Source organism: Lutjanus erythropterus, chromosome 2, assembly GCF_056507025.1.
Source record: "Lutjanus erythropterus isolate fLutEry1 chromosome 2, fLutEry1.hap2, whole genome shotgun sequence".
Lineage (NCBI taxonomy): Eukaryota > Metazoa > Chordata > Actinopteri > Lutjaniformes > Lutjanidae > Lutjanus > Lutjanus erythropterus.
The window spans coordinates 14,438,059-14,726,416 of record NC_139318.1 but is presented as its reverse complement, the minus strand read 5'-3'; the positions used below and the strand labels follow the sequence as shown (position 1 = coordinate 14,726,416).

Here is a 288,358-nt window from a genome sequence, read left to right as displayed (position 1 = left end):
TTTGAGAAGCCCGGTCCCCCACCCAGGGCTCACCTGTTGAGCCATGACAACCAAACAAATGGCTTCCATTGCTGCTCACCATGACCTCTGACCCCTAAGCTTTGAGTTGCCCTGCAGAGAGGGGCTGTTTGAGAAGCCTTCCTGGTTCAATAACATCTTTTCCCCCGGAGCAGCTAAAGCGCTTAGCTGTTTAACACCTGTGGCTCCATCCACTGAGCTCCAACACAACTGCTCATATCTCCAATATATCCTCGTATAATGTGCAGTCGTTTGTCAGGCTTGTTCTTAAGACACCTGAATGCAGCGGCAATCTGTTACATTCTTGTCAGAATGACAGAAACTGCAGGAATGATATCTGTCTTTGCACCTTCATTATATTTATATATACACATGTAATATGTAGACCGCATTCAGGGTAAACCATGATTAACAGCACTGTGCTCTAGTGGCTTTTTGCATTCCTCAAAAATTATTTCACACATTCGTACAGATTGCTTGTACCAGCACGCCATTTCTGTATTTTATAAAACATTTGTTAGTGTATTCATTAAACCAATTAATTTAACTGTGTCATCTATAGCATGGTGCCAGATAGCAGACAAAATATGTCACCAGCTAAAACTTTTAGTTAAAGGGATAATTCAGATGATTTGATGCTTGTTGTATGAGGTATTTCAGTGTATTAGCTACAATAGATGTTGTTTAGCATGTCCCCACTTTGGAGAAACAGTACAAGCACAGAAGCTAAGCAACGTACTGCTGTGGATGGTTCAGCAACAAAAGGTATTTTAGCCACTCAGAGGTCCACCTAACAGAAATCAAGATCATTTTAAGTGTATGCTATATTTACATAAACCCAGTATGGCTCTCTTGTAACTAACAAAACTCCATAGGCAAAATCATCAATTCTACCTCACAGAACACAGGAGATGCTGGTCTACCGCTGCCTCAGTGTGTTCATTTGTTCTTGTTATTGAGTGACATCCGTGAATCAAAACTATCCTTTTAAAACACCAAAGTCACACAATAATACAAACAAACTAACAGATCGAGACAGCAGTAGACCAGAAACTTTAATGATAAAAAAAAAATCATGATTTTGGAGTTGGGTTGGTTATGAGAGACAAATTTTGCATATATTAACAACGGTCAGGAAAAACTGTCTGACAGCAAAGTGGTGAAAATATTCTAAATATAAGCTACACTTAAACTGATATTATTTTTTAGGTGGAGCTTTTTATGGCTAAAATAGAAATTTGCTGCTGACCCTCTCCACAGCAGTTCATTTCTTAGTTTCTGTGCTGGCGCCTCTCTCCACTTCCACAAACTTGGGGGCATGCTGACTGGCATCTACTGTTGGCATCTACTCATGCAATCCTACTTCAAATAATCTGAACTATCCCTTTAATGTATCTGTAGTATCTCCAGCAGAGTGCCAGATAGCAAAGAAAATATGTCACTAGCTAAGTAATTTAACATTTATGTTTAATTAACATGACAAAACTACAGAGATGTAAATGATATGGCCTGGATGTATAATGACAGCACTTTACATCACACTGTGCAACATGCAATGTAATATCAACCTGACACTTCTACGCTGTGTAGAACTGGTTTGTCACATCTAAACTCTGTCTCACAAATATTTAAATAAAAGGTGTGAACAGAGATGTATTGGCTGATATGTAGGATGACAATCCTTCATGAAAAAATGCACAACATAGAGAGATGTCCAATGTATTAAAGCTATATGGATGTGTGCCCCGGGTGGTTTATTGAGGTAGATTGTGTTTGTGAACATGAGACATCTGGACTAAGCGCACCCCCTCCTCTCTTCTCCTCTATCCAATTCTTTCTCTCCCGAGACCCACTTCCACTCACTGGCACTACACCCACTGTGTCATTGTGGACATCCACCTCCTATGTGCATGCCTCTAGTCAAACATGCGCAACTCATCAGCCTCTAAGCGGGAGAAAATTACCCCACACTCACGCATGAGTAGACTCAATCTGAAGCAGATATTCACTCACCTACTGCCTGATAAACAATCCCTGTCTTACCTCATGAATAAAATAAATAATCAACTTTGTAATTTACAATGGAAACTTCTTACAGGCAGACTGTAATTGTTAGAGATACACACACAAACACACACTCTGACTCCGGTCACACCTACGTGTATCAGTATTCTGTCCTTGCCCTGACTGCCTCAGTTTGGTTTGTTAAAGTGCAGATTTCTAAGCAGCAGCAGAGCCTCAAAGTGTTGCTGTGTGGCTCATTCTCGGAAACCTCGAGGAAACAAACTATTTTCCTTCACACTTAGGAGATGTGGTATAACCGCACAAGGGACCACACATATTGTATGGACACAGTCCATAACAGCATGCAGAGGTAAACACAATCTTTATCTTTCTGAGGGTCCTCACTGACACAATGCATTCTCTAACCCAGAGGGCTTCACTGTCTTTAGGCCAATACATTGCATTTAATATTGTAGTTTTTTTTTGTCTCATTTGCATTTATCTGTAGCTGCTATGTCAGCAGCAGTTGTAGCATGACTAATATTAGCTGTGTTAGCCTAACCCTCTGCCACTGGTTTCTGAGGTGGAAGTTAGGCCTGTGTCACAGTCTCTTGCTTGTGAAATTACAAAAGGATTCCTGCTCAGAATGTCTGAACTGTTGGAATAAAAATACAGCTAACTGGCCAGTGTGTTTCAATTATAGGTAGCTAACTAGTTCAGCATTATTGATAGGTGCCACGCAATGATTTGGTAGGTTAGTTAGCGTTTGTCAATGGACTTACATTTATATAGCACTTTTCTGGTCAATCCACTACTCAAAGAGCATTCACACAATTACAAAACACTGGAACAGCCATCAGGGGCAATTTGGGGTTCAGTATCTTGCCCAAGGACACTTTGGCAAGCAGACTGGAAGAGCTGGGAATTGACTTGCCAGACTTTCAATTAGTGGATGACCCGCTCTACCTCCTGAGCCACATCTGCCCCAGTGTTGTGTAAATTAAATATTTGGGATTTTCTTTGCAAATAGGCCAATTTGACTTTACTAAAAAATAGATTGGATTCATATTAATGTGTGTTTTCAAACACATTTTAAATTTTGACAAAAAAAAAAAGATCACAGTAATTTGGCTGACCCCCTGCAGTAACTCTGAGGACCCTCAAGGGGGACAACTGAAGACTAATGCTCCAGTCCCTAATCGTGCTCAAACCTTATCATAATCTATACCTTAAAACACAAGTAGCCCTTTGAAGAAGTGAAGATTAGGCAAAAATGTCCTCACTTTCCAAAAATGTCCTCACTCCTCTTAAATTTGTCCTCACAAAGCTGGATTACACACACACACACACACAAACATATTGAATGCAGTTAAGATAACCATTCTGTCATGTGTAAACACTCATTCTTCAAGAGGCATAAAACACTCACGGACTCCTCATTCAGATTGAGAAACCATGTACTGGAACAGTTAGGCCCTGTGAGTTCGGTCTGCAGCATACCACTAGGAACACGTAATTGCTCGTATCAAGCTGATACAGATGCACCGAAATGCTGCAATCCAAGTCTGCGCTGCCAAACGCTCCGACAAACAACAGCAGCACCTGCCTGAAATCTGGGAGTGAGTGGAGCGTAATGCCTTGGCTTCAGCCAGAGGATGTGTATTTCACTGAGTGTAGTGTGAGTGTGTGTGTGTGTGTTTGTAGGTTCCTCCAGGAGTGATCATGATGAAGCAGGACTAGCATTAGGTCATCAGTTCTGCTGCTGGCGTCTCTACAGCTGCTGGATTTGACTGGTGGAGACATGTCCACATATGGAGGTTCTTGCTGCTCACAAAATATTTCATATGAACAGCACTTTGCTCCGAATTGGAACCAGAAAAGTGACTTTCTGGGTTGCAATGGGTCAGATGTTTGGCTACAGCTTTTTGGAGGTTTATTATACTCTCAATAACAAACATAAAATTGACTAATGATGTCAGTGTTTCCCCTATATGCAACTAGAAATGATGGTATGCAGTCTGCTGCTAAAATATGACAGATTATTTTTTTTTTTTAATGAGGAGAGGAAAAGAAAGTCAGATTATTTTGCATTACAGGTGCTTCATAGCCACATCAATCCACACATCTATGAGTAAAACATATAAACAAGAAAAATTTTTGTGTGTTTAATAATGTCAGCACAAGCGATTTTAAAGTCCTGGGCAGATGTAAACAGCGAAGCAAGAAATGCTGATCGTGGATTCAGCATTATCATTTGCTGGAGGGAAAACAGTCCTGACACTGCACAAGTAGTGCACAATAATGTTACAGCAAACACAACTTTAAACATTTGGATGATCCATTTGATACAAATATAGGTATTCCAGGTGCGCTGTTTTGTTTTCTTCTTCCTGGAGGCGATTTTAGTATGTGCAAGAGTCACCATGATGTGCGAAAGACACTTGACTGAAAGAGATATAAACCTTACACATTATTTGGATAGGATCCATATAAAGATACACTCTAAATTTACATTATTTTATCATTTATCAAAATCTTTTACAGTTAAAGCCATAATACGTAACATTTCCACATTAAAATGTCTAAAAACGCATATGACATATGTTATAAAGTTTGTTGACTTGTGTACTTATATTATCCCAAAAGTTTCCAACAATGTTTAAACACAGAGAAATCCATAGTTTAGTCGCTATAAAGTGGGATATATCAGACAGCAAGGAAGGAATTTAGCACATGTGACTTGCGATGATGATTTCTGCCTGAGTCATGTCAGATAGATGTTTATCAGCTATGTTGATTGTTTCACAATGAAGAAAACAACTCCGACGTTACAGTGCCACTTCAAAACATCAAACTACCCTTTTTAATTTGAAAGTGGCAGAATTTATATTCAATACTTTCACTTTTATTCTTGCAACTGGGAAAGTTGGAGACACTTTACTTGATCTTATTTGCTACTATTTCTCAGGCATGCACCAGGCTAATTTGAAAGTCAGACGCGCTTATCGAATCAAACTAGCATATGTGTGCATTTACTAGAAAGTTGGCCAGGGAGTTTTGTTACAACACTTACAGAGATTCTCATGGGACTGAGATGATCCCTGTTATGTTTGTTTGAAAAGGTGGAGGAGGCACGCTCTCCTTTCCCCTGGTGACACTATTCTTACTGGAGCCCATGTTCCCCACATGTATACAAATGAGGCAGTGAATAAACTGTTATGACCAATGGTGATCATGAACAAAAATATGAGAAAAATACACAGATTGGTAAATACTGTATTTTCCCTTTCATTCTGTGTAATCCCATCCATGGTATAGCTCTGTGGATGCAGAGATTGCTGGATTACCAGCATTGTAATGTGTATTCAGTGCCATTTTCCATCTGGCTATACAATTAAAAATGAATAACACAGGCTCATTAGCAGTTATGTCTGTTGGCTGGCTCATAAAATAATGTGCATTGAGCTAAACGACTCTCATATACACACAGAACACTCATACAGACACTGTCAGATCCACAGTTCTTAGTATGTACCCCACTTCCATCACCGGTAACCCTCACACACAGTCAAACAGTATCAGTACCGTTGTTATTCTGCTGAAGCTGTTGGGTGCGAATCTGTGCTGTGTTTAGCGGAGGAGATTGTGTATTTTGAGAGTGTATTGGGAGTACAGCAGGTCAATGAATATTTGATGACAGTGCCACCTCTCCTCAGCGCCCAGGCCCAAGCAGATGATCTCCTGACCTTCAGACACCCAGGGCCGGATGAATTATTAAGAGCAGAGCTGTCAGTCACGAGTGCCGGGCCAGCTCCAGGTGGAATAGAGAGGGAGGGCTATCTGTGATCACATCTCGCTCAGATGTCAATCGCCAGACCACCACCTGCTGATTGGACACTTCGACCCAGAGGACAAGGAGTTTCTGTAAGCTCAGCAGAATTATCTTCGTGATAAATGCACAATATGAGTGCTAAAGCTGATCCAATGTGGATAGATGGATGAAAGAGTGATAGATATAGATAAAATAGAAAGTGTCCCTTTCATCTTTTGGCATGATGATGGATGCATATGACCTGACATTTGAGATTAATGGGATTCTTTTATCCTCATAGCGGTAGGAATGCTCCCTGCATCATATGGAAAGCCAGTCTTTTGATATGCCAAATGTTTCAATTGTCTTCTGACAGACTTCTGCTTTATATTATCGTATGATTTCCTGCTTAAATATTTGCTATCACAGCATAATGTCTGTTTTGATGAGATTATAAGCGATTGTTTAGGATTTCGCACATGGTGCAGAGTTCCTGAGGTCCCAAGGCCCTGTGAGGGACTGCAGACTATTGAACTGATTGTGACCTGCTAAGCTTTGTTTGGGTGGAGCCCTCCAATTTCACCACTCAGCTGTTAGAAGCTGCTGTGTTTGTGCTAGCCCATATGGACTAATCAATGAGTGTGTGCGCTGGCAAATGGGACTTTTGCTGAGAATGTGATTCGGTGCCGGCTTTCATCTTTGGATATTTGTGTGTGAATGTGAGCAGAGAGTGTTTATCTGTGTGTGTGCCTGTGTGTGCGTATTTGTCCATGTGGATTTGTGCATGTGTATCCGTCAGCTATTCCTGAGGCCTGTGGTCCAGGAGGCTGCCTCAGCCCTGAGTAACCTTCTCGCATGAAGGTGTCGCATATGATACTTCCTCAGGCCTTGGCCAAACATCACCCGATCCCTCATCCAACACTCCAGCCTGATCCCTTCCATCCCCTGTATTCCCTTTCTGCACTCCCACTGCCACCGCCACGTTATCGCCGCCCCTTCCCTTCTCCCTGCAGTGGACATTTAGTCGCCACCCCACCCTGCTCTCTGCTCTATGTCTCCCAGCCCCAGCAACAGCTGGGCTCAACTTGCAGCTGATCGCCACTTTTGCTTTGTTTGGCTATAGCTGGGTGACAGAGGCCAATTTATCTGACAAGCAAAGTTATATTTTAATAGAAAGATTAAACAGATTTTATTGTGCACTTTAAATGTGCAATGTATAGGAATTTTTGTTAAAATTCCAAATGAAATATTTTTAATGATTAACTGAAATGATCCACAGAGTGTGAAAAAACAACAATTTTGGCGGTATGTTAAAGACATTTTTGTGTTGTGCTGCACAGATATCTGCTAAAGTTAGCATGCTAGTCAGCTAGCCTCATCCTGTCCTGTCTCATCTTTGCTCCTCAAGAAGCTGCAGTCTGATAGTATAGCTCCCTCTTATTTTTGCAGTTGGGAGATGTGTGCAAGCAGCAAGTTTGCTATGTTCCACAAGCTCCTTCTGAATTCAAGTTTCTTTCTTTTACTGGACTAAGCTAGCTTAATTGCCTTGTAATCATATTGTAATACACATTCATTCAAACTTGACAGACACATCCAAAAAAAAACCCTCACCAAAACCATCTTGGTTAGTCTTTGCACTGTTCCAACAATTACCAGCTCTGGTTTGGTGGATTTAAACCCTTAAATCACTGAGTTATATGTAAAAATATTCTGGCTCTACACGTTGTTTTTTCTTGGAGTCAGAGTCCTGGTCAGAGCCACTGTAGCTAAATAATCTGGGTATTCTCTGTTGTCAAGGCCTCCATCGGTCTTGGGGCATTTGCCACTAGGCGCTCCAGTCAGGCCTTATTTTTCACATATTTAACGGGCTCACATCAGGCTTGGGTAATTATTATTTTTATTTATTTATTGCCGTCTCTCCTATGATGCATAGAGGGAAGCTTGTTAAGAAAAATGTCAGGCTGTAATTGGAGTTGGGCTGGAATATGCTAATGAGTGTCAACTTCAGGTCAATTATGGACAGAACTTTGTCAACCTTGAGCCTTATTAGGCTCAACCTTTCAAGCCCAATTAACACTCTGATCCAAAGATCCTGTGCTATAATAAAAAACACCAACAGTCCCCTGGTCATCCAGGCTCCCAGTCCAGGCAGATTTGAGTCAGCAAATAGGACCACTAGATACATGACCAACAGAGTAACTGGCTAATAGCACATACAGTTAGCAGCACTTAGGGGTTGCATAAATTCTTACCATTCTCACGTATTGCTTCTTTAAAGATTCATACAGTGTTTTTTCTCTCAGGGAAGTTCAAAAATTTTTGATTGATTACAGAGCCTCCTTGAAGTTGGGTGCAATTCAAAGACTTGCTAAGGAAAACTCTTAGTAGGACTTGTGTGCTGAGTTGAAGGACAGACTCTTAAGTCCACTGTGCTGCACTTTCCTAAGTTTAGTTACTATCATGAAAATATACAAGAAACAAGAATGATGATACTCAAAAGGAAGCACTAACTGAGCAAATTATTTTACCATTAACTAAATTAATTTATCGATCCTTTCTGAGCACTTACCGCACAATGTAACAAAACCCCATACATTTCAGAATTAATCCATGCATCCATGAAACATGTCTATCAGAGCACATCTCTGTCTCACATCTCTATCTTGTGTTTCTGGCCAACTTCTGCTTGCTGTTGACAGCAGGGTTTCAACCACGATAAGCAGGGACAACAGCGGGGCATTTCATTTTCTTAGTGAGTTAAATGCTGGCAGGTCCACCTAATCAGATCTCCCGGGGGGCCTGATTGGTTTAATGGTGCTCATGAGTGACAGGTGACATTGTCGTTTCTCAAAGGCAGAGATGTCTGTGAGAAGAAGTGGCTTGGCATGGTTGATACGCAGCAGATTGTCCCCAGCTGTCACTGTGCGGTTGGAAATTAAAGGCTAAGCATGTTCCTGTGCTTGGATCTGACAGACAACATTAGAGTGAAGAGTGCTGATCCGTATGGATCGGACTTCAAAAGAAGCAGATTGGTATGACAATCAAAAAATGAATGGTGGAAATGGATTTTCCCTTTTTATGGTTTGGCCTTCATGCTCTGAGAAAGTCAAAGGAAAGGTATCATATTAATGGGACATGTCCTTGAACGAGGAAGCTCTTATACATCTTTAAATGTGCACTGAAACCTCAAATGTTTTTTTTTAAATGCACACATAAAAGTCATACATACTAACACTTGTTTGCAACTTAAAGGGACAATGCTGATTATTTGACATGGGTTGTATGAGGAATTGAAAGCTATAATATGTAACTTTTCTGCATTAAATGTCTAAAAACAGCAGACTTATATATTCTCAATCAAAGTCCATTGGCGAAATTATTATTTTACTTTGCAGAACACGGGAGTTGCTGGTCTACTGCTGCCTTAATTTCTTAAATAGTTTGTCTTACTTTGGCGAATCTGAACAAACCAGGCCCTGAAAAGGGGGGGGGGGGGGGGGGGGTAGGTGTGTGTCTTACACAACAATACAAACAAACTAACAGGTCGAGGCAGCAGTAGACCAGCAACTCCTGTGTTCTGTGAGGTAAACTGACTGATTTTTCTAATGGAGGCTGGTTGAGTGAGAGAGGTATTTGGCAATATTTGGCTTGTATGACAACAGTTTACCATTGCAAAAGGCAAAGTAAAGCTATGAAAATATTCCAAATATAGCATGCACTTAAACATATATTGTTTTTTTTTTTTTTTTTTTTAGGTGGACTTGTTTTAAGTGGCTGTAATACCTTTTGTTGCTGATCCCATCTTCAGCAGTACACTGATCAGCTCCTGTGCTGGGTACCCCCTTCTGCTCCTCTAAACCGGGGGTGTGCTGACAACTATCTACTGTAGCCAATACACTGTCTATTGATAACTACCTCATACAACCCCACTTAAAATTATTTGTATTACCACTCTTAAGAAAGTATTCCCTTGTGGCCTTGAGAGTGATTAAGCCGGCTTCAGTCTTATTGTTCCCTGCGGACACTGGTTTTGTGTTTATTTCAAACACAGTGGCCCTAGTGCCGTCTTTGCTATCTCAGCTATGGGCGTCAGGGGAGGCATTCTGCTCAGGGCTTGGATTCTTATGGGTTTCCTAAGTGAAAAGACAGGCCCTGCCAGGATTACTCCTCCACTTTACTGCGATGGCTTTTCCAGTGACTGGACACTTGTATACAGTAAAGCTCTTTCATGGCGGGGGGGGGGGGGCTGTTTCTCTGCTGTCAGCATTTTTTTGGACAATGCCTCCACAACAGCTCAAGCTCAACTGTCTGTCTGCTTTCTAGTTCTCTTGTATCTGGCGGAGAATACCAAGACATATTTCATGTAACTTGCTATCAGCTGGGACTACAGTATAATTTTTCAGTGGCTGTGTGTCTGATGTCTCGAGCAGCACGCTTTGCTTCATGTACAAGATCAGCAAAAAATAATCAGCCTTATCATTTTACCTCCATCAACACTCAGCCGGCGAAATATTATCAAGTAAAAACAGGTGCTGAATGTGAATGATATTCTTAATCCGCCGTGTGTCCGGTTTCATAACCTGTGAGGAAGACATACGGCCGGTATTAGTCTCTATGGCAAATGATCCACCCCTACTCAATTTCTAGCTTGATTTTCAATTTCATATTTCTCACTCTCTTGGTGTCTCTTTAACACGTATTGCTATCCATCACTTTTTCTCCCTGTCACCTTTACCATTACTCATTTTCTTCTCCTTCACTTTGCTTGTGTCAGTACCTCTGCATCCTCTCTCTGTTGCTGTGCGGCTCGTCGTCATGTCACAATCAAACTGCGTGCGCGCTGGTGTGTGTTGCACCTGTGGGGTTTCAGATTTCTGCCTGTGCACGGAGAAACACTTATTTCACAATTAAACTGAGCACAACCTATTAGCACAGAGCCCCATGGGCACAGCTAAGGGGAGGCTGTGACAAATTGCTATTTGAATGGAGGAGACCCTATTATGAACATCCTCGGTGTTTGTGACTGTGGTCTAGGAACAAAAAGGTACAACCCTCCCCTGAAATATACTGCTGCAAGAATTCTCCATACACTGGTCGAAATTATGCTTGAGACAAAAGATTGAATTTTTCACGTTCATAACATATGAATAATAAGAATTTCACCCCTCGAGTATTGATCACCACTCTGCTCATTTCACCCGATCAACACTGTCTAACTCCTGATAAATCAGTAATTTCTCTGTTCCAAAAGACTCTCTAAGGTTCTATTTCCTATCAGAGTAGTCATGAGAATACCAGAGAATTACAGCAGACAAATCCAAAGAACATACTTCATCTTGTATTTCCGTGGGAGGCTCTAAGAGAGAAACAGATACGAAGAGAGAGGGAGAGTGAAAAAGAGTTTGGCGGCTGTGATGGTGAACTTTTCCCCAGTTCCACCTGGCTGCGGCAGAGGGCTTTTCAGCCACGACGGGCCCCTGGGATCTCGTGCTCAGTGGAGCAGACCATGCATATGGGCTGTGTGATCCTGAGTGTGTGTGTGTCTATATGTGTGTCTGGAGAGACAGCTGTCCAGCTCATCTTCCCCCCTTGCGGCCTGCAACATTTATAATTAACCCAGATGACCAGGTGGCTATGTCCCTCTGTCCCTGCCAAGGCATGCTTCGCTCTGACCTCTGAACTTCTATCAGACATTCCTCGACTCATGTTTACTGCTGATGTACCGCTTGGTTGACTTGACATCCTGGTTTTGGAACAGTACGCCATGGATACAGAATGAAAAAGTATACGAGATAGAGTGAAGGCATCATAATGCTTCAATTGAAGTGCTTGTCTGATAGTGGAACAGTGCCTGAACTCCCTCTCTATGACAGCAGAACAACTATGAGAGTTTTGCCTTCACGCATGGTCAGAGGTAGTTTGTTTCAAGTATACTCCAGCAAGAATAATAGAAAATGGCAAGAGAATAGACTAGCATATAAAAAGACAAAATAACAGAATAACACTCTCACTGTTTGGGCCGAGTACATTTGAACCTTTTCAGTTTCAACATTTTTATCATAGAAAATACTAAACAAAGGTCAACCAAGTCTGTAAAATAAGACCAGTTATATCCAACAACAACTTATGTAACCAGCTAATTAATTACCTGCAGGGGACCTTGGCTATTTGTAATTTCCCATTACAAATATTGTCGCAAGTCGAGTTTTGAAAAATGTAACCACACTTGTGACCCCTTTCAGCTTGCCACTGCCCTTATTCAACATGACCTGAACAAGCTGTATGGGTGACGTACTCTTGGTCTCTTGCTTTCTCTCTACACTCTAATAAGCCTTTTCCACCAATGTGAAACAAGCCCTGTTCCCGTTTGTGCACCTAATTTTGAACAGTTTGGAACTTTTTCGCCCAAGCCTGAAAGTTGGATCCCAGCTGGAACCAAAGAATTCCAGATTCTACAGGTTGTTTACATTGTGTAATGCCAGCTGTTGATAACATCCTGGATTACAATGGTTCCACTCTAAACTGAAAGTGAGCTGGTTGCTAGATAGCACCAAGGTTCTAAGAATCTTGATCAGAACCAGTTCAAGAACCAACCAACCAACTAATCTGGTAGAAAGAGGCATAGAAAAGGGAGAGAAATTGATTTAACATGAATTGGTAATTGATAGTACCATCATATTTTGGTCTGTAGCCTTAAAAGTGCCAACACCCAACCCAATTTACTGGACTAGGAGACAGCCTAAGTTTCATGGTCTGGTTTAGGCAACAGGAAGTTATATTACCACCTGCTACTCTCATTCCTGCCCCCGACCCTCCGAGGCCCCGGTGCTGACTGCCCTGGCAACCAGTATAGAACAGATTGTGATTGCACCATTGTAATCAGGTATTTCTTCCATGCATTCTCAGTTTGTCCAGCTTTGGACAGACAGGCCAACTCACAAAGGCTCAGATCACCACCCAGACAGACAGAGGCTGGCTTGGCCCCTAGATCTGTCTGATCAAAATCACAGCCCTGCAGGCTAACCTTTGGCTTCCCTAGTTTTCTTGCTCCTCTCTCAGACATCCCTAACTCAACGCCCTATCCTCTTGCATGTGATTGCTATGGTTACATTAAAGACTTTTCCAGATGTTTTTTGGACCTCTGGCTTGCAATGCAAATTCACCACAACCTCCAGGCAACCTTTCATCCACAAATATGTCCTCACAGCTGATGGAGCTGCCCACCGGTGCTTGGTCCAGAATAGGTTGAAGCTCACACATTCTCTGTGCCCTTCTTTCGTCGCCCTTATAATGGTGCGAGGGGGGCTGAGGGCAGGACAGGGACCCAAGGTTAGCGAACAAGGCGTATCTAGTTTCTGTTGTGTAACAGCAATACCTCCAGGCTTCCTGTGCACATGTTCTGTGTAATGCTCATGTCCTGGTGATTGGGTGGGCCATTAGAGGACATGAGGCAAGTGAAACTCTACCTGATTCATACTTCCTCCCACTGCTGCTGCTGCTGCTGCAAGTTGGAGCTGGACTTCAAAGTCGTCTTACAAGTCCAAGTCGATGAAGAGTTGATTGCCTTTCGAACACTGCCTCTTTGTTTGGCTGAGAAATTAAAGCTGACTTGGACATTTCTCATTTTCTGTCTCGCATTATTTCATACTCAACTCTATTCTGAGGTCATTTGCTGCTTGGAAACACACAGGCATGATGCAGCAGAATGTGACCCTGTGTCCTGACACCTCTCTTTTTCACTGCCCACACCTCTCCCTCCCCTTCTCCTCTCTCTAAAGGGCAGGGCCATGGCACACTAATCTCCACATACCCGCTTTACCCTTCTGACTGCCCCACCCTGACCCCACCTCGCCTCCCTGTGTTTGCTTTGGCACTCCACAGGACATCCGTCACAGCACCTGCCACTGCGGCCCGCAGCCTGCCTTCACCCATACCCCCTCAAGCGTGCTAAAGGGTGAGCCACGTGTCCCCGGCACCCTCTAAATGGGTGACAATACCACTGTCCTCGCCCGTCTGGATTAAGCACCGGTACAATCCACTCTCCATGCCCCAGTGGCTGCTCAAAGGGGAGGGGGTGTGGAAGGCATTAAAAGGGGGGAAACAGGTGTGTGTTGTTTTTTCTTAGCTGTCCCCTAGGCCCCCACACAAAAACATTTTGCTCTGTCCCAGTAAAGTAGCACTGGGGTTACTGGGAGGGGAACAAACTAAAGGGCTGGTTAAAGTCAATACTGAAATAGATTTGGAGGTTGTAATGTTTTTTGCACATGATTGCCTATGGCCACAAATTGCAAATGCTCAATGTCACAAGATATCACAGCAAGTCCAAACAATATCTAAGGTCCTGTTTACACCTGGCACTAACATGTCTCTTGGGTGATCCAACCACAAGTGTGCAGCTCTTAGTATTTCAGCTCATTACAATGCATGTCCACACACGTCTCAAGTGATCACTTGTGATCAAATCTCACTACCCTTCTCTATATGCAAATAAACACGTACATCATATCTGTTTGCAAAGACCAAATGTGTTGTTGTTTGCTGGGACAAATGGACACAATACACAAACAAAGAAATAACTTAATGTGTAATGTTTGCCGAATTCACAAGAAGCCTCAGATAATCAGAAAATTCTCACAGACAGCATTTCACAAAGTTCATAAAGTTTATCCTATTATCCTGGCTCAGCAACTCACAAAATTGAGCATTTTTTAAAGGGAGTCAGGGGAGCAAACACAGGCCAGTACCTAAATGTTTTGCGATTAATGCCAAAAGGCATGAATGATTCATAATTTGCTGTAGCTGTTTAGCAAAATTTGCTAAGTTTCTCCCGGTGCAAAAACTGTCAAAATTGTGCAATTTTGGGAGTCTGCAGATATTGTGGTTACCAGTTCAATGATGACATCATTTGAAACTGTGTGTTCATAAATATCTGATGCTTATCTTGGCAGGTAAGAGAGCCAGATACATAATTTGCATCAAATTGAACCAAATGGAAATCAGACCGTGTGTTTTTTGTATATACTACTATATTTGTATAATGCCAAATCATGATGGAGGTTATCTCAGGGCATTTTTCATATGGATCTTAGGTTTTAATTGTGGTATTCGTGAAATTATTTACAGAGACCCAATAATTCCCACCAAGAGCAATGGGCAGACATACCTATATAGTGAGCTCCACTCAAAAATGGTCTTTCTTTTGACTGGCCAAGGTAGAAGCATTGTGGGGCCTTTGTTGCTTTGTTCCTTAGTGGAAAGTAACCTAAAACAAGGTTTGAACTCAGCACACAGACCAGTCAAAATGACTGGCACCTCTTGACACCTGTATCAAGGGCTCTTTGTGTAGATACCCATATGTTGAGCACAGTGGCCTTGCATTGGCCACAACTAGGCCAGTCTGAAAGGGAGAGAACTTGCTTTTGTCCTCGGGGGGTCTGTAATGGACTGATAGCATCGTGCTGACCTCCCTCCTTCCCCACCTGCCTCTTTTCCTCTCTTTAGTCTGCTGGCTGTTAAAGGCCCCATTTAGGGCTACTGATACTCTCAACCTTTGCCTATCATCAAGTGAGGGCCAGTGAGAGGTGCAGATTGTGTGCGGTGATAGATGAGGTAAGGTAATGGGGAGAATACACAGTAAACTCTTGTTCACACTGAACACCGCCTTTAACCGGTGTTACATATTCTGTAACATTATATGGTGTGCATTCACCCTCACTGATACCGGCTCATAAATAAAACTTTAAGGGAACACAGTTGGAATGACGCTAGAGGTGATATCTGAAGGTTTGTCGATGCATATCAGTGCTGATGGCTTTAAAATCCTTGTGGACTTCATAACATCACCACCTTAGATGCTCCCACCTCTTCCCCCAACATGGAAGGGGATGACAGAGGCCAGGATCACCCCGACGTTAGACCTCCCGCGGGAGTGATTAGGTCCCCCGACCAGTCCGGCAGCCAACATATATTGTGATTCTTTCACAGTGTGAGAAGACCGCTGTCGTAGCAACCCAGAATGAAAGAGACCATTTTTTTCTCCCCTCACTGGGACATCTGACAATCCAATCTACCAGTAACATAATATCCCTCCTCTGATAGGGACTCTCTCCCACTCTCTTTCCCTCCCTTGCTTTTCTCTCTGCCTCTTTTCTTCTCTGTCTTTTTCTCCTTGTTGTTGTGGCACGAATCTGCAGAAAGGGGCGAAGGTTGGCAGGGCAGGTGTCTGATTTTCATTAGAATTGCAAATAGGAGTGAGTGGATGCCCGATCAGATAAGAAAGAGAGGTGAGAACAATTGGGGAGAGAGGAGGAGAGAGGAGAGGAGAGGACGGTGTTTGGGACTGACTGTGCCGTCTTTGATCCCTGTGGATTACAGCCAAGGCTCATCTGACTCCCCACCACACCCAGGGGACAGGACCCCTTACCCTGCTCATCCTTCCTTCTTCCACTGGAGTCCCGTAAGTTGGACCAAGGCAGAAGAAGGGTTGATGTGCATGGTAAGAAAAGATTGAATCAATCTTCAAATATAACTGAATAAATATTCATTATTACATGTCCCTGTTATATTCTGCAAAGTATGGAAGAGGGTTAGGGCCAAAGAAAGGAAAAAATGAGGGAAGAATTTTATTCTGCATGTCAAGAATGAAGTCAAAATCCTGAGAATAACATTGAAGTGAGCAAAAAGTCATAATGGTATTTCATTTTTATTCTGAATATTTCCACTATTTTCTTCACATTTTGATTTTGTTTTTAAGATTATGTTCTCAACTTTTGACTTTAGTCTTGACAATTCCACTTTATTCTCAACATTTAGAATATATTCCCAACATTTTAAACTTATTCTTAACATTTTGATGTTATTCTCAATATTTTGAGTCTCAACATTTTGATTGTATTCTCACCATTTCAAATTTATTCTTAACATTTTGACTCTATTCTCAGTTGACTTTATTTATGAAATATATGATATAACCCCCTGTTTTTAATCGTTAATGTGGCCCTAATACACCAGAGTACTAGTTCCTGCTAGGAGGATTTAAACAACAATTAATTTCCTACTACAATTTTATATCTCTATATCACTAGTATTTCATGTCTGTGTCGTCACAGCCTCATATCTTTTCAAATGCATAATTAATTGGTGAACTTCAAACCTCATTACATCAGCTATTAACAATTTAGCATAACTGAAGTAAATGGACTTAACGGATACGAGCCACTGGATAAGTAATGCACACTTGTATGTGCATATCAGCCACACACATGCACATCCACCCCTCCCACACACACATGCACACAGAGACGTACACATGAACAGACTGAGACCAGCTGTGCCCTAAAGCTGTCAAACCCAACAGCTGGACTTTACAATTCTCCCCTCTCAGTGAAATATCACACCACATTTCTGGCACCAAAACCCAAATTAACAAAATGATTTGCTCAGTGTGACTGAATACTGAGTATCTGAGGAACATGTAATCATCAGGGTTGTGTGAAAATGACAAGTTTGCAGAGTATTTCACCTGATTCAAGAAAATTCATGAATAATCTAGTTTTTAAACTCATTTGTGTGTGTAATAGTCTTTTCTTTGACAAGGACACACCTTGCAGTCCCCATCGTCAGCGATCCTCACACTCCCTCCGGGTGGAGTGTTGAAAATCGTCAATTCCACTGGGCTTGTTGCCGTGGCGAAGGCTTGCAGCAACAAGGTTGGCTGCTGGCTGCAGCACTCCCAACATGCACCTGGGTGTGTTTGTGAAAGGACAGGACAGGCCGGAACGAAGGAACAGCTATGTCAATACCGCCAAAATGGGAAAAACAAACATTTCTGGGTGAAGTGTTGTTTCAGTTATTTTTCCCCCTGAATAGTTTTCCCTCTGTAAATTTCCCCCTAGTATGCAGACCATGTAGCCAGACAAAACTATTTTCCTGCAAATATTTCAGTATTTTTCCTTGGCATGCTTACACTTACATTTCCTACAAGAACTGTAAATTAAACATCTTTTTGCTTGCTTTGCATTATAACTGCCGTTACTGTGACTTCTGGGGACGTGAAGGAGTTAGAACCCGTCTCCTATCTGTGCAGACTCATGAGGTAATGTCAGCCTGCGTGGGTGAGCTGGCCCTATGTTAAACTCTGCTCTGTCCTGGATCAAGTTTACAGTTCTGCTTGGTTTAATAAAGCGATTCCCCCGCAGATGAACATGGCTCTGGAGCACCTGGCCTTGCCCTGCTCCCAGCGGGCTCTGTGTTCTCACGACACTGTGCCGCTCTGCAGCACCTGTTGGTCAGACCTCGGGCAGCAGATGTTCCAGCTACATTCCATCCAAAAAAGCATGACTATTGATTTGGAGGAAATCCCTGCCAGAATCCATCATGTTGTTTGCTTTGAATTGTGAAAGTGCGCCACTCCAGCCTGCTCTTAAATGGCGGGAAACAGGCATATTTTTTGTGACGCACTGGAAGCTGAAAGTTTGTCATAAGGTCACAGGGGGGCATCCACACCGAGTATGATATCTATAAGAATAAGTACAAATACTCTATATAGTTTTAAAAATCATTCTAACTCACACCATAAATATAATGGCAGTAGCGAATGATATTGTTGGCACCACTTTCAGAGCGATCTGATGAACAATAGAAACACTGCCAATCAAAATCCACTAGAATTTATAGCCTACAACTTAATGAACACCTCTATAATGTAATGCTAGAAAAACATCATTTTACCTGAGACATTCTGCCAAATGGTCTTTGGCGCTGATGGGGTGTCTGAAGTTTATTTGGTCCTTTCTGATGTTATTCTTACTCTTTGATGACTGCAGGTATACCAACCAATTGATGTTGACTCATACGAAATTCTGAATAAATATAAAAATTTGTGTTGGGTTCTCCTAACTCCTCTTGTCTATGAAGAATTTCATGAACTCATATGCTTCTAATCTTGCCTCTGCAATTGGTGACAGCTGTGGCCAGAGGCATGTTGTTGGGCTGTCTGTCCATCTGTCCATCCCATTTTTGTGAAGACAGTATCGCAAGAATGCGAAGAATGGAGTAGTTCACCTAAAAATGAAAATATCTGTTCACCCTAATTCTGATTGAAGGTCATGTTTAGTCTTTTAGTCTAGTTTCACAGAAAAACAGCATTGTGGAATCTCCTAAACAGTGTAAATGAATGGGGACTGAACTTAAAAACTTAAAATGTCTCCAACCTGCTCGTCTGGTGTAATCCAAGTCTCCTAAAGCCCCAACATGCCTTTCGCACGCTGGCTCCAAGGATCGACAATGAAGATTTACGTTAAATGACGTCTTTCAAGTCAACTTGGGATGCTGGGGTTTTAGGAGACTTGGATTGAACCAGACAAGCAGGATGGAGACATTTTAAGGTTTTTTGCTTTTTTGGGTGGTTGTTTTTTCCGTTTGAAAACTGGTCACTGTTCACTTCAGTGGTTTTGGAGATTTTGCAACACTGTTTTCCTGTGAAACTTCAGCAGTGTGAACTGAAAATCTAAATCTGACCTTCAGTTGGCTTGAGGGTGGGTAGATAATGACTGAATTTAAATTTTTGGGTGAGGGATCCCTTTAAGGGAATTGTTTACTGATGAGATATTGGTGGCCAAATATCAAGGTCACTGTGACCTCACATCTGTTTCATTCTCATGAACACAAAATCTTGGGAAGGCTTGGAGGGAATTTCTTCAGATTTAGTACAAACGTCCACTTGTACTCAAGGATGAACTGATTTAGTGGTCAAAGTTCAGTGTGAACATCCCATTCTTGTGAATACAATATCTTAGGAATGCTGGGAGGAAATTTCTTCAAAGTTGGTACAAACATCCACTTGAACTCAAAGATGAACTGATTAGATTTTGTAAGTCAGAGGTCAAAGGCCCCTCCCTCTGACCTCACTGAATACATTTTTGGCCATAATTCATAACTCTTTTGGCTATAACTAAGAATTCACACGCTAATTATGATCAATTTTACATAAATATCTAACAGGATAAAAGGATGAAGTGATGACATTGTATATCCAAAAGGTCAAAGGTCAATTCCTCTGTGACATCACACTCAAAACACAACAGTCCTTTGTACATCTCTGTAAAAAAAATAGTGTCTAAGTAATGATGTTTCTGATTGCAAATTATTCACTGGAATCATACATATCAATATAATGACAACCTCCATTTCACCAAAGATACTCTTAATACCTTTAATATTAATTAAATTATTTCAAAGTCTTCACTACATAGACAAATGTGGATGTAAACTGCAACTTGACAGTTTGGCAGAGGCATACAACCATGAGGTGGTATTTTTAGTTTTCTTTTTGGTTCTCTATGCAATGTACAGCTTTAACAGGTCATCGTAACCCTTTACATAAACTGCTGACACAGCTGGAGCGTGCAGCGTATGCTTGGCGCCACTGTTTACAGAAGGTTACCATATAACAGTGTGGCTGCTCACGTTGTCATCTTTATAGTTATTGTTATTGTTCTTGGTGTAGACGGCCTTTTCCATAGACAACCATTGACATGTAAATTTAAAATACACATGACTAAAAACCACATTTTTCTGTTCTGCTCTATAAACTCTTTTATTCAAATCATTTCACTGCTATGTGATATGTGTCTTGGGACTCAAATTATATTCTTTTGTCTCAACCATCACAATACAGGCATTTACAATGAAAAGGTCCCGCTGCTGTGCTGAAAATGAGCTCGGCGTGACTCAAGAGATATGGATCGTGGAGCTTGTTTGCTGACGGATAGGAGTGCTCAAACGAAGCAGATCCGACAGCCTAACAAGTGGCTGACTTATGGAGCAAATCGGCTGTACGGCGCACGGTTATCTCGTCACATGCAGAGGTACCTGACAGAGAGAGAGGGGAAGTGAGAGAAACACAAGGGGAGTGAGTGACAGAATGGGTGAAAAGAGTAAAGAGGGCATGAGACAGAGCTGGTGACAAAGTGAGGGATGAGGCAGGGATGTGAGTGAGTAACTGAAACAAACCATAGAAAGGAGAGAGGAGGTACAGAGACAGGGACTCCTGAAAAACTTGGCGTTGAACCCAGAGGGGTGTGGTTGTGCAGGATGTAGCAATACACGCTTTAGTGAGCTCCATAACTGTCTCAGCCTGTGCTCTGAGTACATGCACATAATATGAGATTGGTTTATTTAACGCATGTCAGGTATGAAGGCACAGAATATACTACCAATGTTTTTCTATAATTGTGTATTTATTCTCACACCTATGTGGAAAATAGTCTGTCCTTGTAAGCCCGTGGGGTCACCTATTGAGATATAATATATATAAACTTACATTGATATCAGGTTGCAGACCCCCGTCTGAGTACATTTTTATTGTTTGACATAATTTTCTCCATCTAAATGTTCATACATTTAGCAATCTTTAGTTGTACATATTTCCAGTTTAATGTTATGATGGTCATTTTGAGAACTTAGCAACAGTCATGGAAAAGACGTTTGAAAATCTGCAGGAAAGTCTAGTCGTGGTTGCAGTCACCCCAGCAGCACAAGGAGTAAAAATCCAAATGTGTCCATGTAAATCGATGATCACAAAAATAATCTCTCCGAAGTTTATTTGTGAGGCCTCTTGTATGTTTGATCTTGGAGTAAGGGCAAAGGTTAGATCATGTTATCGTGTTTAGTTTTTAGGTTATGGTTTTGCTAGCTTATCCAGGAAGTGATGAAATGACCCAATGCAAGCCAACAAGAACATGTATTAGGCAAATAACACTAGGGTTGGGTAACAAAATCAGAGTGCCAATATGACGCTGAATCAAATCCTAGTGCAGATTAGGGTGCTTCATTTCGGTGCCATACACCTGAGTTTTCAATTGAAATAGTTACCCTCCAGTGTGGACATTATAGATGCATCACCAAATGTGCCCAGTTAACATCAACACCACTAACATTACATGGCTCTGGCAGCAGGTAGCCTTCTCTCAGCTAGTCGCTACTTCGAACATAGTTAAGCTAAACTGTCTCAACTGTGCACAGGACACACAAGCAATTGCCTGGACCTGCCATTTATAGTGATGATGCATAATGACAGCAGCCTTTCCTCAGATTAGCAAATATATTTCTGCAAAAATTAAAATTAAAAAAGCTGTTCTTTCATGTCATCAAATGTCATTTTGTGCTCCTTGTTTTTGAAAAGTATCAGTTCAGACACCATTTAACCACAGGTGCCATTTTAAAAGTATTGAAAAAACCCAAATGATACCTGACACAGGACGTAAGGCAGCACTCCAGGGTGAAATACCAAGAGACAGAAGAATAGCTTACAAGATAGAAAAAGTAAGAGGCCCCCATTAAGACACACACACAAAACACCCCTTGCCCCAAACTCCCACTCCTCGCTATTATCGCCAATGGCCAAAACAGCACTCTGTCAGAGAAGAGCCTGTGCAGCTGCAAACTCTAAAGTACTAACAGACAATTACAGGCTCTGGTTGCCTTGGCGATACATTGCTTTCTTCCAAGCTACTTTCCACAATGTTCAATAATGTGAACAAAGCTAAGGAAAGGCCAAACAATAGACCTTTGGCTGCTGCCTTTCTCTCTCCCGCTTTTCACAAAAACGATGCATTTTCCCTCAATGACTTCAAACGTCCCTGTTACAAAAACATTATTGAATGTTCTGTGAGTTTCAGAACCACGGATTCAGGGGTGCAAGGCCTCCTTGCAGGGGCTGAGGGCTCCTCAAACTCCTTCTCTTGTTATTGTGCTGTTTTGTTTTTTTTTATTAATGGGGCATGAGAAGGGTCTGGCATGGTTGTGTGACATGTCCCGTGCACCGACGCACTGTGTGTGTGTTTGTGGGCAGTGTGTGTGTGTGTGTCCTCTGCATACAGACCCCATCTGTTTGGTGGCCGGACACAGTCTGGGAAAGTGTGTGCAGGCGAAGAATTCACACACAGCACAAAGGTCCAATTATGAGCCCCCACTCAGAGAAGGAGAAGGGGGGTGGATGAGGGGATAATAGGGGCTTGTCCATCTCGGAAGGGGGTATGATGGTTTCCTTGCCTCTCACCTCGCCCTCCTCCCTCCTCCCTGCCCCACCACAAACAAATATGTGTCAACAAGAAGTAAGCATGGAGGAAATTCCTTTGGAGAAAAACAGGCCCGCTATTTAGGCATTTTTATGCTGTGAATCACCAGATGTTCGAAAATAGGCACCTTTTGAGTCAAAAACAAGGCTGCATGAGCAATTACATAAAGCTGATATGAAAAATAAATAAAATATCTCCCACAAATACAGTTAATCTCTCGTGTGCGTGCAGTGAAAGTGCTGCTTTCACGCTCTATATTCCTTCATAGACTGTCTGCAGTCCCGTCTGACATGAGTTTAATCTCTGGAGTGTTGGGCTTCTGGCGTCTATATGGTTTCACCTCCAGTCTGTCTTTACTGTAATACAACTGATTAGATTAGCCTGTATTGGAAGAAAGTGATAGTAGCTCTGCTAGCGTCACCTTTCAAGCCCCAACGGTGGCTCGACTGGTGCCAGCTCAACTTTGATTCCTTATCTCCAACTTCAGCCACACACTTTTGGCAAATTGCTGTCTGATTCAAGATCGTGACATGCCTGTTTTATCTCAGCAGAATGTCAGCCGACTCCACGCTGTACTCTGACAGCGCAGTAGTTATGAGTCTAGACAGTCTTTGATCCTGTGTGTCTTGTTTGAAGCGGTCAGGACAATGTGTGAACTCCCTCGACGTGCTATCAGTGGAAAGTTGTGTGCACGGGTACAAACCTCAACACTTGTGGCTTCGTTCTTGGCTGAGACAAAGTAAACAGCCACAGGAACATGACCAAGTTAAGAATTACAAAGGCTGGGCTGTGGATAATTCACAATGTCAAAGACACTGTTAAAGTGTACCAACGCGCTGTTTACTGAGTCAGAGAATGAAATAATTCCACACTGGGCCTATTAATCATTTGCCAAACAAACACTTTGAATAAGTCTACGGGTCAACAGTCAACAGGTACACAAGTCCACAGAGCACGTTAAAGGGATAGTTCACCCAAAAATAAAAATTCAGTCAGTATCCACTCAGCCTCCTGCCAGTTGAAGGTCAGGTTTAGTTTTTTAGCCCCCAAAACATTGCTGGAGTTTCAGAATTGCAGAGTATCCCAAAACAACTTAACTAAAGCATTATAAAAACAGAAGAAAGACAGAAAATGCCTTTATACAGCTCATCTGGTGTAATCCAAGTCTCCTAAAGCCCCAACATGCCAAGTTAACTTGAAAGACATCATTTAAACCACAGTTTTTAGCTCAAATCTTCACTGTAGATCCTTAGCTTGGAGCCGCAGACAGTGAGGAAGGAAGTCAGTGAACTAGACTAAAGTTAACATCAATGAAACATTAATATTACCTTGGCCACAAACATAATTAGCGTCACAGAAGTTGTTTTCATCAGCTATTGTGGTGGTTTAAATGTGAAGACAACAACTCCCATGATCCCACACTACTTCCTGATGTCATCAAACAACATATTTTGTTATTGTTTTAATGTGACAGAGCAGGAGAACTTACATATTGTGTACTGAATGGACACATCTGAATGTTATCAATCTTCTTGTTTATCCTAAAATGTTGAACTATGAATTTAAAGGTGACAATATTTTCATGATTGTAAAATAATGAAGTATGTATGGACACTAAGATGAGTACAATATTAAATATCTGGTACATGTAGGTACATTATAGATAAGTGCTGTATGTATCATGCATGTGTTGACATCTTTCTCTGCTTTTCCAATTAGTGCATTTCCCCATTTAACAAATTTAATAAAGAATATATAGAGCACTTTAAAAATGCATGAAATGTGTTTAGAACAGCCTGCAGACTGTCACAGAGCACATCCAGGTTCATTGTGTCCCAGAGGGAACTGCACCGCAGTGTGTGTCATTCTCTCTATGCATTCATGCATTGGAGCCCATGCGTGACACGAAGGAGCATATGTCAATGCGAGGGCGTATGTATACATGCACACGTGTGTAAGGAATGGAATGAACAAATATACAGTTGTGTGTGCATGCGGCATGAATGTGTGTGTGTGTGTGTGTGTGTGTGTGTGTGTGTGTGTGTGTGTGTGTGTGTGTGTGTGTGTGTGTGCATCTGACACTCAAGCATCAGCAGCTGGTGAACTGCTCTCGCACACCAGGTGCGACCTGTAGCTGTAGGCGCTGTGTCAGCACATAACGTGGCAATATGACACTCTGAAGTGCAAAAACACACACATACACTGTATATGCGCACACATAGAACCAGTGCACACAGACATGCACACAGATTGAAACAGGTTTAAATATGAAAAGCATAAATCACTGATTGTATCACAGAATTCATTTGATCTGATAGGCTAAGGGCCTGGAGGACACACACACACACACACACACACACACACACACACACACACACACACACACACGCGCGCACACACACACACACACACACAGAGCGCTTCATGTCATGTCGTCCCTGCAGTGCTCATGACTGATGTGATTGGGACACACAAGTGGTAAAGGCAGGCAATAAAAGGCATTTGGTTGCCATCTGTCTCTGTGGCCTCAGTGTCAAACAGTTGGCTGTCAGGCTCATGCCATAGACACACAACCAGGATAACCATTAGTCCATAAACAGGCGCCCTTCTATAGACAAATGGTTAGGGATTTCTATGGTCATGTCTGTGGTGAGATAATGGCCATAAAACTATGACATACAGCTGTTCGTGTGAAATACAGGCTGAATGGAAACTGGAATCAAGGAGAAAATGCCTTTTTAAAGAGGGTTTGTTTATGTGTCAAAGAATAACTGGGAGACTTATTGAGGATCATCTGGGATAATGTGATGTGCAAGCATGAGGGCAAGTCATGTGGACTTTCCCCTCTCAGAAATCACCCAGATGTTCTTATTGTGTTCCTTTTAGGACTGTTTGTCGCATTATTAGCTGATTGTTATGATTTGAGGTAGGTTCCTAACAATTCTCCAATAGTCCTAAAGGAGTGTCACATTTTTCTAAGACTGCTGGCAACTTCTTTTTCTTACTCTTTCTTGTCTTCTTCTGTCTAAAAGAAACTTGAAGGCCAACAAAGTGTTCAAACTTCTTTTTTTTTTCTTTCTTTTTAAAAAATACTTTTATTGGGGGTTTACAGCTACAACAATTAATAAAATGGTTGGTCTGGGCTGTAAACACAGTAAACCATCAAGGGACCAGGCAAGAAAATGAAAACACAGTAACTGAATCAAAGGTGAATACAGATGTTACAGCAATTACGATGTACAAAACATCTTGAAATCACATGGGCTGCTACACTTTATAATGATATTCCAGTTGCTCCATCCCGCCCCCACCTCAGTCTTTTGCTTTATTGATCATTACCAACATTTTGGTTCAAAAACTCTGAAGCTCCCCCAGATCTTTTCAAAAACCCACAGCTTTCCGTTAGTGATGTATGCTAGCTTTCCCATAGCAATGCCTGTTGATAGATCCTTAAAATGTTGATTCATACATGGTTTGTGTGCACTTTTCCCTCCTAGCTGGTGCTCTCTCAGCTTGTAAGAGTCTATGAGTGCACGATCAGTCTTCTTTAACCATTTGGATAAATACCCAGAATGCAAAACTTTACGGTGCTCAAACTAGGTTTGAAATGTCACAAACTATGCAGTCAATAATACTTATATGGATTGGCCAGATAGTGGTGGAGTAATTTCCTTTTCTATTCTTTAGTTTCTTATCATTTGATATTTTATGTATAGTTTTCTTATCTTCAGAAATTCTCAAAAGCCAGACTGCAACAAGACTTGGCAAACTATAAAATGCATGATGGTACTACAGCAAGTAATGCCCCTTGCAGCTATTTTAGCCGAGTGCTTAACGTAAAAGTGATTATTTTGTTTGTGAATATTCCATCAGACTCCAAACTATTATTGCTACACCTACATCCAATATATCTCAATTTGAGAACCAAAGATTGTGCATTTATTGACTTTGCTGTGCTTTAGGCAAAACAAATGATAACTTTTAACTGAAAGAAAACGGTTGCATTTACATTCGGTGCTTGGATCAAGAGTATGGCACAGTGTATGTCAATGGAGAGAATAATATAGACTTTGAATGACAAATAGGTTTATTAGGAAGGAATTAGGAAACCATTAAAGGGCAATATAAAATAGAGATGTAGGAAAACTTCAACAGAAGGAAAACCCAGAGCAGATTGTTTTGTAATAGTAAACCCCAGAAGGGGATAGAGGCATGTTTTTGAACTTTGGTTCAATGGTATAACTTTTATGTATGTGTATCCTTACTTTGTTCGAGGCACCACTGAATTGTATTTTATATTGATATTGTTGTGTGGTTTGTATCGATTTGTGTTCTGAATGCAAGGAGGATGCTTAGAGAGAATTAGTGGGTGTGTGGGGATGTGGGAGGGAAGGTGATGTGTTTCTTAACGTAAAATCCTAATATATTGCATAATAATGCTGACATTTGTACAATGGAAAATCAATAAAGAAAAAAACAAGATTGATTAAAGGTGCTTTGGTGTCTACTGTGTCCTTTACCTCTGTCTGACCGCCCATCGTGCACGTCTGCACAAGGCATCAACTTCTCCCAACCACTGGTTAACAGTAAGTACTTTATTGAAGCTCGATAATCTGCAGAATTAATCTTTTTCTTATGAGGAAAACAGAGTGGGCGATAGGAGCAGCGCTGACAGACACGCTGAGGACACAGACAACGCCGGCTCCCACATCTATCCTTCTCTACAGCAGACTTCCCAATCGTCTCCGGCTTCACATAAGCCAGTCGTTGGGATTTAGAGGTTATTACTTTGTGTTCCCCTCTTTGTCTGAGGGGTCATCTTTCTGAGTCGAGGTGAGATCAGGGATGAACACGAGAGAATTGCCGTGTAACCGGGTAAAGCCGCATTGATGTTAAACACACAATCCTGAATGCTCGTCGACTGTGATGGAAGTAATCTTTGATGACAAACGTGGGAGTGTGGGGTTACCTAATATTTCAGAGAGAAGGAAAACGATGAGAGGAGAAACGGTAAAAGAGCTCAGGAGGAGACCGGACTCCCCCCCCTCGGAGCGCCCCTGATTGTGAGGCCTGTAGTGTTTGAGCGCTGAAGGTCATGGGTGACACCTGTTTCCCGTCTCATCTCCCAACATCAAGTTGAGTCGCAGGGAGGGGTGGTGGGTCTCAACCCCCACCACTGCGCAGCACAAAACCTCCTGTGTTCGTTTCCTGCCTCAAGCAAGAAGAAAAAAAAAATCACTGAAAAGGGGATGAAATGGCCAAGTTTGTATATCAGGGTGGGAAATTAATTTCCGAGGTGAAAGGAAAGGCATGCATGCCTCTGAAGCTTTAAAGCCTTGTTTGAACAACACACTGAACTGAAGGCCAGGCTCACATTTGAATAACTGGGGCAAACAATTACGCCATTTTTGTCATACTTACATGTGGTGTCTAGCGTTATCTGTGTTGGGCTTTGACAGGGGTCTTTGGAGACAGTCTCCTTTTATTCTAACAGCCAGAGGTAAATAACAAAATTCTCAGGTCTGTTGTGATATAAGTTGAGCCCCTCTCCCCTTTGGCTGCACTGAGTCAAACTGTGCTGCGCTGATTTGCATTTCCATTACCATTTTTAACGCACCAAGTTGTGACGAGTTGCGCCCGAGATGGACCTTCTCTGGACTGTGTCCAGAGCGAGCCTGACCCACTTTCAACTGGGCTGCGGTGATGTCTCGCCAACTGTTTCCAACCTGTGATGTCCCCGCTTCTTCTTCTCTTCTTTTTAAAGGTGTCTGTGTGTTGAGCACTCACTAATTTTGTAGCTTCTAACTGGATCTCTGTGAATTAAAGTTTGGGTTCTGTCCTGTGTCACTGATTTTACATTCAGGTGCTTTAATTTTACTGTTTCATGTTCGCTTCCAGGTATATCCATTGTGCTGAGTTATGACAAACACTTTTGAAGAACAAAATAACCTGGGATTTATAGGAAATGAAGTGTTTGCCACTTGACTTGAGGTAAGTGCATCTTCAATTAAGACATCTTCAAGCAAGTAACGCTGTTGTAATGAAAATGCAAATCCCTGACGTGCCAAGTCAAACTGAGCCAAGCCAAGCCAGCCAAAGTATATGGAAAAGGGATAATGGATTACAAATCTGTCAGGTTAAAACTGTTACACAGCTTTTGTATACTTATAATATACATATTACAAATGTATATTTGACTCTGTTACATATATAACTGCAGTATAATTGACCTTATATAGGACAGATCTCGTACACAAGACAGATCTGTTGTTTGAGTAACTGTATTCATGACTCCAGATACAACAGGTCTTCATGGACCCTCAGTAGAAGCAAATATTGGAGAGAGTTTGCCCCCTTGTGGCAGAAGTAGGCACTGTAATCTCTCTCTAATGCCAGACTGTCTGCAAAATCAGACAGAATAATAATCACTTGTGCAATGTAAAGTCTATTTAATATGACACAAATTTCCTCAGATAATCTCCAAACAGCCACAACAAGCCGTGTTTGCCAATGGCTGTCTGCTTTTATTGGAGCTCTCAGGTTGGAGGAGTCGTACCCGTTTGTGCTATGCTGCTGGATGACAGAGAGCCATCTGTTTTCTGTTGTCATGGTCAGGATCAGGCCCTTGTCTTTTACCATATGGCGTTGTAAAATAAGAATGAAAGGCAAGCATGTTTAATATATACTCAAGATGTATGCACAGATTCATACAGTACATCCAGATACAGTCCAACACCTTTGAAACAGACTTGTGTTGGAGAAAAGCTCTGCAAAAGCAGAAAATCCTCTGCTCCCGGTCTCTTTATTAGCCCCCTGTTTCCCAGTTGACTTCTCTGCAGCTGAGGCGTGAAACTGCTCCATGTTTAGGCCTGGCCTGCCCTAAGCCTCCATACACGCCACTGTGCTTGCAGCTGTATCCTGACTCGAGGTACAGCTGGTTCTCCTCTCCTCCTAACCCTCCTCCTCTTCTTCCACATTTTCTCTTCTCTCTGTTTCTCCTTTGCCCCTCCCTCCGTCCACATGCCAAACCACTTATATTTCAGGAGTTTAACAGCTTCTCTCGCACTTGCCCTCCGCCGCCAAGTGATTATATGGTTTTCCGAATGCATCCATATGTATGTCATGTGCCATATGCTTGCAAGGTATTACCTATTTCGGTAGAAAATACATGATGTGTGAGTTTGTAATTCTGTGAGAATAAAAGTTGATTGTTGAGTCTCATTCCAAGGTCGTCAAATACCGACACGCACCGGAACACAGAAAAATAATGAAAATGGGTCTCTGCAGATACAGACACCACCACACCTCTAGAGAGTCATGATTGAGAGGGATTATTTCTTATATCTTTTTTTTTCTATCCACGTTAGTCTGTTAATGCTTTTGTTTGGACTAAAATGCCATCTAGATATTTTTATTTTAGTCATCTGAATTGTTTTAGCTTTGGTCTAGTTTTAGTTGACTAAATATCATAAGAATTTAGTCTACAGTAGATTTAGTTGACTAAAATCTCACAGGTTTAGTTAAAGTGTAATGCACTATTTAAAAGTTTCTCCAGAATTTCCAGTTATGCATTATACTGTATACTCCTGGGGGAAATGGCTATTAATCTGTTATTAACATTAAGTGTACTTTATGCTGCTTATAACATAAGTAGCTCATACTCTGTGATATGAAAGTTACTGAAATTTAAGTAATTAGTTACAGATACTAGTCACTTTTCTCAAAAGTTATTAACTTTCTTTACTAAGAACGGCATATAATGCATACAGATTTCTTATTTTTGTGTAGCTATATTATTTTAATAAGAACTATCACTAAGTATAAAGATAAGATGTTTTATTGTCATTCCAGAACATCTTAAACATGACAGAATGAAATGAGGTACTCAGGTCCTAGTGTAAGAACAAAATACACAATAAAAACCACAATAAAAACATCAGGAGCTCAAAAAAATATCTAAGTATAAAAACATAAAACAGATAGCCAGTGCCAAGGGGCAGCAGTGCTCTGGTAGATAGAACAATAACTAATGATGTAATAGCAGTAATAGGAGTTATTAATACACCCCCTAATTTTCTGTCAGTGGAAAAATGTCCTGGATGAAAACTATGATGAATTCATAGTCAATTACATTACTATTGAAGTCTATACATTATTTTATTGTTTTTATAAGAAACATCCTGCATAATATTTTAATTTAACACGTATTATCTTATGTTTTCAGTGCCATTTGTTTGTCAGCAGGATTACAGAAAAACTACTGCAGTTTTGAGCAGATTCCAATCATTGGATAGATACACAAGTTATATTTCACTTTTGTTAACACTGTGAGGTAGAACATGATTGGCTCTAATTTTTAAAAGTCAAACCACTGCAGGACAGACGCTTTTCTAAAATCTGGCTTTTATCCAAGCAGGGACGGCTGTCATCATGGGGCTGTTTGACGTCAAACTGTGCACACGTGGGTCAAGTGCAGGTTAACCTGTCACCGTCTTTGCTACTCTGCGCCATGGGGGGAAATTTGCATGTCACCACAAAGTCACAAGCTATGCATATTTAGGCTGAGTGTGATGGAAACTACCATGAAGAAGAGGAAATACAGCTACAACAAAGACTGGGAAACTACATCTGTTGTGTGCTACTGAATCAACCAGAGGGCAGAGCTTAGAGTAAAGCAGAGACGTTACCAGCAAAGGGGCAGAATAGCAATTTTGTTTTTTAATATATCAAAATTTTAGACTACCTCCCAGCATCAGTGTCCCACATTGTCCCTCATGAAAAAACACTTTGTCTCACATTCGGTTTGTTCTTTGTCACATTTCTGAGTCTTATGTAACAGAAACTAATAAAAGACAGTGTTGAAAAGTGAAAAACAGATAAAGTGGACCATACCATGTTTGGACAACGAACACTTTCATATTAATGCACATTGTTAATCAATAAGTGTGAGAATATCCAACAGTTCTTTCGTGGGAACACACAGCAGATGGCGTCAGTGTGCCAGACCTCTCAGTGTGTTTTCAGCTGATCAGTTGATGCTTTGCTCAGGTTGTTCAGAGGGGCACATCAGAGGTTGAATGTATAACTAATATTGATCTCTGTCTGCCTTCTGATGGATTGAAACCTTAACACTAACCATAATAGTATGATAATTAGAATGAAACAAGGAAGTCAAAGCAGTGTCAGCAAAAATATATGATTTTGGGGCTGACACTTCAATCTAAACAGTGTGAGGCATGTATCCCATAGTGCTTCAGTGCACTGTACAGAGGCAAACTGTGTCATCAAGGGGAGGGAGTCACACGCAGTTAATATTTTAACTTGCACATTAACAACACTAATCAAAAATTATCACTGCACAAGCAGCGTAACCTGATTTTTCTAATCTTGTGATGATGTTAGCTTCTTCACTTCTCCTCCCAGTGTATCCAGGTGTTGTCATGGGAACATGCCGTAGATGGGAGCTGACAGCTGTTTGGGTCTAGTGAAATTATTCAGCCAATCTGGCAGCCCCGCCTCCCAGACAGATGGAGAGGTTGGCAAGGTAGCGCTCACATTTAGCAACGTCACACATCACTCTGGATTTGCTATCAGCCAAACTCATTCCATCATTTTTCCCCCCTGAAAAAGCAGGATTGGCAGTGTGTTTTCTTCGATTTCTAGAGAATGGTAAAGCAGAAAAACTGAGCAGACAGAGGAGGGGATTCTGTGGAGGGCCAATAAGAGAGCACAGATGGACAGACTGACTCTCTTTTCCTCTCTCTGGTCCAAAAGTAGCCATGGATATGTTGAACATTTTTTACATTTTTGAGATAAATTTTTGAAATCTATTTCTCTGTTATTAAGGTAAACAATCATCACCAGGTTCACAATTATCACGTGGGTAGAATGCTGTAAATGTCACTCAAATAAAAGTACAATTACTCCTATAGAAAACGTCAAAGTCAAATTGAAAACTTGAGAAACCATAAGAGAAGTCTACTCAAAGTTCTCCCAACCCAAACACAAGTTACTTTGCATTTTCTTATTGTTTAGAGTTTACTGCAATTATGAAAGTAATTTTAATATTGGCATTACATTAGGTTAGCTGCTTTCTAAAACACACCAATAAGATAACAATCAAGAGAAACATCACACATGAAAAATTAACATAGCGAATGTTAGCAAGCTAGCTAGTTATATTTTCACCTACAGTATGTGTCATTTACTTCAAAGTTCTTGTGGAGGTTAGAAGTTGAGTTTCAAAAGGTGGAGATCTCATGTTTTATGGAAGATACAACAAAAACTTCATTGTGTAACTTTTATTTTAGATTAGATGTTTTTTTTAAACTTCTGAGATGAAAAAGCCAATTTATTTTCACTTCTGCCTCTCAGTCCCTCTGCAGCAGCAAGCACGGACAAATTATAGACATGTGGCCCGGCCAGACGAGAGCTCAGTGTTTGTTTTTTCAACTTTCGGGATTGAAAAGTGGATTCTGCTTGTAAACCTGTGTGCAGCAGCCACCACGAGGAGCCGACGGCACTGTTCACAGTAAAATAATTAGTCTGTCTGTCCGTGTTGACTGCTGACCGGAGGAGAAATGTATTAAATAAAATAAAGAGAGGAGGGGTGTAAAGGAAAGAATCAACTTTTTCTGGTGAGTACTGAGGCACAAGTATACGTGCAGCTGACACTGGCATTTTTGGCCGCACCGAGTCAAACCATGTCGCCACTGATTTGCATTTCCATTACAACTTATATCGCAGTGAGCCGTGCCTAAGATGGACCCACTTTGGAGTAGGGACAAAGCGAGCTCGCCTCACCTCCAAGACTGCGGTCACATCTGTGACGAGACTGTGACGAACCTCCTTTTCTCCCCCCTGAACAAGTGAGTGTTGTGATAATGAGCTTGTGTGTGCAGGAGAGCAGAGAAAGAAATTTTTAAGATTTTTTTTATGTTCAGCTCTCAGTACTTCTGTAACTTCACACTGAATCTTTTTGTTTTGAAATGTAGTTTCCCTCCTCTGTTGCTGTCTTTTACTGTCAGGTGTCTGTTTTTATTACACACAGTCGTTGTCTGTCGCTCACGATTGCCTCAGTAAACTGTTGACTGCACGCATGAAGCGCGTCCTGCTTGTTGTGAAGGAGGTACTCAGGATGGAGAACATGACACCTAACTTATATGAGACTCAACAATCAAATGTTTTTTAGACTTTCTATCTACTTCAGCTTTAAGTAAGATAATTTAGTGCGGAGTACCTGGTACCCAGCGTTACTGAAAACCTTTGGTGCACAGAAACACCTCAGCTTTCTGTCAGTTTCTCGACCCATCTGTTATGTATCCTTCAGTTAGAAAAAGGCTACACAGGAAGTTCTCTGGAAAAGTCTCACACCAGGTCGTTAGTGGATTACTTCAAAGCAGAAGCAGCTCGCTCTAAATTTGGCTCATCAGAGGAACTTATCGATTTGGCCGCCAAAGACCTCGTTTGTCTCCCACTTGGTGAAGTCTCAGATGACAGAGCGCTTGCATTTTACCCCCTGCGAGTGGCAGCCAACCTTAGACAGAGAGGCAGAGTATTAATTAGGCCTCACTCTGTCCTGCGCCACCCCTCGCTCAACCTCACCTCTCTGGATGCTCCCGCAGAACGGGCATCTGTGGTCAGCACTGGAAATGAGCCTTGAAAGTGTAATTAATGAGTGCAATGGTGAGATAATTACAGAGAACAAAATTATTGATCTGGCCAGCAAACTCCTGAGTCTTAAAAACGTCTGACCTGAAAAGTCTTACCTTATACTGCTGTCAGGAAATATGGTGAGTGAGGTAATGCAATACAGTGGGCTGAATTTGTGCTTTTTTCATCACTCCTGGGAGATTATTGAGATTCATAAGGAATGTCTCGAAGTGAGAAAGGTGCTTGATCTCTGACCTGATTCGATTCATCAGGAGTGGATATTATCTGGAATGATTGCTGAGTTTCACTGAGGGAAAAAAAAGTGTCATTATCAACAAGAAAATGCCAAAGGTTATCTAGGAAGTGTTTGTGGTGCCAGTGTAGCTCAGTATTAAGTCATAATAGGAGCGACTGCCTCATTGTACTGTGAGCATAATGATAGGATAAGATCAAATCATTAAGCAGTTTGGGTGTAACTGATTAGTAATGATACATTATCCCCAGGAGTGCAAGCAGAGTGTTATGAACTGTGAATATAAGAACATAATGTCTATGGCATCGTTAACAGAGTAACCTCCGAGGGCCTCGGCTTACAAATAGTTATAGTAGGCATTTAACAGTGGATGTACTATGCAGTTTCATTAGCTTCCAAACTTTTGTGCTGGTTCAATTTAGAGTGAAGTGTTATGGTTTGTGCTGCTTCTAAACTCTTCACTAATGAGAAAACCTGATGCAGTTGGCCAGACTTTCTGACCACTAACCATCTTAGCAGCATGACTCAAGAATCAGTTTACCACACTGATATTCATGTCCCTGTCAGGATGAACTGTAATCACTTTGGTGATGCCTCAACTTGTCATCTAGCGCAATCATCAAGCCAAACTTGAAACACCTGTAAAATGTTGGTAGCATTGTGTTATCACTAGGATGATACCTGCTACACATCAGCATGTTAGCATAGCAATTATATGACATAGAGCTATAGTTCTTAGACATTTGAATGCAGCTCTAAATGTCTGGGTGCTTGGACGTCAAAGTGTTTGTTGAGGAATTTAGCCACTTTTTTTTTTTTAACTCACATGACATGGGCATGAAAAGGACAGGTTGATGAGTATGATATATTGATGCCAGTTGTATAGCAGTTATTTTGCAATAAAATGTGTGAATGTGTTAAGCCATTTGGGTTTATTACTTTCATTAAATGTGTAAAGAGGCAGAAAAAGCTTTCAATGTTTGTGATATAAAATACATTTATGTACTGTATATTGGTATAAGAGTTTTATCTGACGTGGCTGCGCCCCAGGTGTTTGTCTCCAAAGTCACACTTCATCTTTTTGGTAACCTTAATCACTTAATATCACTAAATATAGAGTATAGCTCAGATATATGTTGGCTTTAAAGATATGTGACCAGATAGATGTAACATTATTAGTTTTAGGTTGCACCTCTTTTTCTAAATTATGTTTGATTGATGTATCTCTACACGTTTACACAGTGTAAACAGTGCAATATTAGATATAAAATATTAGTGTTGTTAATTGTCAGAATGTATAAAATGAAATACTGATGAATCATTCAAACATGCACATGAAGTAGCTTGGCTCACTGCCTGAACTTCTACAGACTTCAGAAGCAGTCAGTCTCAGTGTGATGCCTCAGTGTTTTCTGATCACACAAACATGTGTAAATGACTACCAGCCTTTTACAGGAACAACTGGAAGAACCTGTAACACAGTAAATGATAAGAATTCAAGAACGTATATTCACATAATAGAGATAATAACCTTATTCCTAACTATCATAAATTAACCAAACAAATGACAAATGTCTTCACTGTATTACAGAACCTTTTAACTGTACTTTGAAAGTGAATCTGACAGAAATATTGATCAGAGGTCAGAGGAAAGATGATGATATTGCCTGAAATGAGATCAAATGATTGTCTGATATCATGCTGATTAGTGTTTGTATGTGTGTGAAAAAGAGTGAACAAACAGAGCGAGAGGTAGAGAGCATGTATGTGTAAAATGTGTGTGTTCGCCTCTCTCGTCCCTTCTATCCTTCCCCTCCCTCCCTCCCTCCCTCCCCTCACCTGTGCTGTGCAGGTAATGAGGCTGCAAGCTGATGGCCAGATGAAAGATGGACAATGGGAGTGACAGGTTTATTTTTGGCCATCTGAAACAGCACCGAGAATGAAAAATGACGTGCCAACTTGAATAATTAAACGGCTTCAGAAGCTCCACTGATCCACCTGTCCACAGATCAATAGACAACATTCAGATGCAGCACGCCATATGTTCGATAGAGGCCCACACCACGAGCCACAAGCCTGAGAGAGGATGTCCAGTTCATTTCTGGCAAGGAGCTGCTTCACAGCAATCAGTGGCGATTCTTGGCCAGTTTTACTGTGGGGATAGACTGGGGCCAGTTGTTTTGTCAGAGGGACAAATTCGACCCAGGCAGAAATACTACGCAAAGTAATAGCTCACAAAAACTACATATAATATCAAGATTGGTATTTCTTACACTTACATGGTGTCAGCACCATACCACTCCAAGAAATGTTGTAGAATAGACCAACACCCCACACACACACCTTTCACCCCACCCCTTAAAACTAAAACTATACTTTCTGTAGGGCTGACATTCTGCCAGAACCACTAACGTCTGTAGAAGGTTCTTGTTAAGACTAAGGGACCTTTAAGAAACCTTTTTGGAAGAAACAGATTTTCAGGCATTGTCGAAATCATTGGTGTTAAGAGATCCTCAGCTCAGATATTCAAATATTTACCCTTGTTTCAAATGACACTTTTTAATTAGATGTATCTGGAATCCCTTTAATCAGTTTGTTTGTTTACTTGTGTTCTGCCATAGTTTAAAATATTTTTTATTATTAAATATGATTTGAATAATTCTCCGTTTAAACAATGGTAATTGTATCATAGACTGTTAAAATGATGGCTGACCACAATATACAATCTATGGATTCAATCATTTTTTCTTGGCTTATCTGTAGAATACAGTATGCATCTTTATAGAACCCTCAGAACACAAGAGGGTGAAACCCATGGAACATAAAAGGGTTCTTGGTGGAATCCCCAGGGTGGGTTTAGATAGAGCCCTTGGAATATAAACAGGTTCCCGGTAAAATGCCCCTGGTTGGTTCTACATGAAACTTTTGGAATATAAAAGGATTCTGATTAAATCTTTGGATTATAAAAGGGTTCTCTGCCGAACGCCCTGGGGGGTTTCTAAATCAAACCCTTGGAATATAAACGGGTTCCTGGTAAAATGCCTCTGGTTGGTTCTACATGAAACCTTTGGAATATAAAAGGATTCTGATAAAATCTTTGGATTATAAAAGGGTTCTCTGCAGAACGCCCTGAGGGGTTTCTAAATCAAACTCTTGGAACATAAAAGTGTTCTTGGTAGAACCCCCTAGGCGGGTTCTAGATGAAACCCTTCAAATATAAAAGGGTTCTCCGCAGGATGCCCTGGGTGGGTTCTTGTTAGCACACTTAGTTCTGGGTGGAACCTTCACACCACAGAAGGGTTCTCTGTAGAAACTCTCACAGAGAGTTCTGGGTATAACGTTTATGTTGGGTTTTAGGTAGAATCTTCAGAGGGGATCAGGAAGTGGAACCTTTACAAAAAGGTTTTACCAGGAACCAAAAATGGTTCTGCTATGGGGACAGGCCAAAGAACCCTATATGGTTCTTATTAGCACTTTTATTTCTAACAATGTGTGTAATTCATTATAAATAGTTTAATCAGATTTGTCTTTCAGCAGGAGGCCTTTTAGCCTCATAGTTCTAGTATCATCTTGCGGGAGCAGCAGAGGTTATGAATGTCTTGCTCTAAACACAATGTCACATCTAATAATAATTCCATAATGCCCTTCCTTCCTTGTTCACTCATGGGCTAATACCTAATGAATACTCTCGCTGTCGTTGCTCTGTTCTCAGGGCTCAATTTTCTATTCTATTTCTGTGTATTGAACATCAAATGCTGTGCAGGGCCCTCGTGTGGGATTAGAGGGCTTGTTCCTTCCTAATAGGCCCTTGACCTTCGCGGCTCCCTGACAGGGCTCTGGCATTAGCCCTTTGCGGTAGCGTCCGCTGCCCGGGCTCCCATGATGCAAATTTCATGTCACAACATCAAACGGCGTGCTGATCAAAGGTCAGCGCTCCTTTGTGTAGGTGTTTGATATCAAAATTTCTATTTCATCTCCAGCTGTCAAGGGCTGTTAGAGCTGAAGAGCAAAGGATGGAGGGAGGGAAAGGAGAGCAGGAGAGGTGGTCAAAGTTGATAAAAAAGAAATGGAGTGGACTAAGCTTTGAAAAAAGGCAACAGAGCCCACTGGAACTTCAGTGTTTGAGGCGTAACATGCATTTACTTGCACCTGTTTGCATTCGTCCTGGATATTTTTACCTTTTCTGATTAAGATTTTTATTCACCATAGCAGAAATGATAGTGAGTGTAATCAAACGCGCCGTCTGAAAAAGCCACAGCCTGCACTCTTTTTCTAGAGAGTGTCTCTGCTTTGATTGTGTTTCTGTTTCCTCATGCATTCCTCATAAGACCTTGAAAATTGCGTAGGAAAGGGAAGAAGGAAGTTGGAATCGATGCATCATTCCGATTAATTAGGGGCATGATTTGCTGAGGCGTCTCAGAAATAAACCAATCTGAATGTGGAATTAGGATTCAGGAGAGAAGAGTCGGGCTGCGTGGCATCCAGATCTGTGACATTATGCATTAAATTATGGTTAAGAAAGAAGCCATCTCTCTCAATCATGATGACACACTCCTGTGGCATTCACTGTGCGTGCGTCTCTGGATGCACTTTATGTTTGCATGTGTGCTAATAAAAATGAAAGGTCATGCATCACACACCCTGATGTCACTGCCGCTGTCCCGGCGACAGAGCAAACACACCAGCCACATCAGCCACGCGTTTAATCACTCGCTGCTCCGCCTTCACTTGTAATCTCTCACACAGACAGGCAGGCCACTCAATAAACTACACTCTCCACTAATTTGGCCTGGAGAAATTAAATCACATCCACACGAGGCACCACTGGGATGTTTGGGACGGGCAGCGAGGCGGGATTATCATTCAACAATGTGGCAGCATCACCGCATCCCATGCAAATACACTACCTGAGCGCATGGCTGAGGAATAAATCTCAGGCTGACGGGGGAGCGTTCCCATCCAAAAGCTTGGCTGGCGGCATTATATGCATGAAGAATGTCAGTCCGTAGAGCATCAGCATGTCAGTCAGGACAGAGTGATAGGAGCAGAAGTGGATCAAGTGTAGGATTAGGATTAGGGTGAACTTTTGTCACTCCGAAAACCTCACTGTTTGGGATTGTCCATCAGTTTCAGCCTGCTTGGTCTTCACTACGATTTACACGTGTGCTCCTTAGGTAGAAATTTAAAGACATACTAAGTAGGATTTTTCTGAAGAACAATGTATAGAATCATTAATGTAATCCCTCTCAATCATCACTTATGACTCATCAGAAGTATGTGGGAGTGTCTGTATCTGCAGAGACCCTGAACTCTGCCTGTATTTTCTTATTTTTTTCATTATTTTGCTGTGTTCAGGATGCTTTACCAACCCAAAATGTCAGTATTTGACGACGTGTGAATGAGACTTGACAATCAACTTTCTTTCTTGTGCATTTACAAACAGCAACTGATAAGTCCTGCTTATTCTGCCTCTAAGCTTTTTTGCTATTGTAGCACCCAAACAAGGCACCAAAGATATGATCTGGGCAGAAGCAGCATTAGACAATTGTTTTAGCATTCTGTCCAGAAAATCTTGGTGTGGTCCATGATTATCTTTATATGTATATACATCTGATTTCAGTCTTTTCATCTGCAGTTCTGTTTCTCAGTGATAGATGGCAATGTTGCTCTTCCATAGAAAACCACTCAGCTACACTTGATGGTTTCAAATAGCTGCTTCTTGCTAAGATTTTTACTCAGTAATTGTTCAATTTAAGCCCATCAGAATGCATTTTTGGCAAATATACGGTTATATGGAAACACAAATGAAGAAAACACTTTAGTTATGAACATGTATTATGAGGATCCAGGACTTCCAGATGAGAAAAATAAGGATCCAATTACTCTCAGTTGCTACCTTTTTTAATTTTATACTTGAGCAGTCACACATAAAATAAAAACAACAAAAATTTTAAGAAATGCTAAACCTAGTCAGTTTCTGTATGCATGGCATATAATGTTGTGTAATGTTCTTTCAGTTAAAATGTGTTTTTCTTCTATGTTTTGATCACAATTTGGAAAACGACAGTCTTTAAAAAGTTTGATTTTTGTGACTTTTCTCATATAATTCCTCATTCAACCATTTTTATCCATGTTAAATTAGGTTTGACTGAAATAGGAAATCTAATAATAAACAAAGGAAGAGTGTAAGATAGGATTTTTCCCAATTTGGTTTTGGTTTTGGTCAAACCTGTAGAGAAATCCAAAGATGTTCTTTTTGGGAAATTTCTAACAGTGCTAATTCTGAAGATAAAAGAATAAGAGTGGGCTAAGATAACAGTCTCTGCCATGTCCAGCATCCATTGTGCTAAAGCAGTAAAAGAGCAGCCATGTTGACTAAGTTAGCTAACACTGTCATCACCTATTACATTAGCTATGGCTAGCAAACACTACCATTACACCTTGTCCTAATGCAAGCGAGTGTCAATAAAAAAAAATGCACTGGTCTCTATGAGAATGTCCTAACTATCAATGACATGATGCAAAGCAAAGTGGTGCACCGTTTTGAGCTGCACTATTGTTGCACGCCCAAATTCTGTTGGAAGTGCTGCACAACGGGTGATTCATTAAGTTGAGATGAGGAGATATCTACACGATACAAGAAAAATCTGAATAAGGTATGAAGTGGCTGGAGGAAGATCACCAGGGAGTTGTTTATCAAGGGAAATGCCCCTCGCTGATACCAAGGTACTTGCTGCTGGCTATACTTTTTGTCATTTCCAGTAGAAAACATCTGAATATCATAATATAAAACTTGTGTTTTCTGTTTAAAAAGTACAAATGTGGGAGCAAGTACTTACTCACTTTTTACTTGAGTGGTTATGTCTCCAATTTGATGCAGAGCAAAGAGCTGATTGGTCTCACAGGCTAAGAAATTAACTTATTAAAATGTGAACCTCTACCAGCCAGTGACAGATTACTTTTAAGATTTATCTTCATCATCATCATTATTTCATGTCTCAAAAATCCCAGTCACTTTCATATTTTGCCAGCATTTTGCTGGCGGATGATTATAATTTTCCAGCCTGAATGTGGTTTGATTAAGCACAGGTGTGCTGCTGAGGCACACCACAGTGATCCTTGTTTCTCACCCTATTGAGAAAATAAAATACTCGCATTTCGCATGATAATAATAATCAATTTTTTTAAGTGACTGAAGAGCCAATGATCACTAAAGCGTACAGACCTTTGGATGAAAGTGATGCAGACTCATAGCAGTCAGACAGAGACAGACAGAGGCAGCGCTCAGGTGATCTAACAGCCTGGTTATATAATATTCTCACCATGGTTAAACTGTTGATAAAGTCAGTCAAAGATTTGGTCATCTTCTGTCACTGAACTACATATTCAAACTGTTTCAGTGTGGACAGAGAGAGTGTGATGTGATATGATACAATGCGTTAGACTGACACTTGCATGCAGTTAAGACAAGGTGTTAGCTACTGTTAGCAAACACTATCGCGAGCTAGTGAGTAAGTTAGCAACTGCTACAGGTGGAAAAGTTAAAATTGTCCTCAGCCTAATTACCATGGTTACCAAACAATTAAGATAAGATTGCATGTTCAAGTTTCTGTAATACGTCATCAGACATTTTCTTGCTCCAAAATGTTCCACTGAAATATGAATGAAAGAGACAAAAATGGGGGCTGCCTCCTTAAACAGATTGCCACATAGCAGATGAATCAGTGGCTGCAGAGATGGATTAGTTGCATGGGGGTGTAATTACTCTCCCCCTGATACAAATGAAGGCACGGGGGTTATCTCTAAGCTCATGAATAGGCTGTTGTTTATAATGGAGAGGCTCCTCATAGCCATGGAGAGCTACATTAATTGCCTGACAAGACCATAAACCCTCACGGTGTTCATGGAAAGGCACAAGGAGCAGAAAAGGGGGATCATTCCTATTCTTTTATTTCTTTCTTTTGTGTTTTTTTTCTAGCCTCACCACCTGTGGAGAGAGAGGGAGGTGGAACAGAATTTAAATGAAGTTGAAAAAGTTGGGAGAGTGAGAGACGAAAGGCGGAGAAAATGGGAGATACGGGCTGACAGAAACATAATCAGTGGCAAAATGAAACAAAAAAACAAGAAGGAAGAGGGCAGGTGAGGGGAGAGACAAGCGAAGACGGAGACGAAGTGGAGAGAAAGTGAGACATCGCTTCCAGAAGCTGTTCAAAATCCTCCTTCTCCGTGAACACTCATCCCTGATGTGGAAGAATGGAGTGGAAGTGGGCTTCTTCTTCTGGGGTTGAACACCTAATTATAGATCACTCATGCACAAACTAGTAGAGTTGTGTCAGTGTGACAGGCAATATGTCCCTAAGAAACTGCGGTATGCCTTTCAAGGGGTGTAAAAAATGACACGTCTCCAGTCGGTGACACATAATGGAAAAATATCTCACTCTTGCTGCAGCGATTGTAGTGTAACAAAATCTTTGTGCTTGCCTTCATCATCCCCAGAAATCCCCATAATAGGACAAATGAGGCATGAGCATAGTTCGCTATCAGCCCCGGCCAGCCGAGGGCAAGCCAGGCCAGAGGTAATAAACTCTGACATTTCCACTCTTACTGTGGCAGACGGTGTCTGGCTGCGCTCAACCCCACCACTCCTTGGTCTGCGCTCTATCCCGACACCTCAGGTCAGTAACTTTGACTCGCTAACCACCCTCATTAGTATTCTAGAAAGCTCCGTGGCAGACATCCAGTTTCTGTGTGGGGAAAACAAAGGCTGGTGGTGTAGTTGTACTGTAGGATACCGCTTCTTCCAAATAGCTGTGATATGAGTGAGAGGGCTGAGGAGAATGGTGAATCGTCTCTGCAATATGAGTTGTATTCTCCAAAAGAAACTCCTGTAGAAAGGTACATCAAAATCTACCAGCATTTGTGTTTAAATTGAAGAGCTGAAGGGGAATAAACCTACACCTCATGAGGGTGTTAAAAGCAGTAGGGAATGCAACAAAGTACTTTTACTACCTTGCCTTGCCTTTTACTCAAGTTCTGTACTTACAATTTTCCAGTACTTGTACTGTACTTGAGTATTTCCATTTTATGCTCCTTTATACTTCTTCTTCACTGCATTTTTTAAGAGCTTTAGTTACAAGTTATTTTGCTTATTAAGGGCAGGTTCACTCCTAAAGGTCCAGTTTCTGAATTGAGCCAATGTCAGGATGATACATTTTTTCAGTTTTCTAACTGGTCCCATTTGCTTTCACATGGCAAAAGAAATTGTAAACTGAGGTCACATGGTGGAAATGTTCAATTGTTGGTCGCAGTCGGCAGGCAAAAGACAACAAGCAGCCCAATTTCTATGTGGATACTGTACATAAAGGAACACACATAATAAAGTGCATGTCATCAGACTTTAGAGGACTGTGCATATGAATGTCTCGTAAGACAGCAGGTATTAAATAAATTAATAACTTTGTTATAAGTCCCCTGCCAGTTGACAGTTGGTTAGCAAATATGCAACTAGTTCACCAGTTACCAAAACAAGCAAAAACACATTTTTAACCAATGAAATTACACGAACAATACAGAATAAAGATGGATTTTGAATGCAGGACTTTTACATGTAATGTAGTATATTTATATTAGTGTTTTTAGATTGTGATATTTTCAGTTTTATTTGAGGGACAACTCTGTTGATATTCTATATTATCAACAAATCACACGAAAGACCAACAATGACTTGATCCTGCTAACAAACACTGTCTGTGTCATTTATTCCACAGAGCTCCATTGTTTTCCACAATCTATTAAAAACAGCAGTGAGACAGCCTGCTCTCAGTCTCAGGCTGTCAAAACACAAACAGATTCACAAGGTATCCTGTAGTGTCTGTGTGAGACACACCTGGACTTCAGTAACTTCAATGTAAACCATTCAAGCATGAGAAAGGTTGCATATGGAGTTTGTGGGGTGGATGGATAGGTTAAGTTAAGAAACGTAACATAATGTACTTATTTTATCCCAAACCATGATCTGAAACCCTACCAGTGTAAGGCAATGTAACACAACGTGATGTAACGTAATGATTTTTCCCTAAATCTAGCAAAGTGGTTTGTTGCCCAAGCAGAAATGGAACTGCAACCATCTCACAACATTAACCATGTGTTAAAAAGGCTTTCTAGCAGCATCTCAAACAGACGCTAAAGGTTAGCCTATTTTGTGCATCAACATGAGATGCAGACAGCCATCATAAGTACGCTGGTATTTGACGAACCAGGAAGAAAACGGGTTGGTTAGACACACTATTATATTAGGTGACATGTGCCTTTATTACTATGAACATGGGCACTGTTGTTTTATATTTCAGTCACACACACGTCATCATGGTGCTGTACATAAGAATACTCACTGTTGTTCAAAATGTATATTAGTTGCAAATAGTAATCAACAAATACAGTATTTGCACCTGTTTCAATACTGTTTGCTTAAGGCTGTAGTCCCCAGGTGTTTCCATATATCATTTAGTCTTTTTCAACAATAAAACTTAACATTTGTGAGATGTTCTTAAAGATTTACATTCTGTCCATTTGTTATATTTCCAGTGTAACAAATGGCAGCCACAGTTAGAACACCGAAGTCAGGCCGACTAACACAGGGTTTGTTTTTGTCTTTTCATGGGATTTGTTGACAATAACACTTATTCCTTTAAGAAAAAGATGTGAATATGTCTTCCACAAACACAGTGACATTGGGTAAATATAATCTGTGCAGAGAAAACACATATAGAGCCCTGACAGGCAAGAAACCAGACACCAATGCTCATGCAGTATAGTGTGACACATCCATATTTATGTTCACAAACACAGACACAGAATAGTCAGAAAATGATCAGTTTTTGGGCACATGTCATGACACATCCAAAAAAAAAAGTACTGCTTTCAATTACTTGACATTGTGGAATTCAGCTTTTTATAGACTTGAGTAAAAGAAATCTAATAAAAACAAATCACTGTGAGAACTGTGGCTTAATGTGATTTATTCACTAACATATTGCCATAACATTTGTTTTAATGGCATAGTTTAAAAATACAACCATCCACTTGCAAATGCTCTAATGCTTTGCTTTCATGTTGTACATCAAACTCAGCCGGGAGGAGGAGAAATAACTGAACGTGCAGATGTTTAAAAAACTGTTTCCAGAAAATATACAGCGTACAGTCATAACTGCAATTCATCTTTAGCATAAATCCTACATGTGTTCTTTTTAAATATGTTCTATAAACACTGTCGGCTAACATCGCCAGGCTTATTTATCAAACAAATAGCTTTTGGATGAATCTCCTGGTTAAACAACCTTGCCCCTGCAGTTTAAAGCAGCACTGTTATGCCTTGCTCACTAATTCAGTGACTTGGCCTGCGGTCATGGGATTAAAAGAGATAAGCACTGGTGAATATTCCACTGCTTCTGCAATGGAGGTCTCCCATTTATCACCCAGTGAGACCAGTGAATAATACATGGGCTTGTCCAGTCCACGCACAGTAAAGCAAGGGCACTTGTAGTAGAAAAGTATCGCCCTTGTCTAACCAGTTAGGCCTCCCCGAGGCTGATTCCGACAGGTCTATTTGGAACAGTCTTGTTTGACCTCTCCCTATGTCTTCCCTTGGAGCCATGCGTGCGGCCGATCAATCACTTGATAATACACACACCACCACCTGGTTCATTTCTATGCATGCTTGCACGCACACACACTACTTTTTTCTGTCTCTTGCTTTCCTTGGACAAACACACAGGGGCTGTATTGTATCTGTTTCCTATCAAATGTGAACTCTGTGGCCTTGAAACATGAAACAGTAATGTCTGGTATGCTTGTAAGCTAATATCAATAAAGCTCCACATCGGTCTGCTCCTGCATGCTTGGTCTTCCTCAGTGGCGCGGCATTGATCACACTAGAATGACTCTGATTGCCATGTACTCCTCAGCGAGGAGATAGATTCATGAATCCAAATGTTCCAGCAGGTGTCGGCAGGTAACATCGCATCCAACTGAGGTCTTTTTCCGCATGGGCTGAATTGACATATAAGCACAGGTCTGAGGCAGCGTATTCACTGATCTTCAGATGGGAAGAGGGGAAATAGAGGAGTGGAAGCCCCCAACACTCTTAGAAATACGGGTTCCAAAATGGTTCTTGCTTAAGGGCTGAGGTTCTACCTAGAAGTATTTGCCTCTGAATAATTCTTTTTGAATTAAGAACTGGTCAAGGGTTCTTTATAAGACCAGGTTTCCCATTAAGAATCCTTTTCATCCAAAAAAAAACAAACAAAAAAAAAAACTTGAAATCCTTAAAAACTATTTTGTCAAGGGTTCCATTAAAAATCCTTTTTATTCAAATTTATTCAAAAACAAAGGGTTGTTCAAAGGTTCTTTGCAGCATAATTTAAAAGAGTTTTGGTAGAAAAACATCCCAAGAAGGTGGAAAAGGTTCTGGATAGAATCCCCAGAGAGGATTCTGGGTGAAACCATTCCATCTTAGATGTGTTTTCTGTAGAACTTCACAGGAGGTTTTGGATGTAACCTCTTACAGATGGTTCTAGGTATATATAGGTTCCAGCCTTTATAAAAGGTTCCATTTTTTACCTTTAATAAATGTTCCACTTGGAACCCTTTCAGAGGGCCCTTTTCTACCCAATAACATCTGGCTCTTGAATTGGTTCCATTCAAAATCCTCGGAACCTTGGCGCGATCTTGTGAATCAACTTGCTTTTCCACCAGTTTTGAGCAGAATCATTGTAATCATGGAGGTCATCAATAGAGGGCACTGCACAGTGCACAGCAATCTGTAGAATATGACATGGCCACTTTGGTTCTACCAGGAACTAAAATGGGGAAAAGCAAAAGAACCCAATATGGTTCAAGTTGGCAACTGTATTTCTAAGAGTGAACCATGGGGGATACACAACAGCATGACCACCGTGAGGGATCTGGTTTCATATTGTGTGGAAAACCTTCCCATAGACTGGTGTGGCAGCTATGGGTGAGATGATTAAGTGCTAAAGTTGCATTTTCTCCTCCAAGCAGGCAGCCCCGAGGCAAGAGAGGCTGCATGATTGCCTCTGTGTGCTACATTACATTGACATGATGGAGAATACTCTCCTGGGGCCTGAAATAATGTAAAAGGAAAGTGGGAGAGGGGGGAAAAAAAGCCCATCCCAGCCTTTTCTGCCGGGACCTCAGAATTCTCCGCATGCAATCGGATTTGCTGATAGATCTCCCCGCGCTGCCGCCTTAATATTGATGACAGGCAGAGCATTCGCGCACGGGTGCATGGCAGCACACACCAGGGGAGTCCTCTAATCCGATTCTGCTATTAGAGCCCCAGACCTCCCTGCTGGGTGTCTCGAGCCTCCCGGCCACTCCGGCTCACCGTGACGCAGAGCGAGCTCAGCCATGCTGTGGACGCACAGGTCTGTGAAGAAGACCACAGGAGGACGATTAAGAATGAGAGAAAAAAAGAGGCTAGTCAAATTGGACAAAATGTGTGCAGTGCATTTTTTTTCTCCCTTAACTAATTAGCGTGAGGCTAAAAAAAGCCAAATTTTATAAAACCAAATCCATCAGCTGGACAAGTGGAACAAATGAGTCGACCTCACAGTGGGAGGCAGCACAGCCTTATTTGTTTGCTTTTACAACTTGAAGGGCAGACAATGCTCGGTCACCCAGCAGCAGCAGCAGCTTACTGAAACTGTCCCAAAAGTTACAGCCAATGTGAACCCCGGCTCCCTGCTAGTCACTGTGGTTTCTGGCAAACGGATCAAAACGCATGAGCTTTGATCCAGTGTTATCAGCGTGGCTACATTTTCAACACAGTTTCAACGCAAGAAAAGAGGACGTTTCCTTTTCGGGCTCAGCTCTGCTAAATCTGGAGTTTGCTTTCCAACTCATAGCAATGAAAGCATGAATGGTTATTATCACCACATGATCAGACCACCCATTATGACTGCAACAGAAAGGATAATACTCAGGCAGCTTCCAACAGACTGGTATTTGTACAATCTTATCTTTCCTAAAATGAATTCAGTCTTGACAAAGTCTTGGCTGTGTCAGGCTGGATTATTAAATTGCAATATGAATGTTTATCTCTCAATGCAATACGTAGCCAAACAATTTAAAGGAATAGTTGAACATTTTGGGGAATAGGCTTGTTTGCTTTCTTGCAGAGGGCTAAATGATCTGATCTGTCTGTCAATAATGAAGCTACAGCTAGCAGCCAGTTAGTTTTGTGTGGCATTCAGACTGGAAATAAAGAAAACTTAATACTGATGCCTCTATATGGCCTACATCAGTAAGAAGATTCACTGTTTCTAGTGCTGCTCTGTTGCTGTTAGTTATTCTTTATACCTGCTAACGGCTCAGATTCTCCTTGAAATCAGATGAAGGGATTTACAGCATGCAGACCAGAAGAGCCTGTGCTTTCATTTTCCCAGCTAAAGTTACACTGAGCAGTACGTTAGCCAGTTAAACAGAAGCTGGAGGAGATTTTCATTGAGATAATTTTGTTTTTTATGTTATATTTTGTGGTTATGGCGGTGGATACTCAACTGGAAATGAGGAAACACCTCAGTCTGGCACTTAACTACCTCAGTAAAATGGCGAAATTTATTGTTTTTGTACAGAATACGGATTGGAAAAAACATAAAGTATTGCTCAGTGGCTTTTGGAGTTGCTGGTAGGCAGATTTTGTTACCTTTCTACAGAGCCATGCCAGCTGTTTCTCCCTGTTTCCAGTCTTTATGCTAGGCTAAGCTAACCAGCTGGTGGATTTAGCTTTATATTTAGCATACATGAAAGTGGTATCAATCTAACATGCAAAATATGATAGAAGACTAGGATGGCCATATTTTAAGCCCTCAAACCGGGACCTTTAAGTGTCAGCACATTCATGCTCTTATGGACACATCATAGGTGTTTTCATCAAGATAAGCGACAATTATTTTAGCACTTAGCTTACTTACTGAGCAGACCTTTAAACACAATAGACACCATGAATGCAGCATTTTTGCATTTTATGAAGAAAGGGATAGTCCTCCTGGAGTTCATTAGAAAAACACAACTTGCTAGCTAACCATTAGCATACCAATTTTGTTGGAAAGGGTCATGTCTGGATGGGAACAGAACCTTGAAAGATCTTGCAAGAGTGATCAAATTAATCCAAACTGCTATCTTTCCCTCAACAAAGTGAGAAAAACTTCCAAACCTGGAGTCGTGCAGCTAAACAGTAACATTAGCAAACAACTTTGTCAGCACTTTGAGTTTCTAGGGTGGGATTGTGTGGAAATTAAGGCGCTTCTGGGGAGACTCAGACCATCTGCTCATCAGCTCCTCAGGTGGGGTTAGGGAGAAAAAAAAGTCAGAGAAAGAGAACGAGGAAGAGTCGTTTTAAATATGGAGAAGGACCTCGAGGTCTGTATTTACAGCAGCCTCCCATAGTGCTCCTATTTGTCTCCTCCTGGGTGGCGGTGTGGGGGAGCCCATGGCTCCTCACAACATCTGCAGGCATTCTTCCACAGGCCCCCGGAAGCATATAATAACCCATTACCTCCATCTCTGACAAAAACACACATTTAAACTACAATTACACCCCCTGCCTCCTCTTCTTCATGCATCCCATCTCGTTGCCTCTTCTTCTTCTGTTCTGCAATTCAATTGTTGCCAACCCGGGACTCCAGCATTTAACCCCCCCCCCCCCCCCCCCCCCCCCCCACTGTCTTCCTCTCATTTCCCCAAGAGATTACAAGAGACAGACTCAGTAAAGAAAGGCCTTATAGAGAAGACGTGAACACTTATTACAAATGTAAACTTGTTCCTTGTGTATATACATATACAGAACACAAACGCTCATGAATACAATTAATTATTGAGCTATATCCCATATTTTTCAACAGTAATAGATGAATATACACATTGATTTCCCTTAGAATCTAATAATAACAGATATACTTGGAAGAAAATCCCTGAACAGTTCTGTTTCTGAATCTGAACGTAAGCAACAAAATATAATCTAATCCATTCCACAAACTGTCTAAAAGACTTCCTCAAATGTTTTATGGTTACAGACATTCTTGCATTTTTTTGTTTTGAGCCAGTATCACTTTGTGAATGCACACTATCACAACAAATGTCTCGTTCATAACGCTATGACCAGAAAATTGTGTGTGAGATGTGGATGAAGTAGAAAAGTGCAGATATCTGGTGATCAGTTTCATTGTATCAGAAAGGGACATCTGTGGAGGGGTAAACAGAAACCAGAGCTATCATCAAATAACAGTAACCCCAGGAAGCCTTTTTCTCTCATTCAACAGTAGCTAGGCCCAATTTCACAGGCCACACTGTGGCTGAATGGGAAGAAATTGGAAGAAAAAAGTGAAATCGATTGCTTAGATTGCAGTTGTACTTTTACTTGTCTCGCCTTCTGTCATTTTACAGTGTTATGCAGTGTTAGAGTGCATTTCCAGCCTACACAGCCCTGCGGTAAAGGCACTACCTTTAGGTTTGCAGCTATTTCTCTCTGCATGCAGCAAATACTTTTAAAAAATAATCCAGGTAGGAATGTAGGCCTAATATCAGCTGCTAGGGTTGCTATGACTACATGCTTATATACATTTTTTTCAAATTAGTTATAAGGCAACTATTTTAATGGTTACTTTGGTGCTAATGTTAATATTCTGCTATACCATAACTAGTTGTAGTAAAGTTACAAGGACCTCTGGTACACTCTGTTGTAATGTATTTTCTGTTATTGGCTGCATGCTACTGAATTTTGAATCACCCCCCAAAAAAATCTTAAATTCTGACTTTCTGTCTTGGGTAATATGGCATGTATAGCCACTTTTTACACATAATCCATAACGTTCCTCAATGGTGCAACAAGACAATGATAACATTTCCAATATTTTAACTACACTCAAATACAAACGGAGAGTCAGCATTTAACTTCACTGTAATTGTTTTATTTTAAACCAAACTTAGGGTCGCAGCCCAAAATGGGTCACTGTTACTTTTCAGAAAAAAATCCTTTGTTTTTAAACTGCTACTACTTTTAAACTACTTAAAACTACATTGGGAGGTGCTCAGTATTGAGAGCTTAAAATGAACAAATTGAACAAACATCTCCAAACAAAGCATTCTTAGTTCCAGCGCAAGTCAAATGAGTTTTTTTTACTGTGCAAAGAAGAGACAGTGTTCTAACAGCAGAAAAGGATACCAGTCATGTATTTGTGTGTGGAACATTTGAATTGTTTGTTTTGTATATCTCTTAGCTGGTGGCTTGTGTGTTGCTAGCCAGCTAACCTTTCAGTGTTAGCAGCGACTGACATTATGATTAACACTGTGGGCTTGTCCCTAATGTGGAGCGTTTGGGTCGTGGAAAGACACCAAATTTTGGTCTCGAACTGAAAAAGTTTAGGAACGCCTGCAATAGAAAATGTGTCTAACTCCTTATGATCTGTACAGTATATTGTGAATATAACTAGAAAAGGATGCATTCTCTAAAGATTTACCTGTGCTTTCTGCTGAAATTTGCACATGAAATCTAAAACTTAAAACTTAAAATAAGTGGCATTCTGAAAGAGGCTGAAGTTGCAGTTAAAATGGAAATGCTGAAAAAAGTGTAAGTGTCACATGACGATATTGTCAGTTGATGTAAAGATATGGAATGGGATTGAAATTGAGAGAGTCTAAGTGATAAATTAAGATACAAAAGTCCTGAAAGACATCAGTGTCAGATAAAGTGAATAACCTACATGATGATGCCAGCTGAAGTGTTGTGTGTTGTTAAAGCAGTTGAAGTATGACGAACTCTAATAATTACTTTGATAATCACAGATAAAAACAGTGGGAACTCTGGGTTGACAGAAAGGTAAAGAAAATTAAAATAAATCATTCATATTTTTTAAAGGACCAGTGTGTAATAATTACAGGAATTTATGTACATAAATGAGATATATTATATATAAGTATGTTATTTATTATTATCAATCAACGTAAACTCATAATCTATATGTTCCTGTTACTTTAGAAATAGCCATTTATAGTTACATACTGTCGGGTTGACTTACGGAGATCGTCATCCTGCGCCGTCTACAGCAGCGCAGAGCGTACAAACTGCACTAACAGTGAGTCTTGGGAAGCCCATGGCGACCTTACGTAGACGCCGCATCGTAAACACGGAAGTAGACGGGGAGGATAGACGCGGGTGATTGCTGGCAGACCATTTAGCGTTGTGAACCTTGACTGGCACAGTTTTGACAAATGGAGGATCATACATACACTGTGCCAGAACAAAAAGCAGCGGACAGTGAATCCCCGTCATTCAAGAAGCGGAGACGTGAAGAAAGTAAACGCAAGCATGACAGGAAACGGCAAAAACACAAATCAACATCGGCATAGTGTTTACACGATGGAAATCGCTGATGGAGGACAAACGTTTTCACAGTGACGCCGAGGTTGCCTGTTTTCTGCTGGTCAGGTAATTCATCCTACACACATAATTGTAGTTTGTTGTGAGATAGCTTTCGCTCGCCATTTTGTCTGCTGATGGCCACCGTACTCTTGGTGATAGAGGGGCGGTGTTGGGGTAAATCCTCTTAGTTGCAATCTAAGGTTTGAACGCTAGATGCCACTGGAAATCACACACTTCTCCTTTAAGGCTCGTATCTGATGTCAGCTTCATATCTCACATTCCCCTTGTTCACCTTTAGGAGAACCTATGTTGGCTGTGAAATGTGTGAAACAAACGAAAAACCCAATCTAGAGCTAGTGTTTGGTTTGTCCATTCTGGGCTTCTGTATCGTGGCGCTGCAACATGGCAGTGTCAGTGGAAAAAGACCTGTGCCCTCTGTGTTTATAAATGGCTCATTCCAAGGTAAGTAAAACACAACATACCTCATTTGTAAATGATTATATGCTGAAGAAAACACACTTATGAATATTATATTTAATTTCTGCAACATTCTGCCCATAAATCTCTTTAAATTTTACACACATTTTGATCCTGCATGAAGACATGACATTATCAAGAGCAAAATGTGGGAGCATCAGCAGCAGGCTAATGCTTTGCATATTCGCTAAACAATAACATCAGATCATTAGACAGGATTGTGTAATTATTCTCACAACCCATTAATAAATTACTTCTAAATGAAAAGCAAAAGATATTAAATGACAGCACGTTAATACATGGGAATTACATTGTAATCGTAGTGTTCAATAAACAGTAATTAGTCTATTTCTCTTGACAGCATGAGGTTGCAGGTGCTGCCGCATGTTGTGAATGTCAAAAGACCCACCGCAGCAAAAACAACTGACTGGACCCTGATAGAGAGCTCAAATTGCATGAATTATCAACTGCAATCGCCACAAAGGGCACTGCCTCATTACTGTTGACAGTTTGTGTGAAGAGCCTGAAATATGCAATCAGCATAATAATAGAGAATTTAAATGAAACATTCAAGTTTGACTTAATTGGAAGATGAAAAATGCATGTTTCCCCTAGCAACTATTAATATTTAATCTTAAATTTTCCTCTTGGATAGAGAGATTTAATAATGTTGCAAAACAAAATAATTCCTGCACATCTACTTAAGTGAGTAATGCTATGGTGTATTTTTGACCTGTTTACCACAAATCATAATATAATGTGATTTGAAATTGCCTGACATTATGATGTGATATATCATAACCATGCTGGGTTTACCCACTGTAACAAATATGGCTGTGATCCAAAAATAGATGTAGTTGGTGGGTTGAATGTTTGTCCATTTTCTTCCATCATCAAGCCTCCTTTATGAGAGGAGTCTGAGGTCATAGAATACAGTTCCCACCCACAAAAGAAAAACCCTTTAACTCTGCAAGGCCTCCTTTCAGAAGCTGCTGTAATCTCAATTTTAAAGATACTGCGAGTGAAGATACTGGTATCATATGAAACTACAAGACCTAAGGAGTCCATTGGCAACAATCATGTCACGCCAGCTTGGCAAGTGAAACCTGGCATGGCCGTAGTCACAGTGGTCCCTTGATCTCTCACCTCAAGGTGTCTGAATCAAAATCAAAATGGGTTATATGGGTACCAATCCCAGTGTGTGCTATTTGTAAAAAGAAAAAAAAAACACAGGAGGGAGGACCTTTCAGTGATGCACTCTTAAGATGGATACTAACCAAAGTAAAACAAAAAGAAGTAGGAAGTACATTTGCCTTCCTTTTATAATTTAGACATAGGCATAGTTTCTGTTCCTTTTCCTGTACAAAAACGCTTGCAGTTTCATATTGGTATTCACTTTTTGATCTGTATTATTGCTTATAGTAAATGTAACTTGACAATGGCAGAGGTAATTGTGGAACTGAATTTAAGTCCAAGTGGGAGGTGCAGTCCACTCATGAGCATCCATAATGTCTTGTTAAAGCTGCAGTAGGTAGAAAGCCTAAAAACGGCTGATTGTTTAGTCTCATCTAAGTTAGGTTTCTCCATCCTAAGCCCCTCCTACCAGGCCAGCAGCACGTGTTTCTTGTGCGCAGGAAACAGTTTACTGAGGCAACCGTGAGCGAGCACGGACTGACGGACATCAACTGTGTGCAATAAAACATCTGACAGTACAAAACAGCAACAGAGGAGAGAAACTACATTTTAAACTGAAAAGATTCAGTGCGAAGCTACAGAAGCACTTAGAGCTAAACATTAAGGGCCCTATCATACGCTGATCTAAAGCGCAATTGGAAAGAGTGAGGCACAATGGATTTAATTTATTCAAGGTGTGTCCAAATCTTCCTTTGCCGTCTTGTGCCAGGGGTGGGAGTGATATTTTGCTCTGCTCTGCTCTTTACATCACCAGCATAAAGCAGGATACACCTATCAGCTGGACCCAAGTGCCCTCATTAATTCACAGGTGAGTTTAGGCCAAACATGCAATAAACCAATCAGAAAGTCAGTTCTCATCACCTTTAAGAGGCAGGTGCACCAGCAGCGCAAGTGTTGGCAGCATGACGGCAGATTTACCAGGAGGAAACAAAGAGAAAAGATTTTCAAAGCAAAGAGACAGATCTCTTGACTTGAGAAGTGAAAGCGTGAGAGCGTGCGATATATGGAGACAGCAGGACATCTCCAAAACAGCATCATGTGTAAACTGTTTATTTTACATTAACGCCTGCAAAAAGCAATACAATAAATGAACTGCAAATGTCATGCAGATATGTAACTGATTGTTTTATACTGAAGCACCTTGAAATTGTGTTGTATTTTATAATTAATTATTATCATCATCATCATTATTATGCAGCTCTGCTGGGGGAGGGGTGGTAAACTGGCTAGTCTAGCCGTGAAGCTTCCCAGTTCCGCTGGCCCACCTGAACCAGGTGGAGAAGCAGAAACACAAAGACCTTTTTCTCTCCAGGTTGGGCCGAACTTGTGTGGTTAAATATAGTGTCTTGTATATTTTGTATGTTATAGATCATAACTGTTTAATCCTTGTTTTTCTGGATCACAACAAACATGCAGACACAAACACTACAGCTGCTCCAGCTTTCATGCTGACTCATCTGATAAAGACGATCTGACAGCTGTGATCCCGTCCCGTGTGCACTTTGCAGGTCTGTTTAGATTTATTAGGCTTTATAATCATAAAATAATTTTCTTTTCCTTATTTGTGAGTTTAACTTTAAAGACACACATGCGCACGACTGTTGACCTGGTTTTAGCTGGTTGAAAGCGCAAGTGGTTTTTACTCCAATCCGCCGAGCACAAGATAGCAAATGGGCCGAGACCTCCTGCCCACAGCAGCACAGACCCCGTGCAAGTGCATTTGCCATCTTGCAGACATAGCAAAAATGGCACTTGCGCTGGTGTAAGATAGCAAAACCACTTGCGCTGGTGGCACAACAGCTTTGCGCCGGGTGTACAATAAGGCCCTAAGAGACTTAAACATCTTTCTCTCTGCTCTCCTGCACTCACACAAGCTCAGTATCACAACACTCGCTTGTTCAGGGAGAGAAAAGGAGGCTTGTCACGGTCGGTGCGATGTGACTGCAGCCTGCTTGGAAGCGAGTCGAGCTCGCTTTATCCCCGCTCCAGAGTGGGTCCATCTTGGGCACAGCTCACCACAATACAAGCAGTAATGGAAATGCAAATCAGTGGCCACACGGTTTCACTAGTCGCAGCCAAAAATGACATTGTCAGCTCCATGTGTATTTGTATCTCAGTTCTCACCAGAAAAAGTTGGTGATTTCCTTTACATCCCTCCTCTCTTTACTCTCACTCTATGACTTTCACATACATTTCTCCTCCAGGCAGCAGTCAACATGGACAGAGAAACTAATTATTTTACAGTAAACAGCGCGGTCAGCTCCTCTGTGGTCGCTGCTGCACACAGGTTCACAAACAAATGTGAAAGTAAATCCACCTTTAATCCCAAAAGTTTAAAAAAAACAAATTCTGAGTTCTCGTCTGGCCGATTCACGTGTCTGTAATTTGTCCGTGGTCGCTGCTGCAGAGGGACTGAGAGGCAGGAGTGAAAATAAATTGACTTTTTCATCTCAAAAGTATAAAAAACAAATGCTGAGCTCTCCTCTGGCTGGTCCGCAGGTCCACGATTTCTTCGTCATTGCTGCAGGGGGTTGAAACGCAGGAGTGAAAATAAATCCATTTTAATTCAATAAGTTTGAAACATACACTCTGAGCTCCCCTCCTGCCAATGAAGCAGCTGACATCAGGGTGACTGGTATTTTTTTCCTCCAAAAGCTCCACTCTGCCACCGGCCCTCACCTGCTCTTCCCAGTCCTCGTGGCCCTCAGCAAAGCCCTGGAACAGATGTCAATGAACTCAACTGAAGGTGAAGTCAAAAGTAATCAAGTGAGCTGACAAACTAGCGACTTTTACAGCACGAGTTTTCAGCCATTGATTCAGGGTCTTGCAGAAGGAACATGCATGCGCAGCTGCACTAGTAGAACAGCCAATAGAGGCCCCTGGTCTGAGAAGACCTGTGATTGGTTTAAGTCTACCGTCACGGGCCAGATTTCCTAAAGGCTGAAAACAGAGCCAAGAGGAGGTGCTGAAGTCTAGTTCTGTCTCGGACCACTTGATTTACAATATGCTGAAAGTTTTTTTTATGAAATTATTTCTCAATGATACCAAAATGTTTCCTATCCTACCTTTAAATAGTTAATATGGCTTCCACCATCTAATGGTGGGCACTGGAAATACATGTCAGTCTGACCAGAAGCAAGGATATTATTTATCCTCACTGGGGATAAAAAATGAGAGACCACTTCAAAACCATTTGTTTGTTTTTTTGCCTGGACTATAAATGTTTCACTTTCACCTATTCTATTTCCATTAGGGTGACCAGATGACAGTGGGTGAAATACTGGGTGCCAGAAGGATTCAAATGTATAGAATAATTTAGAGTAACATCAGACTCTAAATCTGATAATTTGTTACTAATATTATGAAGATCAGTTACAGATTCTGAGGATGATATCTGCAGAGTCTTTATTCTGGTGACAGCAGCAGCTTGTTGCGTGCATCTCCGTTACGTTATTAATTATTCATGACAATTTGGCTCCAAAAATACATAATACATTCAGTATTACTGTGTCACCAAGTCAGTCCTCCTCAGCATTTTTGCTTTCAAATCTCAAGTCAATTTACACAGCACACATACAGCTCTCATTTTAGCTTGTTCATATTTACAGTAATAATTACTGTTGACTAACAGGGAATTTTTTTTAGACAAACAGATTCCAGATTTGGGAAAATGCAATTCTTGCAGAAATCTCCAAATGTCAAAAGTTTTTATACCATTAACTTTTCGACAAACAAAATGCTGCTAAAGGTTCTCTGTGTGAAAAGGTTTAAATAAAATGAAGCAGCAGTATAACTGAGTCATGTTGTAGTAGAATATTCTTTTCTCAGTTTTAGCGTTATATGTGGTTAGATGGGTAGGTTAAGGGAAGTGTATCCATCAACAGGCATTAATGTGTTAACCATATTATTAACCGATTAATTGTTTAGGAAAGGGGCAAAATGTAGTAATAAATTGTATCAACCCAAAAACAGCTCCAGTCAGGGCATAACTGAGCACGGGACTGGCCATCATATGTACTTCAGTCCTTAAACATGCCAAACTTTTTATAAATGTGAATGGGCAACTCACCAAAATCCAGTGTTAATTACAGATTTATGACTAGAAAACTTGACAACGTGTTGTGTAACTTCTTAAACTAATTATCAGGTTTCATGTTTTCAGATGATGTACACCACTTTTGTGTAGTATATACTGTTGGCCTGCTGTCTCCTAAAGATTCCCTGCCTCCTCTAACAATGACAAAAATGAGTGTATGGTAGGAAGGGGGGAATTAAACAGAGATCCTAGATGTTTTATGGAAGATACATAGTGATAATTTTCAGATATCCAGTAAAGAATATCATTACCATGTTGATAATCATTGTGCTTTATAAGCCTGTAACCCAAATATGACACATGCAGCAGTCAATTCTGACAAAAACAACAGAAATTATGCATATAATAATAATTTAGAAAAAGTAGGGAAAATAAATATTTATTGGCTTAATATGACCAGAAGGCATTTTCCATTCACTGACACTCTACCTGCTACTCAAAATTTCAAAAGCATAAGGATACCAGGCTGAAAAAACACCTAAACACAATTTATTCAACTGTGTAAATATGAAATACAGTGTTTTACTGACCCTTTCGGGCCAACATAATCCTGTGTGATCTAAAATTCATGGTCTGCATAAGTAAGAGTTGTAATAAGAGGTGTTTTATAAATTGAACAAAAACAGGAGAAGCCAAAATTGAAATTTTATTTATTTTAAGTTGGACTCCCTTGGGGTATGCAAAGCTGTTTAATGAAACACTTTTATACTGATACACAGAATTAATAAGTCGAGTACATGTATAAACAAGGCTAAGCTCTTCTCAAAATGTATTTAATGTGGAACAAGTTGGAAACCTTGGAAAACTGCTCTCATTTAAATCTATCCTTGGAATAAACTATTTATCTATGTGAGAAATATAATTAATTGACCTGTAGTGGATATTGAACTTTGAACTGTAGTAGTGATAATGTGTGTTTGCCAACTGTGTCACACAAACACATTATGCTAACAAAAAGTTGTGATTGGTAATACCTGAGCAAGGCCACTAAGCATCACATACGCCAAAAAGGGAAAAAAAGTTATTTGATTTATTTTTCAGCAGCAGAAGTAAACACATCCAAGCAGTGAATGTGGTTTCACATGCCAGCACACAACTACTATGTGTAAAATAAAACAAGAAAGCGAGGTAACTGTAGATGTGCAAAAAGTGTGTATCTTGAATCCTTAAATCAGTAGGGGCACTACGGCCACATTTCCACTGCATGGTACGGCTCACCAAGGACTACAAAAATAAAAAGGGCACCAGCTGGATGCAGTGGGGCGCCTGTTCACTGAAGGCATTTATGACGCATTTATGGTGAAACAGTTCCAAATCTTGGTTTAGATTAAAATTGGCCAACTCATTTTCTAGCATGCAGGGCAGTCTATATGACACTGCATCATGTTTTGTCCATTGCAAGGACACCCTGAAGAGCACTTCATTGGGCTTTCTCCACCTCATCACATTTTCTGCTTTGGAAGGGCACCCTAGAGGGCACTTTTACATGTTTTGCCCACTGGAAGGACACTAAATAGGGCACTTCATGTTTTATCTACTCTATGGGCACCTTAGAGGGCACTTTTTTTTAATGTTTACCCCCAAGATGGGCACCCTGGAGAAAACATTTTCATGTTTAATACACTACAAGGGCATCCTTGTTGTCAATCTGGCAGTAAATTTACAGTGTAAGTTAGTTAGTTAGTTTGTTGGTAAAGGCTGCTGCTTCTCAAGAAGACTCCTGGGTGTTGCTTGCCAACTTCTGGAATAGCATCACTTTGAAGATCAGCTCCACCTACACTGAGGGTTTACTATCTGCCACAGAAAACAAAGTACCTGGTACCAAAGGCAAGAAGATAGAATGGAGTCAAGACGGACCATGCAGTGGAAATGCAGCTTATGGTATAACAACATGGGCCCTTATGGCCACATCTGTGCAAGTGTAACTGGAAGCAGCAAAAGATAAAACTTAACAGATGAATAAGTGAGGCATCTATCAGTGTGCATGGCTACCTTTCACAACATATCCGGTAGCTTACATATGGAATTCTATAGATTTCACCTTTCATTCAAAAATGTATCAGTTGTTAATCTTTTACCAACCTATTTTCATTTCAATGAGAGGGACTGTTTAATCAACTTATAAATATGTTAAATTATCCAAACATCTTTTCCATGCATGTCTGTGTTGTGCAGGTCTCTGTGGCTTATGCATTATCCAGGATGGCAAATCCTGAGTTGTACAGTTGTGCAGCTGCCTGGAAAGATTTTTTTCTCCAATATTGTAGGTTTTCTATTCTGTAGTTCAGCTCCAGCTCTGTAAATTTTAGAATTCTAGAGTAAGAGTATTTAATAATGTAAGACTGAAGCTACACTGGAGAGGGTGTGTAAAGTTGCTGTTAGTGTTTTAGTAACTCAGTCAAAGCACCTTTTGCTCTCAGAGCAGTTACCCAGTTTGGATACAATTTTACTTCATATCTGGTTTAAGGATTTTTCTCCCACTGTGATTCTAAGGTTTAAAACTCTTTGGTGTTTGCTCCTTTATCACAAATATTTTTGGTCTTGTTTCTGACAACATGGATGCAAATTTTATTTTCTTTATTTTTAAACACACTATGTCCCATTTAAAAGTTGGAATAAGCAAGATGTGCATTCAGAACCTGATCTTAAACTTTGTATCAAATGATACTGACTCCTCTTTAGTAATACACAAATAGATGCTTAACAAAAATGATTGTTCATAGAATATAAATTACAACATGTAATTTTTAGATTTACAAGCTGTATTACTGAAAGCATCATGCAACTAATATGATTTCAAAGGGTAGCCTATTATTTGCAAGCGTTGTGTGGCATCTAGCAGTGAGCTTGAAGATTGCACCTCAACACCTCATCTCTCCCTCTCCTTCTAGGCATGTAGGAGAACCTAGTGTCCACAAACTTGCCAAAAAAAAAACCATAAGGCCATATCTAGAGGTGTTTGCTTCGTCCATTCTGATTTTCAAGTTATGAAACACTAATGCAATACTTATGAATACATAATTGATCCCCCTAAATATTGCACATTGGACTTTAAGTACACTGCCACATGTGCAACTACTGTTTTAACCTCGACTTTTTAATTTTCATACAAGGTGGAAATGAAGATTTCATGTCTTAAGGCCAATTGGAAGAGTGGGTTCTATAATAAAAGCACCTGTTCACCATGTAATCAAATTCATAAAGAAAGATTGTGTCTGATTTTACATTGTTGCTCCCTTTATTTGGTTCATCTCATACTTGAGTTTGTTTATCCCCATTTTTATTGCCACTTCGCCTTAACAACTTAGTATAGTGGGGCAAATACAAAGAAAGAGAGTAATGTACAATGCTCCTACAATGTACAATGCTCCTACATGGTTACCAAATAGCTCCGGTCACTGCTGCTTCCTCTCTACTTTGGATCCGTATCCACCTGTTTAAATGGACTGCTATGACTTTTATGGTTCATTATACGCTGTGTGGCGTGTAGTGTGTAATTCCGTTACTGTGTATAATTTGCCCATGCAGCGATCAACTTTTTTCCTATTTCAGATGAAAGGAATGTGATTGGCTGTGAGATCGGTGCTCGGCTTGTGATTGGCTGTTCCTTGTTTCCGGGGCTCCGCTGTGCACTCACTGACGTTTCTCGGTCTGCCCCGAGATAGACCGGAGAGAATGGCTGCCAGTGGAGGTTAGCAAAAATCTTTATTGTTTTCTGTAGTAATCAGACTTAAATAACACCGTTTAAAGTTATAATTTGTATGTTTACATGTCCGTGGAGTGTAGTCTTACAGACTCATGGAAAGAGTCATGACATGTTGCATTCTCGTTAAAAGAGGTCAGGCTCTAAACGACTCCTCAAAAGTGTTGGTTATCGTTAGCCTCGCTATGCGGCTAACGTTAGCTGTCTGGCTAACTTTCGGCCGGTTAGCTCGCTACCCACAGCTGATTGTGTAAACACTTGTTTATGACAAGAGACAAAGGTTAGACTAATGCTAGTCATACTTGCTGTTATCAATAGTAAAACACTGGACATCGCTAAATAGTGGTATGTTCTCTGAGATGGGGACGTTATGACTGGAAGCATTTGAGTTTTATCGCCATTTATATCTCGCAATGTTGTGTCAAAGAGAGCTTGCTAACATTAGCTTGGTGCCTAGCTGTCTGCTAAAAGTTAAGCTTGCATGTCAACTAGCTAACGTAACCGCGAGCCTTGCTGTTTTTCGTAATAATCAAACATACCGACGAACCATTAGCTACACAGCTAGTAAACTAAATGGTTTGTGTTCTTCAAGTTGGCTTCCAGTGTGGTTAGCCACCCACACAGTTACTGCAGTCACCACCGGGCAGTGCTGTGAGATGTTAGCAAGCTAAGTTAGCCATCACCTGGCGAGACTGTAGTTTCTGTGCACTCATCGTGAGCCTTTGTCCTGTCAAGGAGTCAGCGTTGCCCACCTCGTGTATGTGTTGGAAAAGTTTTTGTTCTTCGGCAGCTGAGAATATAAGACTGAAGTGATACATTATGGAAGGCATTAAGTTGGAGTGCCACTTGTATAACTTGCCATAAAACGGGTGATAAGAAACATATTTACCTTAAAGACACTCTTATAGGGGATCACCACTAAATCCACGAGGCCCATATGTTATCTGTATGTTTTCAGCCGGCATATGAGAACATGAACAACTTAAGCCCAAAATTAGACCAAAAAACTCGTGTAGAATAAACGAATGGAGAGGAGAAGTTTTCTGCAATTGCCACAATCATCAATCAACATTGAACATTTTGTGACATCAACAACAATATATACTAAATCTATCTTGCTTAAAAACACTGTCTCAATAACCGTATTTTGTTTGATAAATTATAATACCAGTACCACTCCTAGTACCTTTTAAAGGGATAGTTCACCCAAAAATGACAATTCAGTCATTGTCTACTCACCCTCATGCGGACTAAAGGTCTGGTTTAGCTTTTTAGTCCACAAAACACTGCTGGAGTTTCACAGGAAAACAGCGCTACAGAATCACCCACACAGTTGAAGTCAGTTTTCAAAAGAAAAAGAGCACTTCATTTGATAAATTTATTTTTAGTTCATTTGATACCAATCATATGAATGGAAGCACAGCTGATGTTTTGGTGGCATCTCGGCATGCTTAACTGCCAACTCTGAAATACATTACAGTGTTGCCACACCACAAACTGTGGGCTGTATCTGGTATTTGTCTGCAAGCAAAACCATCCAAATAGTCATATTTGTTCTCTGGAATGGTGTACGAGAAAGATCAAATGCAGTTATTTTTTGACAGGAGACGTTTCGATACTACCTGGTACTCAACCCTATGGTCTATACTCAGTGTAAATTGTAATTCCTAAATAACCATTCCTTTTGTGATATCTAGTTTGAGACCAGAATATGTGCTGAATCTCTCCACTGCAAAACACATTTTCCGTAACCTTTACAGCATTAATTTACTGTAAACCATTTTTAACTAACACATTTTCAGTGTGGTGCAGATTTGTATTTTGTAATCAGTATTTGTTTATCTCAAAGTCTGCCATGTTTCATCTTATGCCTTGTTTAAATGCATGCCACAGCACTGGCGTTGCAGCAGGCATGTTGTTGGGGTGCCACTTGTATACCTTACCATAAAATGTGTGATAAGAAACTTGTTTGCTATGCAGACACAACCATAGGGAATTACCACTGAATCTATGAGTGGTTTATTACCACTGAATCTATGAGTTTCACTGAATCTATGAGTTTTCATATGTTATCTTTATGTCTTCAGTTGTTATGTGAGAATATGAACAACTTTGGCTTAAAGTTAGAAAAAAAACAATGAAAGAAGAGAAGACATTTACTGAATATATGTAATACTGAATTATTTTAATGCTTTTCTTTTTTTTTAATGTTATATTTATTTTTTAAAGTATTTTGTCATTGTATTTTATTTGACCTCTTTCAGTACAACTTTATGTATTGCTGCAAGGGGAAAATGTATGCAGCAGTTCACCAACCAAGTTAACAACAAGTTAGGAAAAACAAGCTAGCAAGCACATCAACTGAACCAAACATGCTAACCTAATAAAAACTAACACAGTTATCAGTTACATGTGTAGGATACTGTCACTTACAATATCTGGAGTTTACTCAACTTGTAAGTTGCAATCTCATCCAACTTGCATGTGTTTCATGTGATGTGTCTTGGAGGGGTGTTCACAGCATTTCCACAGCATAGCTGAGAACAACTTTTTTTAAATGGTCTTATCCATAAACTACCATTTATGTGTAAATACCATCCCGAACATAACTTAGATGGCAATGTTGACCATTTTGGGGAGCTTAGTAGTTAATACTCAGCAAAGGAAAGTAAGAGAATATTGAAATAATTTTCCAGAATATCAGTATTTTCTAGGGACATTTTACTTTTTCTCATGTTTTCTGTGACTTTTCCAGGTTTTCCAGGACACATGAGAACCCTGAAACATGTATAACATGTTTTGGTTTCTTTTTGGAATGGTGTAGATATGTAATTACTATTGTCAGAATTTCAAGTAGTCACCTTTGTGTTATGTAAAACTTAGACACCTGTTTTTCTTGAGTTTTGTTCAAATGTATGATACAGTACTGGTGTTATCATCAATCTGTTTATTTTTATTTTTTTCACACCCTGCACTGTTAAATTAATGTGACTGGATCAAGAATGTTAAAATGTTAACAGGAACTATTGGTTACTAGTTAGAATTTTATAACCTGTTATCAAATCACCACTTTTTTATATATGAATCTGATCAAGTCTTTCAGTGTTTTTTGTGTCAGTCAGTATTTCAGAAGGTACAATGGTTAATTTATGTTTTTCTCTCTCTCTGTGCTGTGTTGTTCAGAGGTAGGGAAGCTGTTACAAGTACAAAATGGGACACCTCCGAGCACCAACTACAACGGGGTAGATGCTGTTCATGCTTGTAACATCCTTCAGCAGCTCAAAGCCTTGTATGATGAAGCACAGCTCACAGACATTGTTGTAGAAGTGGACCATGGCAAGACGTTCTCATGTCACCGAAATGTCCTTGCAGCAATCAGCCCATATTTTAGGTAAGAGTCAACTTGGCTGTCAGTTAAGTGATACATTTTATAATATACGGTCAAAATTCCTTGTCAAGTTTTAGCATGTTTGAATCACGATGCAGCTGTTGCATGAGAATTGAAGAGCATTTGTGTTTTGTCCACCATCACCACCAGGTCCATGTTCACCAGTGGCCTTACAGAGAGCAGCCAGCGTGAGGTCAGAATTGTTGGGGTGGAATCTGAATCCATGCACCTCGTCCTAGACTATGCCTACACATCCAGGGTCACACTCTCGGAGTCCAATGTCCAGGCCCTGTTCACTGCAGCCAGCATTTTCCAGATTCCTGCCTTGCAGGACCAGTGTGCCCAGTTCATGATCAGCAGACTTGACCCCCAGAACTGTATCGGGGTCTTCATGTTTGCTGATGCCTATGGACACCAGGAACTGAGGGAACGCTCTCAGGACTACATCCGCAAGAAGGTCAGTAACATGGGCACAGATTAGGTTTCTCAACAGTTAATTGCATGTAGATTTAAAGGGATGGTTCAGATTTTTTGATATGGATTGTATGAGGTACTTATCGATAGTCAGTATATAGTCAGCACGGAAGCTCAACAATGAACTGCTGTGGACAGGATCAGCAACAAAAGCTTTTTTTTAGCCACTTACAGATGTCTAAAAACAATCAATACCATTTTAAATGTTCTTTTGTTTAGAATATTTTCACTGCTTTACCGTACTGTCAGACAGCCTTTTCTGGTTAAAAATCACCATTGTATAAGTTGAATATCACTCAGTCAGATGATTTAATCTGGTGAATTCTAACTATTGTTTTAAAACACCAAAGTCACACAATAATAACAAAAACTAATAAAACAAACTAACACACTGAAGCAGCAGTAAACCAGCAACTCCCATTTTCTTCTGATTTCACCGATGGAGTTTATTTGGTTTGGGAGAGGGTGACATTTGACTCATATAATGATAGTTCCCTGTCAGAAAAGGCTGTCTTGACAGCAGATAAAGTGATGAATATATTCTAAATATAGTGAAAAATTAAACTGATAGTGATTTTTTTTTTAGGTGGACCTCTTTTAAATACCTTTTGTTGCTGATCCTGCCCACAGCGCATTGCTTAGCTTCAGTGCTTGTGCTGTTTGGTCTGTGCCGACCGGCATCTACTGTAATTAATACACTATCGATAAGTACCTCATGCAACCCCACGTCAGATAATCTGAACAATCACTTTAATGATTATGCTTGCTGCCACTTCATTCCATTTTTTTAATAAAAGTTTTTAGAGGATATAGTTGGATTTTGTTCTTGTAACTGAGTTTTCTTTTTGCTGTTTTTGTGGTAGTTCTTGTGTGTGTCATGGGAGCAAGAGTTCCTCCAGATGACCAAGGAGCAGCTTGTCAGCATTTTGAACAATGACGATCTCAATGTGGAGAAAGAAGAGCATGTGTATGAGAGCATTGTTCGCTGGCTGGAGCACGACCTGCCTGGCCGCGAGGCCCACCTTGCTGAGGTTTTTTCCCAATGCATCCGTCTGCCCTTGTTGGATGAGGCCTTCCTCAGTCGGATACCTGACCCCTTCGCTTGTGCCCTGTCCCTGTCTAAGGACCCTGCTGAGGCCAAAGCCCGTCTCACTGGCACTAATGGTTGCCCACAGCGCCTAGGTATGACTGCTTCTGAGATGGTCATCTGCTTCGACGCCGCTCACAAACACTCAGGGAAGAAGCAGACGGTGCCTTGCCTGGACACGGCCACAGGACGGGTGTTCAAGCTTTGCAAACCACCCAACGATCTCCGGGAGGTCGGTATCTTGGTGTCCTCAGAGAACGACATCTACATTGCAGGAGGTTACAGACCGAGCAACAGCGAGGTGTCCATTGACCATCGGGCTGAGAGCGACTTCTGGCAGTATGAACATGCAGGCAACCGATGGCTTCCACGTGCACCTCTGCTGCGAGCGAGGATAGGCTGCAGGCTGGTGCACTGCTGTGGGAAACTATATGCACTGGGAGGCCGAGTGTATGAAGGTGATGGTCGAAATGCATTAAAGTCAGTAGAGTGCTATGATGCCAGGGACAACTGTTGGACAGCAGTCAGTCCTATGCCAGTGGCCATGGAGTTTCACAGCGCTGTGGAGTACAGGGACCGTATCTATGTCCTCCAAGGTGAGTTTATGCTGCTTAAAGTGCTTAAAGTATTCAATGTAGGGTCATATGAGGTACTTATCTATAGTCAGTTTATTACCTTCAGTAGACGTCGTCGGTACGACCCCAGTTTGGATAAGCAGAGAGGAGCACCAGCATGGGAGCTCAACAATGTACTTCTGTGGACAGGGTCAGCAACAAATGGTATTTTAGTCACTTAAAAAAGGTTCCCCTAAAAAAAAAAATATCAATATCACTTTAGGTGTACAATGTTTATAATACTTTCATTGCTTTACCTTGCCATCAGACCTTTTTCAATGGAAAACCGCCTTAATATAAACTAAATATTGGTCTCTTCAAACCAACCACACTCCATGGGTGTCATTTTAGTCATTTTACTTTGCAGAACACATGAATTGCTGGTCTATTCTGCTTCCATCTGTTAAATGCTTTGTGTTATTGTGAATTCAGTTTTATAAATGAATTGTTAGGATTTAAGTCACATAAATACAAAAAAAAGAAATAGATTGTGACAGTGATAGACCTGGCAAAGTAAAATGAATGATTTCTCCCATGGCGTTTGGGTCATTTGGAGAAAGTGATATTTAGGTTATATAACTGTCAGAAAATGGCTGTCCAACAGCAAGGTAAAGCGCTGACAATACTTTAATTATAGTTTACACTTCAACTGTTATTTTATTTTATTTTATTTTTTTTGACCTTTTAAGTGGCTAAACTACCTTTTATTGCTTGCCCCGCCCACAGCAGTTCATTGCTTAGCTTACGCTGTGGTACTTTTTTCTGTTTCTCCAAATTGGGATTGTCAACTATCGATAAGTACCTTATACAGCCCTGCATTAAATAATCCGAACTTTCCCTTTAAGTGAAAGAATGCAACCTTTACAGCGGAGGAGAAGAGGACCATGATAATGTGATATTTCTCATTAATTTAAACTTGTCTACAAATGCATACATTGTTTGACACTTGTGTGTAAAACATATGAGCTCGCATGTTGACCACAGCTCTAAATTACATTTCTTTTTGCTTTCTACAGGTGAATATTTCTTCTGCTTCGATCCTCGTAAGGACTATTGGAGTCATCTTGCCCCGATGAGCATCCCTCGAAGTCAGGGTCTGGCTGCCTTGTACAAGAACTGCATCTACTACATTGCCGGCATCTGCAGGAACCACCAGCGCACTTTCACCGTGGAGGTGTACGACATCGAGAAGAACACGTGGAGCCGCAAGAGAGACCTGCCGTTTGACCAAGCCACAAGCCCATACATAAAGGCCATGCTGCTGCAAGGCAGGCTACACCTGTTTGTACGAGCCACACAGGTCATGGTGGAGGAGCACGTGTTTCGCACCAGCCGCAAGAACTCCCTTTACCAGTACGACGACGAGGCAGACGTATGGACCAAAGTCTATGAGACACCCGAACGCCTCTGGGATCTGGGTCGCCATTTTGAATGTGTGGTGGCCAAACTTTACCCACAGTGTCTGCAGAAAGTGCTTTGAGGTAGCTGGTTTTGTGAACCCAATCTGTGAGGCAGAGGGAGTGGTGTGATCCTGCCTGCCTTGTGCCTGGTGTTACCTTGGGTTTGCACCACAAGGACCATTATTTTGATTAAGTCTTAAGTCGTTCAAACTTTGGTTTAACATGATCAAAATGGGGGTGCTTTTAAAGATTGCAGTATTTTTTTTTTCCAGACGGCACCAGCTACCCACACTGATGCTTGTTTAACAAAACCGTACAATGAATCATAAGTGCAATTATCCTATTTTTTGCTTGTTGTTGAGCCATGTTGTTCTATTTTTGTTTTAGATACTTATAGGTAAGGATTTTTACAAATGATAAGCATGCGAATGAGGGTATTGTCAAGATGAAAGTGCCCTCTGGAGATATGGATGCTACATGTCAGCATAAAGTGAAAATCTATATATATAAATAACTATATAAACTATATATTCATACGGGTAAGATGAGTACCATAGCTCATTAGTAGGTTGCTGGCTCTGAGGTTTGTGTGTGTGTTTTTTTTTTTGTTTTTTTTTTTATATTCTGTGCTCGAGTCTCTCTTCAGCTTATTTTATAGATGGGTTTTAATTTGAAGTGTGCTTGTGATTTACATTACCTTAGTGTTTTTTGAAGCTTGTATGATATTTTTATGGCCCTCTTCTTCCTTCACATGCGTCAGTGTGTCAAACAATACACTATGTGTGGCTTCCGAGCTATTTTTAAGTTTTGTTTAGAGATTCCAGTTGTATGGGGGGCTTGTGCCTCCAGCTCTTTTGAGTTGGCATCCATTTTGTGTCACATGCGAAGACAACTTAAGTGAAAATGTTTAAGAGTACTCACTCTCCACATTGGAGAAATAAGGACGGAGTCAAATTTCGTGGCAACACTAAGTGGAACGTTCAGACCAACTAACAGGCTTACCTCAGAAACTTCAGATATATTTGATTAGGAGAAAAGGGACATTTCAGGCCATTGTGTTGATTAAGCAACTGTGTGAAAAGCTCAGTGTTGAGCATGGTCGAGGTTGTCTTTCAACATTGGATGATAATTATTTGAAAAAGGTTTAAAGAGCCTTCCTCTTAAATGCCAAAAAAAAAGCATTTGAGGTCTTGTTGTAGTTGATCTGGACAAAATGAAAATAATTTTGTGGTAGCAATAAGTCATGGAACTGTGATTAGGCTATATTACGTTATATTACCTTAGTAAAAAGTGCATTAATTGTTTTGTGTGCTTGTCTCTGCTAGTGAAAATCATGGTAGTTCCAATAATGATTGTGTGGCTGTTGCATGGGTGCAGGCTTGAAGTGACGTGTAATTTAGTGCAGATCATTTGGGATGCCAATGTGCCTGTGGCTCAAAAAAGGGGCATCAGAATCAAAAAAGAAAAAAAAAAACTGTTCCTCCTGATGAAGAATATCTGAAAAGTCTTACTCAGCATTGCACTGAATCACTCTCCACTTCAGCAGTCCTTAACTGCAAACTTTACGAAGCACCCTCCCGAACAAGCAGACTATATAAACAAGTGAGGGTGGCCCCGGTCAGGTCGGGTTGTGTGCTAATTCATCTAACAGCCATGAATCCGTCTTTACATGCCATCATCACACAGAGGACACAAATTGTTGGTGCTGCTTTTTTTTTTCTTTTGACAATCTTGTATAGAAGAATTAATACCACCACTGAGTGGCGCTCCCTGTGAAAGTGTGACATTTTCAGTGCCGTCAATTTCCTCATGCAGGTTCCTGTGTCATCTTTGCACTACACATCTCCCTTGTATTTTATCTTAAAGAAGAGTGCCCCTTCAGATAAAGGTTTTAGTAACCACACAGCAATCATCAAAGAGATATACACGGAAAATTAATAGCAGAAGAGTCACATTCAGTACGGACTTGAGGATATAACTTCTCCAAGAGAAGATCCGCTGTTGACTGACTTTTGAGCTGATTTTTAATTGACCCAGCATGAACAGTGCCCTCAGAACAGCCCTCATCAAGTGTGAGAGAAGGTTCGAGCTTCATCCACATGTCTACAGACGGCCATTTGAGAACCAGGAACGGAGAACTCTCAGGATTTCTACTGATACACAGTACTGTATTTAAATGTTTTTGTTATGTGTAATATACTGTACTATAGGTTTGCTGTACTTGCACAGTTTTTTAAAACTTCTCTTCAGTTTCTTTTATAACTTGAAAAAAATAGATGTGATTTTCTTTTTTGTTGTCTCCAGTGGCTGTTTTTCTTTTCATTTATGTAATTACCTATTTAGTTATGGTAGAGTAATTCTGCTCTGTTGCGAAAAAATGATTACCCGCACGAGTGATACCTTTTGATTTTTCTTTTTTTCCTTCCCTCTGTTGTACAGTAGTATTTCTTTGTAACATCTCACCAAAACTAAGCATTACAGATCAAGTAACTACATTGTTACATCATGTTTCAAACACCAGTCATGTCATACAACAAGCTAAAAACAATACAGCTATATATGTTCAAGAGTTGGTGGCCTTTTGGGCTGCAATACATTTCTCATCCTGGTCATTTACATGCATCGCTTATGGGTGCTATTCCATTGTGTTCCTCATGCATTTTCCTCCTTTTTACTTCGCTGGTTTGTCTGTTTTGGGTTATAGTGGTGGTTGAGCTCAACTGTGAAATTCACATTGCACATAATTTGAAAATAAAACTATTAAAGGTGAAATTTATTCTCCATTTTTTAACATGGTTGCTATTGTTTCTGTCATCTCCTTCTGTTGTCACTGTCACAGTCAGACAGGGTTTCCCCTAGCAAAGTTGTCACCTGATGGCAGGTATCTTTTGATGGGGTTTGGAGGCTAAAGTGCCTCTTCTGACAAGGGCCTGGCGTAGACTAGCGACAGGGACAGTTTACCCCAAAATCAAAAATATGCATTTTTCCCCCTGGCCTGTAGTGCTGTTTATCCATATAGATCAATTTGGAGTGAGTTCAAATATAATGGGACTAAATGGCACTCAGCTTATGGTGCTTAATTTAAAAAATCGTACCCCATGTTTCTTTTCAGAAATCATTTCAGTGTCATTTAGGAGCTGCTTTCATTGTACCAGTTTCTTTTTAGTGTCTGGAGTGAGAAACTGGTGGGTTTTTTTTTTTTCTGGCCCTTTGAGCACCACAATCCAAGGCTGTGTTTTCATCAACATCTTAAAAACAAATTCCCCCAGAATAAACTTTCCTGATGCTTATGCCTGGTGGGGTGTCATCAGGCCCGGTGGGCCACCGTACTTGAAACGGGAGATTCCTGCCATACACTGGATGAAAACGACAGTAAAAAACCCCTGTTAACTGACTTTAAAGCAGGATGATGTATCAGTGTCAGACTGCCGCAGACAGCAGTATGTGGGCTGATCAGAGAAGACAGAGCTAACACACTGTTACTGAAAACCTCGAGGAAGCCCCGAGGTCGCCTGCGTGACACGTGACCACACGTCAAATAGAGAGGAGCGGCTGAAAGTTTGTCGCTAACTCCCTAGAGACAAAGAGGCTGAGAGGCGCCTAATAAAGGTAAGACTACTTCCACTATCGAAAACAGTATCTTATCTGTGTGTTATGGCTTGAAAGTTACAGGTTTAACAGTTAGAGTGTATCATTGGTTGCATCATTGTTATCGATCACTGTCCACGTGCTAAGCCCGACTTCTTTTCTTTCTTTCTTTCTTTCTTTCTTTCGTTCATTCATTCAAAGCGGGGTGGTAATTTGACACCGTAGGACCGTAACAGCTGGACGGTTGTGGACTAATTTTGGGGGAAAAGCCACAGTTAGGATTCAGTAAACAGTTGTAAGCGTAGTTTGAATGGAGGCAGATAGATGATGACATAACAGATGCCTCCTCCGTGGCTGGCTGCTCATCACATAACCTACAGAAAGTTCACTTGTTTATACTCCATTAACAAAACATCTGTTACACTTTTGTCAACGGTGAGCCTTAATCGTTCACACTGCCACGTGCTGTCACCGTGTTCACGGTAGATTTTAAACAATAACCCAGTGAGAAACTTATGACCATATAGATTTCTTGTATGTCCAGTAGCTGTGTAACCAAAGAGCCTGATTTAATGATGTATCAGCATTTTGTGTTACTCATTGTTATTGCCAGGTCAGTTACTATTGTGTTTACAAACATGACTTGTGCAAACAAAGCTTTCACAACTTCAGATAACAGTAAAACTCTGATTCAGTTGTCATCTTGTGTTAGTCCATTGACTAATAGTCTGTTTTTTTTTTAAATCTGTCCACTCATTTACTGACAAAAAGTTCATAGATCAGATATTAAAGTTTAAGTAAAACTGTCAGCCGGGGCCAGGTAATATATGGATATTATAGCTTTTAGGGATGTCCCAATACAACTTTTTCACTTCCGATATGATACCGATATTGCAGTCTTGACTATTGGCCGATACCGATATTGATCCGACACGATATCAGCACGAATCATACATATTTATATTACTTATTTTGTAGTGTGGAATGTTAGAAAAGGCTTGATCAAGTGATGTTACTCAAACAGAGAACAATAGTCAGCAACCAGAGTCACCTATGGATAGAAGTGCTGGAGCGGAAAATGGACTAAAATTATCTGAGCGCTTATATCAGAGATTTTAGATGCACTCCAATAAAATCCAATACTCGTTTTTTGGCTGATATCAGACCGATATCCGATATCAATATCGGATCGGGACACTCCTAATAGCTTTCGTGATATGAGACTAGATATCTTGAATTTGGATATTGTTATATCTTGATATGTGTCGTCTGTTTTCCTACAAAACTTGTATAGTTAGATTTTGTAATTTTTAATGCAGTAAAAGGTGTGGATGCCGTTTTAGGGATTTTAATGTGTAAATCATATTTTTTTGCAGAAGAAAACATCAGACACACTTTATTGGTCCAAGTAGACTATTGTATGTCTTAAATCATGTATGAATGTGATTTTTAATATCTACTTAACATTGAAACACTATACTGATACAATATATACTTGATATACTTGATATGACAATGTCTTGTATGTTCTCTACTGAACAGGAAAATGTCCCGTGCTCCAGCAGCTGAGTCGGGCCACAAACCACTGGATGGTGGCTGGGGCTGGATGGTGGTGATTGGGGCCCACATTTCCATTGGATTTGCTTACTCCACACCCAAAGTGCTCTCCATTTTCTTCAAAGACATCCAAGCGGACTTGGGGACCAGCTTCAGTGAAATTGCATTGATCTCCTCTATCATGCTGGCTGCCATGTACGCAGGTGGTGAGTTGATTCAATCAGTATCCGTTGCATCAGTCTGAGAGACCATATGGAAGAATAATCACTATTATCAGTTGCATCCCTGTCAACAAATTAGCAGTGTCGGATCTTCACAGATCACTTGCTTTATACTATCATAAAAAGGTGGCCCTCATGTTGTCTTTGTTCTCAGATTGTGTATACTGCTACTGGTAATATTCTTTGTACATTATAGAAATGCTTCACAGCTGTAGTCTTTTATTTTCATGATGGTGATTATATTGAGTGTTAGTACTGTAACGTAATTACTGACCATGGAAATAGTAATTTGACAACAGAAAAATTTAGTCTTGGATCATGTCTCTCCGTCAAACTCCCTCCTCCAGGATGTCTGGAATATAGATGCATGATTTTTATTTGAGGCCCTGTTCAGACACAGTGTCTTGTATCCAGATATATGCAGATCAGATGAAGGTCAAGTTTAGATGCACTGCAGTTCACAGTTCCCTCACCAGTGAAGCTCTTTTATGTTCAAGCAGAACCTAAAGGTTCACTGAGGAGTTTTAGACCTCGAGCACTATGGAGCTGTTTTTTTCTATGAGTAGATCCCTCTTTTGTTTATCTCTTACGCATGCGCAAGGACACATGCACATGAGTGATGTGGTACACATATGCTGAAATGGTATCACACTATTCCTTTGATCAACGTGTAGCTATGCTGCAGTACACCAGCAAAGACAGAGAAGAGGATGATTGCAATCTAGCAAACATGGATGTAAACAATTCCAGATTTAAAATGCTTTTTTTCTAAAAAAAAAAAAAAAAAAAAAGAATCAGTATCAAAATTCACTTTGGCAATACTTTTTGAGGAAGGAAAAGTGCTCAGCACACTTTGCATTTTGATGAGTAACACTGAAAATAACCGTAAATTTTGTTTGTTTAAAAGAAAACTCCACAGGGTCTCCTTAAGAAATCATTTGCCTTTTGCCAAAAGAAAACTCAAATGAGAATCTGGTTTACTATACATTTCACTCAGCAATTACTGCTTACTGCATTTCCTGATACAGCAGTATGCCGTTCATTACAATTCATGGTAAATGTGTCTGCTTGTGGTGAGCACAGTTCGAAATATGTGTAAAGTTGTGGAAAAAATAATGAAAAAGGCTATTGTGTTCACAGACAATAATTTTTTAAAATGTGATTTTATGTTTTTATACTTCATGGGAAAGAAAAAAGAAAAAAATCACCAAAAATAATATGCATTTACACTACATATGTGCAAGTTGCTTACATCAAAATATTTATTTAAACAGTTGGGACAGAGATATGTCCTGAATGGGACATTTTACAGTTGAAAACAGTTCTCTCTGGTGGACAAACTATGTAATGGTACCACTGCCTCAGTTGTATGTTTGACATTGCCGTATCACAATTTCTTGTTACCTCTCAGCCCACATATGCACTGATTTAACTAAGAAGCTAATGTCAGCAGATATATGCTGTATGAATAAACCACCTGGTTGCCATAAATACAATAACTTTATGTCCAGAGTTGCAGCAGAGCTATTTAAGGTCACATCCCCTCAGGCCATCACAGGTTCTGTTGTCAGCACTTTCAAATCAATATTCTTTAGACGACTAGAGAATACATTTATATCTGCCCACATATAACAGCCTGCAGGTTAACCAGACTGAGCTGTTTTTTTCTGCTCTCTGTTTCTTGGATTGTATTTTGTTCCCTGAGGGCTCTGACACACCATGTTCACCTCCAAGAACTAGCACTGGTAACGGTCTCCTGATCAAACGCTCTTTTAATCGCCTCACATCTTCTGTTAAAAGTTGCACTTAAACACAACACAAAAAACTAAAGCTAACAGCCAACTGACTGCAGGTCATCAGTTGGCATCATGGCCAAAAGTCAATTCCTGTTTTATAGTAAATGGGGAAAAAAGTGGTTTGGCATATGTCTCCTCTACAAAGAAAAGAACTGTTGTTCTGCATCCTCATTTGGGCCAGATAGATAATTAATAAATGGAGTTCACATGAGTTACTGCACCCACTGAAACAGTCTTAGGCTGCCTAATAAGAGGAGTGATGTTAGCATGTATTACTCACCTGACTTAAATTACCCCATTCACCCACTGACACTGTTTATTCTGACTCATTTGTGAGTAGTTTTGCCTTTTCATTCATCAGCATTCAGGTTTAAATGTAAAATGATCTAAGATCCTGAAGAAAGAGTTTTGCCAAGATGAACACATGGTCTGATACCAGAAGATTTCCCTTTTTTTTCTTTGTAGTTTCTCTTTAGGGCCAGATTTTTTCATCTTCTTAAATGCCCTTAAGAATCGTTAATAATCTCGTGACCCGATAAGTCTTGTGACGCCTTCAGGCTGTGTTCAGAAGGACAACAGCGGCGCTTGAAGAAACACAGCCTCTTCATTCATTTGAATAGGATTCATTTGCCACAGGAGTATGGGTGGCAGTAAAGGGGGCTCCAGCTAAAAAAATGTGCCTGGCTCAACTTTTGCTGCAACTCACTGCAATGTCACAGTGTACACAATCATGTTAAGAGTGACTTCAAATGCTTGTCACACTTTCGGTTGTACAACTACGGAACCAAAAAAAAACATCCTATTGCCATTCATCTCGGAGTTGGGGTTAGAAATTTCAAAGGATCAGGTCACATTTAGTTCATATTAATGGAATGGTGTTTTTCTGCTTAGTTCACATACTTCATAGTTGCCACTAAACAAGTTAAGCTTTTTTAGTTTCTGTCTGTGTCCTCTCTGCTTTTGTGTTTCCCCCAGCTTGCAATCGCTAGAAAAGATCTGTGACGACCTGTTGACAGATATCAAACATATGTGAAAACAGTTGGAGGCTCTGATTGGCTGGATCTACATGACATCTCGCCAGTCATGAGCTTAATTGTCTGAATCCATTTCTCTGTTGCAGCCGCAGCACGGTATTAGTAGATTAGTGACAGAATTTCTATTGGAAATGAAGGAGACCTGGGTTTGATTTCCAATAAGTGCAGAAGACCTTTAAATGGGGATGTGTTGCCAGATGTACTATAGAAGTATAGCAGTAAAATGCATAGAGTTACTTTGTACACAGTTCCTGATAGGAACATTGCATAACATCATGCATCATTAAATTCTGTTGACTGAAGTGAAGGGCATACCTCCAACAAATTCTATAACGGGGGCCCAGGTCTGAATATATCTGTCCTCGGAGCTCTTTCGATTGTATCTCAACTTCTGTGATGGGATCATGGAGAGAACTTCCCCAGCACAGAGTTTAACAACTGAGGTGTCCCTGACTTCCAGTGCAAAAGAATTTGCCCCCGGAGTTACAAATGCTGCAGCATCAGCCTGGAGAACAGCAAGTCGTTCCTCTAAAGGAGACACCTCGAATGTGTGCAGTTTAAAGCTTAAGGAAGAAAAAAGAAAAATAACTTTGTGCACTTTATTTCATTTCGAATGTTTCACTGATGCTGACCAATCAGAAATTCTGCGAGAAGTTGTGCGTGTGAAAACATTTAAATAAAAATAAGCAGCTGTATTGTGTAATTGGGACATGTTGGCTGTGCGTTTTTCTTCATGGAGAAGCACATTACACAGATTTAGCATGTTTTTAGATGGCTACATTAAACAAAGTGCCTCCATACAAATACATTTTAACAGGTTAGTTGTTTAAGAGGGGAAAAATGATAGTATTGGATTGGTATCGTATTGGTAGATACTAAAGTTTTCATTATCAGTAATGACACAGAAAAAGTGTTATCAAGCCATCCCTACCGCTAATCTTCTACCAAAATAACATGCAGGTATAAAATACTATTGATGGTTCAGCAGTTGAATTTTTATGACAACACTGAAACCCTAATTTTAGCAGAATTAGTTTTGGTGATGGATGGGTGATCTGCATTTGGGGTGAGGACCCATCAAAACAATTGTACCTGAGCTTATGTCACGTGGATACACATGCTACATCACTGCCCTCAAAAAAAAAAAAAAAAGATCTGAATCGACTTTTCCACAAAGTGTGTTTGGTCTTGTTTCACACTACAGGGATTTGGAGTGTGTTAGATGGCCCTAAATATGACAAAATAAGACAAAATAAAAGTCCTGTTGAGGCCTTATGTGAATTTATCAGTAGTGTTTTCAAGGTTACAGGACAGACCGGTGTGCAACTCACCTGTGGTCAACTCAGAGAGGCCTAACTGGTGAAATATTCCCCTCCACTGTAGCTCAGGCACAGGGCTTTATCATATTGTCCTTGGCAAGGCTTCAGCAATGTCACCCAGTGGAGGAGAGAGACAGGGGGAATATATCAGAGGAAGGTTCAGCACTCTGGGGTCTGACACTAGGTCCCCCTGGGAGAGACGTGACAGCCTTTTCAGAGAACCTCTGACTCAAGGAGTCCGAATGATAAAGTTATAATGGAAGTAGAAATGGTGGTGGTGCGGGAGATGCCCTATTGTGACATAGCTACAGAGAGAAAGATGATCTATCTTTGACCCCCGCAGGCACCTGGTTAACTGTATAAACAGCGGCATGGATATTTTTATTTCATGTACTGTAGTTACAGTGGTACAGTACATACCTTTGATATTTCAGCTCTGAATGGAGTGAGAAAGATGAAAGATTAACTAAAACTATTGTGAGTGACTGGATGGTGATTAATTTTTACAGTTTTTACATGCATGCATATGCATAAGAATTAATACATGTTTTTAGTGTACAATTCATGACATAGGATTTGAGAAAATGACAAACATTTTTAAAGGAATATATTAGTCAGACAGAAATAAGTGTCAGAAAAAGTTTTGTGGTGCTTTATTATCTTCTCAAAACTCCATTATGTAGAGCTGAAACAATTAGTTGATTAATTAACCAAAACTATATTGCCGATTGGCGATTGATCGAGTATTCATTTAACGACTTTTGCAGGTAAAAACGTCCACTACGTTCTAGCTCTAGTCTTTAAATAGTGAGGATTTACTTTTTTCTATATATTATGTTATTAGAAACTGAATATCTTTGGGTTAGGGACTGTACACAAGTCAGACATTTAAAGATGTCACATTGGGCTTAAGAAAAGAGTGACTGAAAATGTGTGATTTCTCACTATTATTGTGATATTTTGTAAATCAAATGATTAATTGATTAGCTGAGAAAATAATTAGCAGATTAATTTGCAATGAAATTAAATGTTATTTGCAGTGCTGTATCTTGAAACTAAAGTATTTGTTTATAAAGAACACCAGTTGGTGTCTTTGCAGTGGAGCCTGATAGCATCAGTATTAGCTTATAGGCAGTGACATACTGACAGACTCCAGTGTATTATAATGCACTGCAGAAGCTTTAAGATATACAGATGCCTGTGAGCTTTATCTATTGTCTCCTGTGTTTGTTTGACAAACTGCAGGCTTGATACTTAATCCCTGTATTGATATCAGTCTTCGACCTGGGAATCAAATCACTGTAATTCTCCAGTACCAACCAAACTGTGTTAATAACATCAAGTACTGAAAGCTGGCAGCTTGTTAAAGCTGTGCTAATAATTGTTTGTTTTTACATAAATTGCTTGCTTATTATGATAAACCCTCAAGAATTATTATCAGACTCAGTTTTAGAATCTTTTACCTCATTTATTTTGGTTTTATAGCTTGCAGTTTTACTTCTATCAGTGTCTTAATTTTTATCAACCATGATAAACCCAGTCTACACTACCTGTCTAACACCAGCTGACACACAGACAACATTACGAGTTGCTGGTGAGAATTTAGTGCTCAAAGACAGGGCTATATTTCTCAGGAGTTGGTGGAAACCAAAACAGAGTTAAAAGAAGAGTCTGTATTTGACTTATTGTACATTTGTTGGGCAGACAGAAATATGGCTTCAAATGAATACTGATGTTGCTGGGTGTGTAAATATGCAAGTGTTTGCTGACACGTTTGCCATATCAACTTTATACAGCCATAATTATGTTAAATATGTATGTGATGGTCAGCCTGCTGTAGAGCTCTGCCAACAACTGACAGGTACTGCATTAATCGTTTTCTAGGTTGTTTTTAGAAAAACATCTTTAGATTCCATAATTATGGATAATGAATGTAAAAAATGTGTTGGCATCAGTAGAGTACAACCCACATATGGAGGTGGTAAAAACATTTAATTAGGAGAATTATATAATGAAAGTAGTCTTACAAATCTTTTGTGGCTGGTTGTAACAGCCAAACATACGAAAATTTCGGAGGAATTGAGAACATACAGTATTTTCGTTCACACAGATTCAATTAAAGACAACAGACTTTACCTCTTAGTTCTGTTTTTTCTCATTCATTGAGGAATTATTTATCATCAGCCATGGTTAACATGCTCTTAAAGACAGTAGGTGTTTGCCAAACATGTAATCCTCTTACTGCTCGCTGGGCTGTTTTCAATTATCACCATCCACACAGAGGCTGCTCCCACCACTGTCTTGAAAAGCTGCTGCATGTTTTAGTAATCACGGCTGCCCATATATTAACTTGATTGATGCTCTCACAGTTTTTCTATATAGAATTAGTAAAATAAATATACATTCAGACGATTGCTCTTTATAGTGGGGAGAAGGAACAAGTTTTCATCATGGCATGCTGCAGAAGGACTGTTGGTGCAATGTCACTCTTTCAGGCAAGGTTATGAATGAAGGGAAGAGTGACAGCATATAAAAGGCTGTTTAATTGTTGATTGATCACTGAGTGCAGTATTTGACATTATCAGGGTAGAGTATAATGAGTCGCCAAGTTGCTTTGCAGTGGACGCAAATGTGTGGAGGTGGTCCATCACCCTCTATATTCCTTTGTCCTTGGTTTAGACATAGAGTGAGAACTGGGGCTGTTGTTGTACCGTCGAACATTAGCAGTAGATAAGTTAGTTACCAAGTAACTACTAACTGTTTAAATTGATAAGTAACCACAGAGAGTAGAATAAGTGGACAGAGCCACCACTGCTTTGTGGATTACCATTTTGAAGGCTCAAGTTTGGTATTATGGGGTCACCGTCTTGTGTTTTTGCAACCAGAGCATGTGCAGTTCCAACAAGAGCATGAAGCTGGAAGGTGGCATACCACGACTGCGAGGTGCTGCTTGGTTTTGGCTCATCTGTTCAGTTTGAAATAATGCCTTTCTTGTATTACAGCTACACAGTACACTAAAATATATTTCCAAAAACATTTTAAGTCAGAAATGGGCAATGTAGTAATATTTGATCATCCCTGCCTAGTTATACAGTTAAATCTGAGTTTTGTGAGCCCTGGACTTACTACCGTATTGGCCCGAATATAAGACGGTGTTTTTTGCATTGAAATAAGACTGAAAAAGTGGGGGTCGTCTTATATTCGGGGTCTGGACATTATACCCATTCACGACGCTAGATGGCGCCAGAATGCTGAACTTGACTCCCCAGGCCAAAGCGAACCCGTGTCACGAAGAAGAAAAATAAAAAATAGCGGTAAGAAAGAAAAGAGAAGAAAATAATAGAAGAGATAACAGAAAATGGAGAAACGTAGCGACAATCGGGAGAAAAGTGGGTCGAAGATCGGCCAGGTTAACCGGCAGCTGAGGAGAAGTTATGATGTAAACTTCAAGATGATGGTGATAAATGAGGCAGAGTCTTCAAACAATTGCAAAGCGGCTGTGAAATATGGTGTCACAGAGTGTAATGTACGGAGATGGAGAGCTCAAAAAGATCACCTAAAAAATGCTCACAGTCAGAGAAAAGCTTTCCATGGTCCTCAGAGCGGCCGCTTCCAAGAACTTGACAGGAGGGTGTGCGCGTACGTGGACGAGAAACGAAAGGACGGGATGCCCATCAGCAGAGCTGTCATTCAGCTCAAGGCCGTGGAAATAGCCAAAGAGCTAAACATACCCACCGCTGACTTCAAAGCTAGCCTCGGCTGGTGTAAAAGAATGATGCGGCGTAACGGACTAACGCTGCGACGCAGAACAAGTCTAGCCCAGCGCCTGCCCTCTGACTTTGGAGAGAAGCTGTTGTCTTTTCAGCGCTATGTAATCAACGTAAGGAAAAATTTTCTGTATAAAAATTAATTTGGTGTTCAAAAAGTCTTTTTTCAAACTTGAGTCTTGAAAAAGAGGGGGTCGTCTTATAATCAGGGCCGTCTTATATTCGGGCCAATACGGTAATAACTTTCATGCTTTATTGTCTGTTTTACCAGAATTTACAAAATGAGCATCATACTGTATTGAAGAGGACTTGAAACTAGCAATTGAGACCATAAACTTTTTAGGAGAATGTTTACTGTGGCCATAAATCAAGTGAGTAGTAGGGCCATTTTCTCATAAGACTTCATACAATCAGACTTACTTTTGCAACCACCAGAATGACCCCCTACTGACCTTTAGAAAATATGGAGGTTTAAGGCGTCTCTGCATTGGCTTCACTTTTCAGACCTGGTAACACTCTACTGTCTATGGAAGTAACACATGGTCATTCTGAACTGCTCCCTTCATCTCTTTCTTTGTCTTCTTCCTTCTCTTTGCAGGACCAGTGAGCAGTGTGTTGGTCAGTCGCTTTGGAAGCCGGCCAATAGTCATCATGGGTGGACTGATGTGTGGGGTCTCTATGGTAATCGCTTCTTTTGGGAACTCCATCATTTACCTCTACCTTTGCATCGGCATCATTGGAGGTAAAGTGCTTGGATGTTTTTTTTTTTACGTACTCTTTTCTTTACAATATTGTTACCTGATTACTTACATACCAGCCAAGAGAATCCTTACACAGCTAGTTGATCACAATGAAAAACTAAGACAAAGTATTTGTGTGGTTGCTGTCATGTAAATAAGCTAATTAATTTCGTGATATGGATCCCAGACTTGTTTACCTTTTGACTTACCATTCCCATCAGCCCTGGTTAAGTCCCTCTGGTTTAGGGAAAGTCTGGATCTTTTCACATCCCTTCAGAATCTCTGGGTTGCCAGATCTGCTTCCCTTAACTTAGCCATCGTGCTGTTTGGTTGGGGCCCAGGGCATCTGCTCCACTTCCTGGGGTGCAGTTAGAGCACCAAGGGGACCAGGACCAGGACGGTAATTAACACAGATCCGTCCCTGATCCCAGAGAGCGTGGTCTTCCGTGGCCCTCTGTACTCTCCCGTAGGCTCCCATCATGGTCGTCACATGGGGGCTCCCTGCCACCCTGCGAGGCTCATTACCCTGCCAAGGACTGCTGTGAAGGATTAATAGGCCCAGCAAGTGGCTGGGCCATGTGTGGTGCCCAGGGGCATGAGTGTGCCCTGCTCTGCTCCCCTGTGCCCTGGCACACTGACACATAGGCATCAGGCAGCTTCACCTGGCAGACATGCAGACATATGCTTACACACATGCATGCACACATGGGCTAAAAGATAACCATTTAGCTGACTCAGTGAGTAGCTTTTAGTAAGTACTAAGCCTTGTATATACAGCTCCTGGCCAAGAGTTTAATTGATTGCCTTTCTTTATTGTCCCTCTGCATCTTTTTGGGGAGCAGGCATGAACAATTCAAGTCAGCTTTATTGTTATGTACATGACTGCAGAAAAGCAGTTGTGGATTGATATGATCCCCCGAGGTCTGCACATTGGATTTTCAAGATCTAGAAGGACGAGGATGGATGTTAAAGTTGTACACTGTTAAGCTGTTAGAGAAAAAAGCAATAGTGACAATAGCCATTGAAATGGAAACACTTGTTAGCTTTGCAGTGTTGGAGTGACAGTGCAATGGGATGGGGCATTTCTTCAGGATGGGACATTCCCAGGTGGCAGTACCTCTGAATTGGTCATGTGTTTGACTAAACACAATGCACAGTGTCTGTTGGTGGGAAGCCGGTGAGGGAGCATGTCCCTGTCACTAACAAGGGCGGTCAGAGGATCTGCCTGGAAATGGGTGAATTATATGTCCTGTCAGTGGAGTTAGCAGTGACGAGGACAAAATGGACAAAAATGTTGATAGAGATCAGAAAAGCTTAACAAATCTGAGAGGTGTGCATTGTAGTGCTATGCAGCAGTTCATCCAAGATTTGCCACTCTGAAAGACGTTTGAATGTAAACTGTTCACCAGAAACGTGAATCTGATGCTCTCGTCTATAAATGTGCCTGTGGCCACTGTTTTTGGGAACAGATGGGAAAGCAGAGGGGTTGATCAAATGCTTTGAAGCTTTTACTTTTGCCGTGGTGAAGAGTGGAAGGAGACATTGCAATGTCTGCATAAAAAAAGAGGCAAACAACTGATCAAGAGCAAGAAATTGATCTGCTGTATGGCGTTTACTCTTGAAACCCAGGCACATAAAAACCAGGCATGTGCATGTGACATAACTGCAGATAACACTATTTGCAACTGGAAAAAAAAACATCCTTGGGAGGGGGCATTTCTGCTTTCCATGCTCAAATACAATCCCATGAGCACACAGCTACAACAGGCTTGAACTCAACCCTCCCTACTCCCTCACAACTACTCAACACTTGCTCGTTCATCAAGTTGACTTTGAAGGCAGAGATGGACAATAATAGCTAAGTATATGAGTAGGTAGTGATTGCAAGTTTGATTAAAGTATTATAGATCCTGTTGAAGATTCAAATATTCATGGATAATTCTCACTGAAGCTTCGAAGCCCCAAAAATGGTTTTCAGGACAGAAAGTTGCTGTAGTTCTTGATGTCTGCATGGGTACATCAAGTTGTAGACAATCAGGTGTGTTCACGTTGGCTGAGTTGTTTTTGCTGATCGACTGAATAAAATGTATTGATAAACACTCAGTGAAGGGTTAGCTAATCTAGTAAAGATACTGAGTTAAGTTTGAGTTTTCAGTCAGAAGTTAACATACTTCTAGTTAACCTAAAGATGAATCTGTAAATCAGTCTCTAACAACAACTTCAACACCTTTCATCCATTTTCTTCATTAACAGCTTGCTATTTTTGTACTCATTTAATTTGTTTCAGTATCCCTTAATGGCTTGCTAATTGAGAAAGTATTTGCCAAATGCTCAATAAGATGCCACTTTTTCATGCTTTGCGTCCAACTCGGTGCATGCAGCAACTTGTTATGTGACCTTTACTATTTAATGCCACATTTTTTGTGAATGACATTGTTTTTAACTCAGAGTAATGCAATACTGTGTTTCATTTCTGTCTTCAATGTATATGTAAAGTCAAAATTGCCGATCCCTTTACTGAAACACTTTTCTTCATATGGTAATCCTCTGTTTGGACTCACTTTGAAATATGCACACAAAAAACTAAACCCATTTTCACAGCGTTTTATCATGGAAGCAGAGAAGTCAATTAAATTAGCATTAGATGGGAAAATATAGCACCTTAACTACCAACCTGTAGCTCTTCATCTTCATGGAAAATAAGGTACTTTAAATTGAATTTTTGGATAAAAAGGCAAGTGAGTGAATGTATTACCCAGGCTTTAATTTATTTCTACTTAAATGGAGAAATTATTTCTGAAATAATTCCAGCTTTCTGTAATGAGATTTTAGCCAGCAAAAGTGAAATGAGATGGAACCTAAATGAGCACTGAGCATAATCAGTCTTGATTTAATTTAGCAAGCACCCTTTGGAGTTTAGGTTCAGGAAGATTTTCTTACTGAGTTTTTTTTTTTTTTCTCTGCACACAGGTTGTGGACTCGCCTTGAACCTCAATGCATCTCTAACCATCATCAGCAAGTACTTCCTCGCCAAGCGTCCTTTAGCCAATGGACTGGCGATGGCCGGGAGTCCGGTTTTTCTTTGTTTGATGGCCCCTGTCAATCAGTATTTACTGGACAAGTTTGGCTGGAGAGGAAGTCTCCTTATCCTCGGGGCTCTGATGCTCAATTGTTGTGTTGCCGGGGCCCTGATGAGGCCTGTTGTGTCGTCTTGTAAGCCATCCTCTCGTGCACCACAGCAGAAAGTGGAGGAACTGCCAAATAAGAGCAACGCTAAGCTAAAAACAAGCTGTATGAAGAACACTAAGAAGTTCTTGGACTTTTCCTTCTTCAGGGATAGAGGTTTCATCATTTACCTCATTGGAAACGTGATGTTCATCTTTGGTGCCTATGCGCCCATTGTGTTCTTGTCAAGCTACGCTATCAGCCAAGGCGTAGAGGACTACTCCGCAGCATATCTGCTCTCCATTATGGGCTTTGTGGACATGTTTGTCCGACCTGGCACAGGCCTGGTCGCCAACAGCAAGTGGATCAGGCCCAGAATCCAGTACTTCTTCAGCTTCGCCATGGTGTTCAATGGCATGTGCCACTTACTATGCCCACTGATGAAGAGCTACACCCTCCTGGTGGTCTACGCAGTATTTTTTGGTGTGGGTTTCGGCATGGTTTTCGCCCTGATATTTGAGTGTCTGATGGACCTGATGGGAAATCAACGCTTTCCCAGTGCTGTTGGTCTGGTCACCATCATCGAGTGCTTCCCCATGCTGCTGGGACCACCTGCTGCAGGTAACTGTGCACACTGACCATAAACTTAAGCAAGAGGCAGGCACCTAATGGAGTGGTGTAGCAGTAATCTAACACCATTATACATTATATCTAATGAAGAACGTTGAATTAATTATTCTCTAAATGTTATTTTAACAGCTGCAGGAAATATAAGGATATGGTTTGTGATTTATTTTTACGAATAACAACATTCCTCCTTGATTAGAGCAGTGTGCTGTTAAGCTGATTTGAGCATGTTCTAAATGTGTAGTTGACCAATTAGATTGCTTGGTCAGAATTTCCTTTTGTATAATATCCTCTGACAGACGTCACAGCATCAGTCTGACTCACTGAATGAACAGAGGCTCTCAGTAACTTTTCCATGCTTATCTGGATTGTTGAAACTAATAAGCACAGACACAAGTATTTACTTTCAGCTCACTTTAGATTGCTTTACGCTGCTCCTTTCTGCAAGCGCAGGGCCAAGAGAAAGTGAATAATGTACACTTATATACAAGCACACTCCACTGTTACAGCAGAAATGAATAGCCATTTTGGAACAAGCCCTTTTGCAAACAATACAGCAAACTGAACTAGAGCAAAGAGAAATTCTTCCTTCCTTTCTTCGTGTGTTTATCTCTGTTGTAGCCCTGTGCTGTGCATTATGATGCAGCAGAGCTCTGTTGCCCGCAAGGCTGTCATTACTGTAAGACAGAACGGGATTATCATGGGTGAGTGGGGTTGTTTTGGGGTGCATGAGTGCTTCACAAAAAAGTAGTAATTGGTCACGGTTATTTGCTGCTGTAAAGAAGTTGGCTGTACTCGTTGCTCAGGCTTGTACGACATGTCTGCTGCAGGATTTGGTCTCCATACAAATGATGTGACATAAAGCTAGGAAGCTGAAGTGTGCATCCTTTACATTGACTACAACAGTATACTGTACAGCCAAAAGAGCTTCTGACCCCATTTTTGAGCCACAAGGCTCATTTTAGAGTTGGACTGAATTTCAGCTTCATCAGGCATCGTTGCGATGCAGTGTATGTGGGGAGCGAGGACTGATCAACTGCTCCTGAATGGCCATCAGACGTTCTTCTGAATGTTAGAAATTCTGTCAGGCTTTTACACAGGGAAAAAGAGCATCTGAATTTGCCGTGACGACACATCACGTCATGTGGATGGAAAATATGGGCAGTTAAATGTAACAAACTTACCTTCAATTTTCTCTGCAGAATGGACAAGCTATGCTGTCCATGTCTTCCTCACCACTTGTAAGTCGATGTTGGTGCCTTTTTTTTTTTTTTTTTACAGCTTTCAGCACTCAGGATGTTACAGATGATCAAGGCAGCGTGTTTCTGCCTTGTATTATTGCCAGCAAACAAACTTCTACCTGCCTTGTGGCTTTGAAATAAATCTTTACTGACAGTTGTCAAAAGCGAGAATGGTCCACAGGGGCCATGGGACATATTATTTTCCATTTCACACGTACAGCACAGTGTGAGCTTTGCCCGTACATTGCACACGATTAACTCGTACAGTAAGCGTTAGAATTAAACAGCATTTCTAAAATCGTAGAGTCTATGTCCAGCTTGAAAGGTTTGTGCTCAGGCAGTGGCTCTTAAAGTTTCTCTTAAAGTGCTATGAGGCCATAAGCTCAGATAGCCCTGGCTCTTTGGATCATGCAGCCAGAGCATATCTTTATGTATTAAACCCAATCTGTATTCCAGCCTTAGACAAAATATTTTTAAAGGTCAGACTAAGAGGCAGAGCTGTAGCCCTGTGCTGCTTTTTAAACTAACCTTGTGATTAGAACATAGTATGTATTTGACCCTGAACTATAGACAATGAAGGAGTGTTCAGCTAGTCATTAAACTAAACTGATCTGTCATTTGTTAACCTGAACATCTGAGTCTGACACATCCTGACAGCATCTCGTAGTAAACAGATCATCATTGTGATTGATATACTAGGTGACAGTTTACATATCCAACATATGGTCCTCACCATATGAAAAAATATGTCATTTGATGTCCTGAATATTTTAAAGCTGAATACCTTATTGCGATACAGCCAATCAAATCTTACATGAAGTAGTAACATCAGTTCTATCCCTGGCAGAGCAGAAGTTCACACTGAGCCACACAGCAGCAGCGACACTGTAACACAAAAGACAAAGGCTCTAAACAACAACCCGCACTGAGCTTTCCTGCTTAAAGCTCTGTCTTATCTAACTTGCAAACATGAACACACATCTAGTCCTGCACCACAGCTTGTTGAACGACTGACCAAACAAATATTCACCCAGAAAAAGCACACTGACATTAGGTTAGACAGCTGATTGGCTGCTCAGCTGCAGCACATGTAAACATACCTGCAAGTGTCGCTTCAGTCAGCAACTGAGCGGACTGAACCATGTGGTCCTCGGTCTCCAACACCACTGACAACATGCTCTCTGCTCATGACATGTAGGCTACAGTGCAAATTTGTTTACGGTGTCTCTTATTCTCTACGGCGTGACACGGGCACTCTGGCAGCCTGCCAGCTGCTGTCAGTCAAACACAGACATTCACACACCCCTCTAGCATTATCACATTGTTACAGTACTTATGGTATTTCCTCAAATACTTTTTTCTTTTTAATAATAAAAAAAACTATTAACGATTATGGCTGGGCAGTATATCAAAATGATGTTGATATTGTGACATGAGACATCATAGACAGACATCTTAGATTTTGGATATCATTATATCATGATATGGCCTGTTGTCTTTTCCTGGTTTTAAAGGCCGCATTACACGAAAGTGATGAAATTTTTTTAAACTGTTCTAACAGTTTACAGACTTATTCATTATATCCACATTACTGATGATTATTTATTAAAAATCTCATCCATTAACCCTACAATATTGTTGCAATATTGATATCATGTTTGGCATGTTTGATTTTGTCCTTATTGCCCAGCCCTATGAACACAATACAATTAAAAAAGGGACTTTGATATCTGAATAGATTTAATGACATACATTCAAAATGATCATGGATATAATAATATCCTCAGAAAGCATTCAGCTCAGTACAGCTTTACAAATATAATATATACATATACTTGTAAATAAACTTGCTAAAGCACAATAAAAAGATCATGTAATACATATACCAGTGATGACAGTGGTTTAAAAAGGTGGCACGGGTAGCGTGAGCGCCTTCTGGGTGCAGAAGGCAGTCAGCAATTTTTTTTTTTTTTCGCTTTTTTTTTTTAATATAGTAGCATGTACCTGTGCCTTTCATCACTTAATCCTGCTTGTGCCAGATGGATGAAGTGTACAGCATATTTCTTTCAGTAACAGGTTTAAAAGGGAAAGCTGGGTGATGTCAAACATTTACAACAAACCCTAAAGCTACTCTGTTTATATACCTAAATGAGCTTTAGTCTGTGGTAATGAAAACAGCTCTGTGCAGTCCAACATAGTTCTTGTAGGTGCTCCAGACATCTTCTCACCTTGATGAGATAATTGGCTGTCACAAACCTCTCTGGTTAAATATTTAGCCTTCAGTGGGTCGTATGAGTAATTAATGCAATATCAATTCATAAATTAAGTGGCTTCCTGTAATATATGTTGTTAGTGGGGATTCATATACTGGGTCAGACTCACTTTATTTATTTTTATTGCACAGCAACAACCTACTGAAGCTGAATTACTGAGCTATTTTTGCGTATCAGTCCACAAATAGAAGAAAAATCCCCCTCACATCTGATGACTTACAGTAGATCTTCAGCTTTCTTCTGTCTCTGACGGGGCTTTAGATTGAAGTGTTGGACAGTTTCCTTCATGGTCTAAGTAACTGTGTAATCAGAAGGATATTGTTTACCTTTTCTGCTTCCTCGCCATTTTCCTCGCCCCCCAATGTAGAACACTCTTCTCTTGTTTCAGTAAAAACAGAAAAATGGAACTTAGTGACAGACCCTAAAAAAGGAGCCATCAGGAAAATTTATTTTCAGGTGCTATTAGCAATTATTTCTGTAATCAAGTGATAATTTTTCAATTGAAATTTCCTAGTTACAGCTACTCAGTTTTAAAAATTTGCTGCTTTTCTCTCTTTTATATCATTGTAAATTGAATATCTTTATTTTTTGGGCTGTTGGTCAGAATAAACAAGACATCTGAAGACCTCAGCTTAGTCTCTGGAAAACTGTGCTGGACATTTATTACATTGTCACATTTTATAGACAAAATCACAAAAGAAAACCACAAATGTACTAATTGCAATAAAAGATTAATAAAGGTTGATTGTATTCAAGCTGGCCTTTATCGTCACTGATCCTTTAAAGGGACAGTTCACCCCAAAATCAAAAATATATATTTTCCGTCTCACCTGTAGTGCTATTCATCCATCTAGATTGTTTTGGTGTGAGTCTGCCTTCTCTCAAATGTGATGAAAGTAGATGGCACTGAGTCTGTTGTGCTCAAAATGGCAAACATGATAATAATAATAATAATAATAATAATAATAATTTGACTCAACTCAACAAAACCTAACAGCAGTGTCTCTTTCAAGAAATTATGACCTGGTTACTCAAGATAATCCACAGAACTTCTTGTGAGCCGTTTCTTGTAACTTTCTTTATACCAAACTACACTTGCGCTGCTACTGCCCACAATATCTTTCTACACTGAGTTTGCAGAAGAGTTTTGAAGAGAAGAAAAGAGGCATAACAAGAAAGCAGTGATTGTTTTTCCCTCCCTCGCTCAGAGAGGGAGTGAGGGGGGGAGAGAGCACACTGGAAAAATTCTGCCCTGCACCCAATTTTTTTTCCATGTCTGTGACAGGTAAAGACATTGAAATTGTAGCAAAAAATGTCATGTTGCTGATATGTCAGCAAGACTAGCAATAGATAATTTTCACTGCATGCATAGCACACTAAAAAAATAGGCTCTAGATGAAGTGTGGCTGCAGCCATGCATGACACTTAGGTGAGCAGCACTGCTCACACTGGCTGTGTGGCTGCTCTAACCTCTTAATATGGACACATACACACACTGCTCATGCAGCTGAGGAGGCCAGTTGTAGATTTGAATCCAGCATTTAGGAAAACTGTCTTTATTCGCTGTCTGATGATTGACCTGTTGCTGTGGCAATTGCAACTTTTTATGTGGAATGACTGAGCTTGATAGCATGAATCAAAAAAGTAAAAAAAAAAAAAAAAATTGCACTCAGATGAGGTGAGGAATCTTGTTCACCATTACATTAACCATATGCATAGTGTGTCTCAGTATGTGAAATGAGTAGTGTTATGCAGTTTCAATCTGTTAAACAGCGCTCAGAGTAACCTTCTCAGCCATAATGCTAGTACTGTAAGTGATATGCTTTAAAAACTTTCAGACGCAGAAGAAACAAACTATCAAAATGGCCAAAGCTCTTATTTAGTGCATCAATCAATATGTCAACTTTCAACTTCCTGTTAGAGGCCTGTTTAGTGTCCCAGATAAACACACTGAGGATGTGCTGTACTGTAGCTGCACGACTGTACATGTCAGCACACTGACAAACTTTTGCTTTGCCTCCAACCTGAGTTTTAATGAGCTGTAAATTTATAGGCCCCCCAGTTTGTCTGGTGCGACCCTGTTCTGAGGCACTCATTTAATAGGGTAAATAAGTGCCTCCCTGCACGACTAACGTTCTCCTCCAGAGGGCACAATCGTTATGTCTCCCCTAACTAGTCTGCTTGTTACTGCTCCCCCAAAACCTGCGGGTCAATCCAATTAGGAGGAAGTGAGGTAAGTGGGTGTAATTAGCCTTTTGCTTTGGGTGTTTAATGACGCTCAGTTCAAACTCCCGTCATTGAAGTCCTGTACCTGGGCCATAATTAAGCTGTGAATACATTAAAAAAAAAGAGGTGACTATGCCAGATGGACTTAATTACCGCTCAGCCAATCAAGGACTGTCTTAATGAGGGTGATGGTCATTGGCGTACACGCGCCAGATGAGTGCTATCAATCAGATGATGCAGCCTGCATCGAGACGGCTCAGACTGATCCAAATGCAAAGTGACCCCTTGCAGTGTAGTACAGTACAGTACACGCACACACAAACATCATTATCATAATAGTTTGTCGTTAGGATGGTAATTAGTGTTTTTAAAGAGGCCTACCAAGAAAACTGTCAATTAATTTAATAGATTTTGATTAGATACTATAACAGGCTATGCAATAACAATGCCTTAAAGGGACAGTTCAGATGATATGATGTAGGGCTGTATGATGTACTCATTGATAGTCAGCGTATTGCTACAGTAGATGCCAGTCAGCATGCCACCAGTTAGGAGAAGCAGACAGGAGTACCAGCACGGAAGCTAAGCAATAAATTGCTGTGGATAGCAAACCAACCAAACCCCATAGGCAAAATCCATACTTTTGACTTCACAGAACACAGGAGTTGCTGGCATACCACTGCCTCAAATCTGTTAGTTTGTTTGTGTTTTTGTGTGAGTGCTGTTTTAGAAGGATAGTTTGGTTTCAGCAAAGTAATGCAAATTAACAGATCGAGGAAGCAGTAGACCAGCAACTTCTGTGCTCTGTGAGGTAAAATGGCTGATTTCACCAATGGAGTTTGGTTGGTTTGGAGAGAGCAATATTTCCCATAGATATAACAATGGTTTCCCATCAGAAAAGGCTGTCTCATGGCAAAGTAAAGCAGTGAGAATATTCTATAATCCAAAGTATTCCTTTAATGGAGCCTGCCTGTCATATACCCAAAGTTTTCCTGGAAGGTTGGAGGAAAGAAAATTGAGCCAGGCTGTCAGAAGGTGGTATTGTGATAATAAACAAATGGTTCACAAAGTATATTTTTTGTTATTGATGATGCTGAGAAAAATAAGAAATATATATCCCTTCCCTTTCCCGAACTTGTTGAAAGTTTGTCTGCTAATTTAGGTGACTTCAAAGACCATAAAGAGAACACATTCTTTCTCAGAATGATCCAGATATTGAATCACTCTTCCATTGATTCAGTCAGGCTCTAAAATGGTATAAAGGAGAGACTTTAATGCAGTGAGATGGACAGACAGACAGACCATCATACATGCTGAGATAGAGAGAGATAGCAACGCTCGCCCATCGATCCGTGTCTGGAGGTTGGGTGGGGGTGGAGGGGGTCGGGGCGGAGTGCGGTTAAGACTCTGAAAACCTGGAGGCTTAAATCTGATCTAAACTACATTTGTCACTTTTCTGCAGAATTGGCCCTGATATTTATGGCTCCGAGAATGGCCCTCTCTTCTGATTCGTTTTGGTAGCAGCCGTCCAAATTGCCTTCCCACAGATGCAGGGAGAGCCAGGAAGGGTATAATGGCCCTCTGTCATTTCCGACATGGCTCTTCTCAAATTGGCCTGTGGTCACTCTCACTCTCCTGCACAGACACACACACGAGCCAAATCTGGTCTTGCTCCTCACCTTCAAACTTCATTTGTGGTTGAATGAAGATGCTCTTCAGTGACGTATCGTGTTCTGTTTGTCACTGTGTGCAACATGTCCAAGTGTGTTTTTGTATATACAGACGGAGCATAACGTACGTGGCATAAAATGGGTAGAAGTGACATGGGCTTGGTTTAAAATATAATTTCTTTGCACACTTCTCCACACAGGGCTACTGGTGGACATATTTGGTGACTACAAGTACCTTTTCCTCATGTGCGGCTCAGTGATCACCACCGGCGGGCTCTTTCTCTTCATCATGAACATCTACAACTACCACATGCTGAAAAAAGAGCAGACGGCAAAAGACAGAGAGCAGAACCATGAAACTATGGAGAACCCGGACCATGTGGAGATGTTACAGATCCCTGAGGCAGCGACCGAAGTGACTGAGCTTGAGGTGAAAGAGAACAATGGATCCCAAAGAGATCCGTGTCCTGAGAATACAGAAACACCAATTCAGCCTGTATGTTAAAGACATATTTATGTAGGTTTCCATCCATTTGTAGCACAAATATTAACCAGATTTGCAGAATTAGTGCACCTTTCCACCCACTGCTGTTATTCGTTAATCAGGAAACAGGTGGTGGAGCTTATTCTCCAGTCAGGTGACAGTCAGTCATTGAAGAAGTACATGGCACAGCAAGACGATGTATTTAAGGGTCCAGTTTGTAAGATTTACAGCGGGTTTATTTGCAGAGCACGGCAGAATGGAATATAATATTCATAAGTATGTTTTCATTAGTGGATAATCACCTGAAAATAAGACTTGTTTTGTTTTTGTTACCTCAGAATGAGCGGTTTATATCTACAGAGGGTGCAGGTCCTCTTCCACGGAGGCCTCAACATTTCTATGGGAGCCCAAAATGGACAAACCAAACACCGGTTCTAGATATGGCCCTTTTTTGTGAGGTTCTCCTACATGCACAAGTGTGTGGCAAAGTGTTTACAATCTGAAAACTCACCCCTAAATACCACTTAATTCTACACACTGGTCCTTTGAAAGGGTGTTTAATTTGTTAGTGATTTGACGGTGGAAAATGCTGTAGAAAACATGACAGAAATATGTCATTTCTGTTTGTTACATGTAAAAGTTTTAGGGCAATTACAGTGTTCTCATCGCTGTTATGGTTTTTTTTTCTTTGCCGTGTTTAGTCTCAGAAGTTTCAGTGAAAGTCACTTCACGCATAACACAGTTTATTTGTTAAGTCTGCTAACTTTCACGTTTTTTTTTTTTTTTTTATGCGCTCATTGAAAATGTTCATAAAAACAGGTGGATGGAAACATGCTCACATTGTCACTTATTAATTTGGTCAATCAACATTCATTCTGAAATTCAAATACCTGTTTGTCATTAAACAAGAAAACAAGAGTAGGGGCCTACAGTCATGCTAGCAGCTCTATAATGCATTGATTCCACTGGGCACGTCACACAGTTTGGTTTATCTGCCCTCCGCAGGGCTTCATGCTCCACCAGGAGTGTTTCAGAGCCTGATTTTGTTGAATTGCTCCGATTTTGTTGATTTGGTCTTTTTTCCTTGCTTTTGTGCTTCTACCATGGGTAAGAAGGCTTCATAGTTAAATATTTTCTTTCTTGTTTGTTTTTATGATGGGTAGTCTACATGGGGTCTTTTACTTTGAAAGAAATCTATGTTTCTGTGTCTGACTTCTTTCTTGGCTTGATCTCCTCTGTGCAGTTTGACATCTAAAACAGACTGTGCATAAACAGAAACTGGTAGAATCCCTAGCATTGTCTAGAAGGGCCGTGATCAGTTCTGGCAGCCGCGGCACAGCCAGAACATGATGCAGCCGTGCACAGTGGAATCGTGCATGAAGGCTGTACTGAGGTGCAGTGGTGCTTTGAGACAAATGCTAATGTTCTTTGTCTCAAATAATCACGAATACACTCATCTACTTTATTGTTTGTGATTGCTGTCACAGTAATCTAATTTGTCTATGATAATATGAATCGGTCTTTTGGTAATGCGCATAACCTCAGGGGACTGCTGTGAAATATTTTGCACTTGCAATGTTTACATTATAAAACTGCCAATAGGTTTCTCATATAAAATACTGTAGCTGCCAGCAAATACATGAAAGTATTACAGGCACAACAGGATGATTTATCTCCTCTTTAATTACTGTTAATTCATTGTAAATAAGTACTAAAGCCTGTAACAAACACAGTAACAAACCTGTTACTGGAGTTTGATGTTGACTTGACTATTATTCTCCAATCTACAGCAAATAATACTGTCCTTTAAATGTTTGTCAGTATTTATTTAATTTGAATTTTTGTGCTGAAACACTAAAACTATGATGTGTGATCCACAGTAAAGTAATAATGTTGTGTTGACATTTAACAGTGACATTTATTATGTGGGTGAGAATGGATTTGCATGCACTGTTAATTGATTGGACGCCGTGTGTATCAGTGCGAATGAGTGAAGGTGTTTGTTGGTGGGAGTGACAAATAGAGAATGTGTGTTAGAAATAATCCAAAATCCGGTTATTGTAGGTTTATATTGAAGGTGATGGCAGCTTTTTGTTGGATTCTGTGTTCTAGAGAATTTAATGAAAGCTTTCGTTTACTAGTTTGATTATTTTAGCTGTATTTGAACTTCTGACATCTTACACACTCATGTGATGTACAATATACCATTGATACTATAAATAACACTGTATTGTTAACCTTAATTAAGTCCTCTTGTATTTCATTGTGTTTTTGTACTAGTGTTTTTGGTCACACTTTATTTTACAATACACTAGTAAGACATAACAAACATATTACAAAATATAGAAATATGTTCGTCGTTAGACAGTATGCGACCCTTCATTAGAGGGTAATTTGGGACACATAACAGCAGAACTGTGCTGTAAACTAAAGACAAATCACATATCTGCTACTTGAGACACACTTTCTTTGGCTGGTCCCATACTGATGCCTCCACATGGATAAAACATCCTTCTACCTCTATAATGTGGCCTTAGTAGCTTTGGTTCACGTGTTGTTTTTAAATGTGTCCCAAATTAGACTATGAGAAAATCTAATAATGTCCCTCGTTATTTTCTAATAAAGGGTCTAGCACTGCCTAATAAAGAACAACAACAAAGAACAAATCATCTCTAGTTTTTGTCTAATTTCATATAAAATTACTATGTCTTATTAGTGCACTTTAAAATAGAGTGCAGCTGTCTTGAATTAGTAAAATCAAACCTATTTGTTGTTGCTAAAGACTAAAATGAATTGTCCAGTCCAGTCTCCTGTCCTTCATCACTTTTTGTGTTCAGGACAGATGTAAGCAGTTTTTTTGCAGTCTACATTCAAGCAGCAGTGAGGTAAATGACACTTAGACACAAGAGAAATGACGTCAAATCAAGATCCACCACGCAGCTTCTCAGTGATGGTGGCTGTGTCCAATTTTTCACGACAATTAGAAGACTCGGGAACAAGTTTGGAAATGTCAGCAGCTTAAGGGCATGAGCACCTAATGAAGCAAGGCCCGGATGTTCCAGGCTAGTGCTTCGAGCTGCATGCAGCCTCACACACATCAGCAAATCAGTGGGCCAATAAATTAGAAATGCAACACACACACACACATTTTTTGCTGTCTTCTGTCCCTTTGCTGAATATTATGCAAGGTCTTTGGACATGACAAGGTGGAAAGGTACCCCAGAGACGTGGCGATGGGCGCTGTGGCCAGAAATCTGTTTATCATTATTATATTTCCTCTCACCTCCTGTTCCCCTCTGGCCTGCTGACCCTCCTCTGCAGCCCGCCCCCCCCCGACAATGTCTCTCTGAGCTCCATGACTGTTGTCCTCCATGCTCAATGGTAAAAAGAAAAAAGACTTCTGGGTCTCGAGAGGGTACTGTAGGTTGTTGGATGACTGGGCAACGCTAGTTGAAAGATACTGTGGAGGGAAAAACAAATTATGAATAACATGGCTTCAGGTAGTTTGATATTCTGCTTTATTGTGTGGAAATTTCTTGGTTACTGCCATGTTATGTTGTTGTGCTCTCAGTAAACACAAATCATGTTTTCCCCCCGTGAGATGAATAAGAGCCTCCTCAGGAGTAAAATTCTCCTTCACTTTGACGTTCATTGACCTTGCAGTTTGGGTTTCAGTGCTGCTGAGAGACTCAGTTGGTTGGGTGCTTGGTTCAAAGGTGTATTGCCAACATTGTTGCAAAGTTTAATTTTAAGGGGAAGTTCAGGTTATTTGAAGTTGGTTTGTAAGAGGTTCTTATCCATAGTCAGTGTATTACCTACAGTGGATGGTGGTCGGCTGCCAACAGTTTGGGGAAGCAGCAGGAGTACGATGTATATATGTATGAGCGTGCAATGTAGACAGAGTCAGTAGGAAAACCCTCCTAAAAATCAATATACATTTAGCAAGTGTATTTATTTTTCACCACTTTACCTTGCCCACTGTTACAGCCTAGCATCGCTCTCTCCAATCAACCAGACTCCACTAGCAAAGTCAGTCATTTTACTTTGCAGAACACAGGACTCGCTGGTCTACCACTGCCTTGATCTGTTAATTTGTGTTATTGCGTGACTTTGGTGAATCCGAGCTATTGTCTTAAAACAACACAATAACACAAACTAACTAACAGATCAAGGCAGCAGTAGAGCAGCCATTCCCATGTTCTGCAAGATAAAATCACAGATTTTACCTGTGGAGTTTGGTTGGTTTGGAGATAGCGATATTTGTCTTACATAAACAGCAGTTTCCTGTTAGAAAAAGCTGTCTGATGGTAAGTTTTAGCTTAAAGATAGAATCAGAAGGATTTGTCCAAGCTGTTCGTAAACGCAGCGTAATTGTTGTCTCATTCTCAGGATGTCAAAAAATGTTTTGAGTTTGTAAATATGTCTTACAGTCCTACATAAAACAGTCTGCAAAATGGCCCCAAACACACAAAGTGGCATGCATGTCTTTCAATTAAAAAAGTGAGTTCATAAACAGGAACACAAGCTGTGAAGGAGTTTCACACTCATCTCTTAATGAGGACTACAATTACAATGAATCACCATCTAATTGTAATTGACAGCTCTCAGTAAACTGTCACTTCTTGTTAAACTAGTCGCCAACTTGGGAGTGCGTGATTGTAATTGGATATCACTCTTCATGAGAACATGCTGCCTGTGTTCGCCAAACATTTGTGTTCATCAGCATCTGCCTGCATAAATGGAGTGAGTCAGTGCGGACAGGAAACCGGTGTGTGGATGTTGATTACCAGCCCATCTCCTGACCTTTGGATCTGTGCGGAGCAGATCTCGGTTGTTTACAATAGGTGGCTGACCTGATGAATCTGGAGTGGTCTTACACAAGCGAAGAGTCGGAGACAAGCGGGAGGGAAAGAATGTGCTCCCAGAGGGCTCAAAGAGCAGTGGCATCTATCAACAGAAGAAATTGAATGGGATGTTTCAGAGCAGCAAAGATTAGATAGGCCCAGGGTGTTGAGCAAGCACAGGCGACCGATGTAATGCTTCCCTCGCTGGAGTGAGATCAAACTTACAGAACACAGTGGAGCAAGGACACACACACACACACACACACACACACACACACACACACACACACACACACACACACACACACACACTGAGTGTCCTACAGTGGCCTTTAGGTCTGAAGTAGAGATGTGATGCTTTGTTATTTGCTCAGGGAGTACACTGAGGGATAATGCCAGATAACACTAGAGATGTGCTATTTCCACATTAGCCGCGTGATCATGTGATTCCCACCGGAGTGTCGGTATTAACATGCGAGCAAAAGTTCATCAAAAAGGGCTTACATTGTAGGTTTCGTCAAGCTCCATTTGAAATGTCACAACGTGTGCCTGTGAAGAAGCAGGTGGTATTTGTTTTCTAAAACCACTAAGTTTAAATTACAAGACAGGACTCAAAAATATTGCCTTGAACGCTCTGAACGATCTAAATATTCAAGGATCCTGTTGATTCAGTTCACTGGTCAAACATCATTTAATCAGAATGTTGGCATACTAATTATCTTCTTTCTATATCACTTCATAAGGTTATACCATGTCCTTGATTTTCTGAAGTCTCCATTTGAATATAAAACAACTCAGTATGAACTAATATGCAAAAGCAAGGATGGAAAGTAAAATGGTTGTTCTCTCCTGCCTGCTCTCACGTTGCTTTTGACAACGGGGTCTTAGAAGTCAGGGAGATCCTGAGTCAGTAGGGGCAAACTTTAACTTTGGGGGAAAAAAAGGAATGCAAAAAACACAAGACTTTATTTCACGAAGAGACCAGACACTCATACATATGATTCCCTGGGTATTTGCCAGAAATGGATCAAGAATATTAACAGAAATAACTTTGTTCCTGGAAATCTTGAACACCTGAATATATATATATATGTATACCTATATACCTATATACCTATATATATATATATATATGTATATATATATATATATATATATATATATATTTTTTTTTTATTATTAATTATTCTTGCTGTCACTGTCAACAGGCCACAGCAGAGACGGTGTCTAGAAGGGAACCCCAGAGCTCTTTAACCCAAACCATGAGAAAATCTTGGGAGAGTTTTCGCAAATCTTGGGTTCCCTTCTAGACATGACCAGCAGACACCGAGTGACAAACACAACAACATGCCACTGCAGTAATGGCAGCGCTACTAGATGGTGGAACACACAAAGCAGTCACCGGATTCATCTACAGTCCAGAAGCTAAATTAGTAAAGCTAACCTATGGCTGTAGCTATTGCCTAGCAGATCTAACAGCACCTGTAAAGTTTGAATATTTTACCTTTAGACAAAGCCAGAGTGGCTGTTTCCCCCAGTCTTTATGCTAACTACACCACTACTGGCTGTAGCTTCACATTTACAAGACAGATATGATAGTGGTATCAATCTTCTCACGCAACATTTGGCAAGAAAGCAAACAGTATTGAATACTGAGTTTAAAGGTGGTCCTGTAAAGTCTGTAATTCATTACTTTGCAGTATTGTCATCTTTGTGTTGCAGAATAATCAAAATACAAATGCTGAAAACAGCAAATTAGCACTGGGGATGCTACGACGAGTCAAACAAGCTAACAGCTGTTACTTTTCCTTTTGCGATGATGTAGTCATTTTAACGCCAATTCACCTCTAAGTTCCCCCTCAACACTGTTTTGCAGCAGCGCCATCTCTGCATCCTGGACCCAAGGCATTTGTGACTGGTTGAAAGACATGCAAAACTGAATGTGAATGTGTGCAGCCAGACCTTTCTCCAGCACTGAGTGTTGTGGAGAGAGGTCTGGCTACGTGAGACTAATCACAATTTATCAATAGATGATTTCTGATATCAACTCTTGAGACTTTAAAAGAACCAATGACAATATACAGTCTGTGCCAATAATATTTGTTTTATATAAACACGCAATCAATCTGTTTTTTGTACTTGTAGTTGTAACCCTAACCCTCTGCACTATAATCCATTTCTCTGCTGTTTGCTCATATTGCTCATTCAGTGGAACTTTCCTTTAAAGGTAGCCTACTATGTGAAGCAATTTACATGTAATAAACAAGTGTGACATAACTTGAAAAGTTTCCTGACTATTCTGTGAAAATTCAAAGGTTGTGACGTTTATGCCATGCCTCTCTTCAGCTGCTAAGAGTCCACTAATGCAAAAGCTGACACCCACCTGTATGTCACATCATTGTTTTGGGTGACGCCCAGGATGCTTGCTCACACCTACGGAGCACCTGAGAGCAAAGGGATGCTGACTGCATTTCACTGTACGGCCATCAGTGTCATTAATGACAACGATTTTTTATACCCACTGTCTAGTCTTTGTATCAGGAAGAAGAAGAACAGTTTGAGTGTTCATGCTGGGATCATGTGAGGTACGAATGTTTGCATAAGAAAGAGGGACAAGCCGGGAGAGAGGATGAATATGGAGGAACTGGTGCAACATAAAGAATAAAAGGGCTGGTAGAGGGTTAGAGAAAATAAAAGACGGGGCGTTTACTACTTGGGGAGGTATAGCAAACCCCTTTCCATCTATCATCCCTGTCTCTGTCCCGTCCACTGAGCAGGAGAGGTAATGAAAGTAATTTAACGTACATCTATAATTAATATGCTCTCTTTGGGCAGCGTGGTCGGGCCATGCGGGTGATGGAGTGTGTTTATTATGTGTGTGTGAGGGAGCTGGCATGACGGGGCACTGGGCCACTGACATGGTAATTCACTAGCCATCACTCCAGCAGCGATGGGGTCAGATTGGTGCAGCTATATGGGGCACCGCCGGCTCCAGCGCTCCCATAGGTGCAAATGGAAAGTGGGTTTTTGTTCTCTCTCGTCTCCTGTCTTTTTTCTTTCCTCCTCTCTGAGTCTCCTGAAGAAAGGGGAGAAAGGAGGCGCAGCACGTAGCAGCGCCCCGGGCCAATGTTCTCCCTCTATGTGTCCTGCTCTTTCTCTCCTTCTTTCTCTCCCTGACTTTCTTTCTATCGCCTTGCAGTCCACAGCTCCCTCCTCTCTTGTAGTCCTCTCTTTGCTCTCTGGTCGGTCGCTCTCCCTTTCCTCCCTGTCTATCTGTCTGGCTCCACCGCTTTCTCTTTATTTCTCCTAATATTCTCTCCTCCTCCTCCAAGAAAAGTGAATGCACTTCAGGAATTCCTTTTTTTTCTTTTCTTTTTTTAAAGGCAGACTGCTTTGCACAAACACAGTTCAAACCCGACTGCCCTCAGTGCTGTCTTCTTTTGAAACTCGCTGCTCTTTGAATACCGTCCGTTTGAAGAGAATGCCCTCTGCATTTTCTTTTCCACAGTCGCTCAAGTGCTCCTCACACACTCTCCCACATTTACACACATACACAAGCACACAGGCATATTAGGCTCATGTACAAATACAATTGCACACGCACACAAACCCACATTCACACTCTGACTTGCATCAAAACACACACGTGCGCACACACACCTTCATCAAATTTCAGCGGTGTCACTGGTACAGAGAGTGAATTTCTCTCCCACTTTGAACTTCCTCATTTCATCTGTCTCTTCTTCTCTGTCAGGCTACACTTGTATGCGTGGCCTCACTCCAGCTACTGGCCGATCTCCAGCAAAGGTCTAATTCAGGTTAAACTGTTTACATGCATCTTTTAAACCTTTCAACTGCAGACTCTTGTTGTTGTTTTGAATAAAGCAGTTAACAGGTAGTTTTACTCAAATTACTACATAATTTACAAGTCAAGTCAGGTTTATTTTTCATCAGTTTTTATTTTTAATATCATTAAAACATGTTTATAATTTACCCTTTAATATTGCACATGGGGAAATTTATTCTCTACATTTAACTTATCCCATGTGTTGGGAGCAGTGAGACACTTTTGTACAGTGCCCAGATACTAAATCCATTTCTAAGCCAGAAGTGACAAGAGAATTAAGCTAACATTAAATGCCTTTGATGGCAGGCAAAACTGGAAACTGAACTTTCTGAGTGGAAAGGCCCTGCCCTTTTATTGACTTTATTCAGGATCTTCCCTGCAGAAATGTTATATGTTCTCATAAGATAAACAGGGAACTATATGGAAATGTTTGCTTAACGTCCCAAATGCCCTTTTTTCTAATGTTGCAATGTAACCAAAATGGAAAGTCCCCTTGAAGTAATAGGGAACCTTATTATTTGACAAATTGCAAGCACTCTGCATAAGATCTCATTGAAACATTCTCATTTGACCATAAAATAATCATAACGGTACATCTTCCCATTAGTCATATAGGGAACTAACTGTTGTGTGACATGCTCCTTCATTATGATGAACATGAGTTCTGTAGTTTATTTTGAGTTGATCCCACATGCATCATTCTGTTTCCAGAAATACTTACTAGCACGTATTAATCCACAGGCAAAAATAGTTCTCAGAAAATACTCCAGTCTAACCTATTAAAACTTGGGTAAATAAAACTTTACTTTTTAAAACTTTTTTTTTTGGATTACCACCAAAGGAAAGTGATTTTTTTCTTTTTGTAATCTGGGTAATGATCCCATTATCAAAACAGTCTCCACTGGCAAAACAGTGCAAATTACCTCTGGCAAGGCAAAGAAATGGCAATCCTTACCTCTTAAAGGCAATCAGACTTTTCTATCTGGACAGCAAACTGGTGAACAATAATCTTGTGTCTGTGAATTTCTGCAGATGTGTAAAACCAAAAGTAAAATGATGAGGGGTTTTCATTTAAATAAGAGAGTGATGAGAATTAAACCTGTGGAGCCAGTTTACTTCAAGTGAATTCTTGTTGCATGTAAATGTTCCTCTTTGCTCTCTTTCCCCTGTCGAGTGTCCTTTCCCCTCTCTCCGTGCTGCATGTGTTTAAGGCTTTGTCAACAGATGTGGAGAGGGTCACTAGGTGTGCGGACTTTGCCAGCCGAGTGCCCACATGTCTGATTTTAATGGGCAGCATATGGAGCTGGTGACTGATGAGAGGGACTGCGCTGGTGACAGGTGCTGAGTCGTCTGTCGCGCTGACCCCCGCCCCGCAACGGACCAAATCAGAGGACACCTTCATTCAGCAGGCCTGACCCTTACACACACATAGAGACACACACATACACACACATCTCTCTGACTCCGTGTTTGCTTTACATTTATTTGCTCCAAGCTGGTAGAAAAATATGCTCACTCCCACACTTGCAATTATAGAAACATATGGAGATCATCAGTCCTTGCTGCACATGTTCTGTCTGCACCGTCTTCCTGGGAGTCTGTGTAGCTGTAAATATTAACTCTCTGCATTCCAGCTAGAACTGAAGAAATTACTCCCTATTTCTGTTTTGTGGGATTAAAATTAATCTGGAGGTTTGCCGTTTCAATGTGGCTGCAAAGAAGAATTGTGTTCTTTAGCACAATGGTTCTCAACCTGATGGTCGGGACCCCCAAAGGGGTCGCAGGATAATTTCTAAGGGTTGCCAGATGGTTGTGGGGCTAAAGTGAAATATTTTGGCAAGCAGAACAGAGCAAGAGGCAGGAAGCAGCTTTCAGCAATATTACCCCCTTAATGACATTCAACATGAGGAAGAAGCACTAAAAAAAATACCCAAAATACAGCCACCTCACTAATGCTTAAAATTATATCAGCACAAAGTGAGAAATACCAGTATAAACCACCACATTTTGAACAGACACAAACACTAACAAAAAATTACATTTGCATTTTGTAACATAAAATAGCACACGGCTCAGTCCAGCAAGCATGATGGGATATGAGGGCCATATATTTGACAGGGGAATGGTTTTCACTTTACATTACATTGCCTGTACCAATTATATAAGTGGCCTTGGAACAGATTTTATTTAGTGTGTTTGTGAGATTCAAAGTGAGCATGCATATAAGTTCTGTTCATGTGAGCAGAGCAGAGCGGGAGCGAGTAGGGAGCAGGGAGCACAAGCAGGGGAAGGTTGGATGGAGTTTCACCTTACCTCCCGCTCCGGCCCGCTCCGATTTTGCTCCGGTACCGCTAACACCATCTGACGAAGGCCCAAGTGCCCATTGCAGACACTCACACTACTTTCAGTCAAAACTTGGCTGTTGCAAGCTCAATAACAGAGTTTACAAAATACTTTTAAAAAGTAACAGAGAAGTCATATAAGTGTACTATATCTGTAAAACTAAGTGATGACAATAATGTTGAACAAGAAAAAGTGTGGAGAAAAAGACACTTTTCTCAAAAGGTAGAGAGAGAGGAGCAGAGAGAGAGAGAGGGGGAGAGGGAGAGAGTGTGTGAATATGGACAAATGTGCTGACTTGATATAAAACTTTTTTATGATCAAGAATCGTGTTACTGAACCATTCTGTGGTGCATGATTTTTTTTTTTTTTTGAGGGAGGGAGGGGGAGCATGAGTGTGAAGTACCGACTGATACAAAACTTGATGATCTATCTGTTACTGTACAGTTCTGTGGTTTATACACTGCAGACTAAAATATCTGTCTATCTGCCCATGAGCGAGGAGTGGAAATTGTCACCACTCTACTGCGCTCACATGCTCTGACACACACTTTTGTACCACAGTATCAGGCTTATCCAAGCAGCTACAGCCAGTTTTGGTACCAATTACACAGAACAAATACTATGGAGTTCCTAAGAAAAAGTATTCCAGCTCAAGACCTGGGCCAACAGGAGACAGGACAGCACATGGAGGCACAAGGTAGGTCACCAAACAGCAGGCGTCAGCGACAGTGTAATGCAAGGCGCTGGCATTTCCAACAGATCCCTGAGTTCCCACCAAGTTTCGGAAATATCACCATGACTTTGTACAATAAAGGGGTCGCAAGCACCAACCAGCTTATTCTGGGGGTATGTGACCCCAAAAGGTTGACAGCCATTGCTTTGTGCACCTTGGTGTCATGTTTTGGAAATTGCTATAGACATGAAAATCCAGAGTATGACCTCAGGTACTGACAGACACACATTCACATCTCACAGGCAGTTTTCAAAGCTTTGTTTTCATCTGAGGTGCATGTCTCTGGACTGGAAGGACACAGAAACTTGACAAAGACAAATGCCTCTATCAGGTTCAAAAAAGGATCTTCTAGGTGTGCTGAGCCACTCTCTACTCATATAGTCTGTGCCATTTTGTGCCATTATATTGGAGAGAAGACAGCCCTCTCTAGGGCTGATATCTCCAAAACTCTGCAAGGCCCCCCAAAAAATATAGATGGATAAATGGGACTACAGGCCAGGGGGGAAATGTGTACTTTTGATTTTATATTGAACTGTCAGTTAAAGGCCAAATGAGACACTGATAAAATCAGTCCCAGGTTAACTGATTCAGGAAGAAGTTTGTAGTAACATTTCTTTCACCTTCGATTTTATGTAAAAAGGGGAGAAAAAACCTTCAAGAGAAACTTCTGCTCTCTGGCAAAACTTTGTTGGGTTGTTTCATAGGATGTGTAGTCAGCACACCATTCTTGATCTTAGTTTTTGTCTCTCTCTTCTCTTTCCTTTTGTCATGTAACAGTCTGAGTGTCACCAACAACAATACACCAGAGCTCTAAGAAAGGTGCTGCTTTCACCTGCATCACACTTATTACAAGGAACAAGTTTCCTTTACTTATCATTCTACAGCATGTGGTTGTAAAATGAAATGTTTTGCTACTCACAAAACACAAAGGATATAAATGGATGAATAAATTATAACTTATAAGAATAAATTCTTTTTTTATGGTGGATTCTACTCCATAACAAGGTTAATTCTCAGCTTGTGAAACCAGATTCATCTTCGGCAAACCTGTTTTTGTATTACACATGCAATTCTCATCTTCATTATTATCCTTGAGGTAAATATTATCTCATTAATAAAGCACACAGTCAGAGCACGGACTGTATTACACAGCTGCAGGTCATTTCTTTTTCTGCTCATGAGATTGAGAGAAGAGCTGAAACACCCTGCCGTCTGAGTATTACGCCGTTTATGTGGACAAATCATAAGCGCTATGTTCTAAAATTGTCAGACTAAATGTTTTTATAGAGCTGTGAAAACAGGTCTGCATCGATACCTCCGTCTCGTGTGAGGAGATTACTTTGTGTACGATATAATTGGGCTTGCAGAGGTAATGACCTTGCAACTTCCCTTCCTCCCCTCCTTTTTTACTCCCTATTTCCTATGGTTCAGAGATGGGAGATGCGGTTTGACGCAGGGCCCAGAAGATGTAGCTGGATTCTATGGCAACTGGCGCCTGCAATAAGGTCGCATAGGAGGTGTTTAATTAGTGGGCCACAGCCGTCCCTGCAGAGGAGCTTTTTATTACCTCAATATGTCATAGAGTGCATCAGCGAGCAGCCACACAAACACACACCCATATGCACAGAGGCACACACCAGCGAGAGGATGGCAGGGCAGGAAAAAAAAAATACCGATTGAGTGCTTTGTGTGATAGAAAAAGCAAATGAGACAGAAAAGACTGAGAGAAGAGGAAGAAGAGGAGTAGGTCAGAGAAAGAGAGACTTGAGTGTGGGTCAGCAAAATATTAGCTAAGCAAGGATCGGCCCTGAAAACTGGCTAGAGCGAGAAAAGGACAAAAAGAACAGAAAGTAGGAGAGACAGAAACGCGGCCACCGTGGCGATGCTCCACGCTGTGTTGTCACCCAGCAGAGCATTCGTTCCTCTCATTACGAGCTTGCTGAGATTTTTTAGGTGCTTAGCCAGCTGATTGCTAGGTCACTTTGGCCAGCAGAAATGAGTGGCATCTGTTCAGTCCTGACTGCGCGCACACCACCAAGCCAGTTGGATGTATCACTTTACTGTGGGCGTGGGGTGCCAGGGCCATTAACACATGCCAGCCCTGTGAATGGCTACGCGGCTACGCCGTGCATGCCAATACATCATTAGCCGCGGCAGAGGATGACTGTGAGACGGAAACACACACACTTCTATACACACACACAGACACACAGAGGGTGTATGATTTTGTAATGGTCTCTGATAGCTGTTAGCTCGTGAGCTGGATCTTTTTTGTCTGCAGTAGAACAAACACAGTATGTGGATAATTAAAGAGTGGGAGACAAAGTGTGTGTGTGGCAGGGGGCAATCATGTTTGTATGTCTGTTTATATGCATCTGTAAGCATTCATATGAGTGTGTGGAGGTTGTGAGGGTTACTTTAAAAATGTATACCAATACAGTTATAAATAACCTATTAAAAATATAGTCATTAATTGAATCCAAGGAAAATAATTTGATTACTTTCCATTTAGTGTGACTCACCGGACGCACACTATGTCACATAAGCCTGCCATTGGGTGACTTGTTTCAGGTGGCATTGTGGCATCCGCTATCTGTGTTTTAAAGGTCCCCAGGAAACCACGATAACCTCTGAGGTACACGCCTACACGCTGAAAATGGCAAATTAGCGCCCGCGACACTAATTTATGAACGTAAACAAGCCAACAGCTGTTTCCCTTTCTTTTGCAGTGATGTAGTCGTTGTAATGCCCAGGCTCGCCTCCTGACGTGCAAATGTTCAACCAAAACAAGTTCCCCTGACACTGTTTTGTAGCAGCACTGTCACTGTATCCTGGGTTTAGCGCCACTCACACAATTTGTGATTGGTTTAGAGAAATACAAACAGTGCAGGCAGGTTTTTTTTCCCAGTTGCAGAATGATAATGTGTGGAGCAAGCCTACTTTACTTTACTTTTGGATTATCTCAATACCCAATTGTCCTTATAATGTTCTGTGCGTGTTTTTAGGTTTAATAATTGTTTGTCCAACTATTTCTTTTGTTTTGTGCGAATGCGTGTTTAGATTATTAATGGTAATTAATCACATTTATTGTACTTTGTTAAAGGGAAACTTTGGCACTTTTCATGTGGATATTGAGTCAGTGTTTATAGTAAATGTAGTCAAATGAAGCAATAGATTTGTCAGTGTGTGATATATTGACCAAGAAAACTTTGTTTTCTTGGTCAATATATCAATATATATCAAATATATCACAATATATCAAAGAGCCTTGCTGCAGTGCCTACATGTACCAGGGCGCATTGTCGTTGAGCTTGTGACTCACATGCCCATGTTGCCACGTATCACCACACTAGTCTAGTACCAATAGTACTAAGTGACAAAAATACTCATCTACCAGCCCCCTGGCTACCCAGAGGCTGAGACTAGAGATCCAAGCTGAAACAGTCTGTAGTTCTTACCCACTGAGGAATGTTTTGCTTCAATTGACATAATTTACCAGTAATACAAACTAGAGTTTCACATGAAAATTGCAGAAGGTTCCCTTTAACTTTGCTAGTCACACTTCATCTCACACTTCAAGTTAACTGACATAAGCTTGTGGCTTGTGTGTTTACCCACACTATCACAAGAATCACCACATACAGTGCCAGAATGTTTTTCAGTAATAGTAGTAGTAAGACAAAATAATGACAGAATTTCCATCCAGTGAAAACATTTTTCACAAGAAACTAGATGATAATGAGTTGGTAACTGTAAGATTAGCTATGGTTTCACTTAAGATCACAGTGTTGTTGTGAAACTCTTAAACCCTACAGGCTAATAGGTAACATTAGTGCATTAAAATGTCTAAAGACACTGGACATGTGTTATATATTTAATTGAGTTATGTATTTACATTCTCCCACAATTCCAACAATGTTAAAATGCAGAGAAATCCATAATTTATTCAAGATAACGGTGGCCTTCCTGCTAGCTATTCTTAGCTGGTTGCTATTTGCTACAACTTCTGGGAAAACACAGGATAAGATGCATCGAATACATACACAGTTGAGTAAAACTAGCAACAGGACATACATATTGTGTGTTTAAGTATTGTAATCTGTGTCCACTGGAAGATAGTATATCATTCTTTATTTTAAAATGAATTTTATAAATTTTAATCCAGCTAATGATCCCAATTTTTGCTAAATATATCTGTAATCTGATTACTGTAATGGAATACAGTTACTTTTTTTCCTCCTGATTATGTAACTCAAGCCTGCTGCTCAGTATGAAAGCACACCATGGCCTCATATTATACATGCCTTTACATCATCATGTGTGTTACCATCATTTGGCGCCTCTTGCACTTGCTCTTTGTTGTCTGTGGTACCCCACATACCTGTAGATATTAATGAGCACGACTGGGCCCTGCAAGGACCCCCGGGGGCAACCCCTCTCTCTCTCCTCCCCAACACAATCCAACTGCTATCAGCGTGAGGTGGCATCCTCGGTGCCCGTCTGAAAATCAACTGAAGCTTTCAGAGGAGAATGGCGTAGTGCCAGGAGGTCCTGAAGGGAGAGATGAATGGCTTTATGGATGCGGATGAAAGCGAAACCCTGCCTGTCATCATCTCTCTGCATCTCTCATTTCCAAGTTCACTAAAAGGTGTGCACAGTCTTTATTAGCAGGAGTGCACTGTTACCTCATCCCCCTTGGTGACCTTTTTTCCCGTGGTGGTGAGGTGTTAAACTGGACTGCGCTGTGTGTGGCCCACGTTGGAGTGAGGTGATTGATTACATTTTTATAAGAGCAATGTAGAACCTGAGCCAGTAATTGGCACAGTGCTTTGTGTTTTTTTTTTCTTATTATTTCTGCTCCTCAGCGTGCTTGATCTATGTTCCCTCTCACTCACATGGCGGATGATTTAAGAAAGCAATTTTAAAGCCACTGGTGGGGAGTTAAAGTGTGGAACAAACACCGATAGGGCAGGCGTGTTCGCCAGCAGAGGTCAGTGTTGCTCCATTGTTGAAGTTGAGGCCAGTCATCCCTCTTTCATTCTGTCTGTTTTCATTCTTTCTCACTCTTTCCATTCGTCGTACTCTCTGGATCACACTTTAGGAAGGACTGGGGAACATTATTTGATAACCACAGCATAGCATACATATCTTGTCTCCCTCAAATAAAGCAGATACTTGCTCCTGCCGAACAACCGTGAGTCGTAATTGCATTTGACTCCACTTAATCTAATGGCTTTACGAACAATGGAACACAAAAGACGTGCTTTAAATGAGGAAATCCAATGAGCGGCGTCGGAGAGAAATTAATAGAGTTGTGTGAGAGAGATGCTAACAGGATATTGACACAGATTAAGACACACACATGAGAGAAAAGAGATTAAAATTCCACCATCAAAGGATCCCTCCCATCCCATATTGATTGGCGAATGTGTTGTTGTCAACGTTTAGATTTGATTACCGCTGACACGCAGGGCTGAGGCTGAAACACAACGCTGGTAATGGCCGCGATGCCTCGTGCATATCAAATATAGCCCGAATCCTACCGGAGTAATTAATATCGCACTGTGGTTATGAATTTCCTGGCATAAACGGGCAATCGGATTTGCATGGCTTGCACGGTGGTAATTAAGATGAAACATCAGGGAAAATGTTACATGAACGTTTCAGCTAATTCCCTCCCCTCTCTGTGCCGCTTTCTCTCTCTGAGGACTTCTCCTTTAGTCACAGTTTTCTTAAACATTTGCAGGGTAAACTAGGTGTTGACATTTCGCCTTTTCATCATCACGCTGCAGCTCGGCGGAGACACATTGGGGTAATTTCACAGCTGTGTTGGCCATGCCGAGTTATTTCTAGCATTACTTATTCTCGCTCAGAAAAGAGGCCTTCTGCTTATGGTTGGTTGTCACGAAATGCTTTCCACAGCTCTTGATTTTCTCATGTTTCAGCTCCCTTTAGACGGCTTGGAGTGCTGTGTGTCCCTCTAGGGGGATTTGGTCTTTTTTTTTTTAAACCTCCTCTGTCCCATTTTACACTAGATTGTATTTCCAGTGTGCTATTGGCTCCAAACCTCCGGGGCTTTGATGGCGGTTTCTCAAAAATCATCCCATCAAAAAGCTGTCAGTGTAGTTGGAGATCAGTCAGCTGTCATCAGGTGGGGGCAGATATTGACCTTGTGGTAGGTAAGCTACACCACACACTACTATTTTCAGCCCATCATGGGCCAATGTGGTGATGATTGGGCCATGTTAACCACTGATTTTGTTGCTATCATGTGACAGAAGGCAGGGCGTGGTGGTGACTTAAAGATGATTATCAGCAGTTTAACTCAAATATACTAAATCCAGAGCTAAGAAAACATGCATAATTTTCAAAATATAGTTTAAAAAGTATTTTTTTAACTGTGTTTGCTACATATTTTTGTAAGTAGAGTGTAAAAGTGTAATTAATGTCTTTTGTGACTGTTATTAAAGTTTGTGATAATTTAAAACAAATAAACTTTGAAATAAACAATATTAATTCGGTTTTACTTGACAAAACATGTTCAGTAATCTTAAGATATAAATTCGCACACATCAGTCACACTGATGAACATTACAGACAAATCTGATTTTCTTTTACATTTTCTCAGTTTGGACTTAAAGATGCAACTGGCAATAATACATGAAACTGATCCCAATATATTTATTCAATTCTAAGTGTAAGGTGGTAGGAACTTAATTCAATATTAAGTTTCATCATGGTTCACCGTGTTTTCATTATTGTGAAAACCAGCAACCCTGACTTATCGTTAAGTGTTTTGAAGATACACAGCAAGTTTCTATTATATATGTTTTCTTCAAACTATAAAAAGAAGGGTCTCAGGAGAGTTGTAATTCTCAAACAATACATGCTGTGAAGTCTGCTAACATGTGAAAATGGTTCTTGAGAAATTTAATTTAATGAGTCGAGTGAACTCTGTACAGTACATTCATTCAGTTTACCATTTCAAGTCAAAACAATTGGAAACGAACAATCTGGACTTCAGGACAATTTTCATATTCAGAAGACAATAAACCCTTAAATCCTAACCTTTCTGCATGGCTAGATACCGCTAAAGGTGCATGAAAAAAACGTGTGGATGTGTTTTTGCAATTTGGGTGAACAGACCCTTTAAAAGCTGAAACACTGATATCATTTTTCTGCACTGTATGAATAAATACTCTGATGTGTTGGCCACCTCTAAAGGGATCAAGTGCCCCTAATGTCCTGAAACCATAATCAGCAGCATCGTCCCCAGCATAATCCTTTTTAAAGCCATATTTAAAAATCACACATAAAATATTATATTCTGGTGTGTGTGTGTGTGTGTGTGTGTGTGAGGGAGAGGGCATGCATGCATTTCCCATGGTGTGTGTGTGTGTGTGTTAGCCCAGCAGTGTGGCGATGCATCTTTGTCCTTCCTCCTCTCCCCCTGCAGATGAGATGACTGATTCTGGGGTATGGGGGCTCTTCCCTCACTCTGTGTCATTTCCAGGCCAGCGGCCCCTGGGGACCCTCCACGACGTTCCCAACCCAGCAGCCCCCAGAGCCCCCCGGGCCTACGACACACATAACACATTGGCTCTGTCAACGCCACAGCTTATTTTAGAGCGGCCTCCTTGGCTGCCGGGAGAACTTTAACTTTATGTAAATCATATTAATAAATTTGCCAGAGTTGAGGGAGGGGTGGTGGTGAAGTTGCTCTGAGGATTTCAGCACACATGCCAGCACCAGAAGGTGAGCGGGACAGTGACAGTAAGTCGACAGATGAAGGAAGAGGAGGAGGAGGAGGAGAGATTGCATACAGTATGGTCCAGTAAGTATTGTGCTGGTGCAGGAGATACAGAGCAAAAGGAGGTCAGGATAGAAATGATTTACAGTAACCTGCAGGTGGAGATTCTTACGGCCACTGATTTTACAGGTTAAACAATGAAATTGGAGCCGAGTGATGGATAGGACAGATACAATACAGTGGCTGTAGAATTTGACAGAAAAATCAATTATGGCAGAAAATCTTCCTTTTTTTTGGAGCAAAAAGAAAAAAATAAAGTGGTTTAAATTCTAAATAAAAGCTCAGGAATCCTACAGGAATTTAATGGAACCAACCAATGTTTTCTCATCAACATCAATGTACAAGTTTTATTAATTCAACTTAATTACACTTTTTTTTTTCTAGTTTTTGTTCTTCAAAACACTTAAAAACTTAGCAAGTTAACATGAGTTCTTCTAACTGAAGTCTTTTGACTAGAAATTATGAGTTGATTGAATTCACTATATGGATTTCAATCAACTCAGTAAATTAAGTTGCAATGAGCACATTTTTATATGAGCACATGGATACATAACTGATGAGTATGAAAGTGTACACTAAAAAAAATCATTCAGAAATTTTGTGGAATCAACTTTATCTGAAGAATGTTAAGTTTAACTAAACTTTAGCTTAACGCAGATATACTGTACAATTTTTATTTGTTTACGTTGGTCAAACTTAAAATTTCTACTATCTATTTTCAGAACACTTTTCAGAACTGAATGAATATACTGTACAGAGTTCAATCAACTCATTAAATTAAGTTTAAAAAGAAACATGATCAGCATATTTGAAGACTTCACAGCATTCATTGTTTGAGTTAACAAGGCTGAAGACCCTTCTTTTTATGGTTTGAAGAAAACATACAGTGCATGATGAAAAGTTGCTGTTTCTAATAAGATAATAAGTCATGGTTGCTTGTTTTCACAATAATGAAAATACTGAATTCAGTCTCTGCCCCCTTACACTTAAACTTGAACAAATTCATTGGGAGGATTGTCTTTGTGCCAATGCTGGAAAAAGTCACTCCAACAGGAACAGATGAAGCTGGAAGTTCTTATGTGAAATGAAGAACTGACTTCAATCTGAGAAAATGTGAAAATAAATCAAATTTGATTGTATTTTTTGACAGTGTGACTGAAGAGTTGTTGGTTAAACTTAATATCTTAAGTTTATTTACCATGATTTCTCAAGTACAATTGAATTAATATCAAGTTTATTTGTTTTGAATCATAGGAAAATTACTTTAATTTGTCTTTTCAGATCCAGTAAACTTAAAATCTTAAGGCAGCCTGGACATTAACTTTTTAAAGTTAGAACAAATAGTTTATTTTTACAGTTAAAAGCAGACACAAAAGGCTCTCTATATTCTATGTTTTTTAAATTACGCTTGCTTTATCAGCTAGAAATGTACAACTCTGAGTGTGATTCTTTCTGTTTTTCATCTGAGCGGGGCTAATTTACTGATCGCTGCACGTGGGCGCATGTGTTTGCATGTTCCTGTTCATCCTTTGATGGGATTGCATTCAGTTGGCTATGAGAAACGAAGACGACAGAGTGTTTCTATTTGTCCAATTCATCCCCTGCTGCTTCCTTCTAATGGCTCTTTCCACTGAGCTCATCTTCTCTATTTCATCTAACACCTGCCCCCTTGTCACAGACATGAAGAGAACAAGACAGACAGAGAAATCATTCCAGTCGAGGCTCAAATGATCAGAGCAATTCCTGATCTTCTTGTTCTTTGTGACTTCTCTGAATAATGAGGAATTGTAAAGAAATGCCTATAAACACATGTAAATATGAGACTTTCATATTTTTGTTTCAGAATAGAAACAATTACACATTCATTGCAGGCTGTATATCAGTGTGAGATATCATACATGATGGACGTGACAGCAGTGAGACAGATAAGAAAAAAGCCAGACGGACGTGTTGATGTGATGATGTAAGGTGAAATCCTGCATGTTGAGCGCAGCTCAGGACGGCACAGAGAGTCATTGATCGGCGAGGACGAGATACTAACGCAATCGATGCAACACACTGATGAGAGTGTTTGCAGGAAGTCAAGCCCATCATCTTCCTCTCTCTCCTCACCTGACATCCACATCAGGGGAAGCAGACCTGAGAGACAGAGAAGAGAAATGACGTCTGAATGAGTTGCTCTTTGCTCACCTCTGACAGACAGCTAAACTTTATTTACTCTGGATAAAATGTGATGAGCATGCTGGTTCAGCATGCAGCGCATTCACTTACTCTTGACAGTGTGTTAAGAGTACCATAGTGCATTGTGGGTGAGCTTGAGGCTTGAAAAACTGGCATCAGTGGTCAATTTACCTCTCTGTATGTGATGTGCATAATGCACAGTTAGTGCATCCTGTTATTGTTACCATTGTGAGAGGCATGATGAGGGCTGTTTCTACAAATACTGTGATGACTTAAAATAAACTACAGTGTCCATCAGTATCATACTAGATACCTTTAAGGCATTGACTGAAATAGCATCGCAACTTCTCCAGGCAAACGATACCTGCATTCGATCCTTCTTGTACCCAGATCTACTTTGATCATTGTGATTATATGTATATTTTGATGAATGATGTGTTCCTTTGTACCGGATATGGGGGTTTTGTTTATCTAATATGTCTGTTTTATATATATATATGTATATATATATTTTTCTGTTATACTGTTGTTCTACTATTTTGTTATATATTTTAGTAGAACATACATATTTTAATATACTTGTTTCTATTTCTTAATTTCTCTGTGTTTATATATTTTCTCTTCTTGAATGGGAGCACCTGTAATGTGAGCTATTCCCTCCCTGGCATCAATAAAGTATTTCTGATTCTGAAATACAGAAAGATTATTTCAGGAATACTGATGGTTATCAAATTAAGTAGAAAAGAAAAAAAAAGGTATCAAATTAAACACTCTGTGGATATTGGTTTTGGCAATGCTACCAGTATTGCATTTTTTTAAAATGATACCGAGCCCTAGTGCACAAGTTCATCATAATGAAGGTCAGGTCAACCAGTGCAATGGTGCATCTTCTTGATGTGGTTTTGGCAAAAACTAAAGACAGACAGCACACAAGGATAAGACATATCAGGCTTCGCCTAAACAGACATGATTTCTTTTAGTCTTTTCCTAAATATTTCTCAGCAATCAGAAAAATGAAATTACTGTAGACTTTCACTTTAAGATCTGAATGTACAATACTTTTATTTTTATAGGAAATTAATTTTCCAGTTTATTTTCAGGGTTCATCTGTCCTTGTCTCGCTTTATTACCTCCATGAATAATACTCAATCATTGTATCACTCCATTGACACATGCCTACTCACTCACTCACTCACTCACTCACACACACACACACACACACACACACACACACACACACACACACACACATACGCACACTTCACCAGTGTGCTACTCTTAATTACAGGCAGCCTTTAGGGGGATGGGAGTGACGGCAGGCAGAGTGAGGAGGCAGCAGTGGGGTCTGTGTGCACCCAGAGGGTCACTGTCACACTGCTCTGTCTCTCAGTTTACTGACGACCACAGACGAATACTGATCACATCGCACACACTGGAAGCTTAACACACACACACACACACACACACACACAGAGGGAGAGAGATGAAATTAATTAGCCTCTGTCAGCTTCATATGGCTGTTTAGGTCGGTTGTATTAAAATGACAACTATGTGCGATTTGTTTTTATGTGAATGTCTCTGAATGTCTGTGTTTGTATGCATGTGTGTGTGTGTGTGTGTGTGTGTGTGTGTGTGTGTGTGTGTGTGTGTGTGTGTGTGTGTGTGTGTGTGTGTGGCTGTAAAAACTGAATGGATAATTCTGTCTGTTCACACACTGTAAATCTAATTTAGTTTATCTCTTTCAGCGGAGAAGGAGCCATGAACTTCTGTTTTATTGCCTCTTGGCTTCTATATCTGAGCATGTTTGCACACTTGTCTTGGTGTGTGTGTAATTTGGATACACTTGAGTTGTGGTTTACCTTCTTTTCCTCGAATCTCTGAAAGAAGAAGTGCCTTCCTTTGCTGGCAGTAGCTGAATCCTCGCAGCCCATGTGTTGATTACAAGGCCCAGCACACATACATATGTTTGCTGTCTGTCTGGCTCAACAAGATACAGGCTGCTTACATGCTGTACTAATCAGTCCAACAGCACGGGCTCTCCAGGGACTCAAGCCAAACTCCATATTTCAGCACACACTTGTCAACATAATGGTATCAACAGCCTCAGAAATGTGATATTATGGGAGAGAAAGATAAACAGTACAGTCTGCCACCATCTCCTGCTTCTGCAATGAATGAGAGCACTTTAGTCGTTGTAAAATTTTATTGACCTGTGTAGGGCTGCATCGACTATTTTCATCACTGATCAATCTGCTAATTGTTTTCTCAACTATCTGATTAATTGTTTGGCCTATGAAATGGTAAACTGGCTACAGTTTTGTAGGGCTTTTCTACATTAACAGAGAAAGTGGTTTATGATTTGCCTCTCTTTCACCCGTACACTCACACATCAACAGTGGCAGAGCATGCAAGGACGATCAAACCGCCAAACCCTGCAATTAGTGAAGGACCCACTCTACCTCCTGAGCCACAGCTGCCATTAGAGATGGAGGAGTGCTATTTGTTTAAGTACTAGAGCGCATGTACGACGTGCACATGCATCCACACACATGCTTTAACCGGGGCTCATTTCAGGTCATGTTACCACTGTTCCTACAGTAGCAAGTTTAGAGTCAACTATGACTGACCAAAGATCAAATCTTAGACTGACTTAGTTTCATCATGCCGAGAATATTATAAAGCAGTCAGTCCACATGAGTGCTCTCTATCTCTCTCCTCCTTATCAAAACAACTGGAAAAGGTTCCTCTCACTGCAAAAACTGTGCTGTGTCTGATTACAGTCATATGCTTTAGTGATAATTTGATCTAGCTAAAAAACAAAAACAAAAAAAAAACAAAAAAAAACTGTAGTATTCAAACTTAAAGTTTCCAAGGTTTAGGTCTTTGGTTAAGAATGCAAAGATATTTGTTTTACTATCACATAAGACAAAGAAAATCTTTGTTGGAAAAATGACTGAATTAACCAGTTATCAAAATAGTGTCAGATTAATTCTCTGTCACTTGATTAATGACTTGATCTATGAGATTGCTTTAACCGTATTGTTAATGCCATAGTAATAAAAATGTAAACCAATGGAGAAATGCAAAAATGTTAAAAGATCAACTGAAAAATGATCAGACCAACTCAGAATTTCACATTGAAGTTCAGTTGTATTTGATTTTGACAAGCTTTTTTTTTCAATATGCCTCATTATATTTTTGTCCCACCTATGCAATTTTTTTGAACTTTAGAACTTGTGTGTTTTTTCTGTTTTTTTTTTTTTTTTATTAAATCTTTATATATATATATATATATATATATATTATTACTATGTTTTCAAATTTAAAATTTTTATATTAAATCAGATTTAATGACATTTAATTCAGTTTTGAGTAGTAAAACAGCTTCCTGCAGGTTTACAGGTGTAGTTGTTGGTGTAGTTAGTGATTAAAAAATATTCTTAAAGCTTACTGCTTTAAGAATGCAGGTTACTGCCAATCAACCTGTTGACTGCAAATAAATTTACCAAAAGGTCAACACAGGGTGATTCTTTTGCTGTGTTGTCCCCTGACTTTCTGTTTTAGATTTCACTTTCTACTCTTCTACTCTTTTGTTCACTGAGCAAATACACCACCATAAACATGAGCAGTAACTTACTTAATTAAGACAAATCACACTGTGAACAGAAGATTAGCTCAGACTCAGAGGAGCGCACAAAAACAATTATTTCCAAATGTTAAAATCCTATATGTTTTAAAGCAAATAAAAATCACAATTATGTCTACATGAGTAAAGCTAATAATCATATTCTCAAGCACACTCAGCCTACAGTGATATGAACCATTTAAGCTTATCTCGGCAATAGTACAGAGCAACATAATGATTAAAGGACAGATCAGATTATTGGAAGTGAGGTTGTATGAGGGACCTACAGTAGATGTCAGTCTGCATGCCCACAGTTTGGAGAAGCAGAGAAGAGTACTAGCATGGAAGTTAAGTAATATACTGTCGTAGACAGGATCAGCAGTAAAAGGCATTTTAGCCACTTCAAAAGGGCCACTTAAAAGAAATCAACATCCGTTTAAGTGCACACAATGTATAGAATATTTTCACTGCTTTACCTTGCCATCAGACATACTATTCCCATGGGAAACCAACCAAATTTCACAGAAAAATCAATTATTTTAGTTTGCAGAACACAGAATTTGCCAGTTTACTCCTGCCTTGATCTGTTAGTCTGTTTGTGTTATTGTGTGACTTTGGTGAATCTGAACAATCCTTTTAAAACACTCAACTCACACAATAAAACAAACAACCTAAACAGTAAAGCAGCGGTAGACCAGCAACTACCATGTTCTGCAAGATAAAATGACTGATTTCACCAGTAGAGTTTGGTTGGTTTGGAGAGAGCAATATTTCACTTATTTTGCAGCAGTTTCCTGTTAGAAAAGACTGTCTGATGGCAAAGTAAAGCCGTGAAAATATCCTAAATATGGCGCACATTTAAACTACACTACACTAAAATTAATAATAGTCTGATATTCAGTAACTCCTCTGGGCTAACAGTATCACTTATCCAGACAGGAAACATTTCTACATTTCTATTGAGGGACGGTAGGATTTTGGCACTACAAGCTACTTTTTTTTTTTTTACATTTATTTATATTTTATATAAGGATATATTTTATTTATTTTGAAATGAATATGTTGTGAGTGATGATGTGCGGAAACAGAGCGAGGCTTCAGCACGTAGCATAAAACTTCTCACACACACAGATACAGACATACACCCACATGCTGCGACACACACACACACACACACACACACACACACACACACACACACACACACACACACACACACACACACAAGAGACAGGGCTGGCTAGAGGAGTGGCTGGCTGGAGTGCCCTTGGCTTGATCTTCAGGCCTGGCCACTGTTAATGGACACAGTGACTACACACAACACACACACACGCGCGCGCACGGACACACACATGCTTTCATTGTGTCCCCCAATCCACTTTTGTTGTTCCTCTGACCCCCCCAGCTCGGGCTCCTCTGCTGCCCTGTCACACTGCTGTGAGATCACCATGAGTCTCCTGCTGGGCAGTCAGGAGGAGGTGATCAGAGTTGGAGGCGTGTGTGTGTGGAGGTGGAGGAAAACAGGGCTGGGAACATGTTATGTCTCTCTGGACCAAAACCAGCTGATATCTTGTCCACTATCTGGATATTACTCCACTCATCCTTTCATTTCCTTGTCCAGTCGATCATTTTCAGAATGGAAACCTGCAGGATTGAGGAAAGAAAAAAAAAATAGTCTTCTCCTCGGGTGACCCGGTGGCTTGTATGTTTGTTCAGGCTGCATAATTCATAAAGCTGTGGGGCAGGTCATGTGATCACCTGCGGCTCACTGGCAGCAGCTAGAAGGACCAACACAGTGGAGTGCATGGGAGGAGGAGGAGGAAGAGGAAGAGGAGGGGGATGGAGGGCTGTGGCGGTGGTGTTTGGTCCAGAGGTGAGAAAGCCACCTCACAGTTCCTGTGCTCAAAGTCTCTGACATGTTTTCTTCTTTCTCTTCCAATCACAATCTGCCGGTCAGATTCTCACTCCTCCTGTCTTCAGGGAAATGTACACATGTCACCATTTGCAACAAGCTGTCCAAGTATTTTCTCCTCTTCCAACAACTGTGTCACTCCAACCCTTTTACCTGAGATAGATAGATAGATAGATAGATAGATAGATAGATAGATAGATAGATAGATAGATAGATAGATAGATAGATAGATGTGTTATATATTGATATTGATAAAAATAGGACATTGCAACAACAACTGGAACATTTGGCACCACAGCAGTTGCAGCCAGGCTACCTCAGAAAAAAACTGAGGATCCACCAGGTCAGAGGTGGACTCGCCATAAGGAACCTTCATCCTGGCAAGCTGATCGGCCTGGAGTGTCAGGCCAGTGTTACAAATGCTAAAATGAAATGGATTAATCAAAGAGAGAACAACACAGGGCAGCTACTTGAAACCGAAGGCACTGGACTGTTTTTAATTATTTTAGATGTTCTTTTAAACTAAAAGTAGAGGATATATGACTAGCATACAGAAACAGAATAAAAATATTTGTTTACAGTATACGCTTGGTTTGTTTACTTTTCACCATATTGTCTGGGCTGTATGGAAGCCCTGAGAGACAAGTGAAGAAAAAAAAAATTCTGGCGATCAATCGTCTAGCTCTGATCTAAATTGTTTTCTCTCCTCTGTGTTTTTGACTTAAAGCCAGGTGAAAATGGTTCACCAGCTTTTTTTCTAATCACCCTGTCAGGGCTCATGTGGTGCTGCTCAGTACTTTGTAACTTCATATTACGTTGTTTTAATGTGAAGTGCCTTGAACTGCAAATGAGTTTAAAGAATACAGAACTGCAGCTGATTGAAGGATCGGTTCACATTTTTGAAATCCACCTTAAAACAATCCTAACGTGCATATGTACAATATGTCTTTAGTCACTGTAATTGTCTGTCTGAAGTTAATCTGAGACTTCAGTTGTCTGAGTTAGACAAATCAAATATTCAAAAGATTCCTTTCTGAGCCGTGGCAGATGGACAGCAACAAAAAGTGGGAATTAGGGGTAAAAAAGACTAACTTAAAATGTAAATGTTAAAGCTGTAAATGCTGCTGTTTTAAGTTGCAGCACAAATGTTTCACACTAAAGATGCTTTAAGCTTCTCTAGGGTGACATTTGGGTCAGACATGAATATAACTCTGGCATAATATCAGACAGCTGAACGTACAGTATGTACAGTTGAGTAGTGCTGTAAAGTTCAGCACATGATTACAGTAGCCTAGAGTCACTTAAAGGTGATAATTTATACTTAAATGCAGCTAGACAAAGAAAACCATAAGAATGAATATGGAAATGCAATATTTTCCCTGTATTTTCAGGAAGCTACTACCACTAAAAAGTTGTTTTCTATTAGTTATTGTGGGTGGTGGATAACAAGATCCTTTTGGAGAGACAGTGGATGTTTTTATGGACACAGGATCTTCTATAAATTGTCTTGAGCAAGTCTGTAATAAAGTAACTAATTATAAATTTTAAGTAGCCTGCCTGCTAACGCCACATTTCCAACTTCTCTCTCCTTCCACAGTGAACGAAACCTCTGATTTTATTCAGCGTGCAGCCAAAATCTCAGCAGCCGCGCTTCTAAGCCAGGACCACGACGCCGACCAACTGTATTGCAGAGATATGAGTCAAGGCCTCCTGAAGGGGTATTTTTTGGGGGAAAGATTACAGAGTGCTCAGTAAACCCCGCTCAGAGGGAAGCAGTGGGCAGCCCGAGCAGAGGACGGATTAATTGGCGAGAGTCCTCACTGGGTGTCCTCGCCAGTCTTTACAGCTTTTTCCGGAGTCTTTTTTTTCCTCACGTCTTGGCATCAGTATTTTCTTAGTTTTCACTTTTGCAGTGTTTATTTCTCTGACCTTGCCTCTTGCTCACAGTTTTTGTTCTGTTGTTATTTTTCTGTTTCTTCACTGCTGTTTGATCCATCATTTTGAAGACGTCTGACTCTGGCCTGTGTTCCTGAAAGTGTATCGTGCTCGGTGGTAGTCCGTGTGTATAACTGACTTGAAAAATGTGTTGGCTTGTATTTCTACTCCTGTATGCATACGGTTCAGCCATATGCATGGACATTTGTATGTACAGTAAGTGATGTGTGTGTATGCAGTGTACAACCTCACCACTTTCTACTCCTTCCTTCCATAGAGCGGTAGTTCCCGGCCAAAGAGGAGCCTGTACAGAGCCGGGGGACCTGCCCTCTGCACCCTCCTCCTGTTCCTGCTTTGATTTCCAATATGTCCTCCCATCGCCACAGATGGCTGCAGAGGAAATATTTCCTCGGCCGACGGTGCTAGTGAGGCCCTTGGGCCCCCGAGGCTGATAGGGGGCAGAAATTGGAGAATAATGTAATAGAATATTTGATTGGGCTCTGATGGGCAGGACACTGGGAAGACTGCCATAGTAATGTGTCTGAGCCTGGCTGGAAGAGTGCATTTCTTCCCTCCAAACCCCATCCTCCCCTCCTCCCCTCCTCCTATTTCTCATCTTCGTCTAGCTGCAGGTTGAGGTTTAATAATATTTGCTACTTGGCGCTGCAACCCAGGGGGTCCTGGGCCCGGAAACAGGAGCCCGGCGCTTCCTGTGGGCTGTCAGAAAGTTGTTAACAACATGACAAATGTTTGGCCAGGCTGTGTAAGAATCTGAAGGTGAGTAAGTGGACGTGTCAGCAGAGGAATTAATGGCTTCACCTGGGCTGGGACGGGGATTGGCCAGATTTGGTTCATAGGAGATGAGATAATCCATATGGTTTGGGACAGAGGGGTACACATACACACATGTTGTACATGCATTGACCTCACTTGACGTTAGGCCTAGGTGAAATAACTGAAAAGTTTACCATGATGTTGATAATTATGGTTCATGTAGCTTGTGACTGACATGTTGTGTACCCCAAAGTGTGGATGTGGCTAAGATGATAAAATAATTTGTTGTATTACCAGTATTGGTCAGGACACAACACAACAACACAACACAACAGTCTTCTAATAGATGTTGATCCATCCATCCATTTTCTTCCACTTGTCTGGTGTTGGTTTGTGGTGGCACTTTCTAGCTACTCCACATCGGCTGGCTTCTTTCAGCTCTTATGAGGGAGCAGATCTCCGAGCCCCACATCTTCTGATAGTTGTCTGACTTAAAAACTAAAAACTGCCATACTGGTGGACTGACCTGTCTTCTCCACTCACTGTTTTCACATCATCTGCACTCATTTTGTCACTCCATGCTGTTTGTCACGTGTTGATTAGGCAGCCCAACTGTACACCTGTTAAATGATTGGCTGCTCATGTGTCACGCGTAGCACGTTCCTTTATCAAGGGATATGATAGGCTGAGCCAGAGTGTATTTGGTTAGTTAATTTTGTGGTTTGTGGTGATTTAGAGGCTCGGTTTATAAAGTTTACATCCTGCCATGCTGTTACATTGCTCTGCATACAGCGACACAGCTAAAAATAAGAGCTGAAACTTGTTTACCAACCACTCATTTCACCTTCTGTCATCAGTTTATCACCAGTGCATGTTGTCAGACTGGTGACTTGTCTACTGAGGAGTCGACGAATGATTCGAATCTTTGACTCTCAGGGGACAGTCCTAGTTAAAGTTGAGGGCAGTGTTAGCATTGCTCTTTATGGGAGAATGTTTAAGCAACCACAGCAAACGTTACCCAAGATGGAGTTACATTTGCCACACACATGGGTTAGTCCTCTTCCTAAAAGCCTCTTCTCTTGTAAAGTTTATTAACTGGTGAGGAAGATTTTTTTTTGCCTGGATTATTTTAGCCTTATTTTAGCCTTAATTTAAGTCTTTTACATGATACCATGTACAGTATTTTGTGTGTACTTAAGATGGATCATATTAAATTGGATCAGCTGTAAACATTAAAAAGTCTGCAGGAGACTGTGTTTGCAAACAACTCATAGAGCTAACCTTAGCCTGGCTAGCTAACTAGATAGAGCTGATAAAATCTTCTAGTGACAGAATCAACTGTCACCAGCTACAATGGGAAGCACACTTTTGTCTTGCTCTGTGTTAAGTCAAAAACCCACTGTTTCAAAGATTAGTGGGAATTCTGAGTTGTAAATCTGCCATTTTATCTGATCTGCATGTGCAAGAGTGAACAATTCTGTCTCTATTGTGAATTGAGCTGTCAACTGTGGTGGATCTTTTCTGTGCCATTTTAATCCTCCAGAATTAAAGCCAAGCAATCTGAGGAGTGAAAGAAACAAAACCAGTAGATAGTTGCAGCTCCAGTGTTGAATAAAAGACAAAAATGTCTAAGAAGAAAATCCATCCCCACCCATCATCATCTGCGACCTCCTCCACTGAGACAGGTGCCCAAAAAGCTATCCATCAACAGGGACAGGCGCAGCCAATCACGCCTTCTTGAATCAACCAGACGTTTACCCTCGCTCCCAGGTGGATGGGCGGTAATTGCCAGTGGCAACTTTGCCCACCTGGCAAGCTGCTGTGGGACACAAAGAGGTAGGGAGAGATCTGACCCGAGGGAGGTGAGGAAGAGAATGAGGAATATTTTCATGAACAAACAGACGGTCAGGACTGGCGCAGAGATGTGTGGCTGAGCAAACCTGATGACTCATCCGAGATACACGGTACGACGCTCCTAATTCCATAGTTGAGTCGCAGTCTCTTCTTCGCTCCACGCTGAGTTTGGCTCGCGGTGCTTCCCCCTGTAAACACCCGTGTTTTGTAGCTCTGCCATCCTGGGCCACTGTGGTGATTGTCATTACGCTGCCTCAGCAGCGCCGTGCCCTGAAGAGAAGAACAATCACGCTGGTGGAAGATTTTAAATTTCACACCCGTACTGTGGGAGGGAATGGGACATGGGGGGCTTTGGACAAGGTGCTAATTGAGGAGGCGATACACCACCTGTGTGTGTTCCAAGGCGAGCATTCATCCAAATAGCTGATGCAGGGGCTTCAAACTAGGCTGTGAAGTGAGGCGTTGGCTCACTGCTTTCCTCGCCCATAAGGATGCTGAGAGAAGCTATTCTGAATGGGGCCCCAGATATTCTTGAAAATCCGTCTTAATTGCACTTGAATGTGGAAAACAACCTTCTTATTGTTATTTCATGTCTGCGTGGGTGTAATACACCACAGTCTTCCAAAGGCGCAATTGTTTTCCATTACACATGCATTTCTAGCTTAGATTTTCCACCCATTCAGAACACAGAGTGGAGCAGGCACTTTGAGCTGTGAGACCTGCCAGTGGCTGTGGCGTTGGATGGCAGAGGGCCCGATTCACATGTTCGCCTGGCGATTGGGGCTGTCAGATAGGCAGGTCGGGGGAAATCGGAGCAAAGCTGAAGACTACTCCTTCAGTCATCAATCACCTGCCTGTAGCCAGCGTGCGAGCCAATCCGCCCAGGCCTCGGGCCCCAGGATTCATCAGAGGGGACAAGGCCTGACATCCAGAAAAATGAGCTCAACCCTCCACACGTCAGGATGGATCGGAGCCCAATGTCACCGACTGGCTAAGCACAAGAGGTCTCCATTCAAACGGGATAAAAGAGATAGAAAATGTGTGTCCATACAGTTTCTTCTACTATTTTTGTTGAAATTCTGACAGTTGGTCCCCTGTGATCGTCTGTCTTGGAATTCCTATAGCAAAGATATGTAGTAGTTAAGTATGTGTGTGTGCACGTCCCTCACTCACTCTCTCACACACACATCCAGGTTGAGGAGATGAAGGGGAGAGTCATCAGGCTGAAAATGATTAATGCCCCTTTTTGTCCATCCTGGCATCTGGAGCACATCTGCCCCACTGGGACCAGGACAGATATGGTACCCGCTTCAGGGATTAAGCTGCCCTTCGCTCTCTCTCCTGAGGCTCCAGGTAAGGGATCCTTCCCTGCAGCCAGCACCGCCCCCTCCTCAAAAACCCCCCTGGGTAGCTCAGTCTGAGCTCACCTCGGAGCTCAGCACATTAAGCGGGGATGATATTTATGATGTGGAAATGGTCTGCTATTTATTCAGCGTACAGAGGGATCGCAGTCGCTCTGTCTTTGTCTCTGTCCATCTTTTTTTTTTTTTCACTAGTCTGTCTCCGTTAAACTCTTCTCTCCTCCTCTGCATTTAATTAGTGTGAATGATTTTCACTCTTTATTGGGGTGAATGCTAGAAGCGATCACACCATGTGTTCTTCTTCACACATAACTGTTTATTAGGGTGAATTTTGGAAGCATTCACATCATACTTAAGCAAAAAAATCTTATTCCTAAGATTTTTCTTTTCTTTCTTTGTTTTTGCAGTTAAACTACTTCCACATTTGTCCACATAGAAATTTCAATCAAACTTCAAAATATTAATCCATTAGGAATCTTGAACTATTATTTTTCTCGTTCATACTTTTGGCTCAATAAAGTTTTTCAGGAAACCTTCCTCATTCAGATGTAAAGACAGAATGTTCACAACTGACACCTTCACAGTGTTTAAAGCTTTTTTCAACTCTTCTCACACATACTTTCAGGTACAAACAGCAGTCAAACGTTAAAATGTTCATAACACTTTGGACTCTCTTTGTTTCAACTTTTTCATACTGTTTCATGCTCACCTTTCTGTGGAACAGAAATCATCAAAATTAGAATTTGTCACCTTCAGGTATACTTTGTGTTTTGTGCTGACTGGCAAATATTAGCATGCTGACAAGACAAATTAAGAGAGTGAACATGGTAAACAATATACCTGCTTAACACCAGCATGTATTGTGATTGTGAGAATGCTAGCATGCTGATGTTAGCATTCATATCAAAGCACCGCTGTGCCAAAGTAGCCTGCAGCTTTACTGGAGGTAGACACTTTGTCTTGTTACACTTTGTTTTTTGTACAGATTAAACAAACAAGGTATTTGATAATTAGTGAACTTTGCAGGTGCAGGCAGGCAGATTTGGGTCACAACGAGATGTTAATTGTAGATTTTTAACCATAGTCTTGCATATGCACACTTGATTCAACTCAGGCTTTAGAAAGTCAGGTGACCTTTTACAAAGGGTGGGAAAGAGTCCACATTGACATTAAGTTGTGGTGGTTAAGTGAGTCAAACGCAGTAGTTTTATTAGGTTTAGACAAAAGACTACTTGGTTGGTTGGTCAGGTTTGGGAACAATAATATTTTGGGTTAACACAGTCAGTCAGTGTAACTTTGGGTTTCACACTGGATGCAAACAGAAAACCCTTGAGGCAAATGTCTCCCATTTAAAATACAAAGGGCCCTATCTTACATCGATCTAAAGTGCAAGTGGAAAGTGCGAGGTGCAATGGATTTAAAGTATTCAAGGTGTGTCCAAATCAACCTTTTCCATTTTGCTGCAGGGGCGCGAGTTGTATTTTACCCTGCCCCGCCAAAAGTGGGATACACCTATCAGGTGTGCCCAAGTGCCCTCATGAATTCACAGGCGAGTTTAGGCCGAACATGCAATAAACCAATCAGAATGTCAGCTTTCATCACCTGTAAGAGGCAGGTGTGCCAGCAGCACAAGCGGTGGCAGCATGACTTCACAGCCAGTACAGATAAGAGGAATGATCAGCCAGCAACCAGTAACTCTTTCAATGTACATGCTGTGTGAGCGTGTTAGTATTGTAGATTTTGTACTTAAGGTATAAAACTATCAGCTCACCTCTACTGGTGTTCACAGTGAGGAGTGTGTTTTCGGTCTCTCCATCTGAAGTCTACGTGTCAAACCTTTGTCTCTCCTCGGGGTGTCTGGATCAGTGCTGATCTTTCTTTTAACCCCTTTGTCTCTGATCTGGTCGACTAACCCATTGCTGGGTTTACTGGTGAAAGTGATTTTGTGTCTCTTACTTGGTGTTTCTCTGTCAGGGCTGGCCTTTCTCTCACTCTGCCCTGTCCTGACATCTTACATGGACACACTGTCAGGTCTACAGGTGTTGTGGTTTTTGCTGCTTTTGATGCTCGCCCTGTGTTTCTTCTTGTCTCTCTCCCTGTCACTACTGGCCTTTCTTTTTCTGTCACTGACCCTGTTGTTCTCCTCAAAGATGTCGCCTGGCTCTCTGATCTTGTTTTCTACAATAAGAACTCAGTGAAATATAATTATAAATTATAGTTATCATTCTTGACTTTGTGTGGTTACTTATTGTATTGCACACTGATCTGCCAGATAAGTAAAGAGACCCTCCAGTGATTGCTTATAGCTTTTACTGAACGTGGGATTCAGATGTGGACGGTCTTCCCAATGTGACAATTTTCTAAACTAAAAAAAAAAAAAAAAAAAAAAATGATGGACTCAAAATTATACAAAATACACCTAAGTCATGAAAGTGACAGTGCCCTGACTGCAAAATAGAAAATAATATGTATATAATGTAATACATAAGATAATACAGTATAGAATTGATAGGCTACAGACAAGCATATACTGAATGTAATAACAAGGATTTTCTAAACTTTCAGCATTGTACCTTTGTGTATGCTTGTATTCAGCCTTCTACTTTTCATAGTTTTTGTAATCTTTTTTCAACAATTTTTAAAATATAAGTCAATAGGAATAATCCTCAAATCTAGGTAAATATATAAAAGCTTTTTTTTTTTTTTACCTAATTGCATACAATCTGAATTCTAATTATTCTCTTTTATTCAGCTTTATTCAGATATTTTTATCCATCTCCACTGAAATACTTAGAAAATCATGAAATACTTTCTATGCTTTACACTCAAATCTGTTTATTGCTCAAACCTTGATTGTTATGGAGGTATCAGACACTGTCCTATATCTTGATATGTGTCTCCAGCTACAGTTTTTGAAAGGTACCACATCTGCTTTTGCTTTTGTCTTATTGTTAGGTGTCTGATTTCATGGCACAGTTTCATCTACCACCACACAGTGGATGTTCTAATCTATTCCTTGTTTAATAATATTTTATTATACTTTTTGTTATAACCCCCATGTAAGGACAAGTGTCCACTTTCACATTTCTTATATAAGTGTGTGTGAAAATCTTTACTTTCTCAGTTAATGTGGTGAATTGAAACAGGATGTTGGGGCATAATGTATGAATCATCCTAAAATGTAAATCAATGGCATGTCACTCAAGGAGAGGAAGAAAGAGGAAAAACTAAAAAGTAATGCGTAGTCGTCCAGCATGAGGTCACCATGAATGATTCACTGTTTTCCAAGAAACTACACCCCCCATATAATGGAGTCTAAATGACCATAGTCCATCCTTTGAACATATCCACTGCATGGTATGGATGGCTATAAATAGATTAAAACATGGATGAAAATAAATAGAAACATAATGCAAAAGCCAAAGCCGACAGGATACACGGGACACCAATAACACATCAATACCACCAATGCCACATCATGGGATCTGTGACCACTCTTGAGAGTATTTTTTAGCTTGGCTGACACACACGCGCACACACACACACACACACACACACACACACACACACACACACACACACACACACACACTACCCAGGTGGCTAAGAGAAAAGAGGAAAGCTGAGGGGAGGAGTGTGTGAGAGTATGACAGTGGATCAATAGTTGTGTTTGTGGCGGTGCTCCCACAGGAGTGGAGCAGTATATGAAAAGCCGCTGCTGATAGCTGAAGGTCCTCTCAGAACATTCCCTGTGTGTTTAGCCCAGAGCCAAGGTTAAACCCAGCACAAAGACGCCACAAAACCTCAGCCTGCCTCCCCGGGGCTACATACACTCACACAGGCAAGGGCCCACAGGAGCCTTTCTTCTTTCCTAGTGTGTGTGTGTATATGTGTGGCAGTGTCTGTGTGTGGTGTGTGTGCCTTGTGGCAACAAAACGGTGAATTCTCAAATATCATGACACGGCCACGGGCCTGGACAGAAAAAAAACAATGTTGGCCCAAAATGAAAAAAAAAAAAAAAGCAACAACTTCATTTGCTTGAACCCAAATGAATTTAGTTTTTTCAAAGCAAGTCAACATTTAGATAAACACAATTGCTTTAAATTAGATGGACTTAATCTGATTGTTTCACATAGTTTAACCCACTTCAAACTAATGCAGCTTAAATTTACAGCAAGTCAACTTGTTTCCAGTTTTCAAACTCAATTATTTACTTTACCCAAAAGTAAAACGCTGCTCCTTAAAAACCTAATAGTATGGTTTCAAAAAAAGGGGAAGGATTCATTTTTATTTAGTTTAACCTAGTGTGCTATTTTAGTTCGAATATGATTAATATAATTGGTAATGTTACCTTGACTTAAAGCTACTACTAGGAACTTTTAAATGGTTTTACTTTACTAATTTCTACTTGAAATCTGATACAACAAGCCTGTTAAAGTTAGTAGTCTGTTAGTCAGTTAAAAGAAGCAGGGGAAGATTTTTAATTAGATCCTTTTATTTTTAACATTATATTTTGTGGTTATATGGTAGGAAAACTACTGCTTTTGTCCAAAGAGGCCTAAACTATTTAAGGCACTTGGCCTGTGGTGCTCACAATGGCAAAAACAAAAAAAAATACATTTGAAAAACTCTACAGCAATATCTCTTTACAGAAATCATGACCCAGTTACTCAAGATAATCAACAGACCTTGTTGTGAGCAGTTTCCTGTAGGAAAGGAAGACATCTCGACAGCTGATATCTCCATAGCTTTGCAACTCAGACGAAAACAATAGATGGAAGAATAGCACTGCAGGTCAGAGGAAAAATATAGACAGTATGCTGTGCCCAGTGAATCAACGGGTTAGACTTAACTTCTTTATGAGTCACCAAGATAAAATGGCAGCTCAACTGCAGGGAGGAAAAAAGATGTGGATGTCATGGTGTCAGACATACAATAGTAATAGAAATCTGGCACTAACTGAAATAGGAATAGCAGGTGAAATGAACACGGTGCAATGTCAAGTTGTTATAATCCACAAAAATAGACTGCCATCAACAAAGCAGAAAACTGAATGAGACTCCTTCAAAACATAATTTTGACTCCTATTGAAATACATATTTAACAGTGTATTGCTCAGTCCTTTCATATATTTTGTGTCATCATTAGTGTGATTTATTACAATAATGAGCTGCATTTAAATAAGATAATATTGGGTAAGGCTTCTGTGGCAGCCATGTTACCACATTTCCATACAGGGTTAATAATATTGTGGTAAATAAAGTAATGAATTTCATTGAAGGCAGACTGTAATTGTGAGCCAAAGCAGAGTTAACCTCTGTGATTTATCCAGACTTAATTTCCATCTTAACACCTCTTTATTGCTTTTACTAGCCTTAAACAGCCCCTTGGAGAGAGAGGCAATAACTGTGGGGCCATAACACTGCTAAATCATGCATTTAAAGCAGGACAATGTGTGTATGGAGGTTTCACTACACCCAGGGTGACTCGAAACCACACAGGCTCTGACAAACACATGCAGCGTTGCTTTTCTCTGGTTGAAGTTAGATGTAAGACAGAGAATAAGTCTCTCTCCCGAGGCTCATCTTTCTCCCAAATTATGTCTTATTCGCCAGATTCTCCCCAGACAAAGGGCTCGTGTTGTTGTTGATTATGGCAATGGAGAAAAATAGGAAGCTTGTCATGCTCTCTGCAGTAATGATAGGATCCTCTGTCAAGCAGCTCTCACGGTGTCGACATTCCTTCACTTCAGCCATCCTCCTTGCGTACGGGCCGTAACTAGCTGCGATGTGCCTCGACAGGCCGTCATCGCCACAGAGGACTGATGGAATACTAATTAGCATGCCACCACTTGAATTATTCATGCATCTTAATTAGGGGAGAGATTTCCCATTAGGCCTTTAGATGTAACTTAAGAGTTGGGCTCCTATTTTGCAGGAGAGTCGGGGTGAGTGTGTGTAAATAGACCAACGCACAAACAAACATATAGGTTGCCACATGTGATGTAATTAAACATACAGTGTGTAAATTCTGCTGCTAAGGGTCACTCATATTAAAAAAAGTAACAAAATACACAGTTTGATAACATCATTAAGAAGTGAGGGATCATGGGAGTAATTGTCACTATTGCTGATGAAAATCTATTTGACATGACCATTCTTGGACGAGCTAATGTAAGTTTTATTCACATTTAGTCATGTTCGCCAACTTCCTTCCTCACTCTTTGACGTATCCCATGCTTTCCCAGAAGTTCTAGCAACTATCTACCAACGGCTACCACGAAATGCACCATTATTTTAAATAAATCACAGATTTCTCTGCGCTTGAATGTTTTTGGAAACATTTGGGATAATGTAAGTACACAATTCCAAAAAATATGTAACATATGTCATCATGTCTTGCGTTTTTAGACATTTTATGAAATTTTGGGGGCCATTTTTGCCTTTATTTGATAATGACAGCTGAAGCTATGACAGGAAAGTGGCTAGAAAGTGACAAGATGACACACAGCAAATAGGCTGCAGGTGGGAGTCAAACCAGCAGCCCCTGCAGAGGACTGATAGCCTCAGCACATGGGCGAATATTGGAATCGGCACCAACTGAACCATAGGGATGCCCTGTTTTTAGACATTTTAGTGTGGCAATGTTACATGTCATAGCTTTAACCATTTTTTTTGTTATTTTTAGATACGCAGAAAGAGCAGACCCAATCCTTTTGCAATATGTTTTTGGATATATTTATAGACTTAATGATCCTTCCAGTCAGGCTAAGCTTAGCTTATTATGCTGACACAACAGGGACAGAAATGGAGCTTTAGCTAAAAACAATACTAAACCAAAATATTTCACATCTGAATGACAACTTTTTTTTTTTTTTTTTTTACATGTACATGAGCTCCTCCTCTTGCTGTCCAGTCAGTGCAGAAATGATAGATTTATGGAGAATTGATGGAGAACTTGAATAGTTTAATGTTTTGTGTGTTGTGCTCCAACAGAAAATCAGATTTACTCAGATGTGGTGTCATATAGTTACAATTTTCTGTATAGTTTTAATTATCTGTAATTAATAACATTTGTTGATTTTAGTTACATTAACATGATGATTGATGATTACATAATTTTAGTTAAATTAAATATCAGATCCAAACTTTTCGCAGTAGGTTTTGCTTTTTAACAAGTTGGTCTTAGTTTGCACATATTTTAAGCACAGTTTGAAGTGAAACTTCTTTTGCCAAGCTAATGTTAGCTTAGCTCATTATGCTAACATAATAGGGACAGAAAAAGTGACATTGATTAATAAAAAACAAAAAGAAAACTGAATGAAAATATCTCACATCTGAACTGTATCTTTTTGTCAGAACTGAAGGCTCCTCCTCAGTCCGGACAACAATTATTTATTTATGGAGGAATTTTATTTGACAAGTTTACTTTGTTTGTGGTGTGGTCTGATAAACTCTGACCAGGCTGTACTGTTTTTGTAGTTGTTACCAAAAATGCATTTAAAAATGAGAGTGAAATTATTGCAACTTTACAAAAGTAATGTGAACTTCATAATCTAATCAGCATTTGAGAGCGTCCAAAATCATATTTAGGATATTTTAATATACTTTAAGGCCTAAAAATCTGATTATTTAGACTTTTTAAGGGCCTGCAGAAAACCTGTTAAAACTGATGTAAAGAAAACTGTTTCCAAGGTGACAAACAGCCATTTATCACAAATATACAGCTTTTGCAAAACCATTCACAAAATGCCAAATCACCACAACTTTTTTCTCCCCTCTTTAAAGTACATGAATAATAAATAACAGCTGCTTCTCTGCAAGGCTGCACAGAAAACATACTCATCCCGCTGCCCTGCTATAGGGTTCACTAATTATCTAATGTGCTACAGTGGGGACAGCAGACAGGAGCTACCAGTGCATGAGAGTCCTCTCCGTCTCTTTGCTTTTCTTTTATGCTGAGATGCCGAGTGCTGGCTGGCCTGAGCCAAAGCCACATCCATCTGCTGCAGTTAAGCAGGGAAATTAGGCACTCAATGTAGCATATTTGTTTAAGTAATTGGAAAGTAATTAATAACCTGAAAATATAATAATGTGCTCAGCAGCAGCTCTTTTTCTGCAAACCATTCAGTGGAAATGTGGTGGCTAGTGCCAAGTGTGTGTGTGCATGTGTGTATGTGTGTGTGTGTATGTGTGTGTGGGTGTCCTGTCAGCATATTACAGTGAAGCTGCTTTCTGCATATCTGGGAGTGAGATAAATACGAATGACAGTAGAAAGGGGCGAGGGGGGAGAAATGAAATGTTGATTCATAGGTGAGGCACTGATGAGGTGCTCTACATGACATCACTCAGCAGGGTGCTCATTGGCCGCCCGTTTGGCTGTAGACACTGCAGCACTGGCTCCCATAACCACACAGTGAGCACGGCGGCGAAATAGGAGCCCAAGGATTAGGCCGACATTAAAGCTGGCCTCTAATTACGCTGTTCAGAGATTGTTTTTTATAAATATTTGATGAAATGTCATCTGCTTCTCTGGGGTGGGGGGGTGGGTGGTAAAAGGAGGTGAGAAGAGGGCTGGTGTAGTCTCAGTTTTCATGAACATTTCACACACATACAGTACATACCCTTTACTCATTTTTACTCTCAGATGCATCCAGAGAGACTTAAATATGTTTCCATATAATAACAATCAGCTGATGTGGTCATTTATTAATATTTTTCATAAGTGTGTTATGTTCTTCACTTACATTACCAGCATAGAAATGGTATCAAAAAGTAATAAAAAATAATGTATTATTTTCCCAAATACATAACAGCGAACTACAGCTTTGTCAAGAACCAGCATAGACTGGCAGACAGTGACAAACAAAATAAGTAGACATGAAACTGTGTAAGTTTTGTGCAAATTTCTCCCCAAATCTGACAAACTGCCCCACAATCTTGATGAGAACACCGACACCACTCTTGTGTCTGCACGGCAAATATTAAGCTACAGCCAACTGCAGCTTTAGGTGGAAAGACTGGGAGTGAGGCAAGAAATCTTGGCCTGGTCCAAAGATAAAGAATCCACCTGTTGTTTTTACACTTCAGTTGTTGCACTTTAAGCTAAGCTAGCTGGCTGTAGCATCATATTTAACAAACACATAAATCCTCTCATTTAACTCTCAGCAAGAAAACAAACTTCTTAAAATGTAACACTGTTCTTATAAGGGTTACACTTCTAAGTAAAATGTCCTTCATTTCTGGCAACTTCTGTTGGTGTAACTATTATAACTATTATAATCTCCTGACAATCACCTTTGCAAAAGTGTTTGTGTCCATAACTAACTAGCATAACTGCAGGACCTGCAGCAGCTGGTACAGTATAGGGGTTATTGTCACCTAAGCTGTGACAAAAATGTGCTAAATGAACTTTTTATTTAGTTTTATAGTAGGTGTGTTACTTATGCAGTTTTTATGACTTCTTTTACTCTATAGCTGACCCGTACCTCCTGGGACTCTCTCATTTCTCAGAGGAACAACAAACAACCTGTTCTTAGATCATTTCATAAATCTGCATAAACACCTTGTCTTTCAGATAGATGCTCTTCCTCTCTCCCTGTCTGTCCCCCGCCAACACACACATATACACACACACACACACACACACACACACACACACACACACACACACACACACACACACACACACACACACGCCTCTCCCTGAGCAGACTCTTGAGCGGCTGCTGCACAGGGCTCTTCGGGATCGTTGCCTACATGATCGAACTCCCAGCTCGCTGCCGCTGCTTTGTAGCTCCACCAAGACGGCAAATTGACAGCTGTTTCTCTGCTTGAGAGAGCTGTTTTGAAATTCCTATTTTCCTCCTCTCTGTTGAAGCACAGTGAAATGACTCATGAAGAACAGCGGGTGATGCAATTGATCCAAAGATCTGGCAAGTAAATTATGGTTATTGTATTGTGTGGTCTGGATGTCTACTATGTCAATTAATAGGGCAGGGCTTTGGTGTGAATATCACTGTACTATTGCCATCATACTGTAGTTTTCAGTTTCAAAGGCTTTCATGCCATGTATGTGTTTCTACCAGATAATAACATCCTTTATGTCCTGTACTAGAGCTTTACTTTCCTACTGACATCTATTGGTTCCCAGCCCATTATTCAGCAGTGCTGTTTCTTGGTTGCAGTCAAGTAATTACAAGAACTACAAAAATAAAAAAAACAAATACATTCAAAAATGATCTCTCAGTATCAGATATTTTTGGTTAAAGAATATGAAAAATGCACTAAAGGTCCAGTGTGTTAGATTTACAGTGAACTGTTGGATCTGTTTATACAGTAGGTTCTCAATCTTCAAGTTCACTGCTAGATACCAGTAAATCATAGACATCTGTGCCTTTAAAGCTTGTGTTTTATTTGGCTAGTCCTAGCAGTAAAAATGGTATTCCAGTGATTGGCCATCGTTACAAAAAAACTCAGTTCAGGACCAGAAAATTGATAGAGCATGAGCTAGGTTGCTACTACATTCAAATATGCACTAGCATGAACAGCTCTGTCCTCTTCTTCATTTTTTGGGGGGATATAAAAACTCCAACCATACAAGACAGTGTTACATTTGCTAATAATATCCTGATCCTTAAAGCTTTGCTTTTATAAAAACTAAACTTTAAACAAAGTTTGAATATAAAAAACAAGTGGAGTTCTGTGGTGGATCAGTGTAAGCGTTGCTCACAGGGATGCTCAAGACAAAGGACAGCAGCTTGACATATTGGCAGAAAACAGACCTGCTCTTTCAGGCTTGTGTCACCTACAGGGTGACTGTGTGGATGTAGGGGAGGTAAGACCTCTTCCAGAATACAGGTCTTGTTGTAGAGCTCATCCATGTCAGACTATTTCTACAGGTATTGCTATACTGTAATGTAGAGGCTGTCAATGTTGAAAGCAACAATGCAGAAGGAGAGGACAGGATCAACTCCCCCCCCCCCAAAAAAAAAGTATCAGTGTTGTGCTGCTAGAGTTTTGGCTTGAAAACTCTTCAGTGAATTCACTTCAACTGAGGTGAGATTCTCACTCTCAAGGCCCAAGGCAGCATCAGATAACGTGAAAGAAAAAGAGCCTCTAGGTCAGTGCATCCACCCTGCTCTTCGCCATGCTCGTTGCCTGTGAGCACATCCCAGATGACTCAGCGACACTCCGGCTGTCCCAGCCACAAGAAGTAGTTCTGCAGCTACTCAGGTGGTGACAAGTCTGTTTACTGCAGGAAGCAGACTTAACCGCTGTGATGGTTTGTGGTGCAACAAGGTAAGGTACTTTATGTTAACAAATCCAAACAATTCTTTGAGGGTGGCAACTGTCTTGGCAGAGCAGCTGAAACAATTGAATGATTCAACCACTATAGTCTCTGTATCTGTTTCCAGTGCTTTTACTGGATTGTGGATTATGTAGGCAGTGCTGTTTGCAAATTCAAATTCAAATTCAAAAGCAAGGGGCACCCTAGTACACTTGTGATGAGCGCTTGTTCTTACATGTGGCCAGAGCTGATGTGTTTAGCTATGGCAGAATCAGAAGAGCACAGTTTTGGTGTCAGCTTCCTAGCACAGTCAAGCGATCTGTCATGGAGGTGACACAGATCAGCCAAGCACATGCTGTTTTATTATATATGGAGTCATGTTTTGGCTCAAAGAAAGACGGGAGCAACATGTCGGTTTGTAGAGTCATGCTGTTGGTTATGTGTTGCTTGCTGCTAGCATGCAGATTGATGTCTGCCTGCCAGCGCCTATGGGCAAGACCACAAGAAAGTTTCACAATGATCAGTAGGCTATTTGTTTTAACAGGCAATAACTTATCAAAAGTCAGGTTTTGACAGGACAGGAACTGCAACAAACAGGATTTGGGACAACTTGAAATTCAGGACTGTCCTGAGTTTTTCAGGATGTCTGGTCACCCTGTAGCTGAACAAGAACAGGAATTGAAAAGCCTACTTTTTTTTAAGTTCTGTGCAAAATTAAAAGAACTATATTTTTGGAAAAGAGCAAGAGTTTCAAATGGTAAATCTGCCTCTGTTACAGCTGTAAATTTCATAGTAGTAACAGTAACTAGGGGCTTAGCAAAGGGTCAGTTGCTGAGATCTGGAGACATGGAAACACAAGCTGTCTGATGATCATACAGCTAATAAAGACACACCTGCGTTAGGCAAACTATAAAATTATTAGCCACACTGTCATTTAATAACAACCATCACAGTTTACAGAGCATCCTGGTTCAACATGAGTAGTTAGAGATTATTACAGATACTTCGAGGACACTCTTGACATTTTACATACAAAAAAGTAGTTTAGATCAGTCTGACTGATTTCTTGCCTTGTCAAACTTTGCTGTTTCAGTGCTATTACAGTGTTCTCAGATCTCTGCAATTACATTGGTGAGTACAATGTTAATCTAATTTAGCAATCTATTAAACAGAAGCGATGCACACAGACAGTATTCCTCTCTAACATGAACATAAAAAATGTCCAGTGGCCACTTTGTAGGCCTCAGGGTGCCATCTGATTTGGTGTGAAATACTAATCCTGCTTATCGATCCAGAAAGGACCATCGATGGCTGCAGACCAGATAAATATGTATACTTTATTATGAAGCCGTACCCTGAGGCTGCAGCAGACCCTCCACCTGATATCAGCAGGAGCCTCAGGGAGAGGGATCGGGGCTGTACAGAGAAATGTGTGGGGACGGATGAGTTTCTGTTTATACCAGCCTTGGTGGCAGCTTTGTGGCTTGATGTGCTTCCACACACACAAATACACTCAAGCAAATACATCTAAAGAGGTAAAGAGGGAGAAATGAGCCAATGCAAACACAAGCAGTCTACACACACAAAAAGTAAAAAGATATTTCCGTGTGTCTGTGCCATATGACCTTGTCAGCTTACCAGAGCTCATTACAGAGGAAAACAGCAGTGGAATCGGCGGCAATGAAAAGCAGACATGACCCTCAGATTGTTGGAGCCAACATGAAAGCGCTCAGCTATCAGGAAGGGAGAGGGGAAGGAGGGGGAGGAGGGTGGTACTGTAAGAGCGGGCGAACGGAGCTGTCCACAAACTCAAACGTGAACTGTACTGGTTTGCATAATTTAAGGTTAATGAGGGAACAACAGCAGATAAAATCTCCCTCGTTTTATCCCGGCTGGCTTTGCTCTACTGGGGCGCTTTTCATTAAAAAGGCATCAGAAGCAGTGCTTTAATGACCCGTGAATTCATCAAAGTTTCACCTCATTTCATATTACATCACGTATATGTGGATGTGAGAGTGTACTTCCTTTTCAAAGAGATGCTTGGTCTTATTTAGCTTTGGTGGATCAGAGCAGAAAACATGCTGCAACTTCTCCACCCCTTTCCAACCAATATTCTAATGTTGCATCCCACTACTGCTCACATACTGTGCTGTAAGATTACATGCATATTAATACAGATAGGTTTCCACTAATGTGTTGATGGCAATGCATTCATATAAAAGAAGCGCTTAATTTTCTTTGAAAGAAATGTTAAAGGTTAAAGGCAGAACGCAGATAGTCATTAATACAGCTTAGATACAACTTAACATATGAACACATTAGAAGAGTGCACCCAGTAGAGTACGGATATCCACGAGGCTCCACCACCATGGTGAAGCACCTGCTGCAATGTCACCACAACTGTCAGATGCAACCATCGGAGAGATTTTTTTGTTTATATATATTAGGACTGTCAAAGTTAATGTGATAATGGTGCGTTAACGTGAATGCCTTTTAAAGTCAGTATTTTTTTTGACGCAAGATTAACGCACGTTCTGTTATATCGGCCTGAGCCACAGTTTGAATCAGTTGCTGGAAATGAATTGGCTTAGAGTTGTGAAGAAGCGAGCTTCCCTGTCACCTGACAGTGTAAACAGGCTTGTTTGTTTAGGCAACTGGCTGAGTGCAAAGAAGTAGAAGTAAAGGAGGAGGGAGACAAGCGAGTGCGCATCAAGCTGTCGCTCCACCTGAAACCAGGTGAAAGTAAAAAAAAAAAAAGTTGATATACAGAAAAGAGAGGGGGAAATCATATTGCTTTCACCATAACATGAGAGGTTGAACTAAACCATTTGGAATAGCAGAACTTAACGATCTGAATTCCTGAGAATGAATTGGAAAATTGTGCACAGACATAAATTGCTCATAAGACAGCATATTACCAGATTCATACCTCTTTGATAACATTTAGAGAAGAACAGGGATTTGTTTCTGATACAAATGTCACAGTTATTCCAGAGAAAAATATTGTGAGGTGAGAAATTGTTAACAAAAGCCAATTAATCACTAATTAATCAATAGTCTAGAAATGACATAAATTGCACCTCATTTGACGTTGTTTTGACTAATGAAGCCATTCATTGGATAAAGAAACTTAAAATTAAACTTAAAATAAGAAAAAAGGACACAAGACAAACTAAAAAAAGAAAAAAGATATTTGTTTCATATCTTATTAATTATTAATGATTCATCCATTAATCAACTGTTATCATTTGCAGCTGAGGAAAATGCGCAAAATGTGTGACCCAAATAGGAAGCCAAGTCTATTTATAGACAAGTGACACATGTTGACATGAAACCTTCTGTCACAAAACAGAATTTTGGTTGATAACAGAACATTAACATCTGATTTAATGTGATGAGGAGGTGAAATAATCATTTTGTATGTCAATATGTCATTAACAGCTGTAAGGTGCTGGAAAAGCTTGAAAATAATAAATTAATAAATTATTATTAAATAATAAATTCCTTGAAAAGAGGTTGACTTTGATTTTGGAAAAGATGTATGAACCCTGAAACTGTGGTTTTAGTTGACATGTGCAAATCTGATTTTGTGGACCACAGAAGAGACAAAGTCTTGAGACCACTGGTTCATTGGTCCAGGCCTCAGGTTGGGAACCAACGGTCTAAAACATCCTCACTGATGTAAATTGTCAGAGCGACATTAATGTAAATGATCCTGCTGCTTTAATACAAAAACATGAATATTGCAAACCGATTAGTCATTATATAGACTGAGCTGAACAAAGGTGAAGATTTCCCTCCTATGAGGACAATATTTTATTAAACAAATAAAGTATTGTTAACATTAATAATACTAATTAAAGAAAAAGATACATATAAATAGCAATTAAACTCCTATAATACTGCTGGTTCTGTGGTGTTGGAAGTAAAAATCTGAAGCCTGCAGTGCACCATTGAAGCTTCAACTGACTATTCTATTGAAGCATTTAGTGTGTTTTGGCTTAAATGGTAAATTGAGCAGGTCAGTATGCTCATCTGTGTTGACTTGGAGTAGAGAAGCTGCTTCTTTGTATAGAAAGAAGACAGTTGAGGTGGTTTGGGCATCTCGTATGCAGGGACTGAATCTCACTGTATGATTTGCCCTGTTTAACTGTATCTGTGTCAATAAGGTTGAACTTCACCTTCACCCATAAAAACCATTTGAAGCTGAGTTAAGCTTAGTTCCTGGTCACTTGTGGCCCCTAACAGCCAGTTAAGAAGTGAGGAGTCAGCAGTCAATGGCAGTATAAAATAGAGCAGTATTATTTTTTTCCAGGCTTTTTCAAATAGTTAAAAAAATCACAGAGGTACTTGACTATATGATGTTAGGTTGCTGGGTCCATTCATATGCAACATTAGCTGCAGACAAAGGATCACAGTCAGTCATGCATACATGCACAACCAACCAGTGGTCCCTTTCAGGCTTACATCTGGAGGAGATAATAAGACAGAATGGCCAGTATAACATGAAAAAGATCATGTTAATAAATAAATAGTAAAAACTGATTCGCTGTGTGTGTGTGAGTGAGAGAGAGAGTGTGTGTGACTGTGTATACATAAAAGTTACATCAAAAATACACATAACCTTGATTCTTAATGAGTGTTTCGGAGGCAGAAGCGATTTTGGCCCTCTCTCTCTCTCAGTTTTCCTTCCAGAGGGTTAGTGGACAGAGAAATACACCATCCTCCTCTCCCTGTCTCCTCTCTGTGCACCCCCCCCCCCCCCACCGCACCCCACCCCCCCCATCCCCATGTGCCTAATCACACCTCCATTTGCATGGAGAGCCCTGAGAATCAGCCTCAATAACGCTGCGCTGCTTTGAAAGATGAGTTTTTAATCTGGGAGAGGAGATGAGTTTCTGACCTGCACCTGTTTGTTTCCATAGCTTCTTTTTCCTTGTCGTACAAAAGTGACCTGCGGGTAAATTTGCAGAGGCAGGATAACTGCTCGCCTCCCTAAGTACTGTCATTGTGCATTCATTAATATCCCCATATCTGACATGGCGGGGAAAATGGTTCTTGGCGAAAAAGGGCACTTGTCGTGGTGGGTGAGACTCCCTAACAGGCAATCAGATGGGCTGACAGGGAGTGTCAGCAGAGGTGTGTGTGCGTGTGTGTGTGTTTGTGCAGGCAAAGGAGAGGGCTGCAGGAGAGGTGTGGGTATTTATTCTTCTCCCATTGCCCTCTATTGACCCATGTAATGGAGAATTTTACAAGGGGAAGTGTTTGAAATATCCTTTGGATGTAGGTAATGTTTCATGTGTGAGAGCAGAACCTGCTTTCATTCCTATCTGCTCCTCCCTTTCTCTCTCTCACACACACACAGACACTTTGGTGTATGCCTGTGCATGTATAACACAATAGCGCAATTTGTAATATGGTTAAATACTTACATTTATTTGAGGTTTTGTTCATACAGTATTCCAATAAAGTGAACACACACAGAAAAATTGATGTCTGAACCATTTTTGTGTTTCCTCAGGCTACGAACCTGATTTCCACAGTTTTGAAAAGAGCACGTTAAGAAAATGTGCTGCAGATTCAGTGCTGCTGCTGCTCGAGTTTTTAAGGAGAAACGAGATGAGGTCATTAAATGCAGCAGCTAGTATCAGAGTAATTAAAAGTTTGTGGCTAAACTGTGTGATGTTTTGTGAGTGAGCCCAGAAATGAGAAATGTAACTGGTTGTAAATGAACTCTTTTATACAAACCGAATCATTTTTCACGTGTACCTTTGGACAAAGATGAGTTCTTATTGCATTGTGAAATGGGAGACTGTAGACACTTTTTCATTCTTTTTGTTGTTTATGCCAGATATGCATCTCAAAGAATAACTGAATTATACTCCCAAATGGACATGTACACAGACAGCTGCTGACACCACGGACACACAGCAGTTCTGTTAACATGGAGTCCACTTGGAAGGCGTATTACACACACGAGCAGTCGATCAGCATCTACAGGATTGACATTTAGTTTAGATTTGTTTGTTTGACAAAGGTTCAAATACAATAGTGAAAGTAGCACTAGCGTATATGACACTGTCATGGACACACAATAAAGTCCAAGACTTATTTCCATCATGATCCTGTATGGTCCATTGAACTGTCCTCGCCACAACAAGACGGAGCCAGCTATTCAGTCTCCATGACGGGAGACGCACAAACACATTATGACACATCAAAGTACAACAACACAAGTCAGTCCAGCATGTGGCCGGGTGGAAATCGTTGCTGGGGAGAGGGACATCTGGAATGCCTTGTTTAGCCTGCTGCCACTGTGACCTGATACCAGATGAATGGAAGAACATGAATGGATGGATGAACCTGAAGATCGTTGTGACGAAAGATAAAATGACGAGATAACTTTAGAGTCGTAAAAATCCACCACACTGGGTTGTTGGTTTTTGATGACTCGTGGATCTACAACTCAAATGTGATTAAGCCAAACTCTGCACCAAATTAGCCGGCCAAAATAAACACTCTCTTGACCGGCCCTTTAATCCTCACCATAGCTTCTCAGCAGCCAACAGAACAAGAGGAACGCTGCGCTCTACAGCAGACAGAAACTAATGAATGTGTGCTACAGTGTAAACACGCTGATCCTGTGTGTGCTCAGCAAAACTACTGCGGGTAAACAAAGGTAAGATAAAGTTTACAATTACTCATTGTGCTGTCAAGTGTATTCACTTCATGCTAATTGCTGCCATATGATTTAAATGTTCCAGGCCGAGATGCGTTAAGCTCGCATGAGTTTACCTCTTTGGGAAAAGCAATTCAGTCGCAACCCAGAATGCAAACAAACATTCAAGCATATTTTCACTGCACAAACAGCTCATTGCATCTTCCCACAGAATAAACAGAACACACACAAATGTACACAGATTTGATGTCCAGGTGGATTTTGAAACACATCCACAGTACACAGGTAAAAATAAACACACCTACTCTGATTACCCCCAGCTCCCACATCAAAAAAGATCTTGAACAAGGCAGATCTTAGTGCACACGCTAAACTTCATCACCTTGTTTACTGAGTCTGTTTATAGCTGGATGTGTGAGAGGGCTTCAGCGCCACAGCAGCCTTCATCTTGCCATTACTGCTTCGCTTTATATTGTTGCCAAAATCACAGGTGACAGGCCACTTTTCCCGGGCGCCTCGGCACAAACCCTCCTCTCGGCGTACGCTGCAGGCAGAGTCATTTGACGGCGATAGCACCCGACACACACAGGTTTCATATATTCAGCCTGAGTATGAGACGGCAGAGGGAGAAAAGAAGGCAGTGAAAAGCTACCGTTATCACTATTAACTGTCAAAGTCACCTTCACCCCGAGGCAAAGACCTCGCTGAACATACAAAACAAAACCACACAGACACACACACACATTCATGAGCTGCAACTAGCATGATTCATTAAAGGGACAGTTCCCACCACAATTAAAAAACATGTTTTTCCAGTTGTCTGTAGTACCATTTATGCGTCCAAATTGTTTTTGTTTGAGTTGCCAAGTTTTGGTGATATCAGCCGCAGAAATGTCTACCTTCTTTCAAATATAATCGAACAAGATGGCATTCGGCTTGTGGTGTTAAAAGCACCAAAGTCAAAGAAGTCATGACCCAGTCATATAAAATGTCATTATGAACAGTTTCATGTTAGAACTACTTTCTTTCTATGGTAGGACTTTTCAGAACTACTTTCTTTCTATTATAGAGAAAGTAGTTCCCACATGAAACTGCTCACAATAAGGTCTGTGGATTCTTTTGAGGAATCAGGGCATGATTGAGAGACACTGCATATGAATTTTTCAAATGTACTTTGTTTTGGTACTTTGAGCACCAGAAACCAAGTGTCAATTAGTCCCATTGTATTTGAGAGAAGGCAGACATGTCTACTGCTGATATCTCCAAAACTCAGCAACTAACACCCAAAAAAAATCTAGATGGATAAAAAGCACTACAGGCTACAGGAAAAATTATGGATTGGAGTGAATGGATCAGTTTGTGTGCTATTTTGAAAAACTGAAAACCAGGGCAGCCAACCCTCAGCCATCTGATAAAAAAAAAAATTGTGACGACATACGAGAGAAAAATAACTCACAAACAACAAAAGCGTCTCCTCAAATTTCCGCACTGTTGTCATTGCCGTGCCATACTGCTGGCCCGTCAGGATGGCGTCTCACCTTTATTTTTACTCGGCAGACGGCATGAAAACGCGGCATTGTGGGACAGTGGAGTGTCTGAGTGTGTCAGCTGAACACCTGCCGAGCACTCCTCCAGGATAACTCGGGAGTCTAATTATCAAGCAATTTGAAACAGCATTCTGTTGCCTCTGCTGCTATTTTAATTAGGGGGCGTCGGCTTTCAGAGGTCACACCAAATGAGCTTTTAACTATCTGTCGTTGCAGAAGAAGATTTCTCTCCTCACTGAAGGCTGCTCTCCTGATGCTGCTTTGTAGATGACAGGCTTGTGGGCAGCTCGCCAAAAAACAACAATGAGGCGGGAAACAAATGTTTATGTGCAAACAGAACCTAAGGAATATTTAAAAAGTGTGGGATATACTTAGCCCCATTTTCCTTCTCTCTTCTTTCTGTTGACTTTTATTAGTTCATGCGAAGGATAATGGCAAGTTACTGTGGAAGGAGGCAGGTAGGAAGCAAGAAAGGAAGGATATGAGGAAAAATTATGGATGAATAAAAGGAAGAAAGTACAGATGAGGGTGACAAAACAAGTACAGAAAGGTGGAAGTAAGCAAGGAAGGGAGGTTGCATGACAGCAAGAGATTAAAAACTGCAAAAGGACAAAATGGAGCTGGATGAGGATGTGACAGAGAAGAAATATAAGACAAAGGAAGAGCTGAAGAAAGGAAGCACAGTGGCAGGATGAATAGGAACATCCTGAAATACAGAAAGATGAGCGAATGTGGATGTGGAAGGGAAGGATGTATGGAAGCAGGATGGGATCACTAACAGGAACTAAGAGAGTGAACATCTGAAAAGAAAGAGACTTGTATTGAGCTCTGCTTTCTTTTTCTTTCTTTTCATTTTTTAATTGAAAGAGGGTCAATACCTGCTCACTCTAAGAAGAGTTAAAACGTACAAAGGAAACTGAAGGATGAGGCGAGCAAGAAGGAAGGCAGAGAGGAAAGAAGGAAGGAATGAGAAAAATTGTGGAAAAGTAAGAATTATTAAGTATGAAGAAAGCAGAACAGAAGGTGACAAAGGAGGCGTGAAAAAGATGATAGTAGCATAACAGGAAGAAAATAAGAACTGAAGGAAGACAGGAACGAGAGAAGACATCTGTATCTCCCAGAAAAAGATGAAAGGAATAAAGAAAAGAAGGCAGGGAGATTTTCTGTGACTGTTTAAAAAGACTAATGCCACTTCTAACTTAGTAACTGCAGAGGGAGAAACCACAAGAGGTGCTGCTGTGACATCACTCATCCACTCGACTCGCTCGCTGTATATGAGGAAGCAGTGTAAGAGCCAACATGTTAACATGCTCACAGTGACAATGCTAACATGCTGATGCTAAGCAGGTTAAATGTTTTCCGTGTTAAACATATTAATTCAGCATTTGCTAATCCGCACTGAACACAAACTACAGCTGAGACGGATGGGAATGCCATTAGTTTTGCAGGTATTTACTTTTGGTCATAAACCAAAGTGGACGTGAGTGGAAAATGCAAGGAATCACCAAAGGAATAAGGATTCATCCTCCGGGGACCAGGGGTAGATGCTGAGAGTTCTCATAGGATAAGTGAAAACTTTGACCTGCTGGTAGCTTTCGATGAAAATCAAGGAGATCACCAATGTGAGCAGGATTCATCTTCTGGGAAAGCTGACCAACACTGTCATCCCTAAAGCCACTAGCATGGCCAAAAAACATTAGATGGAACAATAAATGGATGTCTGAATAATGTGCAGAGACATGACAAGAAGAAAGGAAGGTGGAAGAACAGATGGAAGGAGAGCAGATTGGTACCAAAATATCAATATGTCTCATTTTTGAAGCCTGATTCTAGTGCCAGTAGGAATGGTTCAGTTTCTCTCTCTATGTTGTATGACTTAAATTATGTCTTTTTATGTCAGTTTTAAGTTGTCTTGAACACATCTTAGTACATGTAACTTACACTTTGAATCCACACAACTGACAACAGCAGTGGAAAAGCAAACAACCTACACGTCCATCCTGACAAGTTCACTCCGACACATAATTGCAGTGATAAGTGAATGAAAAGGGAGCTTCAATTGGAGCTTTTTATCACAGCTGTGAATGAAAGTGTGTGTAGGAAGGCTGTTCCCTGTCGTCCCAGCACCGCAACTTTGTTTAAACACATAACATAACAAAAAACAAAAGCATGAGAAAAAGAACTGCAACAGAAAACAATGAGGAGAGAAATACCCTCAACACAGAAACACAGTTCACTGGCAGTGAGTCTTTTCAGAAGCTCAGACAAGAAATATTCAGATGTGTAGAAGTGAAATTAAATACTTAAAAGACTGATTAAATAGAGCAGACTGTATTCAGACATCCAAATGATATATTCATCCTGCTGAAATTTGTTATCTATATCAATAATTTTAATGGAACTGAAAAAATAATACACATCTAACCTGAAATATAACAATTTCTGAATATAATAAGCTTTTGTGTGCCTGTGAAAGGTACAGGATTCTTATATTTATGCTGATGACTGCTAACAATTAGCAAATCATTTAGTAGTCATGAAAATGTGCTCAGATTTAGGCTATTGATATACTGACCTTATAATTCATGACACACTGCTCTCTCCTACACAGAAAGTATTTCTTTTTTTGACAACTTTTTACTTTTACCTGCTAAATATTAACACAAACATTTGTACTTTCTACTCATTACACTTTCAAAGCAGGTTTGTTACTACAGTTCTAACGCATTTACAGAAAATAATTGATTGTAAAACGAAATGAAATGGTGGGACACATGGATAAAATGACTAACAGATTAAAGAAACAGTAAAACTGAATAATGTAGTAAATTATGGAACAGATGTGGAAAAAACGTAGCAAATGAAAGTCAAAAAGTAATTCAAGAAGAAAAGGAAGAAAAGAGGACAGGAAAAATGTACTGTTGGAGAGAAAGACATATCACGTGGGCACAAAAAAGGAGCAGATAAATTTAGGTTTGACTGATGGGAGGAAAGCAAAGCATGATGGGAAGGCTAAAAGCTGCACTGGAAACATTCCAAAAACTCTTCCATCCCAAACTTGTGCGTGTTCAAACTTTGCACTTGAAACTAAGAGAGACCCTCAGATTGTATTGATTGTGCGAGCAGCTCGGAGACAGGCTGAAAACAAGACATTGTCATGGAAAAAGGAAGATTCAGGAGGTGTGTTGCTTATTGCAACTTTTAAAATCTGACTCGTCTTCGCTCAATTTCTCGAGACAGCCAAGGTAATTTAAATCGATTCTAAGTCCTTCAATTACGGACACACTGACAACAGTTTGGAGAGAGGGAAATGGATTTTTCTGCTCATCTGCGAGCCAAGGCCAAATCTGAGGACCTCAACGGCATCGCCGACAGCCCCGGCTGCTCCTTCACTCTTGACGTTTCTTACTCTCTCCCATACTGTGTTGCTTTTCCTCCATAAAACCTGTCAACAACTATTTTTTATGATTTCAGGTTGGTGGTAAGACAATAACAGCTGAGGAGAGGCGAGGCCAGACATACTCTCTTGTTTTATATTTCTGTGAATGAGAAGAGGAAAACAAACAAACAAGGGCACGAAGGGAGGAGAGTGTGGCTGCACTTAATTTGACAGTAAACTAACAAAAAATAGACAAAAACACAAAATACCACCTTATACACGTTAATGTGACACGTTACATCAGAACTGTTCTGTAAACTGAAGTGAAATCACATTTACTGCATTTAAAAACAACATGTGAACCAAGTCTGTCAAGTAAAATCCAGAATCATAGAGGTAGAGAAATATTTTGTCAGTGACTGACTGCACAGACTGATTGTAATACTGGAGGCAGATAATGTGATCAAAGAAACAGGCATCACACTGTTTGGGATCTGCCTTACAAGGTGTGTCTCAAGTAGCAGAGATGAGATTTCACTTCAGTTTACAGTACAGGTCAGCTGGAATGTGCCCCTAATTACCCTCTAATGAAGTCTAATAAGGGTTTAATCCTGACTAATAAAGAATATTAGTTCTAGTTTTCTTACGTTTTAATACAAAGTACAGTTTGTTAGATGCTATATAAAAAACAGCACCTGAAAGTGTTTCCCATCTTTACACAAAACTTGCACATAAACACATGTTCATGTCTCTCACAGGGACAGATACATTGAAATGCCTGCGCGCGCACACACACACACACACACACACACACACACACACACACAAAGGCTGATGCACTTTATCTGTCCACCTCCTGGCTGACAGATGCACAGGCAGAAAATTGTAAATATTGAGCAACCTCTTGTCCCTGAAAGATGAAGTACAATCGCCGGAGGCAATTCATACCGCTATTGCTTTATTATGAACTAATATGTTCATAGTTGTTGCTTCCAAATGACTCAATAAATATCCAATACTTCCTGAGAGACGGCCTTGACCCTGTCGTCTGAAAGAAAGCTTTTTCCCCGAGTACCGGCTCTCCCAACACGCTTAAACACTGAAGGCAGCTTCATAAAGTGGCAATTACCGTTTTGACATCAATTCAAAAGCACATAAAAAACCTGCCGCGTTTTGAGAAAGCAAAATGGACAATTACAGAGACAAATAAAGTGAGCCACCAAGGGTGAAAAATGAAACTCCCACTGCATAATAATTCAGCTTAATTAAAGGAGCAGCCCGCCCAACGGGCCTTTTTAAAACAACATCCCCTTCTCTCACCTCCAGAGGTATTAGTGGAGTTAAAAGCAGCAGGCTACATGATGGAAGTCTTCAGGCTGACCTCCAAAGCTTCTCTCTCCTCCTCATCTATATTTATATGAAGGAGCGGCACTAATTTTGCCCAGTAAATCAGTGTGCACATTTCGTTGTGACCTCCAGCTTGACACTGAATTAAACAATATCAGGGCCCGAGAAGCCCGCTTTAACAAGCCTTAAATTCCTCCGTCCAATCCATCAGCGGGGATATTTCTGACACACGGAGGGAAGAGCATGAAATAAGGCAATTATTGAACCCTTCAGCCCATTTCTACGGCTTGGCTGGCTGGCTGGCACGGTGCAGCCACAGACCTCTGAGTTTGTGTCTTCAGATGACTCCTGGTGATAGGGACGCTTAAAATTAATAAATGACAAATAAATTATAGTAGTTAGCTGACAACTTGACTTAATACGTCTCTCTACTCTACTGCAACACTGCCACAGGACCTGTCTGGAGTCCTCTTTGCCTTTGCCCGATAAAGAAAAAAAAAAACAAGAGACAAGCTCCAGTTTGAGACTCACTTTTCTCCGAGTGTTCCTCTCAGAGAAAACCTCCTGGTGCACACAGGAGTAAAGAAAAGAAAAGCATTGTGTGTGTGTGCCTTTCATGGAGGTGGCAGTCGATCCTGTGTGTCTGGGCGTCCTCTCAGATTGCCTGACAGATAATCCATCACACAGTCAGTGTGTCTGACAGGAAGAGGTCTCAGTCAACTCTCTGTCTCTGTGTGCTGCTCACACACACGGCCCTATGAAGGACAGTCGCCCCGCTCGAGCCTCTCTTGGGACGACACACACTTGAGTTTCATTAGAGGACTGAAGGTGTGTGATTTGAGGAGTTCAAGAGTGTACGTAACAAACCATAGATGAAAAGCAAGGCAGGAAAGAAAATGGTGTAAAATAGGCGAATATAATATTCTCTATGGTGTGTTTTGCATTTATGAGTGAGTGAGTGGAAACTGAAGCTGAAGCGGAGCTCAATATTTAATAGAAATCAAAGTATAAAATACAATAAATATAACAAATAGAAAGATTGTATTTTGAAGAAAGTGGTATAATTTCACCATTTTTAATCTTTAATTGATAGATTTTTAAGCCAACAAAGGCTGTGGACATGCTGTCACAAGGAAATTTGCTCATTTAAAAATTCTTGACACCAGTGTATCTGTTCAAACTATTTACACCCCCCCCCCCCCCCCCCCCCCCCCCACAATACCAAACTTATTATATCAATTTTAGTTCATTTTGGAAAAAAAAATGTATAATAAAAGCCATATAATAAATATCAAAGAATGTTTGAGTGTTGCAGACATTTGAAGATGTCACCTTGAAGAGTGGGAGGAGGAACTGGGAGTGCAATTTCAGAACCACTGGTGGGAAAAAGCCAAATTACAGGTTAGTTATTCCTACTCTTGTACCTGCCGTAATCTTATACAATTCAACATGCTCCATAGAATACACTTAAGAAAAGCTAAACTAGCCAAATATTTACCGGGCACTAGGGAGGCCTGCAGCAGATGTGCTGCAGCCCCATCATACCTTCTGGTTATGTTCAAAATTAACAGGATTTTGGAAAAACGTTTTTCAAAATAATAGAAAGACGAGCCACAGATATTACGCAGTCCACTCACTGTCATATTTGGAGTTCCTCTGAACTATCCTCAGTTTACTAAAAATAAATTCAATGTCTTGCCCTTCGTCTCTCATCACCTGTAGACTGAAAATTGCCTCATCCCCCAGCAGAATGCTCTTGGCAGATTGATCTTTCTTTAAACTGAAAAAAAAAAATCTGTTAGAGGGTCAAATAAGAAATTGTATATTACATGGCAAAATGCTCTCTCATATTTTAAACAAATATTTATAGTCCCCACTGTTTAGTAATGCACTTTCTTATCATTTTGTATCCTTTAAAGGTGTTGCTCTTTGAACAAATATGAAAAACAAATATAAAACTGGATGTTTATACTTTCAGACACTAAAAAAAATATGTGAACAGCCCAAGAAAACAATTTTATAAAAACACATCCCTTTAGACTGATGAACATGTTTTCTGAGGCTTTATGAACAAAATGATTTATCGAAAAAAAAAAAGAAAAAAAAAAGCTAGCAATTAATAATGAAAGCAAACATAAACACAAACATATCCATGAGTGGTTGCATATTTTGTCTCAGTATAGTCTGATATGAAGAGAACAAATAAACAAACCAGGAATCTTGAAATATTTGTTTTTAATCTCTCAAATTATATACACAGTTTCACACTGTATTTATGATATCCTGTTCAATATACATTCACGATTATAAAAAATCTAAGTTCAGTGACACTTTTGATTTAGTCTTCTCAACATCTCTCTGTATGAAACTACGACTGGGATAGTTTATAAAACCCTTTAGCCTTCATGAAATAGGCACAGATTCAAGGAGTTGTATGTTTGTGCTATGCAGCACTTTAAACATAAGACATGATGTACAAAATTCACAGCATGGGTACTTCACACACCTCATTTGACACATGAATAAGGCATTGGATGGATGGATTCATATATTTGGACCTATTTGGACAATGAAGTCACTAAGAAAACACGGTGACTGATCCGAACTTTACAGCTTCCCTTTGGTCTTGTTTCGTAGCCAAGTGCCATGAAATGATTTCACAAGTCAAGAACCAGCTGTTTTTCAGTCAGACTGTGCTGTCAGAGTACCTGCTGTAGAGCTGAGGCTGAACGTATAAAGGAACAACATCTCCTTTAAATAATATTCCATACAAATGTCACAATATGGAAAATGGAATGCACAAAGTGTTGGGTCTCCAACCAGCCGACCCATCCTTAGTTCTGCCCCTTTAGCTCTGTGCTCCAATAACAGTTGGGCGAGCTTGGTACCCGACACACCGTCGGCTAACGTTTTCCTTCTCTGTTTCCTGTACTTACATATACTATGTGCGTAAGTGCTGGAAAGAAAACGCATTTTGAAGACGATCAAAAGATGTCGCTGAAGGACCTGTAAAAATATTCAGAGGCAGGTCACGTCTTCAGTTAGCTAATGTTAGCAAAATGCAATGCAACCAGGTTAGATTAGATATCTATTTCCAAAGCATTTTGATAACATTAGCTATCAGATGTAACTAGCCAGCTAACAACTGATGTAGATTAGCAAGCTATTTAGCTAGATCTAAGTAGGCTACAGAAAACATGAAAGGACAAAGTTGACCTTGGTTCAGCAAAAAGGGCTGGGACTTGCTAATAGTCAGTTTCAATAGATAACTGTGATTAAACCATGGCAAGATTATGTTGATTTCCATAATGCAAAATCATAACAAGCCTGAGAGTGATTTATCCCAATTAATATGTATCTAAAAAATATGAAAGATAATTTGCACTGCACAGGAAGTGAGCGTAAAAGTTAAATTCTGTAGTGATACAGCAACTTAAAACCTGTGATATAGATCCTCAGTTAGCAATGAAAAGTATTATTTGGAAGCTAGTGTTAAAAAGAAAAAAAGTAAAGGTCTGTGTGAACAAAGGCTTGATGTCCTGGAGGTCTGCATGTGTAAGAAAAGGCTGGCTGTGATGATCTGAGGCTGTGCTGAATGTTGGTGAAAGGCGGACAGAGTGTATCTGGGTTACACTGTGAATTTTTTTTTATTTCTTGATGGCGGCCACTGCTTTCTTGGCGGCGTCATCCAGGTTATCTGCTGCCGTGATGGGCAGGCCGCTCTCGGTCAGAATCCTCTTGGCCTCGTGGACGTTGGTTCCTGGCAGACAGAGGACAGGAAACCACGGTTACAGAGGAAAAAAAAAAGAAGAAGACAAAAACAGGCTTATCAAACAAGGTTGAACCCGATGTGCCATCTGCACTGATGTAAAAACCACAGTGTGTGAAAGACGAAGAGTTCCTTTGGAGGAATCAAAGCACACGATGACAGATGGATGGAGTTATGGGTGAACGCTGGCAAATTCAACCGCTGATCCGAAAGTAGCTTTGTCTGTGAACAATGTCAGTGAGGCAATAGGGCAATTTGTCTGTGCGTGCGTGTGTGCTCCCCCTGGCTGCAGCGAGGTCAGGGGTAGCAGGTGCTGGGTGATACGCCGGCGTCCACGCCCCAGCAGACCCGCAACAAACCAGAGACGGAGAGACACCCGGAGACACTGAGCCCCCGAAGGCTCGACGCGCGGAGCTGGCTGCCTCCCAGCGCCGCACATGTTGCAGCCAAACACCAGCCTGACACGCCTGTCACAACAGAGGGCAGGGGGCGCCGCGGTGGATGGAAGGACACAGAGAGCGAGACGGTGGGAGAAGGAGGGAGTGAATGAGACGGAGAGACAGGGCAACGGAGTAAAAGGTCAAATGCAGCAGAATCACCAACACAGCTAAAACAACAAAAGGCAGCTGTTTATGTGGCATTTACAGATTTCACACATGAAGACATGACGGCAAAGAAAAGGCCATTTACAGAACGATCGGTTCGACCCCGTTTCACCGATTCTTTACTTGGTCTGGTCTTTGAATCTTAAAATTTATTTTTTATTTTTAAAAAAATCCCTTTCCATTTTCTTCTCATCTTATTTCAAAGAGTCACTGGGTCATTACATACCACCGAAGAAGTCAAATAACATTGTCTGATCTGATTACTTGGAGTTTGGTGCAGCATCTTAAAAACTTTTCTTCATAAATGTGTTTGAGAAATCCACCAGATCAGCATTTAGCAGCTCGAGAGTCAAAAACAGAGAGAGAAAAAGAGCAAGTGATGATTAAAAATACAATTAAAATAGAAAATAAAATAAAAGAAGTTGTATTCACTGTATAGACCTTTCAACTGCACAGATGTATAGATAATTGTACAGGATAATCACACACATATTGCAATACACACATGGTGTGTAGCATAATACTAAAAGAGTATACAAAAATATTGTATGTACTGTATACAGTGTAATAACCACCTGTTTTTCAAAACTATTATGTAACATGTAGTCTGTTAACAATAAATTAACTTTGAATTGTAAATATATGCTGGTTTTCTTAGTATCCTATCTCTAATTAATGGAAAAAAAATAAGCTGCAGATTAATCAATAATAAAAATAATCATCACTTGCAGCCTTTACATACAAACACAGTATTTACTCTTTGTGTGTGATAAAAATGTTGGATATGGCAATGTTTTATTTCTCTAATTTACCTTTTTTCCCCCTAATCTAATCATCTGAAGTTACTCTGTCTTCATACTGTGGCAACAACTGAATTTCCCACCTGGGGACCAATAAAAGCTCATCTTTTTTCAGTCTCTGGGTCATTTAAGAAGTGGTATACCAGTATAAAACAGTATTGTGTAATTCAACTGCTTTTTGCAAAAGGTATCGTGTCTTTACAAATGTGTTTAAGAAATCCATTAAATAACTGTTTAATCTACTTAGCTCCTCATTTCCATATTGAAATTGATTATGTTTTACATTTTATTGATGGAACAGCTAATTGAGGTAATAATCTACAGGTTAATTAATTAATAATAAAAACAATCATCAGTTGCAGCCTTACACACACTATACGTGTGATTAAAAACGTTTGCCACTTGGGTGTAATGGTGTCACTGCGGTCACTCGGACCAAATCTGCGATGTTAAATGGGTGACACTGTGTGTTTGTGTGCATGCTCAGACGCTTACAGGTTGACCTTAGCTCTCTGGCTGGCGTGTAATTAAAGACCGCATGATATGTGAATTCTCCGGAGGCCCGGCCACCCTGATCAATAGACCTTTCATGAGGAATTCTATTACCAGCGCCACTTAACGCCTAATATTTCATCTCTTTTGTCCAGCCAGATAATAAGTCATTCCAAACACATTTCTGCAGGCTCACACTCCAAACAATCAATTCCACAATGTAATTAATTAGAATAAGAGCAGGAAGAGACCTTGCTCTGGCACATAAACAAGGGATTGGGTGTCTCAAGTCATCCTCTGATCGAACAGCATCGAATATTCTCGCTCTGACTGAACTGGCAATGCTGTCGCTCACAGCGAGGAGGTGTGCTTTACAATACATTCAATAGGCTGACCTGCGAACTTCATTGGGGATTGACAAATCCTGATTATCATACTGACAGGCTTATCTGTCAGATGATTAAAACAAAAGTTGCAGCACAGCAAACTTGAAACAACAGGAGATGAAACTGTGGGAGAAGCAGCCATATGTGCCCACAGCAAATACATAATGCAAGAGATACTGTGAAAAGACAAATATGCCTATGGAAAGTGTATATAGTGCTGAAATAAAGTAAACAACACATGCCTTTTTCCAATTTTTTCAATGCATAAATATTCATGAGAGGCAGTAGTCTGTGTGTGTGTGCGGCATTGTTTAGACAATACCTGTGTTAGTCATGTAATGTGTGAGGGGGGAGACACACATCTGTGGGAGTGAGAAAGAAGATACATGCATTTATGTGGCTCTTTCTCTGCATGTATGTGTGTGTGTGTGTGTGTGTGTCACAGAGAGAGAGAGGGAGAGAAAAAGAGTGTGTGTGTGAGGTGACTGCAGTTCCACTGTGAGCAGTAGGGAGCACTGATAGCTCACAGCAGCAGAGGCGAGGACAGAGCCCAGCTGGATACAGCACCACTAGGTGTGTGTGAATGTGTGTGTATGTGTGTGGGGAGAGTGTGCCAAGTATATGAGAGTGTGTGTGTTCACCTGCAGCCACTAGGTGCTGCCAGAGACCTACTCACGGCCTGGACCCAGATACTTAGTATAATGCACAGACAGACACGAGGCACACACACTGAGGCAGACTTTTATTTTGAAGACTTCAAATGAAATTCCATGTGATCACTTGTGAAGAATGAGCTTTAATAATTGATCAGTTGTTGCAGCTCTAGTATTGTGTGAGTGTAAAAGGCCAAAAATGGATATTTTACCCAGAGGCAAACCTGTACCATAGAGGATTATCAACTATTTAATTAAACACCAACTATTTCGATAACTGATTAATCTTTTTTGAGTCTTTTTATAGGAAAAAATGTCCAAATGTCTCTGATTTTAGCTTCAAAAATATGAATATTTTCTGGTTTCTTCACTCCTTTATGACAGTAAACTGAATATCTTTGAGATGTGGACAAAATAAGACATTTGAGCTTGTCAACTTGAGCTCTGGGGAACAGTATCAACATCTTTAACCATTTACATTTTATAGATCAAACAACATAATTTGGTTGTTTAACTGAGAAAATGATCGACAGATTAATTGATAATGAAAGTAACTGTTAAATGCAGCCCTGCACAATACATCGTCAGCATTAAAAAAAGAGGCAGGGACCTAAGGAAACAAATGCAGTGTTTTAATTTATCTTGTGACTCTCTGGAGGTCATGTTGAATCTTTTTTGTGGCCTTCCTCAAACGGCTCAGCTTTATCATCTCTCTCCACACAAAAAAAAGCTTTGAAAATGTCTTTTCTATCATTTTACAATCTGGAAAAAAAATGGCTTCACATTAATAGACGAGTAATGTTTAATTTTTCATTGTATTTTATCTGATAACTAAAGCAACAACAAAGAGTTTTTTTACTGGTTATGAAACCGATACCTCTGGATGACCAACACAAGCAAACGAAAACATCAGCGAGACGACAGACTGTTTCTATATTTTTAATTCTTAGTGGCTGCCACTGGGTCAGATTCTCCTTGTATTCAGATGAAAGAAGTCTGTGTTTACATTTTCCCAGGTAAACTTACAGTGAGCAGTACGTTACTCAGAAAAAGTGAAGCAGAGAGAGATTTTTATGTAGATAATTTTATTTTTGATGTTATATTTTGTGGAAACACAATAGCTTTTGCCCACAGGGGCCTCCATAATCAACAACATATCAAAGTTCCTTGTAGTAGCTTTAAGTAATGTAAAACTGTTAAAATAGAAATGTTACCTTGAAGTAACACCGTTTTTTGGTTTTGTGTATTTAGGTTTTTGTAGCACTCAACCAATAAAACATCAAGGATGAAACGCACTGATAACCAATGATTTTATCTGAACTCATAAGCAGCGAGGAAAAGATGGCAGCAACACAACAAATGGTGGCAACATACTGTACGTCAGGAAAGAGAACAAACACACTGAAATGCGACTCACTGTCTTGTTTTGAAGAGGGTTAGGACAATCTGGTTTGATGGATTGTTCAAGTTAAGTTTGCTGGAATATGATTCGACTCTTAAACACATTCATTCCTATAAGTTGTTCCACAATGGTACAGTGAAGGTAACGTCCAGACTAACAGACCTATGAAAAGTGCATTTTCAATGTTTTTCAATTTCAAATGACATAACTTTTAAACTGGTGAGGCAACAGAATATTTTCTGAGTACTGTAATACATTTTATTCAGACTTTAAACTCTCTTAAACTCTTTTTTTCATTCCTTACCATTATGGTACTGTGTTGCTTTAAGGTAACACACCCTAAAGTTTACACTTAAAACATAATTTCTTGAAAATTTCTTTAAATTATGTTTACTTGGTCCATTTTCTGACAAAAAACATTACACTTTTTTTAACCAAGTGACACCATAATGTGTACCATAGAGGGTTAAAAAGGAACCAAATTAAAGATTTTACTGTCCCACAGCAGAAAAAGATCACTAGGGTTTTATGGGCTTATTCATCAGTAGCAATGACTGTTTATTACTAAATTAAAGCAAGTGAGATTTCTGGCTCATTTGCTGTTCTGAGCCTTGTTTTCTAACAAACATCTATTAGAATTTAAATTTAAATCCCAATCCACACCACCACCACTTTTCCCCACAAGGCTGATCCAGACTGCTGAGCGGTGGATCAGCTGATCAGCCTCACAACAAAGCTCAGCCTCAGCCAGTCTTTGAGCAAACTGTTCAAGCCAAAACAACAAGAGAGCGGGCAGCGTTAAGTATTTCGCCATGTAATATATTGCCACTTTACAACACATTTCTGCTGGATCTGTGCTCTAATTAGCAAGCTTACTTGTGATTATTGTGAAAATGTCACTTTAATGTGTGAGTCAATTACAGGCCAACATATTTCAACAGGATAATAAGGCTTGGGGCCGTGCCAGAGTCCTCCGCCAGAGGAGTTCTGTTGATGCTGCCCTTCCTAGATTTGTGACTAATTCAGTCTTAACAAGCTGAGTTTAGTGAAGTTAATGTCTGGTGAGAGGAGTCTCATAACATAAGACTCTGTTCTTGTATAAAGTAAAGTTAAGAAAAGAAAGTATGTGAGGCTTGATGACGTATCTAAACTGGTTTCTGTGGCTGTAAGCTTGATATATTTGCTCTGAAGTTCATTTTCAATTAATGTTAGTTTGCAAAACTTTTTGTAAAAGACAAAACACACAGCTGATGGAAAGGCTCAGCTGAGGAAGGCACCTACCTGCACGTGGTTTGAGACTACGTTACCATTAAAAGGTTTGGGGTTCAGGTTTGTCAAAGCATTAGTGATATAACAAGAACACAAATAGATTAATATGCAGCAATGGTGCTTGCTACAGGATGTACTGTATTGTGTTAACGGGGGCTTTTTATTGTTATTGTTGAAGCTGTTGCATCTTGAATATATTCTGTCTTATAATTGTGAAAATGTCTAAAAAAAGCTAGAAATGTTATATATTTTCTTTAGCTGTGTATTTACATGATCCCAAATGCCAAATCCAACAATGTTCAAACCCAGAGAAGTCTGACATTTATTCAAGGTAATGTGTATTTGCTAGTCACTAGTTGCTATAACTTCCAGGAAAAAACCTCATCCATGAACATGATTTCTGCCTGAGTCATGTACGATAAAAGTTTTTCAGCGATGGTTGTTGTTTAAAAATGAAGACAACAACTCCAATGATCCCCTTCTGCTCCACAACGTCATCAAACTATATCTTTTGCTGTTGTTTTTCAGCAGAATTGATGTATTAAATGTTTGACATGAAATAGCAGAGTGCACACAGGTGTTACACATTATACTAATTAATGTTCTGATCCATTCAGGTCAAAAGGAGTCAGGGTGCTGCTATTGTGCATGTTGGTTCATTGGAAACTAAATGGAACAGAGCCTTAATTATTATCATTGGTAGCACCTGTGTTTATCCTACTATTTCATATCAGCATGGCTGCCATGAAAAAGGTCTATTCAGTACACTGGGAGGTTTTGCTCTGGTCTGGTGTGACTAGTTGGTAGTGGTGGAAAATGTTACACATTGCTATGTAATAGTGTCCTCAGTCAGTCTGCTGAGTCTGTCTCTTGTGTCTCTATTTGTGACACTGTGCTGATACATTTTTGGCATTCACCATGGGTCTTTTTCACAACACACATTTTGACTTGTCACAGTAGGAAAAGCACAGGTGTTACTAATAACATTAACGATGGCTCAGTTCTATTCAAGTGTCCCAGTGAGCCATGACAGTGTGACAGTGAGCCAGCATGCACAATAATTAACTTATCATTAATCTTATTATTTACAGCCGTGCTTTTCATACTGTGTCTTCACTGAAAAAGGCTTATTATCTTGTTACTTTTGGCCACTCTGGCTGGTGTTCAGAAAAGAAAAAGTCCCACAGCTGTGATTTTTCTTTAGAACAAAAAGGTACATAAATAATGTTGGTGTCGAGCCACATCTTTTTTTTTTGGCCAATCTAAATTAGCATAATTTACAGTGGCTTTGAGATTAGTTTAACAGTTTGAAACACGTGAAGGAGAATCACGTGTATCTGAAAAGATCGGCAGGCATTACGGCCGTTCTCCTTCAATTATTATTTGAAACCATGATTGACACCAGACTACTTCTATAAACGATGGGCAGCTGATGAAAAAATAAAACAAGCCGAAACAGTTCAGAATATCACTAATAATAGCACTTTTTTTTTTAAACAAAACTTTCATCACAGCAAGCAGAACAGATAATACCTGCAGCTCAGTGTCTTGTTACCTAGGTTACCTCAAATGACTGGTGTCAAAATATTTTCTTTCATCACTGAATGTCATCATACTTGTTCTGACTTTGATTGTTAATCCTCATAATAATCAGTAGCAAACAGAGCAAGTTTTCCCTCCACAGCCAAATTTGGATGAGCCCTGCTCCTCCCACCTTCATCCTGGGTGTCAAACATCAAATGGAACGCGGAGCGAGATTCTCCTGAACGGTGCAGACGCCGTTCCTTTGATGTGCTAGCCAGTCATTAATCAACGTTTTCATGTTCCTCATGTTGTCTAGGCCGTTGTTTAAGAAGAAAACACACTATATAGCTATAGATTCAATGTCTCATAATGAGTTTCTTGTCATTCAGGTTTCATGTGTGTTGATTCTGACAAAGAACCTCATTTTCTTAACAAATAACATCACTATTCATTCTCAAGTCTTGATGGGTGCTTTTTAGAAGTAAAGGCAAGGATAAAAAAATTAAGACTGTTCACCATTTACAGCTTAAAGTTTGGTTTATGTAAAGTTGGGTTGTATGAGGTATTTATCGGTAGTCGGCGTACAGCTACAGAAGATGCTGGTTAACATGTCCTGATTTGGAGAAGCAGAGAGAACTACCAGCATGGAAGCTGAGCAATGAACTGTGGTGGTCAGCAGCAAAAAGTATTTTAACCACTTAAACATGGTCCACTTAAAAAAAAGACAAAACCCTCTCCAAACTGACAAACTCCAAAGGTGAAATCAGCAGTTTTACCTTGTGGAATACAGGAATTTCTTGCCTGCCGCTGCCTCGATCTGTTTGTTTGTTTGTGTTTTTGTGTGAGTTTTAAAAGCATAGTTTGAATTCACACAGATATATACACATATATACATAAATATATATGTGTGTGTGTATGTGTATGTATCTGTGTGTACAATGCATATCTTGTTTGTGTGTACAGCTGCAGCAGATGGCTATTCAAGCCATAATGATGCCATCAGGACTGAAAAGGCCATCTCAGCTGTACTACAGGACCTCGCATCTCTTTTTAATTAAATGGGAGAAAAATGGCCAGATCTCCCTTTTGAGGGGAAAACAGCCTCCACTGTTTGACAGACAGTTGGCGAATAGCTCCGTAAATCAATAGGCCAGGGAACAGAGTTAAGCGAATGCAGTCACCTTTTTTCCCGGGACTCTGAGGGCTATTTAAGGAGATTTTTTCCATAGTGGCAGACAGCATCCTCACAGAGCGATGTGTCTATGTTCACACTGCGGCCAAAGGGGGCAGTGCAGTCCTTCCTCTGGTACATCTTCCTATCAATACCTTAAACATTTGTGTGTCTATATCAATTCTGTGCAGAAACTGTTGAATTAGTTTGCATTATATGAAGACAAGAGCTAACAATGTACCCCACAGATTGGGTTTGATGTAGTTTAGACTGTCTATCAGCCTAAAATAAACACTTCATGTAACCCTAATCAACTAATTCCACTCTATCAGCATCTACACCACATGGCACTTCTCCTCTACATGTGGGAATATATAACTCTCCACCAATGAAATCAACCCAGGCCTTTTAGAAGAGCCTTCCCCAATTAAAAGTGTGCCAGTTAATCCATTCTGATCCCGTTGAAGAGCGCTGGGCCGTTCTCACTGCCCTGCGGTCAGCCTAGCAAGCTGAGCTGATTGATTCTGAACCAATCTTCTCCACAAGACTGCAGCCCAGGACGTAATGACCCACAGCTAAAGCTTGGATTAGGCCCCGGCCAGGAAAACGTGGTTGGACCAACCACCAGCAGTGACCTTCTGGACTCAGTCTGTTTGTGAGTCAGGTTGAATTACATGGCCTACTATGAGAAATGTGTGGTGACTAATTAAGGGCCTGTTTTGATTGCCAATCCGGTCGTTTCTGTGGCGACACATTTCAGCAGTTGTGTCTCTTCGGCCACATGGTCAATCAGAGACATGAAGACAGACAGTGAAGTGGAATTACACAGATGCATATTTTGCATTTTGAGCCTTTGAACTGGCACTGATGTTTCTGTGTTAACTTTGTGTGCAGTGGTAATCTGTGGGCTTTGGGTTGAAGCCACACATCTGTCCTTGTTGAAGCTTCAGTTTTGGTTTCCAGTGCAAAGTTATTTCAGACAGGAAGGGCACTAACATTACACACTGGCCAGAGTTACCATTTTCCAGTAATTGCTCCTCTTTTAACAGTGAAAATCTGTTAAAGTTGGACATATTAAAATCTCTCTGGCCATGCTGTGTGGCAAAAAGAAATGCCACTACTGTGATGATACTTCACAGTCATGGAGCAACCTTTTCCCAGCGCCCTTCAGTGTCTTCTAGAGCTTGACTGATACAGGATTTTTTGGGGGCCAATGCCGATACCGATATTAAGGAGCAAAATAACTCTGATATTCTATTTATACAAAATATAATATGTAGAATATAGAATTAAGACATAAACACACATTTGTTGCAATTTGCACTGAAAAACTAAAGCTTCACTGGTACTTTCAAGAATTGCAAAGAACTATAAATACAAAAAACCCAAGTCAAGCAAAATATATATATACATTTGACCTGAATTAAGAATAAATAAATAAATAACTGACCACCAAGCCCCTTAATTTGGTGGCAAAAGTACATTTTGTGGTGGTTCAAATGTAAACATATGTAAAAACAACACAGGTGAGGTAATTTAGCACAACTTAATACAGCCTGCCTCTATAGGTGACACTTGTGTTGTCCACTTTCCCCTGAACTGTGATGTGTTGTGTCCTGTAGCCATTGTTTCCCACAAACTATGCACCAGATGCCTTACAAGTTGGGGAAACTGGTGGCACACACTACAGTGCATCACGTCCCAACCACTGTAACTCCTGCTTCCATTCACGCCTAATTTTTTGTAGGCATGTTCCGTTACCTCTGTAAGGATTAGCTTAGCGGCTTGAGTAAGCTTAGTAAACACTTAGTAGCCCTGGCATATCAGTAGCTAGCCAGTGATGAGTACTATTTACTGTTTTCACAGAATGTTTAACTAAAAACTGCAAAAGAATCAGATCAGGATGTTTGTGGAACCGTAACCTTGTGTTGTTGAAGGCTCACAGTATTTCCCATACCGCGAGCCTTCACCAACACAAGGTTACAGTTCCTGGCAGTTGGGGGGCCTTTTGCATGGAATATTTTAAGGCCACAGAGTGACTTTTTCTGCCCATCATGTCTTATATTGAACCCGCTAAATCTTAAATAATGTTGCTTAAATCCCAATAAACAGATAATATCTGACTGGAATTTCCCCCATTTGTCTGAGACACTGAGATCTTCCACGACGCCTGGACTGGCACAAACAAAAATGCTGACAAGAGCATGAAATTTGAGTGTATCTAAGGGGAAATAGTGAAAACGATGTCATAAATTCTTCAGGGAAAGTGATCATTATCCTGATCTAGAGTCTGACCTTTGCTAAACTTATCTATATAGGTGTGTATGTGTTAACGGGCCTCATTTGATTGACAATAAAACCTTTAGGTGTTAATATGATGATTATACCTCTCACATATTATTGTGCTCTGAGCAGTCATGTCCACATTGCACAGTAGTACTTCTGTACACAGTTGGATTCTAGAAACCGCTTGCACGCCCCCTGACCTACAAACCATATGAGGAGACTGTGTGAGGACATAGAGAATGAAGTGTTGAAGGCTGACACACACGCGCACACACACACACACACACACACACACACACACAAAAAGACTCCCCTGCTCTCTGCTCTGAACACACCACTCAGCAGGATCTTGACAATTAAGCTAACCACCAACTGGCCCCACGCCTCCGGGAGTCACTGCTGCCATCCCACACACACACAAACACACACACACACACACACACACACACACACACACACACACACACACACACACACACACACACACACGCACAACTGGCCAGGTTTCATTAGCATACGCAGGTGAAAGGTGAGCCAATCAGTGCCGACTCTGCTGTCATTCTGGCTGGCGCTAATGACGGGTGCGGCAAAATGTGACACGTATGAGAAATGCACTGCTGTTCTTACTGGGACGTCGGGCCACAATGAAGATGGATAGGCTCAAGAGAGCACAGCAGCAATAATACAATGGCTCCAAAGTTTAAAACAAGGTGCTCTAAATCCTGCTGCACTGGTGTTGTTAATCAATTACACTGATGTGGTTAAGTATAAACCTGTCATTTGAAAATGTTTACATTACAAATACAATTCAAATCAGATTTAACGAACTACATGATCAATTGTTGTCAGTCTGTGTTTGTGCACTTTATTTTATGGAAGTTGAAGCTACTAGTCTCATGGGTTGTGGTTCCAGGGCTAGCAGTCACAGTGATAACAAAAGCTACAGTATAAAAAAGACCCATTACAAGACATGGTGAATAAAAGGGCTGGGTTTTTAAAATTCAATTACTCCTTGATTCCACCAGGCATGACACGTCTGCACCACTACACCACTACGGGCTCCACAGGGCTTAGTGCCCCGCCAAGAGCGTTTCAGAAGTGCAGCACTTTGCCTGCCTGCTTATGCTGAATAGCTCAGATTTTGTTTTTGATTGATTTGGTCATTTTTCATTGTTTTTTACACTTCTACCACGGTAAGTAAGCTACACAGTTAATAATTTCTTTTTTGACTGTTTTTATGATTGCAAGTCTGCACCAGGTCTTTTATTTTGAAAATTGACTGAATTCAGTCATACTCAAGAACTGCTTATATTGTTTTGATGCGAGTCGCTTAGTTTTGGAAATGTCTTGTTTTCTCTCAGATATAACAGAACTAGATGGCAAGCACCTTATGATAAAAAACAAATTGAAAAATCAACAGTAATGTCTCTTTCCAGAAATCATGCCCTAGTTTCTTAAGATAATCCAAACAACTTGTTGTGAGCAGTTTCATGTAGGAGCTATTTTTTTCTGCAGTAGAATCTATTATTAGAAAGAAAGTTGTTCCTACATGAAACTGCTCACAATAAGGTCTGAGGATTATCTTGAGTCGTGATTATAGGAAAGAGACACTGGTTTTGCATTTGTTTTGTTGTTTTGAGCATCACAAGCAGAGTGCCATCTAATTCCATTATATGTGAGAGAAGGCAGACATCTATACATCCGATATCTCCAAAACTCTGCAACTCACACCAAGACTCTCACACCAAGATAGGCATTATTCTTACTCTTATTATTCTTATTTAGTTTTATATCATTATGTAGCTTCTCAATAGTGTCCCTTTATCATTCAAAGTATCCATGTTTTCGCATCAAAACGCTATTTTCTCAAACTCTTCTAAAAATGTTTTCCCATGTGACCTGATGTGGATTTCATGCATCATGATGTTGCTACATATAACCCTTTTGGTTCAGTCAGGGTGGGGCTTCAGCGCAATAACTTTTGTCACCACTTTTTGCTAATGACTGAGTGGGTGTTCCCATTTGAAAAGACCTGAAAAGAACGCAGATGGAGTCGCCTTTTAAATTGTAGCTTCAAGGCCAGTGTCATTAACAACAATACCATGAAATCCTCATTAAGGTCAAGTGCTTTCAATCTGGCCTAGATGGAGGTCAATGGTCAATGGTTCCGAGGGCGATGACGCACATTGTGTATTGTGTGAGTGTCAGAGGGGGCTGGCTTGCTAAAAGGGTCAGACAGACCAAACCTAGATTTCTTGGTGTGTGTGTGTGTGTGTGTGTGTGTGTGTGTGTGTGTGTGTGTGTGTGTGTGTGTGTGCATCCCCACCTTCCAGCCTGACCACCAGTGGCACTTTCAGCTCCAGCTCTCGACAGGCCTTGGTGATGCCATTGGCGATGATGGCACAGTTGACGATCCCACCGAAGATGTTGACCAGGATGGCCTCAACCTATGAAAGAAGGGAATGAATGAACGATTAAATCCAGCGATGGAGACAAACCTGTGAATGAAATGGTCACATTTTTTCATCTGTGTCATTGCAGGGCAGTAACACTGAAGAGTGAGATCACTGAATCAGCTTTGAGCACTGAAATGTATGTGGAAAGTGGTATTGTGCAAACAGTGTACATTGATGTATAATGATGTCCAACAGTCATTATTCAAGATTCAAGATTAACTTTATGGTCTCAAAGAGTGGGAAATCTGTCTTGGGCTTTCCACCCATGCTGCAGCCATAAAAGACAAACTAAAAACATAGATACAAGAGTTCTAAAAAACCCATACATACAGAAAAAAGGGAAACACTTCAACAATAATAATAAACACAAAGACGTCCATGTTTAATAAGGATCATTTAAATATAAAAACAACGAATGCCCTGTGTCCAGGGATAAATGAGTATTTAAATCTATTTAACTTGCTATGAAGGACTCTGAACAGAGGGCAGTAGCTGGTAGAGTGTAGGGCACGGTGGCTCCACTTCCTCCCAGTGTACAAAGCTGAAGCCAAACTATTGCGGATACGAGCCCTGCCATCTTGCCCTGGTGACATCATTTGGAGCCAGAGGCTGCGCAGTAGTGACCAGGTTAGAGTTGTGCTTTTTAGTTCCTGTTGCCATAGCCGGCCAACTTAATCACAAATTCAGCTGTCAATCAGATATGGATGCTTTTGATAGCATCAAATAACTAATTAAAACCAAAATGATAAGAAAACTTACACCTGAACAAACATCAGCGAGAAAAGAACTACTTAAAAGTCTATTTTATATACAGTCGGTGATGTAGCCTGTTTGTAAATTGACTGCAAGGACATGTGCTGTTTGATCTTTCATGCAGTCTGCATCAGTCGGACCAGTGTGGACTTCAGCTGCTCAGAAAAGTTACCAAACCAAGCTGGGATGCTGTATCTGATGAGGCTCTCTGAGACGCCAGATAAAGGATTAACATAAATTTTTTGATCAACACCATGACCTCTGAGCTGATTTCAAAAATGCAGTCATTGTTGTAATCAGGAACAAAGTTTATGCGAACTGAAGCAAAAAACACTCAACCACTGACAAACTGGCAAAGTTCTCACAGGGACATCACAGATACAGCTGGAAACACACTTCATCACATCAGTGCAAAGTTAATTGTCTCAAGGCTGACATCTCACAACTAAGACATAAAACATTTAGCAGACCGCCATCAACTCCATGTACAGTAGGTCAGGCACCCTGAGGCAATACAACACTGTCACACTGTAGACAGGATAAAGCGATTTATTGTTGAACTTAAGAGGGCTGCAGAAAGTAAAAGAGGCAACACTGGGGCCAAATAATAAAGCAATATTTCAATGGGAAGTGGTGACATGACAAACCAACAGAAGCTACACACCTGAGTGGTTTTCAATGTGAGTAAGCCATGGATCATATTTAGAATTTAAAAAGGATTTACATACAATATGTGGTGAAAAAAAATCACAGCTAGTGACAGAACAAAATAGAATCAAACAGGGACATAAGTTAGTTATGACAGGTTGCAGTGCATGCTAATTACTTGTTATGAGATATTAGATTACAGATTATATATACAGATGAGGATTAAATTATTAGCCACCCCATGAAAATTTCCCAAGTGCTGTTAAACAGAGCATGGATTTTTTTAACATAGCTTTTACAAACATCCTGATTTTAATTTGGATGCTTACATTATTTTACTTTGAACACAGAAACAAAATTATTTCACAAAAACTACCAGGGTCAAAATTATTAGCTCCCCTGATGCTAATAGTCAGTTGTGTATCCTTTTTGCTGGATAACAGCCTGCAGTTGTTTGTTGTATTTATCAAAGAGTCTCAGACACGTCTCCTGAGGAATCCCAGCTCATTCTTCTTTGGTGAATCTCTCAAGCTCCTCCAGATTTGATGGTCTTCTGACATGGACCTTGGTCTTCAGTTCACCCCACAGATTTTCAATGGGATTCAAGTCAGGGCTTCATGCAGACCAGTCAGTAAAGTTCACTTTGGTCTTCTGAAGGTAAATGTTCACCACGAGTGACGTATGTTTTGCATCATTGTCATGTTGGAAGACAAAGCGACGACCCAGACCCAGTTTTGCTGCTGACTGCTTGAGGTTTTCTTTCAAAATCTTCACATATCCTTCTTTCTTCATGATTCCTTCCACCTTGATGAGATTTCCAGTTCCAGACACACTGAAGCATCTCCACAGCATAATACTCCCACCACCATGTTTCACTGTGGGGACGGTGTTCTTTGGGTTATACGCCTCTCCCTTCTTTCTCCAAACATAAGCAACATCTCTATGACCAAAGAGCTCTAGTTTCATCTCATCTGACCAAAGGACACACTTCCTGTATGTATAATCTTTCTCCAGGTTGTCCTTAGCACACTTCAGTCTGGCTTGAAGGTGTCTCTTCTGCAGAAGAGACGTTTTTCTTGGTCTTCAACCTCACAGTCCATTCCTGTGCAGGGCTCTAGTAATTGTCTTCTTTGAAACTACAATTCCTGACTTGGATAAATCATTTACTAGTGTCTCTGCAGTTGATCTGGGGGTCTTTAAACACATCTCTTACTAGTTTTCTTTCCAGTGTCTTTGAAATCTTTCACTTTTCACTCTGGTCTTTACTCCTTCATGACAGTAAACTGAGTATCTTTAGGCTGTGGGAAAAAGTGATCATCTTTTTTTTTTTACCATCTTCTGACATTTTATTAACCAAACAACTAATCAATGAATAGAGAAAATGATAAACACATTAATAAATTAATGAAAATAATAATTAGTTGCAGCCCTACTCTATATCAGCACATGACAAAAATACCATAGAAAATCACTTCTTCATTTAATTGAATAGTTGATATTTTTTGTAGAATAAGCATATGATTTTATTATAGCTTGCTAGAAACTATTCACTATCAAAAAAAGAACAAAAAAAACCAGGTATTTTTCTGAGGTGGCAATCTGAATCAGTCACCAGGGTCCGATTCTTGGAGGGCCCTCTCTGTCTCAATGGGCCCCAGTGTCACTGTACTGCTTGCACCGCATATATTTGCAATCTTTGCAATCAAGTAGACACACACACACACACACACACACACACACACACACACACACACACACACACACACACACACACACACACACACACACACACACACACACACACACACACACAATAATCAAGAGATTTTATAGTCAATTCCCATCATTCTAGTGAGCTTGTAATTCAAATTTAATTGCTATCACTCCCAAAAATTATGGCATCCGTTCCTTTCATGTTTCCGCATTTTCCTAAAGACTATCAAGAACAAAACTTTGAGCTTTCAATACGCTAAGTTGTGCCAAACAATCTCTCTGTCTGTACTGTGTTCATTTCAGCTGTATTGCCACTTTTTTGCAGAAAATATCTCCAACTTCCTCATAAAATGAGCACGAAACTGATATCACTAAGTAGTCAAGCAAGGCAGCTAGTGTGTGTGTGTGTGTGTGTTTGTGTGTGTGAGGGTGCGATTACACTAACAATCTAGCACTTGGTAATTACCCTGGCTAGCTCAGTGGAAAAGTAGACTGAGAGCACACAGGATTAATCCTCCATGTTTGTTTATAATCACTGCTAATCTGTTAGCGCCGATTTGGATGAGCAGCTTGTGGGTGTGTGCGCGCGCGCGTGTGTGTGCCTCTTGTGAATGTGTATGTTTTCAGTGTGTGGTAATGATGTTTATAGGGAGAGAAGATCAAGGACTTGGATAGCTATCAGAGCGACAGCCATGGCATTGTCCTCTACGTGCTATCCAAATGAGCATCTCCTTCTAAACAGCAGAGAATGACACAAGACCAGGAGAGAGCTCCAAAACAAACACAGACATAGGCAGTGGCATAAAGACTCCGACGCCACGCAAAGAAATTGAGCAAGCTGTTAGGTCAACACAGTGTACTGTTTCATGCTGATTAAGTACATCACACAGGGATGTGACCAGGAATGCAGAAAACAAGGGGGAAAAGGCAAGCAAACATTAGCCCTGAACTGTGAGTGAACATGACTCAGATCTCCCAATGAAAAACAAACAACAAAATGAATCATGACCTCCAGATTACATATGTAATTATACATCATGAGGTATTCTAATGTAATAAAATGATGGATGAAGTGGAGGCAAAGAATGGCAGTCAATTTTTTTTCTATAGCAGGACACAAATAGCATTGTCCCACTTATACAAGCACCTATTATATGAGATCAGAGGTGCAAAAGGGTGTGTATTATCTTTTTTGTAAGATTTGTTGTAATCAATTTAAACTAGGTTACAGACATTTCATCAGTGAGTACATACTGTCACTATGGTTACCTGCACACTAATATATATATATATATATATATATATATATTAGTGTGCTCATTCAGACTAATAACTAAGCTACTGATGAATGAAATGATGTTTGAAGTGTCCTGATGATAGACTTTAACAAACAACTGACAGCTAATTATTATATCATTTTTGTGACCATAGTAGTCATTATGTATGAGATGCAATCTCTTTTCCAAAAAAAGAATATTTTCTATTACTGCATAAATGAGTCCATCATATTTTAGCCATGTTAAAGGGGCCCTCCAGTGATTTAGCATGGCACTTTCATTAAAGACTAAAATAATGGCCAGATTCAAAGCAGCAGTGGCTAAGATGTCCCAACTTTAAGTCCTTATTATGAGTAAAGCTTGAGCATGAAAAAAAAAAACCCACTGGATCCTTCATTTCCAACAATACAACTCAACAGCCTGGCAAATGAAACCTGGTATCACAAGAGTGATTCACAAATATGAAAAGTCTGGGATCTCAGTTTATTTTCGACTTCCTAGGAGTGTTTCTTCCTAGGGAAAAAACGGCAACAGGCTGTCCCAAATTATAACTAAACACCACACTAAAATGTGTTTCTGAAAATATTCAAGGTGAGAAATAAGCAACATAGTAACAGAATTTTGATTCATATTTCAGATCAGCAATACCTAATTTGGCAGTTTGATCAGAGTTTTGTGCGTCTGGTGTGTTGCGCTTGTGACGTGTGACTTATCAAATCTGGAACGGTGACGCATCTCTGTCAGTCGTGGCATCAAACCTGCACCATATTAAATAAAGTGTTGCGACTGGCCCGAAGAGATCCAGGAGGGATGGAAATCTGTTCAAACAGGAACATGAAAACATGAACTCGCAGATTCTTCTGGTTCCTAGTCAAGCCTAAAGTATCCATGCTGTTCATTTCTGTCTATGAGACTGATACCACATAACTGGTAAGAATCTGTTACCAAACGCACATTCACCACACACTGATGTGAATGTGCATGTGTCGACATTGAAACTCAGCAGGCATGAATGTGGGTGATCATAGCTTCCAGGTGCACAGCCAGATGTCCTCACAGACATACAGGTCTATAGTACTGTTGTACTACAGATAAATGTGCAGTAAAAAAAAAAAAAAAAGCTACATTCACACACTTTTTTAACGAAAACTATATTAGTGACACAGTCTGTTCAGTGACTGGCATGAATGTAAATGTGTGAAGAGTGTCAGACAGTGAAAAGACTACGTGAGAGTTCAGCAGTGGAAGAAAGGCAGACGGACAGAGAGGTGTGAAATGATACTGGCTCGTTGGTTCTCAAACCTCAGCCGTGTATCGAACAGTTCCTCTGACAGCCCGTTAGGCGTGACCTGCAGTTCACAGAATATGTGTGTGTATGTATGTATCTGTGTGTGTCTGGTCTTTGATGCCTTAGGGCTGTTGTGTGTTTCCTCACTGTCCTGAGCAGGCGTGGCCCACAGCAGGGGCACGAGGTCAACATTGCCGATGCCACTATGAATTTATACACAGAAAATTTAAAGTAAATGAAGGAGAGACGCACATCTGGAGCTTGAACAGTATTAAAGATTAAAAAATAACTGATTTAATGATGAAATACAGTGACATTCATGATGGTTAGTATTACCGTTTCAAATTGTAATTATCATCAACATATTTTGTGAAAATTCTTCCAGCAGGATCAACACTACAGACTCACAAGACTCCTGTCTGTTATTGTGGGGCTCATCACAATGACTATCATTGTCTTCTTAAGGCTCATTTTTCTTTATGCAAATTGTGCATGGGATTATTGCATATAGGCCTACTTAAATGCAATACAGATGACAGACTGTGTATACGTGCGTGTTTAGCACTGGCTATGTTATTGTTTTAATGTTAAAGCAAACAGGAAGTGCATAATGCTGCTACTTAGTTGTCGTTGTTAAAATAAAAGTTGGTTGAATGATTTTAGTGTGTATATCAGTAAGTTTTGAACATTTTCAGCACATTTTACAATATCAATAGGTCACTATGATTGTTATATGGAAATGTCATTCCCTTTCACTTTTTAATATAAAAAAAGCTTGAGTCTGTCTATATACCTAACATCTCTCATCTTAAACAGATTTAAATAGCTTTAAACTGCAAAAGATACCTGGATGAAAAGTTTGGAGGTGTGATTGTAGTTACATTACTAGCACATGCAAAATGCAATACATTAATAAAGAAATGTACTTAATATGACAGTGGTGTTATACTTATCAGCACATCAGGTAGTGACACTGAGCCAGAGTGACATGAAACACCACTTATCTTTAAATAGTGGTGACTATATAACAGCAAGTTTTGGGTGGGTAAGACTACACTGGAACTAATCTGTCAACCATTGTCTTGATCCATCAATTAGTTGTTTGGTCCATAAAATGTCAGAAAATGTTGAAAAAGATGGGCAAAGTTTCTCAAATATCTGGTTTTGTCTACAAGCCAAAGATACTCAGTTTACCGAAACCTTAAAGTATTCACTTTAAAAAAGCTGAAATCAGAGGATTAAGGATTTTTTCTGAAAATAAAAAGACTCAAAATATTGAAATAGGTGGCAATTAATTTAATAATCAACAACAAAACAATTAATCATTGCAGCTATAGCCCTCACATACTGTATCAAAGGGTTTGACTCAAAGTCTCACAAACACACACACCCACACAACATTACTTGGCCCCCACTGGGGGGCAGCAGAGATTTAGATGCCTCTTTGCAGCGTCACTAAAGAAGGCTCTATTCTCAGCCTATCTGCAGCCCATTTTTCAATTCTGTCTCTATTGGGAAGAACCATATTTCTTCCATTCATGCGTCTACTATTGACACCCATGTATATTAATGATACATAAGACATGATTTATGTAGCCTGGCACAGAAGTAAATGCAGTTTATAGAAATATGGATGTGGCGAGGACTGAGTTTCACTTTGCTGGAAGTTTTTTTTATTTTATTTTATAGTTATTATTTCTCTGGTTTTGGTTTACAAGCAAGTGTACAGCCCGAGGAACAATATTTTCCCAGTACAACCATTTCTGCCGATTCCAAGTAAAGATCACAGATCCGGAGCTACAACACCCACACACACGACCACCTCAGTGTAATTTGAAGTGAGATAATGTGATACTGTGTGCCCAGAGGGAACGCAGCCTTAAATTGAAAAGACACAGACACTGGAGGTAAAGACGCAGAAAAAGCAAAGAAAAATGTGTGTATCTTATTCATCTTTCTAATCATGGTCTTTCCTGGGACAGCTCATCACTTCTAAAATGCACCACATACTTTGGTCAAGCATATTGGCCCTTTTTCTAATATGCATTGCTTCTTTTTAGCAAAGCACTGGTCTGTACAAGAGTTAAAATGCCACAGGGATGAACTGAAGAAAACGAATGGGAGCCAGATTTAGGGTCAATCTCCTTGGCTTGATGCCCTCTGCAATCAAAAGTCTAACACCGCACTGCTCCATTCAGCTCACAGCGTCTCAGAGAGCCAGCCTTAGGGTTTGAAATAGCACTGCACACTCCAATCCGTCTAAATTCTCCAACATCACACTCTGTAGCATTTTACCTCCTGTCACAGAACCAAGTACAGCCTCTTTCCTTAAAGGCATTCATTTCAGGTGAGCTAACTTGGCAGCGGGGTGGATTTCTTTCATCAGAGCTCAGCATAAAGGCATCAGGTGTAATGTGCCAGCTCACTCTTTTTTAGAGGATCTTTGTGTGTTCTTTCAGGCAGTGTTATGGTATGAGCCGGCGCCTTGTACCTGGGTGCCGGTGAAACGATTCAGATTTTACAAAATAGGATCATTGCTGCTGGCATTCCGATACCCTGCCAAGGCTTTTTTGCGTCAAAGTCAAAAAAGGGCCTTCACAGGAGAAACAGGCTTTTCTACCTGCTATTATACGCCTCACTAACTGCATTTAGGGCAAGTAAGAAATGTTGCCCAGACAATTTGACATGCTCACGTGGTTGTGTATTGTACTTCTCCAGTCTGGTGTTTTTCATGAATGCATTTCACTAAATGTGAGTTGTAGAGCTGAGCAGTATGGATAAAATCAAATAACACAATATTTTTGACCAAATACCTTGAAACTGCTATTTATCAATACTGAAAAATATTGTTAGGATGACAACTGGTGCTTCCACAAAATATTAATACAATGAGATTTTTTATGAATAATAATTAGTGATGTAGATATAATGACTGAGTGGGTAAGAGCAAATAGTAGAACAGCCTGGTGCATTCAGAAAATTACATCACGTTACTGTAATGCAGCCTTTACAACTTGACAAAGACAACACTTATGCCATATCACAATATCCATAATCTAAGATGATTAGAGCTGCAAAAATTAATCTATTAAGGAAATAGTTCATCCAAAAATGAAAATTATCTACTCATCCTCATGCTGTTTGACAGTCAGGTTCAGTCCAGGAAAGCAGCTTTGCAAAATCTCAGAAAGAATTTAAATGAATGGTTTACGTAATTTTTTTTTTTTTAACGTAAATATAAAAATAGTAGGTTGTACTGCTTGTCTGGTGTAATCCGAGTCTTCTAAAGCCCTGACATGCCATATTGACTTGAAAGATGTCACTGAAACCATGTTTTTTTTGCCTAAATCTTCACTGTAGATCCTCAGCTTGGAGCTAAGTTCATGTGCGTATGAACTGGGTGTGTGTGTGTGTGTGTGTGTGTGTGGTGTGACAGTGCGGACATGCAAATTAGCGGCGTGTTGGGGCTTTAGGATACTTATGCCAGATGAGCAGTTCTTTTTTGGTTGTTTTTTCTGTTTGAAAACTGGTCACCATTCACTTACACTGCTGGGGAGAGTCTACAACGCTGTTTCCCTGTGAAACTCCAGCAGTGTTTTGTGGACTAGAAAACTAAACTTGACAGCACGAGGGTGAGCAGATAATGATTGAATTTGCATTTTTGGGTGAACTATCCCTTCAATCTGTTTATCTTTTTATCATTACAGTCATCTTTCAAGCAAAGATATCAAACATCTCCTGGTTCCAGCTTGTTAAATGTAAGGATTTGCTGCTTCTCTTGTCAATTATGATACTAAATGAAGAGTCTTGGATTGTTTGTTTTGGACCATTGGTTCAAAAAAAGGAAGCAATGAGAAGACTTCTATATTTTATAGACTAAACGATTAATTGATTAATTGTGAAACTAATTGGCAGATTAATCAATAATGAAAATTATCATTAGTTGCAGGTTTATGGAAGACAGTCTCAAATAATGATAGATACAATACCCAGCCATCATGTGTTGTTTTTATGGACACAGGCATGACTAATGATAAAACTATCAAATTATACGTCAGTGTTCATTTGTATGGATTGACGTACAAAGACGACACTGGGGAGTAACATCACATTTTTTAGAAAGTCTTCATATTCCTTCCACAGACTGATAAACAGCAAACAAACATGATGTACTTTTCTCCTCCAAGTTTCAACCCAGGGGGGAATAAAATCATTGTATTCCTTCTCATTCTGCAAGGCTCCTTGTCACAAGTTTTGCGTGCGTTGCTGAATTATCACTCAAATACACATTTTCATGCCCATACCCCTGTTAGGCGCTGCTAATCTCTCTGCAGGAAAGAAAGAAAAGGGAAAGCATCTTGTTTCCTTTGTTACCAGCAAGCAGATAGGAGTAGAGAAAGGCAGGGCTGGAGATGGGTGTGTGTCTCTCTGTGGCCTATTAAGGGCTATTGTTCTGTCTTATCTGCTGGAGACAGCCTGTACTGTCACCGCCTGCTCTGGCAGGCCTTGTTTATTTGCTTTCGATCTACTGGGGGCCCCACGCTTGGCCCTGGGGCCACAGGTTAACATGCACAGCTTCTGAATAAAGGCAGGCCAGCTAGCTCTAATCACACACCATCAAATGACGGGACTGACAGTTACTCTGATTACTTTACCTTTTCTTTTCACATCTGAAGTTACACAGGAGTAAACTGTTTAGGATTTCGTATCATATGTTTTGTTTGGACTCACAGACTGAAGAATTGGTGGACAGAGCCACAGTGAGGTCACCAAGAGGATTAGATGGCATTATAGGGGTTGCCATCTTGGTTTCTTGCAACTAGCGCAGTACCAAGACGAGTGTGGAGCTGGTGGGTGACATACTGTGCCTTGGGCCGTGCTTGGTTTTGGCTCGTCTGTTTACCAGGAAGGAATAGTGGCAAGTCTGTTCGTGATCTTTTCTCATATTAAAGCTAATCAGTACACTAAAATATGTTGCAGAAAACATTTTAAGAAAGAAACAGGCAATGTAGTGACAGTCTTGAACTTCTTTTTTCATCAGCCCTGTATACTTTGACGGCTTCAACTGAAGAGTCACTTAATTATATTTCTGAAAACATTTTAAGAAGGAAATAGGCAATGAAGATCCATATTTGATTAACACTGTCTAGTTTGACAGTTTGAGTTTTGTGAGCCCTGTGTGTTGCACTGAACAGACTCACTGAGAATGACTTGTCAATCACATGGTAGCCCTATATTTTACTCTAAACAGGACCATAATTTACCAAATGAACATCATCCTTTATTGAAGAAGACTTGAAACTAGCAGTTGAGACCATAAAATCATTAGGAAGCTGTGAGAAGTAGGGTCATTTTCTCATAAGATTCCATTCAATCTGACTTCTATTGCAACCAGCAGAGTCGCCCCCTGGTGTTCATTAGAAAAATGCAGGTTAAAGGCACTTCACTTTTCAAACCAGGAAGCTCCACCCACTTACTCTGTTGTCTGTGTTTGGACTTGATGTCACAGCTTCTACCTGCCATGTTGCACCTGAACCAGAACTGAGCTTAGCTACCCACCATTTTCTTTAGTTGATGGTACACCCAAAAGGGACGTGAGAACTAGATACACCTGGACTTACGACAAAATGATGGAATTACTGAATAAACAACATTTTCCCTCACACAAAGCAAAAATTGTGCCGGTATCAAATTATCACCGCAGAGCATTGTTGCACCATGTTTGAATATAGATGACAAGAAAGAATAAATAAAGCCTCTTCGACATAGTCTACACAAATAAAGCAATATCCTGTCTTGTTACAAAAGATAAAGGTAAACACTGTCTGTCACAACACAGCATTCAGACTTTAGACAAAGCCAAAAGCTTCTTAGAATAATTTCATTCCTTGAAATTGTTTACACTGTTTCATGTCACAGCAAAATGATAAGGCTACACGGATGAAAGGAAGAACATGATTTCATGTGCTCTTTGTCATATATGTAGGGAGCATCAAATACCTAAGGCAAGCCATGTAATAATGATGTTCACATGGCAATCTTTTATACTACGTTTCCGACACTGAGCATCAATTCTGTTGAACTGAGGAGCTATTTTGCCTGTGCAAATCTTTTCTTAGAGAGAATACCGAACAAGAAAGGGAGAATGACACAAAGACAGACTGAGGGAAAAAGAGGGTCTTGAAGTCAGAGAGTGAGGTGAAGTGAAACAGATGGAGGAAGAGAGATGGAGAAGAAAAGAGACGGAGAGAGGTGATGGGAAGTGGTGCGGTCCCTGGCTTCTATTGAAGGCTAGGATTGGCCCTGGCAAGGAGGGATAAGAGGGAAATAATTATCCGGCCTGCTGAAGCATGACAGCCCCTTCTTGGGACTGCGGAGAGACAGACTGAGCGTTATGTCAAAGATTGGCCATGTCACCGGCAGAGACACCTTTTGACAGACAGTGGCATCTGAAGTTTCACTTGACGGTAAAAAACCCACCGCAACAGGCAGCCAGATACCTGCCTGATCGATGCCCAGTGGAGACAAGGTTTCATCTGGGAGACATAAAGATGTCATCACTAAGCTGAGTCTACCATCTACACTACCTAACGTTAGTTCCTGTTTATATGCATCATTGACATTGAGTCTTTGGATTAATTTCAATATGAAAAAAGCCGAAAAATGGAACTGAATTCTCTCAAAATTAGGGGTGGGTATTAGTCACAGTTGAACCTAACTTTTTTCAGTACTTTACTCTCTGTGTTAACAAAAATATCATGTCTATGTAGTAGTACCACACATTAAATCCCTTCCTCTCCCCTTCTAAACCTGTCCACACACCCTTCAGCCTGTCAGTCTCTCACCAGGAAATTAAATAACAATACATACATGGGCACACTAATAAATCTCTCATACTGCTGTAGTGTGCTATCTATCATGTTGGTAAGAAATTTTGGACAACACCGGTGGCCGAGTGTTGGCTAACACTGGTGAAAATGCAAAGCTACTGTCAAGTAAGCCCAGTTATCTCCAACATTAATTTATCCAACAAGCTAATTAACCCCTTGAAGTTATTAAAGAAGTTGTTGATGCCTCACTTAAAGTCTTGTTGTTCAAAGATGGTTAAGTCAAACTTTTTAGACACTAGCTGCAGGCATGTTAACATTGGCTGCACCTGCAAACACAGTGCACTCTTTTAGATATATTTTGTTTGATTAGACATGTTTCCTTTGCCAGCTTTGTATTTCGCATTACAAATACTCCGGCACATGTCTAACCACACTTATGACCACTTTCATAATTAATGTCACTCTCTCTCTCTATTACTGTTTCGCCCAGATGCATTCCCAAGTACATAAATTTGGTTTACCATGAATCAGTACTCAATAGCACCAACATAACTCGGTCAGAACCCTTAAAAGTACCAAATATGGTACCTAACCCTAATCAAAATGCAATTCTATACACAGCATATCCAAAGATATTAGAGTGGTCAAGCTCTCCCAACTCCCTTCATAGAAAAAAAATACACACATTGCGTAAGTGATTCTTTTTTTAAACCAAATGAAAAATCAGTCATGAAGGCACACTACAACACCTGACTCATGTCACTCAGTGCCATTTTACCACCCTGAACCCTACTCTGCACTGACATTTCTCGCTCACATTTATCCACATCATTGAGTCTTATCACACCTGCCCCGACCAAGAGTTCTTTGCGAGCACTCAGCCACCTCCCACCCTCTCTGAATCCATTTTTCTCTCCAGGCCAAAGAAGAGAAACCAATCAAGGCAGGAACGGTTTTGCTTCCAGCCAAGTAGGGTTTGTGTGAAGGTATGGCTGGGTGAGGAGAGTGTGATGGAAATGAGGGAAGGTGAGATCTGGCAGAATCCATGTGACCAGAGAATGGATCCTGGAGGTGACTATTACGGCCCAAAGGTTCGCCATCTCTTGTGACTGAGCATCAGGGTCATGGGCTGTGAAAGCTGCCTCGTGACCGACAGACTATAACTGACTTTTCTTTCCCTGTCCTCTGTCATACAAATAAAGCTGTATTTTAGCACTGTTTTTCAGTCAGTCATTGCACATTGGGGCTCTGGATAGGGATGCTGCTGGGGACTAATCTCCCTGTTGGTTAAATTAATATTTTAATTTACACTACAAAACTAGTCTAAAAGTGAGAAAACACTCATTGTTCCAAAAAATACTGCAAGTATTTTAAGAGCCATTTGAGGCTGGTAATCAAATTCTTCAATAACCAAATTGTATCTTAAAAAGCTGCTGAAATGTGTGGCACTTTGCGCCGTGAATTATGAACAGTGCACATTATCCAATAAAACAACTCATTAAATGCATGATATTTTCAGACTGAGCAGGATCACAGAGTCTGCGGGTAATATATGACATCCTAACGTTTGCTGTCTCGCAGTGTCGGTAATGTTTGATGGGACAGCTTGGCGGATATGTGGTGCTATGGATGAGGTCAGTTGGGCAGCTTTTTGGAATGGGGGCTGCGTTTCTTACAACATATCCCCAGTGAGAAGATTTCTGGGGCTGTTTGCAAGCAGAGATTTGGTCACTTTCAAACCAAATCTCTAGCTGCAAATAAAAAAGGAAATGTAATTTTAGGGGGTGAACACACATTATAATTTTTGGCCTACTAACATTTATGATTTGAGTGTAATCACTGATTGGACCAAATGAGATCAAGTCCGTTCCAGTCTGGGCCAGTTGGTGTTGACAGTTGGGAGATAAAATGATACACCATGTGGTGTTTAATGATTGTAATCGTTTGCCTTCTGATCCAGTCACTGCCAGGCATTCCCATTAAGATTATTCTAAACATGTTTGACAGGTGTGGGCAGCACAAATAATACCGATTAAGCCAAAACTGTCTGCAAATACAAAAATAGTGTTTTATGTCATGACTGAATAGCACCATTTTTCAATTCCTCCCGCATTTCACCCAAAGCTTGCTTGTTTTTCCCTTTTTATATTTTTCCTTAGACTTTTCTGTGCAAATACAGCATAAATAAGCATTGGAAGCCGTTTATTTTTTGATGGATCTTGATTTCTGTCATGAAACAACTTTGGGGGCTGTAAATGACATGTATTAATCATTGTCTACTTGTACTTCTGTTTGTAACAGAAAGCCCGTTATTATGGATCAGTGGTTTTCAAAGTCTGAGTCTGTGAGCCACAACTCAACTCAGTTTACTTGCTTAGTTTCACTCGATTCCTGGATAGCTATGGGATCAAGATTATATTATTTGATCCCACAGACACTCAACAATTCAGCCAGTACACTCCAATATTGCTTTCTGACATAACTTCAGACCACACTAAATACATAGAAAAGTTCTGTCTTAAGGTATTTATTAGTTTCTGACTCTGAGAAAGTGAGGGGAAAAACGTAAAATTCTCCAAATACTGGACTAGGCTATTCTCTGAGACTCCCCTTAACTTGTTAGGACTCCCCCTGCTTGGTCCCACCTCCTACTTCAAGATGTTTTACACGAATTCTAGGAGATTATTTTTGTTGAAAACTGACAGGGCAAACACTTTTCTATCTAATTCCAAAAAGTACTGTAATAGATAGGGGTGCACTACAGTTTTTTTTCTTTCAGATTTGATAACTGTTTTCCTCTGAAACTATAACACACATCCACAAAAACAATGACATGTTTGGTTCTCTAGTCTACACTGTGTTACTTGTGCAGCAGCTAGATGTCATGAGGACAAATGTGCGCTGCTCTTGTTCGTCTCCTTCTCTGTTTATTGGTGGAAAACCAACATTAAAGTTGCACACCATCATCTACTATACTGGTGTGTGTAGATGCTGTGATTCTTAAGTCAATCAAAGTGATTTGGCTTTGTGTTACTGACTAGTTTTTATTAGCTGTTATTTCATTATGTAAGGGATAATGTCACAGTGAGTGGGTCATTATTGTGAAATAAACCCAGAGAAGGTGATGCAGGATTATTTAGAATCAAGCTCAAGCAGTTTATTTCACAAAGCTTGGCTGCTCACTGAACGCTATCCTGGTTATTGCCCAACTACTTACTAAAAAAAGCAATAATCTAACACAAAATATTAATTTAAAAATGATTTTACTGCTCCTCCAGAGTTTATGATCACAACTGCAATGCTCTGCTATTCATAGCAATGCTCTTTAATTTAGAAATAACAGACATTAGAATGCTGACCGATCACAATCGATCCTTAATAGTCGATTGATATTTTGGAGGCTTCAAAACCCAAAATAAGCCCATTTTCCACAGGCCCAGAATTACATTTTCAAGCCACACTAATGCTTGCCAAGCCATGAAGATGTGCATTTTGTCAAAACCACGTAAACATGCAAAGTGGCTGGCTAGAGAGAAAGCACCATTGTTCTGTTTAAGATTGCAGTACTTGTGTAGCTCCTGCGTAACCAACAATCTCTGTGATTTGTCTTGAGTATTTTTTTTCTCACTTCCACGTCCCTGTACTTATTTTCATCCAACAAATATACGCTCACAATTCGGTAGCGAAACCACAGGGAGGCTTTTATTGTGAAGCAATTGCATAAAATGCAATGATATTTACTACTTTAGTACAAACAACAAGCAATAGTGAACAAGTTGGATAAGTGTAGGGAAGCTGCAGGCGACAGGAACTTGGTGTGAACCATCGAGCATCCAACACATCATTAAGGTAAACAACACCTTCTACTGCTGCATCCTGTCATATGGAAAAGTCATGCTGTGAGCACATCACAAGATCCGACGGCATGCATGACTCAACATGGAAATGTTTGGAAAAGTGCCACTAGTTAACAGGAGTCAACTGAGTTTGACTTTTAGTGTTGAGGCAATCTGCGCTTTATAAAACGGATCATTATCTCCCTGGATGGTTTTGAGGTTTTACGGTGGCCATGAATGGATGCACCGAGTCAATGTTTAAGTATGCTGTCGTGTTCAAATGAAAGGGTGCCAAGCAAAGACTCCTCATACTACAACACCACCACGGTACACTGCTGACATCAAGCATGATGCTTCAGTGGATTCATGCTGTTCAGCCTGCAACCAACAAAGCTGACATTTCCGCTCTTCATCATGTACACATGTAGCTTAGTCCTTGTTCTCAGAGATTAAAAATCAAAACTGTTGGTGCTCTTGTTCAGTGTTCTAAGTCCTTTTTGACGTAGTTTATACATCACTTTCACCTGCGCTCAGATTCTTTATGTGACAGTTTCTTTTGTCGGAAGGGGGGAGGGGGGGTATCTCTCATATAGCACAGAACGCCACAATCGAGCAACTAATCAGACATGACACGAGGAGGGGTTCAAAAAAAGTGCAATCTCCATGAACAAATTCCTGAATCATTATGCAGACATCCTGTCATCTTTGACATTATTATGATTCACATATAAAAAGAAGTTTTCATCTTGACAGTTTAAATTTTGTTGCCTTAGGCCAAACTGAATATGTTTGTGAAGATGCCTTTGGTAATTCAGTTTATCTTGCCTCTACTGCTGCCATTATTATACTCTGGTCAAACAGAGTGGTGAGAGTTCTGAAAAATCCTCATGGTAGCTGTAATAACAATGCACACATTCAACAATAAAAAAAACCCTTAGATTGTTCTGACTATCACTGACAGTGAGTGACAGAGTGTATAAGTACAGTATTTATGCGTTTTAATGCGCCTGTGGTGCCTGAATTTGAAAGTCAGCTTTAAAAAACATAATTTGTTGCACCTCACGTCTGCCTTTGTCATGAAGATGGAGGCTGGGTGTGCATACTGCTGGCTTGGAGGTACACTAGATCACCTTGCTGTTGAAGGGTTTGAAGGACCTTTTAAAACACTGTGCCTGCAGTGGATAGTTCAATTCAAGCAGGTATTATTCCTCCATTTCCTTTTAAAATATATGTATAATTATCATCAATAATTAAGAGGAAGCTTAAGGAAGGTATTGCCCCATCTTACTTCTTTAGAACATGATCAATGCTTTAGACAGACACAATCTGTAGAGATCATTAACCTGTACAACATCCAGTGCCTCCTGACTCACCCAGCTCGCATGGAAACCAGATATAAATACCTCTTTAAAATAAAGTTAACTGTACATAAAAAATAGATATATTTTATATTTTAAATTTAAAAAAAAGGCCACAGTTCAATCCGTACTGCTTCTAAAACTTATTGTCGTGAGCACATGATGATCATTATCAAGTGAAGGCGATCCAGACAAATTTATCAGTTCTCAAAGTTGGACTAGACAGTTGTTTTCTTTTTGGCTTTTTAATTTGAAGGCAGTTTGTAATAAAATTAGATTCTCTGCTCTATACAGATACTTTAGTCATTATATAGTAATTAAAATTATGTCAGGCTTTCATGTAAAGTTACATAGAAAGAGACATAAATCTGATACAAAGTACTGGAAAGACACCGTGCGGGATGAGAGTGAGGAGGAGAGACACTGACCTCTGTGGTGAGCGGGAGGTTTGTCAGATGTCAGTGAGGGATGTAGAACTCGTCTCCTGCTGCTCACCTCAGGGTATCACAACGCCCCTGAACCCACACACAACCTACTGTACAAGCACCGCACACTCACACATACATAGTGAAACCTATCAGCAGGCACACACACACACACACACACACCACTTTGCTGTGAATTGGACTCAACAATTGGAGCCAGTGTAGGGCAGGCATATTATTCATCCCCAGAGGGTGTCGTGTCACTGCTGACAGGCAGACATAAATATTCCTCAACCTCTTCACCAAGGGTTAATGGCTGTCCATCAGGCAGCAATGAGACATACCGGGCAGTGTGGGCCCGCTGTACGCACACACAGTATGGTCATTTTCACTGGAATAGCAAGGTCACTTATGGAGATGGGGGAAAAACCAGGGAGGACAAGAAGCCACAAGAGGCAGGCAAGAATACTGTGCTTCAGTATGTTTACATGGGCACAGATAAATAGATTTATATACAAAATCCCACCCACACAACTGAAATCTCCATACACATTTACATTTGAGTGCACCCACACAGATTTGTACGCATACTTTTCTTGCTAAGTCAGGCTGAAGGCTTCACCTAAAAAGTTGAGTACAGTTCAGTGTCTCTGTGCTGTGCTCCACTCTGCTCAAAGCAAGAATTATTTTATTAAACTGAAGAAATGCATAATAGTTTGGGAATGGCATACATAATCACCTCGGAGACTGGGTACAACAAACCAGCAGCTGAATATAAAAGAGCCAACATTTCCCGCTTTGTTCCTAATGCTGCACGGCCAATCAAAATTAATTTATTCTAATGTATGCACACAGAAGGTCAATTATCCAAATGATTCCAGTTCAGATTGCACCTGATCTTGGGAGCCAATGAGCCATCGAAAGGGCAGATGGGTGTGCTTTGCAAGGCAAATCATCGCCCCAGCCCTTTTTTTTTTTGTCACCTCCCCACCATTTGCATGTCTAAATGCGCAGGCCATCCGCTCACCTTTAGAGGAATGCATTCCACTAATGGATAAACAACTTAGCATTTAACTTGTGTAGGAGGAGTCAGGTCACAGAACAAGATCCTGTGTACAGTAGGTGTAGCCATGATCAACTGCTACAAAAACACTTGCCACCTGAAACTAATTTGACCAAAAGAAATCAAAAAGAATTTCTTTTGATTCTTTTCATGTGAGCACAAAGCCAGTTTCAGTTATAAAATTGGAATAAACAAGTCAAATGGAGGGAGATCATTATGAGAAATATACATTTTTAAAGGTGTTTTGCTTCAGGTAAAATCTGGTCTAAAGCCTGATTTCACCATAACAATATCCATTTAGATGATGCTTTTCATAATCACAGCACTGGCATCTCTGTCAAAGCACACTAAATGCTCTTTGAAAAGTTGACAGGGACAGATGGTGTGTGTACAGAGAAATTTCCTTCCTTCTTATGCTGTGTCAACTCAGAACTCGAAAATTTCCAGACTCCTACTCAATAAAGCACAATGCAATGCTAGTCAAAGTCGTAGTATGACATCACACTGGCAGCACCCACGAATAAGGTTGTTCTGTTAGTGGTATCGGTATCAGCCTCAGATACTGCCAAAAATGCATCTGATACCTAGATTTCAAGCAGGTGAATCATCAGGAAGGAAAAAAATGGAACACTTGGAGGTCAGAAGTTGGAAAGCCAGACACGCTTCATTTAAACGTGAGAGTAAAACATGTAAAACTCACCAAAACCGTCTTGGAGTCAGTTCGCTCTTCCAACAATCACCAACTCTGGTTTGGTCAAAATAAATATTCACTTTACCGTGTGAAAAGAGTATAAAAAATCTGACTCTGCAAGCTGTTTTCCTCTCACTCGTGACCCAGCTTAGCTCACTCATGGTCGGTTGAGTGGGTGTGTACTGCGCCGCTGGATGAAAGCACAGTGCAGAGCAGAGGCTGTCACTCTGCAGACTATTACATTAACAAAATACAATGACAAATATTGCCCTATTCTGTTATATGTTCTGTTATTCTGTTATATACATAATTTCTTTAACTCTGTTACATAAATTACTTCATGTTGCTTAAGAACCAGGGCAAAGCATAGGTTTTAGAAAGCAGCTTGTTAAGGGGAAAAAAGTGAACATAAAGAACCTTAGGGGCTCTTTCAATTAAGCACAAACAAGCAGATGATAATGGTGTAGTTTCATATTTCACAAGATGAAATCAGAAACACATACTCTATATAGCAAATGAAGTACATTACATACCTTATTGCCAACAACAGCAAAAACAAAAAACATACTTTGTAGGCTAGAACTTGTGTAGGCTGACAACTGGCACTATTACAAACATGAAAAGAGAGAGAGAGAGAAGAAAATAAAGCACAAGAAAATGAATAAACTGCCAGCAAGAGAACTTAAAATTTCTTCTGCAACTGGATGTTTAGCTTAAGAGGCAATTCAGCAGGACTGAAAGAACCTTAGAGAGCTGTAACTCTGATGAATGGGAGGTTATCTTCATATGGCGTTCTCAACCATTGCCGGCTCCCTCCAAGGCTTTTTATATAATGCCCCTTTCTACAAGCCCACTGATTTAGTTTCATCCTCATCAATGACCAAATCAAGGCAGTTATTGAAAGTCAATGACTGTTTTTCGATGCCACACAGCTCTGGCTAAATGAGTCATTTAAAAATTGATAGAATAGGCATATTTTGCTCTCCTCTCTAGCCTCCTCTCCTTCCCTCAAGTTCATCCTCTGTGGGTCTTGTGAGGTCTGGGTAAGTGGGTGCTAAATTGCCAGAAACACCCAAACCTGGTTGAAACAGATGGGCACAATCGGGGTTTAATTTTCAAAAAGCCAGACATGGATACATACACTGATTAGGCATGTTAGCGTACCCCGTACTTTCTTTCTGCAGTGGGAGCTGTTACATAAAAATTTCACATGTCCTCATCAAATGGAGAAGTGGTCCGCTCTCAAATGCAAATGCGAAGGACTTTTACTTGTCTTTCAGGGAAGGGGGGCGACCAATGGCTCCAAGGCTGACATTTTGCCCTGAAGGCTTTTGATGGAGCTCTGGAGAACAGAGCAGCATATCAATTAGCCATTAAGGGTTTGCTCAGGTATTAGAGGGATCAGAGAAACCAATAAAAGCCTCAAGAGGAAAAGGAAGAGGCTGAGTAGACTCCAGATCGATGCAGGTCTCATCAAGGGGTTTGCTCCATGTCAGGAAGGGCATATAAGGTGGACAAATGATGAGACCTTTGAACTGCAAGCTGAAGGTGTTATCCTAATAAAGACCTGAGAACTTCTGTAATTTAACTCTTCCTAATTTCTTGTGAATGTTTGACAGCTGTATGTTCAAGCTGGTGACAATCAACTTTGTACAAACCAGGTTAGTCCCAGTGAGACATGTAAGCCATCCTTCTGGTCCACATATTATGATAAAAGAACACAGTAACATAATGTGTACAAATTCTTAACATCCCAAAACCCAACACAACCAACAAATTTGTTGGTTGGAATGGTTCTAAAACTAAAATTCACACACTTTTACTTTTTCTGGTGAATGATGAGCATTCACTGTAAATAAAGATGGATGTCACATCCCCACTTCCCCTCTGCTTAAGATATGGTGGCCAATGGGGTTGGGCGACTGGACGAATATATCGTCTATCGACGATGGCTTTTTTTGGCTGATTTTTAGGGTGATATTGAGGCGATTTGAGGAGTTAATGAGCCAATTAAGTTTGTCTAGTAGTTCGGTAAAAGACAGAAACAGAAAGATTTCAGAAGGTGTATGGTTGTTTTTCTGTGAAGCCACAGTATCGAGGTCCGTTCATACACATGGCTGACACAATCATGAGCAGGGATGAGTGGTCAGTCATGATGTGAAACATTTAATAACATCAAATAACTAATTAAACCAAACTTGTCAAAAAAATAAAGACTTGAACATACATCAACACCAGCCACCAAGGGGCAATTGAGATGGCTGAACTTTTTCAGAGCTGTCATGTTGTCCATCTTTACATATGTCAATGATGGCAGTTGAAATGACGCTGCTGTTGTGGCGGGATGTATGCTGCTCAAAGTTGGACAGTTAAAAACATCAGTACTAATGCTCTGGCTCTGTTGTCAACCAACACCTCAATCAACAATACTGTCCCTGTATCTGTGTTTTAGAAGTTTCACCACAAGAAACTCCATTATAAGTCTGAAAACCACAGGTGGAGACATGAGGTTTTTCAGCTCTAAACAACTTAAACGGGAATGTGACATTTGTGCATAGAAGTGGCTTTCCGATAAGTCTTTTTACAGCTAATGGCTACCAAACACAGTTTAGACATGTTCCAACAAGCTTGTGTGTGGCAGATCTGATACGGAGTTATTTTACTCTCAGTGTCATCGAGTTCACCGCTATCTTAATCTTCAGAGCTTTGACATCTTGTGGTCCCTTTTTGCCACATCTGTTGGCACAGACCTGAAGCACAGACCAAACCTTTATGACTTTTATGAATCCAGTAGTTAGATATCATGATGCATACATATGCATACATATACATATCATAAAAATACATGATCATGATGAATATGACATACTGAAATTCAGCGGAACATAATATATTGGAGCTGTTAAAGACTTATGAACTAGAACCTACATGCTGCAGTGAGATTGTTTTGTCAATTATCAGTTTCATGGTCAAGAATTAACCAACATGGCTTAAAACACATTTTTAAATTTTATCAGTTTCAAATCCATGACAACTGGGCATAATCAACTGCTTAGGAAAATTGTTTTATATGATTAAAAGCTCCAGAGGAACTACTAAATAAACTTTGACTGTTCAGTCAACTACTGTTTTAACAAGGTCAAGAATGAACCTTCAGTCCCCATGGCATGTTCTTCCTCTCCAGTTTGGTTCACTGTATACCATTACTTTATCCCACAGTAGTGTTTCTATTATTTTTTAATCATTTTATTTAGTTAAAGTTGCATTTTAGTTTTTTATTCTTATTATGCCTGAGTGAAGATTTAGTTAGTAGTCATGAGCACTTTTTAATTTTAGTCATACTTTTCTCTGTAATGGATTTTGCTGTAAGATGTTTCTCTTCGGGGTGAAAATGAGAAGTAAGTGTACCTTGAACTGTGTTCAGTCATTTATGCTGAGAATGTGCTACTGACAAATTCTTTCATATCGTATAAAAATTAATGCTTAAGTCATTTTTGACGTCTGGTTATCAGACATTAATTATGTTTCCTACCTGACAAACCAGACTTTATATATCACTGATGTCTTCTGCTAAATTCTGCATCATATTTCACTCATTTTAACTGTTTTTTAATAAATCAGAAGTAAAATGTGTAAACCGTGTTGTTAAGGCAGATGGGCATTATCTGGGAAGGATCACATTTATTCACTTTACATGGAGCTAAAATTAGTTTGGCAAATGAATCACTGTCTGTTTATGAGTCATAAGAAATAATAAATCATCAGAAAGAGTAGATGTTTACCATGAATTTGGCTCTGTTAACAAACAATATGTTTATGAAGTAAGGCAACACGTGTTGAATCCACACAACTTTGAGCTACAGTAACATTACATTTAGCCCTTAAAGGAAATTAACATTCATGTTATCAAATCTAGGCACTTACCTTGGCAGACACTACAGGACAGTGTATTTTCAGGTGTCTTTAAATTGGTTGTGTTTTCTGTGACATCTTTAATCCACAGTTTATAACTGGGGGAGATGCATGATTGTAGGCTTCTGGCCTTCAATACATATTCTTCTAATTAATTATGTTTTTTTTTTTTTAATATGTGCTAAATATATCAAATCAAAACCAAAACAAGGTGCTCCATCTTAACTGAGAATGATACACTTTCTTTTAGTTTGAATAAAAGGGGAAGCTGTTCAGATCATTTACCTGCTTTTGGAAAATGACTGTGACCGAACTTGCGTTGTCCATCTGAACAGAGCCAACTATTTCAGCTCATCTTTACTCATCAGGGCATAATGAACAGATATCTAATCAAAATTTTTGTCAGAATTTTAGTTTACAAAATTAGAACTGATCTCCAACAGCAAAATACAGACAAGACAAAGCATGAAAGTCTGCCAAAAAAGTTGGGAACTGTAGGGTCGTTTGAATAGCTCAGTTGGTAGAGCGTGCGCCCCATGTACGGAAGCTGTGAGTCCTCTGCAGCAGCCGTGGGTTCGATTCCCACCCATGGCCATTTGCTGCGTGTCATTCCCCCACCCTCTCTACCCATTTCCTGTCACATCTTCAGCTGTCCTGTCATTAAAAGGCAAAAAACGCCCATATATATATATTATTAGATTTTTACAGTTCCCAAAATAAGTAAAAATCTCCAGTGGAGATTTTGACTGCAGCTGTGTCAAACCTGAAGTGTGAAATGTGTTTGATGGACAGTGGGGGTTATTCACTGCTGCAGGGGAGCGTGTCACTGTTCAGATATTGGCTGCATGTATCCTGTGTGGTTTAACATTTTAATATGACTTTGATTTACATTTCAAGCAACCTCGCCTAGCTACAATCTCTCAGTCCTCTACCACACACAATAGCACTGAAAGAGTCAAAGTAGGGTTAGGGGGGTTTTCAGTCCCACATCTCATTCGTTCTGCCACCCGCTGTAGTAAAACTCCACTTAATTCATTTCTTTCCAGTCCATAAACTCTACCTCTAGCACCTTTAAAATCGCCAGCGTGTTCTCCACTGCCTTCAGTGAACCAGTGAGTGAGGTGCCACACTCGCCTCCAATCCCCACCTCTGCAGATAAACTCTTTCAGTTCCTTAAGAATAAACAGGAACACCCCCATCTCACCACTCTATCAACCCACTGTCCCATATAGCAGTCAACCACGGACAAGCCAGTTTGTGTGTTTGTGTGTGTGTGTGTGTGTGTGTGTGTGTGTGTGTGCATGTGTGGCAGAAAGCGAATGGAAGTCTTCTCCGGCAAGATGAGCTCCAGTGATTACAGGCTGAGACAGTTTTCTAATTATTCTGTCAAACATCAATCCTGTGGGCTGATGCAGGCCGTCCTGTGGCCTGATGGACAATGTAATCACAGCTAGCGCCCCCTCCCACCTCCAACTCCTCCACCCATTTTACCGCCCTATACACCCGTTTCCTCCCTCTCTCACCTTCTGCACTCTCTCACATTTTCCTTCCTTCATTGCTCTTTCCAACACAACTCTCTCACTCCCTCCCGCTCCTTCAGTGCTTGTCTACTCATCCCTCTTCTCCACACACTAGTTCAGCCATTATCATGCTTGCTACTTAAAAAAAGAAAAAAAAAAGAAACTCTGGATCTAAGAGGAAAAAATGATCGATGTTAATGAACTGTTAAAAATGATGCAGTTGGTTGAAGAACTAAGGAAAGGATAACAGACAGCACAAAAAGCAAGTTTGAACTTATTGTAACTGTCTAAATGATTATCTAATTTCATTTCATTTGTATAGTGACAAATGATTTCAGAGTTAGGGGGCAGTTAGCTCAGGACATTTTTCATACAGAGTAGACTTAGATCATCCTGTTTATAAACCCAGTAATTCCCACCAGGAGCAAGCACTGAGGTGACTGTGGCGAGGAAAAACTTTCCCTCAACAGACAGACACCTACAGGGTATCCAGGTTCTTCATTAATGCCAAAATGATTAATTATTTTCATATCAAAATTGCAAATTGAAAGAGTTCAATTAAATCACAAAAACCATGGCTTTCATTATAACTCACAAAGAAAACTTGCTGTTGTCTGGTTAAAATAGTCCCTGCAGGCAGGCATCTGCGCCATTAAAACTTGGCAAAAGATGGTGTTATTGAATATGAAACTTCAATCTCTGTCAAATTATAAACAAAAATAAAAAAAAATAAATAAATAAGGAGCGGCCTGTGGGTTTTTAGTCTTCATAAAAGACCTAAAAACTGGCAAGCCTTTCCTCTACATAAATGAGCTAGGTGATTGACTCAAGTAATTTTCTGACTGGTAGCTGGTAGCTTGGCAGCTGTGTAAATGGTTTGGTAAAAGTTTTGCCACCAGGGCTCTCTCTCACATTAAAACAATAACAAAAGATGGAATTTGAAGACATTATAAAGTAGCGTGGAATCACCAGAGTCATCTTTATTGTTTAACAACCACCTTTGCTGATGAAAATCTGACATGACTCTGGCAGAAATCATGTTCACAAAACAAGTAATGTACTAAAGTTTAATTCACTTTATGATCGCAGACTTCCTTCCTCACACTCACACTGTTACCTTGAATAATTTACGCATTTCTCTGGCTTTTAATATAATTGGAAACATTTACCTACATTCATGATAATGTAAGAAGACAATTCAACAGAATATATAACATTGGTCTAGCATTTTTAAACATTTTAATGCAGAAATGTTACATATTATATTTCAGTCTTTAAACACATCATGTCTTTCTTGTATCTGCTTGATACTGTGAAATTCTAGGCTTGTATTGTTAGTCAACTTTAAATAAAAAAATATGTAATTGCAATATTGGTAAGAAACGCTGCGAGTATTCTTTTTTTCCTAAGTTGTTTGGTTCTATATTCAATATATAATACTATCAGAAGGTCTATCCTGTCCATTCAACCAGTGAAGACACTTAGAATTTGATATTGAGTGATTTGGTTTTCAGTGTTCTCACAAGGACTTACTTAACATATGTTGTAGTGTACCATTTAGCAGCTACTTCATGTTCTCTCTCCACTCCATTATGTATTCCATATGTACGAGGAATTATTCCTTCACGGTCAGAATACGTGAATACTTCATTCAGACACACAGACATGCCACAACCTACAGTTTAAAAGAAACCAGTGGTATTATGTTCTGCTCTCAAAAACCAAGGTTACAATATAACCACATGTAATTCTGTTCCCTCTTGATTAAATCAAACCATATCAAAGAGACAGTGAGCAAAAGATGTTACAAAATAGGACTGAAGTGGGCATCACAATGGAAACTTGAAGTTCTTAACAAAAACACCAACCAGGATCCACTGAGAGTCTTTTCATAGTGGGCAAACTAGTCCACATTTTGATCATAGTCTCAGGCAGCCATTTACCTTTGTCAAGAATTTATTGATAATTCTGAGCACTGATTGCGTTTTATATTGCTTGGAATAAATCTGAGACTATAAGGCCTAAGAGGTTGTTGTCTTGGCAACCGAACCTCTATGAAGCAAATGTCATATTACTCATAACCACACTAGAAAGGCGATGAATAAGAGAAAATGACGGGGACGTGATAGAAATTCTGGTGATGTGAATCTTGACTTATGGCATAATTTTTGTATTTTTTGTTTTGTTTACCATCATTTCCTATCTGCAGTTTTCTAGTATTGAATGTAACCTGTAAGTTTTTAATTGTGTTGACAAGCTGGGATACTGTAAATATGTAAAATGTCTCTAAAAAGACTGATTACACAAACTACTTCTGCTGCATAACAATCTTCTCCCTTCCTTTACAGAGCTTCTCAGTTTTCCCATAGCAAATCTCTTGTCCATCTGTATCCTCCTCTGGCAGCAGCAGATATTGACTGAGATAATAGTGTAGGAGAGCTGTGTTGTACATTGCCTCTGCTGCTTTGTGAACAAGGCAGACTGCTGCAGCGGCAGACAGTCATGTCAGCTTGGACAGCGTACTGGGAACTGAACTGGATCATACAATCTGATACCAAATTCTTCCCACCAGCTGTGAATTATCAGGGATGCGGGGACAATGAGATCTGGATAAGGGAACTGTGAGGTGGTGCATAATAGTTGAGCAGAGATAATGTAGAAGTATTCGCACTTGCAAAATGTTTGCATATTTGTGAATGCTGAAATGCATAGAGTGTTATTGTATACAGACACTTAATATAAGGTATATAGAGTTTGTTTTTTCACAAGTCAAGAGCAGTTTCCTTGTTTTGTCTGCAGTTTAATACTATTATATGTCCATCTCTGTGTATGCGATTCTCCTCAGAGTGCCTCGTCTTAACACAGATACACTGTTTTCCATCCTGACCCTGAGCGCAGGTACTGAACGAAAGAGGCGATTTCTCTGGAGATGCAATGAGGCAAACGTTTCATGTGAGCCTCAACGTCTTTCCATTACGCTCGATAATAAAGAAGTGTGTGGATCAGACAAGAGGCTCGTAACAAATCAGGCCTGGAAAAGCCAATTACACTGACAATAATCTCTCGCTGTACTGCTGCCGGCATGTCTCCCCATACAAAGCAACAAATACCTGAAAGAAGGCGAGTGGGGAGGAGGGGCACAGAAGAGAGACAAGACATTTAAACAGACAAACTATATTTGTGAATGCTTGCTCATTAGGCTGCACAGTTGGTAGAAAAGAAGGCATATTTTGGGAGCCAGCTCCTTTGAGATTTGAGAATGGTGGTATTTGCCGGCTGTCTACTGAATATTTTGCAAGTTTCTGCTAATTTAAGCAAGAAAGTCTTAATATATTAGGAGCGGACAAAGATGTTACAACACCATTGCTGCCCTTGCAAGTGTCATGCTAAGGGTGTTATTGAGGCAGATAGAAAAGAGGAGCTGGTGGAGAGGAGCCAGAGTCTCAACCCATGACCCTGCCTGAAACCCAGGGGGATGCAACAAGAGAGAGGGCTGCTGAATCTGAGAGCTAGGTCTCGCTAAAATCAGAAGGTTAATGCGAGTTGTTGGGAGCTTAAGGCCATGCTGGAACAAACACAAGCTTCAGGAGGCTAGGCACAAGCATATAATCTGCAGACAACTGGATGCATGCAGTTACTGACCAGTGTAGATTAAATACGCTCGCATAGCAGCTACAGATAAACACGGACATCACAAAATGATCCAACATAATCTTAAAATTACCCATTATTTGTTTGGGAAAAAGCATCAATGCTCACTTTAAGCTAGCTATACCAAAGTAATGTCTGTTTCAGAGTTTTAGACCAATTTCTAAGTTATAGTAAAATAAAGATATATCTGCAGTGTTATATTAAAGCTGTCGCTGTTTTTCATCATCTTCTATAGTTCAAACTAAATCTAAAGCATTTCTATTATTTGTCTGGGTGTGGTTACAATTAGGTTATGTCTGTGCTGTAAGAAGCTCAAGGGAAATAGTGCATGACTATTTGAGATTTGCCAATCCACTATTTAACTGAAAGCAGGATGGGCTGTAATACCAACCGGCAGTTTTTGATCTCTTTTGTGAGTATCATCTGTTGATAAGGTTGAGTAATCATCTACTGTTTTCAGACTGCTCAATAAAGAAGTAAAGGGGCACTGATTTTACACAAAAGTTCAGTTACTCGGATAGTGAAAAACATTGTTTAATGTCCTCTGTGGCTCTGGAGGAGCTTTCTAAAACAGAGAAATAATCGTCTTCAATTGAAGATGCCACTGAGTTGCATTATTGACCCTTCCTAACCCCTAATTTCCACCAGGCACGGCTGCACCGTGGCACTCAGGCCAATTTGCAGCCATTCTAGACAATGCTTGTGTTTCCACCAGAAGTGTCGCGGCACGTTTCAGATGCTTCCCAGAAGTGTCTCAGCGCTCTGCTCCGCCGAGAATATGCACCAGGTCTATTTTTGATGGATACCGCGTCAATTAGCATAGAGCAGGTTGAACGGTTAGGAAGTCAGGCACAGAAAAGGTTGGGAGAATCCACTTAATTTTCAAAATTATAGACCCTGAGCAGACTCACAATCATAAAGACAGACAGAAAATAAACTATTTAACTATGTAGCCTGCTTATCCATGGTAGAAGCACAAAAAGCAATGAAAGAGGACTTAATCAACAAAATCAGAGCAAGTAAACATAATCAGACGGGAAAAAACGCTCTGCTGCTGAAATCCTGCTGGTGGGAATTGCAGTCGCTCGTATGACGGAACAAAACCGCAGCGCACACGCGACATCACAAAGCTGCATCTGGTGGAAATCCCCGGTAAATCTCGCCCGTTTTTTCTCTGTGCTCCAGTAACAGTTGAGCAAGCTTAGTACCTCTGTCAACTTTCTCCTTACCCGTTTCCTGTACTTAGCTGGCTAACAGTTGATGTAGATTAGCTAGCGTTCGCTTACGATAGTTAACTTTGGATGCAACTATACTCCTCCAGCAACTTCTTTTAACCATATTCAAAATGTGGGTTTCTTTTCAACATAGGTGAGCCTAACACATTACAGGAAACCAGAACGGAGGCAGTTGACCAAGGTTCCAAAAGGGGCGAGACGGGTCAATTACAATTGTAGGATCAAGAGTTTTTTTTTCCTTCTTTGTGAGTTACACAACTTTATGGAAGTGCAATACTAATCTCTGGAGCATAGCTTTACAGGGAAGTTGGCAGGGGCATCAGCTATTATTAATTATCCTTTCAATCCTACCCCATATGATGCAAAAGTATAACTGAGCTCTGGCTTAATATTATGATGCTCTATCTTCTGAGTTTCCCACAGAATGGCAGCCCTGTTGTGTAATGCCACATAATTCCCGGTCTTTAAAGAATCTTATAATAAGTGAGCCTCTAGAAGCAAAAAACCTCAGGATATGACATTGTTAATTTCAGGATTTATTTAACTAATTATTTTGCTAATATATGTTTATATTACTGCATTAGCACTGTTCTACGTACGACTCCTGTGTATTGTGTGGCCTACAGTGACTCATACTGCAGTTAATGATGAGAGGTGCACTTTGAACACCTCCAGTCAAATGAGGAAGGAAAAAAACACATTTTCAAGGCTTTGGCATGTCGTTAAGATTGTGGCCGTTTATTTCTTACTCTGCTAATTAATTTACAGCAACACTCAACAGTTGTATCACTGCAATTAACCTGTGTTTGAATGATGCCGGGTTAACCTCGACAAGCGACTTCAAAAATATCACCCACATTATTAGTCCTAGAGGACAGGAAAGGGCACAGTGTTTGTGGTGTCAGTACATGGCTCAGAGAGCACGAATGATCTCATCAACTGGGTGTTTGAATGGCCTCCCATAATCCCCCAGCATGTGCACACATAAGAGCCAGGGGAGCATGAAATGAGGGAGGTCTAACAGTCTCACTTCTGCCGCAGTGTCTCTGAGCACTGGACATGGCTGGCTGTGATGGTGATACTCCCTCAAGTCTTGGAACATGGACAGATGGAGAAATGGAGAACTGGAATGGTGGCAAAGGGTGGAGCGGTGACAGCAGATGGTTTGGATGGAAGGAATCTCCATTTTTAATACTGAGAATAGTAGAAAAGCAGTTTGAAAGGATATAACTGGCTAGCAACAGCATGCCCACATTTAATATTAAGCATTATTGTGGGTTACTGATCCATGACTATGTGGAAACCATGTGTGAAGTGTAAACAGAGCAGCTCTGCCGCTCTCATGGTATATTTATAGATGGAGAGGATGGTGGGTTATTGATACTGCCAAGACAATGATTTAAGTGTAGTTTAATATATTCTCTGGATCCCTCATGATTAGCAGTGGGATGTAAAATGCATGTAAATGGATGCAATGACCATTATGCATTGAGGACCTGCCTCACTGCTGCAAGTAAGAAAAGGTAATATTTGGAAAAATATAAAAAAGGCAGGTTCTTAAGAAAATAATAGTATAATGAGAAAGTTCACCAAAAGTTTATTAAGTCCCAAAAAGGGTGGCATGGATTCTTTGGGGCAAGAAAGGAATAAAACCACACCATCTGTGTAAAGCAAGATGTGAAAATCAACCATACTTTGACCCCGAAAGAAAAGTTATCGTCCAAGGTGAACTCCTTTATCACTGTTAGAATGTAGATCCAATGTCGATCTAGTTGAAAGCTTTTTACGGCCTGAGAGACAGAATGAAAATTTTAGAGCCTCTGTCACATCTGGAGTCGCAGAACATTAAAAAAGTTGTCCTGGAATAAATAAATCCAGTTTGGTCATGGTGGATTATACTTGAAATATATTTATTAAGCCTGTTTGCGAGTATTTTAGTGAACACCGTAAGATCACAGTCTAGAAGTACAATAGGATCACATGGCTGGTTCGGTCTCTCTTTTTTCAAAATCAAGGAAAGGTTAGATGAGTACATTGTTTCAGGGAGTTCATATGTTAAAACAGAACGATTAAACATCCTTAACATGATGGGAGCAACCTTGTCCAAATATGCTATTTAAACCTCTATGCTAAATCCACTTGGCCAGTAGCTTTTCCTTTAGGGAAAGAACGTACTGCTTATGCGACTTCCTCTAGTGTTACGTTTGCATTTTGGGTAGAGAGTGCAAAGGCATTCGTAAAATTTTTAGGGTATCAGCAGAGGTCTTCCAGGTGTAAAGGTCCTTAGAAAACGTTCATTCATTTCTTTTGGGTCAGTGGTAATGATTACAGTTTTGGTTTTAATTTCATAAATCATTCTGTTAGCCTCTTTGTTTCAATCTGACATGCCTATAATTTATTTGGCTTATCAGCCAGTTAATATTGTATTTTTTGACTTTTAATAACATCATACTGCAAGCAAAAAAGTTAAGAAAGTAGAGTTACATGAAAGCCAGAGTGATGATCACCACCGTAACGATTCTGACTTCCTAAACTGTGCAACAGACGATACATTTCTATTTCCTCTATCATCAGGTGAGGAGCTCCTGCAGAGGAACATGAGAATAAATGAAGCCCTTCTTTGCTATGCCCTTCCTCTGAGTGCTTGACTTCACAAGGTCGCTCAATCACATGCAGCTCCCCTCCCTGTGGCATCCAAAGGCCCTATCTGATCGCTGGCTGGCTCCCGCTGGCCCCATGGTGTGAACCAGGTGCTGCGATGACAAAACGCTCCTGGCAGCAATAAGAGAACGGAGAGAGCAGAGCTCAATTAGCCCGAGCTCCAATCCCAGATCCTCTATTGATTTCCCACGGATGAGGAATGGCAGACAGGAGAAAGCTCAATCAGACATACCCATGGGACCTGTCTCAGTGTGTGCGGGGGTGTGTGGGTGTGTGCAAGAATCAACAGGGGACGCATTGGTGCCGAGACAAGGTGCTGGGATAAGGTGAATACATGATCAATCCATAGTCTTTATGCATACATGATGGTTAAGTAATAGTGTTGTCTACCGATGGTGCAGTGGAAAATGACATGAGTCTTTAAAGGCATGCTGTGCTGTCCTAACCCAGATCAAATGGAGAAGGAGACAGACAAGGCATGAGATCCCTGAAGGGCAAATCAATCTGACAAGTCATCAGCTCCATGGTGCATCTCTGGACAATTCCTTCACTTCCTCAAATTAACCTTCACAAGAGGAATGAGAGGGAGAATGTATGGACTCTGACAACCTCATTTGTCCTTCATTTATGCCTTGAACCTTCTTCCTTTGGTGCAAAATGTATATTTTTGCCAAAATTCATGACACGTGCATGCATTTGTTATTCACTCCTTGACAGTGCATGGATATGTTAGGATGATGCATTTTTGGAGTTTGGGTTCAAGAGTTTAGGCAACGGGTAATGTGTGTCTGCATGACAGTGGGAGAGCAGCGGTGTATGTGTGACAGATGTGTTGTTGTTGTCCCTTCACATGTGATTGCCCCGCCTCAGCATCAAGTTAGAGGTCTGTGACTCTGCCAAAACCCAAAGGGGGCATGAAACTGGAAATATAAACAGATTAAAATACACACCACTAACTGTGTCTCAATTCATCTTACACACATGCACGACTCTGCAGCAGAATTATTCTTGTCGCTGTATGCTTTTTCTTTCTTTATCTCTTAACATTTTTTTAAACATGTCTGGTAGTTAAATGAAAGAATATGTGAAAACAAATGAAATTACAACAAATGAAATTTCCATCCCTATCAAACCGGCTGATATCCAACCTCTGCTCAATGTGCATCAGGAGCAGTTTTGCCCTGGCAAATTTAGATCAGTTTTATTTTGAAGGAATAATCTGTTTTATCCAGTAATTTGCAAGATATTGAACTGTCTGTATATCTTCAGGCCCAGTGTGTGACGCAGACCAACTGGGACCAACCAGACATGTTACATGGATACACACTAAATGCACTTTATGTAGTTCTGTGTAGTCTATGTATATTAATGTGGTCTTGTTATGTTTGTGGTTCTGTGTAGCCTCTAAATTCTATGTATGAACCATGGTCTTCCTCCATATGGTTAAAATGACAAATAAAGACAGCCTATATTAGTATTAGTAAACCTGCTTAAAAACTAATTCTGTCAATTCAGAATCAGGTTTATTACCAAGGAATTTGACTTGGTGTTTTGATGCATATCAATAAACACAGTAAATAGAAAATATAGATAACGAAAAAAAGCTAAGTAATTCAATTCAAGAAATGTGTATATACATTTTTAATTAAAAGATTTGAATAAAATAAGTATTTTAGAAAACAAATACAATATGTTTTCAGATTTTATCAATTTGGTGACAAAGAGCACATTAGCCTGCAATATAGTAATCAAAAATATCATAGCAACTTTCTGTAAATAGCACCACATTAGTTTATTCTGTTTTTTGAATGTTTCAGGTTGATATCTTGCTGAAAAACTTAAATGCTCAGCTGGCCAAAATCTTGGTGGCACGGTATGTTTATTATAAGGTATGTCATTATACACTTGTTTTGGGACCCTGTTTAATAACATAAAGTGTATCTATATCTAATAATAATATTATGGGGGGGCTTTTAGGCCTTTAATTTATAGCACAGCAGAAGATACCACAGGAAAGTGGGAGAGAGAGTGTGGGAATGACATGCAGCACAGGGCTGTAGTCGATTTCACAGCCCTTGCAGAGAAGTCACAGCCTCAATACTTGGGGCGAACGCTCTTCCACCTGAGTTACCAGGCCACCAAAGCCATGCCAATTAAAACAGTACTGCAACATAAAACTTAGGGCTGTGACAATAGCCACCGCAACACCACGACCATGTGATGCCTGCTACCAAGGCAAAGTTCATTTTGAAGAGTCAAACTCCTGTTATTCGACTGTGCAATGCGTTACATTACAGAAACAAGTCAGGAGCACCAGCCCTGGTTTGTCGATACTCCAACCAAGGTATCATGGGATTACCAGTTGACAGCTAACAACAACAGCAACTGTTTTCAACACGGAAAAAGGGATAAATATACACAGAACCATGTCTCAGTGCTAGATTACAAAGCTTCTGACAGGGATACAAAGGCACCAGAGCTCACGTTGTAAAGGTACAACGCTAGTGGTAGCATTAGCTTAACATTAGCTTTTCCCACTCAGTTTACTTGGAGGCTAACAGCCTTCACTTTTCCAGCAGTTGGGAAACAACAGACAAGACTTTCTTGGTCTTGAGAAGCTGCAACGTTCAGTAACTGACATTCGGCCAGACTGACAACTAACCACTAAGCTGAAGTTTCTGCTCTGCAATGAGCAGCAACATCTCTCAGTTTGCTGCTTGCTCTCCTTCACTTGCTCGCGGCACACACATTTCGTACTTCCCTATTCCTTAAACACTACACTTGTAACAGTATCCTTCAATAAAGTCTAATAAGAGGTAATTGTTTGGGCAGTTGGGGTAAACATCCTCTACACAAAAAGAAGTCTGCCAACTCCAAAGTTACATTTGTACAAATGTTTCATTCCCTTTAGTGCCAAAAAAAGATATAATGAGGAAGCATGATACGTATCGTGCGTCACGTACTATGAACAAATTTGTGGACATTTATCTTGCTTGCTGTTATTTTTTATGTCTGAACACTAGCAGTATAAAAAGCTTGACTCACTTAGTTTCACAGTCCTCAAAGGCTTGTTCAAACAATGTATGGACAATATAGAGAAATGTGGTAAACAAAAGCATAATACATCTAAGTCTACAATGTCACTTCCTGTTGACTGCTGGTGAGGCTGCACTCAGATTTATCAAAGTTGTACCTTGCTAAGTAATGGACAAGGGACTAGAGTTTATCTGCTAAGTCCATCTGATACGTGGGTTTCTGAGTTCATGGAGCAAAGGGCTTAGCTCCTCAAGCCAGTTCACCCACTCTGCATCAGTCTATAGGTGGATGCTTCACTAATGCTGCACAATTGCGTTTTGAACTTTTGCCCCATACATTGGAGACTTTCAATAGACAGCCTTGGAATGTACACACACACACACACACTAGTTATATGCTCAAATGGAAAAAAAAATCCTGCACATTAATACATGGAGCTGAACACTGTGTCCACATGTGTACGCACACAGACCAATTACATGGCATCCGGCTCATGGTGAATACATTCCAAGGACTAACACAGGGTCAGCAGCCTATAACATAAGCTCCACATATTGCTGTGGTGGTTTTAAATGTACTAGAGCACCAGAGGTCCCATGATAGACAAAAAAACAACCCTGTATCTGTCACCAGAGCAGGATTTTAATGCACTGTAAGCAAATCTGCAGGAAAACCATTATATAGAGGTAGAGCCGTTCTCTTATAATGGCAAACCAATACAATGACCTGCACAGCATATAACTGAAAAAAAAGACATACATCACGTGGAGAACCACTTCTCCCTTAAAGCACTCAAACCCCCCCACCCTGTCTGCCTGTTACAAGCAAAGTTCACTCTTTCTGTGGCCTGGCCTCAATATGGCAGCCCCAGTGTGTTGGCTGGACTAAGTACTCGTTCCTCCATGGCTGGCCCCCTATTTAGTACCTGTGTAATATTCTGCAGCGCTGGGAATGAACTCCATTACGTGGTAGCTTGTTTTCTCCTTTCCCTCTTTTTTTCTCAACGGCTTTGCATGGCTTGTGTTTATAACACAGGGAGCCAGCATCTCCCCCAGGGGCCAACGGCTTGAGGCAGCAAGGTGATTTCTTTCCCTCTAAAATAACACACCATGGGCCTCTCACATCACAGGTGACTCTTGTGATTAAAAGTTGTTGGGGCCCCTGAAGGGCTGCATGTGTGTGTGCGGATGCAAGTATGATGTGGGTGCCACGATGTGAGCATATATATTTGCACTTATTTGTGTTTCTGCATAGTGACTAAATGAGATGTAACACCCTTAGGACACAGCCCTGTAAAACAGGCACGTTGTCAGTTGGTATATATTATGATGTTATTTTTTAGGCGGAGGAAAACAATAGATGAGAGCAGTCCATATAGTTACTTTGCTCCTGCATCATGCCATCACCCCTTTTGAGTGAAAACAACTACTCTGATTGGATTGGCAGTCAATACAAATTCTGAGGTGAGCAATCATGTTATGCCTTTGTTGACAAATGATCTGTATCATTACACTGAAAAGCAGTCTGCCTCCATTGAAGTGGATGAACCTACAGTTGAGGACAAACTTATTAGCCCCGCTATGAAATTTAAAGTTTTTTTAAAAATTTTCCCAGGGGTTTTTTTTAACAGAGCAAGGAACTTTCAACATAGCATTTCGAAACATACTAGTTTTCTTCAGAAAGCATAAATTATTTTTATTTGCACACAAGAACTGACCTTTTTATTAAGCCACAGCACAAACCACTGTTGTGCAATGATGTGCTTTAACTTTGTAATGCTCAAAGCTTGAAAAATCAAGTTGAAACTGAGGGTTATCTTTCAATTTACACACAGTATAAAAACTTCAGTAAGGGTTTGAGCTGTCACTTGAGAAAGCATCATGCCAAAAACAAAATAAATCAGTTTAGACTTGAGAAAAAGAATTGTTGATGCTCACAAAGCAGGAGAAGAATATACAAAGTTATCACAGCGTTTCAAAGTGTCAAAAACTGGAGTGAAAAGTATCATCAAGAAATTCAACGAGAGTCACACAGTACAGAACAAGCCTGGCAGAGGTAGGAAGTGAAAGATTTTAAAGACTCTGGATAGAAAACTAGTGTGAGATGTGTCTAAAGACCCCAGAACAACTGCAGAGACACTAGTGAATGACTTAGCCAAGTTGGGAATTGTAGTCTCAAAGAGGACAATCACTAAAGCCCTGCACAGGAATGGACTGTGAGGTTGAAGACTGAAGTATGCTAAGGACAACCTGGAGAAAGATTATACATACTGGAAGTGGGTCCTTTGGTCAGATGAGATGAAACTAGAGCTCTTTGGTCATAGAGATGTTGCTTATGTTTGGAGAAAGAAGGGAGAGGCGTATAACCCAAAGAACACCGTCCACACAGTGAAACATGGTGGTGGGAGTATTATGCTGTGGAGATGCTTCAGTGTGTCTGGAACTGGGAATCTCATCAAGGTGGAAGGAATCATGAAGAAAGAAGGATATGTGAAGATTTTAAAAGAAAACCTCAAGCAGTCAGCAGCAAAACTGGGTCTGGGTCGTTGCTTTGTCTTCCAACACAACAACGACCCAAAACATACGTCACTCCTGGTGAACAATTACCTTCAGAAGACCAAAGTGAACTTTACTGACTGGTCTGCATGAAGCCCAGACTTGAATCCCACTGAAAATCTGTGGGGTGAACTGAAGACCAAGGTCCATGTCAGAAGACCATCAAATCTGGAGGAGCTTGAGAGATTCACCAAAGAAGAATGAGCTGGGATTCCTCAGGAGACGTGTCTGAGACTCTTTGATAAATACAACAAACAACTGCAGGCTGTTAACCAGCAAAAAGGATACACAACTGACTATTAGCATCAGGGGGCTAATAATTTTGACCCTGGTAGTTTTTGGTTTTTGTGAAATAATTTTGTTTCTGTGTGAAAAGTAAAATAATGTAAGCATCCAAAATGAAACTAGGATGTTTGGAAAAGCTGTGTTAAAAAATTCTTGCTCTGTTTGTTGGGAAATACTAAAAATAAATAAATAAATTTCCATAGGAGGGCTAATAATTTCGGCCTCATGTGTACATGTACAACTGGTTACCTGACTGAATCCCAAGGTGATGCATGTATTTCAGTAATGTATTTCATTTTTTCAGAGTAAAAACTTAATTTACACCATCATAAATACACTTTTCTGATTCATTTTGATCTATCACAATCAGCACGTGTGTCACCATTAACTAACCTGTAATGTATTTGACACAGACACACATGGATGCTTTTACAGTGCTTGTTGTCATCAAAAGTGCAGTGTGGACATTGTCAAGAAAGGACTGTGACATGGCTGCTCTCATCCATCCCCTAAACACTAGTTTTGTTGGCTTGTTTCTTTATAATGATTAATAATAATTTCAGATTATGTATGTTCATTCAGTCTCCAGGACTGCTTTTTTACTTGAAAAAGAAAAAACATAAACCAATGAGACCAGACTGTACACGCTCACTCAATGGATGGACTATCTTTCTACGGTTGCCATGGGGCTGGGCAATTAGATCAATATATTAGCTATCAGCCATTGGCCAAGTCACTTGCAGTCTGTTTTTTTTGGGGAGGTGATTTTTGTCATTTTACTTTGCTAATTTAATAGCTGGCACTAGGTGACAGGCGCTGCTCATCTACACACTCAGCACCACAGTGCACACCCACTGAGTCAGAGGATGAGTGAGATGAAAACAGCATGTAGAGCCAGAGTGTTTTTTTCACATCTAATGCGGTTAATTAAGGATATATTTCAATCAAACCAGAGTTGGTGATTGGAAAGACTGACAAAGATGGTTTCAGTAAGTTTTCTTTTGTTTCTGACTGTGAGTTTTACAGAGCTGACAAGACAATTATAGCTTGTTTTAGTTTGGTAAAAGAGAGAAACTTGAATTCAGAGGGTGATCAGCTGTATTCTTCTGTTTCACCATGAAAACAGTTATTAAAATATTTCCTTTCTTGACATTTTGTGTGCTCATTTTGTTTATTTTGTTGCAGATCACACACATCTCCCAGCTGTAATGCCATTTCAACACATAATGTTACGCCGTAACTTTACAGACACGTTACAAAAGACAATATTTTATCTAACCTCAGCTGATAAGTGTGAACTACAAACACAAGCATTTTTTTGATGATCACATCAGTCTAATCCTTCTGCCTTTTCATGTTAAACCATAGTTGTCTTAATTTTTTTTTGACTGGCAGTGGCAGCTCTTATGTGACGAAACATCAATTTTGAGTCATGACTACTTCGATTCTGGCACCAACAACACAGCAAGATGACATTTTCACTTGGTTATGTGACCTACTATACGTGATTTGTGTTTGCCTCCAGCTTTTTCTTTGTTTTGCCTCCAGCTATACCACCGTGACGTAATCATGACGTCTGCACTAAAAGGGTCTATAGGGCCCCATTCTTTCTTTTCCATGTAGCCTGTAGACAAGATGGTGCACCTCTCACAATGCATTTCTCTGGCTCACCTGGCTTGGACTGAAGCCACTGCGCTTTCTGTGACTTCATACATGTTGAAGCACATTAGACATGGACTCAGACATCTCCATATGGGGATGAGAGAAGCAGTGCCTGGGCTTCTGCTGGATTTAGCTAGCAGGCATGAAACTGAGGGGGAGCTCCTCACATTGACTTTAACAGGATTTAGCTAGATGAAAGGCTACAGGGAAGAAAGGAGAGATACAAAGAAGCAGAGAGAGTCTGAGAGAAAGAACACGAAGAAATGGAAAAAAGAGGAAGGAACCACAAGAGACTGACAGGAAGACACACTGGGGCACCGCTATAAATGTCCAGGTATGTATCACCGGGGAAGTAGTGCTAAATAACACCAATAAAGACACTTTTTTTTTTTTTTACAGAAAACAGAAGTCTGTGTTGGAAAGGTAGTGGTAGTGATGTGTCCCCCTGTAGAGAGTCAGGCTCAGCAGTGTCACAGCAACAAGGAGGAAAGTGGCTAAAGAGAGACCACAGGTGAGTTAAAGCAGAGTCACTGAGCTGGAAAGAAGGAAAATAGTATGGAGTTTTGCTCGAGGGCAATGGGGGCTGAAGCACTGGGGGGCATGCACAATAATCCCACACAAACAGGAGGAGGTGAAAATGCAGAAGGAACACTAAACATCACACACACACACACGCACAGGTGAGCCCGAGCATTCCAAATTGAGATCACACACACGCCAGTGGGAGCTGAGGAGATGTTTCATGATCAACAGCGCGATTATGCAACAGCATTAACACATGCATATGAACACACCTCCGTATTTACCCAGGAGGTAGGTCGCCCAGCTGAACTAATTCTAATGTGCCAATCTGTGCCTGTTTTCACCTCCGAGCGGAGCCTCCTCACTTTGCATGCCTGCTTTGCCTTAAACAACGCAGCAGCGCGGCAGACTGCTACAGCATGCAACAAGCCTACAGGTAACAACCGAGGAAGCAAACACACAGATGTACATGCAAACGTTTACACAGAATTACATACTGTGCTGTATGTATGCACGCAGAGTAGGGTTGTCACAATATGCCAGTTTATGATTATCAAACTAATAACATCATTAGAAAATGCTAAATGGTTGCACAGTTGCTACTTGACTTTTGAACTAGCTTTATTTATATTTGCCCATTATTTCTGACGGTATGTTTTTATTCTTCTTCCATCTCATTTTACTTTTTGCACTCGCAGACACACAGAAGTACTGAGCGAGAGGCAGAACACTGACAACTCACAACAGCAGAAATGTGACTGGCTCTCTGCCAGCGTCAGTAGAACAAAACGATACTCTGGGAGGGAAAGACTTTATCTACCCTCAAGAATAATTCAGTCACTGTATATGGAGTCAGATCAGTCTCAGTATTAATGAATGCACACAGAAGGATTCACAAATGTATTTTGGGATTTGTATATAAATGACTGAATCTATCCGTATGTGACTGAAGCACAAAAAGCCACCTGATTGGTTACAGACAACTGATCTCTTTCATTTCTTCCCTGTTAAAAGGGTTTTTTGGAGGAGTTTTCTTCACCTGAATCAACGGTGTAAGGACAGAGAGTGTCGCACACTGAACAGAATGTAAAGTCCCCTGAGGAAAACTGTGATTTTGGGTTAAATAAATTTATCTAAATATGTTGTGTATTAAAAGTGATGGTACTTATATATGTTTCTACTACATTCATTTAAAACAACAAATATTTTGTGTGCATCAGGAATTTGTGAACCTTTTTTATATGTGGATTTGTTTTACATTTGTATACAACAATAACTACTTTGCATCCATTGAAAAACATTTATGTGGAAAGAGGACATATTTTAAATATAAATCCCGACAAACAGGACAATCTAAATTTATCAACATTCAAACAAATGCAAAAATGCACCCAAGTTAAAAATGAATAAATAAAAAGAATATAATAATAGGAACAAAAGTTGCAATAGTTAAAAACAGACTAGTGTACAAAACAAAGCAATACAACAGTTGAACACCACAAGCGTACAAAATTTGATAGCACGTACAGGTACAGTCACCTCACAGGTGGGTAAAAAACATGAGTGCTGACATTTTTGCTTCTCAGTAAGCTTTTCTTAGAGTTACACTTAAATAAATCATATGACGGGGACTCTGATTGATTGTGGTACTGAATTCCACTGATGTGATTTTCTTAAGGATATGATAGACGGTCTAAATGCAGGGATTGTGCAGTCCCCCCCTAACTGAACCTCTAGTAGCTCTGTGTCTGTAGTAGTTTGAAGTTGAAGATATTAATGAATGCCTTGAGTGTGCATTCATTAATATTGAGACTGATCTGACTCTATAAATGTAGTCGGAATACTTTGGTTCCAATAAAACAAATTTTCTTGATTGTGAATAAAAACACAAAGCTGACAGCCAGCTGAAACAGCCAACTAACACTTGAGCTCAATATGGAAAAATCAAGCTGCAGCTCTATTACTGTGGTTTATACCAGTGGTGCTCAACCTGGGGGTTGCGAGATAATTTCTGGGAGTCACTAGGCGTTTGTGGAGAGTGAAAAAAAATAACACTTTGTGGTAAGCAGCATGGAGTGAGAGCCAGGTAGCAACTTTTTACATTACATCACCTGAGGTCACTTTCATGCGTTATAAGGTCATTCCTTGGACAGTCTCGGGCAGACGGGGTGAGGGTTTATGATTTTTATGGAGCATTGAGAACTACTGGTGTTTCAAAACACATGCTTGCAAAGTGAACATTAGTGATGGAGTTAGTGTGACATTTTCCATGCTGCTCACACACACAAAAGCCAGCAGGGTTGCTCACACATACATGAATACACTGTCTCCCCATTTCCAATCTCCCCAGTACGCTAACCACCAAACTACTGCAAATTTAACCTGTGTGATGGTACTGTATCTGTATATAAATATGTTTATGCAATTGTACCAAAGACGGGTGCTTTTGAATTAGGAACAGCACAATTAATTTTGAATATTACTCTAATGATGTGATCTAATATTTTTTGCTATGATAATTAAAAGTTTGATATAGTAGCGGCCCTTAGACAGACATGCACCAACAACAAGGGTGTGCTTTAGAGAAATGTCATCATTTACTCTAGTCCATAAAAATTACTGAAAATTGCCTTAAGCCCTGAGAACAAAATGGATGTCGAGTTGGACAAAACATCCATCTGCCACTTTCTTTACAGCACAGGCACAAGGCAATAACGAGGTTATTTGGCTGTCGGTATTTGCTGCCTGCCTCTGCTCCGTGCCTACAGGTGATGTGAGGGAAACCTCAATAAATTCAGCCATTCTGTCAACAAACTGTTCTATACGTGGATATGAAGAAAGTGGAGCTATTTATTTTAGCATGAAAAATAAATATGTCCCCGCTTAAAAAGCCGGGGGCTGAAATTCAAACAAAGCTGAATGGTCTACTACACCCAGCTGAGCTACATAACATCTCACATATTTAAACACACACACTGGGCTACACATTGCTTTATGATTTTTTTTTTTTTTTTTTATCCCAATCATTTCATTTTGACTTTTTTTTCCCCTGCATGTTGGTCCCACTTCGCATTCAGTATCCCCATTTCATCTGTTTTCTCTTCCCTTTTTCTTTCAGAGAATAATAATAATGTTTAAGGTAATGAATGCTGTAAGGGTAGATACTGAAGAAGTGAGCAAACAAGCTATTCAGTGCCAGCAGTGCACTCACATCACTTCCACTCCTCTCTGCACAATGAGCCTGAGACATCAAAGCAGAGACTGAGAGGGAAAAAGACGGAGGGAGGGAGACAAAAGCGTAAAAAAGCGTCTGAGGAAGAAAGACTAAAAGAAAAGAGAGACAACAAAATACCTGTTTTTGTGGAAATGTATGGCGTCATTACAGCAGGATGCTTCCCGCTATACTGCCTACCTGGCCGCTGTCTACACTTCGGTTTTCCACAGCATATAAACCGGTCTAATCTTCCCCGTCAAGAGACACCGTGGTCTCTAATAAAAAGCACATCATTATGTATGCAGCAGAACATTAATGGCCTCTGCCTACAGCCTTTACTTGTGGTAATACCAGTAGAAATAAGCATCCTCATAACATATGCTGTTGTTGTTTCTTTTTTTTTTCTTAAGACGGAACAATAATGATGTGAATTGCAAGTAAAGCAGTCCGTCTGGGACTTCAAACAGTGGAACAACTGTCAACAAAGGGTTGCCTATTTGAAGGCCACAACCACCAATTGCCTTGATATTTAAAGGCAAATAAGCAGAAGAGAGCTCTCTTCACAACTTATTGACACATGGAATCAATAATTTTGCCTTGTCATATCCACCTAGCCAAGGGCGTGATTTTAATTTTGACTTCTGCTCATATTTTTGAGTTTGGGAGTGGTAATTTGTGGAGAAAAGATGAAAAAAAAATACTAAATGCAAATGAGCAGTTCTGTCTCTCTCGCTCTTATTGTGAAATGATTAACATTCCCTCCACAGATCAGAGCAGGTTTCTCAGCTCCCCTGGTTGAAATGCTAATGGTGCTTCCAACCCAGTTTAATGTCAATCCTATTCTACTTTTTTCCCCTGTTAGGGAGGAGCTCCCTGTCTCTATTTCCATACACAGCAGCAGGAGGGACAGACAGCAGGCTTACTCCCCCATCTGGATCTTGGGGAATCAGCCCAAGACAGAAAGAGAAGGAAGAACAGGAGGAGGGTGGAGGAGGATCCTCTTGTCCATGCTGGAGTGTTTTTTGGGGGGGAAGGAGTGCAATAAATACAGAATTTGAAACCTGATTCTGCCTCTGCACAGCTCCACTTAAAAAAAAAAAAAGTTCAATAATAATAAATGATGGCCCCCGACCAGGAGAGAGTGACAAGTCATTGTAGTTTTCTCTCTCCCCTATTGATCGCATTTCTGTTTTATCCACCATATTCATTTTTACTTCCCCCCACAGACCACTGGGTTGAATTCACATGAGACCAAATAGAATCTACACACAGTGGAAATCTGAGCGAGGCAATGTATCACCTGCTGGGGCGTTAAGGTTGGTAGGTTTTTAACATTCAACTATAAAAGGTGTGCAACACTGATCTGTTTACTGCTGTGCGATAAATATGAGGCAGAACTCTTTAAAAATGGCCCTCTCCACTAAAACTGAGTCATATGAAAAATTCTGCAACTGAGTGTTAGGGGTAGATGAGTTCTGTAGGGGTGTAATATTGATAGAATATCTATTTTTAGAGTGAATCACAACATCTCTTTATTCACAGCTTCTCCGTTGTTTCAGCATGTTAAAATTAAGTCAGCTAATAATATTCTGGTGAGGTTAGAAAAGTAGACATGTTAAAGGAGAAACCTTTAATACATTAACTGTATGAAATCATAAAATGACTATGAGATGATGATATGATTAAGGAAACATGCTAAGTTGAAGTACTCTCTACAACAACAATGCTACAGCCAGCCAGCACGTTCTCCTTTGAAATTTCCATTCCGGTCCAGAATGTAACTTTGTCTGCCAATTTCATGTTAACTGGTCTTCAAATTAATGCCAAATGTCAGCAAAGGAACTAATGTCTGTTTAAGAGTTGTTATTATCATTAAAAATCTTTTAGAAAGAGTAGATGTTTATAACGGTAAATTGAGCAATGTGTTAATAGGGTCTGGCAGGCTGTAAACCAGGCAGTCAATGAACTAAAACTCCAGAGTGTGTATTTTTAAAGCAGTGGGCTTGACGGTGACAAACAATTAATCATCTAACAGTGTAGGACCCGCTGTAGCTTGTTATTGTCAAATTATAATGTTGCGCTCGTCTTGCACTCCTGCACCGTTCCTGCAGCCTGCCTGATGTTCCTCATGTCTGGGAAGGAGGGGGTGGGGGGAAGCAACGTCATTCAACCATAAATTGCATATTTAAATGGAATTAAACCTATTGAACACACACGTATTTTGACTGCAGTCCTCATTTGTGGATGCACAATTGTTATATATCGCTCCTTTTAAATTAAGGAATAGTGTGAGATGCAAACTCTCTACTAGATTAGTTATACTGGAAAGCTGTGGTTGAATTTGGCAACTCCCACATGTGTAGATACATTTTAAAACTAGTGTAAAACACATTTTTAAAAGCATTTCCTGTCATGTCAAACATACATGTGCAAATAAAGGTTTTAATAAAGGGGCAGAAGACTGAATGGGTATCAAATGCTATTCTGTATTCAATACAGCCAAGCCTTGCCAGAAATTCTAACACAGAGGCAACCAGAGATCAGTCCACGAATGTGGGAGTGACAGCAGCGGGGGAATTAGCGGTGTGATGACTGTCAACACACAATCAGCACTGCGGTATCGTTACAAGGCTCATGTTGTTTAGTTTGGAGTTATTAGCTTTCTGAACATAGAGCTGGATCACTTGTAAAACACCCCAAGCTGCCACTCATCCTGAGCTGCAAGACTTCCAGAGGCACGCTTGGAGTTAAATTTGTATGTGCGCAGTCACTTTTGAGTTGCTATGCATTCATATGTGTGGATGCAGGTTAGATTACGAGTCTTTAAAGAGTTATATATAGGATTACATAATGTAAAACATATTAAAAAAATTAAAATTAACAGAATGTGAAGAAATATTGACATGATTCTGAAGATATCTAGCCCTGGCTCATCCACATCAAGAGGCAGTAGTGAGTCACTGTATCACTGCATCTAGTCTGAAGATGAGAGGATGAAGAAGCTGCACCGCCCTGAAGGGCAAGAAACCACATTTGACGGCAAAAACAGAAATAGAAATAAAATAAAAGTTTAAGGGAAAATTTGGCACTTTTGATGTGGTCGTCTTGGCAGTGTTGATGGTAAATGTAGTCAAATGAAGTGATGAGTTCCTCAGTTTGCGCTACAGTGACCAAGGAAGCTCTGTTCTCCTGCTCACAGAGCTGTGCCCACAGTGCATACATGTACCAGGATGCATTGCACTAAAGCCTCTGACTCCCACACCCATCTATCACCGCCCTAGCTCATAGCTATTATTTTGTTGGCCAAAACATAGCATTGGCTGACATTAGCACAGCCACTGGCTACCCAAAGGTGGATACTAGAAATCCAAGCTGAAATAGACTGTAATTCATCCTTAACTCCAATGACATCATTGTGACATCACTAGATGCAGGAAGCAGGTGCAGCTAGATGCAGCAGGAGAACTCAATTCAGTTTTGGCCAATACAGAACACAATGAAAAATCTATTGCTTCAATTCAAAACATTTATCATCAACACTAACTGGACATCCACATGAAAAGTGCCAAATCTTCCCTACTGCTTTGTGCTGCTGGAGACAGTTCTTAGCAAATACAGGAATGAAGACTAATGCTGAACTTAAAATGCTTCCTCTAGCTGGTGAGCAAACAGCCGTTAAGGATAATGTTGGCTATTAGCAATAGCTTTTAAAGTAGCTAACACACATTACTGACAATATATTTGCCAAGTTAGCTGTTTGCTGAGTGAAAGAAAGACTGATCATTTGCTTGTTTCTTACGATAGGTGTGGACACCTCAACTTTGTGGTGATATGCTGCTCCCAATTTGTTTGGATTATGAATCCGACAGGTGGCTAATTTTTACATATAGCTACTTTAATAGCTGAGTCTTATTGCAGAGTGCAGAGAAGCGATTTATCATGCCACTGCAACTGAAAATGATGGCATATAATCACACAGCCTCCCAGACTGTTTCCCTTAGTGAAACATGGACATATGCCAAGGTCCCGAGTCTAATGAGCGCTGTTGTCTCAGTGACAAAGCACTAACCAGATAGAAGGGACTTTATGAATGTGCTATGAGAAGAGACATGACTGCAATATCAAATACAATTCAACAGGTGGTGAAACAGCTTTTTTTTTTTTTTTAACAATCAAGCTTTGCGAGAAAAAAAGTTTTTTGTTCTTACCTTAGGGTCAGCAGTGAGCAGCTTAAAGGCCTCGTACACCTGCCTCTCTTTGACACCTCCACCCAGATCCAGGAAGTTAGCTGGCTTTCCTCCATGAAGATCAATGATGTCGCATGTGGCCATGGCCAAACCAGCTCCATTCACTGTAAACATTGACATTGTCAGCAAAAATGTATGCTGAAATTTACAGGATAACTAATAAACAGACAAGTTTAGCAAAATGCTTTTTAAGAGTGTACCCATTTCATATGTCCAGTGAGTGTTTATGGTACTGTAGTTTAATAATGACCCAAAGTACAATGTATTAAATGCATTAATTATGCATAATAAAGGTAAAGTAATGAAGGTTGAAGGTTTGAATCCAGAAATTGAAACAAAAGGCCCTGCGGGGAAAGTATGACGCAAGCAGCCATGAATTAATTAAAATATCTTTACAGCCGCTGGAGGAAAGATGACATTTACTGTAAGAACACCCACAAAGGAATCCAGCAGTGAATTATCAACCAAAGAAGAGCAAATAGTTAAAAAAATTTCACACTTAAGAAGTGAATCGGCTGGAAATCTTCTAATCAGGAACATTCAATGCTTCAAGTCGAGCAACACACAGAAAATTTGATTATGACTCAACTCTCGACTTCAGAGAAAAGAGCGTTGATTAAAAGAGGTACTGCTACGCTTTTTTTTTTTTTCTTTTTGAGGCCTGTGTCATCATTTAGCCAACTGCCAACCCGGCTACCCTGCTGAGTTGTGCGGGAGCCAAGTGCACAAAAATGTCTTACCTCATTTGGTTTAGCCAAGCTGAACTTGTGTCCTGGCAAGCTCCCTGACCGAGGTCTCAATAAAAGGGAAATTCGCTTTAACAGCTGTCACTTTGGTGGCTTACAGAGCTCTCAAGGAAGCTGCAGGGCCTTAAAAGCTGTTGTTACTTTAAGAGAGGCTGGGAGCTGGGGATGCAGAATGGGAGTGTGTGTGTGTGTGTGCGTGTGTGTGTGTGTGTGTAGGGGGGTAGTGCTAACAGACATCTAATGTGTTTATGAGGCTACGGGGTAAGACGCGCGAGCACCTGTTAGTGCTGCTGTACACTGTAAAAGCTTTGATTTATGACAAGAGAGAAGGCCTTTAATGAGAATGCTAACAATCTGGCTCACTGGAGACTTTCTGGGCGGATTATAGCTAATTAGAACGCATTGGTTACGGCAGCATTCCTTCTGGAGTCCTCAGAAAGCTGCTTGTAATGTGGACTGGAGGAGAGCCCAGGCTGCCTTTACTTTGACTAAGTTTTAACTGTGTCCGAGCTTTTCACTCATGTGACTTAAGAGACACATTAAAGCCTTGCGCCAGGAGGGGGTCGCCTGTGGGAGAATGCATTTAATGGCTGGTGTGTGTGCATGAATGAGCTCTGTTACAGAGTTTTTTCTCTACATTACCAAAGCAGGCGATGTTTCCGTCCAGTCCGATATATTTGAGGTCCCACTTGGCCGCCTCCATCTCTGTGGGGTCACTCTCAGTCATGTCGTCCAAGGCGAACACGGCTTTCTGACGGAACTCGGCGTTGTCGTCAAAGTTGATCTTAGCATCAAAGCAAACCACTGGAGGGATGGCGAGATGACAAAGGCAGAGTGAAGAATAAAGACAGCAGCAGAGGATGCATTAACGGAGCGAGAGGAGGAGATGGCAGGCGAGGGAAAAGGGAAGAGAAGGAGGACTTCAGACATAAAAAGCCAACTAATTATCATTTCTAAAACCTGAAATTAATGAACTGAGTGGTGTCCCCTCGGCCTTCTGGTCTTAATTATTTCAGAGGTTGCCTCACTAAGGGATGGGTTTTTGACACCGCCTCTAAGGGATAGACCATTATAGTAAATGGACATTTCCTTTACACTTCAAAGAGAACGCATTTCAAAGAAGCCACACTCACCAACGCACTACCTGGAAAAATAGCAGGCAGAAAGTGTAATAAATTAGTCGATAAGCTTTCTGTATATACAACACTTGAAGTGACTGACAGTTAAAGAAATAGTTTGACATTTTGGGGAAATATGCTTATTTACTTCCTTGCTGACACTTAGATTCAATTCAGTACAATACGCACATACATCAAAAGCACATATAACATATAAACAAACAAATCATGATGCCAGCCAGCTAACGTGGAATAGAATCTATAAATATTACTAAAACTATAAAATATAAATTTGCTGAAGCATGATAAAAAGATCATATAAAACATACAACAATAATGGCAATGGTTAAAAACCTCTGAAACATTCAGTAAACAGATTGTGGAGGGAATGAAGGATTTATAATAGCAGACAGTTTAATCTTGATGATGAGAAGATTGGTACCAGTGTTAGCTTAGCTTAGCATAGAGGTTAGAAAGAGCGGGGAATAAAACTCAAGCTCTGTTCAAAGGCAAGAAAATCAGTCTGCCAGCATGTTTAAAGCTGACTAACAAACCAATAAAATCTTGTTTGTTTAATCCGTGCCAAAGCTTATATGTAAAACCAGCACACTGCAGTTTGTTGGAGGTTGTGTCGGACTATTTCTTGGATGGGTGCAGTGAGTTTTTATCTTGTCATTGCTGTGAGGTGACAAGGCAACCAGCGGAGATGCAAGGAAACTCACTGTGTACCCCTTGTAAAGCTGAAACGCCCCCCCCCCCCCAATCTTTTACCCCTTTTCCATACACAAGTGCTGGCCTGGATTGACTCATTTTGACTCGTCCCTGCACAGCAGGGATTTTATCTCCATTAGAACAGAGATTACACATTTGAAAGTGTGTCTTCATCTGAAGATGAGCAGTTTCAAAACATTTCCTATAAATTCTTCATCCACTATTTTGTTATTTAAAAGCAGCAAAATCAGGAAATGTTAGGTTTTCATCAGCAGTAATGTAACAGGACACCCATCCTGAAAGCGAACATAAAACAGTAAAACAAAGCAGATACCTGAAAGTATAAACAGCGACACAGCAGAGAAACTAAACTTCAAACATCAGAGAAACAGTTAGAAGCTACTGAGAGCTAAACACACAGAGACTTAAAACACGCCTTTCTCTCTGCTGTACTGCATGGACTTGAGTTGAGTCACACACTTGTTTGAGGGGGAGGGAGGAGGTTGACCATGGTGGATGAGATGACACCGCACTTGGAGGTGGCTCAGGCACGCTTTGGCCCCACTCCAGAGATGGTCAATTTCAGGTGCGATTCGACACAGCTCAGCAAGTAATAAGATGCAGTGGAAATGATTCATCACACAAATATGAGAGTGGTATCAATCTTTTCACCTAACTATTTGCAAGAAAGCCAATAAGCTTATTTCCCCAAGTGTCAGACTATTCATTTAAAGAAATTAAATTCCAGGTAGTTATTAGCAAGCTGGGTTTGGTTTTTAATTTCTCTTTCAGACATCAACAATCTGCTCAGTTTAATAAACAGTGTTGAAGGAAGGCACGTTTAAAAGTTCAAGTCTAGATTGAGAGTAATTATAAGAAACCGTGGACTTACATCATCAACTATGTAAGTGCCTACCAATACATACAAAATTACAAATATAACAATTATGGTTTTAAGAAGAACTGTAGTCACCTCTAAAAAAAGCATCAGTATCAGCTTTTTGAATGAAAGGCACATTGTAGCTAAACAGACAAACAGATAAACCCACGTGTAATAGTAAGAAAAGGTAACAGTATATGGAAACATGGGAATTGGCTTTGGGAGTGACATACAGACAAGTAGAAACATAAACATAACACGTACATTGACACAATACATGAGGCAGGCAGACTCTCCTGAGACTGGGGAGAAGACACACTGTGTCCTCCAGGTAAAGAAGTACTCCCACCACAAAATTCCTTTTGTTTTTGTTTTGACACATCTATTACTGCAGTCCATCTACAAAACGAATTGAGCTATTACCAAATGAGACAAAAAAAAAAAAGAAAGAAAAAAAAACCCACACAAAAACACAAATTTTCCACCCTTGAGAAATTTTCCCTTCTAACACACGTCTGTTGAACGCCTGCCGGAAAATAGCTGCGCTCCCCTGTGACATGTGAACAAATCGAACCAAAAAATGAGTTGATTTTAATGTGAAGCCTGCCTACAAAGCCTGCCTCAATCACAGCCGCTGCTTCTTCCTGCTGGTAGAAAAGGAAACTCGTACCTCACAGTGAAAATGCATTGTTTGAAAGGAGTCATTTTATTCATTAATATTCATAGGAAATCATGAAACAACACACTCCTCTTGTCAATCTTTGATAAAGCATACTTTGAACAAGAATCTGTTTTTGAGGAGACAAAATAACATCAAAGAAGTGATGCATCTTCAACGCGTTGTAATATGTCTCGATAGGACAAATCACAGTCAATCTGTGTGCAGCGCTGCAGACAAGACAATCATTCTTACTTCTTCGGGAGAAAAAAACTAAGTTCAACAAAAGTAGCATCACAGCAGGCAGAATATGCATCATGTCTGCGTATAACACCTTTCCCCACTGAGTGATTAGCACTTGAAATGTCGACATGTTAACCTCCACTTGTGTCATAATGAGAGAATTCAGGGACTGAAATTTACCATCTCTCTGTATTTTTTTTTTTTTTTTAATTCAAGTATTTTCATATATCAGGGAGGACTTGAGATGGAGCAAGGTGAACACATGAAAAGACTACAGAAACTGGACTGAGGCAGGCTTTGAGCCTGTTAACTGAGTCTGGACCCACAGCTGTTGTAAATAATGATCCAAACCTTCGTGCAAACTATCACATATTACAAGCCTGGAATCAGCTACATGTGGCGGAAACTCCCCTAAAAAGACAGCACATGCTGTTAGGGATCAGTTCTTCCAGCTGTTCTTGGATACAGTTTTAAAAAGCAGGTCATGAAAGCTGTACTCAGAGTTACATTAAATACTGTTAAAGACCTTTCTAAAGACCAGTAATCAAATAGATGTGCATTTCATACAATTTCAATGGTTTCAGCTGACAAGTGATAAGAAAAGGGGCAATTCTGTCATTGTTTTTCAGGCAATTTAAACCACTATTAATCTAAAATTAGAACCACTATTTTACACAGCCTGTACAGCATAACAATGAGCTGAGGGCCTTAATTTAGACTTCAGTCTCACTGTGACAATTTATATTTGAAGCACTAACAGTTGACTGACGATACAGACATTATTTTTTGCTCGACTGCACAATAGATTTATCCTGAATCTAATTACTAAAAGTTAATTAATTTCAAAAGACTGAACCTGGAATATCATAGGCTCCACTACTGTAAAGGCAGTGAATTGAGGATTATAATTTTCTACCTTTTAATTTATTTTCTATTCAAAAGTCATTTTTACAGAGAGATCCCATCATACTGGTACAGGGGAGACCCGTCATTACCGGGGCTTTGCTTTTTTACACTGAACCGAAAAACGGCAGCACTGCACCGCCCCAGTGTGTGATTTTAGATGGCACATTGTCAAGAGCAAAAGAGGCGAGACATGAAACACGACAGCTTCAGTGTCTGATGTGACAGCCGCACCAGCTCTGTTACTACCTCCACTGGTGGGTCAGAGGTGGAACAACAATGCCCCCCATCTGGTCTTTGTACCTTTTTTAAGTGAGGCTGAATAACGGTGCAACATTCCCACCTTACACAGAAAGTGTAAAAGGGGCTAAAGATACTAAATTTTTCTCTCCTAACTAGTGTTGTTAAAAATCTAGATATATCAATAAATACATTAAAATAGAAATATGTAAATACACTAATACTAAAATACTGAATATTTTTTTTGCAGTATGGATACTCTGGTACCAGCTGCACTGTACTCGCTTCTCTCAAACAGCAAGTTGACACACACCATTGCAGCCACTCACAGTGTTGTCTTCTTCTCATTGCTTGTCTCATTTGCTATATCCTTTATTATGTTACAGTAATCTTTTAATAAAAATCCCCCCGCCTCTTTTATTCAGACAGAATGCCGCCACTCTTTGATCTGGTCGGGCCAATCGCAACTGTTTATTTAATATGGGGTGGATAAGATGACTGACAGAGGAGCATCATTGGTCCCATGTTGTGTTGCTATCCAACTGCGTCAAGGCAGCAGGTCCGTCCAGCACAATGCCTCAGGCTTTCGAAATTCAGATCAAACTGTCAAACTAGGCAGTGTTGATCAAATGTGGATCAAGATTCTGTTACTGCATTGCCTATTTCTTGCCTTTTCAGACACATATTTTAGTGTACTGTATAACTGGAACACAAGGAAGGTTGTAAGCAGGCAGCTGTCATAATGCACCCTGCTTGAAAAGGGACCAATCACACAGTCTGTCCAATTGCATCCTGATGTATTATGGCCTGCATGTATACATAATGCCCCATGGAAATCAAAAATGAACTGAGATTCCAGACAAATTCACAGTGGCAAATTAGTTTAGGTGATGGCAGGCTAAAGTATTCCTGGGTATATGTATAAATGTATTTGTTGTTCAGTGCATTAAGTAGAAAGTATAGATTTTCACTGAAAACCTAGGACACAACAGAAGCTATCTTATCTAAAACAGCTCACTTTCCAACAGCTACATGTAACAAATATGTGCAAAAGTTTAAGAATGGAGGTTAAGGATTAAGCTGGCTTAGGTTTTTATAAACTACCTAAACTGAAGTTTTGCTGTCAAAAAAAATGAGAAACTCAATACTCCTACCAAAACCATTTAGATGGATAAATAGTGCTACAAGTAGGAGGAAAATATGTTTATAGTATTTGATTTGGGGGTGAGCTGTCTCTTTAAGCATTGAGCTTGATGGTTTTTTTTTAATCTGATATTCATACAGTATCCCTGAGTGGTTACATGGGGGATGTGTCTGTAGCTGCTGCTGTAATTCCTCACTCATTGTAGTTCCTCATTAATAGTTGATGATAGAGTGTACGCCTTTAGTTAATCATCAACAACTAGGAATCATCAACAAACATCAACATGCCATGAATATGGAAAGCTCAGCTCCCTGAAGCCATTTGGATTTTGATCTAGACAAAGTCATGCTGACAAGAAACTGACGTCAATGTGTTGCAATTACACTTCCATTCTTTCTTTCTTAAATGCATTCAGACCCGAGGAGATAAGTGTGCCTGGATCCTGCACGCCCTGATTAAAAGGTGGCTGCTTGCTCATGCAAAGACGCAGAAGTCTCCATTTAAGTGTTGAAATATTACAGATGTTTAACATGATGTAAGGACACATGAAACACATTCAAAGACAGGGGCCAAGTCAACACGCACGCACACAGAGACAACCGTATTTTTTTTATGATACAACGTACCTTGTCCTTCGGGAGTCTCACCGAGAGGATTGACTTCGACTTGAGTGGCGTCGACTTTCAGGAACAGATCATAGAGCCTCTTAATCTGATCTGCTGCCTGCAAGGTCCACAGAGAACAGTAATTACCTGATGGTTCAGCTCTGAGCAGCCGGCCCCACCAAGGCCACTCAGCCTCCCACACGGGCTACATAAAACATGGCAAATCACCTTCAACATCATGCTGTCTGAGTTTGTTTTGCATGAATGTGTATCTGTCTCTGTGCTCAAGGGGAAAAATATGTTTCACTTTTGTTTTTTTAAAGGCGTGACAACTGGCAAATGGATTACAACACATAGTCGCACACTTTGATCTAATAGAAATATAACATAATAATGCACATTTCAGTAGATTTCACCTGGCAGCAGTATCCAAATATATGCGAATCGTTTTTGTTATGGCTTTTTTTCATACAAGATTGATATTTACAAGCAGGGTATAGCAAAATATGAATACAACTAGTGAAAACAGCAATGCAGAAATGGCACTACACTTAAATCATCACTGTCAAAATCCCCACTTTCAAAGGATCTCAAGTGACATCTTTATTGCTGCGACTGTTCTTCAGTAATGAAGACAGGTTGACATAGCATGGCGAGACTTTTCAATGCAGTTCCAGACAAAGACCACCAATCTTACTTTCTTTTATCTGTCACACACACACACACACATATAACCAGTGTATGCATGTCCACACACTTGCACTCACACAAAGATCCTGCCATCCCATAGTTCATTCAAGACAGTTAAGGTATTTTATACGAGCTGTAATTATCTCTGAATTAAACAGTCTGGCAGCTGACTCACCGCAACCAAGGAAAAACATACTGACAATGCAGACCGTGCGTAACCGGTCACTTTGTATTTCTCTCCCTTCCTGTGAAAAATCAATGACCATTCAGTATGTAAAAAGGGATCTCATACAATTGGATACAACCACAGGTCAAACACCTTTGACTCTGTTGGCTTCACAGAAGCACATTCACATGTCTGATACGTATAGAGATGGGGTCAGTCTGATCCAATGTAAACCACCATGTTTGGAACAAACACATCACAAATACAACATGAACACTAAACAAGCTTTCGTTGAAAGCAAACACAGTCCATGAACATCAACTGGCACAAAACTTTTAACTGCTAAAGTCAGTTTAGTTTTAGCCTTGAGCAAATTTACTACTACTACTACTACTACTACTCGGGGTGTCATAATTTCAATATTAAATCAAAAATGTATTGATTTATTTCAATAATCAAAATCAAAGGCAGCATAGCAATTCTCCCACTCCACCCCTGCCTAAACTGTACACTGTACAGACACTGTATCTTAGCAACCATTATATCACTCTTGATACCATAAAGATCTTTTTAAGGAACAATTTGAAAATGTAAAACACAGTTGTCAGATCTTAAAAAAACAATGATCTGTTGATATTTGCAAATCAAGACTCAACAGTCAAAAAATGGCATAGCCATCAGTGCTAAAACTGTTTGAACCAGAACAGCGAATCAAAGTGTGACCTTAAATTTGGAGACTCGTGACACCCTTAACTACTACTAATAATAATTAAGAAAAAGGAACTCTGGTATTGGTATAGTATCAATATCAGCAGATGTCCAAATAAAGGTACTGGAATAGGATCGAAAATGGAAAAAAGTGGACTGATGAATCTCTCTCTATATATAGCATGTATCCATATTCCATGTGTTAAGAATCTGAGCTAAACAGATTTCTCATGCCACGGTGCCTGTGGAAAAGAAAACAAATTAGTGATTTGATGCCAAGAGACAAATGGCTTTGAAATGAACTCTACATCTAAGCAGCCATATTTTGAATCTGAAACGTTGCTGTGCTGTTTTTCCTTGGCCTCATTTTACTCGCTAATGCAGCCTGAACTGAACTGGATGTGTAAAACTTGACGTGACAAGAAAAAAAAATAATTGTTTCACTGTCCTTTGCCATAGAGATGAGTTTCGTTTCTTACCGCATGATTCACTCATGGATTCAAAGTGCGGCATGTTCTATCAAATAATTGTACCATTAGCGATGTCATCTGCACTAAACCTGGCACAGTGCCCTGCGTCACTGCCAGACATGACAAAAGACCACCTGGCAAGTCAGTCTGGTGTAGTGGGACTTCACAACATGCCTCTGGAAAACTAATAATAGCCAAAGTTTGGTTTGTTTGTGAACGAGGATATATCTGTCTGTGTATATTTGTGTGCATGGTTGATCTATCTACCCCTTCTTTGCATTGTGACTTTAAATCCTTCCGAGCGCCCATTACCTGTCTCTGCAGCGGTCCTTTGAAACCCAAATTAGCTGCCATGCGAAGTGCCTGGTCGTCTCGCACACCTTCAAATATATCTATGACTTCCTATAAGATTCACAGAGAAAGTTAAAAAGAGAGTGAGAGAAACACATTGAGAGAGTGAGTCAGAGAGAAGAAGAGGCTCAAACACTGGACCATAATTTGACACAGAGCGGATGTTCATATTAAACTCCCCACGTCATAATTAAGCAGTGGCAATCTGCCAGACAAGGAGAAAAGGGAGAGTTGGAACTGAAACGATGGATTTATGATCATCAGACACTCATATCTTTAACTTTGAGATAGGGAGAAGCTCTCTTATAACTTTTTTCACAGGTTTAAAAGTGGATGAAGGATTTCAGGGTATACAGTGGTGAAGAAAATATAAAACTGCAGCTGTTGTTAGCAAGTTGAAATAATTATGTATAAAGTAGGTCTGGACCATACAGATTTTGATGAGATGTGTTTTAGATAGCAACACCACACACGGGTGTGTATTTATATACAATCTGAAATCTTTGGTGGAAATAATGAAGGACATAAATCTCAGCAGGATTTTACAATCTGTTCCAACATCTGCAGACTATAGCAAAAGAAAGACATATAAAACAGTAAATGAAGGCAAACTCCATCTGTAATATTTAAATTATACATCTGTTAACAATGACAAGGAACTGTTGCCAAGTCGCCAAGTGATGACAGAGGATTAAGCTCTGTAAATGGAATCTAATTGATAGCAATATAAAACACAGAAGGCAGTGTGTTTGTTCATGTTGAGCTTCAGTGTACTGCTCTATGTGTTCAGCTGCTGCAGTGTGCATGTAGACAGGACAATAAATTTAATTGAATTAGCAGAAAAATACGAACAGATCTCAGCTTCCATCTGCAAGACCCACCGGGCAATCCAGTCCTGGCCTGATTTCAAGCCAAATAAAACTTTTGTCAATTGTAGAGTAAAATCTTTGAGCAAAGATGGCGAGGTGTTTGCACTTTAAAGAGTTCTATTGAGCCAGACAAGATCAGTCGATTTCAGCTACTGCATTGTTTTCTCGTTCTTCTCATTTGATAGTGTTGCGAGAAGTAAATCATATACCTTAAAGATGAGTTCTGGGCTGCTGGCGGCTACCTCCTCGATATCCATACCTCCCTGGGGGCTCCCTACCATGACAGGACCATTACAGGAGCGGTCCATCAGGATGGCAAAGTAGGTCTCCCTGCTTATGTCCAGGGCCTCAGCGACCATGACCTGGACATAGCACAGCAGAAGAAAGAGGAGCTGATAGAGGAATGTTGATACAATGCCAACTTGATTTCATGATCATGTTAAAGGGATAGTTCTGATTATTTGATGTGCCGCTGTATGAGGCACCTATTGATAGTCAGTGTATTACCTATAGTCGATGCAGGTCTACTCATTAAGTTGAGAAACAGAGAGGGGCACCAGTACAGAAGCTAAGCACTGAACATGGATGGTGTTAGCAGCAAATCATAGTTTAGCCACTTACAAAAGTTACACTGAAAAAAAATCTATATCAGTTTAAATGTTTATATTAAATATGTTTGAATATTTTCACCACTTAATCTTGCCGTAAGACAGCCTTTTCTGACAGGAAACTGCCCCTTTACAAGCCAGATGTCGCTGTCACATAACTCCATTGGCAAATTTAGTCATTTTACCTCACAGAACACAGGGGCTGCTACCACTGCCTTGAATGCTTAGTTTGTTTTTGTGTTTTTGTGTGATTTGTGGTGAATCTGAACCATCCTTTAAAATACAGAAGTCACACAATAAAACACACAAACGAGCTGAGGCAGTAGCAGACCAGCAGCTACCATGTCCTGTGAGGTAAAATTACCAATTTCATCCATGGACTTTGGTTGGTTTGGAGAGAGCGATAACTGGCTTATACAATGGCGTTTTCCTGTCAGAAAAGTCTGTCTGACAGCAATGTAAAGCCCTGAAAATAGTCTACATATAGTGTACACTCAAACTGATACTAACTTTATAAGGTGCACCTTCTTTGTAAGTGGCTGAACACCTTTTGTTGCTGACCCTGTCCACAGCAGTTCATTGCTTAGCTTTGGTGGTGGTACTCCTGCTGCTTCTCCAAACTGGGAGCATCAAGTGAAATCTACTTTACATAATGCACTTACTATGGATAATTACCTCATATAACCCACATCAAATAATTCAAACTATCCCTTTAAGGGGATCCTACTGTTGCCCTAATAAAAAAAAAAATCCTATTCCATCTTGCTAGATGTACCTGCTAGCATTTGGCAAACTTTATACATCACAGTGCATCTTTAAAAAGGTCAAGAATATTCAATATCAGATTGAACACAATTACACAGGCAGATAAGCAGGGTCCATAGACCCATGAAGCATAGCCCTGAAAAAATGCTGTGAATAAGAGAGAGGGAGCCAAATAGAGAGGAAAGTAATGCCTAGAGTCCAGCAGATAAGCAGAGAGGGAAGCAAGCAAGAAGCTCATTTAGAAGAGAGAAAAGGAAACCTGACAGGAAACTATCAGTTGTCTGGTGGTTAATGGGCTGCAGGTTTTGTGGATGGGATGTTTGTTTGAACATGCACAGCCGTTATGTTCTGCTTCCACCCTATCGCCCAGCGAATGAGGATGGATAGCCTTCTCTACCTGCCGTGTGAACAGACAGCACTCCTATCTCCTTGTCCAAATGTTGTCTTCTCCTTTCACTCAAATGTTGTCTTAAGTTCCCTGTTGTTTGACTCGCAGCCCGATTCTTCACTCAAACTAAACATATTCTATTCCCGCCGTCTTGTTCTTTCCGTTTCCCCTCAAACCCTGGTTTTTGTCCCCTACAGTTTTCTTCCACAACCATCTTTTACACCTTCTTTCTCACGTTCCATAATCTTCTCTCCTCAGCCCTCAATCAGTGCCATGACAGCAAATCCATGTAGAAGCTGAAGTGCTGCCCCCCTTTTTCCTGTGTTCTCTGCTCTGTGGTGCAGCACGATTTGAGGGTTGAAGCGAGCCCCATTGGCAGGTTGACAGCTAAGGTCTGGCTGTCATCTGACAGACCAGGTTGTGACGACAATCATACTGTACCACATCCTTCATGTCAGTCAGTGGCTGCTCTTACCAAAAATGCTGAAATCAAACCTGGCAAGACAATTCAAGTTTCGTCCAACTGTCCAAAGACATGGAGTTAATTCTGAGCTTGTGAACTTCCTGGTCTGCAGAACCTTATTTTATAAAAAATGACAAATGTGTAGAGATGGGAAGTAATGAAGTATATATATATATATATACATACTTCATTAATGTACTTAAGAAGAGTTTTCAGGTATCTGTACTTGACTTGAGTATTTATTTTTCTGACAACTTTTAACTTTGATATTCTTACACAAATAACTATAATTTCTACTTAATACTCAATCTTAATTAATTATTGATTATATTTATATTGTGTCATTGTGAGATGTCTTCCTAACATTAAGACAAACTTTAGCCTAAATGGATGGGACAACAGCACATAGAAAAGATGATTCCTTGGTTTTTTATGATGCACCACAGACATAACAAGAAGAAGCTATACTTCTGTTTGAGTACAGAAATTTTGCGCACGTGTTTTGTTGAGGTCACTCGATTTGACTCAACATGTCAGCCCAAAACATCAGAGATTTACATCTCCTTTACAAAAAGACTACCTGCTTGAAGGTGTGTCTTTTAACTGAGGACAAGTTCAACTCGCGCTGAGCGGCTGTAAAACAGTGAATAAACATTTCATTTCCTTTAAATTTTTCACTATAAAGTCCCCCATTATTTTGTTATTTAAAAGCTTTTATTATGAAGCAGCAAAATCAGCAAATGTTGGCTTTTCCTCAGTAGTAACTTAACACAACATCTCTCAGGCTGAAAGCGAACATAAAACAGTAAAATAAAGCAGAATACCTGACAGTACAAACAGTGACACAGAAGAACTAAACTCCAAACCACAGAGATTCAGTTAGAATAGCTCCGTGCATTAAAAAATGGTACTGAAAATGCAAATCAGGTGACTTGACTTGGTGCTGCCAAAAGTGCAAAAGGAAAAGCCCCAAATATGTGTACTTTTGCCACCTCTGCAAGTGCGACACTCATTTGATTCCACCTAAACTGTGCAGTTGAAGTAGGAGCAGGAGTTGGGTAAAATGGGAGGAGGTGTGGGGGGGTGGCTGGTAAACAGAAATGAGGAGAGTAAAAGAAAGCGAGTGGGTTCCACACACACAAGCTGAGAAGGCTTCATCACCTGGAAATGTCTGTTTTGAGGAGGTACTGCATGCAGCATGCAAGTAGAGAAAATGATATTCCTGCTTGTTAGTGGCACATAGAAAACAGTTGTTTACCAAACACTTTAAATTCACAGTGGGCCTGCTTCAATTTATGCAATGAGCCATAGCAGCAGCCAGCGCAAACCCACAGTAAACAGCAGTGGACAGCTACTATTTAAATCAAGCAAAACAAAAACCATAGAGCCGACTGCCTTTACAGTCATTAATTTTACAGAACTGCATTACTGGACTCAAAATGCCTTGAAATGAGGTCAGGAAAAAAGAAAAAAAACAAGAAGAAGAAAGAGTCGAAGTGAATCTTTTTTTCGTTCAATCTGCGCAGCAGCTCACCGTTTTCACTTTCACTCCTTCTTTCGGCGTCTGTTTTGTAGTCAGGTTGAAACCCAGCATCTTATTGGCCAGCTCACCAACCACCGCAGGGCTGAAGGAGAGAGGTCACAGGTTTAACGCAATCCTTTTTTAAACAATGGCAGTCTTAATTTAAAAACAATCGGTTACAAAATCAAAGATGAGATGTGTGAGTATTTCTTTATCTCTTTGCTCAGAGGAAGACAGCTTTGCCTCAGCACTTTCTGGGCATTAATGTAACATATTCTGACAAACCACAGCTTTTGGAGACACTTTAGTATCTACACAACGCTGTGAATGAACCTCTGCTTTTTCTCTCTGTTTAAAAGCAGGCCGCATGCCAGGGCTGCTTCTGTAAGCCTGCTCTGGTTTTGTAAGTGAATAAAAATGAAAGCAGGGGCTGTACTCATCCTTTGATAGATGAGAGGAAGGTGAACTGTGCACTCGTGTCACTGTCTGGGGACGATGAACTTCAGCATATCTCACTTTGAAAAAGTTTCCGGCCATTCCAAAGCCTGAAGTAGGGTGACGATGATACATGTCTGGGACAATTGTCATAAATCACCTTTTTTGCCTTTAAGGCAGTAGTAAGTGGTAGGTAGCTTTACTAAAAAGATAGCACTGTTTTAGTACATGGAAACTGCAGCACCTGAGCAAAGAAAAGCTTTCTCAAGTTGTTGTTTAGCCTTTTAAAAAATGCACAAGTTTTCAGAGTGAGCCTTCACTGGAGGAATACAGCCATCACACTTTGTAATCCTAAACTAGATCAAAATAAACCTCAGCAGCGGCAGAAAACCCAATCAACCTGAGAGGAAAAGCTCAGTATGGGGTGGATAACGCTTCTGTTGACCTTAAAAATCATTTTTTCAACATTTAATTGAGGGTAGTTGTTCGAGAACGAGACACTGGAAGAAAGAAAAACTGTTTATTTGCAGCTCAAGTAATCCTGACTGCTTCTTTGTGCCTTGGGAGCATCTTCAGAGAGCTCTTTGAGCCTACTCACTCTAAAAGCGCTGTCATAAGAGAAATAATATGAATCTATCTCCGACAGGAACTCTAAGTGTGAAATGCACATAGGGGCATACTTACTCCTTAGTTAAGTGCACTCCACCTTTAAGGCCACTGTCAAACACACCCTTGCCTCTGCCACCAGCCAGAATCTGAGCTTTCAGCACGATCTCCTTGGCATCTGAAAGACAGAAAGAGATGGATTGAGAGGGAGAGAGACATACAGAAGTAAAGAAGGACAGAGAAAGAGAGACAGAGCACTTAAGATATAGGCTCAGCACCTTGGATGCCCCCTTGAGTCTGCCACTTATCTGTCTATCTGATTGAAGGCAGAAGGGGAAAAGGAAAAGAGAGGTGGTGAGGGTGATATGTGAAAAGATTAGGGAACATGCCAGGAAGGAAAAAACATCAGAGGATGATATGAACCAACTTTCATGATAATCCAGCCAGTAATTATTGAGACATGCAACTCAAAACCATAAACGTGAACCTCTTGGCGATGCTACAAAAAGGGTCATGGGATCAACAAAGTCATTAGGATACTTGGGATCCAATCTGATCTGTTATTATGCTTTATATAAAACTGGTTGGAAAGTTTTTTCAGGCCAAACTTACACTAGACTAGAGGAAAAGTCAAACAATCGCTAGTGTCAGCAGGCTGTATCCTCTCTGGAACACGAATGTCTGCACAAAGTTTTATGATCATCCATCCATCCGGTGGTTGTAGAGATATTTCCGACAGGACCAAAGTCTGACCAACAGACCAACATTGCCATTCCTAGAACCAAGCTACTAACACAGCTAAAAATACAATCCACATGCATTATCTATTTGAACTGTTTCATTGGCGTGTTTCCTCATGACTGGCATCCGGTTGCAATCTCAGTGCAAGAATGGAAAGAAGCATCTGCACAACTGTTGGAAACTTTCACATGACCTTGTTCCAATTATATAACCACCCTGCCTCCCCTTTGCTGTCACCGCCACCTTGCAAGAACTCGCACATCAGGAGGAGGCCCTTCAGCTGTCTATTCAGCATCCTGCCCACAATCTCCCTCTATTCAAATGGGCTAAGGACACTTGATGAAAGTTGGTCTCTGGCTAGGTTATTATTATCTAGGTGGGGGAGTTCAGCCATTGACAGGTGGCTGCCATCAGGGTGGGAAGTGGGTGGTAGTGAGAGTGGAAGGGGATAAGCCGCCGTGCGAGGGTTTGAAAGACACCTTGACCTTGTGGGGCCAGAGACAAGCTCCTCCCTTGACGAAACCCTGCAAGCAGGGTGGAGAACGTCCAGACAGGTGCTGGCGAGCTGAGAGAGCCTAAAAACACTGGCTGTGCTCGCTGCTGCAGCTGTAGTAAGAAAAGGACCCCGAGAAAATAGCCTCTGACAGGGTGGCAGGGATTAAACTAACACTGCATTAGTGAGACCCGTTCTCAGTGGAGAGTCGAGAGCTGAGAGGGGAGTAACAGAGAGAGGGAGAGAATGAGAGAATAAAGGTGTGCTCGTATGCAAAGGGCTTTGAGAGGAGTCATAAATGAATAAATATGTTAATAAAAAACTGCTACTGCGCAAAATTTAAAAGAGTTCAAAGCAAGATGAAATAGTGTGTCCTGCGGGCATGTGCAGCGGAGAGGGACGGCACAGAGGAAATGACTTTTGCTTTAAAGATGGAAAAAAGGAACAAGTGGAAGAACAAAGATGTAGCCCAATGCAAAGATTGCATTGTTTGAGCAGTGGAGAAAGCTAAGACTATTGACACATTGATGGAGACCTCAAAAAAGCAAGCTATGGTTTTTAAAGTTGAGATATATTAAATATATTAAAAGGCATGTAATGTGCCAGGAAAGGTAATGGGGTGAGAACGAGGCAGGTGTTCATTCCTGCTGCACTAGTAATTGATAGCAAACCTGCTTATTATGCAGCACACAACAAGCTATTGTAGCAATATCAGCAATTACACTGACAGAGCAATGTGCTGATTATAAAAATAAACTTATTACAAAACAGGAAAGAAAACGAGATATAATACAGATATTTTAAAGCGCATCCATGTTACATCTAAAATACTGTATGATAATAAAGCATACAATTCTCCCTGTAGAATCGTATCAAATTCTCTGGTTAACACTGAAACACCACTCTGAAGAAACACATGGAGAGGATAATGATGTCCTCAAAGATCACAGTGAACATGGTGCATGGTAAAGAGCAGGGCAGCCATTATCCGGGCAGTATGACAGACATGAGATGGCCTCTAACACTCAGGCAAAGGTTGGTCCCTAATGAGTGCGGAGCAGAGTGCGGAGTGGACGGGAAAAAAAGAACAGCAGTATGTAAAATCAGAGAAAAGTCATGCTTTTATGTTCAACCCAGACACCGCGATGGGTAAGGGGAACGGAGGGCACATGTCTTGAAGTTAATCAGTAAAGACAACGGTGAACATTGGAGAAGAGGCAGAGCTTAAAATGTTCATGCAGTGAAGACATGCAATATTAAAGGTGTAAACTGAGAGGTCGCACTAATGAAGTGTAACATACATTCTGAGCATGTTCTACATCAGACAGCTGAATATAGTATATTCTGTCCGAGATCTTGCCTTGAATGTATGCAGGGTTCAATGTTAACGCCTTTTTTTTTTTTAACCAGCCTTGTTGGGCAAATGGGTCCTATACAAACTGTTTTATTTATTAGCAATTATCAAAAGAGTTATTCTGACACCAATATCAGAAAATCCGCTGACACTACTTAAATGCTGGTATCAGTATCAGCAAGTACAATAACAATTTAAAACAATGTAATTTAGTAGCCTCAAAACTGGACTGTGCTATTTCCAACAGTGTACCAGTCCCCCTTTTTTTCCAGGATGATAAAGTAATATTCTACAGAATTTATTATTTGTATGTAGCAGTCACATTTTTAATGTGCTGGTATCAAATCAGTACTGGCAGATATGTAAAAGAATAGGTATCAGAAAGGAAAAAAATGGTATCAGAACTCTCTACTTATAAAACAAGCTCTGTCGGTGTGGTTCTGTGTACCCAGGTCAATCCTATTTTTCTGTTGAAGAGCAATCACACTGAAGTATGCAGTGAATGGCTGCACATGTTTTGTTCTGGTTATCTGTTTTGCTATTACCTGACATGCCACAGCGTTCATGTTTCATAAAACCAGCGGCAGAGCCCTGGAAGAGGGGGTGTCGGCAGTCCTCTTAACTGTCAAGCAAGCGAGATGCTTTCGGCTCTTGTTATGGTAGTCCAGTGAAAACTTTGCGTACATTTGAAAAACAACCATGTTGCCTTGCTCTCAAACTTGCAGTAAACTGCACAATACAAAGTTAAGAGTTTTTTGCCCACTATCTGCCAATGCCACATAGCTTAAATCCCATTTCCAGGATATAGTTGAGGACAAAATTATTACCCTCGCTATGGAATTTAAAGTTTGTTTCAAAATTTTCCCAAGGGCTTTTTTAACAGAGCAAGGAATTTTCAACATAGCATTTCTAAACATACTACTTTTCTTTAGATAGCATAAGTTATTTCTATTTGCACACAATAACAGAATTATTTCAGAAAAAAACAAAAATTACCAGGGTCAAAATTATTAACCCCCTTAAGAACTGACCTTTTTATTGAGCTGAGGGTTATCTTCCGATTTACACACAGTATAAAAACTTCAGTACGGGTTTGTGCTGTCACTTGAGAAAGCATCATGCCAAAAACAAAATAAATCAGTTTAGACTTGAGAAAAAGAATTGTTGATGCTCACAAAGCAGGAGAAGGATACACTGTTTTCAAGTGTCAAGAACTGGAGTGAGAAGTATCATCAAGAAATTCAAAGAGAACCAAACAGTACAGAACAAGCCTGGCAGAGGTAGGAAGCAAAAGATTTCAAAGACACTGGAAAGAAAACTAGTGAGAGATGTGTCTAAAGACCCCAGAACAACTGCAGAGACACTAGTGAATGACTTATCCAAGTCAGGAATTGTAGTTTCAAAGAAGACAATCACTAGAGTCCTGCACAGGAATGGGTCTGGTTCATCGCTTTGTCTTCCAACACGACAACGACCCAAAACATATGTCACTCCTGGTGAAGAATTACCTTCAGAAGACCAAAGTGAACTGTACTGACTGGCCTGCATGAAGCCCAGACTTGAATCCCATTGAAAATATGAAGGGTGAACTGAAGACCAAGGTCCATGTCAGAAGACCATCAAATCTGAGAGATTCTCCAAAGAAGAATGGGCTGGGATTCCTCAGGAGACGTGTCTGAGACTCTTTGATAACTACAACAAACAACTGCAGGCTGTTAACCAGCAAAAAGGATACACAACTGACTATTAGCATCAGGGGGGTAATAATTTTGACCATGGTAGTTTTTTGGTTTTTGTGAAATAATTTTGTTTCGGTGTGAAAAGTAAAATAATGTGAGCATCCAAAATAAAATCAGGATGTTTGGAAAAGTTGTGTTAAAAATTCCTTGCTCTTTTTAACAGTACTTGGGAAATACTTTAAAAAAAACATACATTTTCATAGGAGCCTAATAATTTTGTCCTCATCTGTAATTGAAGCATGTGCTTGCACTTTAGTTCATAAACTTTGTCTTTACCCAACACTATTTTCTTGAGGGTGCCCCATTCGCACTGCGCATGTAACGAGATGGCTTACTCCTTGGCCACGTCCATAATCAGCTTCAGAAAAAACAATGTGTTTAATTCTGTTTTACTACTCACCCAACTGGGCAGACCTACTAGCTCGAGGTGCCATTTTGCTTGCCTGAAGAAATCCGTCAATCCTTACTGTTGAGCCCTGGTATGTTTTCATCATTGTGAGGGCACGGTGTATATGCACTAGATACATAACAAATCATTCTTTAACTTGTTGCAGTCATAATAATTAGAAATACCCCCTGAAGAAAGTGATTTGGTTATTAGTTGAATGAAAACCCTTTTCTTGGGGGGAGGGAGCCGCAGTTGCATAATCAGTTCTCCAATTCCATTTGTATCATGCATGGCCCACTGCAAAGATGCAGAAAAAGATTTTCATCTCCATTTATTTCCTATATCTTGGGGACACAGGGGAGGAGATTAACATCGCACAACATCTCCAATCACATCACATGCAATCGGAGTAATGTGGTCATCATCCTCGGGCCTTACTCATTTCCCAGTAATGAGTGCAAATCAACTCCCAGTCTGCTTGCCAGTGACAGCAGCTGGCAGAGAGGATGTTACTTCTACAATCAGTGTCTTGTTCACCCTCTTTCTTTCCGTGCACTTTTGAAAGACATAGCTCTCCCCCTTCCCCTCTCTCCCTTTCCATGTAGCCCATGGGTGGCCAGCAGCAGCATTAGCTTTGGTCTGATATTTAATTAAGCCTTCGAGGCTGTGCCATGAGGGGGATGCTGGCTGGTAAGGGACAGATGTAGGCTGAGCGCCAATCCAGAGAGAGTAAGATGTGGCTACCATCTGCATGGAGGGAGAAAAAGATCAGGACAGCCCTCCCCAGTGTGTGTGTGTGCTGTAATGAAAGTAATGTGGCGGCTAAATGGAGAAGACTAATCAAACTCTTGGGAGAGAGGAGAAAACAAACACAAGCATACACAGCTACAATCAAACACCACAGAGAGCCCGGGCCTTCCTATGGATAAATGCCATTAACACTAGAGGGAAGAAAAAAAATAAAATAAAAGACCTCTGAACCTTCAGCATCTGTGCTCATTATGACAGCACACCTACTGGTCGTAATGCAGCAGAGTGCTGATTGCTGCCAAACAGCTAGAAATTAATCTTAAGAAAAAATTCTGGCCTAAAATGTCAGTCTACAAAGACCATTAAAACAAAATAACAGAGATCTAATTATTATTTTCCAAGCATTTTCTGGAATTAGTTCCAAGCAGCTTTGGTATAATTCATAATTCAGGGGTATTCCAGGACTATAAGTGGAAAGAACAACAATCTGTGCTTCCATTTGCTTCCATCTAGTGGCACATGGCGTGTCTTTAAATAACCTCAATTATGTTGTCAACTTCATATTGATAGCTACAGAAAGCTATTGGTGCAGCTCTCGCTTTTGACTCACTTTGCCACAGGGCTCCTTGTTGTGTCACATCAATGACTCACTGATATTGGAACAATGAACTCATAACCTACTACAGCAAAAAGTACCATAGGCAATGCAGGATATCAAAGATTTTGAAATGAGCAACTATCCAAAAGGCTTTACTAATTGCAAAAGCAGAAAACTGTATGTGTACATGCTGTTGTTCCTTGCATATTAATCAAAAGTATCGATACTTTTTCTATACCATATGTTTAAAACACCACAATATCTGTTACGCTCTAGTATCAAATGTACCAAAGCTATAGAAAAATTATCTAAGTGCTTAATCAAGACCTGTGTTCGAGTTTAATTCAGTCTTTATTGTCCCGCCTGAAATTTGGCTGTGGCACAGCAAAACCAGACCGTGTTCAGTGACTGCATATAGGCTGTGATTTTAAAATGATAAAAATAAGAAAAAAAAAGTATTTTGCATGCCCAGGACTTTTTCCTTCTTGATGTGGAATTGAAAGAGGTATTGAGTATTGGTTTTTTAATACTAATATTGTATCGAAGTTTAAAATTCTGGTATTGTGACTACTGCATTTGTAAAAAGAATGTCAAGTGAGGCCAACACTTATTTCGGCACGGTGCTCAGTGCAATGGCCTTGCCAACACATTATGTTTTAATTACACTTTGGCACCAGCAGGACCAGTAAACAGAACAGGTGGTGTTTAATGTTTAGACTCCTTGTGTGATGATTTCCCTTAACCGCAGCAGCAATGCAGGTATTATCTTGGATAAGTTCAGCTTTCCGTAAACTTTTACCATTTCCAATTCTGCCAGACTGCGAAAAGGTCAGACAGAAAATTGCTCTCCATTCATGCAGCAATGGCAGGTGAACCAAAAGGAGAGATATGAAAATAAAACCTTCAGTTTTTCATCTACCTTGACATATTATGACCTTGGAATTTTTAAAGCTAAATATGTTCCCCTGTTCGGTTGAAAAAGTCAACAAACACTGAAAAATCCTTACCACGCTCTACAAGGTCCTCTTGCTACTGGCAAGTCTGTGAGCCCAAGTGTTGGGACTTGTATAACAAGGGACAAACAAAGAGATTTAGATGCAAAAAAAGTGATAGATAACAACAATTTGACCTCTTTGTTCACTACAACTAAATATATCATTACCATCTCACTGTCTTGTCTGCTTAAGCCCGCCGTCCCTGTGTCCGTCTCTGCCTCTAATGATGCCATCTGAGTGCTGCTCAGTGGAGGAGAATATAGCGTCCCGGACCGACAGAGGCACCTCTGTGTGACACCTCCTCCAGTCATCGCTTGCATGATGGCCAAGTCCTCATTAGAGGACAAGTCCACCTGGCTTTCAGACATAGACAGCACTTCTAATGACATCCTGAGATGGCCCTGGTCTCCTCTCGGTGACAGAGAGGTGCAGTTCAAACCCCCGGCTGAGAGTTTTTTCATTGCCATACAAGCAGAGGGGTGACGGTAATGATAATGGTGTTGTGGAACGATGGGAGCCGTGTATCTATATATCTCTAGGGGGAATCATTTGTTTGGGAATGAAGCCTCTGCTAAGACATTTACTGGTATCAAGCTACATCGTGAGACAGCTAACTAGACAAACACTGGCTGTCTGGGTTGCAGATGATAGAGTATACCAGAAAATCTCCATAAAAATATTTCAAATAAGTGACCGAGAGTCTATACAAACAGGAGCTGTTCACTTCTCGTTACTGACTCAACAATTTTCATCTGTTCAGCATGAACAAGAGCAGATAAAACTATTCTAAAAGCTACCAACATCTGCTGATGCTGATGCGCTGGTGGGCAAGAGGACTACTTGCAATGCCATTTCCACTATATGAGTAATGAAGCATGCCTAATGGTTGGAGATCCCTACAAAAAATCACAATGTTTGTACATTTTACTCCACCAGAACAATTCCTATTTCTTAACCTGACATAACTCTTAACTCCAACTAATACGGCACGACTAGGTTGTCCGCACTTATGCAAAGTACCCTGACAACAAATACTAGTCGACATGTTCACTTCTACTGGCACATTAGTATCATCCTAATACGATAGAGGGGATGTGTGAGAAATAATTCCACGTCTCACCCACAACATGAATAGGTTAGGGTGCGTAATGAGGAGGTGGAAACACTAAGCAGCTTACAGAAATCAGCTCTTTGAGAGACAGGCCGCTTTACCCTGCAAAGCCTATTTACAGCTGTTAAGACAATTTCAGATGCATGGCTTTTCCATACCAAACGAGAGACCTAAGAGCCAGCTAATGTATGGGATGACAACAGGTCCTTGGAGAGGCCAGAGTAATTTGTATCTGGGCATGTGTGCCTGAGCTCTTGTATTGTGTATGTGGCACGTTCTGCCACAACAAGGATTTTACAAAATTGTCATTATCGTGATGAACGTTTTGGCATATTACGACTAATCTTCTTTACTGTGGCTGCAATAACACGCAGGTAAAAGGCTACTTACGCACTCGTACAACTAGAGCTGTATCTGGTACCTACTACTTGCCTTGCTAACGCCAACTTAGGCTGCATGTTCACTGAACAGTATTAAGATGCCGAAGGTAGCAGCAAAGCACGCCAACTTCTCCGTTATTAGCTATTTCCATCTTATGTTACTCCTACTATCCAAGGATGTGGAGATCCAGTGGATTTACTTTGTTTTTGATGGAAATGTCTCTAAGTTTACCACTTTACTTTGGACTGCTTTCTTAACAAGGGTCAGTACAAAACAAGCTTCATGGATCAATACTATCAATACCAACTTGGAAGATGTAAGTTTTGCTACTTTTATGTTGCATGCACTATTTATTTTGCAGGTTCACCTGTTGTACTTGGAGTTAGCATGTTAGCAGGTAAATGTACTGACAGACATGGCCCGTGGTACACTGACTATTGTACTGGGTTTTCTGCCAAATAAATGCTGTTGAGATGCGTAATTGTCATCCTTGTCTTGAGACGATTTAATGTGTGCATTAATGAACATTCCTGATCATTTTTACTGACATTTCTGCATCACCTTATGTTATTTTGACTTATTTAAAACATACACACATTAAATACTGTATGAATCAGAAATCAATGCATTTAGTTGAGTTAACAGGCTATTTCATTGTTTGTATTTCCTCTCATCAGGAAAACAATAAAGAACATTTTAGCTTCTCAAGTCAACAAGGGCAGTTTTTTTCCTCTTGTCATTAAAACAATCTACAACTTTTTAATGCTTTACAGAAGGTGTATATCAGGTAAAAATCTTAAATTTACAGAACTTCTTCCACAGTCTTGTATTTATTAGTGGATCCAAATACAACTGTGATCCATTATACCCAATAACCCAGTAACACCATCACTTTACAAAACTCAACAGAGCATTATGATATACATTTTCGATCATATCACCCACCCCAAATGCAAGACCCACAGTGTGTTCCTGAATGAAGCTGGTGCAGTGTATGTCAGCGGGCTGCTGGGCCCGTGTTAATAAGCCCCACCTCTCCTCTTCAGGTGTGTGTTATCTTGGCAGGTAGCGGAGACAGAAAAACTGCAGACTAACATCTGTCTTCCTGTGTGACAGGCCAGCCTCTGAAGGAACGAGAGCTGTTGCGTCCATCAGCAGGAGCCCTGCAGGGAGTAGGGGGGGGGGGGGGGGGGGGGGGGTGAGGTAGAGATACCTGCAGCTCACTCCCTGCACTCTTTTATTTCCACCACAATGTGAACAAAGTGGAAAACGAGGACACAGAGGTACTGCTGTAGTACCACGTTTATTTTACACAAGAGTGGGGCATAAATTGAGGGGTATTCAGCACTACAGAAAAAGACAGAGCAAACAACACAGCAGATAAGTGGGAGAGAGCAACAGCAGACTGAAGTGAGAGTGAAAGAGAAAAGGTGAATGAGGGAACAAATCGGAGGGAGCAGACAAGAGGGAAGAAATGAGAGGGCAAGAAAGAGAGCAAAGGAGGAGAGAAAGGTCAGAATGTGTGGGTAACACACAGAGGAAAGAGCAATGTTGTTTTGACTTGACATTACCAGTTAATAGCTATGTAAATGGACCACAACACATTTACGTAGACGTTATTAACATAATACTTGTTTCAAACTCTGGCCACGTAAACAGCAGCAGCATGGTTAATGGTTGCAAATTTGTCAAGTGATTTTCCTTTATTAGTGTGCACAGACCAGATCAGTCGCATAAGTACACGAAAGCAGTACAACACTGAAATATGCCACACAAATGAGCAGGGTGCAGCAATGTGATTATTCTACTATAATTCTTTAATGTAACTTGTTTTTTTGTAATTGCACATTTGCACTGACCCAAAGACAAAGCACTAGGTAGGGTTGTGTATCGACAAGAATCTACCAATAGGATACATATCACAATACAGGGGTTACGATTCAGTATTTTGCAATATAATGTGATACAACAAGCAATAAAATATATTGCTATTCTTTAAATCATATTTTAGGAAAGCTGTCACAGTATAAAAACACCACACCATATGCATAAATTCTGAGCAAATAAAGTTTACTTTTTTATAAAGTCAGAAGAATAAAGATCAGCAGTGAAGAACAACACTGCTATTTAGCTGTCAGGGTTTGAATGCAACAAAAAATGAACCACGGCCATGAATCTTTGCATGTATCTCAATATCACAATAGAGTGTTTATGAGAATTGATACAGTATCACAAAACATAATATTACGATACTCATGTGTATCAATATTTTCTTGCTGTACAGCATATACGGAGTGCAAAGTGGTCGAATATAAAATGGTCAAATGTCAGTATGGTATGGTAATTCACTCCTGTACATATTAGGAATTTAGCAACATCAGAGTAACTTATTGACAATTGTTTTGAACTAAATATGTTCAGTGGACCACCAGAGGCACCTGTGTTTTCTCAGTTTGTACACTTTTCTTATTAAGTCATCTAACTTGCAACCAAACACGCCTCATCCGGTATCACTCTGATACAGGAATGTTGATGATTATTTAATTCATTGTTTTCAAGAATTTAACCGATTTAAAATGTATCAACTGATAATGTGTATTTTGTGAACCATTCTCCTGGAGCTCACAGGTTCTCACAGTTTGGTTTGGTCTGCCTTGTTTGTCTAAAAATGGTAGTAACTGCACCCCATTTGACATTGTTTTGTTTGGTGTAGCCATTTGTTGTATGCAGACAGGCTGACAAGAGCAGTTTTATTATTGTTTTATTATTCTGTTCATTTAAGAGAGCCCTCTACCATCATAACATCATGATTTAAAAGTGTATCAGAACTGAGCAATATGTATTTCATCAAGTGTGTGCATGAAGGATGAAGGATAGGTTTATTATAATGGCACCTTAAGCATAATTAACTAAAGACAAAACTGCATTAAGTACTGCCCAATCTGTAATTAATACCCAACATACTTACGTACAAAAAGTAAAAAAGAAAGTATATAAAAAATTAAATCAACAATATCATCATCCACTGTGATGTTTCACCATGGATATCGTCATGTGCCAATTCAGTAGACATCGTCCAACCCTTTTATGACTGATCAAGTCTTCACTGTTTATGTTTTCAACTATTGCTTGAGGGAGAGGTCAGCAACTTTAGGCGCAACTATTAGAAAACTTCTGTTTTTTGGATTTTCCATTCATAGTTAGAGGCAAAGGTGCTGAGCCATAGAGGCAGGCTATGATTCACATTTTTGTTGATTAAGTATTAAAACAGTGTATAGTTTATTCAGTGTATAGGCTACACATATTTACAACTGAATGATGCAAGTATCACTTAAGGTGCACAACAATAATAAATTAAAATTAAAATATTTTAAACAGAACGGTTATTCATTTCCATGTCATTTTTTGTCAAAGCCAAATGGACCCACTGGAAAGGGCCAAATGAGCTGCATGTTGCCAGGTTAAAGGAAAATGAACACAATTTGCATCCTTAACAGGTAACCTTCTTATGGAAAGATCTAGGTAACTTATCTTGTCTTGTATAGTTGCACAGGCAATCCATTTGAAACATCATAAAAGAGACTCTCTTTCTCTTGGTGACTATTGTTAACACAGCCAGGCTATCATCGTGTTTACACTGGAAACAGTGTAGGTCACTGGAATCTGCTCACCGATGGAGCGTCTAGCAGTGAAGATGGCAACAATACCAGCTCAATATCATGTTAGACTGAGGCTTCATATTCTTTTGAAGTTCAAGAAGCCATTGTAAAAATCAGTTCCCTCAATAGACGAGCAGCTGCCTCAGTGGCCTCTGTCCAATAGACCAACAAGGAGAGGACACGACATGGGTTCCAGCTGGTGTACATAGACACACACACATACAAACACGCAAAGCTCTAAGAGGGTCGTCTTATCGCTCACTACTTCAGACAAAGACAGAAGTGAAAGGGGCCGTGGTTGAGCCAACTCTCAGCACTAACTGCTACTGTCAGCGCTTTTCACCAGAGACTCGGGTTCATTTTCTGAAGGGGGAAGATGAAAGTGGTCTTAAAAGGCGCTTGAAGTGTTGAAGTGCACGAGGCGGTTCTAGTGGGGACTGTGAATGAGAAGGGAGGGGATGTGCAGTGAGGAGAGGTCTGGCCATGTTTTATGTTTTAACCAGGTTTGACAGTTAGATATGTCTGTCCCAAGTTGAGAAGGAAGCGAGTCCCATGTGTCCACAACGTGTATAGTAGAGCTCTGACTTTCCTTCTCTCATTCAGCAAATGTTGAAAAGGTTTGTCCACACATTTTCTCAGTCGTTGGTGAGACAGGATTGATATCAGACACAGACAGCCAAGCATAATAGAATCTGATGACAAAGAACCTCAGGGCTCCTACAACACTGTTATCCAAATCCAGGTAGGCAAAAATCAGAAACGAAATGGAGTGAATATGAAGGAAAAAGCACACAGAGGGAAAACGTTAGGAAAGAAAAAAGAATTACTGCATTGCTTCTTACAAATTCACTGCTCAATGAAGCATGGAATAGCCTTAATAAAACATGCAATTTAGGGCCAGTATTATCCAGATAATGGCTTTATCACTGAGCAAGTGTTGGGACACAGCGACATAAAAGAGGAACTGAAGCATGAGTGATGCTAATGTGCCACAGTAGCCTATCACCACTCAACGCCCACGACAGGGCTTCAAAATCTGTTTGATTGGTGAAGCCCTTCTACACTGCACATCTTACGCTAGAACAAAGAAATCAGAACCACACGTAAGGAGGCAACCCATATAATTTCACCTTTGGAGAAAAAAAAAAGATCACTTGATTGTAACACTAACCATTTAAGATCAAATAATGTTGCACTGTTTGGCTGTTTTATAGACAGCTGTTGCTGTGCATTTTGTCATGCTTTTTCCACACACATGTTCTGGCTTGGCTCGACTCAGTTTGACCTGGCACGTCAGCCCAGCACAGCAGGGATTTACATTTCCATTGTAACAGAGCTACTCGCTTGAAGGTACATCCTTTAACTGAAGATGAGAGCAAATGACTTAATTTACTACAAATTCTTCACAATAAAAGTCCCCTGTTATTTTGTTTTTTAAACACTTTAATTATGAAGCAGCAAAAACAGGAAATGGATTGTTTTCATCCACGGTAACTTAATGACCCCTGTCAGCTGAAAGCAAACATGAGGCAGTAAAGTAAAACAGATACCTGAAAGTACAAACAACAGTGAAGAGAAGAAACTAAACTTCAAACAAAAGAGATTCAGTTAGAAACTACAAAAGTACAGACAGTTGAACACACTCGGCCATGCTTTGGCCTGTCAGAGATGGAGTGGAAATGCAAATCAGCACGGCATGGTTTAACTCTGCACGGCCAAACGTGCAAAATGGAAAAGTCCCAGAAATCTATAGTACACCACCACACACAATGGTGGTTGCAATGAGTCAATGTGTACAAAAATATTGCTGTAATTTTTAAATCATGGTTGAATATATGATAACTACCACATAATTAATTCAAATAAATATGTATGCGGCCTACATAGCCTAAACCTAAAATATGTTGTAGAAGCGATGTTGTTTCATTCATGGTCTCTGCTACCGGTGAGGTGAGTTCAGAGAGGGCTTTTTGCCACATTTTTAAAAAGGCAACTGCAAACAGCATATCTTTTTATCCATGTTTTTTTTCTGATGAATCTAAAATGCTTCCACACATAACTTCTCAGATGGGTTATCCATTCAGCACAGCTTGTGAATAAATAAACAGAGAAAGCATAACACAGCATCTCCACCGGCACGTAGGCCAGACAGGATGGGGGAGAGAGGAGTACGAAGGAGGACTAAGATGCAAACGTCATGCATGGGTAAGGAAGTCCTCTGAGCGGCTTGTGGTGATGCCCGTGGTGGGGAGGAGCATTTCTGTGACAGATGGCACCAGCTAGGCAGTGTGTTGGGTTAGTGAAGAAGCATATGGTACTCTCTAGATGATCTCATACACCAGCGCCAGGCCCCGTCGGAGGTGTAAATGCTTCTCTGCACCCTGCCAGAGAAAGCGGAACCGTTGATATCACCAGCAAAAATAATGTGGAGGCGCACCAAGCGTGAGCATGTGTGTTACAGCATATCTAATATCTGTGACATAACACACTCTAATGAATCACCTCTATTGACAACTAAACATTTTATAAATTAAGGCAAACCTCCAGATTATATTAGCAATATGTTGTCTCTCCTCCCAGCTGGTGTTACACTTAAAGCTACCCTGACCCCCTAGACTACAGGGTCCTTCCAACATGGCCATGGCTGTGTGTCTGATATATCTCATGTCATTCCATGCTGTTAGTGAGGGGGGAATGCAGTGGATGTCTGGGAGTCTATCCAACAGAGGCTGCTGTGCAGATCCTTCCTTGCACCTCAGTGCACAATGGGAAACCCATACCACTGGATTCCATGAGAGGAAAAAATCAAATTATCTCAACCATCCCTACCTAGGTCTGTTGGTGCATGCCTTCACACCTCGTCATTATTGCTGCAGGTTGCATTCTTCTCATGCTTTCCTCTCAGCAAAGCACAGTTTATTTTTATATAAATATCTAATGTAATCTTTTATCAAACTGTGCTGTGCACTAAGGTTGGGCGATATGTTACCATTTTCCAACAGGCAATTGCCGATATATACGTCCCTCCCACCTACTGAGTTTCAGCTGGGAGATGTATTCAAACAAAGAGTTTGCTGTGTTACATGAACTATGTCAATTCTTAACACTAAGAAAACTTCCATATTAAACAGAAAAATACCAATGTACACCTCCTGGATCAAAGTTTATCCCTTTTATTGAGCTAAGATGTTTATTCACATATCTTAAAACAAACTTCATTAATTTCATTCAATATTTCACCGAAAAACACAATAAAACTCACCAAAATGACTTTTGATTGTTCCAACAATCACCAGTTCTGGTTTGGTCAAAATAAGTCCTTAATTCACCACCTCAGATGTGAAAATAGTCTTCCTTTACAGGCTGTTTACCTCTCACTCATCCTCCGGCTCAGTGGGCGTGTACTGTGCCACTGAACGGGAGCAGCAGCTCTGACTCTGCAGGCCATTAAATTGGCAAATTATAATGACAAAATCTGCCCACCACAAAAAACTAAAAAATGAAATGGAAATGGACGGACATGGACTTGTGTACTGATGCTGTAATACACATATTTGACTCAGAATTCAAAATTGGACAACACCAAAACCCACCACACTATGATGGTTGTAATGAGTCTGCTAGATCTTGTGATGATGTCTGAAGCTGGCTGTTTATCCAAATTTTTATGCAAGATACTCAATCAATGACTCATCTGAATGGGCATTTACTCTTATTTGTGATTTTGGGCTACACTGATTGCTTGATTGTCTCTACATTTAATTTATAGACTGCATCTGAAACTAACCCAAAATGCTTAGTTGCTGTTGAGAAGCCTGGCACAAACACTAACAACAGACATGGCACAACACACTTTAAGCCAGTGTTGTGTGGAAAGATTTACAGATCACAGGCCAGAGGCATCGAGGGGGGCTAAGCTGCCACAGAGAGTAGACAAGTAAATGAGCAGACTGAAAACAATCACTTTAAGATACACACAACAACTGTGTCCTTGGCCTTGAGCTACTTTTATTTACACATCATCTGAGGCACAGTGTGAGTCTCATTGACTTGACTTTAAGGGCTCTTGAAGATCCCCAGTAGCCGAAAAAGAGCCTCTCTCCTTTCTGGAAAAAAAAATAACTCGCTATATATAGCACGGCCTACAAAATGTTTATGTTTTCAACGCAGGAACCGATGTTTACCTCAGCAGCCAACTACATTTTGAGTGCTTTCAAGCACGCCGAGTTATGACAGCAATGCGTGTCAAACTGAAACTGATGGAGATGCTGTGAGATGAGTGGAACCTATAGATCTCTTTCTTTCCCCTTTCTCCCTGACACACCATCACCAAAAGCCCAAGCACACCTGCATACATACACATGCACACATACACACACACGCTTCATCAATGAGTTAATGTTAAGGTAGCTTGCTATTATTCAGTAAGCCAACATATCAAATTAACTATCCTTCTAATAGGCACACATGAGATTTGACAGCCATGAATAAAAACTGCTCTGTTTACACTGAATATTCATAACCGAGTGAAATAAATTAAAATGCTTCCTACCTCTGTTAATTGTCATTCTGGCAGTGAGGCTGCGCTAAGCACAAAGAACTGAAGACGAGCAGCAGAGGTAGACTGAGGTGAATGAGGAGTGAGAGAAATTAAGGTAACTTTACAAACTGAAATCAAGAGAGTGTGAACAAAAACAGAAAGATCCAGAAATTGTAATTGCAACACAGTTTGTCAAAGGATAGTCAGGGAAGATAAAGAAGGACAACACATTCCAGCTCATCTGATATGAGGTGTTCATATACACAGGTATATGTTGCTCCCATTTATCACAGAGGCTCAACATACGGTGAAGATAAGAATCCAAAGCAATGTTTTCTTCCATCGCAGCTTTGTCAATGAATGATTGCTGGGTGAGGTAGGAGGAATGGCAGACATGAAGGGCTCTTGCAGCAAGGAAGAGGAGGGAAAATGTGGTTTTGATTTAGAATTCAGACTGAAAATCCATCAAGATTTGCTCAACAGATGCATCTGTCAAGCGGGTGGCGACACACAAAGTGGACTGCATAATCATATTCTCTTTGGCTGTAGTGGTGCACAGGTATTTGTATATGTGTGTGTTTGTGTGCATGTCCGTGGTTGTGCATATTTGCTTCGATGGCAAAGACGAAATCTATATTCATTACTGGACTTGCTCTGATATCTCAAAACTGGTAAGATAGCAGCTGAGTCTTTGTGAACAACCTGCATACACACATACATAAACTGTATATACATGTATATGTGGGTGCGTATTTGAGTGTGCCCACATGAATGTAAAAGGAAAAGGAATTCAGTCTTGCATTGACTGATGCTATATACTGTCATACGGACAATTCAGATGGGGATCTGCCAAAGAAAACAACCCCCTCAAAATCTATACACATACGTTTCTCAAACATGGGCTTATGTGAAAAGTGTTATTGTGTTACTGATGCATGAAGAGCCACAAAACTCTATCAGGTGATTTACTAGCAGACGTTTTTGCTCCGTTTCCAAACTAGTATTACCTTCTTGCACACCTCAAGGCAGCTATATAAGCATCTGAAATGAGAGTTTGATTGACAATGAGTCTTTACTCAAACTTTTGATGGGTCAAATATGTCCATCTGATGACATTATGCTTTTTAAGTTGAAGTCTATGTAAAGGATAAAGGGAGTTTTTCTTCTAAACACATTATATATGTTAGAACATAAAAACGTGTGAAAACACAGAGCTTTGTAGTACTGAATTGTAGAGTAAGACCGTTAAACTGTTGTTTAGGATTTTTTGGACAGACCTGAAATAAGGCTCAGTGACGTGCTGGAGCAATAATCCCCCAACACTATACAAACCCCACCAACCAACATACAAACAACACCACCTCCCCCTCTTCACACCCTCCATAACAGTCAGTTATAAACACACTTCAGCAGCTCTCTCAGTCCAGATCAGCTCACTTCAGTTCCAACAATACCAACACAGAAGAAAAAATACAATCCAATAAAGCTACTTGTTGTGTCCATGTTTCAGGTCATTTCCAGGTCACAGTGATGTTTGACACTGAGACAGCGGAGAATTTCTTAATTCTGAGACCCAATTTTTTAGCAATATTTTTTAATCACTCAAATTTAGCTGGCTGGTTAATAACATGTTTCTGTGGTATGACAATTCAGAACACACATTTATTGCTTATTTACAGTATCACAATGGCTCTAAGTACACAAGTTCACACCTACAATTTATCTACAGATGCCTCTCAAGTGACCGCTTGTGATCAGATTTCATTTCCCTGGTTTATCGCTCTATATGCTAATGAACACTGGGGCTATTTAGTCAGTTCAATGTCCATTACTGTACATTTAGCCAAGAAGATGTGATGCCACCCCTACATCAGCCCACAATGAGCCACATATTTTACCTGTACTGTCAGTAGCCCAGCAGCAGAGGCACTCCATGGTGCACTGGGACAATGGACACAAAAAAATAAAGAATGTGTCAAGGACAGGGTTTCACAAAGTTTATTAAGTTTCTTCTCGCCCAACAACTCTCAAAATAGCAAAAAATTATCTAAGGGAGTCTGGGCAGTTACTAGTGTGTTCTCAAACATCCACTGCAGGTCCCAGAGCCCAGATACGTAATTTGCATTACAAGGAACCAAATGTTGCCCTTAGAAGATGTCAGTTGAGTAGGCGGTCTTTCAACGCAGACCAGGCCACATTTGCAGTCACACTGCTGAAACTGGTCACATATGGCCCAGACCACTTTTGAATGTGACTGGTTCTCAAATATGTCTTGGGTGCATTTGGACCTGTGCTCAGAGATGTCCACTTGTGTTTGGATCACCCAGACACACGCTAAGACCAGGTCTGAATAGGGTCTTAGGGACACTATTTCTAGTATTCTCTTATGTAAGTGCTTGCTGAGTGAAACGTGCTTATAAAGGATACTTGATCATATATATTTTAAAATGGCTGAGTGTTGGATTACTACAGAAAAAATTTGTAGCTCAATTTTTCTGACCTCTTTTAGGTCACATTTTAAGACGCACAGAAATAGAGGTGCTACTGAAACTTGACTTCAGCATGCCATAGTAGCATCACATTACACACATCAATTATTGATTCTGCCAGAGGGACATTTACTTGTACTTTCCCCATTTACCACTGAAGAGCACAGCACATTTTTTGAGGCATGAATGAGCATTGTCTTAGGTCTATAACCAGACAAAAGGACTGAATGCTGCAATGTGAGACAATAAATGTCCACAAAAGTAACAAATTTACAAAAAAAAGGATAAGAATCTTTAACATTTTTAATCGAAGCATGTAGAAATTAAAGTAATGTTATGTAACTTCAAGGTCCAAAAGTTTATTTTTCAAAACTACAGCTTTGCGCCTGGGCTGTCACACACACACACACAACACAAAGATTAAAAGCTTGGGTATGAGACTGGATCTGGGTCATCGGTTTTGGACAGACAGCAGGAGTTAGCGTGCCATTCTCTTGTTGTCCCAGTGGAGGACACGTTACAAAAACTTTGGACTTTCTGATAACTCCCTGCACGGCTCACCCAGTATGGGGCCGAAGACTTCAAACCCTACTTTCCATGAGCCATTAGCTGGCTGTGAGTCACCCATCTGCCACAACGTAAACTCTCCCCTAAGAGTTGTCATTCAAGTTTAAGGGAATCAGCGGTCCATGTCGGATATTTGTTTTATGTTTTGATAGAGAAGGAGAAAGATTTTAAGCTATTCGTCCTCGACGGTAATAGAACAAATCAATCTGTGTCCACTTTAGGAGAGTCGGACCTCTCTACAGTACATGAGAGGAGTGAGAGGAGTTTCTATATAGCATAGCTGCAATTGAACTGTCAACTTAACCACTTCATGGTTAAGTGAGTGTAGCAGAGAGGAGAATACTGCACTCTTAGAAATAGGGTCCCCAAAAGGGTTCTTCCTGAAGAGCTGACTTTCAACCCAGAACCATTTCCTTCTGAAGAATCCTCTTTTGAAGAAAGACAGCATCCCATGATTGATGACCACAATATATAATTTATGAGATTCAATAGTTTTTTGCCTCAACTCCTTATAAAATATATTGATTAGGGGTGTGTATCTCAATGACTGAGACAATTTGATATGTATCTCGATATACCTTCAATGCTACATCCGAGAGACTAAGAATATATCAATATGATATGATCCAATACGAGACAATGCAACATGTGAATCTGTACATTTTGTTTCTGTTAATGCTATATGTGTAGGTTCTGTACTCTGCGGTCTGCCACGTTTTGCATAAATGATTTGCCAAAAACCCAAACTTATTCTACACTTGCGCGTTATGAAGGTTTGCTGGTGCGAAGCGGTGCAACATCAGTCCTTTCATTGTCTGTTTTCAGCACCGTCTGTTTTAAGGAAATGAAGAGGAGATACGAGGTGGAGGAGGAGTGAGACAGCACTTGTTTTGTGTGAGTGAGACAGCGGGCATCTAGCAGGAGGGGTGCTGGATGCATGAGTGAATTGTTACACCCCTAATATTGATTTTATGTCTCCATGGGTGGGCTCTCCATGAAATCCTTGGAATAGAAAAGGGCTCTTGGTAGTACCACCTGGTTAGGTTATTGTTAGTGCCCTTAGAAGGTGGAAAGGTGCTGGACAGAACTCCTCAAGAGGGTCTGGGTGGAACCATTACACCATAAAAGGATTCAATGCAAAGGTGTAAATTTAGTGCATTTTGCTTAACTGATAGCTTAAAACACTTAATACCAACTTAAACTTAATAAAAGGTTACACCTACAGGGACAGGTCAAAGAACCCAATATGGTTCTAGTTAGCACTTTTATTTCTAAGAGTGTGTTTGATGTGTGAATGTGTGAGTCTGTGCGTTCTTATGGGCAAGCTTACCCCATGCATGTCATTCATTGGTGTCTGTGCTTCAGTGCTTGACTGGTTCATTCTATTGTGTATTCAGGGAACCAAAGACTCACAGCAGGATATCAGCACCTCACAGAAATCCATTGGAGTCGCTTCTGGTCAGCTCAGATACCCTCAACCATCCATATCCCCCGTGCAGAGCCATAGGCCGCGTCCTCTACACTGGACAGCCATGAAACAGAGCTCCATCCACGGCTGGCTTCACACCCTGCCTTCCCCTCAACCCCCGGGAGTCAGAGCTTGACAGTCTCAGTTTGCATTTCAGCCCAACAGATCTCAACTAAAGAGGTTACTGATCTCTCATCCTCTATCACGTTCATGTATGACCTAACATGGCCCATGAGTGAGACGTACACATCCATGTGAGACCGGGAAAAGACACAATGTGTATCTGAAGAAATTAAGCGGCAGTAGATGCTTGCTTGCATGCTTTAATGGCGGGCCAGTAATAGTCATAGGACACGAGAAGTGTGAGAAACACACACATGCACTAGGACACTAACTAACGCTTAGTGCATAAATGGACATAAAGACGAAGCAGCTCTGCTGTGGGAATAGAGGGGTTGATTTACTAAGCCAACCGCAAATTACTGTCAGATCTGCAAAAATCTGCGTTGGCGCACATTTTCAATTTAGCTCAGAATTTACTAACACCCGTGATATAAGTGGTCACAGCCACAGTTGAGTTCGTTTGAATGCACCGCTGCTAATTAAGACTTGATGCTGGGCAATTTAACACATGTCTTGTCCATTTCTGGAAAGCAATAGAGCGCAAAGGAAAGTGGAAGTTCTCTGCTACTGAGCTTGAAATATTGGTTGAGGAAACCAATAAAAATATTTCTGAACCGCAGTCATGCAATTACCTCTACTGCAGTGGACAATCTGCAATGATAAATCATTTCCAGCCACCGTTTGTATTAAGTTCTTTTCCTTCTGCACATACAGTATTTTGCAGTTCAACATAGAAATGTCCTAAAATAGATTTTACAATAAAACCCAAACATCCAGTTTTTTGCTGTGCCACTTTTCAGCTGTCAGGAGAAAACTTAAAAACAACACTATGACTAAGTCACAACTATGGACAAAAGCTATCTGACATGTCAGCGTCTTAAAAAAAACACTGTAAATCCTGACTTATAAGTAAATTAACCCTTGAGTCTGGCCTGGGTTTTATTAAACTGTCTCTTCCCTTCTAACTTCTTCTTCCCAAGTTTTCTGTCTCTCCATTTATTCCCCTACCAAGCAATATAGCTACTGTCGTGAAAATATATATCCTCTTCCTACTATTCAGTTTATCTTTGTCTGCATCGTAACCAGGGCCACTGAAAGCAGCACCCCAGGCATCGGAGCCCAAACGCAGCGGCACGAGTGGCACCTCACTGGCTGACAACCAACCTGGATGCACTATCAGAAAGCCACTGCTCTAGTTGGAGAGGACACTGAATAAAATATAAAGCCGAGGGTGGAAATATGCACTATATGTGTCGGCCAGTTTGCTGTGTGGGAAGAAAGTAGAACGGGGAAGATAAGGGGATGGAAGAGAAAGCCATGTGTGGGTGCACACAAATGTGTACAATGTATTTGTTAAGACTTGTTTTACAAGATAACATTTAGAGTTTCAGTCACTCCCTTGCATTGCTTTGTGTGAGTGTGTAGGAGCAATAATACAAATTGTAGCCAATGATTAAAAATAAATTAATTAAAAAGAAAAAAAAAACGTGAAAAACCGAACACGAGAGGTTGTGAGACAAATTAGCGCGGATGAGTGCATGATGAAAAACAGAGCAGACACAACCACTACGCTCAAAAAATAAGCCTGCGCACATAAGCATACAGCATAAAGATGCGATTAAACTTGATAAAACTTCAGCCCTGATTAGCCACAGCCATTTGCTCGTCCTGTAGCAGGGCCAAAGAGCCATGCAGCACAGAAAGGTTTGTGAGGGTTTCACAATGTACAGCAGTACAAAAACACTGTAATTACAACCAGATCACATCTCACAAAACCCTGCAAGTCCTTCTCAAAACTATAGAATAATATTTTGTGTAAATCTAAACACAAAGAACATTTGCAGTGAAGTGATGCTGTGGTCACATATGTAAGGAGCAAACGGCCAATTTCTGATGTATTTCAACCAGTTTCATGTGTTTCTTGAGCAAAAAATGTGACAACACTTCTACTGATTCCTGATCATATTGCCAAAGTGGGATAAAGGGTGTTTAAGTCGGCTTGGAATCAGATGCAAAATTGCTTGTATCTCACTGGACACTTCTAATTGACTCTAATGCAGGTACGTCTTTCTGTAGATGCTTTTAATGTTTGATTTTTAACAGTTTGAGATCATATAATTTATTCTGTAATTGTTTTTGTTGTTTTATATTTTGCTGCCTGTCTTGGCCTGCACACTCTTGAAAAAGAGATTTTTAATCTCTAGGTGTCTTTTATTCCCAGTTAAATAAAGTTTAAATTAAAAAGGTGAGACTGAGATCAGCAAACATGACATTTCAGAAGACTTTGAAATAAAAGTCATGCCATTGGGCCCAAAACAGACTCAATCACTTGCATGCAGACCCATCAGTTTTTTTTAGTTACTGAACTAACATTAAATCCACAAGGCAAGAATACAGCTGAGAATCAAATGTCTCCATAGCACTGACAATGCATTGTGTGGTGCTTAGCTAAAAACTAAAACTAAAGTCCCAAAGTTCACACTGAATTCTTTGCTGGGTCTCATTTACTTAATTCTTTGATCAGATATTTATAAAACATTAAAGCTACTACAGGGAACTTAGATATTGTTGATTTTGGGTAACCCTGTGGACAAAAGCAATAATGTTTCTAAAGTTGTAACCACAAAATATATCATAAACAATAAAATTATCTCAATAAAAGTTTCTTGCTTCTTTTTAACTGGCAAACAGAGCTTTGGCTGTGAAAATGTTAATACAGGCTCTTCTGGTCTGCATGCCATTATTTGTTTCATTTCCGATTTCAATTTCACAGAGAATCCAACCCGATCACAAACATTAAGAATAAGAATATGGAAAGAGCTAACCTTCTCGTGGATGTCCTCGTTTGCTCATGTAGGTCATATAGAGGCATCAGAATTAAATACATAACATAAAATGAAGATTTTAAAAGATAAGTACATATAAATAAGAAAACAATGTACACATAAACACAAATATGAACATATTCAGTTAGAGGTTTTCCATTTTCCCTAATGTTTCAAAAGCTTATTACTTTTGTTGCTGTTTAACAAACCAGGTGACTTAAGTTAAGAATTCAGGTCAAGGAGAAAAGATGACATTTTGGGTAGCGATTTAATACACTTCTGTTTGTGAATAAAACCTCTGCATATATAATAATGACATTTATCAGATATTCAAGAGCACTACCAGCTACAAACTTTTTTTAAATGCTCCTGGGGTTCTCCTGGTAACCCTGTGTTTTTAAACGTCCCAGTGCTATGAACTGTCTATGATAACTGATTATTGTCTTCAGACAAAGTCTACAGATATGCGAACTTATGGAATGTGTGCATAAAAGGCTCAAAATGTCTGCGAGAGAGCCCTCATGCACTTGATGATTTGACAACGACGATGCAGACTGCGCCTCAAAGTCTGTGAGGATGAACACTTTTCAAACTCACGTGTGAGTGTGTGTGTTCCCTCTACTCACTGAGTCTCTTTGCAGCCTCCAAGGCCTCAGAAGCTGTGTCTGCCACGAAGAAGCGCTGGACAGCCACGCCACTCTCTTGCATCAGCTTCTTGCTCTGGTACTCCTGCAGATTCAGCCATCTCCTGGGACTCAACCAGGTGCTCTGGAGGGGAGGAAGGGGGTGAAGGAAGGTGGGGAGGGAGGGAAGGAGCGAGGCAGACTGAGTAAGTGTGACTTGCAAGTGAAACATAGTTAACACAGTTAACACAGCGCTATAAAAAAAAGTATCATCTTGAGGGTTCCATCATGCCTGATGATAACAGTTTTTCCTCTTCAGTTCAACAGCTCTCCAAGCCTGTGCACTCTTCTGCTGCAGTGTTTTACATCATACAACACCAGAACATGTCTAACACCTGCCTCTGAGTGCACAGACTACATCCTTTCTCCCCTTCCCTCCCTCTCCTCTTCCCTCTGCTACCGTCTCTCTCCCCTTTTTCCAGTAATGAGGCAGGCAGCCGGGCCTAAGCTGCAGGACAGGTCTGGAGCTGTTTGCTCCATCAGCAGACGCAGGCCCTGTCAGCTCCAGCTGTTGTTGCTATTAAAAGGAAATTGGCTTTTTAATGTGACGGGGAGACACAGGCTCTGTTAGAGTTAGCGTCCCTCCACGCCAGCAAACACTACTATGTGCACGGGTGTGTATATGAGCGCACATATGGGCATGTGTGCGTGCATGCAAATGTTTTCACAGGAAAGATCTTCAGGGAGTCGTTAAGGAGAGAAAGGCCATTAAAGTAAAGGGAAAACAAGGATTGTGAGGTAAATTATGGTTCAGCATATAAATGATGCTTCAGTGTGTGTATTTCCTCACCCAGTGAAGATTAAACTAACATGATAATAACTTCAGCACTGCACTACATTATGTTGCTGACTAAGTTAAACTCACCTAAGCGGTTTTACACTGTTACTGCGTCAGGGCTACACAAGACATTAGTTAGTTGAGGACACCTGTATGAAGATAAGGGCTCATGTGCACATTATAAGCAGAGTATGATGGCATGTTGTGAAGGTGTTACTGTGTAGTATGTTGTTGGAATTTTGTTTATTACCAGAATATTGTTAGCAATACACTGTCAATACTATCAATACAACAAAATCAAATACTCCATCACAGTCTGCACGGTCGATATCCTGCACTAAACAACAACTACTGTTTTTTTAAAAAGAAGTAGCCAGCTGCTCCAGGTTGGCTCTGTGCCTCACAGTGGGAAAAATAAATTTCTGTTGGGACAGACATACAACCTAAAATATGGCAATTGCATCAAGCAGCGCACCATACCTTGAAATTGAATCTGCGTCCTTCTGAACCACCTGACAAAAATTATAGCAGTCAGGTGAAATTATTTCAAAAGAGCCGACAGAGACGGACAACCGACATGACCAAATGTTGCAAGATGAAAATAGTGGTGCTGTGAGTATTCAGATAAGCTTAGTATTAGTGTCCAATAATATGGTTTTGTGAATGATAATAAAAATAGCAGTTTGAGAAAAATAGCATTTCACATGGAAGCAAAAATAGTGTCGGAAGTGAGACAGCGGGACAACAGTGGGTGAGACAAAAAGCTATCAATAAATATGACAGAAATTTGAAGAGATATCGGAAGTGTCTAAATGAATAGGCTTCTTTACGTTAACTCAAATCAGCGAATTTAACACCTGGAGAAAGACAAACAATGACTATAGGCAGCATGTCTGAGCTGCATTATTTTGTATGTCACCATCTGGACATGCCACTAGGGCTGGGGCAATTCGTTGATGTAATCGAGGTCATCGATTATGAAAATACGCTGGTATCGCGTGCCAACGTGTCATTATGAACTGCTGCGCCTGGTCAGAGCATGGATTCACCGGGAGAACAAGCTGCAGAGAGCAAGCCTCGCTGCGATCATCTTAAGTGTGGAGTAGTTTAGACAGAGACACAACAGTTTGGCTGTCTACAGCTCCACAAACTGGACGTGACTTATCACAACAGGAGAAACTGCTCCACAAGAGTGCTGGAGGTGAAGCACCGAGCAACGTGTCCTCTTCCTGCAGCAGCGGAATCGTCCTGTTTACTTTGTGTCAACACCTAAACACGATATATGAGGATTATCAACGCGTGTAACATGTCTCTGTTCATAGAAGTCACTTAAGATTGATTTTCTATACGTTTCTTCATCACTCCCCTGTTAGAAGTGATGTTATCAGCCAAATAATCGACAGATTAATCGTCTTAAAAAATTAATGTTTGGTGTAGCCCTATTCTACATACAGCAGGCACCAAAAAAAGAAAGTGTGACGATGATGTTGTGGATGTGTGTACATGCACATGCAGTGTGTAAGTTTTTAGTCTGCATTTGATTCAGTGGTGCATGGGGCATTATAGGCCACTCTGTGCCTTTTAAAGTCATCAGTCACTTCATCATTCATGAGGGGATAGAATAGGGACACAATGGTGGAAGGATTGGAAGGGAGCATATTTGTTCAAGATCTCTCAACCATTAAGTGATGGAGGGAATCAAATTCAGCCCTGACTAATGGTTTATGGTTTTAAGTGTTTAAAGGCTAATGAGCTTGACATGGTCACTCTAATAGGGAACAGTCAAGCCAAACCTTTTTTTAAATGTAAAACTAAGCCCCGCCATTAATGGGCCTAAACTGAAAACAAAACTGCAAGACTGGTAATTTACAATCCAATGCCAAAATCAACTCACTCAGTGCCACAGCACACTGTATTAGCATGCTTTCACCATCCCAGCTCTCATGAGAGCTTGTCGGGAGACTTCATTAGAGCCAAAATGGGTTGTTTTCTAGGAGAACAGTACATGTTGCTCCATATTGGCCTCTTCTCTCGCATAACTGAATACAGTAATGAGGGGCATCCGTGGGTCACCTCTGCAGTCTCGTCTGCAATACCATACTATTCATATGTTTCAGTTATTACAGTTTGTATGTGTACATGTTCAAAGCTATGCTTTCAATTCTATCCCCCATAGCACTCTAGAACCACGATACTGATGATGTGACTCTCACAGGAGTCTGGAGGGGTTCAAAGGCAGGGTAAGAAGATCTGCATGGCAACATACAACTGAAAAATAAATATACTGTATACAAGCAACACTTGTTTTTGCTCCCATTTTCATGAGTTGAAGATATAAGACTTCTTTTGTGTGCACAAAAGGTTTCTCTCAAATTTTGTTCACAAATTTGTCTAAGTGTGCATTAGTGAGCACTTCTCCTTTACCAAGATAATCCATCCACTTGACAGGTGTGTCAGATATAAATGCTGATTAGACAGCAATATTATTGCACAGGTGTGTCTTAGACTTGTCAAAATGAAAGGGCGCTCTACAATGTGCAGTTTTATCCTGAAAAAAGGCATTAATTAGGCACTGAACTATTTCACATAGGGCAAGGAGGAGGGCAAAGTCACAACGTGCCTTACTCTGCTTCTGACTGACTAGTACCTCTTGCCTTCATTGTTAGGGTTGGTTAGGTTTAGCTATGAGGAGTGTGTGGTGAGAGTTAAGCATGTCAGGGTAAGCAAATCAGTCAGTCAGTATGGCAGGTCATGACTTTGTCCTCCTGGGCAAAAAAAACTGTAGCCCCATGTGAAAAAGCTATTGTCTTTTATCGAGGCAAAACATTTCAGATTGGCCTTTTATTGTGACCAGGAACAACTGTGCAATAATCATAATTGATCTCTATATATATCCTGGAGGAGGAGAAGTGCTCACTAACACAGACTTTAACAAATTTGAGAACAAAATTTGAGAGAAATAAACCTTTTGTGTGGACAGAAAAAGTTTTTTACTGAAAATGGGAGTGAAAATTAAAGTGTCACATTGATATTTTGGTTGAGTATAAAAAATGAATAAATCTGGGGGAAAAAAACTAAGCATATAGGAAAAATGTGAACAGAATTTAGGTAAAAACTAAAGTTCTTTGGACAAAATGGCTCTGTTGTTGAGCAAACCTTGGCTAAGCATTCACTTTTCTTCTGCCTCTCTCTCATTCCTACACGTCCACTTTAACAGAGCACATCCCACAGTCTTAACAAGCCAAGCTGCAGAGCAAGTTTTCTCTGTTTTGTGGACTCATTTGACTGCTGTCAGGCACCTGCAGGGCCTCCTCTATTTAAACATCCACCTCCCTTGCCATTCAAACTGTTTGCCTTGGGAGGATCAGCTCTGCTGCCTGGGTGCATGTCTCTATCCGTCAGTCTATCTTTTAGTCTACATCCCACTAAAGAAAATGGCAGATGACAGCCTGTCAGAGGACCAGGTTGCACGTCTTTTTCAACAGAAAGCATCATCAGATCACGCCGAGACATATTAACTGACAGGTCTAACCATTAGGCTTAGATTTTTTAGAAGTTAGTGACCCAAAAAACATTAAACCTGCACTGTGATCAGATGCTGGCAAGATGTGGACATCAACACTCTAAAGCTCAATACAGACGCACTGATAGCCACATCAGCAGCACCACACCCCTCAGTCAGTCTCAACTCCAAAGCTCGAGAAACTCATGAAGCAACTTAGAGGCAACAATCCATCAGTGACGACAACTTTTGGCTTCACTTTTACAGAAACTGAGAGATAGCATTAGGAGCATAAATCCCCCTGCTGGCTGTAAGCTCCAGCACCACTAATTCATGCATCACTAATTCTATCCAACAATTATTTATAAGACTGCCTAGAAATATGATCTAAACTTTAGAGTTAAAAATGAAATGCTCAAAAATAAAACAGTTTTGTAATCCTGGAACATTAGATCACAAGAGATCCACTGCAAGTAGAAGTGAAACCATGTTGGCCAATACAGAAAAGACCGAGAACAAAGAAAACATAAACTGCCTTTTAAACAGATGACCACTGTTGTAGGACACTGACTCAACATAGGCAAATGTCCTAAAACTACTGGTGTGTGACACTAATGTGAACTGAAAGCCACTGCCATAGTCTAAAAAGACAAAGATAAAAGTATTTTATCACACCTTTGAAGAGATAGATACATCAATCATGTGAATCCTTTATTAGCTTCCAAAACAACTAGCTAACTAGTAAGCTCGACTGAATACATATCAATTAAAATGGCTCCTGTGTCACCTGAACAATGGAGGAATAAGAATGTGGAGGAAAAAGAGCTAAGCAGTCTTCCAAAAATAACAGCTGCTGCTTACTGGAGAAGTCAAGCGGGGCTGGAGGTGTCCCTCCAGGCACTGACAGTTACCTTGGGCAAAACACCAGAGAATGGAAAGGCACCTAGGGCATTTTCTAGCATGTACCAGCCCAACAGACAATTTGTATCAAAGATGGGCTCGTACCTGGCATTCTTATAACAATATATCTTCACACGTATGCAGCCTGCATGGGACTGGTCATCCGGTGATGTATTTTTACAACTGTGTGCTGATGTTGATGTCTTTTATACAACTTCCACTTCCAAAGGAGTTGGGATGTTGTGGAAAACGTAAACAAAAACTGAATGAAATGATGTGCAAAAACTTATTTTTGGGAACTGAGGACACTCAATTGTTGAAGATTTGAATGTCAAATTCTTTCTCATTTTCGCTTGATATTTGACTTCAGATGCTCAACAGTCCAGGGTCACTTTTATCGGATTTTGTGCTTCATAATGCATCACACATTTTCAATAGGAGACAGGTCTGGACTGCAGGCAGGTCAGTCTTGTACCCAAACTCTTTTCATAAGAAGCTATGCTGTTCTAACGCATGTAGAATGTGTCTTGACATTTTCTTGCTGAAATAAGGAGGGATGTCACTGAAAAAGATGTTATCTAGATGGCAGCATATGTCGCTCCAAAACCTGTATGTACCTTTCAGCATGAATGGGGCCTTCACAGATGTTACAGTTACCCATCATGCCATGGGTAGCACTAACACAGCATCATACCATCAGAGATGCTGGCTTTTGAAGTTAGTGCTGGTAACAATCTGGGTTTTACCTCTCCTCTATAGCCTGCAGGTCACGACATCCATGATTTCCTGAAATGTGGACTCGTCAGGCCACAGCACACTTTTACCCTTTGTGTCAGTCCATCTCAGATGAGTTTGAGCCCCAGAGAAGTTGGCAGCGTTTGTGAATGTTATTGCTATATGGCTTTCACTTTGCATAGTCGAGTCTTAATGAGCATTTGTAGATGGAACCACAAACTGATATTAACTTATTACTTACTTATAAAGTGTAATTTTGTGAACTTAATTCAATGTAAAGACTTTAACTGTTAACTGATATTAGAGATTCAAAGGATGATGCTGAGACTTTTTTTATTTTCACCTGGCTGCCGTTACTGATGATCTGACAGATGACACATGCATTAATGAACTTTCTGAACTTCACCTGCATGGGAAATCATTGAGTCCTGTGTGAATATTTCATTCTTCATTATGCTGACATGATGGCCTGATGCCAGCATCTCAGTTATTAATGAGCAGTGATTCTATCACAATTCTATCTTTCTATTGTTTACTATTCTCCCATTGTGGCACAAAGGCTTCTAGACATGTGCAGGTATTCTTGACTGCTTGAATTCGTAATTAAAAAGACAAAGGGATGCTTGGTATTACTACAGCTGTTTGTGAAATCTGCCATGGCAATGTCAAACAATACTGTAATACACACTGCACGTAGACACATCTGGCTCGACATCATCCAGAAGTAAACACTGATTAAAAAAAAAAAAAAAAGCAGCAGGTCTGTTGCTTTACCTGCCGACACCTTCTGGAAGAGATGTTCTGTTATTCTCTAATTAAAAGAAATCTTCTTAAGATACCATTAAAACTAATGAAATTCTATAGATTTACGAAAAAAGTTTAGTAAAATATTTCAGCATCCAGGGTTTCAGAGGAGAAAGTCTTGTTTTGTACAGGTAATGCAAAATACGAGTGTGAAAGTGATTCCCAAAAAATACTCATGATAGATTATCTGTTCTTTGATTAAAAAGTCAGAAGCATAAGCATATGTACAAAAATATATAAGAAGATCATTTCTGCTGTGCATTTTTTATGAGAATCATCCAATCACACAGTTTGAAATCCAGTTTAATGTGCGGCTAAAAGTGACCTGATCCTTTCTTTTCAGAGCGATGTCAGCTGAGGCTCATGGGCACCACTGTAATCAGAGCCATTTGCCATACATAAGTGGACTTCTCAGAAGTAAAAATGAAATAAAATAAAATGACCAGAACATAACCCTGCAGCATTATGAAACTGTCAAGAGGACTCCTATATTTCAGTGTTGAGGAACTTTCAAATGGGAATTCACAGAGTTACAAAATACTTAAACCAGCAGCTTCTCCAATTATGCAACTCACTGCTTCCAGTATAATAATACAGATCAAGTTGCCACCTTAAGAACAGACATATTGTATAAAGATATCCCTCCCGAGTACCTCTTGCAGAACAAAATACTTCAAAATCCCCTTCAGACTCATTATGACCACAGTTATGATGTCGGCCACTTCCAGTCATGCTTATTGTTATCATATATCCATGGTATTTCGGAAAAATCGGAGCACTACATGTCCGCCCTGGAAGAGAGCAGTAAGTGGTGAATGACAGTATGGCAGCAAGGCAGGCAGGCAAGCAGCTGGCCTGTATTCCTCTGAGACTCTCTCTCTACAGTAATTATCATCAGCAGCACTCTAGAGACAATCCAACCCAGTCCTTCTACCTAACTACTGCTCTACTTGCTCTTAATACGCACACATACACACACACACACACACGTGATGTACTGTGCACACTGGCGAAGACACACTTCAGCAAAAAGCTAAGTTGTATGCTCTGGCATGGGCCCTAGATGGCATAAATATTCACAGCAAACTCCTATACACACAAAAGCACTCAAGATCTTTCTCATGAATGCATCCAAGCGACGAGAAGTGGGACACAGTGGCAGGAGAGGCTGGTGACAATGATAAACAGCAATATTCACTTTTAATATAAGGAGATCAAGAGAAACAAGGAAAAAAATACATTTCCTTAAGAGGTTTCATTCATTCTGCAAATCAAAATAGGCAGAATTTCTCAGTAGCATGCCTTATGAGACAAATAGAAAAAAACTGCAAGGTGGAAAATGCAAGCTTTCACATTAGTGACCAGGTTTTATGAATGGACAAGCAAAGCTGTCTCCTTTCAATTTCCAGTTTTTGTTCAGATCAGCCATTGTGACAAACCACTTAGTTCACAGTGAAACAAAACACCAGAGGCAGGTTCAAAAAGGGCTTATGAAACATGTACCTGGCTTTGTCTTTAGGTCATGGACACACAAATTTCCAGGAGAGGTAAAGTAAGCCACAGAACACCCACGAAGACATTCAGTGTGAACGTGACACTGCCCCAATAATAGCCTGCCATTGTCTCCATTATGTTTTAAACCATTGTGACTGCATTTCACCTCTGATGCAAAATCACAGCAAAAATCTTAACTATAACATGCAAATCAGGAAGGAGAAAGAAGCTGAAGTCATATTTAGGACATACTTATTCTGTGAAAGAATTTTGCTTTCAGCAGGCTTGCAGCAAGAGTCTTGACATTCAGCGAGTGATCACAAAATGTCACCTACACAGTGGCAGAGGTGAATACTTACTTTTTTCCATTTAAGAAAGGGTTTTTTGTTTACAGCCAAAACTAAAAGTCCTACTTTCTGTCAGATCTTAATGTTGCTTTTGATTGAGGTTTTATGTAACTTTGAGAACACTCACACAGCGAGGCCAGCCAAGTGTGAGTTTCAATAAGAATCCATCAAAATTAAAACATGGAGTTGGTGCCTGTGTGAGTAAGTCAGCGAGCAAGGGAGTGAGCGAGTGAGTGAGTGAGCGAGTGAGCGATCAAGCGAGCGAGTGAGCGAGAAAATAAGCATCTACCCATCTATTCATTTATTAGGGTTGGATGGCACAGAGTTATTATGATATACCAGGGTACTAAGAAGTTTGGATGGAAATAATGTCAAAAATATAAATGCTTTTCTTTCTATATTGAGGTGATGCATTGTAGTGAATAACACGTGCAACCAGAGACACTCTCTCTACTGGTGCACAGGGCAGTGCAGCTAAGTGGAGAAACATGGCACGTGGGAAGTGGAAGAACTGATTGTGTAGCTTTATCTGAGCATGTGTGAGAGTAAATGGAAAAGTCAGTAGTGAAGTTGTCATACTGGCAGTAAATGTACAGTGCAGGTTAAAGTCCAGTCCATCTTTATGTATATTTTATTTAAATTCTCTCATAAAGCTCACATTTAAAAGTCTATACTGTGTTTCTAAAACACTTAGTGTAGCCATGGAAACTGTGTTAGCAAAATTAGGAACTCAGTCAAGGTGATCTCTTGACACAATAAAAATGTATTTTTTTAAGCCTAATGCTCAGACAATTAGATGTTTGCAGGGTGTAAAACTGTTCAACAAAAACCATCATTAAAAATGATGAGCCCTATTAGCACAATCTGAGCACAAATTATGTGGTGGGAAAATGCTGAGACAAATCTAAAGAATACAGTAGAAAAGCAGCTAAACAACAAGAAAACAACTCAGAAGGATATGTTCTAAAACTAAATTGTGTTGACATTCATGAGTAAATAAAAAAGTACAAAGGAATTTGAATCATTGAAATGTGCTGAATAAACTATGTCACCACGCTGCTGGTCTCTTCACAGAGCACTCAGAGTGGCCGTGCCCTCACACAAAGACAGGGAGAGGACAGACTGCTATGGCAGCAGCTGCATCAGATTGCCAAGTCCTTGTCACAGCTGTACTTATCCACGAGTGGCATTGAAGGACAAAATCTTGGTATAGTCAACGTGTCTCTGAAAACACTTCTTTGGCTGGTCCATATGGTATTCAGCGCAGCATCGTGCAACATCAGGACTTCTCCTATGAGGCACAAGTTGTGCAGTCTCATGTTTGGTTGAGAGCAGCATGCACAATGTCAAACCACACTTGTTGTGAGAAGTGTCATCACAGTGAGGGGATGTCTGATCTTGGCACTTTGCAAAGTCATTTCAAGACATGCCACTACTTTGTCGTTTGCCCTTCTGCTAAACTTAAGGAGTCAATATCCTAGGGCTAATTTAAAGCAGTTGTCTTTATCACTATGAGAGAGTGGAACAATGTCAAAAAGTCACCATCTGACAGAGTAGTTCTGGCTCCCTTGGAAATTTATTAGCGCCATAAGCCTTAATTTACAGGGGAAGGTTACAAAGCAGGCAATCACCTTTGATCAGGCCCATAAACAGCAGCCAGTCAATGCTGCGCTGCTCGTTAATCTGTCACTCAAAAATTCAAAGGGTTGACATCGCAGGTCAAAAAACGCATTTGTTTCTTGAATGGACGTGAAGCCAGACAGGATCCAGCCAATAGTGAGTGAAGATGTGATTCTGCCCTGGCAGTTGGAGACACTAAGGGAACATTATCTCCCAACACATGCTATTTATCTATCGAAGGCCGTCAGTGCTGTGGTGTTAACAATGCAGCCAATGGCATCTTTTAGTAATGCCATAAAATTCATACAGGCAATAGTTTATTTCCATAGTAATTAATTAGGAATACATTTAGTCATCCCACATAAGATAATAAGTGGTTAAATACAGTGATTGATTTGATTAATCAGCATGTGATTATGGATATGTAAATCATTTTGTGATGTATCCTTAGAATGATTTTACTGTGGCTATATTACACAGTGTAAAAACAGGGAATGGACACAACATCACAAACGGAAATCTAAATTATGATCAATTCATTGTCCACCAGCCATGTTTTTTATGAATGATTTGATAACATGCTCATATTTTTTCTTAGGAAATGTCTTAGTACTCATTCTTTATAGTTATGAATCATAATGTCATTACAAACACAGTTTAGCCTCATAAAATCTGTAGTCCAAGTTAAGAATTTAAAAGCTCAGTTTATAATTGTGATATCTGCAAAAACAGTCATCTCCCAAAATGTACACCTTTGAATTAACAAATGCAGTAGAGTGGGTAACTTGGACCAGTCAAAAATATATATCAAAGTTAAGTTCCTGGATTAATTAATTAATAATAATTACTTGTTTGATCTATAATCTGTCAGAAAATGGTGAAAAATGTCAGTCAGTGTTTCCCAGAACCCAAAATGTCATCCAAATGATCAAATGTTTTGTTTTGTCCACAACCTAAACATTAAGTTTACTGTCATAAAAGAGCAAAGAAACCAGAAAATATTCACATTTAGGAATCTGGAATCAAAGATTTTTTTTTTAAATCACTCAAACCTTTTTTTAATCACTGAAATCGATTAATCAATATCAAGATATTTGGCGATTAATTTGATAATCTGTTAATAATCAATTCATCGATTGATTGTTGTTGCTCTATTCTGGAGGAGGTGTATCTTATCTGTTTTTTGTTGTTGTTGTTGTTTTCCTCTAAGATAGTAAATGTATTTTTTTTACATGAATAAACAGGGAGGCTTTGGCAGGGCTTTTAATGTTGAAAGCCCTGATGAAGACCTACAGCGGACATGACATGATGGTATTTTAAATTATTAACCACTACAATAAGGGCTTTTTAAATTTCTTCCTTTCCCATTGTTATTATTGTCTTTTATTTTGGAGTGCCTGGACTGCGTTCCTGTTTATCCTGTTTTACTCCACATTTTCCAAGAGCACCCAACATATTATTCATCTATGGTTGAGTATACAGATCAACTACTTATCATGTTTTGTTTTTTTTTCTTGTAACAAAATAAGCCACTTAAATACATAAAAATGGGCCCATGGGCATTTTTTACTATTTGCTGCCATTTTATAGACAACCAATTCCGCAGCCCTGCAAAAGCTATAAAACTGCTGCCTCTGTGACCCTTCCTCTTTGTTTTGTGTCCATTCAGCTCAGTATTAGCAGGAAAACTGTTGTACAACATATGATGCAGGGTTCGGTGTTAGCATTTGTTTTCACTTGTCCAGCCAGTCAACTGGGTCAGAAATCTACTTGCCCAGACAATTTTCACTCTTTAGTAGTTTATTTATTAGAAGTAATCAAATAACAACAAAGACTAAAGTTAACTGTCAATCTAAAAATTGTAAAAAATGTCCATCCCACTTTTTCAAAGTCCAAGGTAATGTCTTTAAATGTCTTCTTTTATCAGTCTAATACCACAAGATAATTATTTTAGTATGTTAATAAACTAAGAAATGCAAGAAAAGTAAGTGGGAAATCTTTATGGTAGAGCCCTGTAATGTACAGTGTATCAAATATTTTTTAGCTATTTCTTTAAACAAATTTACTGCATTAAAGTGCATGTTCATGATATTATGTCCATCTTGTCCTGTTGTGCTTTTTCAGGTGGTGTTTTTCTTTGTTTAACTGACATCAGTATGAGATCTTATGGTATCCAGTACTCTGCTAGATGGAGTACAGCAGTAGACATGCAGGAGAGGCTGCTCTGATTGATGATGTGGGAGACACATGCAAAGTGGCTGCTGCTGCATGATCCAATCGATACCTTATAGGACACCTGAACAAGAGCCTTCATCACTCACCACCCTTCAGAAGTCAATAAAAAAGTAACAAATTACTTTATGCAGTTTTTTTTCCCAACAGTTCATAAATTATGGATACAGAAGAGCTATGAGGAGCTGCATTAAGGCAGTGAAGAACGGTAGGGATTCAGAAAATACCTGGAGCACAAGACACTATCCCACTCACACAGAGGCTATCATCATTAACAAGTCTCAATGGTTGGACAAAGTGCAGCTCCATTAGGAGAAACTCTCAATATGTCAACCCAGGATTGATTCCTATGAGAAAAATTAGCAAAAGGCTGTTGCATTTGTAGCAACTGAGACTACGGCACAATTTTGAGCAGGCATATTCATGAGGAAAATGCTAATCTCTATTGATGTGGCCCGCATGACACTCCTTTAAGAACAGGAAGAGAAGCTTAGAGGACTCCAATCAGTACGGGTTCAAAGGGGCCTTTGAGATCATTTTAGGACTCTCATCGTCCTCCAAGTGACTGTCCTTCTAATGACCACAGGATATTCCTCTCCCATCAAAGTCTTAGATGGCCTGCCTTACTCAATTTTTTCCTGAATTGCCAGTAAAAAAAAACTGTACTTTGAAACGTTTCACAATTAAAGCCATGTGAAGACAAGTGAAGTGAAGAAGTGACGAAACAGTGGCTCCATGGATGGCAATGCCGGTCTGTCAATCCATCTGTTGGTCATCTATTTTGTTACAAATTAAAATATCTCAACAACTATTGGACTGATCGTCAAAAGGGTTTGGGCCAGTGGACAACGCCATTGTCCATCGCCAATGGCTGACAGTCATCAATCACTGAGCCCTCCACCATCGTACCACTGTGATTCTAAAGCCTCTTGTATTTGAGGTAGTGGATTGTCAGAGTTCATAAGGCTGAAGTTGTTAGCGAAATGGACGTTAATGATTAATCATTAATCGTACATATGTTTTGTTTACCATTTCTCCGGACCTCAGAGGTTTTCTCGTACTTTCGCTTGGTCTCCCTTGTTAGTCTAGAAATGGCAATATTAGCACCGCTTTTGACATTGATTTGAGCCATTTGTGGAATAAGGACAGGTGGTCAAAAGCAGCCATTTTGAGCAAAAGCCTTATTGTTTTATTATTCTGTTCACTGACATTGTTTGTGCTTCATGCATTAATGTTCCACATAACTAATGTGTCACTAGAATTGTTCAAAGAAAACTGAACATGAGAAGAAGACATGTCTTTTGTATGTTATTAATTATGAATGATTTTAAATTATCTAGTGATTAACATTTTCAACTATTGTTTAAGGGAGTTGCATCAAATTATTGGCAAAGTTCAGTTTATGTATGTCGGAAGGGATGCGGTCTGCCTGCTCCATTCACTGGAGATGGGAGTTCTCTTGGCGTTGCAAGTTGCTGTCAGAGTGACAGTGAGAAGCTGTGGTGACTACAGTGGTGAGCTGGTGAGGATTCTCTCTACTCACTTGAGCAACTTGGATTTTCTGCTTGCCCCCCCCTTCATCTGGGCATTTGCTGCTGCTTCTAGCATTTGGACACTTTCAGTGTTGTGTTGGAGTAGCTTTTTATATTTTCAGAAAACATTAAACCCTTAGAATGATAATTGTTTTTTTGTGAAAAAGAACAATAATGAACGCACATCTAAAACAAAAAAATCAATTTACATTTACATGTATACCACATTCACACATATTTTTAGTGAGTGAACAACCAGAGTTTCCAGAGGCACTGAATATCTCATATTATACAGTGGTATCCCCAGATGTCTGGTGAGGTTAAAATCCTCATTACTTGTCATGGCCAGACCCTAACCCCTTTGAAATGACACTGCCTTATTAGTGACGACAAATGACTGCAGAGTTAATTAAGCAGAATGCTCCTTAAGGGGCATTATCAAATGTTTAAGAAATTAACAGATTGCCAGTTCACCAATTCTATGTAATTGATTTGTTCCCATTCAGGTTATGAACTCGTCTCTTTTCCCCATCCATTTAGCTAACCATCCGGGAAGAATTTAAAAGGGGAACTTTATAGTGTCCACTTCCATGAGCACAGGCTGAATCAGAGAGAGCGGCACTCAGAGAGACGATCAAAATCATTGCCGTACTGATTGCAGTAGAATGTTTTTCTGCTAATGAGGTGGCAGTTTGCTACTTAGTTGCAACTCATAAATACAGGCTGTCTTGCAATTAGACAAGCACTGTGTAGTAAGCCGTGAGAGAGGTGACACACAGTTAAAGAAATGGAGGAGAAGCAAAGAAGCAGAGTTGATGTGGATTTTCTGCATAAACAGGCCAGCGTGAATCACAGGCATTTTTCCACTTAAAGCCAGCCATGTAGCAAGAGCATGCCTCATGAAGCATTAGTGGGCTAACTCAAAAAGTCCGGTCTCCTTTAATTAATAAAGTAGCTGAGTATTGATGGCAGAAGTTCCTTATTCTGTCCTCAGTTTTAGCGCCTGCCTGCATAGATTTGGATGAGGAGAAATGGCAAAGATAAAAGAGATGTAGTGGTAAAACCTAAGGTCACTCTGCCATTTGGTTTAAAGCCTCTGGAAATCTGGCTTTAAATAGTAAAACTGCATTTATGAAGATCTGGGTGAAAATAATTGTTCATTAATATTGGAAAACCTCGTTCAAAGAACAGCTAATTTAGCTGTTTTTACCATTTCTCAAGACCATGTGGGCACTGCAGATGGTTCTCTTAAAAAAAAAAAAAAAATCCCATCCACAGAACATTTTCATCTCTTCACTTTGCCATTAGACAGCCTTTTCCAACAGGGAAGTGAAGTTACCATGTATGCACTCTTCACCAGTCTTCTTTGACAAAAACAATCATTTTATCTCACAGAAAATGGAAGTTTTCACTGCCAGGATCTATTAGTTTGTGTTATTGTGTGACTTTGGTGTTATAAAAGGACAGTTTGGATCCAAAGTAATTTTGTAATTATTTGGGGCATCAAGGCAGCGGTAGACCAGCAACTCTCTTGTCCTGCGAGGCAAAAGGACTTGAAGAGTCTTGGTGGCTGTGGAGAGAGCATAGATGGCGGCTTCAGTTAGCCATCAGAAAAAGCTGTATGATGGCAAAGTACAGCAGTGAAAATGTTCTAAATATAGGGTATGCTCAAACCGATATTGAATTCTGCAAGGTAAAATTACTGTTTGTGTCAAAGGAGTCTGGAACAATATAAAGGTCTCAGCTTCCCATCGAAGAGTTGTCTCAGACTCAGAGAGGCTGATTAAGCCACTGGGAGCAGACCGCTTTGAGTGGGGCTTAGAAACTGACATTTTTCTGTTGGGTTGGTTAATGGAATTAATTGTGTAATTTTCTCAATAAATGGCCAGGCACAAGCAAGCCAAATTCAAACAATATTTTGACAACATTTTGAATTTCGATTAAAACTAATCTCTAATACTTTTTAAATACTTGCTATTGTACGTAAGACCCTAGAAGGCTATTGTGGATTTGTGTTTTCAGAGACTTTAACAACAGCATAATGACCATCCTCACAAACACTGCACACTACACTGTTAATCAACTGTATTTACACTGTTAAGTACATCTAGGCATTCACAATCATTATCCTTTACGTCTTGTTTAAGATGCTGTTGAAGGGTGCTTTAAACTCTAACACATTTCATTGTAAGCCTCATAATGTCCAGACCACTTGTATGGCACAAAAGATGTATTTTTTGCTCTCATTACTACTAACAGACACTTGTAGCTTTCAATGCCCTTGCCTCTTTAAAGCTAAGGTCGTGTCCAGACCATTAGAGTATGGAGAGAGAAATGACATCTGTCTGTTAGAGAGCCGGGAATAGAGCAGTAGAGCAGAGACAGAGGCGGGAGCAGTAGAGCATGGCTCCAGGATTTAGATCAGTAAGATTTGCATCATTGGCAGGTCTTTAGGCAGGGCAGGTCTAATCTCCAGCAGACAGGCTTAAGAAAGGAAAACCTGACTGTTGTGTCTCTACAGATAGGGATTTCAGTAATTAGCATAGTTAATAAGAGAGGGTGTACAGAGTCATGTTCAAAGGTGTCGAGTCTAAGAGGAAGATAACGCAGTAATGAGGAGAAGGCAATGCAAGGATTTGCAACTAAGTCAAAAGTTCACCCACATATACATCCAAGTCCACATTTATGAACTTGGTCCCAGGCAAAAGCCCTGGAGCCACAGTCATGAATAACACAACAATGGCAATTCATTGGTGCTACATGAATGATTCACTGGTTTTATCACGTGCCTTCACTGATTCATCTCAGATTACACAAAAGAAAAAAGCTCAACGTAAAATGTTTGCATCACTTTGAAAATTTATCTTAGCAACCGTGTCCAGGACAAACAAACTAACTGATTAAATTTTTACATCCAGCAAAAGTATAGGGGCTGCCCAAACACTTCAAAGTTTTGAAGCGTCAAGGTTTCTAAGCTTCACCTGTTACCATGGTATGTCTAAATTACAATGTCTAAATCAGTATTCACATGCTGATTTTTTTTTCTTCTGTTGTCTTTCTAGGCTCAGCCTAAAGACCATAGGGGAGCTCCATTTCTGTGCACATAAAAACCTGTATTACACACGATAGAAGCGCACAGAACAGCATCCACAAGTGTAAAAGTATCCTCATAAAGAAGCATTTCTGCTCTGCCTGCACCAGGTACCACACTCTGATGAGCACAAGTCCGACCCTCCCTACATGCCCACAACTGCTCAGTACTTGCTCCTCGTCAAGTTGATTTTTTGACACTTTTGAGGCAGGGATGAACAAACAGTGGCTGACCCTTGTCTCTCATTAAGGGCGGGGTAACATTTCCTGTACCGGTGCCTGGAATTCAGTTCTGCTACCCAAAAGTATCTTTTTTCAATACTTTACTCTAAATTTTATTTTAGTTTATTTTATTTAACCTGTATTCAGACAAGTAATCTCATTAAGATAGATGTAAAAATAAGATCAAACTTCTTAATTTCGACACTATTATTTTGTTATTTATTTAGAACACTTTACATACAAATTAAAATCCATCCCTACCTCACTCTCCCCTCTCACACCTATTGCCCTGTCGCTGTCACTCCACTCTGGAACTAGAACAAGCGGCAGGGATCTCTTTCTTGTCCTCTCTATACTCAGATGTGTTCTCAGAAACTGAAATTTGGCACTAATTCCCTTAACATGAACAAGTACTCGGTAGTACTGCCAAAATTCTGTCTGTACCATTAAAAGTACAGAATTTTGTACCCCACCATGCTCTCCTTATACTCATAATTACAATAACAGCAAGGTATATAAGTAAATAATGGCTTTGCGTTTGGGGAAAATATGATAGCTTTTCACTTTCTTTTCCCTCCGTTTTCACGGTAGCTTCGAAGCCTGAAAATGGTATTCAGGATTACAACTGCCAGTTGTGTGGAGACAATTTATTACTTTTAGGGCAGCTTTACTGCTGTCTTTTATTGCCACCAGCAGCGGACATGTTCCTCTGTAACACAGTGTGTGTACTCACACTGTAACACTGTCATCGCTGTTTTTATGACACAAAAACAGACAATCAGGCTGCTGGACTGACCCTATCGATATCAGGTCTTCATGCCTTAAAAGAAAAAGTTCATAGAGGGCAGCCTGAAGCAAGCTCAATCATGAAATCCAAATCACACTTACAATATGTTTGAAGGTCTAATTTCAAAGATGCTGAATAAGCTGGTATGACTTCAACATTCTGCACTTTTAATGAATTACAGCTGTCAGCAATCACTGACGTTGTTTTCTCAACTAATTTTCAGCCTCAGTCCCACTTTTTCCTCATTATCTACACAAGAACAACAACACAAGTTAAGCTGATAGGAGTGCATTCACTCATTGCATTCCCCATTTCAGAGGCTGCCAACATTTCCTAATGACTGCAGCCCTTCTAAATTATTGAAAAAGCCTAAGCACCTCACCAGCTACAGAAATGGCTATTAACCTTGGTGAAGCGATATTCAAATCCAGTTAGAGCTAACTTCGTCCTCCAGTATCCCTCGCGGGGAGGAAATGTAAATGTGTTCTTGCTGAGACAGATGGGGAAGCCGCCCGTCGTTTGAAGTTCCAGCAAAAGAAGTCGTTGCATGCAGAGGGCTCTCCTCCCCCCTCTGTAAAATATTCAGGACCCAGTCTCATTGAGCCACCTCTCTTCCCAGTGTTTCCCTTCAAACCACGCTGGGCTTCGACACTGCTGGGTTATTACTAAGCAGGCGCACCTTACAAAAAATAAAAAACTTAGCAAACGTTTACAAATTCACCACTGTGCAGCGACAGTGAAAAACAGCCTGAGGATTATCTCGCTGTGCAGACAAGAATTCAGGAGATTTGATTTATGAGACAGAGTGAGAAAGAGAGAGAGCAGGAAAAAAATCACAACATCCCACTCCCCCTTTAAGAGCATCCTGGAGCCAAACCATCTGAATATTGTGATGTCCTCTGCATTGTTGTTGACAAATCATCGCAAATTGAATTCCTCAGCTTAGCTGACATACTGTCAGAGCCGATTTGATTCTATTGTAGAGATACCTGGCTGTCAATCAGTTCAAGCTCTGATACTGTGCTACAGACCAGAGAGAATCCCTCATCATTACTCTTATCACCTGGCCCGAGAGAGAGAGAAGGGGGGGGGGGGGGGGGGGGGGGGGGGGAGAGAGGGAGAGGGAGGGAGACAGAGAAAGAGGAACAAGAGAGAGAAAAAGACACAAATGAAAGTAATGGAAGAGAAGCAGGTACAACAGCCAGTAAATGTGAGATTAGAAGTTTTGCAAGAGTTAACTTTTTAAGGGCATGCCACTGAAAACTGCACAGCACTGAGTAAAACAATTTTGGAAACAATGTCACTGTGAGTCTTATGCAATACGTATCACATTACTGGGGTTCAAATTCAATATATTGCAATATATTGTGATTCTATAAGCAAAGTGACATACGGATTTCTTTAAATATAAGTTTAGGAAAACTGTGATAGTATAAAGAACAAACCACTACATGCATAAAATATACTATACATATTAATAAATATGTATAGTGAACAATACTGTTGTCTATCGGTCAGGGGATTAAACAGAGCACAAAATGAACCACTGCCATAAATCTTTGCATCTATCATGATACAGTGTTTCGAGAATCAATACAGTATCACAAAATATAGTCTTATATCAGGACAATTTTTTATTACATGGTGAAAAGGCTTGGTATTCCACCGCAGGTTCAATGCGACTACCCCAACCATAAAATGAATTACATTTTATGTGACTTTATTGAAAGATGCTGTTGTAAGAGTAGCGTAGGTCCTTAAATTAAAAAATGCAATAATGATTAAGTCTGAATGAAGGTCGACCAATCAGAGCCTGTGCTCCTGACTTGTGTGTGAGCCATAGATGTATTAACAGAGCTACGTGCTGATCTCAACATGAGATTGACTTTTCAAAATAAAGCTTGCAGTGACCATGGTAATGAGCTCAACCCACCTCAGACATCACATGACCTACTGCGAGTCGAGCTTATTACCATCTATTGCAGTAATGTGGTTATCGTTACAGCCATAGCCATAGTTTTATGATGATTACAACTTGAAATGGTAATACTATCCGTTGGGAATTTTATCGTCAAGTTGGTAAATACATCTTAGCCCTATAAGAGACTGATTCAACAATAATAACTGAGTTATGCCTGACATTGCAGAGATTTAATATGCATATGTAGATAAGTATTTAATTCATTTCAGCTAGAAAGGGTTCCTTTTTTAAATGTGACAATCTGTTAGTTCTGCATGTATATATTATCTAATGTGGGTTCTAATGGGTGTGTGCAAGAACTTGGAAAGTCTGGCTGAGTGCAACATAACATTTAGGCCTAAATACTCCTTGGAATTTTCTACTTAATACGTATCTTATCCATTAACTGCCATATACCTAGAAATAACTCTCAGCCACCTAACTGGGTCACTCTTTGCCTTCAGAGCAGTTTTCACTGTCATATATATTCTGAACAGTGATTTGGAGGATACAGTATTAGGTCAATCTTCGAGGTTTAAAAATTAAGGTAAGTGGTAACCTGGTCTCAATTTGTCTATGTTGGTTAAATGGTCAGACTCAATAATAGCCAGTTTCTGAATGCCTTAAGTATTTTCCTATTCTCAATTTTATATATAAAAAAAAAAAAAAATCTATTTTGAACCATCAAAATTCTTGTTCTCTGAAACTTCTGTCCAAGTCTCACATATCTGTGTATATCAGTACGGTGGCTTTTCCTACCTTTGTTGGAACAGACTTTTGGAATAGTGAACAGTATACCAATCTGTTTAAAGCAACAAAGAAAAGAAAGTAGAAATGACGAGAAGGTAGCTTTGCCTATTAGAGACTGCCTCAACCACTTAAAATACTTAAAATAACCAATGTATCGTAATATCCCCACCACTATGTTGCTTTATAAATGTTTTTGAGGTGTTTTTTAGCAAAAATGAGCAACAGGTGCTCAAAAACTGTGGTTCTGGGAAGTTTGATGCAAATTTGTTTATTTGTTCTTTCTTGATCTGAAGACTCAGGACCAAAATATGTTTAAATTTATTGGTATTTGCAATATAAAACAAAATAGGCCTTTTTTTTTTTTTCAGTTCTGTGTTTAACATATACTATTGTGCTTCAGGCACACCACCTAACAAAAACAGCCTACTCCAATTAATTCAAAACTTGTTCCAAATGTCAAGACAAATAGCTCCATCAGTACAAAAAAACTAACAGGGCAACACAGCAAAAGCAGACAAAGTAAATATGACATGACTGCAAACGTCCAAGTGTAATGCCAAAACACAGTGTGCCTACTTGACTGGAACAATGTTTACAGTATCAACAGGTTCCTGCTATGTCCTTTCAGTCAGGACATGTGCACTAGCGTAACAAACATTTATACAGACATAACTCCAATAAAGATCTGATGAGAAGAAACATCAGACTGAGGCACTGCTAAACAGAACATTTGATTCTGTTTGTGAAACAAACTTCAAGTAATACAAGGTACAGAGCTTTATTTCTGATTCCTTTCCACTCCTCTAACAGCATTTTGTTCCTATCTGATTTTAAACATGCCTAATGCTTTGTTTGCAGAGCAGATGACATATAACTGTTATCATTTGCCATTGTGTATATGGACAAATCTAATCAGATAAACTATGTGCTGTGAGCTGTTGTTCGCAGCTCACAAACAGACACTGGAGGATCAAAGTGCAAGGGTTAACCTTTTCACTGTGCTCTTATCTGCAGTTAGAAACTTTGAGCTATGTCCTGGTGGCAGTGTTCAGGTATAATTCTCTGAGTTGGCCTTAAAGCTAAACTGTGAATCTGTACTGTATATGCTGTTAATAATAAGCCAAGGGCTCACACTGCCCAGTGTAGGGATGAGTATCAAAAACTGGTACTGTTGTAGTACCAGTTTTCAGTTCCTGACTGGTCAGTAATGAAGCAGACAAAAGAAACTCCTACTGATGTTTATGTAACATTACGTAAACAGCTGATAAGGTAAAATGTTCAAAATTGTGGGCACAATTTATTAAAATTTAGACCTGAAACAATTAACCAAGTAATCGTCTATTAGTCTATTATTTCAATTAAATGCCAACTATTCTGATAATTGATTCATCAGTTTGAGTAATTTCTTAAGAATAAAGTCAAACCTCTTGCTTCTTAAATGTGAATGTAATCAAACTGTGAAATGTGAATTAATCAACTAGGAAGATACTTGTTAGTTGCAGCCCTCCTACATTTGATGAAAATGCATTTAAGTTCAATAACTCAGAAAACATTTTAACTTAAAAAAAAAGTTTAAAAAAAAAAAAGTAATAATTAAAAAACGGATTAATCTTTTCACATCTTTTCATGTCATGGCTAAAATTTTGCACCAAATAACAGAGAGGAGTATCAATAAGGGTACTGTATCAGGATCAATAAGAAGTATTAGTATTGATATTTGTATTAATCAAATATTCTGAAATGCCTGAAAGAGAATCCCTGACTTACGTTTTCCTTTTTATTTCTTTTTTTTTAATTATTTTGCCAATTTATAGCTTAACAACCCTTTAAAACTGCAAACACGCACAAGCTTATACATACATAACAGTTTAATGTCAAAGTGACAGACATCAGGAGGTCAGTGAGAAAAGCTCCTGTCCAATAACTGTATTTGGACTCACAGCAGCAATTGTACATTTATTGTGTAACATGTACATGACATGACACGTATAAATACAACTACAGCAGCACTACAGGTTACATCGTGTCGTTATATGAGCAGAGAGCTGCCTGTCAGTCACACTGTTCAACTTTGATCTGTCAAACCTCTCTGCTCACACTTGCTAACCTGTTAGCCACGTAGCTACACCAACAGCTCCGTGAGACGATGACAGCGGACAAACGGCAGCAGGACAAACCCGTGAGGGATGAAACCCGCTCTCTCAGCAACGTGAGCTGCGACAGTACCTTGAGTTTGTCCAGAAGTATGTGCTTTGAGGTTGCTGTCCTCAGTCCTCTTGCTGCAGCCTGAGATGCCATGGATGCCGCCATGTTGACACGGAAGACCAAAGAGAGATGACGTCGGGAGCATGTGCGAGTTAACGCGGAGCCGTTCATAGGTCAAACGGCAGGCAGGGGCGGGGCTTAGAGGGGAGACACATGCACAGTTCAGCGTATACATATTTACCAGTTATACAAATTAAACTCAGCCTACTTTATCCAATGAAAAATTCAAATCTAAAGTCCAGTCTGTAATGCTAGGAAGCCAATGTTCTGAAAAAAAAATCTTGTAATGTGTGTTTTAATGAGAGACTCTCAAAATAATGATAACCTCCTTCAGTTATTATTTTGAGGTGCTATCTAATTATTTTGACATAGGTACCTGCTAAATATTTTGAGATACTAAGTCATTATTTTGACAAAACTGCTGATTATTTCAACATAAAAAAATCATTATTTGAGATACTAACTGAATATACTGAGATATTATGATCATTATTTTTATGTAAGTAAGTGGTTATTTTGTGATAAATAAGTCATTATTTCACGATAATAAAGTATTTGGAGAAAAGTTTCTTTACAATGAATTAGAGCAGTTGTTTTTTCTACCATGCCCGCCTTCAGATGCTGAAAAAAGTTCATGCCACCCACCCCACATTTATTTTCATTCAATATATCGATAACTGAGGAAGCAACTAACAAAAAAGGATTCAAACCGAATTTTAATGAAATGAATATCAGCATATTACCTTCAGCAAACTCTTGTTTGTTTATTTCCAATACACATTTCTCCCTTGGTTATCCACAACCCCTTGAACCTACGTTCACCCCTCTAACCCCTCAGCTTTATTGAACCACTCATTTAGAGGATCCTTGTTTTTTTGTTTGTTTTCTAATGAATGGAAATGTGCTTCCATAGTAATGCAATGGTGTATGAACCCCCCCCTATGATCAGACTGAAATTTTATTAAAATATGGTCAATATCTATCTTTTTATTTGAAACTACAAAACAATTATACAGTTCTCTTAGAAAAGGCAATTATGTCCAATACATGAGAGCCAGGCTATTATTCTCTGAATGTTCAATTTTCTTTCTTTGCATGAAAAAATGTTTGATTTTTTTCCTGGTTGTCTGACATGAATGGAATAAAACATTTCTATTTTCCACTGAAGGTTGCAAAATAAAAGACAGAAAATGGTGAGAACTGCTCTGAAACTACAAACAAGAGGAGAAATAGAATTTAAGAACGTGGATTAAGTAGCCTATTACATATGCATTACATGAACTATGCTTATAATGTGCTTACTGAGACTAAATGGTATGTATGTGTATGTATACAGGCTTTGTTTTTTATGTTTGGGTTTGTTCTGACTGATGTCAAGATCTGTGTGTATTTACTTGAATACAATGTTGGCGATCTTTTGGGATTTTATATAAACAGGTTCTTTGTGTATGTTTAAACATTCATGAAGCCCAAAGTGTTTTTTCTAAGTAGTTCGTGCTGTAAGATGTTGGTGGGTATACATATGATAATTTTGGTTTGTTGCTGATTAATGTGTCTGAGTAATCCCATTAGGGACGGGCAAAGTTCTGTGTGCACAATACACACATTTACATTCATTTATTCATATTTATGGATGTATACTGTACACTTTAAGTGTGAGTCCAGTGAGCTTGCATTGAAGGAAATAAATATTGTGTGGTTACGTATGGAGTTTGTGGGTCTACACAAAAGAATTTAGGTGTTTTGATTGATGTGAGATCTGTCATATAAATGACTGCGAGAAAAAATCATTCATTTAGCAATGAAGTCTGTACACTGATTCTACAATATAAAAACTCCTACATGAATTTAGTAGAATCATCTTATCTTTTCTCATTAACTTAACATAAATATAAAAGTTTTATATATTCAAGTTAATTAAACTTTGAATTTCTAGTCTTTATTTTAAGATGACTTCAGAACTTACAAACACAACTTCTTCTAACTTGGGATCCTTTGATTTGAAATAACGAGTTGAATGAACTCACACTGTACAGAGTTCAATCAGCTCATTAAAATACATTTCTAAAAGACATGATTAGACATTAACAGACTTTCCAGCATGCAATTAAAAAAACTCTACTGAGACCATTTTTTGAAGAAAACATATATACAATGAAAACTTGCTGTGAATTTCTAATACACTTAACATAGTAACATAGTACATAACATTTTCTGAAAAACAATGTAGTCTCACATAAACATAATCCCTTTGTGACTCAGAAGAGGTGTGTGTCTGTATCTGCAGAAATGCTGCCCTCAGCCTGCGTTTCCTTATTTCCCTCATTATTTTGCTGTCCTCAGGACATTTTACCAACCTGAAATGATGGTGTGTGACATCCTGAGAATGAGATTCAATAATAAACTATCCTTCTGGTACCAACAGCTCTGACTGATTCTACCTTTAAGATAAGTCATGGTTGCTTTTTCCCACAGTAATGAAAACATTGCAAACAATGATGAAGGTTATTATTGAATTCAGTCTCTCCCCCTTTACACCTAAAATTTAATAAATTTAAGCTCTTTGTCTGAAATGAACAATGGGTTTTTCAAACTGGAAAAAAAAAATGTGAGGAAAATAAATGTGTTTGTAATTTGTATTTTAAGTTGAAATAGTAAAGTAGAAAGTTTCTCATCATTTTGAGAAACTAAGTCATTATTTCTAGATAAAGAAGTCACTATTTTGACTTGCCTTTTCAAATTTAACTTAAAATTTTAAAAACACATATGCTCATTTTAATAATGTGCTTGACACGAACTGAGTCGACACTGAAAGGACATTGAGTTTGAATGTCTGAGCCTCTCCGTCTCCATCCGGCGTGTGACCTTGCAAGCGGGACAAACAATCACTACGCTCAGCTGAGAGGTATTGGTAGGGAGTCGAGTTAAAGAGCGTGGGATGTGTGAGCTGATCTTGTCTGAATGGCTAAATAGCCCACTCACACAGTCCTCCAGAGCCCTCATTACATGCCGCATCTTGAAAGGGCAGAGAGGGCAAACCGATCATAAAGAGCAGTGATTATGACAGAGGGGGAGAGAGATACTCACTTAGAAACCATCAGTGTCAGCAGGCTAGGGAGGACAAGACAGAGGGGAGGAGACAAGATGATGAACAGCTACAACCAGGAGATTCTTTTTCAGAGCCCCGTCATGGTCAAATAACTAAATCTACATTGTAAAACCTTGAAGAACTTTTAAAATGTGCAAATGTAAACCACTTTAATGTCAACTGGGAAGGAATTTATCTCATGTTTATTTGATACTTTTGCTCTTAACCTCCTTCTTCTTCTGGGTGAGAGCTTTTGATAGTCAGTGATCCATATTTCACACAGTGAAATATTCTTTTGACGGTTGCCAGCCTTTTTTTTTTTTTAAACTAACCACAGTAAGGGCACAAATGAAGTGAAAAGTGCTGCACTGGCATAATATTTCAGTATGTCAACAAATCCTGCCGAATGCATAAAACGCCTGCCCCTGTCTCTTTGTGTCAGTGAAGAGTGGCGCGCTTAACTTAAGTCTAGGAATTCACTAAGAGCCAGAACCAAGCAGAATGACTAAAAGATGATTCACTTGAACATTCTCAGGCTTTTGTTTCTTTTTTTTTTTCCCCTTTGTATCCCCAGGGGCATTCTTTCTTCTCGAGGGAATTGATATTCAGACAGGACTGTCAGAATATCAATGGCCCTTACTAATGCAATTCAACTTTTCTCATTTTGGATGTTGTCCTGTCTCGCAGAGCAAAAACCGTGTTTTTGTCTGCGGTGATAGCAATCACGTCCTTATTCGCTACGAATACAAAGTAACTAATGCTGCTTTTTCTTCTTTACAAAACAAATATGTGACAAATTTTGGCTTTCAAGTTCAACGGGCTCTTAACAAACAAGCTCTTTATATTATCTCACCCAAATCTCCATAATTGATTTTACAGATGTATGCTCATTTGCAGAATTAATTAAATGTGAAAAACATTATCAAGAACATAATACTTAATAATACACACAAGTGTTAAAGAAGAGGATCTAGTTCTTGTACTTGCTTTAAGATTTCATTAAAACAGAAATCAAATCAAAGAATAAAAAACAAAATCTTTATTTAATTTATTTAATCTTTTTTTGGGGGGGAAACAACTACAACACTTCAGAAATTACAAACATGAATTCTTCCTCAGGCTTATAGAGAGGCAAAGTCACATCCCTTCCAGTGGCCCACTATGGGACCTAACTTTGGAAAAAATATAAACAGTAGTCAATGACGAGAGACAAATTACTTTTTGATTCTGTCCGAATTGTTCCACAAATTATACATATGATATTAGTCAATTTCAAAGATATTTTTTCAAGTCCAGACAGTTGTGGTTAGTCGTAAAACTGTTGAAGTGTAAGACTGTGAAGATATGTAATTAGAAAGACTACACACCCAGAAGCTACGTAAGTGATATCATGATTTTCTTCTCCCAAAAGCTAATGTTAGCTGCTGAAGCTACAATGCCTGTGTGTTTTCATACCAGGATATAACTGTAACAGAATGCATGTAATACACAAACATGTAAATCGAAATATACCTTAGCATGTATGCAAAAACAGATACATGTGTAGACCTGCACATGCATACACAAGACCTAAACCCATATTTTTATCCATGTACTTATCCGTCAATAGACGTAATGGTCTTCCACTTAACACACTTAATAATTACTTTATAGATAGCATAAGATTTAGATTTTATATGTTGCATTTCTTCTTTTGCTAACATGCTCGACCCCCTCTTCAGACATATTCCAATTAATTGCTATGATTCAGGTGATATTCATCAGCAGAAATGTGAAAAACACTTGAGAATTAAAATCATTAACATAAAAAACATGCATATAATTTACACAGACTGTGAATATAAAAGAAAAACTAATTAATATAATTAAAATATATGCAATGCAATGCAATTTACAGTCATCTCAACTTAAGACAGAAAAAGAAAAATACAGTAAAAAGTGCTTCTGAACATGCAGAATAAGTATTGCTTGTTTTTGAGTGGAGGACTTGAGTGTGTTACAAATTCCCCTGACACAATCGCCCCTGGTTTTCCCTAATCATAATGTCAAGTCAAGTTTATTTATAAAGCACATTTGAAGCAACCGAGGATGACCAAAGTGCTGTACAATAAAATAATGAATATAAGAAATACAACATGGTAAAACAGAAAGAGCAGCAGAGATAACATAAATATACCATGTGAATGACCAATGAACAAAGCAATACATCTTCATGACTTCATCATGTTTATGGCCCTTCAAATTGAATGGTGACCAATCGTTAATACTGATGTTAAACATATGATAATGGTGTCATAATTGTGGAATAACATATTAACCATATGTTGCTTATGGTGCATGGAAACTTTCTTTTCCCAACTAAATAATTAAAAATTGAAATTGTGTCCAATATTATGGACATTATTTTGTTTTCTTTTATTTTCTTTTTACAAATATATAATCAGTGTAGGAACTTTACTATGGCCTTTGTAGGAGCTCGCTTTTTTTTTTTTTTTAACAAATATGTCCAGTTAACATATAAAAACCTCCACGTTTATCAAAACCAAACATCACAGTATGATATCTGATATCTGGGACTGTGAAAGTTTGTTTTTTCTTCCTGATCTTTGTGAGTGAAGTCTATGATATTGTGCTGCCAAACTTCAATGGTGCAATAATAGCATGCAGGTATCTTCATTAAAGTGAATTATTCATCCTTATGCCTGCATCATATATCAGTAATAGCCAATAGCTATAATAGCTTATTGTCAACATTTTAGAGACCCACCCATCCTCAATAAATAAATAAATAAATAAATAAATAAAATAAAATAAAAATTCACAAATCATGTTTTCAGAAGTCTTATTAACAGAAGCCATGCTCCCCTTGGCTCACCTGTAGTTCACACCCTGTGCATGATACTGAAATATATACAGAAGTGCTGACTCTGGGGAATTCGTTAAGTACTAAAGGAATAAATTCATGCTTTTTCATGCACAAAACATTTATGAAGTCATGTGCCTATTCTGTAAAGTGTTACCAGATATTTGAGTTCAACATATGATAATAAATACATGCATATTCATGATAGTTTTAGGCTAATTTCCCTGGTTACATACTCTTAGTGGCCTTGTGGGTAATAATGATGTTGCATGTCCCGTCATTCCTCCCTTCCCCTGAGGAAAACAAGCAAATGTGTAGGCAGAGCAACTAATTTGAGGTTTCCCTCAACAATCTATCATCAGCTTCCGCTCAGTGAGCTGCAAGCCGTCAGAATACCAGAGACGGAGAGCCACAGCTCCCAGCAGGCCATGCGGTCAGCTCTGACCCCTCCCTCACACTTGAATAGCAGTGGGGTGTTCGGCTAACTACCCGCAGAGCTCAAAGCCAGGAGCTGATACCCTAAGCTCGCCCAGAGTCTGGACCACACAGTCGATCTCTGTTTATCCGCTGTCCTCCTCTCTTTTTCATGTCTGTCTCAAGTGTCTCTCTGTCTCTCTTTCGCTGTGTTACTTTCACTCTTTGCTTGGCCTCTGTTGTTCTCCTCGCGTCTCTTTGTTCCTACTGTCCCTGCCTCTTCCACTCTGTACGTCTTCTTCTCTCTGACCCGCCTGTTAACCACATTTCCCAGATGTGGGTTCAAAAGAGAGAATTCGGCACAGTCCTCCCAACTGCAGGGCCCTCTTCAAAAAGTCAATGACACAATGACAGTAAGGTTTCTGCCCATCTCATTAACGTGACTGGCTGGACAGCAAAGCAGATCACCAGAGAGAGAGAAAGAAGAAACCAGAAGCAGCCGAAAGGTTTTTGCTTCTCTGTCTGTCTCACGGTCTCTCTCACACGGAGAGCCTGGACACTTTAATGACCCTTTCTCTGCCTGAATGCAGATAGATCCATTTCATTTTATTCTGTCTGCCGTGTCTCAGACATGGCCAAGCACCTACTTACTAGGTTTGACCTCTGTGAATAAATGTATATGATGCACTGAGGTACAAGTACAGGCAGTGAATACAAGAATAAGGAGACAT

The 288,358-nt window shown here is 40.1% G+C and overlaps 3 protein-coding genes across 4 annotated transcripts; 2 read left to right on the top strand and 1 right to left on the bottom strand.

Moving 5' to 3' along the window:
• The first annotated feature begins 62,682 nt into the window (after nucleotides 1–62,682).
• kbtbd8 (kelch repeat and BTB (POZ) domain containing 8) lies at nucleotides 62,683–72,460 on the top strand. Of its 2 annotated transcripts, XM_084729302.1 has the most exons (5): nucleotides 62,683–62,713; nucleotides 65,909–66,116; nucleotides 66,264–66,570; nucleotides 67,451–68,270; nucleotides 69,305–72,460. In XM_084729302.1, exons 1-5 carry the CDS (start codon nucleotides 62,698–62,700, stop codon nucleotides 69,766–69,768), a joined length of 1,815 nt encoding a protein of 604 aa, XP_084585428.1. In that variant the 5' UTR covers nucleotides 62,683–62,697; the 3' UTR covers nucleotides 69,769–72,460. The 2 variants fall into 2 exon arrangements, with proteins under 2 accessions (XP_084585428.1, XP_084585421.1); XM_084729295.1 differs by lacking the exon at nucleotides 62,683–62,713 and having other exon boundaries at nucleotides 65,860–66,116.
• A 616-nt stretch (nucleotides 72,461–73,076) lies between these two features.
• Nucleotides 73,077–95,864, top strand: LOC146331296 (monocarboxylate transporter 2-like). The gene is made up of 5 exons (XM_084729282.1): nucleotides 73,077–73,297; nucleotides 74,819–75,039; nucleotides 83,569–83,712; nucleotides 86,681–87,496; nucleotides 95,113–95,864. Exons 2-5 carry the CDS (start codon nucleotides 74,823–74,825, stop codon nucleotides 95,415–95,417), a joined length of 1,482 nt encoding a protein of 493 aa, XP_084585408.1. The 5' UTR covers nucleotides 73,077–73,297; nucleotides 74,819–74,822; the 3' UTR covers nucleotides 95,418–95,864.
• Nucleotides 95,865–155,074: 59,210 nt separating this feature from the next.
• suclg2 (succinate-CoA ligase GDP-forming subunit beta) lies at nucleotides 155,075–281,373 on the bottom strand. Its single transcript, XM_084729271.1, has 11 exons — nucleotides 281,224–281,373; nucleotides 258,188–258,329; nucleotides 233,419–233,518; nucleotides 232,312–232,402; nucleotides 228,763–228,915; nucleotides 227,646–227,735; nucleotides 225,321–225,417; nucleotides 219,440–219,601; nucleotides 218,013–218,155; nucleotides 169,540–169,660; nucleotides 155,075–156,616 (listed from the first exon to the last, which is right to left on the bottom strand). The coding sequence occupies exons 1-11, from the start codon at nucleotides 281,371–281,373 to the stop codon at nucleotides 156,504–156,506; spliced, it is 1,362 nt and encodes a 453-aa protein (XP_084585397.1). The 3' UTR covers nucleotides 155,075–156,503.
• Nucleotides 281,374–288,358: the final 6,985 nt, after the last annotated feature.

What these genes read in the sequence shown, in the direction of transcription:
- LOC146331296 (XM_084729282.1), top strand. Translation starts at nt 74,823, where the DNA reads ATGTCCCGTGCTCCAGCAGCTGAGTCGGGCCACAAACCACTGGATGGT. An exon ending in GGCTGCCATGTACGCAGGTG is followed by an intron (nt 75,040 to 83,568) that starts GTGAGTTGATTC and finishes TTCTCTTTGCAG; the next exon opens with GACCAGTGAGCAGTGTGTTG. An exon ending in TTGCATCGGCATCATTGGAG is followed by an intron (nt 83,713 to 86,680) that starts GTAAAGTGCTTG and finishes CTCTGCACACAG; the next exon opens with GTTGTGGACTCGCCTTGAAC.
- kbtbd8 (XM_084729295.1), top strand. Translation starts at nt 65,875, where the DNA reads ATGTTTTTCTCTCTCTCTGTGCTGTGTTGTTCAGAGGTAGGGAAGCTG. An exon ending in AGGACTACATCCGCAAGAAG is followed by an intron (nt 66,571 to 67,450) that starts GTCAGTAACATG and finishes TTTTTGTGGTAG; the next exon opens with TTCTTGTGTGTGTCATGGGA. An exon ending in CCGTATCTATGTCCTCCAAG is followed by an intron (nt 68,271 to 69,304) that starts GTGAGTTTATGC and finishes TGCTTTCTACAG; the next exon opens with GTGAATATTTCTTCTGCTTC.
- suclg2 (XM_084729271.1), bottom strand. Translation starts at nt 281,373, where the DNA reads ATGAACGGCTCCGCGTTAACTCGCACATGCTCCCGACGTCATCTCTCT. An exon ending in TACTTCTGGACAAACTCAAG is followed by an intron (nt 258,330 to 281,223) that starts GTACTGTCGCAG and finishes CCTCCCCTCCAG; the next exon opens with AGCACCTGGTTGAGTCCCAG. An exon ending in GCCCAGAACTCATCTTTAAG is followed by an intron (nt 227,736 to 228,762) that starts GTATATGATTTA and finishes TGAATCTTATAG; the next exon opens with GAAGTCATAGATATATTTGA.